The sequence below is a fragment of the Vulpes lagopus genome, chromosome 9 (assembly GCF_018345385.1).
Source record: "Vulpes lagopus strain Blue_001 chromosome 9, ASM1834538v1, whole genome shotgun sequence".
Classification (NCBI taxonomy): domain Eukaryota; kingdom Metazoa; phylum Chordata; class Mammalia; order Carnivora; family Canidae; genus Vulpes; species Vulpes lagopus.
In genome coordinates this window covers 53,032,052-53,320,409 of record NC_054832.1, presented here as the reverse complement: position 1 = coordinate 53,320,409, position 288,358 = coordinate 53,032,052, and the positions used below count along the sequence as shown (strand labels likewise).

General features: G+C 41.5%; 2 protein-coding genes, 1 long non-coding RNA gene and 1 other non-coding gene across 4 annotated transcripts; all 4 read right to left on the bottom strand.

The window, feature by feature from the left end:
* Nucleotides 1-50,808: 50,808 nt before the first annotated feature.
* On the bottom strand, nt 50,809-54,785 carry HEY1 (hes related family bHLH transcription factor with YRPW motif 1). Its single transcript, XM_041769681.1, has 5 exons — nt 54,481-54,785; nt 54,134-54,209; nt 53,913-53,996; nt 53,541-53,622; nt 50,809-52,595 (listed from the first exon to the last, which is right to left on the bottom strand). The coding sequence occupies exons 1-5, from the start codon at nt 54,567-54,569 to the stop codon at nt 52,012-52,014; spliced, it is 915 nt and encodes a 304-aa protein (XP_041625615.1). The 5' UTR covers nt 54,570-54,785; the 3' UTR covers nt 50,809-52,011.
* A 5,348-nt stretch (nt 54,786-60,133) lies between these two features.
* LOC121499243 lies at nt 60,134-60,236 on the bottom strand. The gene has a single exon (XR_005990069.1). It is a non-coding gene; the product is annotated as a U6 spliceosomal RNA (small nuclear RNA).
* Nucleotides 60,237-166,699: 106,463 nt separating this feature from the next.
* On the bottom strand, nt 166,700-180,220 carry LOC121498528. The gene is made up of 2 exons (XR_005989830.1): nt 175,810-180,220; nt 166,700-167,263 (listed from the first exon to the last, which is right to left on the bottom strand). It is a non-coding gene; the product is annotated as an uncharacterized LOC121498528 (long non-coding RNA).
* Nucleotides 180,221-181,417: 1,197 nt separating this feature from the next.
* On the bottom strand, nt 181,418-285,976 carry MRPS28 (mitochondrial ribosomal protein S28). Its single transcript, XM_041768524.1, has 3 exons — nt 285,730-285,976; nt 263,716-263,897; nt 181,418-181,710 (listed from the first exon to the last, which is right to left on the bottom strand). Exons 1-3 carry the CDS (start codon nt 285,943-285,945, stop codon nt 181,563-181,565), a joined length of 546 nt encoding a protein of 181 aa, XP_041624458.1. The 5' UTR covers nt 285,946-285,976; the 3' UTR covers nt 181,418-181,562.
* Between the last annotated feature and the right edge of the window lie 2,382 nt (nt 285,977-288,358).

Below are 288,358 nucleotides of genomic sequence, written 5' to 3'. Positions count from 1 at the left end.
GTCCTTAGAAAGAGTCGAGGAGTTGCTTTTACTAACTTCACCTGACTTTGCTCACATCTATTTATGCAGGAAGTCACAAAGACCCACCCAGTTTTAAGAGGAGGGAACATAAACTCTGCATCTTGATGGATCCGTGGCAAGATTCTTGAAGAATTATATGAGACTAGAATTATTGTTGCGACTTCTTTGTGGAAAATACCATCTGTCCCAAGGTGAATGGGAAGTTGATAGACCACCAATAACATCCACCACCAGGAGATAAGACATATCTACAGACACCCAGCTGCTTGCTGTGCAAAGTGATAGATGCTTTAAGACCTTGGCTGCAAGCACTACAGCAGCTCAGAAATGCAAGAGATTATATTTCTGATGGCAGGGCTATGCCCAGAAAGTGACACCGGTGGTGGGCTGTGAAGAATGGAAGAGCTGAATGGGGAAATGTAAATAAGGGGATGCCGGTGAGACACAAGGTAAGCAAATCCTGAGATGCAAGAAAGCGCACACATGAGGGAACTCCAGAATATGAGACCAGGTAAATAAATCCAGAGGAGCAGGAACCGAAACCACTACGCATGAATGTCTTCTACTAGTAAAGATTTATAATAATATTTTCCAAGGACTCCCTTTTAAGAATGGTTGGGAACATAATATAAAAAAGTAAATTGAATGACAGGTAGGCAGGCAGGCAGACAGACAGAAGCACAGACAGATGAGGTGGGGGGAGTGAGGGAGAGAGACACAAGCGCGCATATAGCGGGTACCCTCTGTTGGAAGCTGCCAGCTTACAGAGTTGACCCAAATGGCTGCTTACGTTGACTGCTGTTGGCATCATGGTACTCACACTGATTTCCTGTAAATGGAAGAATTGATTTTAAACGACTAGCCTGTGTCACATGGAAAATCATCATGTTCCTCAGCAACCTAAGTGAGGAGGTTTGAGGACAGAGGTGACACAGCCCTGCCCAGTAGCTCTGGTCATGCTAAGGGCTGAGGGGATCTATATCCCATCCCACCTGTGACCTGGTTTCAATTTTATAAGATTCTGATTTAATTGACCTGGGGCTCAGCATAGTAAAATGGGAAGACCTCTGAGCTGGAAGGGACAAAGCTGGCTCTTATGGCTATATTATGCTAAATTTCCAACTATATAGAAGTAACTGTATGATTTTTTTTAAATCTCCAATCCAGATGTGTAAGGCTCTGAGGGGAAAACTCTCTGCAGTCTGGAATTTCTAATGGGAAGAGACTTCTTTGTCAGTAGACATCGAGGAATTGGAAGGTAAGTAAACCCAGGCTGGGAACACTCTTCGTGCATCAAATCTACTCTTCCCCAAATTCATCTCTGCCTGTGACAAAACACCTTTAGTCTATGACTTTTACCAAGTCCATAGTACTACCTGTTCCAATTGTTAATTGAGAAGTTGGCGTCCCTTAAGTCATTTTAGTAGCGTAAGCGCACAGGAACATTCCTAGCCCATTGGTACAATCATATCAAGAAATGCTTTCTAGGGTCACATGAGCCACCAATCAACTGTGAATTTTCCAAAGCTATTTCAGAGATGTCCAAATCATCCCTGAAGGAATCAGAGAAAAAGTTTCAGATCTGTGGGTCCTAACTCCTACTTGGGCGATTTGGAGACCTACAGAAACACCAGTTCTGTATGAGAACACACCTAAATGTCCACTTAGGAATGAGCGGGAATCAAGCAGTGCCTTCAGAAAACTGAGCTCACCGTGACCCATGGCTGGACCCAATTCCTAATAGATGTTGTCAATTCTTGACTCACCTGGGCCAGTATGAGCATGTGCCAGGCACCTTCTACAACTGACTGTGAGCTCTGCTGTCTGATGGCAATAAGTGCTGTGGAGAATGAGACTCAAGTATCACCAGTGGTGCCTGTCTCTTACAGACATTGATTCTGACGGTCTGACCCCAGTCTTACTGTCCCCCTTCACAGGCAGGGGTGGATTCCAGAAATTCTTTTTTTTTTTTTTTAAGATTTTATGTATTTACTTATTTTAGAAAGAGAGAGAAAGCAGGGGGAGTGGCAGAGGGAGAGGGAGAAGCAGGCTCCCCGCTGAGCAGGGAGCTCAATGTGGGGCTGATCCTAGGCCCCAAGGATCATGACTTGACACAACCGACTGAGCCACCCATGTGCCCTCCAGAAACTCTTCTTCCTGGAGACTCCTTTCCCTTCCAGGCAACTATCCTATCTCCTCCCCAACCTTGGAATGACCAGCGTCTGGAAACTACTGCTCCGGTGGCGATTGCCATGCCTCTGCTCTACCCACCTGTCCCAGGGTCCCGCCTTTGTGCATGCCCCAAAGTAGGAACTATTCCATCTCTTGCCTCAGCTCTAGTTCTTTCATTTTGGTTTTTTTTGTTGTTGTTGTTGCTGCTGTTTGTTTGTTTTGGGGGGGGGAGGGTGCTTGCGGGGGGGATTGTTTTGTTTTTTGTTTTTTATTGTTTTTCCACATTGTCACGATTGTCTTCCTAGAGCTACTGTGTTTCGAATAGTTGGATGCCTGGGTCACATGAGATGCAAAAACTTGGGCACTTTTCCGTCTCCGCAGGGCCTGTGCCCCGGGCAGGCCCTGCTGTTCGGGGAGGAGCCCGGGGTCCCCGGTGTGGCTCGCAGATGCAGCGCAGGCAACCCAAGAACCAAAGGGACACAGAGCCGTGCCCAGCAAACAGGTTTCCAGGGAAAAGCTCCCTTTGTGGGAAACGAGGACTATCCACCGATTCACACGCCCTCCTGATTGCACGCATCCTGTCTAGACCCGCAAAGCCCACGTGGACCCTCAAACCCACCACGAGCCCCCAACTGCGCTCGCACCTGCGGCCGGTGCCTGCCTCCCGCTCCCCACGGTGCCACACTAAGTTCAAACCTCATGCAACGGCTCCGGTACAGGTGAGGCCCAGCCCACTTAGCCATTTGCCCACAACTGGTTAATGAGCCCGCGATCACTTGTTGTTTCATAGGAAATGAAATTAGCAAAACAACAATTCGAAAAGCAATCCGTTTGGGCTCCATATCAAGCCTGTCAAAAGGGCAATAGGCCAGGGGGCAAAGAGTATGGCCTTCTGGTCCCACAGGCGGGGACTCACGGCCTGCAAGGGTGTGCTCATCACTGCAGCAGAGAGGCTCAAGCAATGCCCAGTCCGGGAGGTAAGGGGAGCCAGGGGCTGGGTTCTGAGGACCACAGCGTGGGCTTGCGAATGTGGCAGGCTTGCATGCAGAAGCGGGGACTCCTTTCCCTCCAGCCTGGCAATTGTTCCCTGATACCACCTCCTTCAAAACCAGCCCTGGTATCCCAGGCTCCATGCATGCATTCCTTACAATATGCCCAAAGCCCTGGCTAACCAATCCCGGAGCGAGTGAGGCTGAGTGGGGAGCTGAGTGACCGCCCCCCCACTTCCCCCAAGGATGTAGCAGCAGTGACTCAGCAGCTTCTTGTGCTATGCCTGTCAAAACAGCACTGTCTCATCCCTCTCACAGCAAATGCAAAGGTATCAGCCAATGGCCGGAATCTGCAAGCACAGATGTCACACCCTGCTTCTCCTTGGGTTCCCGGGACCCCAGACATGGGCCCCTCAGATCCCCGCCCCTCCCACTCCAAGGGCAGGTTCCAGTTTTCCCAGATGACTCTCAACCAGCTAGGTGCCCTTGGCATCCTAGTCAGGTGAACAGCAATATATAGGTCTGCTCTTATCACCTTAAGCTCAAAAGGGATCATGTCCTCTGGGGTGGTGATGGGGGCAGCTGGCTGTCCATGGTGGTACCAGCTCCAAAGTGATGCTGTCGTGAGGTTCTGGGGAATGGAGCTCACTGCAGTCCATAACTTGATGGTAAGGTGTTGTGATGCATTTGAAGTTAGAATCCCTGGGGGCTAGTCCAGGCTTAGCCATTTACTAGATATATGTTGGGCAAGTCACTAAAACTTTCTCAGCTCCAGTCTCCTCATTTGCAAGATGTGGTTTTATTGTCAAGTTTTGTCAATAACCCACAGTTAATTTTTTAAAAAACTGCAATTAGAGCATTTCAGTTGCAATATTAAGATAACCTAAGGGCCAATATGCAATAGAGCAAAGCATATGAGCTTTTTAGTATGGATAAAGATAAGGCCCTTTATCATCCTAGCTTCTGTTTCCTCCTCTATAAAATAGGTAATGGCAGGTCAAGGGGTAGGGAGTCGGGCATTATGACCTGCACTTAGTGGTAATGGCCTTGGGCAAGTCATTCAACTTCACTGAGCCTCAGTTTCCTTCACTGTTCAGTGGAACTAATGTTATCTATTTTTGCATGCAATTATGATTTTTATTTTTAAGATTTATTTATTTGAGGGGGGCAGGGGCAGAGGGAAAGGAAGAATCTGAAGCAGACTCTGCACTGAATATGGAGCCTGACTCAGGGCTCGATCTCAGGACCCTGAAATCATGACCTGAGCTGAAGCCAAGCGTCAGCCGCCTAACTGACCGTACCACCCAGGTGCCCCTGTAATTATGATTTTTAAATGGAATAATGAATGCATGTAAAAAAAAAAATCTTCTTGAGAGATGCCTAGCATATAAGAGACACTTAACAAAAGGAATAAAATGAAACTACTAGTATTGTTATATGTGAATATGCCTTGTAATTATGTGAAGGGTTATACACATATCAGTTATTAACACCCCCGCATGCCAAAGGATACAAACACAGTGGAGTGCCTAAAATTATTACCTTAGAAAAGTAAATAAATTAATCTGTGGTCAAAACACAATAATTAAAATAAACATATATATTTTTAAAGATTTTATTTGTTTATTTTAGAAAGAGAGAGAGAGCACGTGTACATGTGGTGGGGGGCAGAGAGAGAGAGAATCACAATCAGACTCCATGCTCAGTGCAGAGCCTGATGCAGGGCTCGATCCCACAACCCCAAGATCATGACCTGAGTCAAAATTAAGAGTCAATCACTTAACCAACCACCACCCAGGTGCCCCTCAAATAAACATATTACAATACAAATATGCAACAATTATTTATGTGAATGATGCCCCACAGTCTTGTGCAGTACACAGCCTGAACAACCATACCTAGGGACCCTGTATAACTGAATGTAATAATTCATGTGTGCATGAATGTGTGTGCGTGTGTGCGTATACCAAAGCACAGATTTTATTAGTAATGAAATAAAGAACCAAGTAAAAAGAGAGAGGCGCAGGGAGAGAGCAGAGAGAGACTGTACAGAAAGTGACATTTAAACTGGGCCTTGAGTGATGAGTAGAAGTCAGCCAGGTGGAACTGAGGGCTAGAAGGAAGAATGAAAAAGGATATCCAAGTGGAGGAAACAAAATAAGCAAAGTTCAGAAGCACAGGCACAACTATACAGTTTAAGAACTATCGTTGCAGGCAGCCCCCGTGGCGCAGCGGTTTAGTGCCACCTGCGGCCTGGGCTGTGATCCTGGAGTCCCGAGATGGAGTCCCACGTTGGGCTCCCTGCATGGAGCCTGCTTCTCCCTCTGCCTGTGTCTCTGCCTCTCTCTCTCTGTGTGTCTCTATGAATAAATAAATAAAACCTTAAAAAAAAATGGAAAGGAAACTTTACATGACAGCAGGTGGCCCAGTGGGTTCAGTGAGTACTGCTTGGCATCATGGAAGCAATGCATGGACCCTGGTGGACCGAGAGTGGGAGGAACTGGCCAATCCAAGGAGGTGGGAAAGTGAAAGGGAATTGGAAACATCCTTTTCATAAAGGGCAGAAGGGCCTAGTCAACTCTTGTGTGTACATCAAACCAAGGAATACTGCCAGGTGTTAAAAGGAAAAGTATGTATATAAAAGATCTCCCAGAAATATTGTTGACTGAAAAAAGCAAGTGACCAGACAAAACACATAGTGTGACCTTCCTTTTTCTAAAGCCAACCCACATATCAACACACAAAACAACGTCCCAGGACCCCTACATGTGCATTTACAAGTATGTGAATACACAGGACATGTTCTCAGATGGATCCTCCATGCACTGATAATAGCGGTGATCTCTGGGAATGAGTTAAGCTTGAAAAGAGCAGTCCAGGGAAACTGGACTGGACTAGTTATATCATTCTCTTTTTATAAGGAGAACGTATTCCTGTCTCATTTGTAATTAAAAATTAATTGTGAGGAGAAATCACAGATTAAAATGGAGCTGGCTTTGAAGACAAACCTGTCCCTCTTCCCAGTTTCACTCCCAAGGTGACATGAGGCCATCACCCCCATATGTGTCTTCACCCAACAAATCAGAGATAGAGACCAGACAGGACCAACCCAAGGCCTTCTGCCTCCCAATAAACCAGAGCAGGCAAAAGCTACTAATCTCAATAAACACATGAAATAGAGGATTCTTAAGAGTACCATCTCATTCCACACGGGATTGTCTTTGCAACAGTGTGAAATAGTCCTCATTTACTGAGGTTCAGCTGTTGCTGGGCAACCTGGCAGGAAGGATTTTCATTGCAGCGAAAGCTTTACAGCTTTGAAAAAAGGAGTGCGTGACCACACCACCAAGGTAATAAAGAATGAAAAGCCCAAGTGTGCTTTTTTTCCCCCCTCATATGTTTTAAGTTCTCTCTCTAGTATCATGGAACTGGAAGGATATTCTGCTAGGAATTGTTCATGGAGAAGTAGGTCTTCCGTAGGGATTTGCACCAAGGGATATAGCAGCATAAATAGCAAGGTAACACTTAATTTTCTGTGCACAACCATCATTAATTCATGTGATACTCCTTACAAATGCCCCTGGTCAACCTAAGAAAACCTGTTGAAGTCACACACGAGAAACTGCCTAGAAGCCAAACCTTGTTGTTAAATTGAATTAAGTGTTTTATGTGTCACTTTTTGAAAAATAAACTGCATGACACATTTACCAGACCAGAAACTGCAGAAATACTTAAGGTTTGGCTCTTCCGCAATTGAGACCAATAGATGTCTTGATTCTACGGGTTTTCCATAGAGGGATTACAAAATGGAATATTTAAAGCAACTATGTTATTATAAACAGGGTCGACAAATGCTCTTGGTCACTTTTTCTGTGCTACCCCAGGCAGAGAGGTTATGCCCCATAAGCTCCTAGAAGTGAATCATTACTTTGCAAATTCTATGCTCTGCAGTGATTCAGCACATCACTCATTGCTCTGAAATTGCCAGCAACTGTTGCTTCTCTCTCTTTCTCCTCCGCATGTTACTTACAACAGCGCGGGACAGAGTAACCCCTTAAACAAGAAGGTATTTTGTGTTTTCCATTTAAGTTACCTTAGTACAAAAAAAAATTACCTTAGTACAGAGTTACTATGGGTTTTATAAATAAATACCAAGTTTTTTCAATACCCATGAAATACAACACAATACATACAAGTAGGCAAAGACATTTTTCCAGATGATACACTAATAATCAAAAAAGGCAACAAGTGAAATTTAAATATTCAGGGTTTGAGTTCAGATGCAGAAGAGTTGGGTTCTTTAAAGGCAAGACCCAATTAGCTGAGGAGATTGTGTACCTACGCTCAGTAAAAGTTTTGAACCAATAGTTGAATAATATATGAAAAAAATTCAGGTCAATTTAAGCCACTAGATATGAAGATGTTTGCCAACAGGGCTCTTGAGAATTAAGGCAGGCTTCTCCATTCAAGAGTCCACGGAGGTTGTGATCTTCTTTAGTAAATTAGCTGTTAAGAACAGCGGGTGTGGTTAAAGAGATAGGAGATACAAAGGTATCCTCTACTCTTTCATTTTAGAGCCCTTTTCTCTAGAGAATAATAATATCTGCAACAGACGAGTAGGTACAAGTCAAGGGGGGAAAAGTGTGATTGGTATTCCAGGCAAAGAAAGTAAGGTGTGCAAAGATCTACAAATGGCACAGAAACCACAACCCGGGAAATAACAATATTCCAAGGCAGTGAGGGGCATCTGGGTGGCCCAGTCAGTTAGGTGACCAGCTCTTGGTTTCAGCTCCAGTTTTGATCTCAGGGTTGTGAGATTGAGTCCCACAACAAGCTCCTAGGTCAGCAGGGAGTCTGCTTAAGATTCTCTCCCTCTTCCTCTGCCCCTCCTGCTCGTGCTCTCTCTTGCTCTCTCTTGCTGTCACTAAAATAAATAAATAAATCTTAAATATATATATATGTATGTATGTATATATATTGCAGTGAAATGTAAGATGCAAGCAAGCAGAGGCTGTGATGGGGTTGGGACTGGATATTCTAGACTTTATCTTGAGAACAATGGGGAAACAATAGAGAGTTTTAAATCAGTAAAAGCTACAATTAGGATTTTTCTTTAAATGTATTATTCAGGAAGTGTTTATTTTATTTATTTATTTATTTATTTATTTATTTATTTATTTATTTATTCATGAGACACAGAGAGAGAGAGGCAGGCTCCATGCAGGGAGCCTGATATGGGACTCGATCCCAGCACCCCAGGATCACGACCTAAGCCAAAGGCAGACGCTCAACCGACGCTCAACTGCTGAGCCACTCAGGTGCCCACAAGTGTTTATTTTAAAATTCAAACTGGCTTAGGGACACCTGGGTGGCTCAGCAATTGAGCGACTGCCTTTGGCTCAGGGCATGATCCTGGAGTCCTGGGATCGAGTCCCACATCAGGCTCACTGCATGGAGCCTGCTTCTCCCTCTGCCTAAGTCTCTGCCTCTCTCCTTCTGTGTCTCTCATGAATAAATAAATAAAATCTTAAGAAAAAATAAAATAAAATTCAAAAAAAAGAGACAACTATCAACTTCCATAGCTGGATTGGAGTTTTGTTCTGATGACATCAACTTAAACCAGTCCTGCTGGCCATGCTAATGGCCATGAACTAAGCATGGACATACCCAGAATCAATCATTGAGGCAGAGGGATAAAATACTGCTAACTGACCTATAACAGAGTATAAACTTAGAGCACATCCAAAGTACAAAACTACTACACCTTAAAGAAGATGTCCAAAGAAGTAGATCCCTAAAGGAAAATCCAAAGAAAGCAAGATGGGAAGCAGATAGCCCAATCTGATGTTATAACGTGGGAGACATTGTTGATGCCTAATCCACTAGGCATTTCCTCCTCCTTTGTTGCTTTTATAACTCTTCTTTGTTGAGGAATTAAGTGACCTTTTGCTTCATGGGCGCCTCTCTAGTTCTTTCTGCAGTGACTGGTTTGGGCACGGAACTGAGTCTCAGCCAATGGGAACTGAGAGAGAATATGCTTTGGGGTCTTTTCCTTGCTAATAAAAAGATATTTACTGAAGCAAACACCGCTTTTCTTCTTCCTTTCATGTTGTCCTGTCTGCATGTGATACCTGCTACCACGGCAGCCGTCTCACAGCCACCAGAGGAGACAGCACTGAAATGCTGAGGATGGCATAGCAAAAGCATGGAAAGCACCTTGGTGACATCATTTTGTAACTAAACCAACCCTAGAACTTCTCTGGCTCCAGACTTCCTGCTATGTGAGATAACAACCGTCTTACTGTTTATGCCACTTTTGTTGGGTAATCTCAGAGTTCAAAACGTCTTAACTGAAAAAGTGTGTTTGCTCCATTTGTTCTTTTTCTCTCCTACTCATCCTCATCCTTGTCCTCTTCCTCCTCCCTCTCTTCTCCTCCCTGCCCCCACCTCCTTCTTTATTCAGAACATGGATAGTTCAATTTCTCAAACTCTGTTCAGGAAAATAGATCAAAAGCTCTTAAGGTCAAAACATCTGGAGAAGTGTGTGGAGGATCCCTTTAGGTTTATTCATGCCAAATCACCACACAAAATTCTACTATGATCCCTTATAACCTGTGGCTATTTAACAGATAATATATAAAGATAGCCAACCAGAAAATATTTACTAGGCATTTTCTATGTCCAGGATACAATGTGGAAAGCAAAAAAAGAATAATGAAGGAGAAGAAGAAGAAGAAGAAGAAGAAGAAGAAGAAGAAGAAGAAGAAGAAGAAGAGGAAGAAGAAGAAGAAGAAGAAGAGGAAGAAGAGGAAGAAGAAGAAGAAGAAGAAGAAGAAGAAGAAGAAGAAGAAGAAGAAGAAGAAGAAGAAGAAGAAGAAGAAGGAATCCAAAATCCATTATTATCTGAGCAGGGTGAAGTTAGTTGGTATTTCTTACAGATGTTTTCAATTTAAGATCTTTGGCTATTGTGGTAGCCCTTATATTTCTACTTCAGTCTGCTCCAGACAGGTTCCAACTCTTTTGTTAGAAACAGGTTGCCACAGTTTTTACAGAAGACCCCACCTAACCACAGCTTGGTGAGCAGCTCTGAGGACCAGTAGCCTATGAAGAGGCCCAGTTTAGAGCTCCACCACTTCTCCAGAGGCACATCTACAGAATTAGGAACCCAATGGGTTCCTCTATTAATGTGAATTTTAATTTGTGGGGTTTTTTTTACAAATATGAGATTTTTTTTCATAAATTTATTTTTTATTGGTGTTCAATTTGCCAACATATAGAATAACACCCAGTGCTCATCCTGTCAAGTGCCCACCTCAGTGCCCGTCACCCAGTCACCCCCACCCCCCACCCACCTCCCCTTCCACCACCCCTAGTTCATTTCCGAGAGTTAGGAGTCCCTCGTGTTCTGTCTGTCTTTCTGATATTTCCCACTCATTTTTTCTCCCTTCCCCTTTATTCCCTTTCACTATTTTTTTATATTCCCCAAATGAATGAGACCATATAATGTTTGTCCTTCTCCGATTGACTTATTTCATTCAGCATAATACCCTCCAGTTTCATCCACGTCGAAGCAAATGGTATTGTTGTTTCTAATGACTAATAGGGAATTTTAATTTGATCCATACAAAAGGAATCAGCAGACCATAGAGGAGTGAAGTTCTAGGAGGAGAAGCATTGTTGTCAGAATTTTAATTGGCATAGAAGAAACTATTCATGCATCTTATTTTCTTAGGTGAGTCATGATCTTGTTGCCTTATACTCCATTGGAGTCATTAAAATGAGTGATATTTATAATCAATATTTATAAAATACTAGTAACTAATCTTTGACACCTATTTAAAATTATAATGAAAAACATTAGATCCTTATTTTTACATGTTCAAAATTCATGGAGTATATGCAACCAATATTTTGAAGACTGGTGCTCAAATGGAAAAACTATGACTTGAGAGACAAAAGGGGATTTATTGCTGTATAGAGAAACTGATACGCAGAACATCCATCAATAGCACACTAACCATAGAAATCAAAGTGACCTTTATTCAGTGCAGAAAGGTCACACTTGGCAAAGTTTCAAAAGGTGAAGAATGTCTTCTAGAAAGGCATCAGAGACCTTCCAATGCACTATAGTCTCAGTCAGAGTAGAATTTCTATCCTTCCATCCTTCATCCTCTATCTCTCCATGAATGATTGTCCCACTCAAGGCTCCCAAGACATTAGTTGTTATCCTATCATCTTAATAAATTTTTCCCTGTGTCTTGCCACCAAGATGAATACTTATTATTGTCTTAAAAATCAACTCATTTTTTGGGCACCTGGGTGGCTCAGTCGGTTAAGTGTCTGCCTTTGGCTCAAGTCATGATCCCATGGTCCTAGAATTAAGCCCCACGTTGGACTCCCTGCTCACTAGGGAGTCTGCTTCTCCTCTCTCTCTTCCTCTCCACTCTGCTCATGCTCTCTCTCTTTCTCTCTCAAATAAACAAAAGCTTTGGGGGAAAAAAGCAACTCACTTTTAAAATGTTAAATTTACATTAAGGAACTAGATTTTAAGGAAAATAGCAGATTTAATGGGTTGATTGTACTTTTCCTAATATGTGATAAAATAATAAAACTTTAAAAATAAAATGTTCCCCATTGTGCAAACTAAACACATTCTGTGCGCCCACTGGTAAGACTACCAGGAAGCATCGTTTTGACTGGAATTGCCAGTGGGCTAAGGTTTTGATCTTCCAAACACTGGTGGACAGAACTGTCTTATTACTAAGGAAGAACTTGAGGCCATTTCAGCAACCTCAAGGATTTAAATCTGTCTCTGGGCTCAGAGAATGTGTTTGGTTGAAAGAAAGGCCCAAAAGTGACCAAGGTGGTCATTTTCTCTCCCTCAACAAAGAGATAAAACTATATTGTTCACTAGCTTCATATAATGTGTTTCATTGGCTACTTTGCCTGGGAAAACAGCATGTTATAAAACAGTTGGAGTTCTTACAACCAAAGTCAACTGAATTTCAGTGGCACCAGAATAAAGAATGGGAAAATCTCCCAAACATTCCTTTAGCAATATTTGAGTTTGAGTCAATCAATTAAAATAGAAAACATAGGGGGTGCCTGGGTGGCTCAGTCAGTTGAGCTTCCAACTCTTGGTTTCAGCTCCGGTCTTGATCTCAGGGTTGTGAGATTGAGCCCTGCATTGGGCTTCATACTAGGCATGAGGCCTACTTAAAATAAATTATAATAATAATAATTTGCATGTAGCCAGAAGTCTGGTGGTACCTTTAGGCTTTTACAAGTCAAAAAAAGGAGGGAAGAGAAAGGGGGGGAGAAGAAATGAAGGTGGCAAAGAAATGGGAGATGGGAGACATGCTAGATTTTAAGACTCTGTGGAAAACTATTAACAAGCATTAAATTGTCATGTATTTATATACCTATTTCCTTCCCAACTGCTACCACATTCTCTAAATATCTTGCAAAAAAAATCTTAGTTCATTATATATATAGTAATACAAGAAATATGCTATATATTATATATTACATAAGTAATGCATGTAATATAATATAAAACCTATAAAATATTTCATATCATATATGATAATTTGGGTTTAGCAACCTAGCAGCTAATACAAAAGAAACCTGATCCAAAAAGCCTTATCAATGTCACAGAAGACCTTGCAACCAGAGAAACCTACATTTCATTCCCAGCTCTAATCAGCTTTATGGTCTTGAGGACAAGTCACCAAACCTTCTGGGCCTCAGTTTCCTCCTTTATAAAATAGGAATTATGATAAGTACCCTTTAGTTACAAGCTACAAAAGTCAAGTACAGGCATATCTCAAAGATATTGCCAGTTTAGTTCCAGACCACTGCCAGAAAGCAAGCCAAATGAATCTTTTTTGGATTCCCAGGACATACAAAAGTTATGTTTATAGTATATTGTAGTCTATTAAGTGTGCAATAGCATTATGTCCAAAAAAGCAAGGTAAACACCTTAATTAAAAAATGTTTGATTGCAAAAAAAAAAATATTTGATTGCTAAAAAATGTTACCCAACATCTGAACTTTCAGCAAGTTGGAATCTTTTTGCTGGTGAAGGCTCTTGCCTTGATGTTGATGGCTGCAGACTGATCAGGATGGTGGCCGCTGAAAGGTGGGATGCCTGTGGCAATTTCTTAAAATAAGACAACAGTGAAGTTTGCTGCATCATTTGACTCTTCCTTTCACAAACAATTTTTCTGTTGCAATGCTGTGTGATAGCTTTTTACCTATGGTACAACTTCCTTCAAAATTGGAGTCAGTCTTATCAAACTTTGCCACTGCTTTTATCAAGTTTATTTAATATTCTAAATCCTTTATTGTCCTTTCCACAATTGTCACAGCATCTTCACCAGGAGCAGATTCCATCTCAATAAACCAACTTTCTTTGCTCATCCACAAGAGCAACTCCTCACCCATTAAATTTTTATCATGAAATTGTAGCAATTCAGTTGCATCTTCAGGTTTCACTTCTAAGCCTAGTTCTTTTGCTATTTCCACCACATCTGTGGTCAGTTTTATCACTGAAATCTTGAACTCCTCAAAATCATCCATGAGGATTGCGATCAGCTGCTTTCAAACTCCTGTTAATGTTGACATTTTGACTTCTTTCTGTGAATCATGGACATTCTTAATGGCCTTTAGAATGGTGAATCCTTTCCAGAAAATTTTCATTTGACTTTGCCCAGATCCATCCAAGGAATCACTCACTATCTATGACACTTCTACCTTACAAACTGTATTTCTAAAATAATAATCTGGAAAAATAAGATGGAATTACTCCTGGATCCATGAGCTGCAGAATGGATGCTGCATTAGAAAGCATGAAAACAACATTAATCTTGTTGTACAACTCCATCAGAGCTCTTGGGTGAGCTCTCAATGAGCAGGTGTGTTGTCAATGAGCAGTCCTATTTTGGAAGGAATTTTTTTTCTGAGTAGTGGGTCTCAACAATGGGCTCTAAATTAAACCATGTTATTAACAGATGTGCTGTCATCCACGCTTTCTTGTTCCATTTTTAGAGCATAGGCAGAGAAGATTTAGCATTTGAGGACCTAGAATTTTTGGAATGGTCAAGGAGCATTGGCTTCAATTTCAAGTCCCTGGCTGCACTGGTCCCTAACAATAGAGTCAGCCTGTCCTTTGAAGCTTTGGAGCCAGGAATTGACTTCTCTCCAACTATGAAAGTCCTAGACAGCATCGTCTTCCAATAGAAGGCTGTCCAATCTCCATTGTTAAGTGTAGTTCTTCCATTAATTATCTTAGCTAGATCTTCTGGAAAACTTGCTGCAGCTTCTACACCAACACTTGCTGCCTCCCACCTTGCACTTTTATGTTATGGTGATGGCTGCTTTCCTTAAGCCTCATGAACCAGCCCCTGCTAGCGTCACACTTTTCTTCTACAGCTTCTTCACCCCTCTCACCCTTCTTAGAATTGAAGAAAGTTAGGGCCTTGTTCTGGATTTGGCTTAACGAATTGTTGTGGCTGGCTGGTTTGTTCCTCTATCCAGACCACTCAAACTTTCTCCATATCAGCAAGAGGCTGCCTTGCTTCCTTACCATTCCTGTATTCACTGGAGTAGCACTTTTAATTTCCTTCAAGAATTCTTCCTTTGCATTCACAACTTGGTTAACTGTTTTGCACAAGAAATTTGGCTTTCAACCTATCTTGGCTCTTGACATGCCTCCCTCACTAAGCTTAATCATCTCTAGATTTTGATGTAAAGTAAGAGACATGTGATCCTTTCACTGGAACACTTAGAGGCCATTATAGGCTTATTAATTGGCCTAGTTTCAATACTCAGAGAAAAGGGAGGCCAGAGAAAGGGAGAGAGAAACAACCAGTCAGTGGAGCAATCAGAACACACAACAGGTATTGACTAAGTTCACTATCTTATATGGGCACAGTTCATTGCACATCAATTACTAAGGTAACATCACAGATCACCATAACAAATACAATAATAATTTCAAAAGTCTGAAGTATTGTGAGAATTACCAAATTTTAACTGTAACACAGAGACACAAAGTGAGCAAATGCTGTTGGAAAAATGGCACCAATAGACTTGTTTGATCTAGGGTTGCCACCAACTTCCGACTTGTGGAAAAAAAAACAACTACAATGTCTGCAAAGTGTAATTTAAAAAAGAAAAGAAAAATATGATGAGATATGCCTGTATTTAATAGAACATTTGGCATTCAGCAGATGTTTAATAGGAGTCATCACTTAAATGGCTCATATGATGCATAGAATAAAAAATAAAACCAGTTGCTCAGGACCAGCTAGCTAGCAAATAGCTAACCCTCTAACACCAGCAGAACTTCAGTGAAACTCAAGTAAAAAGAGGATGAAGATCCCACCCAATTTCTTTAACAACACTTGGGTTTTGAATCGATCATTGTGAAAAGTGAAATAATTTACACGTGGCCAGGAGTTTGCCAGTGGTTTCAGGCTTCACCATAAGTCATTTAGATTTGGTTTTATATGTGTGTGTGTGTGTGTGTGTGTGTGTGTGTGTGTGTGATGCTATCATTTTAATTTAGTAGTCCCTTGACTAAAAGTATTTCACATCCCTTCACAGATTTGAACAGGTGGCTTCAACATTGACCTTCCTTTTTCTATTTACTTCAGAAATAACTGGACTTCCGGGCTCTGCTTTCCTCTCCCAACATCACTGGAGACTGTGAGCTTTCTCTGGCTGAGAAGCCAAGTGAGTCCATTGAACCAGATTAACATCATTTTAATGGATCAACCAGTGACAAGTGCTAGACTCACTAACTAGGTGGCAGACTTGCCTGCCCAATCTCCTGGGAGGATTTCAGATTTCACGCACACCCAGCCCGTTTGGCTCATCACATCTTTCAGCTCCAGATCTTCTGGGATTCCAGTCAGCAGGCCCGTGTGTCTCGTTCTACCTCTGAAACCCCCAGCCACTGAGCCATGATGATTTTTCCACACCTCAGCCTGGGGTGTGTCAGTACACAGAGCCAAACGATCTGAACTCTTCCGAACTCATTAAGATACATGTACAACTGGGGTCTGCTAACTCAGCATCCACTACTCTGGCTCCTCACACCCCACTGTCCCCCCTCAAACTCACAACCCCAATAGATCCCATTAATAAAGACATGTGTAGCTGTCTCTGGTGGTCTGGAAACAATACAGTCATATTTAATTCCCACTTGCGCCTGATTATATTTTCAGTAGAGCAATAGCCTTTGCTGCCTCCCACATTAGCATCCCTCTGAGGCCATAAAAGACGTGACTGGAGGCCAAAGTCACACTTTCCCACAGAGGCCAAAATTGCCATATTTCTCAGAAAGCTGTATATTTTTATCCAGAACTGATTTGAAATGCTTGGAGAAAGAAATTTTTTAAAGTATGATCAGAAAAGTAGAAGCAAAAACAACTAAATGTCCTTTACTTGGTAACAGTACTTCTTGGGAAAGAGATACATTTGGTGGGGAAAAAAAAAATCTCTGGGCCTCAGAAGACAGCAGTATGAAAGGAATACATTTTTATTATCAGAGAAGTTAGGAGGCGATGGATAAAACACTTTTAGCCAAGCTTCTGACAAAGAAATACATCACATCAGTCAACCACAAGATTTGAAGGTATGCCAAGCGCTGCTCATGATTAGACAAGCAAAACAGCATCAGGCTCAAGAGCTTGAGTTTTGGAAGAGATGTGGGGTCATTTTTTGGGTTCTTCCTGTGGGCTCTTAATCAGGCTCTCCCACATGCTAACTGCGGGATGTGGGGTGAGCCACATAGGAACTCAAACCTCAGTCTCTTCCTCTGCAAAATGGGCTAATTATATCTCTTCAAAGGGCTGCAGTGAGCTGAACTGACAGCTTCGCATTGCATATAGAACAGGTAGGGCAACAAACATTTGTAAGTGCCCATTACGGGATGGACACTTGTAAAAGAAATGGTCACTGCCATCGAGAAGCAAGCAACCTAGTGACGAAGAAAAGTGCAAATATCTAATTACAATATAATGCAACACCTGCCTCAGTGGAGGTTGGAGGTACTGCTCCAGAAGTGCAGAACAAGGGACATCTTCTTGGTGGAGCCAGGAGGCAGATGCTGACAGTCTCATCCCAGGACCTCTGCACTTCCCTTTTTTTTTAAGATTTTATTTATTTATTTATTTATTTATTTATTTATTTATTTATTTATGAGAGACACACAGAGAGGCAGAGACATAGGCAGAGGGAGAAGCAGGCTCCCTGCAGGGAGCCCGATGAGGGACTCAATCCTGGGCCTGGGATCATGCCCTGAGCCAAAGGTAGACACTCAACTGCTGAGCCACCCAGGTGTCCCCTGCACTTTCTCATCACATCCCACAAGAGGACATGTCCACATGTCCTGGAGCAAGGACATGGCATGCTGATGATCAGTTTGACTCCCAACCTTGCATTCAAGGTGAGAAGATTCCAAATACAGCTGGCCACTTTCTTTGACCCTGTTGGGCCCACCAAAACCAGTCATACCTGTGCCTCCTTCCAAGTCGGGAAGACTATCATAAAATAGATTCTTCCTCAAAGGACCTTGGTCACTTCATTTATTTTCTTGAGGATTTTTGAGTCCACATCAAGTCACACCACCACTCAGCTGTACAGAATGTCTTCCACCAGAATCTTCCCGTGAGAGTGGAAATGTCAAAGTCAATTTCCTGGAGAAGAAACAAAAAATGGCTTTTTTCCCCCCTAAAATTGTCTTGATAGCAAAATTTATGAGAATTGAAGCATGTCCTGAGGGATCAGCTGGAAGGCTCATTTGAAAGGTCGTTTTTATCTGGACCAGGGAAAGCCCTGGAGAAGAAACTCCACTGGGCCCCAGAGGACAGACTGTATGTTGAAATTTTTCCTCACTTTTAACAGCTACAATTCTTTTGCAAAGTGCTGGTTGTATCTCAAGGCTAGCGGGTTGGCAAGGTGTTTTACACAGGAAAACTGAACAAGCTGGAGTCACAGACAGAGGCTGGCATGACATATTGCAGACAGCCTGGCGATGGGTGAGGTATGTCCAGGTGCCAAAGATATTTGGAAAGGCCCAGAGCCCTGTTAAGCTGTCTGGAGCTTCAACTACAAGGAATGCTAAGCTCTCACTGGAATTTATCTGAAAGTCTGGCCCATTGTAACTCAGATCACCACCCAGAACTCATTACAGAATGGTCAAAGGTGAATGGGTAACTTTGCCACAACGGGAAACAAGATTCTGAAGTAAAAACTAGAAACGGTTCTTTTCCGTACTCTCCCTGTCCCCACCAAATACATGTTGAACAGAATTTAAGGACTGTCAGCTTGAAGGGATGCCAAACTTCTATCCTTCCCATGCTCTCCAATGCCACCCCATCCAGTTGGTCCAGAAGTACAGGCAACTGTTCCGGAGTCTCAGAATGGAAAGACTGAGCACACAGCGGGGAAAGTTCCGGCAAATCACCAAGTCTGATAAACAGGAGTGATCAGAACAATGATCCCACAGCAGATCTCAGAGCAGAGCCCAAAACTGGAAAGCCAGGGCCCATCCCAGCCAAAGCCCCGGTGCCAGGCCAGTTGATGTGTGAGGGTAGTCAAGGTCTAGGGAAAGTCCCATTCAGAAGGAGCGACCCCAGAATCAGAGTTTAAGAAGGGCTTAGAGGCAGCAATTTTGTCGGAAGAGGACTAGAAAAGCTGAATGTGGATAACACTTTCCATAGAATTGGGGAAAGGTCAGTTACCTATAGCAAAACCCATGAGTGGGCAGCCTGGGTGGCTCAGCAGTTTAGAGCCGCCTTCAGCCCAGGGCGTGATCCTGGAGACCGGGGATCAAGTCCCACATCGGGCTCCCTGCATGGAGCCTGCTTCTCCATCTCCCTCTGCCTGTGCCTGTGCCTCTCTCTTTCTCTCTGTGTGTCTCTCATGAATAAATAAATAATAAATAAAATCCTAAAAAAAAAAAAAACAACCCATAAGTGCTAATGGAGAGTTGGAAGGAAAGCTGACACCTCCCAAACCACACACTGCAAGCCTCCCCTGACACTGCAGACCCCTAAAGTTTTCTGGATTCGGAATCCTCTGAGGTCACTGCTCTAAGGTCCCAAGCAGGATGGCAGGCTTAGAGAGGACGGCACGGGGGCACCTGGGCGGCTCAGCGGTTGAGCCCCCGCCTTCAGCTCAGGTCCTGATCTGGGGGTCCTGGGATCCAGTCCCCGCATCGGGTTCCCCACAGGGGAACCTGCTTCTCCCTCTGCCTGTGTCTCTACCTATCTCTGTGCCTCTCATGAATAAATAAATAAAAATATCTAAGAAAATAAAGAAGGAAACCAGGACACACAGTGGAGGATAGACTGAGGCTGCAAAAGTCAGGTGCTGAGGCCGGGTCCCAGCAGGCAGGAGGGCAGGGAGGGCGTGTTGCAAGCCTGAGCCCTGCAGCAGCAGTTCAGGTCCACGGAGGGACAGGCATGCTTGGGGAGCGGGTGCGAGGGCGTCTGGACGTGTCCCCTGACACTGTGGGCAGCGGGCACCGGTGGGGGTGCTGCTTAATCGTTTCCTGCCTACAGCCCAGACTGGTCTGGGAAGGAGGCCCGACTGGGCTAGAGCTGCAGGTGGGAGGTCTGTGTGGCCAGCTGTGATGAGGCAGGAGGAGGCTGAGTCAGGGGAAACGTGGGGGGGGGTGGGTAAGGAGGGTTAGGGGGAGGAGGGAGGGAGGCGGGGAGGCCACGCATCCTCCAGCCTCCAGGGGGTTGAGGAAGAAGAGGGGCCATTGGAACTTCCGTCCATCATTCTTTATTTTCCTTCCTCTCTCTTTCCTCACAGGCAACCAGCCAGAGGCTGGATGAGCTGTCTCAAGGAAGAAGAAATAAAAACAGCTTTTTAAATTACTGGAGGCCATGTCCTGTTTGAAAGGGCAAGAAGAAAAGAGAACAGCCTGCAGCCCAGGCCGCGCTGGGAGCCCCCAGCCACCGGGATGACCTGATAGTGAAGGCGTGACCCCACAAATCAGCCTTCCAGGCTCCTGTGGAGAAGCTGCCTCCACCTCCACCACAGCTAAAGCACATGTTCCTTTTACTACAGATGCTGCCGCAAGGGTTTCCTTTGAGAGCTGAGTGCAGATACAATAACCCAAGAAGGGGTGTCGGGGGCTCCTTTATCCTTAACCCCTGCTTCGGAACATGTGGCCCAGAACATAAAGTGAAGACACCTTCCTTCCCCACCCCCAAGCTGCAATACAACAGCCAGTGAGTGAGCAAAGGTATCATAGCTCCCCTTTCCAACTCATATAGTTTAGAATTCACCAATAACCTAGTTTTCGGGTGGAATGCAAGTGTCTTCAGGGTGTAAATCTTCTGCAAGCTGCCCTTCTGCAATCCAGTCTTCAGGCTGGTGGCCTACAGTTGTTAAACACACCATGCTCTCCGCAGGGCGGCAGGAAGCAGAAGGCTGTTGGCAGTCCTTAGATGCAGCAGCAAGCCACACCCAAGAAACTTTCAAACAAACAGGTAAGATACACCTTGAGACACAAAATATAAAACCAGTACCTGGAAAAATAGGCCAAGTACCTTAATGGGTCAGAAGAGCTCCCCGAATATGCTGATCATTTGTGGGTGGGCTAGAGAGGCAGCAGGGTTGGTCAACCAGCCACAGGACTATGGCAATGCCTGACAAGGGAGAGGGTGGCCCGTACTCAGCACTGGCTGATGTGATCCAATACCACGCAGAGCTCCATGGGAAGGCAGGTGCATCAGGCCAACTGAAGCCCAAGGCATGAAACATGCCATTCCTTTAACTCACCAAGCAATCTCTGCTGATAATCAGGATCCTCCTGGAGGCCCATGGTGGGAAAGCACGCCAGCTGAGGGTCAAGAGCACTGCTCTAGTTCCTTTGGTGGGTCTGGTTCTTCATTTTAATGGACGTGGTTACTTAATTTACAAATAATCTTGGTTAGTATAAATCTGCCTTTGAGACATTGGGTCTGCTGAAGAATTTAGTGCCTGTGGTAAACTCAGTCAACATTAACTGTTTGTGAAAATGAATAAAATTAGGCTTCTTTGCCTGCAAGATTGAAGGTTTGTCGTTGAGCCATGGGAAATCCCTGTAGGCAACGCCTCTCTGTGAGCAGCTGGAGAGATACCCCGCTGGCCTCTCCGGTGCTATGAACAAGACTGCCATAATTGCCCCTTGATCAAACATGCAACTAACATGTTTCTAACATAGACCAATGCACATAAAACCAGCTCGTTGGCTGGAGTGGTGGTGGGGGACGTCGGGGAGGGGGGGTCCCTGGGGAACTTCCATATTTCAGAGAATAATAAAAACCAACAAATAACTAGATTGCGTGGTTCATGAGCAGGAAAGTGTGAAGAGCTGACAATGGGCTTCAGTTAGCTTTGTAGGTTGACAAGGACAGAGGACTGGCCCAAGGGATCCTGGGTAGGGATGAAAATATATGGGAACCAGGAAAAAGGTGGAACACTTACAACAGAAAGTTTAGGTTTTGAAGTACTGGATATGATATTGGAGACTAAAGACCTGGCCAGATCTTTCAGTGTCTGAAATGCCAGGCTACAGCAGGTTCAGAAGCAGAACAAGGCCTCAGAAGCCTGACATGGTAACAGTGCATAGGCCGTGTCACTCACTGGCACTGAGAGAACAACTAATATTTTGAAGTCTGGTGGAAAGGGTGATTGAATCTATTTTGAGGACTTCCCCTCAACTCTCTAAAATGTTTCTCCTAAAAAAATAATAAATAAATAAATAAATAAATAAATAAATAAATAAATAAAATGTTTCTCCTATGCTCTACTATGTCAGTTCAGCCCAATATATTTTACTGGCTTTTGCTACACACATATTATCTCGTTGAACTGTTCAACAAATATGAGTTGCTTACTCTTCCCCCGATTTGTAGGTGAGGAACAGAGGCTACTTGCAAGTGAAGTGAGTTGCCCATGGTCATGTGGCTGATGGCAAATAGCTGATCAGAGGCACAGCCCCGAATTCAAATTCAGGTCTGCTGAGCTGAAGCCCGACAATCCTGTATGCGTGTGAACAGTCCTCCTGCTATTTAGGGAAATTAGAGAGTATGATTTCTTAGCAGAGGCTTTAAAAGTCAAGTTCTCTACTTGGCACCTGGGTTTTTAAAATTCTTTTATAACAGCATCACATTTAGTCCAGGAAGCATTTGCTTTCAACAAGCATTAATTACACATTAGACAAGTGAAATTCTCGGTTATATTCGATTCTCAATCCTATGAACAGGGCCAGCACTAATTAGCACAGTACATCGAATAGGATTGGTGGCTTAAACCAGATAAAAGCTTATTTTTCTTTTACAGGAAGGAAATCCAAGAATAAGCAATCTAGAGTGGTGACAGTGGCATCACCGGATGGATCATCAGATTCCTGTCTTCCTGCTCCACCATTCCTAACAGAGGAGCTTCCATCTTTAAGTCACCATAGGGTCCAATATGGTTGCCCAAGCTCTAGCCATTAAGTCCATGATCCAGGTAGGCATCTGAGGAGGTAAAGATGGGCAAGGAAAAAGGCCCCACCTCCGTCTGTCCCTGTCATAAGGGGCATTTTCTAGAAGTCCCTGTCAACAAATTCCACTTGGAGCTAATTGGCCATTCCAAGCCACAAGGGGATCTGGAAATGTGGCTTATTCTAGGCAGCAATGTGCTCAGCTAAAAATCTGTCACTCAGGAAGAAGGCGAGAACAGATACTGAGTAGGCAAGTAACAGTCTGTGCCACTCAGATAACCTGAATCAGCAAGGAAGCCAAAAGTTAATTTAAATTCAGGCAGTATTCTAGGATTCCATTTGCATGTGAATAATGGAAATCTGAACCTCTTACAGCACTTGTCTTCAGGCCGAAGACTAAAAACATTTGAAAACATATTTGAGGGTCTTTAAAAGTTTGCTTTTAATTTTTTTCGTGACTTCGGATGTTTTAATGAAAGAGGTATTCCTGTCAAGTAAGCCTAATTTCCTGAGATCTATCAAAATTTTCTCTTATTATATTTCCAGTGTATGCACTTAGAAGAATGAGGGCAATATATGAAACATGAGGGGGATCCCTGGGTGGCTCAGCGGTTTGGCACCTGCCTTCAGCCCAGGGTGTGATCCTGGAGTCCCCAGGATCGAGTCCCACATCAGGCTCCCTGCAGGGACCCTGCTTCTCCTTCTGCCTGTGTCTCTGCCTCTCTGTCTGTCTCTCATGAATAAATAAATAAAATATTAAAAAAAAAAAGAAACATGAGAAATATAGCCAGAGGGGTTGGGAAGGTTGATGCTGCGTCTAGGTAGTGGTAAATGGTGAAAAGACACCATTATCATGCAAATCATCAGAGGCCTTCTGAGGTCTTCCCTGAGAGTTCAGCTTGTTCACAGAACTGTTTTATCTTGAGATTTGCCATGTGAAAATTGTGGAATATTTTTAAATACAACCCCAAAGAGAGTTATCTTGATTGCCTAGCCACCAGAAATGGCCTCTTCTTGGTAAAGTAGACTCCTCTGTACCCTTTATCTTATGCCTAAATAGGCTACTGTGGTTTAGCACTAAGGTGGCATAAGAAATTTTTCAAGATCAGAGGTTGGCTATTATCTGTGCAAAATCTGATTTAAAGAACACATGAGAACAGGGCCAGCTGTATCCATGACTCCCCAGACTCAGCCAATTTAGAGTAAATACATGAAAACTCTCCTTGACCACAATTCCAAATTTTATTAGAAAATTAGAATCAAAAAAAAAAAAAGAAAAGAAAAGAAGAAAAGAAAATTAGAATCTGCAGAATTTCAGACCTACCATTTTTGATACGCTCAAAATAATCTAAGACCATTTTTCCACTTACGTTAACTTGAGAGAAGCATTGTCAGACAGTGCTGAGTTTGGGTAAACAGTTCCATTTCACCTCCAAGGAAAATAGTGACCTATTTTTAGAGACCAGGGGTTTCAGTGTTTTACCATTCTAGAAATAAACACCATCACCATTCCTTCTCTTTCAATGAGCACAGCTGTCCGGGTGAGGATGTAAACATCCCCTGGCCGAGTTGGGAATCCAAACACAATAATGTCAGGCTGGCGTGTGAGAACCAGGGAACGAAGCTGACTCCAAATTGCACAGGAACTGATCTATTCTCATGAGCAAACCTAAATGAAACAAGACAAGATACGCAATACACTTGGGCCCCCTTTAAAAATTAACCTTTTTGTCAATCTAGGCTTCTCCTAGAACTGATGCAATGCTCTATTAATCGTATTTTCTGTTTTCTATATTTTATGATGTTTTTGACATCTTGAGGGGGCCTTGCTGGCCAGAGAGAGATGGCCCCTCCCTCCCTGGGATGGTTAATTCCCAATATACTAATTTACCTGTGAACACACCTTTCATATGCAAACTACCCAACCCTGAGTCCACACTCCCAACCACCTCCTCTATCTAAGTCAATATTGCCCCATCCTGAATTACCCCTGGGCCAGGTACCGGACAACCAAGGACAATTCACACACCCCAAACCCTGGCAGAAATATTTGAACTAGGCAATCCTAAACTATTTCTCCTGTCCTGCCTTGCCTTTCCCACAGAAAACACAATAAAGACCCTGGCCTAGGTTTCTCTCTCCTTTCTGTCTCCTGACCAACACTGGTGCTTCTCCATGGTGTGGCATGTGCCTCCTCTTGGGAAATGTAAGTAATAAAAATCTTCTTTCAATGCCATTAGGCTGTCTGTGCTGTCACTCAGTCACTTGTATAAATTAAAATCCCATGGGAACCAGGAGGACGGACACAGGCTCCCATTCACCAATGCTTCAAAACATGGCACTAAATGTAGACGTGCAAAGTCCCTGTTCTGTCTGTGTCCATCATCCAGTCTCTTGGCTCGGTCTGTGTGCAGTTGGGTAAGTATGACATCTGACAAGAGAAAAATATTTTCTCAACTGTGTAAGGACATCAGAACAATCTCATCTCACAAGAATCCAATACCATTTTGCCCCAGCTTTTCTCCTATGCTGAGAACATGAAGGAGGTTCCTTACAGACAGCACAGCTCTCCTCCCCAGGACACAGGATGTGGACTTAGACCCTCATGACTCCCTGCCTGGACCACTGTGCTTTCCCAGACTCATCTGGCTGTAACCAACCATGGCCTGTGGGCCACGTCTGGCCCACAGATGTGTCTTATTTGGCCATCACCAATTGTATGTTTAAATATATTTAAGTCAACATTTTAAAATCATGAAATTTCACACACAAATCTAGAATTCCAGCTTCTTATAAAGTTTGAAAACTAGCCTGTTTTCCTGAATGGCAAGCACAACTAGATAAGCTAGAGCTGAGGAGAGGGAGCCCCTTAGCTGGGACGCTTCTCCAGCCCCCCACGGGCCCCTTTGCACTAAGTTAGAGGCAGCCTCTCTCAACTCCCCAGTGAAGTACTGGGAGGTGAGTCACGGGAGGTGACAGAAGGTTGTTGGAAATAGGGAGGAAAGGAAAGGACAATACATTGAAGATCGGGGTGCATTCAAGCCATTATCAGAACTGAAAGGAATTTTCATCGACTTCAGGACCAGGAAGACTGGAGGCAGAAACATGAGTCCTAACAAAAAAGAAAAAGAAAAAAAAGAAAAAAAAAGAAACATGAGTCCTGAGGCACAAATGCAAGACCACTCAAAACATAAACCTGCCCACCTGGAAGAAGGTAGGAAGATTTTTAACCCTCTCACCTTCTAATTCATGGTCACATATACAGATTATGAGAAAATAGAACAAAAGTAACAACATAAAAAGAAAGGAACAACAACCAGGGAATAAATTAAGAAAGCACTTTTTACAGCACTTTTCTTCAGGCCGAAGACTAAAAACATTTGAAAACATATTTGAAATAACACTCCCTTCCCCACAAAAAGTGCAAAAGCAAAGACATCGAGAACCTGAAATTGTTGAGATTATGCATCTTTTTTCCCTCTAGTGCTATTGCGTAGTTTGTCATTTTTCTAGGATAGCTTTTGCAATAATAAAAGAAGTAGATAATCATTACTAATTCTTAAAGTTTTTTTAAAATACAAAATAAAAGGACGTGAGATGTCATATTATCTGTTACAACAGAGGAATAGACTATCAATTATCTGTAAAGCTAACATTTATTAAGTATCTACTGTGTACTGAATATGCTAAATGATTCTCTACCACTTCAATTTGTCTTCATGCCTTCTCATTGACATTTGAGAAACTAGGTTCAGCAAGATTAAATAACTTATTTCAAGGCCCACAGCTAGGATGTGATAGAGACCAGGCCCACCCAGACCCCTCAGATTCCATACTTTCAGCTGGGATCACCAGGTATACTGCCTCCGGAAGCACAGTCCTGCAGAGGGCACTAGGAGACACAAGCATATGTTGTTGAGGGAAGTGTAAGCCCATACAATCTTTCTAGAAAGCAATTGTGCAATACATGTCAAGGGCTTTAAAAATGTCCCCATTCTTTGCAAGTAATATCTCCAGGAATACATGCTGAGAAAATAAGATTTGTTAAAAAATTTGCGCACAGGATGTTCACAGTATCATTATATATTATGGTGAGAAAATGGAAACAACTCCATGTCAAAGAAAGGAAATGGTTACATAAGTCATACTGTTTCAATTTAAAATTGTTTTCCATGACTTCAGTGACATGGCAAAATCTTAAATAGAAAAGCATGATATGAAAGCATATTTTGTATAATTCTGTTTTATAAATATGAAAAACCTATTTACATACACATGCACAGAAAAAGGACTGGGAGAAAAATCACACAGTTACTATTTATTGTGATGAGATTATAGATTTTTTTAAGTCTGTGCTTTCCATATTTATTATGATGAATACATTCATGTTTGTATACATGAATTTTCTTATACAAGATCCATTCTTTAAGAACCTGGTTTGTACTCAACTTCCTGGATTGCACCTGTTGCCTCAAAAACACCTTTATTTAAGAGGAATGCTTTCAGATTTTTGGAATATACAGAATTACATAACTAAACTTTACGCATTCCATATGGACAGCATTATGTTAATAATGTAACATAATAAATTTAACTCACATGGAGTCCAAAAAATTAAAATGCGATCATTATTAAAGATAAATTAGAAATTGTTTTATTTGCAGCAAAAGTCTGTTTATCTTGAATCCAGTCTACTAGAAAAGTAAGATAAACATAATTATTCCATGCTGTACAATTGAAGGGTAATTACGGTTCATAATGATGACTCTAAGGCATTGCAAGACGCCAAAATATGTCCTAAGTCACCGAAGAAAGATTGCATTACATTTAGAATAGCTTCATTGTTAAGACTGCTTCCTTGTGCTGAATTCTCTGAAAATGGCTAACCTACATTTGGAAGGTGAAGTTCCTTTCAGGAAGCTAAAATTGTTTGTTCATCAGGATACCCTATTTCCTAATACTTTGGAATAAACCGGAGGGCACTATATATACACCGAAAATTGTTCCGAAAGCAGAAAGCATGAACTGCCTCTGGGCTCTTTATGCTAAGCTTACCCTTATGATGTGGGGGCTGGTAGTTAAAAACAAACAAACAACAACAACAAAAAAAAAAACAACAGAGAATTCATGGAATTGGTAAAAAGAGAAAGAAATCCTGCAAAGGTGGCTCCAGAGAAGCTGGGAATGGTCCCGTCTACAGATGATGCGATGTTGGGATAGTCAGGTTCCCTTAGCAAAGGGATGTGAGGGGAAACTTCAATACAGCTGCTCGAAAGAGGTCAGAAGCCAGAAGAATTTTGGCAAGCGCTGAGCTTGGAGTGAGTCCTACTCTGGGAACTGCAGGATGCTCCCTGCAGAGGACAATGGCAGCAGGAACCATCCTTCTCAGGGCTCCCTGGTAGAGATGCAATGCACCACCAGCCTGAGAAATGGAAACTTTAGCTTTCCTGAAATCACAGGCTTGCTGCCTGGGGCCAGACGTGGACAAAAGGGTCCTGTTGACCAAGACAGAGAAGCTGCAGGCAGGTGAGCAGCACACAGTGGCAGTGGTGTTTACCTCTCCTGGGAGCCCAAGAGCCCCAGAGAGAATGGCACGATAGCCAGCATCACAGCCGCCTTGTGGCCTTCTAGATTTACTCATGGACAACCCAAATTGGGCGATTAGGGTTGTACTTGCCCCCAGAAATAATACTGTAGTACAGGAAATCCATGAAGCCAGGGGCTTAAATGCACTGTTTCCATCTAGAGCTGCACTGCCCACTAGAGCAGCCTCTTCCCCATATGTAGGTATTCAAATTAATTCAAGTTCAATGTAAAACTTCAGTTTCTCGGCCACCGTAGCCACATTTTAAGGGCTCTAGAGCCACACGTGGCTAGTGGCTACTGTATCAGGCTGTTTGAATATAGAACATTCCCATCATCGCAGAAAGTTCTATTAAACTTATATTGAAACCAACATAGATATATAAATGGCACAGAATACAAGTGTCTCATGAATTTTTAAGACAAGATACAGGAACTCAGTGAACATTTGTGCTCGCACCCGGCTGCTTTGAGCTAAGCCCCGAGGGCCTCGAGGTGTACCAATCCATCCTTGCTGGAAGCAATGCAGCAGGAACGTCTGAGGAGCCTTGGATGGTGGGCAGCACCTGGAACATTGCATCAGGAACCTATGATATACTGCTTACTTATGGGTTTCGTGAACCAGAGGAAAAGCAAGATTTTGAAATAAAGACCATTCTCCTGGGCTCCTTCTGCTCCTAAGCAGCTCCCTGCCCACAGGTAATAATCAGCTACTTTCAGAAGCAGAAAAGTAAGTCTGACAGTTTTTTTCTACTCCAGATCTCAGGACCCTGTCATCCCTCCCCTCCCATCATTGGCCGAGCTCAATGAACTGGTGGAGGATCACAGGCAGGCTCATCCAGTTCCCTCCAGTTTGAAGACAGGTCAACTCTGTTCAGAAAGGGGCAAATGTTTGTGACTCAAGGGTTCTTTCCAGAGTAATTTTAGCATTTATTAGTCATTGTGAGCTCCAGAATACTCGGGTGTCTCTAAGGACCTCCTGCTTCCTGCGCCCATGTTGTAACCTCCACCCCACCTTGGTGAAGTTCATGGAGCTCAAGAAGAATGTACTCTAGTCCAACAATTGACTGTATCTTGAGTACAATAAGTCAATCTTTAAAAAAAAAAAAAAAAACGGGGTTGAAAGTCAAACCTTGTAAAATAATTCAGACATTTTATAGTGTTGTTCTGATTACATACAATTCCCACAAGAAGGGAAGTACCTTTAAAATAAGGACTATTCAATACTAGTACAGGATTTCCTCTTGTTGTTGATAATTTCCTCCTAACAGAAGACACGACGCAGTCCAAACCAAATTCAAAGGAGGTGTCCAGAGACAACGCGGCATCTACATTCTGCAGGGAACATTGTTCAATCTAATTGATGTTTTCCTTGCAAGGCAATAGAGTGAGTGGAACTATTTATATCCAGAACAGAATAGGTTCCCCCTAAACTTAGGGTTCCTGCGTCCCCCACCCCCAACCAGTTTTATATATAGTCAGAATCACAACATGTACCTTTCCAAAGTCAAACAGTTCCATGAAATAAGTTATAAACAATAGACAAATTTAAATGCCAAACTATGTTCTCATTCAGCAGGCAAATCTTTAGCAGCCATGGCGTTTTGAATTGTGGAAATTCTGGTTCAACCATTGTATCTTCGATGGATCCTATCTTCTCAACGGATATGGTGCCTAGAAAAGGATCCTCGGCCTTCATGAAATTGAATTTCTTCCTCTTGGCTAGAACAAGCTCACATGTATCTACTTACCAGTTTAAGTTACCTGTAGAGGCCAAGGCCTTTCGTTATATACGGTCAGCCTCTCTGAGCAGACAATAAACCTTGACTCCTGTACATGCAGCAGCAGTAAATCAGCAAGTGCATTTTGGCAGAACATTTTTCCAATTTCCTCCCTTCAGTCAGAGAGACACAATTCAACCTTCACAATCTGGCCTGACTTTCTAGAAATAAACTAAAGTTAGCCTTTCGTCCAACTACGTAAACATACCTCACGAAGAAGGTAGTCCTTACTTGAGCTTGGATTAGATGAAAGCCAAGATTATGAGAAATATGATTGCCTGGACCGGGGGGGAAATGTAGGGGAAATGTAGCAAAATAGTAATAGGAAACATTTAAGAGCCTATCATCATGCAGACTTCTTAGAATTTTAACATGAGAACGTCATAAAGTAGAAGGATAGCATAGCCCAGAGCTCAACTCCAGGCCTTTGGGAAATGTTTTTGAATGAATAAATGAAGAATGAATGCATGATCTGATTAATTTTTGCGGAAATATTATGTTCTCCAGGTCACACCAGCAATCCGGTGGTTAAAACAGATTCACAATAAGAGCAGAAAAATGCTACTTCTTTGGCTCCATTTGCTCCCACCCCCATGCATGTAAAATTTAAGAAGCTGGTCTCCTAATCTGAATAGACCAGTACTTATTCGCTGTGTGCTAGTCCTGGGCAAGTTACTTACTTTCTCTGGACACTCAGTTTCCTCATCTGTCAAGCAGCTATCATCATGGATCCTAGTTCACCGTGCTGTGAACATTAAAGGAAAGAAGGGTGTTGAAAGTTCGACCACACGCCTGGCCATTGTAATCACATGCTATTAGAAACTATTACAGGGATCCCTGGGTGGCGCAGCGGTTTGGCGCCTGCCTTTGGCCCAGGGCGCGATCCTGGAGACCCGGGATCGAATCCCACATCAGGCTCCCGGCGCATGGAGCCTGCTTCTCCCTCTGCCTGTGTCTCTGCCTCTCTCTCTTTCTCTCTGTATGACTATCATAAATAAATAAAATTTAAAAAAAAAAAAATTTTAAAAATTCAGAAAATGGGATGAGAGGCCACCAGCCTGACTTAAATTGGGACCATAGCCAAATATTAAAAAAAAAAAAAAAAGAAAGAAACTATTACATTACTATACATTTTATGACATATTATTAAACTATTGTCATCATTATTGTTATATTGTTGTTGTACCTGTTGTTGTTTTGTGCTGACTATGGCAGCGACTCTCAAGCCCAGTCCTCCCTGGCTAGTCTGTCTTAGTGGCTCAGGGAGGGCTCATGCATTCTTTGGGCCTCAAGATGACGTTGTTCTTTCCTATTTAACAGCTGCTACCGAAGTTGTCCATGTCACCTCAGAGCAGCCAAGACCACAGGAGCATCATGTCTTCCCTGCATCCCTTCCAGATGCTTTGTGCTTTGGGTTCCCCTTGCAGAGGCGGGGACTTTTCCATTCTCCATCAGGCTTTGACAGCAACCTGTGGAGAAAACATTCTTCATTCCAAGTCATGCTGGGCTGTAGTTCAGCCTGGGGTTCCAGTGCCACACAATCATCTTAGTGAAATGCCTTCTTAAGTTTCTGGACTTTTTTTTTTTTTTTTTTTTTTTAGAAAGAGCAAGGGATGGACAGAGACAGAGGAAGAGGGAAAGAATCTTAAGCAGACTCTGTTCTGAGCTTGGAGCCCGACAGGGGGCTCAATCTCATGACCCTGAGATCATGGTCATGACCTGAGCAGAAATCAAGAGTCGAACACTTAACCGAATGAGCCCCTCGGGACCCTCTTTCTTATAGACCCCCTACGTGGGTCTTTTAGGATGGACCTGGGAGAAAATCTAGATAGCAGACACCAAGTTGTGTACAAAACAACCCCTTGTCTTCCAAGGCCATTATCCTTGGGTGGTTTTTGTTTTTTGTTTTTTTTTTTTTTTGGTTTCCTCTTCCCTTGAGTTCTGCCCAGAAGTCACCTGAGTCCTTCCTATAAACCGGCTATTCTCCCCAGACAAGCACCCACTGGACTTAGGCAGAGCCAGCCTGGGGACCCTGATTGATACCTAGCACCCCAACCCAATCCTGAAGCCACAGTGAAGAGCAATTCTTCAAGGCCGGAATTATTTGGCCAAAATATCATTAAATACTACAGAAGAAAATACCGAAGTGCTAGCCTGAGGTCCCTGCATAGGCTGCAGAAGATTTTAGCAAGTGGAAGATCCCATTTGGCAACATTATTACTCTTATGCAAGGGGACCTCCATCCCCAACTCATTGGGGTCCCCCCATGTTACAGCTCTTCAATCGTCTCACTCCCCACATAACACCTTTGCCCCTGGGACTTGCAGCCGGGGCTACACACTGTGCCTAGGCCACATCGTCCTTGCATCCTGAGAGCCCAAGGCAGTACTTGCTCAGTAGGAAAGGGCTCGTAGTGGAACCTTAATAAAGCCCACTTGGGGTCGAGCCAGAGTTTATGGGGCCTGAAGCTTATATCATTTGGAGACCTCTTTAAGCACGCAAAAAGAATTTCATTTTCCAAACTTTACAAAATTACACGACCAGGCAAGACACATTGCAGCAGCCCCCACCCCCCCGCCGGCTCCAGAAGGGGCCCGTGCAAGTGGGAAGCCCTGAAGCCCCCACACATCTGCCTCTGCCTTTGTGGTCCTTGCTGCCAGTACTTGAAGCCACCCCCGTGTAAACACAGAAACATTCAGTCCTCTGATTGTTTTAAAGCTGGAGATAGCCTTATATGTAGCTGGATGGGGGGGGGGGTGCCCCCTATCCTTAGCTCTGATGGCCGAATGGAGGCTGACCACAAATACACCCGAAGGTAACATTTCTGTGTCATTTTAACTTGATTTGGCCCAACCTCCCCAATTGTCTGGTAGTCTGGAAATTTTCTTTTTTGTTTATTAGTTTTAAATTTAGTTTCTTTGCTGTTACATGTGCTGAGAAGCAGTGTTTTTTATCTTGTTGCACTGAGCATCCTTGCAGGTCCCCCCACCGCAGAGGGGAGGAGTGCGGTATTGTTTTGTTTTGTTTTGTTCCTAAACTCTACAAATAATAGAAGAAATGATATTGTTTGTATTGGGTGCACCTGCTTCCCTAAGCCAGGGTGAGGTGTTTTGTTTTTTTTTTCCTCTCCACCCCCACTGTCCTTTTATCTCAGCTACACGGCCTTTGTTGTTTGGTGGGAATTTAGTGGCTCCTGCTTTCTAAGGGAACTTCCTATCCCAGAGAATTCAGAGATTCTCCCCTGGGGCCCCCAGAGACTGTATTGTTTTATTGCTCCCACCTTACCTCACCCCCATTCTACATAAGCCACATAAACAGGCACCCAAACACACAAGATGTTTTTAAAGGAGCAAAAGCAATGCAATTCTGGAAAGGTTTCCTGCGTATGTGTGTGTCTGTATGTACGTGTGCGTGCACGCGTGTGCATGTGGGGGGGGGTTGAATGTGTGTACATGCATGTGTGAATGTTACAAAAGAGAAAACGTTGAGTCTGTATAGTTTTTTCTGTGCATTCTCTTTAGCCTTCTTTTCTTTTTTTTATTATTGGAGTTCAATTTGCCACCATACAGCATAACACCCAGTGCTCATCCCATCAAGTGCCCCCTTCAGTGCCCATCACCCAGTCACCCCCATCCCCTGCCCACCTCCCCTTCCACTACCCCTTGTTCGTTTCCCAGAGTTAGGAGTCTCTCATGTTCTGTCTCCCTTTCTGATATTTCCCACTCGTTTTTTCTCCTTTCCCCTTTATTCCCTTTCACTATTTTTTATATTCCCCTCTCTTTAGTCTTCAATACAACAAAAGTAAATCTGATCATTTCTTCTTCTGCTACCTTGGCCTTTCTCCAAGTTACAAGATAGCCCCAGATGCTGAGCAACTTATGCCTCCTACTTCTTTGTCCCATGAACCTCTATCCCCAGGGCCAGTCTCAGCTCCTGGTTTGGAGTCTCTGGACAGCACCTCCATAAAGCCAACACCATAGACTGTGCTGGGTGTACAATACAGGAGAAAGGCAGTGGCTCCCTCTCTTTCCATTTTATGAATCATGCCAGAATCATACTCCACTTTATCTCTGTGTTCCCAGATCCCGGCAAAGAACCTCAACATAGGAACTGCTCGATATGTATTTGTAGGATGAATGTTAAATGATGTGACTTTGAGCCAGCCACTTCAGGGCCTGACTCTGATTTTCTTCCTGATAAAAAAGGCAGATGATTCCTTGAAATATTTTTTAAAGATTTTTTTATTTATTTTAGAGAGAGAGAGAGAGAGGGAGAGTGTGTGTGCATGGGGGAGGGGAGAGGGAGAGAATCTTCAGGCAGGCTCCCTGCTGAGCGCAGAGCCTGATTCCAGGCTCCATCTCACAACCCATGAGATCATGACCTGCTCAGAAACCAAGAGTCAGATGCTCAATAGACTGAGCCATCAAGGCACCCCTTATTCCTCGAATTTTTGTCTAACACTATTATGCTCTTTCAAATGGACTTGAATTTACCTCTTTATGTAAGTTGAGATTAGATGCATGTAGTAGGAAAAAAAATAAGATAGTATCTCAGATAAGGTGAAATTCCTTCTCATGTAAAATGAGTAGAAAAGTGGGCCATTCAGAGTTCCAAGGTCTCCTCAGGAACACAGGCCACCATCTTTCTGCATTGCCATCCTCAGTCTAAGGAAGATACTATAGCTACCGTGTCTTCCTACTACATCACCAGGAATAGAGAGTATAGGAAGACAAGAGGGCCCCCTTTGCAGCTAAGCCCCAATGAAGCACCTTCCTGAAAATGTCACTGAACAAAATATTTATATCTCATTGGCCCAAATGTAGTCACATGGCCAACCCTACCTGCAGGGACCTATAGATATTCTTTTAGCTGAGCACAATATTGCCCTAAATAAGAACTAGGGTTGTATGACTAAGAAAGAAAGGTAGAATGGATATTGGTGTCAAGTAGCAATCTTGCCATACCTGTTCATCTCTGCTTGGCCTGATTTGCAATGTGAGGCACCTTTTCCACTCTCTAAGTAGTTACCCCTTCTTTAAGATCTTAAATAAAGGCATCTCAAATCCTGTTGACATTTGCACCAGTCCTTGAAAAACATGAGCAAGAGAAAAAAAAATTAATGCATTGTACTTTTCAAATACTAAGTTTATAATTAAATTTTTTTTACTTAAAAGACTGCCCTTTATTTCGCGATTATATCTTCTTTCCTCTCACATGAACATTTGCTTTTTCATCAAATGTTGCTCAAGGCGGGTGATAATTTTTATTAATGCTCTTACTGTAAAAAGTAAAAAATTGTGAACTCTGTGTGGGTCGCCTGATTTTTTTTTAACCTGATCCTTCAAATTCAAAAGTCTAGGAGCATCACCTTAGGTCATTTCCTTATTTCTCTCCCCGACTTCCCTCCTCTGAGGAAGGAGGACTGAGGAAGGTAGATTAGAAAAGTCTGTACCCCATTAATAATATTAGAGAAATAGAGAGCAGAGTTGTCATTCATTGCAGAGGACCATAAACCTTCTCAGCTCTTGATGTCAAGGGAACTGCATAAGAGGGGTGTCCTCAAAATACGGAAATGAGGGCCGGGTTCCCAATTTGTGCCTACCTAAAATCCATACTGCCCCCAGAACATACCAGCTGAGTGATATTAAACAAGTGACTTAACTACTTTATGCCTAATTTAAATCTGTAAATGAGGATAATAGTAGAATCTCTCAAATGACTTTTATGAGGGTTAAATTAGAAAATAAACAGCTTAGCATGGTGTCTGTCCCATGAGATATAGTCAATAAACGTCTCACAGATTATTACAGGATTTGAGTTAGCTGTGAATAACCAAAAAGCCAAAATTACCAATGGCTTCAATACATGAATGTTTATTTTCCTCTTCTGCAGTGTAAGTCCAGAGACAGCCCAGAGCATGACTGAATTAGCAGTTACGGGCCCACTGGGGACCCCAGTCATTCTATCTTTCTGTTCAACTGCCCTTAGCTCCTTGCATCATGAGCCAACGTGGCTCTGGAGCTCCAGGCAACACATCCACGTGCAAGAAGCAGAAATGGCATAAAAAGATGGCACCTTTACCTTTACTTCCAAAAGCTCTGCACAGCACTTCTGATTATAGCACCCTGCGTGGAATTTAGCCTCATGATCACATCACACCTAGAGGCTTAAAAGACTGGGTGCTGTCCTGTAAACAAACTGAGATTTTATTAATAAAAGAGAAAGAGACAGCAAATGACGTCATGGGCATATAGTAATCTTTGCCACAGGTATAAGTGCTGATATTATTATTATTACAAAAGACAGGACTCTGGGAAAGGGAAGTAGGCGGAAGGCAGAGATTCTTCGAGTCCCCAGTGTCACAGCTGTTATGGAAGACTACAGGGGCAAGAGTCCTGAAGGAGAGCTAGGATCAGAATTCCAGAATCCTCTAGGACTGAACACATAGATCTCCGGGTTTCAAACAATTCCTCCTCCAACCCCAATTCTAATTCAGTAGATCTGGGCTCAGCAGTGAGCATTTCTATTTATAACCAGCACCACAGTGGCTGATGCAGCAGGCCCATGAAGCAGCCTGGCTCAGGTGTAGGTTACCTCTCTGCTGGAAAAACCTGTAGGATTTCTGCTCCAATGTCCACACAGGGTTAGGCCTGACCCTGGGCCTTGGAAAGGGGAAGGTGGTGATTATAGAAGATTCTAAGGACATTGTCACCACCACCCCTCAAAAATCACTTAGAGATCCAATTTTTAATCAAATGAGAAAGAAGATGCCTATGTACTGTGTTACTTAATTCCAAAATAATTAATCTAATTGTATTAAATTGCTCAGAGTGTCTGATACAAAATAGCAAGAATATGGAAATACCTTTATTAACGTAAAAATATTTCTATGAATATAAAGAAAACCCACGATAGACTTTGCAAGTTTCGCTCAAACACCAAATAACAATTGCAGTCACTTAGAAGTAAGGGTTTGACCACACTGTACAGAGCCACTTGCTTTTGAAGGGATGTCAGACGGGAAGCAGGGATGATAGACCACGTACGAACTACTCCCGAGCCCATGGTGGGGTTCAGGTTCTTCTGTATGGCTCTCAGGGTGCCAAGCCCGCCCATCCTATTAACTTCCTCAGTCCCAGATCCCCAGGGGTGCTAACCCATAACCCATGAATGCGCTGGCTGCCTCTGCAGGGCCCCATGGGCTGATGCACTGCCAGATGACCCACCTTAGATCAGAGAACTCGGGTTAGTTTTCTCCCGACGCACAGGCTTGGTGCTGAACCCTCTCCTGGGTCTGTGCTTTCTGGCTCTTGATGGCCCTGGCTTCTAAGGAACGTCACTTCACAGTCTCCCATTTCTGACCTCCCCTGGCCCTTATACTTCACACCCCAGCCTGTCTGCTCAGATGTCACATTGGCTCTTTCTTAATGAATAAGCTTCCAATCCTTTTTTGTGACCCCTCTCACTTAAACTGACCCTGTCCTCTCCCCACCTCCATGCCACCATGCGTTGTGCAATGTATCTGCCCAGTTCAGCCCACCCCATCAGGAACAATGAGGTGCTTTTAGAGCGATGCAATAGGGAGCATAAGCATAAATTTGTACAAAGAAAATTTCCCAAAACACCCCTGCTCCTTTTGTCTCCCCCCTGTATGCATTGCACTGGTGCTCCAAGCATTGCACTGTCCTCAGGAAGGAAGGAAGGAGAAGACAGAGGGAGGAAAGTAAACAGAAGAAGGAGAGAAAAAAATACTAATAAAGAGATGTCATTCTCTTGGGAGGTCTTGCAAACCCCAAGTCCCCAGAAAAGTTAACTTTGTAGTCCAATGATGAAACAGAGCATGTTCGCTTCAAGTAATCAATTAACCAGGTCACACATTCCTGTATCCAGCCAAGTGGCCAAGAGAGTGCTCTGGACATCAAGTGTTACAGGAGCACGGAGGAGGGTGAAGTAGCAGGTTGGATGAGACAAGAAAGGAGGCAAATTTCTAGGCCCCATTATGGAGAACCCAGTGCAGTTGGGACCTTTCATTAAGAGTGGACCAACCCTGTGTGACTCCTTTGTTAGCTGTTTACTACTTGGCCCCACTCTCTTACTCTAACAGCCTATCTCTCCAGTGAGGCTTAGCTACACACAGTGCCTTCTCTGCCCTGTTTCCTCAGGAGGGTCACTGTTGACCTCTCCCTGGGGGAAGGTGTCTACAAGCCACAGGGCTGGCGCTGGGGAAGAAGGGCATTTCCACAGCTCCTGGTCAGCAGCCAGAGCTCACTGTTGTTGGAAGGAAGTCAAGCTCCAAATGGACAGAGAGAGGAAAGTTAGGTCAGCTCAGGGGCGATCCTAGTGAAAATCCATGTTGACGATGAGGACCACAGTCTCTCTCCCACCCACTCTCTTTGATTGCTAGACCAAGGCTCCCACTCTTTTACAAGCTTCCTGGGTAAAAGCCCCAAGTCTGCAGGCTCACTGGTGCACCTGCGATCACCCCCACCAGCAACCTTCCTCTCAGCAACTGGCCTCTCCCTTATTGCCCAAAGAGGCACGTCAAGCTCCACACGACTCCCCTTCCATTTTCCTAAGGCAGCAAGTAACGACCTTGGCTGCACATTTTTCTAACCACCCAAACAATTTTTACAAACATCGGTTGGTGTCACCTCTAGAACATCTGATTTAGTCAGTCATGGGTGTGGACTGGCCACCGGGATCTTCTCAACCTCCCAGGTGACTTTCGCCTGCAGGCAAGTTGAGGTCCACCATCCTAAAGCATTGTTACCAGAAGTCATTGTTTTTCAGGTTCTAGATGAAGTTTGGGGGTTTATGAAGACAAAATTATGGTAGATGAAAAATAATTTCAAAATACATCTTAAATTCTTATGCCCTTAAGAAAAAGTCCCTCAGGCTGTTTTCTCTCTTTGGAAGTTTATCCTGGCTGGAGAGAGAGTGTAACACCAGCAGCCACTTGATTCCACCTCCACCGGCCCTTCTCTGCCCCGCAAGTCCTCTTTCCTCCCCACTCAAGCACCCTGCCTCCAATCCTGGCTTTTATGCACACAGCTCTTGACCATAATATGATAAGCGGTGTCCCCAAAACCTGCAAGAGACTGTGAGGTTAATGAAGTGACTGTGTGAACCTCTGTATTTGGCCAGCTGGGAATCTGGAAATCTGGGAATCAGGCTGTGCCTTCCAAAGACATTCCACCTGCTGGTGGTTTAATGGCCCAGCTACAACATCCCTAGGAATAATTCTGGATGCTCTTGTCCGCTAGGACTTCCAGGACTACACTAGAATTATAAGAACTCCAGGTAGCTGGCAACCGTTTCTTCCAATCTGGAGAGATTAGATAGGAGAACACACGAAACCCTCACCTACCAACATTCCAGAATGAGGTGCTCACCCTTTCCTGAACTGTTGTCCCTGCTCCCAGGTCCCCTACCCCTCTACTTTCCTGGCCCCTACTTCCTTACCCTCTCTCCCCAGTCCTAACCATTACAAAAGCTGAGAACTTCGGGTGGCCCAGGAGACAATGGAAGGTTAGCAGTCAGAAAAGGGGCATTGGTTACCCTCTTTGTTATGAAGAGCACATCTACACCTCCATGTCCAGTATGACTTTCACAGCCCACACACCCACCAACATGCTCTACACACCAAATGACAGCCTCTCCTAGGTGGAATCTGGTGTTCCTTGGAAGCCATCCAGATCAAACACAAATAATTTCTTCAATGAATATTTTTCTTCCTGACATCCCTATGATGTCAGCTACAGCATCATCCCTATTTATTCTCACACCTACCCCAATTCCATGGGGAAGGTTCTGTAGATACCCCATTTTTCAGATGAAGATTAAAGCTTGAAAAGCTTAAGTAATTCACCCAGTGTTTCAGCTGGTAATCTGGATTTGAACCAAATTTAATTTCAGACATTTCTCTATAATAAAAGAGTTTCAGGCTTAAGACCAGGTAGACCAGTGGTATTGAAGGTTTTTGGATTGTGTGATATTGTTATTTATAATAAGATACATGTATATCTTGTTATATTTGGCAGAGCTCCTAAAACCCTTGGAATTCCCTAAGTGATAAGTGCACTAAACATGTCTTTTGATAACCATAACAAGTCCTTCTCAACCACGCCTGCATTTACAACAATAACATGACTTTGAAAAACCACTGAAGGATGGAGGCTGGTTGCCAGAACCAGCCAGGCGATTAGACAGTCGAACTTTCATTCCCATCCCCAAATCTCCAAGGAGGGGAGAGGGCCTGGAGATTGAGTTCAATCATGAATGACCAATGATGTAATCAATTATGCCTAATAATGAAGCCTTCAAAGAACCCAAAGGGGCGAGTTTGGAAGACCTTCCATGTTGGTGAACCCATCCATGTGCTGAAAGGGTGATGCAGTCCAGCTCCACTGGGACAACCACTCCTATACTTGGGACCCTTCTGTAGCTTTAAAAAAATTTTTTTTTTAATGAGAGCCAGGGGGAGGAGCCAGAAGAGGGGGACAAGCTGACTTTGCTGAGTGCAGAGCCCTGACATGGGGCTCTATCCCACAATCCTGAGATCAATGCCCTGAGTCAAAATCAAGAGTCAGAAACTCAACACACTGAGCCACCCAGGTGCCCCTTTCTTTACCTCTTCATCTGGCTATGGAACTACATCCTTTATAATATCTTTTATAATAAAGTGGTAAACATGAATAAATGGTTCTCTGAGTTCTGTGAGCCACTCTAGCAAATTAATGGAACCAGAGAAGGTCAGTGGAACCTCCAATCAATACCACCAGATCAGAAGCAAGGTGGCAACCTGGACTCGTGATTGTCATCTGAAGCAGGGTGGGGGACTGCAATCCCTTTTGGGAATGAGCCCTTAACCTGTGGGATCTGACACTATCTACCTGTCAGAATTGACTTAAATTATAGGACACCCAGGCAGTGCCCCCTGAGAATTGGAGAATTGCTTGATGGTGTGGAAAACACATACATTGTAGATTGCATACTCCACAGAATAATTTTGAAAAATTATCTCCACCACATTTTAAAACTGTAACCTAAATTTTTCCCAAGTTTAAATAGTGGCAAATTTTGCAATGGTATAATGTTGATGTCTAATGAAGTGTTAAAGGCCATTAGAGAAAGCAAGATGCTATGATGGCTTGATACCAGCCATTGCCTTTGTTGGAAATACTAGAGCAAGTTCCTCTTGAACAGAGGGAAATTGTACATCATTCCTGTTTCTCTTTGAATTCCTATTGCCATCTCACCTCCCTACAGAATTTTATCCTAGTAACATTTTTATATTTGAAAGTATTTTCTTGATCTCCTATCCTAGTTCTCTCCAATAGAGGGTATGTACATAAATTCTTTTTAGTTTTTATTTCTTGGTACCATAAGGCTCTAAATTATGGAAACAGTGGAAAGAAGAAAGGAAGGAAAGGAGAGAGAGAGGTGTAGAGGGCAGGAAGAAAGGACACAAGGAAGGAAAACCCTGGATTGGGTTATTAGTACTCTACAATTAAACACTATTTTGAATACTTTATTATTAAAACGTTATTGCAAGTGCATCTCTTCATAATAAAATGAATAAGGCTTCCCCCCCCAAAGTAGTTCATGCATAAATGAATGAATATTGCCAAAAGTCTCGTTCTGATGATTCATCATCAAAATTATTAGTAATAGTCTACCATCTAACAATTTAGGTCAGTCTTCATTTTAACAAAAGGAAAGAATTGTAAAGTACCTAATTTTCAAAAAAAAAATGGTTACACGGTCATTAGTCAATCTCTTTCCCAATTTCTGGGAAATGTACTAAAAAGATTTACCGAGTCTTGTTAAAGGAACTATTAATTATACCAGTTTCTCTTCTACCTAGGGCAACCTAAGGGAAGAGTGTTGAGAATAAATGGAAAGAACTCGTTGAGTTTACCCTGGGAGGGGAGAAAGAAAGCCTTCTAACCATTCACATTTCTTACCCATTCTCTCTTTGCTTTGCTATGACTTGACTCTTCAGAGAGGATGTAGTCTTGAGCAGCATGCTGAGGATGGAAGAGGAAAGGCCCTTAAATAATCATTGCCATCATTCCCATACCGCTGTCAATATTTCTAAATTCAGAACTTTTGAACATGTGGCCAAACACCCTATTTTATAGGTCTTTTTAACAATTATTTAGAGAGAGAGTGGGGATTAGGGGCAGAGGGAGAGAGAGACTCCTCACCCAGACTCCCTGCTGAGTGCAGAGCCCAGGATCCTAAGATCATGACCTGAGCAGAAACCAAGAGTCAGATGCTCAACCGCCTGAGCCACCCAGGTGCTCCTATAGCCCATGTTTTGCCCATAACAAAAATATGTGTAAGACAGGCAGAAATAGGAAGGAGAAGGTAAATGTATAGTTCCCCAATTATCATTAGGGAATACTTCCCTGAAACCAAGTTTTAGAATTGTCTGTTTGTTTGGGGTCCTGTAGGTTTCTGAGTCCCTGGGTCTGGGATGGGTGAGGGGCATGGCTTTCTTTTGTACTCTAGGGGGTTGCCGAGGCTAGGGAGGTGGAAAAGTTGCAAGTCAAGAATTGCATACGTGTGGTGGTTTAGCACTTGGGGATCGATGCTTATAAAACATGTACCTGTATATCGAATGGCCCTTGGAAAGTCCTAGAAGCTCTAGTCAATTTCCCACCTGAAGCTCTTTTACAACATCCGGGGTATCTTTTACAACATCCAACATCCCTCTGCTTCTCTGCCCTCTGTCCACGGAGCTCATCCTCTCCCAAAGGAGTTGGTTCCATTTTCAGGTTACTGAAGTCTTTACAGGGGCAAGGAGACCTCCTACCAGGTTGAAATCAATCAACTGATGAAAGGAGTTGGTGGGCTTGCACAACAAGGACGACACAGACTTCTGAGCTGCCCGATTGAATCCTGGCTTTGCCTCTTAGCATAGGATCTCGGACAAGTGTCTTCATCTTGCAAGATCTCGTGATCAGATCACAATGCTGACCTTTCGGAATAGCCACTGTTAAAGATGGAAGATGGTGTATGCAAGTCCGCTAGCCCAGCGTCTGGCTTGCATACTGCAAGCAGTAAATAAAGCACGGTTGTCATTCAACAGATTCCTGAGCCTTCTCCCGGCTCCATCATCCCGCTCACGTTTCTCTGATTGTTCCGGGAGATAGTGAGTGAGACGCTTGATGAAATGACTCCCTGCGGCCCAGATACGTTATTCTGCAGTGTGCCCCGATGGCCCAGCAGCCGAAGCCTTTTTAAAAGGAATGGAGGGGGACACCTGGGTGGCTCAGGGGTTTAGCGCCTGCCTTCAGCCCAGGGCGTGATCCTGGAGTCCCGGGATCGAGTCCCACGTCGGGCTCCCTGCATGGAGCCTGCTTCTCCCTCTGCCTGTGTCTCTGCCTCTCTCTCTCTCTCATGAATAAATAAATAAAATATTTTTTAAAATAAAATAAAAGGAATGGAGGTGTGCAAGGCACAAGAACAAGTGTTTTTATTTACTTCCTGTAAGTGCTCCACATGCCAATGTGAGTAATTTGTCTTAAAAAGTCGCCCTGTATTAACATTAAGCTCAGTGATTTGCGTATAGAAAATCCATTTTCTTTAAAAGATCCAGAACTTGGGACACCTGGGTGGCTCAGTCAGTTAAGCAGCTGCCTTTGGCTCAGGGCCTGATCCCAGGGTGCAGGGATTGAGCCCCGCATCCGGCTCCCTGCTCAGTGGAGAGCCTGCTGCTCCCTCTTCCCCTCCCCCGGCTCAAGCTCTCTCTCTCTCTCTCAAATAGATAAATAAAAATCTATTCTTTTTAAAGATTTTATTTATTTATTCATGAGAGACACACAGAGAGAGAGAGAGAGAGGCAGAGACACAGGCAGAGGGAGAAGCAGGCTCCACGCAGGGAGCCCGACGTGGGACTCGATCCCAGGTCTCCAGGATCACGCCTGGGCTGAAGGCGGCGCTCAACCGCTGAGCCACCCAGGCTGCCCAATAAATAAAAATCTTTAGACAAAAATATTTACATAAATAAAAAAAGTAAATTCAATTAGCCAACATGTAGGACATCATTAGTTTCCGATGCAGTGTTCAGTAATTTATCACTTGTGTCCCCCAGCCTTTTGATGTAAGCCGGGATGGGGGGCGGCTGTGGAGGCTCTTGTGGAACATGGCAGGGGTACTCTGGCCTCCGATTAAAAATCATGGAGGGTATTGGGCCCCAAGTGGGCTTGGGTTCTTTAGAAAGTGATGTGCTTGCTGCTCTGTGCCCTCAGCAGAAAAAGCTGCCCTCAAATTCTGCTACAAACCCATTAGCGCTTGATGGTCAGAATCAAGGTCAAGAATGAAGCCCGCTCCCCCATCATAATCCTACACTGTCCTGTGCTCTAGGAGAATGTCTCAGTCTCTTGAGAACTCCCTGGCCTCTACTTAGATAAAGTTCTCTCTTTACATACGTAAAGCAGTAATTTCCGTATCAGTTCTTCAGCCTTCAACTTGCTCCAGACTGAAGTTCCTTTAAACTTGTCACATTGAGGGCAAGCGGGTGGCTCAGCAGTTTAGCGCCTGCCTTCAGCCCAGGGCGTGATCCTGGAGAACCGGGATCGAGTCCCACATCGGGCTCCTGCATGGAGCCTGCTTCTCCCTCTAGCTGTCTCTGCCTCTCTCTCTCTGTGTGTCTCTCATGAATAAATAAAAAAAAAATCTTAAAAAATAAAAATAAAAAACTTGTCACATTGAGCCTAAATACTCCATCTGTGCTGCGCTCCTGTGAACCCTGTGTGGCTATAGTCTGTCCCCATAGTAGAACACTTTATGAGAGAGAATGAGCACGAGCTGGAGGGGCAGAGGGAGAGTCAAGCAGACTCCGCTGAGTGCAGAGGCCCAGGCGAGTTCGACCTCATGACCCTGAGGTCATGACCTAAGCTGAAACCAAGAGTCAGATGCTCAACCAACTGTGCCCGCCAGGTACCTCCATAGTAGAAGTTCTATTCTCTCCATTTCTATAAATGCAGATACTGTGCGCCCCCATCCCTACCCCAACCATTTAGGCTAAAACGTGGCAAGATCAAAAATGCTGAAACCCCCTAACTGGTGAAAAGGTGAAGATGAGTTCAGAACTGAACGTCTTCAGTGGAGAATAGGGTCTTTTGTGGGGAATATTAAAAAGTGACCGTAGGACACCTGGGTGGCTCAGTTGATTAACCAACTGACTCTTGGTTTCAGTTCATGTCATGATCTCTGGGTCCTGGGATAGAGCCTTATGTAGGGCTTGTCTCCCTCTCTCTCTGCCTCTCCCCCACCTCTCTCTCTCTCTCTCTCTGCCTCTCTCTCTAAAATAAAAAAATCCTTTTTTTAAAAAAGTGACCAATGTCCCTCAATCCCCACTAAGCACACACACAAAAGGAAATAGTCCTGAAGTAGGGTGGTCAAGCTGGATTTCTTTTAAAGCATAATTTTAGAGCAGTGATGAGAAAATGCTGAAGTGAAACATGAAATTGCCTTCCCTGATAGTTTTTAAAATAAGTTTGGGGGAGGGGTGGATAGAGACCTCTCTGCGTGAACCTGCTGGGCTCGGCTTAGTGGTGGTAACAGAGGAGAGGATGCCATCCACGAATTCATCCAACACGGGGCCTCCTCTGTTAGGAGCTGGGTGAGCGACCCAACCCTGGAGGTGACCACACCAGGGAAGCAGACAGTAAGCAAGTCAGCTGATGAGCTGAGGATTTCGTGGGGAAGCTAAGCCAGCAGCCTGGAGAAACCAAAAGGAGGGAAGGGGGTGGGGAGCGGCGGGAGGGGGCACGGGGCTGAGGTTTAAGTAGAGGTGGGCGGGGGAGGGAGACCACAGAGGAAGGCGGCTTTGCGCAGAGCCCCAGGCGGTGGCCAGTGCCCAGGGAGGGGGAAGGGGGAGGGGGAGGGGGGAGGGAGGAGAGGGACGGGCAGGGAAGGGACGGGGGAGGGCAGGGGGAGAGAGAGGGGACGGGTGGGGAGGGGGCGGGAGCACGGAGGGAGGGAGGGGTGGGCGGGGGTAATGGGGGAGGGCGGCGGTGGGGACGGGCCGGGCGAGGGTGGGCCATGCAAGGGCCTCGAGGGAGGGGAAGGGAGGGGAAGGGACGGGAGGGTGGGGAAGGGGTGGGGAGGGTGGGCACAGGAGAGAGGGAGGGGACAGGAGGAAGGGGGAGGGGAGGGGGAGGACGGGAGGGAGGGTGGGGGAGAGAGGGGGACGGGGCAAGGGGGAAGGAGGGGGAGGGGGCGGGGGGCACAGGAAGGAGGGGACAGGAGGGTGGGCAGGGGAGATGGGGGAGGGAAGAAGGGGGAGGGGGAGGGTGGGGGAGGGGAGGGTGGGCGGGGGAGGGCGAGAAGGAGGGGGAGGGAGAGGAAGGGGGTTAGAGGGTAAAGGGTAGGGGTGGGGAGGGGGCGGGTGGGGGGTAGGGGTGAGGAGGGGGCGGGGGAGGGCGAGAGGGAGGGGCGGGGCGGGCCTGGAGGTGAGCGCCCCCTCCGCACCTCCCAGCACCTTCCAGCACCTTCCAGCACCTTCCAGCAGGCGGGGGATGGGACAGCGATGGGAGGAAGCGGGCGGCGGAGGATGGGAGGCCCAGGTGGGGCATCCTTTAATCCCTGATTGAGTTCCGCCTTCCTGCGCATTCCTGCGCACCCGAAGCGGCGCCCGGCCCGGCCCGGGGAGACCCTGGAGACCAACACACACAAAACAAACAGCAAACGCCGCTGGAGGTGACTCCAGCAAATCTCAGGAAGTCAGCTGGGGGCCTCCTGCCCCGCTCGCCCACTGGACGGCACCGCGGCCGCTGCCCGGAGTGCTCCCCTCTCGCAGGGTCTTTTAACCCGAGGGTCTCAAACCCCGACACAAAGCGCCCCACGAGGAACACGGGGGTGAGGCTGTACAATGGGGGTCTTGCACGCTACCCCCGGCGCCGCCGCCTGTCAGCCCGGACCCGAACCCGGAGAGCGGTCGCGCAGCCCCACCTCGGGGCCCGCCCCCCCCCCCACCCCCCCACCCCCCCCACCCCCCCCCCACCACCCCCCCCCCCCGGTGTCTCGGACCGCGCCCCGCGCCCCGCGCCCAGGACAGCTTCCCCAGAGGCCCGGGCTTTCCTCCCTTGCTCCCTCCCCCTCTCCCCGCCCCCGCCCCACAGCGGAACCCTAAAGCGTCTGAGTGCAAAGCCCTGCAGTTCATCAAGATCAAGGCAGGCGTCAGGTTTCAAGTTGAGGTTCAAAACAGCTTGCTCTGCTGAGCCTCCTTACTTCCTGAAATCCGATGGCGCCTTTTAGGACCTCAGGGTGCTGAGTCACGGCTAGCTGCACACTCACTCTTTCATCCAAGGCCACCAGGCCGAGACCCCATCTTCCTCCCGGGTATAAAGTGAACACAGGGACCCCCCCCCCCCCCGCATGCCCCTTCAGAAGTGGTTCCTGCAAAGTGACCAGACTTAGAACAAGAAGAGTGGTTTTACCTTCCCTCTCCTTGAGGAAATTTGACAACTCAGAAGTAAGTAAGAAACACTCTGCCCCTTCCTTATCTTTACAGGAAACCACCTTCAGCTCCCGATTCCTACATTGTGTTTGTTAGGTGGGTGTTGATCCATTAAGCAAATTCATAGGCCATGATGGCAAAGATACTAGAACATTCTAGCCCTCGGGGAGCCATGCAGATTAGAGCCCTACAACCTGAGAGCCGGCTGTTGCCTCCTGGCCCAGCCTTTCTTACCTGCAGACAGGCTTTGGTGAGTCAGTTTACCAGCCCATGTAAATGAACCTAAAAATCTAAAATGGGACATGTTCTCTAAAGCTTGAAAGACCTGGCAACACTGGACCAAAACTCCAGCGTAGAAAAACTGGCGTAGCCCTTCAGAGAGAAGGTGCTGGGAGCATGAGTTCCCTGGGTCAGCACCCACCAAGCTGATGCCCCTGCATCCTTCCCCACTAAATGCCGTCCACGTGTGTATGTGCCCAGGACCCCCACCTAGTCCAATCACTTTATCTGACAAATGAGGAAAGCAGGGTACAGAGAATTTTAGATTTTAAATTCAAAGGTCACTGGATTAGGTAAAAGCAGAGCAAGAATTTAGGTCCTGTTTCCAAGACGCCCCCATCCCCCAGAGCTCTGGGTGTCAAAGAAATTGGGCCACATTTGAAGCAGTGTCTCAGATGATATTAGCTCTGAAGTTATTTTAATTATAAATCATCACTGGAAACTAATGAAGGCATCAAAGCTGTGATACGGGTATAGACCAGAAGGGCTGGGGAAAAGTATAACTAGGAGATAGAACATTTCCTGGGGGATTTTAAATATAAGTAATCTATATTTAAAATATCATGATTCTAGCGAGTAACAGAGCAAGGGGAAAAAACTGAATAAAAATCACATCCTAATTTAACTATACTGAATAAATTAAAAATGACACTTCTTCGATTTTTTTAAAGTGTTTTTTAATGCAAGAATTTTTGCCCATCTATGTACGGTTCATGTCATTAATTCATGGTAATACATACAATGACAATACGTGAGCATTATTGAGACCTTTCAAGATTCTTTGTGATGAATGGTATTATTTACCTCATGAGGGAGCTTTATGGGCCATATAAAAAATTTTTGTTTACAGGAGAATTATTATAAATGCATGTATAGTATAAAAGTGTGCTGGTGCTGGACGCCTGGGTGGCTTAGTGGTTGGGCGTCTGCCTTCGGCTCAGGGCGTGATCCCGAGGTCCTGGAATCAAGTCCCACATCGGGCTCCCTGTGAGAAGCCTGCTTCTCCCTCTGCCTGTATCTTGCCTCTCTCTGTGTCTCTCATGAATAAATAAAATCTTTAATAAAAAAAAAAAAAACAAACAGTGGGGATACCCGGGTGGCTCAATGGTTTAGCACCTGCCTTTCGGCCTAGGGCATGATCCTGGAATCCCAGGAATCCCAGGATCGAGTCTCACGTCAGGCTCCCTGCATGGAGCCTGCTTCTCCCTCTGCCTGTGTCTCTGCCCCTCTCTCTCTCTCTCTCTGTGTGTGTGTGTGTCTCATGAACGAATAAATAAAATCTTAAAAAAAAAAAAAAAAGTATGCTGGTGCTAATGACCCTGATGTTCTTTTACTTACTGCATCAATTCAGAATAGAAATGAGTTTTCCTACATTCATTTTTCTACATACCACTGGCTTATCATTATAATTCCACCCTGTCTCCCAGGAAGATCCCATTCCACCTGCACCATATGCAGAAACCTGTCACCTTGATAGGGTTTAAAAAGAAACCAAAATTTTTCTATGGAAGATTATATAATCTTGAAAATGACCCCCCCCCCAACTCCTCCTCCAAACAAAAAGAAAAAATTACTAGCCAGATTAAGATCCAGGGATCATTGATGTGCGAGTGGATCCTGCCACGTGTCTCACAGTTCCACAGCGCTTGCAGCAGGGCCAGCAACATGACAGGCCTTGCTTCTTACATTAGCAACCGTCTAAGCCTAGGTACGAGTAAGAGAATCTAAGGCAGTCTGAGCACAATGCTGTTCAGTAATGCTTTAATGCCACTTGAAATCACGGTTGCTAAAATTAAACTGACACTTGGCAGAAATTACCATAACACTTTCCATCACAGCATTATGACAGGCAGAAAGTGTCTGCGTGGCACAGGCAGTGCTAAGAACAGAGCTGCGCATCCCAAGAGGGACCAAAGCGTGAGGCCACGTAGAGAAAAGTTTGAGTGGGAGCTCGAGTTTGAGACCCACAATCACAAAAATGCTGCAGCTTCCATTCCCTTCAGAGAGACCCAGAAGCCGCCTCTCAAGTTCAAAGTCCAAACTTCTTTCTGCCTTCCTGTCTCTTGTTTTATAATCAGAGCAGGGAGGAGGAGCTCAGCGGTTGGGCAAAGGAAAGGCAGGCTCTCTTTTGACATGTGCCAGAGAAGGTTTTCTCCCTCTCCTTGCCATCACCCTCAGGACCAAGGCAAACTTCTTCCAAGTCAGGAGACAGCACCCCTTAACTGGCAGGACTACTTTTAAGGCAATGGGAGGGCACCGCTCTGCCCTTGGGGCCCAGGGGACTGCCTCTGTTCTGGCAGCGTTTTGTTCTAACCTAAAGCATTTGTCAGCTTCCTCACTCCACAGCTCAGGAGTCAACAGCAACTAAAGGGTTAAGCAAATTCCTTGAAACAAGGCAAGGAAAGACTCCTGGAGCTGTGCAGGTGCAGAATTACAGCCTGCCACTGCTCATCATGCCGAGATCCTGAGCCCCTGCATGGGTTTCAGAGACAGCAATGCTTGGCTTTTCTTGTTTTGCAATAAGAGAGAGAGAGAGAGAAAGAAAGAAATAAAAGGAAAAGAAAGAAGGAAAGAGGGAGAGAGAGAAAGAAAATGAAATAAATTTTCTGTTCTCTCGGCACAGAGCTATGCACAGAGTAGATGCTCTCAGAGAAAGAAAATTGTTGAGTGGTCAACATGGTTTTAAAAGATTTCATCAGGGTTCTTTCCCACCCTGCAGCTCCCACTGTGACTTGAGGTTTCCTAGGCCCCAGATGGCCAGGCCAGCGTGGGGCAGATCACCTGACCTAACAGTCAAAGGGCTGCGTCTCCTAGTGGGAGTCAGGCCACAGCTCTGCGCTGTAATGGAGTCACCTTATTCAATAGCAAATGCACACAGTTTAGGATTCCCAAAATAATGAAGTTATTAAACACAAGAAAACTGGTGACCAGGTAAAAGGAAAATGAGAGGAAAAATTTATCTCTTCTGAATCAAGAAAGGGAAAGGCCAAGGCATGTAAGACATAGGCAGCAGAATAGTTTGTTCTTCCTTTTTTATTTAGTCACAACACATCAGTATAACAGAGGTCAAACCCAGTTCAGTGGAGGTCATTTAAATTACACCTGCTAAAAGAATAAACCTGTAAAATGATGCTTTGATAGCCTGAACCAAATTAAACCAAAAGAAGGCAGCAAAGCCCTTCTGAATATCTCAACAACCACATTTCCATGCACCAAAGAGGAAAACACAACATAAAAATTCCCAATGAAAAGAGAAAACCTAGCGGTTCTGGGAAGAAGTAGGTTATGCATTTAACAGGTTCCACTGGACTATTCCATTGACGGCTTGCACCCCGCGATCACTTATCCGTGTTAACACTTGTGAATTTGAGATCCGTGAGATTGAAAATTCATTGCATTGCTTGGGGCTGGGAAATGCAGGCATATTCTATGCAATTACCTTTAGTCTCCTCCCCACCAACTCCAAATGGGGATCTAACCTACAAGTGGCTCTCTCCTAACTAAGCCAGAACTGCCAAATCCTGGCAGATGACAGCAGGGCCCCTGATGATTTATACACTCACCTGACTGCTGCAGGAGGCAGAGAATTAACTCGGTCTTCTTTCTTGGGTAAAGCTGATCATCTGATTTGTCAACGCTTTGTTCAGAAATATAAAATTCAACATAGATTCCCCACCCCACCCCGGCAGAAGAATATTATTTATACAACATCTTAATTGTCGAAATATTAACAAATAGCATCATGTTAACATTGAACTTAGTGGTTTGGAAAATTAATTCTAAAAACAGACTTCAACTATACAAGAGGAAAAAAAGCCAAAATACGAAATGTTAAAATCCCCAAAACTTTGAGGCAAAAAAAAAAAAAAAAAAAAAAACGGGATCATTCTTAGAGAGGTTTACAAAGTAATTAGCCATAGAACAAATCTATTACCAAGTGTTGGTTTATACTCACTATTTCAATGTAATGTTTGGAACAAAATTTAACAACTAGCTTTTAAAAACTGCTAAGACGTGACCTGATTTTAAAAAAGAAAAAAAAAACATTAAAAAAGAAAAAGTAAACCAACAAACCTTTAGTCTTTCAACAAAATTGATCTGAACGTGTACCTTTTCTCCTCTTTACGTTTACTGAGGACTTTAAGGTGATGTTGGCCACAGCCCAGCTCAGCTGGGCCTTTAGGTGTTCCCCTCCCTCCATCCTACAGCGTCGGGTCTTTAAAAAGCTCCAATCTCCGTCCCCCAAGGTCTATAGGGCTTGCCAAGGTTTGCGGCCTGCGTGGGTGCCGAAGGGCTCAGTGCATTGGGAGACAGGAGGTGAAAGGAGCCAAAGGAGAAGGGGAAGGCCGACAGGGAAGCCACCGAGGACAGCAGGGGCGGCGAGAGTTTGGAGGCCGAGGTGACCACGGGGAGCACCGGTCCGAGGCCGCCGCTAGGGGGCGCGCGCAAGGCGGGCGCCTCCGGATGCGCCGCAGCCAACCTGCCCTGGTGGTGCGGTTCCGTGGGCGAGGCGCTGGTGCCAGTGTTCCCGTGGCCGCTCTGGGGCAGCAGCAGGGGGTGCGCGACGTGCGGGTGGTGTCCGAAGGCGCTGCCCCAGGGGAGGTGTCCCAGGCCTGCGTGGGCGCCGCTGGCCGCTTCCCGCTGGGAGGCGTAGTTGTTAAGGTGGGAGACCAGCCGAACTCGAAGCGGGTCGGAGGCATCCAGTCCCTCAATGATGCTCAGATAACGGGCCACCTCCGCCAGGCACTCCCGGAACCCCAAACTCCGATAGTCCATAGCAAGGGCGTGCGCGTCGAAATAGCCTGAGCCGAAGAACAAAAGGGGAAAAAAAAAAAAAAAAGCTCAAGGCTTTGCTCACTTCCCGCACTCCTTCCACGCCAAAGGCGGCCCTTCCCAGCAGAGAAATGCCCACAGCCCTACAAACGGCACCGACGGGCTCCCCTTGCAGGTCCTGGTATTTGGGGGCCGACCAAAGCCTCTGCATTAATGGACAGGAGACGTATGTCTTTGCTAATGCAAGTTCAAAGCACAATTAGAAGCTGCTGAGCAGAAAGTGGAATTATACCCTACCAGCAGATGAAACTGCGTTCATCCCTTTAATGTTTTCCCCCAACAACAACAAAAAAATACATCAAGGACAGAGAAACCACAGAGCAGTGAAATTCATTAGACACACAGATGTAAGTTATCATCATGCAGCTTTTAGGCACTTGGTCCCGAGTAAAGCATTTTCCGGCTGGAGACAGACACACAGACCCCGGTCTCCCACCTTCTGTTAGGGCTCCTCTAATTAACCACAACAGGTTTCTTTCCTCAAGAGTCACGTGGGAGCTTTTTTTTTTTTTAATCCTGTCGATAAAATTAAGACCATCTACTTTTTTTTTTCTTTTCTAAAGGCTTTTTCTCCAAACCTCAATAAGCAAATGTGGTGAGAGCTACCTGGATTTGATCAGGACTCTCACAACTTCAGGGCACCTCACACGTAAAAGGTCTTCTCCAAAAGAAGCTGCATTAGCTTAGTCCGGAGAGGACTGGGGTGATGAAGTCACTGGGGAAAACCCTCTGTGCATTTGAAAACGGACTGACAGGCAACTGTACGCAGGGCACATTCTCCCCCCACCCCCAAAGCACACAGCAAAAAAAAAAAAAAAAAAAAAAAAAAGGCAGTGACTGCACCAATGCTGGCCTCGGGCAGCTGCTCATTCCACCCAGAGCACTCAGGGCCACCACTGGACGACGAGATGTACCTTTTCCTCCTGCCGTGTGCAGCATTTTCAGGTGATCCACGGTCATCTGCAGGATTTCGGCTTTTTCTAGCTTAGCAGATCCCTAGAGAAGAGAACAGCAAATAACGATAACGATAATAAAAAGAAAAGGACTGGGCACCAGGAACTGCCTAAAACGGATATGCGGGTACAGGCTTTGCAAATCATAAAAGTCCGAGCAAACGCAAAACGAGCTGCCTTCGCGAAAGATGTTGGAATCCGCGTTATGATTCATCTCCGGCACCAGCAATACGGTTATTTTTCGAGGCACGGAGGAGGTTCAGATTAATGCGGGGAAGGATCCCGAAGGTGTGGGCAGCTACCCTGAGAGCTCTACCCACTTTCTCCAATTACCTGCTTCTCAAAAGCACTGGGTACCAGCCGCCTGAGCTCAGACAAACTGTTATTAATCCGGTCCCGTCGGCGCTTCTCAATGATCTGTGGCAAGCAGGCAAAACAAAGGAGGAGATTTCCATCAAGGCTGTAAATTTCAAAATGAAGCAAGGTAGTTCTTCCCATTAATTAATAACAAAAAAAAAAAAAAAAAAACCAAGAAGCACTGTAAAGAGACTCACGCCTCTTCGTCTTTTCCTGGCCAAGATCTGTGAAGATGTAGTTGGGGACATGGAACCTAGAGCCGAACTCAAGTTTCTGAATGAGGAGGGGGGAGGGGGGATAAAAAAAAAAAAAAAAGACCAAAAATCGCTGTTAAGCGAGAGGAGGTGATAGGAGGGGTGCCCCCCCCACGCCCTCCGCGCTCTCAGGCTGTTTTGGCAACTTGGGGCCGAAAGCGCGTCGGGGGCGCCTCGGCCCGGACGGTGCCCCCCCGGGATGCGCAGAGGTCAGCGGAGGGCACCGACGCGCCCCGCGCCCGGCCCGCGGCCACCGCGGCCACCGCGCCGCCCGCGGGCCGCCGACTCACCCATTCTCATCCGCGCTCTCCTTCTCCACTTCGACCGTCTCGTCCAGCTCGCTGTCCGAGGAGCTGTAGTCCGGGTGGGCTCGCTTCATGCTGGCTGCGCGGCCGGGCTCCGCGGGCGGCTCTCGGCGGCGGCCTCTCCGCGCTCGGGGGCTCGCGTCCCGCGCACACTGCGCCCGCTCCCGCTCTGCCTCGGGTTAAAATTCAACCATCCCTTTCCCACGCTGCGCCCCTACTCGGGTCCCCGGGGGAAGGGCGGGAGGGGCGGGAGGGGCGGAGGGGGCGGGCGAGGGGGCGGGGGGCGGGGCGGCGGCGGCTCCGGGGCAACGGCCTCCCCTCCGCCAACCCGGCTTCGCGCTCCGCTGATTGGCAGCCGCCGCGGGGCGGGCCCGGAGCGCGGCCCCCGAGCCCCGCCCCCCGCGCCCGGCCCCTGCCCGGCGGCGGTGCGTCGGCTCCGCGGGGGCTCCGCGGGGGCTCGGCGGGGGCTCCGCGGGCGGGGCGGGCGGGCGGCCGTGGGCCGGCGGCGGGCAGGCGGGGGAGGCCGGGCCGGGCCCCGAGCCCGCCGCCCGCCGCGGCCCCGCCCCGCCCCGCGCGCCCCGATTGGCCTGGCCGCGCGCCAGGGCCGCGCCTGCAGCGCCGCCGGTGAGCCGCACGCGCCGCGGGCCGTGGGAAAGTGCCGGCGCCGCGGCCGCCAGCCAATCCGGGCGGCCGGCGGCGGCGACGGCGGGCGCGCTGGCGGCGGCGGCGGCGGCGCTGGGCGTCCGCATGAATGGAGAAGAATGGGCAGGCGGGGCCGCGGGGCCGCGCGAGGGCGCGCCGGCGGGGGCTGGGCGGCCGCGGGCCGGGCCCCCCGGGCGAACCTGTAATCGGAGCCCGGGCGCCGGGCGGGGAGGCTCGGCTGCGGGGCCGCCCGTGCCCGGCGGCGGGAGGCGCGCGGCTGGCGGGGCCGGGCCCGGCGCACCTGGCGGGGGCGGGGGGGGGGGCGTGCGCACGCGGCGCCTGGAGCGGCCCTCGCGGTCTGGAGGGGCCCGGTCCCCCGCAGCCAGTCTCGCCTCCGCAGGGCTTCCCACCTCCGGCGGGGACCGCGTGCCCCGTGCATCTAATTTCCGGGCGAGTGGAACGCTTGTTTTCTCGGCGACTAGGTGGAGAAGGGAAAAAAAAAAAAAAAAAAAAGACCCCTGGGGATATCCATTATGGGGTTTTTGTTTTGTTTTGTTTTTTGTTTCCAGGCCTTGGCGGCCAGATCCTCTCAGCGGGCGACAGGGTGGCGGGGCCGGGCCCCTGCGTCCGGGGCCGCCCTCGCTGCGGGAATGCACGTCTCGGGGCCTTGCGCACACGCGCGCACACGGCACACCTCTGGCTTGGGTTCTCGGCGGGCCCGGGGAGCTCCGCGAAGTTACCCCAGTCCTCCAGGAGATGCGGGGGGCGGGGAGGTGGTTGGGGCTCCCTGGCTTGCTGCCCTATTCGAGGATTTGTAGGAGCAGCAGCCGGATGGGTGTTTTGAATTTGGAAATCCAGGATTCTCTGTCCCTTACAAAGGAGCAGAGCACTTGGTATTCCTCTCGGGTCCCTCCTTTGGCTGCTGACCTTGCAGTCCTGTCAGCGAGGGAGCCCTTGATAGATATTGAGGATAACAAAATTGTCCTCACTTTAGCAAACTGCGGCCTCTGTGTCTGCCCCCCCCCCATTAGTCTTAAGGCACTTCTGACGCCACACCCTCTGAATGGCCTGAGCCTGGTGTGTACGTTCGATTTAACCCCTCGCCTCCACACACGCACTATCCCACCTCCTGGCTCCCACTGAACTCTCACACTTCGCTTCACCTTCACCTCCAGCCCCTCAGCGCTTCCTTCTGGCCTCCTCTGCTTCCTTGTCTAGGCTGAGGCCCTCGCTCAAGCCAGGTTGGATTTTTTTTTTTTCTTTCTGGCACACCAGATGCCTTTGCTCCCTGTTTGTCCCCCTCGTGTCAGTTGTCCACGATCAATCCCATTATCTGTTTACTCTGCCCCTACTCACAGGTAACAGCTCTTGGGGGGTCGTAGAGGTTCGGCCTCCCAAGCTCCTTTCCAACCTCCACAGTCTTCAAAAACTTCACTCACTGTCACCTGCCTCTTCCCGGGTTCCCAGAACTTAATAGTCCAGACATAGGAGACCCTCCCCTCACTCCCTTCTGCGTTCCAGAAGTCCCTCTGACATTCAGTTTCTTCCCCCAAGGTGACAGGCCACCCAACCCCAAAAATTAGTGTGTCCACTCCCCCTCTGTGATTCTGTGCTCCCCAGCCTCGAACCTACAGTGAGTGAGCCTCTCCTGCTCTGGCCCGTCCCTGCTGCCTCGCAGGGGCATGGCCCAGCTGCAGATAGGTGGGTGAGAAGAAGACACAAAGTTGGGGTTAAGGACTCCCGACTCCACAGTGCCTAAGCAAACTATTTCTTCCACATTCAGTATGACTTTTCTGTCAAAAATGTGTTCTACATTACAGTGTTACATTTCTCCTGCTTCTCAATCTTGACTCCCATCCATCCATCCAACACCCAAGTGTCTACGGTGTGCCCGGCCCTGTGCTAGGGCCTGAGGTTGCAGTGTTGACCCAAAAGTGGTATGGCCCCTGCTCTCCTAGAACTCGCATCCTGGCAGGGGAGCTAGACAAGGCACAGGTAAAATCACTATAGAGGGCAGCCCAGGTGGCTCAGCGGTTTAGCGCCACCTTCAGCCCAGGGCCTGATCCTAGAGACCCAGGATCGAGTCCCACGTCAGGCTCCCTGCATGGAGCCTCTCCCTCTGCCTGTGTCTCTGCCTCTCTCTCTCTGTGTCTCTCATGAATAAATAAATAAATCTTACAAAAATAAAATCACTATGGATGTGTTAAAGCTTGGAAGTACCTTTTGCTAGGGAAAAACAAGGATACTTCATGAGGTCTGGGAAGGACTTTTCTGAGCTTGGGAAGGCACTTCAGAACGAGGTGGCTCACTTAGAGCCACAGAACAAAGGGCTGAGGCCCTGCCATGGGCTTCCTAGAATCAAGGAGAGAGCTGGACTGAGTATGAGGCCTAATTTTCCACCACCTGCAGAGTAGAGGGGATTTATCCCTGGAGGCCTTAAGTCAAGAACTGCTTTAGACTTCTTAGCAGTCCCCTGAGCAAGACCCAACCTGCTAAAGCAACCCCTTTTCCAACCTGAGTGGGGCTGCCTGGACCTAGCCCTGTAGGAAAGGGCCTTTTTCAGACATAGGTGGGGAGGGGGTGTTTTTCCTGTGGTACCAGCCTTTTCAGATTTGCACACAGGCCCGTTTCCTTGCCTGTCTGTGGAATCTGGGTTTATTTACCTATTCATATCCAGTGGGCTGCCTTTCTCTGTGTTCTCTTGCAGAAAGGATGTTCCAGATACGCTGGAAGCAATAGATACTTCCTATTAAGGAATTCACTCACAGGGCCAGGGCCAGGTGAACCAGCAAGACCCCCAGAGAAAGAACCCGCCCTCAAACTGCAGTTCTAGCATTTCTGTATGAAAGAACGTTAAGGGTGGCCAATTGGCTGGAAGGGACACAAACAGTCGCTGGGTAGGGGACCACCCATGATAAAGCCCTGAATCTTCAACTGTCTGTCCATCACAAGCTTTGGTCACTGTCAAGGTCCCTACCTTGGTGTCATCCAGGACACCAGCTTGCTAGTGAGTGCAGGTGATCATGGTGAGAGGTGCTGGAAATGGCATGCAGGAAGGCCAGAGACCACACAGCACCCCAGTAAAAGGGAGGGGCTGCCTCACTCTGGGCTTTCAGGTAAGTCGTTTTATCCAGTCTGAAGTAGAACACCTTTGTTAAATACCACTTAGAGGTGAAGCCAGCCCGTGTTTGAGACTTCTGAGTCTTGCTTGTTTATGTATTCACTTGACACAGGTATGTAAAGCCCCCACTATGTGCTGGGCACAGAGCCAGGCCTGGAGCAACAAGATGAAAAGACACAATCTTCATCAAGCTGCTCAGGAGAGTGCGTGGCAACGATGCAGTCAGATCAGCCCTAGCTGCATGCCAGTGGGCTCACCTCTCAATCTCTTTAAACTTAAAATGGGGATGTTAATACTAATGATTTTCTGATGTCACAGATTACGTAAGATCAGTTATATAAAGCATTTATTTTAATGGCGCTTGGCCAAGAGTAAGTACTTAATAAACAGTAGCTGTCGTTACTAGCTACTAATATACCTGATTTACCAATGAATAAACTGAGCACTGGGTTATCCCTCGGTTTTCTGGTGATACTCTGTTACATCTAATGAGGTTGAAAGGAGGGGGAAAAATAATGATCTAGAAACTGGATATATTAAAAAGTCTCTAGAAAGTCATATCCTTTAAAGACGACGAGAGAGAACCTGGGCTTTTTGCTAAGAGCACTAGATTATTTTGAGTAGAGCTTAAAAATAAGCATCTGCTATTCATTATTAGTGAAAGTTGAGTTTTTGAGTTTCTTATTAAGGAACATCCCTTGAGCATGCGGTGATCTAAATATGGGCATGAATAAGCTGCATGCTTACCGAGTTCAGAGAAGGCTTCTTTAGGAGAACACCCCAAATCAGACGCCACAAGACGGAGTCGCCCAAAACTGTCAGAGCAAAAGCTTGACCAAATGCCAGTTTCCCTCTGTTCCTCATGCTTGCTGCTTTCCGTAGATGCGGTCTCAAACGCCAGATTGCCTTGTGGCATGTCATGCCACGCAAAAGTGCACTTCCACTATCAACTCCCCTAATTGAGGTCAGATGTAAGTCGCCTTGGCGTTCGCCCTGGAGGAATTGCTTAATTGGAAACCCAGCAGGCAGCAGTGGGTACAGTGGGAGGAGGAGAGGGTTCCAAGCTGCCTGGGAGGGTTGGGTCTGAGGGACCCTTTCCTCGCTGTGGGCCCTGGAGCCCACGACCATACCTCTCTCCTCTGAGCCTGTTTCATCATCTGTAAATAAGAATAATCCCTCAGCTTTTGTGTGTTTTTTTTTTAATGTAAGATGAGGCAAAGCATTTTATAAAATACTACACAAATGTTTGTCTTATCCTTGTGGATGATGATGATGGTGATGATGATGATGATGGTAAAAACACAGGCTGTTTCAGCCTGAGCTTTGCTGGGCCACCTAGGAGGATGCTTCTGTAATGCATTCTTGCTCCTGCGGGTGAATTCCTGCAGGATGGGACACTCTGTCTTTCAAAAGGGGGAGGGGGTATTTAAAATGCTAAAATGCATTTCACAGACCATTAATCTCTCAAGACTCCGTAAATAAAAGAATCTGTTTTCAAATGCATTGGGAGATTATTGGAGACGTGGGGACGCTGGAGAGCACGAATGGCCCTGAGAGGTCCGTAGTAAAGAATCCTCATTTACATGTGTCTCTGCACTTCCCAAACTCATGGGCCACAGAACCCTTTTTTCATATAACATCTGCTAATGGGCCACTGAAATAGCATCCCCAGAAAACAGACTTGGGGAAATTCTGTCCTAGCATCAGGACAGATGCATTTTGCTTTTGACCCATAAGAAAATTAAGTCTAAGTTGAAAGCAACTTAATAAAAAGCGTTGTTGAGTTCTGGTAATAAAACTTCTGCTTTGTAAGCTCTTTGCTAACTAATCTGAGAGACCACTTTCTTTAAGAAATGTATAAATACTTTTTTTTTTTTTAATATGGAACACTTCATGAGTTTGTGTGTCATCCTTGTGCAGCGGCCATGCTAATCTTCTCTGTATAAATTCTTTTTAATAACAAACATTTTTACAATGCTTGCTTATGCCAGGCACAGTTTTAAAGAGTTTAAATATAATTAACTGAATCCTCACACTAAACCAAGGAGGAGGAGGACCAGGCAGAGAAAAGTAGGAAATTTGCCCAAAGTCATATCTGAATCCCTGCTAGTGGCTTGATTCCATGATGCCCTCTTTTCTTCAAAGAGTAATTTAGAAAAAAAAAAAAAAAAGAGTAATTTAGAGTATTCTCTTCCCAATTAAAATGATGCAAATAGTAATTTACAGTATATTGTTTTCTCAGTTAAAGTAATTCAAATACAAATTTGTATTTGTATGTATTCTTTTCACGATTTAAATAACTCAACTACTTTTTATTTCCAAACTTTCAAGGCACCTCTGGATAGAATTCAGATAAATCTTAGGGTATTACAAAAGCAAGTTGGTGAACCAGTACTCCTCTGAACGTGCACGGAGTTGCCTTCAATGGAGGTGAACGCCTGTTTTCCTGGTCGCCTAGATGCTCATATGATACTGCCACAGTGTGTGTCACACAACTTCCCTAGATCCTGTTTCTAAGTATTTCATAATTGAGCACTTTGTGTTCATAGATATTTATTACGAATAAATCTAAGTGACTTTAAATGATTAAAATGCAAAGTGCGGCAGGAGGTTCCAGGTGAACCCCAAACGGAAACTCACAGACTCTGTCTCTGAAAATAGTGAGCTGCTAACCGCCTAGGTTGTCTGAATTGATATACACTGGAGCTTTGGTTTTATTTATTTTTATTTTTTTTAATATTTAACTTATTTATTCATTACAGACAGAGAGAGAAGCAGAGACACAGGCAGAGAGAGAAGCAGGCTCCATGCAGGGAGCCCAATGTGGGACTCCATCCCAGGACCCCAGGGGTCACACCCTGAGCCAAAGGCAGCCGCTCAACCTCCTGAGCCACCCAAGCATCCCTAGAGCTTTGGTTTTAGATTGAAAAGAATGCTGTTGCTTTTTGGTTTGTTTTGTTACGTTTCAATTTAGGAGCCCAGGGCAGATATGAGAAAGAAGAGAATTGAGGGGATAGATTTTGAGTCTCAGTAGAGCAAAGGATTAGGACCAGAAGCTGAGGGAGCTGTTTGCATGATTATTCTGGTGAAAAAAAATAATGCTGACCAAGCACCCCAGTAACAACACGATTCAGGGTTCAGACAGGGTCCTCTTTCTGCAACCCCTGGCCCACCTCTACACGCACACCTACCACCAAATGGCACTGTAAGGGTGGAGGGTAATGCACCAGGGGGAGACTGGGGGCTTTGTGAAGCAGCCGTCTTAAGGACCTGGCAGTGCTGAACTCAGACCTGACCATCACTGAGGCACTGCCCAGGTAGGGCTGAGCATTGAGAAAGGGGTCAAAATCTGACAGACAGGCAGAAAGGGTTACATTTTAATCTGGAAATTCATGTGACTTTGTCTGTACTCAAAGCCTAAGGAGGCCAGGCAACATTCCAATTACAGGGGGGAGAATGAAGTGACAGGTATTCAGATATCATCCCTCCTATGTACTGAATTGTGTCCCCAACCCCCAAATTCATATATTGAAACCCTAACCCGCAATGTGATGGTATTGGGAGATGGGGCATTTAGGAAGTCATTAGGGTTTTTTGTTTGGTTGGTTGGTTGGTTTTGTTAGGGAGGGGCGGTTAGAGAGGGAGGGGGGAGGAGGGGCAGAGAGACTCTTAAGCAGGCTCCATGCTCCAGTGCAGAGCCCAACAAGGGGCTCGATCTCAAGATTCTGAGATCATGACCTGAGCAGAAATCAAAAGTCAGACAATTGGGGTGCCTGGGTGGCTGAGTCGGTTATGCATCTGCCTTTGGCTCAGGTGGTGATCCCGGGGTCCTGGGGTCCAGCCCCACGTAGGGCATCCTGCTTAGCGGAGAGTCTGCTTCTCCCTCTCCCTCTGCCCCTCTCCCTGCTTGTGCTCTCTCTTGCTCTCTCTCTCTCTCAAATAAATAAAGATCTTTAAAATATAGGTAGGTTTAAATAAGGTCATAGAGTGGGGTCCTCATGATGCGATTAGTGCCCTTATAAGAAGAGACACCAGAGAGCTTGCTCTGTCTCTCTGCTATGTGAGGACACATTGAGAAGGCAGCCTTCTGCCATCCAGGAACTGTGAAAAAATAAATTTGCATTGTTTAAGCCACCCAACCTACGGTATTTTGCTACGGCAGCCAAAACTAAGAAAATTCCTATTTCAAAACATATAGAATGTTAATATATCTCTGTAAGTAGGCTTTTCTGTTATAGATGTGTTCTATTTCACAGCTTTTAGAATATATTTTTCCTTTTCAGTGATCTAAGGAGCTAAACAAAAGCTTTTTACAAATTTTTCCCACTAAAAAGGCTCCATTTTTACAGCATCAAAGACATTTTTCTATTTTTCAGTATCTTGTCTTTATAGAATGCCTTATTAATTGTAAGTTCATGAAACTGGACAAGTTGCCCCCCACCCCCCAAACAAATGGCAAAGACCTTAGTTAGTTAGTATCACCATTTAACAAGAGCTTGGGTTTTCAGCCTGGAATCTTCCTTCCTGTCCCTCTGCTTTTTGAGATACTCATCAAATGACAATGAAACTGTCTCTCTGCTGCAAGCTGTCACTGCAGGGAGCTGGCCCTACTGACCCTCTCGCTGGCACATGAGACAAATGAACCCATCTTTTTTTTTTTTTTTAATTCATGAAAGACACAGAGAGAGAGAGTGGCAGAGACATAGGCAAAGGGAGAAGCAGGCTCCATGCAGGGAGCCTGATGTGGGACTCGATCCCCGGACTCCAGGATCATGCTCTGAGCCAAAGGCAGGCGCTCAACCACTGAGCCACCCAGGTGTCCCAAATGAACCCATCTTTAAGCCCTCTACCTCATCTCCCTGTCATGTGAAATACCCAGAATACCCAGAAGGGGTCTGGAAGTTTCCTTTGGCCAGTCTTGCAACAGTGGCCATCCCTCTGTGAACAACATTCCAGAGTGCAGTAGGCAGATGGCTTGAGCTCCTTGAGAGTATGCTCTGGAGGACACAACTTGCCTCCTCAGATTTTAATAAAATGTACAACTGAGTGAACTTTTCTTTTACCATCAGAAAACACTATAAAATATTTAACTATTTTGGCTGTTTGGGGTTTACGCTTGTTCCATTGTATTCAGTAATGACAATAATAGTATATAGGATAAAATTAATGCATTTTTTTCCACTTGGGAGAAAAAATAATAGAAATAGAAAGATGAGTTGGCAGTATTTGTCCTAGGGTTTAACATATGCCATAATTTTTGAAAAGCAGAATGTATTTAGCTCTTAAGGAGCTTGATTTGTCTTTGCTTCTATGTGCTGTCACCCTTCACTACCTCCGTCCATATGCAATTATCATAATACATACTGAAGTCCTTAAAACTTTTTATAAAAGTACACAACCTCCAAGGCACCTGGGTGGCTCAGTCGGTTGGGTAGACCAGTCTTGATTTTGGCTTGGGTCGTGGTCTCAGGGTCCTGGGATCAAGCCCCGTGTTGGGCTCTGTGGTCAGCGGGCAGTCTGCCTGGGATTCTCTCCCCCCACCACCCCACCGCTCACTCACTCTCTCCCTCTCTCTCTCTAAAATAAATAAATAAATCTTAAAAAAAAAAAAAAAAAGTACACAATCTCCAGGTGCAGTTTTCTAAGAATCCACAGCTCTGAGTTAAAAGGTTTTGTCCTCTGTGAAATGTATGACTCTTGGTAAATGTTCACACCCAATTTTAAAAGTGCATCTAACACTTTGCTGATGTCAGTGAAGCAAACCCAAAATGCTAAGACATTTCAATTATTCCTTTAACTGGTGAGCTTAACCAAAATTTCCGCAATCAGCCCATGTTAAATTTTTTTAGTACTTAATTCATACCACCTTAGTGTCTAAAATTTTCATTTAAAACACAGACTTAAAATATGCACACAGACACACACACAAATTTATCATACTCTCTTGGCATCACTTATTGCTGATTTGCAACATTTATCGAGTTCCTCTTCTTGAAACTTGACTAGAAGAATTAGCTTTTAAATCAATGTTCTCTAACTGATAAATACTACCTTCTTTTATTCTTTCTCCAAAACTCAATCCTTACTGACAAGCTCCAAAGCACTTTTTTTTTAATTTATTCATGACAGACACACGCACACACACACACAGAGAGAGAGAGAGAGAGAGAGAGAGAGAGAGGCAGAGACACAGGCAGAAGGAGAAGCAGGCTCCATGCAGGCAGCTCGATGTGGGACTCGATCCCGGGACTCCAGGATCATACCCCGAGCTGAAGGCAGCGCCAAACCACTGGGCCACTGGGGCTGCCCCACAGCACTTTTATAGTATAGCACATCCCTATGACATCTCACGGAGTTCCTGCGGTTGACATAGTGCTAGTAAATACCTAGTAGACATACATGCTTAAATGGTGAGGTACAGATAGGAGGACAAGAGTATCTGGAAAGAGAAATTTCACTAATAGTTCTTTGGATCTTATAATTATGAATTTAGATCTCCTTCACACACACACACACACACACACACACACGATTTTGCTTTACAGTTGTTAAACATTATGAGTTTTCTACACACAGGGCACTTGGGTGGCTCAGTTGGTTAAGCAACCAACTCTTGATTTCAGCTCAGGTCATGATCTCAGGGTTGTTAAGACGAAGACCCAAGTCAGCCTCCATGCTGGGTGTGGAGTCTGCTTAAGATTCTCTCTCTCCCTCTGCCCTCTGCCCCTTACCCTTCTCCCTCCCTCTCTCTGGAAAAAAAAAAAAGTTTTCTACACAAGTCACCATATTATAAACTATAAATATTTTTCTTTCTTCAATTGGACAGTCTGGCCCACAGCACTAAACTATGGGAACACAGTACAAATCTTAGAGAAGATTGTGCAAGAGCACGTCATAGTGTCCTCTCCTTTAGTATTTTCTGTCGGAAACAAGATCGACAGGTAAGGAATTAAAAGTTTTTGTCCTCTGTGAAAGGCCATCCATATTGTTCTCCAGGAGGAATTCTCATATTGCTTCCTCATTTTTGTGTCTTCGTAAATCTGGTCTCTAGGACTAACATGTTTAGGTGCAGGCCGGGAAGTAAGACTATGTGGATGGTGAATACAGAAAGAATTGTGAAGTAGACACTTCAATGCAATGGGTCAAGAGCAATTAGCTGCCTTTATTCCCTCTACCTATGCTTGTGGCATTTTTGGAGTTAGGAGAGAAAGCAGGAGAGGGTGTGGTGTCTGTGCCTGAGGGGTTGGGAAGAGGGCTTCACGGGTAAGGAAACAGGGTGGCAGAGGGACAGTGCAGGGAAATGGGATTACCACTCCAGGAGGACAAAGAAAGTGAAACAGAGTAAGATAATCTAGATGGGTTCAGTAACAGAAGGGGGAATTTTGAATTCCATCACACATAGTTGCGGTGATACAGAAAGAAAGAGAGTCTAGAGTTGGAGATTCCACTAGGACTGAAACTGGATTAAAGCTAGGGTTTCAGGGAGGGCAAGAAAGAGGATTCAAGAAAGGAATTCTGAAATAACACGGAGCAATACTTGGCATGCCAGTTGGTGGAGATGATAGAGCCCTGCCGGGAAGCAAATCCAGAACCAGTCCCAGGTTTCTTGCCCTAAAATGGTGATTGCCAACGTTTAGTATGAACTACAGTTATCTGGAGGGCCTGGTGCTACTGCTGCTGCTGCTGATCAAAGGACCACACTTTGAGAACCACTAATTTAGAAGCCATTTGTCTTTGCTAGTAAAGAAACTCGACTCCAACAGAGAACAGTGACGGAGAGAAATTTGCTTGTTTTTGTCTATCCAAAGATCGCGATGGGATATACAGTATTCAGCAATGTGTCTCGGAAGTCAGCCAGGCTCTTTCAAATGATAAGAACTATATACTTTTCTAATTAATCAGGATATACATTAAACTCCCCAATGGAGTTATTTGGACTTGGGGATGGTTTTGTTGGCAGTGGTAAAGGTTTGATGTTTTCAGAAAGTCACTGCCTACTTGAGAAACTATGGTCTCTCAAAATAAATTTCCCATGGGAAGAGCTCCATAGAGAAGAAAGGGAGCTGTTGTTCCCCCCATGTCAACTGAAATATACAGGCATCTGAAACCCAAATAAATGAGCAAATAAAAGATGAAAGCATACAGGAGATCATCCTTCAAATCCACAAAGGTGAAATAATTAAAAACTAGGTGAACATTACAGTGGTAATAATAAAACTTAATAATACATATTAATTATATAAACAAAAAAAACTGTGCTCCTCCAGGGCCTACTCCATCATTTTGTATTGAATTATGATTCACCCAAAATACATATATTCCAACTTCAGATCTATGTTTAGCTCAGTAGTTCTGAAACTTTAGCAAGCATCAGAATCACAGGGAGGGCTTACTAAAACAAAGTCTTGGGCCCCACCCACAGAGTGTCTGGTTCGGCAGATCTAGAATGGGCTCAGGAATTTGTATTTCAAACAAGTTTTCAGGCAAAGCTGCTGCTGATTGTTCAGAACCACACTTTAGGAATTGCTGGTTTAGGTCCATAGTTCCCAACTTAGCCATATATTAGAATTTTCTGGGAAGCTAGTTCTAAAGATTCCAATTCTTATACCACACCTCAAAACCATCACAATCAGAATCTCTGCGGATGGACCCCAGGCATCAGTATGTTGTTGTTTTTGTTTTTTTAAGTTCTCAGGTGATTCCAATGTGTAGCCAAAGTGGAGAACTTCCAGTTAAAGCAGTAGTTCTCAACCATTGGCGCATGTCAGAATCACCCCGGGGACTCGTTAAATCCCAGAGAACTGGCCCTTCTTCTAGATTTTCTGATTCAGTGAGTCTGGGTTGCGCCCAAGAATCAGCATTTCAATCACGTTCCCAGGGGGACGATGCTATTGATCCTAGAACCATACTCAGAACCATGAGGTAGATGGACTTCGCCTGGCTGAACTTGGAATCTATTAGGGGATATGGTACTGAATACTGAAGTTTGCCTCCCCTCCACCGCCCCCCCCCCACAAAAAAAACAACAAAAACTGAGCATTGGGATTTAATTCTTCTGGGATGGTGTCTGGCGTAAGTGTGCTGTCCATGCTCCCCGGTGATACTAAGGTGCAGTCAAGACTGAGAATCACTGCTAAACCAAGCAAAGGTGAGGATGCACCAGTGTATGTGTCTGTCACCTGCAACGCTTGCTGCTCATCTGGGTAAATACGACCTCTTCCAACTAAAACATATTCCTGCTGTAATCACTATACGCAGCCTGTATCTTTGCTTAAGAAAAATACTACATTGAAATAAATGGAAGATTATGACAGTCATTTCTGAATTTGAGAAATAACTAGGTTAAGCCAGGAAGGGATTCCCCCCCCCCGCCCCCATTGGTTGCTATAAATACAACCTACTGTCTGAATTTTTTTTTCTGAATTTTTTTTAATGTAACATGGTAACCCACCCCTTTGGTGATCTGTAGCTAGTCATGTAAACAGAAACATTATAACTGTTATTATAAAAGCAGTTTCCTATAAATGAGAATTCATGCTTATATCTAAATAAACTTGAAACCTGATCAAACACCCTGGCTCCAGGAAAATAACTTTGGGTTTGGACAACACAAACCAGAATAACGTTTTACTGCCAGTTGAAGTTTTTGAATATACAGGGTCATTCTTAATCATATAGTATGAGAATAGCTTGTCTGTTACAGACAGTAGAAGCTAAGATTTGTAAATGGGGTGGGGGTGTGGATGGAGAAGTAGCAGATGGAGTCAACTGTTAAGAGGAGCTTTCTTGGTCAGCCTTATGATATCAGATACCTGTTTGTAAATAATTACTTTCTACTTCAGCTTCCACTGGAAACAGTAATACCTATTGTGTTTTAGCAGCTGATTCACTAAGCTACCACTCAGGCCCCTTCTAGGATATACTATGCAAGGTCCACACTTAACACCCAGAAAGACTTTAGAAATTTAGCACAGGAAAGGCTGAGAAGCCACTTCATACCAATTAAAATGGCGGTAATAGGGACACTTGGGTGGTTCAGCGGTTCAGAGTCTGCATTCCGCCCAGGGAATGATCCTGGAGTCCCAGGATCGAGTCCCACATCAGGCTCCCTGCATGGAGCCCGCTTCTCTCTCTGCCTATGTCTCATGTGTGTGTGTGTCATGAATAAATAAAATCTGTTTTAAAAATAAAGTGGTGGGGATCCCTGGGTGGCTCAGCGGTTCAGCTCCTGCCTTTGGTCCAGGGTATGGTCCTGGAGTCCCGGGATGGAGTCCTGCTTCTCCCTCTGCCTGTGTCTCTGCTTCTCTCTCTCTCTCTCTATGTCTATCATGAATAAATAAATAACATCTTTTAAAAAAGTGGCTGTAATAAAAAAGACAATAGCAAGTACTGGGGATGATCTACAGAAAGTAAAACCCTCATACACTACTGGCTGGGAATTAACCACCAATTTGGAAGCTGTTTGTCAGTATCCTTAAAAGTTAAACACAAAGTGACCACATAACTGAGCAATTCTGTACCTAGGTATTCACCCAAGAGAAATGAAAGCATGTTCACACAAAAACTTGCATGTGAATGTTTATAGCAGCATTATTCACAAATGGTTAAAAGGTGGGAACAATTCGAATGTGCGTCAACTGGTGAATGAATAAACAAAACGTGTTTATAGCTCACGCAATATTATTCAGCAAGGAAAAGGAAGCCTTTATATGTATTACAGCATAGGTGAACTTTAAAAAACATGCTAAGTGAAAGAAAACCAGCCACAAAGGACAGGGTATGATTCCATTTAGATGAAATGTCTAGAATAGGGAAATCTATAGGAGGCAGAATGGACATTAGGAGTTGCTTAGAACTGGGGAGTAGGGGAGAGATAGATATAGAGGAAGTGAAAGCTAAATGATGGGGCGGTTGTTTCTTGGTTTTTTGTTGTTGTTTGTTTGTTTGTTTTTTTAAAGATTTTCTTTATTTATTCATGAGAGACACAGAGAGAGAGGCAGAGACATAGGCAGAGGGAGGAGCAGGCTCCATGCAGGGTGCCCGACGTGGGACTCGATCTCGGGACTCCAGGACCATGCCCTGGGCCGAAGGCAGGCGCTAAACCGCTGAGCCATCCAGGGATGCCCTGTTTCTTGTTTTTGAGAGAATGAAAATGTTTGTTTCTTTTTAAAGATCTTGTTTGATATATATAGAGAGAGGTGCCCACACCAGTAGGGAGGAGGGTCAGAGGAAGAAGCCGACTCTCCACTGAGCAGGGAGCCCGGACCAGGGGCTGAGCCCCAGGATCCCGAATCTCGACCTGAACGGAGGGACCCACCGAGCCACCCCGGGGCCCTGAAAATGTTCTTAGACGGGCTCTGGTGCAGATACGGACACCCATACAACTGTCCACTTTAAATGAGCGAATTGTGCGGTGTGTGAATTCTATCCCATGAAGGCTATTACACGGAATGCCAGGCTCAGGGAGAGGCCGAAGCAAATCTCCATCAAGGCGTCCCTAAAAACACGGGGGAGCACACTACCGGGCACAGGCAGGCAGCACGGGGGCCAGTACACGGGGAAGCCGGTCGGCCGCTGGAGGTGCAGGCCCTGAAACAGCCCTAGCCCTTACCCTAAAGCCCTAACCTGAACCCTAAACCTAACCTTAACCCTAACCGTAACCTCTGGGGGTAGGCGGGGAATGCGGGAGGCCAGCTCCCCAGGCGAGCAGCTCACCAGCAGGAGGTGCGGGCCCTGAAAGAGCCCTGACCCTACCCTAACCCTACCCTAACCCTACCCTAACCACCCTAACAACCCTAACACTAACCACACCCTAACCACCCTAACCCTAATGTGAACCCTACCCTAAACCTACCCTAACCCTACCCTAACCCTACCCTAACGACCCTAACCCTAAATCTAACCACCCTAACCCTAACCCTAACCACCCTAACCCTAACCATACCCTAACCCTAACCACCCTAACCCTAACCACCCTAACCCTAAACCTAACCACCCTAACCCTACCCTAAACCTAACCACCCTAACCCTAACGACCCTAACCCTAAACCTAACCACCCTAACCCTAACCCTACCCTAACCCTAACTACCCTAACCCTAAACCTAACCACCCTAACCCTAACCCGACCCTAACCCTAACGACCCTAACCCTAAACCTAACCACCCTAACCCTAACCACCCTAACCCTAACCCTACCCTAACCCTACCCTAACCCTAACCCTACCTACCCTAACCCTAACCCTACCCTAACCACCCTAACACTAACCCTAACTACCCTAACCCTAACCCTACCCTAACCCTAACTACCCTAACCCTAACCCTAACCCTAACCCTAACCCTAACCGGCGGGAAAGGCGGGGGGCCCCCGCAGAGGTCGGCGCGGCCCTAAGCTGCCGCAGGGAGACTATCCCGTGGCCTCTTTCTTCCCTCCCTCTTCCCCCAACAAAGGGTAACTGACCGGCCCCGTGACCCGGCAAGAGCTGAGACTCCCTAAATGCGCGGTCCCCCTATCGTGTGCGGACGCCCCCAGAAGCCCGGCAGGGACGCCGGGGACCCCGCAGGCCCCGTCCCCCCCTCCCCCGGGGCGGACCCCGCGCCGCGCGCCGCCGGCTGGGCGGGCAGCGGGGGAGGGGAGCTGTAATTGCGCCGCGGTCCTGGTTCCCACGCTCCTATTGTTGGCGACTTTGTTTCCAATTCCCATCACGTGTGCTAATTAGTTAGAGCCGCTGGCTGGCTGGGAGGCGTGTGGCTGGCCTCAGAGCAGAAAGATCACTTCCTGTAGGGAGCCGGGCCGCGGAGCAGTCCTGGGGCTCTTTCTCTCTCGCCGTCCCGGCGGGCCCCCTCCTCTGCCTCCCGGGAGGGCGGGAGTGGGAAGGCAAGGGGAAGAGGCGCCGACTGTGGAGCAGATGCCGCTGAATTGCAATGGCAACCCAAGGGGGGGGGGGGTACCAAGGGCGGGAGTCCTGGACCAAGGGTTGAAGGAGAAATTCTCCTTAGACTCTAACCTGATTAAGAAATGCGTTACAAAACCACTTTCACAGTTTTGTTCAGGGAGTCTTTGCCAGAAAGGGATACTAGACGAAAGGTATTTCAGTGTTGATTTAATTTTTTTTTAAAAAAAGTGTCCCCACTGAATAAAACCAGCACTTGCATCAGTGTACAGTAGGAAAGAGGGGTGAAATATAGTTGAGTCATGACTGTGGAGCCAGTAACCTGTCCTTGGACTGAAACCTCTGAGTTTTTTGCGCTTGGGTTCTAAGCTGTTAGAAGGGGTGCGGGGAGGTGTTGGAGACCACTGGCAGAGGACAGGGGGAGGCTGGACAAAACACATGGGCTCAATTAAAAGAAAAGGACTTTCTATGTTTCTTGGCTCTTCACCGGGTTACAAGATATAGTAATGCTTTGATTCTCACATGGAAGTCTCCACTTTGAAAATACAATATTATCCATTCTTCTTCCCTGTGAATGAGAGGAAAGCTGCCCTTTTATGAGGACTCCCTGTGTGACCTTATAGACTGTAGCAACAGGGAGAAGGTTCAGCCCTTTCCTTGGAAAGCGGCAGCGTGGTGGAGGAATAAGATCAAGGGTGACTTCATTCAACATGCATTCAGCAAGGTTTTTTTTTTTTTTTTTGCATCTCATATGTGCCAGGCATTGGGCTAGGGCTGGAGATGGAGAGATGAAACATCCAGAACCTGTCTTTAAGCAGCTTACAAATCTAGTTTAGGAGACAGATAAGTATGTAAACCAGTAATTAAGGATGACTCAGAAGTGGAGGTCTGTATTAGGGACTGTGAGGGCCAGAGGAGGGGCACCAGATCCAGGCTGGGGAATTTGGGAAGCCTTCCTGGAGAAGAGATGACTCATCTGACACTTAAATGGTGAATAACACATGGCCAAGAGAAGAAGGCAGAAAAAGGCATTCCCAAAAGAGGTAACAACACGTGCAAAAGACCCAGGGGTCTTGACAGAGAATGAGGTGCTCTGCAAACAGGTGTGTACAAGGCTGGAGGGGTAGGCAAGGATACGCTGGAGGGGTGAGGTTCATGAAAAGTCTGGTTGAGGACTTTGAACCTTATCCTAAATACCATGAAAATTTTAAGCAAGGGAATAGGATAATCAGATTTGTTCTTTAGGAAGATAATTTGGGCAGTAGTTTGGATTGTGGATTAAAGGGAGTCAGGCTAGAAGCAGGGAGAAAAGGTTAGGGACTGACACAATAAGATACTGAAATGAGGAACAGGATGGAGGAGATGGTCGAGTTCAAGAGATATTTAGAAGAGCTGGAAGGAGACCAGTGTTACTTTGCCATAAGCACCTAGGAGGAGTTGAGACAACTCTTCAGTTTCTGTCTTGTCTGACTGGCTGAACGATGGTGGGATTCCCCAGGGACAGGCAACCGGGAGGACAAAGAAGAGGCTTAAAATGGAATGAGGTGTTGAGTTTGGTTCTGGCCATGTTATGTGAGAAGTGACTGTGGGGGTATCCAAGTAGTGACATCTGAGGGGCAGATGGTTCTATGATGACTACGGAGCTCAAAGGGGATAGTTTGGGGCCGGGGTGGACGATGTAGCAGTAGGGGACAGGAAGGCAGCATGGTTGGCCTCTCACTCACAGAGGTCACACTCACAGTTTCTCAGCAAGTAGTTTCTAGATGTGCTATTCCAAAAGGGACTTTGGAGGACCGTATGATCCCACTTATAGGAGGCATGTAAAGTATCAAATTCATAGAAACAGAAAGTAGATGACGGTTGCTGGAGGCTGGTGGGAGGTGGGAGAGAAGAAAAGGGGAGTTGTCTTTTAGTGGGTATAGAGTTTCTGATTTGCAAGATGAAAAAGTGCTAGACACCCATTTCATGACGATAATGAATATACTCCCCACAACTGGACCGTACACTTAAAAAATGACGAAGGTGATAAACTTCATTGTATTTTTTTTTAATTTTTTATTATTATTATTTATTTATGATAGTCATACAGAGAGAGAGAGAGAGAGAGGCAGAGACACAGGCAGAGGAGAAGCAGGCTCCATGCACCGGGAGCCTGACGTGGGATTCGATCCCAGGTCTCCAGGATCGCGCCCTGGGCCAAAGGCAGGCGCCAAACCGCTGCGCCACCCAGGGATCCCCTCATTGTATTTTTAAATCACAATAGTTTTTTAAAAGGGACTCTAGAGGAAAGGAGATGGCAACCCTATCAGCTTCCTTTGGATGGCACTAGGCTAAAACCCTTTTATCTTTTGCTAGTGCACCCTTGCCCATTCTTGGTGGGAAGGTCAAGTTGAAACAGACATTCTAGAATAGACAGTATGAATCAAGAGCCTTACAAATGCTTATGCCCTATGATCTACATATTCTACTGTCTGAAATCAGTCATAAGTAAAAAACCAAAAATACTGGAAGAAAATATGAAAATATTACATGTAATTTTTAAATGAAGTATTTAATGATAGAAAACAGACATAGTGAAATACCATACAACTGTTATAAATTTTTTACAAAGAATATACAGCCACATGGGAAATACTTATAAGGGTTGAATGAAACAAAATTTGGTACACAGCATTGTATTTGTGTTTTGATCACAACTATGTCAGACACAATCTATACACAGAATAAAAGCTTGGAAGAAAATATACTAAAATATTTATAGTCACTGTTTCTGGTTGGGGCCATTGGTGATTTTTCCCCACCTACTTTTATATATTTTCCAAATTTCCATATTAAGCACATACTCTTTTATAATGGGAAAGTAACCTATATATGTTCTATCTCCCTATTTTTTTTCTGCAAAATTTTCTGATTCCTTCAACCTTAAAAGAGGTGATTTGCGTTTAGTTAGCTGCAATAGATTGGCAAAGCTGCAAGAGATTATTACATAACTGATTTATAAATGTGTCAAAAGCCAAAAGGAAGGAGAAATGATCATCCGGTAAAAACTTAGACTTTGAAAACTCCTCCATTTGAATACCCTTTTCTTTTTGCTGCTCTTGTGTGGGAAAGAGGAAGCAGGAGATCTTAGCATCAGGAAGTGATGTTGAACATTTTAGCTGATTGTAAGTGCTAGAAAGGCAAATTAAGCCCTTCCCTTTAATTGGCTGTAATCGGTTAAACAAGGTAATAGACCACCTGTGGCCGAGATGGAGCCAAGTCATGAAGAGCCCCTGAGACCACAGCTTTGGCATTGAGCTGCCCTAAGGTCAGCTGGGATGGGCTTTTGATTCCATATCAAGTTACTCAAGACTATGCCACAAAGAAACATTCAATCAAATCCTGAGTGTACGATTTGGTTGAGAATATGTTCATAAAAGGAAGAAAAGTATAAAATTAAACATTTTAAAGAATACTTTTTTAAAAAAATCAATAACCAAGCAAGTAAAGAGCATTTCCTATACGCCAAGTGCTTTTCTAAGCATTTCACATATAATTGACTTACTAAAAAGCCTGAGGGGTGGATTCTGTTAAGTATCATCATAATCATCCCCAGTTTGAAGATGAGGAACCTGACGCACACAGTAAGATTGACTGGGTCACACAGCCTGCAGTGGTACAGGTGGGACTTGAACCCAGACGATCTACATTCCTAACCACTACACTATGCTACTTCTCAAGATCTCGCTCGAGTTATGCTTTACTAATTAATTGTGAATTCCAAACATACCATAGGCTAGATCTGGCATTTGGAGCAACCATCTGCAGGACATTCCTACCTCCTCATGGTAGCATAATACTTGCAGAAGCAGCACTTGGGAAGTGAAAAAGCCCATTAAAGACTAATCAGCAAGCCTAAAATTACCAGGTGACAATAAATGTCACAAACACTTTAGCCGTGCGCCGTCTCATTTGAGCTTTGAGCATGACAGTGAGAGGATTTAGTGAGGAGCAATTAAGCAAACACCCCTTTAGAAGCAAAAAAAAAAAAAAAAAAAAAAAAAAAACAAACGTTCACACATGGTTTGGTAACAGTGTGGGAAGACCCTTCTATCAGAGCTAGGATGGAGTCTGGGCTGGCAGTAAAGGAAGGCTCCTAAAAGAGTGTAGGAGCTCCGTGAGCCCGTATTCTTCTTGGCTAACAACGTGTCCTCGGAAATTCTCCAGTGACCTAAGCATCCTTTAGACTCTTCCATGACATGAAGATAAAGGAAAGCAAAGGACTAAATTTTCCTTTGGTTTCTGCTTTGCCCCTGCCCTCAATCCCCATGGCTGCATTTCAAGGGACCCAGTGGTTTCTTGTCCCTTCAATTCATGAGTTTGTTTTGCGTGGAACATACAGAGGATGCAAGTCTAAAAATAAGTTCATCATCTTCTCTCCAAACCAGTTCTTCCTCTCAGATCTCTTAATCAGTAAATGGCACTGCCATTACCTGGTGGCCTCGGCTACTGGACCTCATCATGTTTGGCGCTCCCCCAACATCCATTCCACCTGACCTCACCCCCCAGCCTCTTAAGTCCACTGGGGTGATCATCTCATCCCCGTGCTAGTGATTGTTTGGGTTGTGAGTGGGCAGGTCTAAGTTAATCTAGACCAAAGAAACAGAAGAGGCTTGTTTCAGACTTCTCAGAAAGAGAAGCCAACTTTCCCCTCTCATTCCATATGAACAAAAACCCATCACTGGGCATGGCCACCAGTTGATGTGATAGGAGGCCAATGCTATGGATGGCAGAGTGGAAAGGCAAGGAATGTTGGGCTGCTGAATTCACCCTACAGTGGGTCCTCATCTTAAGTCTTCTGTTGAGAGAACACGTTTCCTTTGTTTTTGCCAGCATGAGGAAGGGTGTCAATTATTTGTGATGGAAATCATCCCCACTGATCTATTTTGCACATTCAAACCATCAAGTCCAGTCTGTTCTCCTTCCTCAATATTTCAAAACCCACTACCCTCCCACCCCCATTTCTTTTTTTTTCCCACCCCCATTTCTAATAATGATTCTGTTCAGGCCACCACTGATGTCTCATCTGAACTACTGTGAAGCCTCCTTTTACCAAAATCCTGAATTTTGGTAAAATCTGAATAGGCCTGAAGACAAAGTGAAGGTTGAGGCTATGGCAGGCACAGGGAGATTTTTCCTCATCTGGTCATAGAGCGAACTTTGAAGGCTACCATGCCTCAGCCCATCCCAAAAGACATAAAAGGAAGTAACCCTCCATTCTGAGCATCTAATCTTGTGGGCCTTGCACTGAGTGGGTGTCAAGACCACCTGCCTCTGGTCTCATCACTTCACTCATATCCTTATCCGTGCTATCTCCTGTCCACAGTTTGTCCACTGTCGTAACCCCAAATGATATAACCTCAGCTAGTCTAAGTTATGGTTCTTGCCAGCCTTTGGACTTGGAACAGCGTTATGGTCAGGCCTCACTTGGATGTTCACCCATAGACACCAGGGCCATGAAGCCAGGAAACGTAGTTATTTCTGTCAGTCCTAACTTCTGTTCAACTCTACAAGCACTTGTGGAGTGCCTTCTCTGTGCTGGGCACATGCTCGGTCTTAAAAGGGTAGATAGGGAGCATGTCCTGCTTTGTGTTCCTCACTATTTGACACACCGTGTGCTCAAAAATATTTAAATGAATCAAATAAAGACAAAATGGTGAATACATTTCAGCCTACGCTCCAGCAGCTCACAATTGATTGGAGAGATAAACCCAAAGTCAGGCTACCAGAAGACTCACTGGTATATAAAATGCAAAAATAAAAATAATAACCCACGCTGATGAGTCCAGTAAGATTCAGGTAATGTTCTAAGAGCTGACATGTCTTCACTTATGTACTCTCACAACTCTTGGGGCACCTGGGTGGCTCAGTGGTTGAGTGTCTCCTGGCTCAGGTCGTGATCCTGGGGTCCTGGGACCAAGTCCTGCATCAGGCTCCCTGCAGAGAGTTGTTTCTCCCTCTGCCTATGTCCCTGCCACCCCTCCTCTGTTTGTCTCTTAGAATAAATAAAATATAAAAAAAAAAAATAATCGGCACAACTCTTGACATAGGCTCTCATGTTATCTACACTTTACGTAGGAAGAAACTGAAGCTCAGACAGGTCAGGAAAGTTGCCCAGAATCACACAGCTGGTAACGTGAAGAAGAAAAGTTGGAGAATAGGGAAGGAAAATATTTATTTAGCTGGGACTCCGAAAGAGCACCCATGGAAAAATGGGTTTTGAGCCAAATCTTCAGGGATGAGTAGGTCTTCAACATCCTGGTGGGGTGTGTGTGTATATTCTGGATTAAAGGACAGCATGAGTAAGGACTTAGAGGTGGAGATTGCAGGGTATATTCCAAGAACAACAAATAGTCCCACGTGGCAGAGTATAGGAGGTGAAAAGGAGGTAGCTGTGGTGAGGATTGAAACGGGATAGATGGTGAGTAGCTCAATTGTGGAGGAGAGAGCTAGTGGCACACCCAGCTTTCCGTCCTTTCTTTTCAGTCTCTCATTTGTTCTGGAACCTTCCAATGCTATTCAACCCAAGTATTTCAGGTGAGCTTTACCTAATACCCATGTGCAGGGTAGTCCCTCACTTATTTAAGCCAACCAACACTTCCCATTCCCCTGGCAACAAAGATGAGTTCCAGGTTGGGCCTGTGACCCAAGCCTATCCAATCAAGCGAATCTCAGGATTCTTGCCCAGCGTCCAAGGACAGCACTCTTTCCCTTTGAAAGTAGGCAGGGAAGTTCACATTCCTACAAGCTGTTGACTTCTTCTTGCAAGCCCGAGGCCAGCCCACACCAGTACAGAAGGCAGCTGGCCCCACCACAGGAGGCACAGCAGGGAGACGCAAGATACTGGGTCCTGAATTACATCACTGAGCCTCGGGATTAAACAATCCCATAGCTGGTCCTCCCATCTCTGGACCTTCCCATTACATGAACCTAAAGAGTATATTTTTTATTTAAGCAGCTTGAGTCAGGTTTTTTATTATTTGCAATAGAAAGAGGGCTAACTCATAAAGTCTTTTCATTAGGTCATGTGGTTTTAAAGTATTATTCTGGGAAGTGGTTTAAAAAGGTCATGCCGTGGCCATGTGGAGAGTAAAGTGGTTAGAGAATCTCGAGGAAGAGAGATGGCTGGAGGCCCAGTGAGACTTAATGGAGCAAGAACTAAAGCCCTGACAGTGGACATAGGGGGAGATGATATGGAAGAAGAGGCATTGATGCAAAGTTTATTTAAAATGCGCTAGGAAATTCATCTGGGGTTGAAATCTTCATTTGTTCTATTTCATTCTACAGCAATGGATGCTTGTGTTGGAAAAATAACTTTTGGGGCCCCTGAGTGGCTCAGTGGTTGAGCATCTGCCTTCGGCTCAGGTTGTGATCCCAGGGTCCTGGGACCTAGTCCAGCACAGGCTCCGGCATAGAGACTGCTTCTCCCTCTGCCTATGTCTCTGGCTCTCTCTCTGAGTCTGTCATGAATAAATAAATAACATCTTAAAAAAAAGAAAGGAAAAGAAAAGAAAAATCACTTTAAGCTCATCAGTTCCCCAAAGTCTATCCCTTTCCTCCCTATGAAAAGAAGTGAAAGAAGAGAGAGTTATTAGATATTATTCCATTATCCAACTTCTGGTTTTGACTTTGTACTATTCACTCCTTCATCATATCCCCTGCTACATAGCTCATCCTGTCAGATGTTTCCATCCTTCAAAAATGTGCAGCCTGAAATCACATCCCCAGTAATCATCAAGTAGCCCAGTTCCATGTATTAGCTCCTTTAAATCTTTCTTCATATTTCAGTACTTTTTTTTTTTTTAAGATTTATTTACTTACTCACGAGAGACACACACACAGAGAGGTAGAGACACAGGCAGAGGGAGAAGCAGGCTCCCTGTGCAGAGCCCGATGTGCTGGGATCACGACCCAAGCTGAAAGCAGATGCTCAACCACTGAGCCACCAGGCGCCCCAATATTTCAGTGCTCTTAATTCCTCTGCATAGAAGGAGCTATGCTCACGGTTCCCTCGTTGCATTTCGCAGCTCCAGTGGCAGCGGCTGGCCCACCGGTTGTGTAGGGCCCGCTGGACGTGTGAGTCCCAGCAGGAAGTGAGGCATGCGGCAATATGCACATCAAACAGAAGGCTTGAATGGATGCAGTTCTCACCTGGTTCTAGCTCTTTCCAGCTGCAGATGTAGGACAAGCGACTTAACCTTCTGGGTCTCAGTCTGGCCGCCGCAGTACAGGAGTGATTATTATCCCGCAAGGAGGCTCTCTTCCTTTAGCCCTTCCTGCCTCTTCCCCCAAGGAGGAGGAGGGCAGATATGGGGGAATCAAGGACCCATCCCTGGGCTGAGTGTTGAATAGTAAAATCTCACTCTCTAAAGGGTACTGATCTTTACATTTCAAAGCCCTCATGGCCAGAGACTCAGGACAGGTCCAGGCTACTGAGGCTTCTGGGAGCTGTTCTGATCTGATGAGGTGAAAAGAGCCAGGCCTGCTCTAGGCTTACAAGGAGTCTCGTTTTCCTCTCCTTTACTTATCTCCCATTTTCTTGGACCATCTTCTCCTTGGAGCCAGAGCAGGAAAACAGAGGGCTGAGAATTAAATGCAGCTTGCTGGCAAGCACTAAGAAAGAGCCTTGGCCTACTTGTCACATTGCAGCTTCGGCCTGGTCACAAGGAGCCCTCCAAGCGGTCCAGCTTGGCTCCCTGGGGGACGCACTGGTATTCAGGGGCAAAAGGCTTGTGCTAATGAAGGCTTTGAATTAGCCCTCACTTGGCTACGGCATATATAGATCTAGGAACAGGGGCAGGACAATATTGACAATTGACAATTTTGCTACCTCAACAAAACTACTCCTAGTTAATAAGAGCACCATCTTCTAGGATTATGATGATGATTAAATGAGATCGCACAAGAGGAAACATTTTGAAGTCTCCAAAAATGTCAGATGATAATCTGGAATTCTCAACTTTTCCTATTCCAGTTTCCTCGTTCGTTAAATGTTCAAAGCTACTCATGAAGCTCTGAGGGATGGTGAGATGAAAAATAGGTGAAAAAAATGCCAAACAATAGCCATGGGAAAACTCTCTTTTATCTTCACAATTGACAGTTTGGCACTGAAATCCTCTTTAGAGCTCATACTCTGTTAAAACTCTTCTGGACCTTATGCCTTGTTATGGATTTTCTAAATCCACAGAAAACAGGAAAACTCATTTGTTGTGTTCTCCCGTTGAGACAATATGGTTGTTTTGCCCTAATAACACGCAACTGTTTCATTTTAGATTCCTTGTAATTACATCATTTCTAGCAGTAAATGAGCCTCCCGTGCATCATAGGGACCCTGTCCCCTTAGCAAGATCACTCAGTCTATCCTACTGCCCACACCTGCTTTGTTGAGTGCACTTGCTAACCCTTGTGTATCTCACAGGTAGAAAGCATGGCCCGGTCCCCCAGGAGCTTTTCCTTCAAGCAGCCGTCTCTGATCTTATAGATACAAGTGCACAGAAATCTCAGCCAGTCTCCTAGATATGTTGCAAACATCATGTCTCCACCAACATAAACAACTAAACATGTTAAGGTTTTAAAGAAAGTCTAAATTTCTCAAAGCATAGCCAGCATTTTGGAGGAAGAAACAAAAAGAAAAAACCATGAAGTACGGAAATGCTATAAAAGAAATCCCAGCAGTTACTCTATCTTTAAGGCAATAGGTGACTGGGTGCCCTGGGTACTTAGAGCCGACCAGAAGGAAAACCAGCCAAATAACTGAACAACTGAGAGCAGAATCTTTGGGATTTCTCCAAGACCTCATCAGTGCCACGACCTAGGTGCCATGTACCCCGCTTTCCTTCCCAACGGGTGCCTTTGCTGAATGCTGCACCATCAAGGGGCTGAGTCTTTCTCCTGTTTTCTGTGCCTCTTCTAGTTGGGGGTCTCCAGAGGATTCCATGCCAGAATCCATACCGGGGCCTGAACGAAAGGGGCAGAGCACATGATCACCCCGTCTCTGGCCACCCGTCCAGCAGACCCCCCACCCCAACCTGCTACACAGCACAGCAGTGCATGCACCCAGCTGGGACCTGAGAAGCTGATGCCATCTCTGAGGAGACTCACAGTGTAAGAGGACAGTGGACTTGCTGGCTCTTGTCATAGACAGAAAAAACTTCAAGGCAGAGGCCTCCCAGGAAAGGGTCCCCTCCAGCATGCCCCTTGTCATTTGTCCCATAATTACTTTTTAAGCATCTAAAATGTGCCATCCCCTTGTAGGCTCTAGATCTATATCAGTGACTAAAAGGGCATCATGCCTGTCCCGGTCCCAGAGCCATAGTGAGAGGAACTGTCCCCTCAAGGTGAAGCTTCCTGACAAGTGAGGGATCTAGAACCCCCATGTCCTCATTTGTGAGCCTTAAAGGGCATCTCTTATTTAAGAACACTAACATCGAACAGTAAAATCATTCATTTTTCTCCGCACAACACTCTCCGTCCGATAACACACCGACAATAGCATATTTTTCAATTTAGCAGGACTCCAGGCTGCCCTTCCGGGCAAGGAGATGCAAGGGGCTCCTTCCTGCTAGCCTGGGGCCAAGTGTTGCCTCTCTAAATAACCAAGAAAATGGCACTCCAATTAAATTATTTTTGATTCAGATTATCTGACCAAAGGGAGCTAAGAGCAGCAGTTGGGAGTGGGGTGACTTCCATCAGCATTTTAATGGACAATGGAAAGATACTGACATTTTCTGGGAAAGACTCAAAAAACATCACTTGATTAAATTCACATTTCTCAGAGAAGCAATTGTAATAACCCCTAACAAATTAGAACAAATTCCATTCTGTCACAGAGTCTGAATCAATGAGCTTCGCTGAATTTCCCATTTCGTAGGGGGGGATGCCAGAGGCTCATTAAGGCTGAGAGACTTGCAGGAGGTGACCGCTCACCCATCTCCTGATCCCTCACCCAGCGTGGTTTTGGAAGAGAGTTAACAGGTTACACCTGCCTGGAGCAGCACAGAGACAGGACATCAACGCACCGTGCAAGACGCTAGGCCCTGACGGGCTCTGGGCCCCCACACTGCCGGATGCAGTTTCCACCCCAGTTCACCATATAATTCACTCAGTCCAAAGCTACCTGGGGCCATGGCCCAAAGCCACAGAACTTCATAGGCATTTTTAAATGTTTATTTTATTTTATTTGCATGCAAGCCCAGAGGGAGAGGGAGAAGCAGACTCCCTGCTGAGTAGAGAGCCCAACTCTGGGCTGGATCCCAGGACCCTGAGATCATGACCTGAGCCAAAGGCAGATGCTTAGCCAACTGAGCCACCCAGGTGCCCCTCACCAGCATTTTTTAAAAAGAAAAAGAATATATTGGAAGACACCAGAGTGCATTGCACATGGTAAGGAAAGTATTGTTTTATGAAACTCTTGTCTCAGGTAGGTAGGTAGGTGATTCGTCATTATTGTGGGCTGGGTCATAATGTAGAGTGCATTTCTACTGAGAAGCCTGGTTAAAGTAAACAGACGATGGGCAAGGTGTGCTCTCATTACTATTTTTGAATGGAGATATAATTAGCATAAAACATCGTGTGTCAGGTGTACAACATAGTGATTCAGTGTTTGCATGCACTGCAGAATGATCACCACAATAAGTATAGCTGACATCCATCAGCACACATAGTTACAAATTTTTTTTGTTTATGATGAGAACTTTCAAGATTTACTCTCTTAGCAATTTTCCAGTATACAGTAGAGTATTATGAACTGTAGACCCCATGCTGTGCATCATATCCCCAGGACTTGTTTTATAACTGGAAATTTCTAACTCTTCAACCCCTTTTGCCCACTCTCCCCTAACCTCTCATCTCTGGAAACCACCAGTCTGTTCTCTGGATCCATATCTCTTTACGACTGAGTCCTTCCTTTTTTCCACTTTGCTATTTCCAAATGTTTTTTCAGTGTTGCTGAACAAACAGTGTGCTTCACTTCTCGTTCTCTTGCATTCATATTCCCCAGGACGGTCAAACAGTCTCTGCCTACCTGGCCAGGATTTCTACCTGCTCTGACAAGGTGATTCCAAGACATATTTTGCTGTTTAAGATGAGATCAGCCTAGGAAAATGAGTGTCATTCACAAGATTCCAAACATTTTGCAGAACTTAACAAACTTATTACACACACACACACACACACACACACGCACACAATTTTTTTTTCCTTTCTCTGGTCACTGTAGCAAATAGTAGAATGTTTTTAGGATTTGGCCTGATGTTCTTGAGAGTTCCGTGCATTGTGGCACCCACTGTTTTTAGGCTTCCAGAACCATTTGCAAAAACCCTTGGTGGCCATAGCCGGACTGACCTGATGGCTCTCCAGCATGTGCAGTGGCTGAAACAGATCCACTCCCAGTAACTTTGCTGCAGCCAATGGGTTAATCCTCCCTGAGCTGAAGCCTGACATGGTGCAAACCACAAGCTCCCCCTCACAGCTGTTTGAGCATTTCATGAGCCTGACAGGAAACACTTATGTCTGACCTAAAGCTCACCTGTTGCAACGTGACTCCACTTCATTCATTCGCTCTGTCACACGGTCAGCAGATATTTTCAACCCCCCACCGTGGGCTCACCCTTGCACGAGGCTCTCCGGAACCCAGGGTACAGGTGCTCACAGCCCAGCCACAGAGACATCATGCTCATAAATCCCCAGGCCAGGCTGTCACTTGTGTGATGAAGACAATGGGACTTTTTTGGTGCGTGGGAAAGGAGCAAAAAGCGTTGGCCTTGGGATCCCTGGGTGGCCCAGCGGTTTGGCGCTTGTCTTTGGCCCAGGGCGCGATCCTGGAGACCCGGGATCGAATCCCACATCAGGCTCCCGGTGCATGGAGCCTGCTTCTCCCTCTGCCTGTGTCTCTGCCTCTCTCTCTCTCTCTCTCTCTGTGACTATCATAAATAAATAAAAATTAAAAAAAAAAAAAAAAGCGTTGGCCTCAGGAAGACTGTTTTGGCTCATGGTGACGCTGGGTATGACCTGCTGGAGATGGAAATGGAGATGGAGTTGGCATCTTCCCCCTAAAAGTAATTTTCCCTAAACTTCTCTTTTGAGTCCGGTTCAATATTCTAAATTGATTTTTCTTTTTATATCCAACTTTTAGCCCTTCCTTCAATTCCGTTATTGAAGTTCATTTATTCTCCATCTCTTCCTCTACAAAGAAATAAGCTCTGTGAAAGTAGGGGCTTTATCTATTTTGTTCCCGTGCTCTTCAATGTCTAGTACAGTACCTGGCAGTAAATGTTTGCTCAAAAAATGTATGTGGCCCATTTTCCCTGGGCTTTGTTGGACTAAAGTGGGGGCTGGGACTAATGTTTAAAATGAGTTCCTGAAACAAAATAAATAAAATAAAATAAAATAAAATAAAATAAAATAAAAAAATAAAAAAGAGTTCCTCTTACAAATAATGAAACAGACCCCCTCACTTCTACCCACCATTGCAATATCTCTATCCTCACCAGGTCTCTCCTGCTTGTTTCTGAGCATTCTCTAAGATGTCTGTAGTGTGCTCAGGAATAAGTTCCTGTAGGTGTGGCCACCACATTAGAGACCTCCACAAGTTGAGGGAGTTCTGTGTTCTCTGACGCCCTCCATGCAAGGGCATAGCTGTGAGCCATGACGAAGGGGAAGAAACACCTCTTCTTCTCCATTACATATATACCAAAGCAATGTAGCTTTGTGCCATAGATTTGGAAGATTTTTTTTAAAAAAAATCAATACTTCTTCCCATATGTACTTACAGCTCCTTATTTCCCCTAGATTCAGACACAAGTCCATGAGAGCTCACCTGAAGGCAAGGGGCAGTATTCAGTATCTCTTCTTTCTGCAGAGCTTCGAGACTTTGGTATTGGGCTGAACTTGTAAGGGCGAGGGATTCCATCGCTATTCAGTGCCCCCTGCAGAAAAGACCGCTTGGTTAGCCCATCAGGCACTGCCAGGCACATCTAGACTCCAGTGACCATGTTCAACCCTGAGCTTGAGAGCCACCACTGAATCTCTTCTTTCAAATAGAAACTTGGGCTGCCATAGAAACTTCCCATGAGCCTGACCAAGCCTGTGTGTATGTCATTCATATTTTATTTAATATCCCAGAGCTTGTGTGCGGCCAGGAAGTTTAGTGAAGCAGGTCACAAATCCACATGATATGGCCAGTGGCTGAGTGCTGCGGGAGGACACTGAGCTTCTCTCTAACCCGTGGAGAGTCTGCCAATTGAGCTATCATCGCAAAGGCAGCTTTGAGAGGGAGACGATACCATCAATCCTATCAATGCAGCTGCTGTGAACAGACCCACTGTTACTCCTCAGATCAGGACAGTTCACTCAGCTGTTGGTGTCCCAACAGCATGCCAGTCAATCTACATAGGACACTTAACAGTTAAGCTTTAATGATCTAGTGCGTTGTGAGTGTTTTGTGCATAATAGAAATGCATTTGTAACAGAGGCAAATCTTAGCTGTTTTTGGATGGCTTATTCAAGAACCCACCTTTAGCTACTGCCTTCCTACTGTGTGCTAGAGTCGCTTCTAGTCATAGTCCTAAAGAAAAGATACAAGGTCACCCGTCTCATGCAGCTTACTCGAAATCCGAGGACACAGTAAGAAAACAGATAAATAAAACAAGGTGATTTCAGATCATAAGTTCTATGAAAAAGGTACACAGGACAATATGGCATAAAAGGTGACTGGGATTCCCTGACCCCAATCATTTATACCCCCCTCTGCCTTGCATTCTCTAGTATACATGGTGAGAAGATAAAATGCTTGTGTCTCCACCATCACTTACTGCTAGGTGCTAGGGACTGTGGGACCCAAGTCCAAGACTCCAGGTTGAACCCTCTGAGGAGTCCTTCGGGTCCAATAAAATGCAGAGCCACATAAGAAATTACTTTGATCCTTTGAACTCTCCCTTCTCCTTGTTTGGGACACAGATATAATGCCCAGAGGTGCAGCAGCTGTCTTGTGACCTTGAAGTGAAATCACAAGGAAGAAAGTCGAGATGTTAAGGGGGGCAGAGCAGAAATGTGAGAAAAAACCAGAGTCATTGAGGCTTGAATAGCCTTGACCTAACTACCCTGGATATCTTAATATGTGAGACAAAGGTCTACCAGCTTAAGCCTGTACCAGGTTTATTCTTTTTCTTTTTTTGTTTTTTTAAGATTTTATTTATTTATTCATGAGAGGCACACACAGAGAGAGAAAGAGGCAGAGACACAGACAGAGGGAGAAGCAGGCTCCATGCAGGGAGCCCAATGTGGGACTCGATCCCGGGTCTCCAGGATCACACCCTGGGCTGAAGGCAGCACTAAACCACTGGGCCACCCCGGGCTGCCCAGGTTTATTCTTATTTGAAGCCACTTTCCTAACCAATAGCGGGACATGAAGTTGTGGTTGGGAAGATATCTTAACCAAGGTGCTCATGGAAATCTTCTCTGAGAAGGTGATATTTTAGTTGAGACCTGAGTGATAAGAAGGAGACAGTCATGTGAAGATCTGGGAGAAAGAAATCAAAGCAGAAGAAATAGCAAGTGCAAAGGCCCTGAGACATAAATAAGCCTGTTGTGTTCAAGGATGAGATTTCAATGTGTCCAAACAATGGGGGTTGTGGCCCTACTGGAGGTCTTAGAGGCAGGCAGAAGCTAGACCACACAGAGCCTTGTAAGTATGTCAAAGCTCTACTTGAATTCCAAGGGGATTTAAGATAGATGAGTTTGATCTACGTTTTGGAGGTAAAGCCTTCCACAGGGCTTGATGGATTCAAAGTATGATGAGAGAAAAATAAGGAATTAAGGGTGACTCCTAGATTTTTATCCTGAACAATGAATAGGGGCATCACTCAAGTGGGGGAGAATGTGAAAGGTCTGGGTGAGAAAGGGAAGGAAATGCAGTACGGAGGACGGTGTGCATGTTAAGTTAGAGATGCCTGTTAGAACTGCAAGTGGCAATGTTGTATGGGAAGCTGAATCCATAAATCTGAAACTCCAGGGAGGAGTCAGGGCTGGAATCAGAAATTTGGAACCATCCACGTACAGATGGCATTTAAGTCATGGCTCTGGATGTGATTTCCTGGCCAGAGAATGCAGATAAAGAAGGAAATTTCAGCCTGGGGTAAATCAACATTTACATGCAAAAAGGAGGTGGGTAGGCCAGCGGGGGGTGGGGGGGGTGGGGGGGGTTGGGGGCCAGAAGGAGAATCCAGAAGATCCAGACAGAAGCCAGGAAGCTCTGAGAAAAGGGTGTTTTGAGGACCTGTCATTAGCTCTGCTGAATGATGCCAAGAGCCTGGGAAAGTGACACAGTTGGATTTGTTCATCGGATGTGTTTGGTCATCTTGCTAAGAGCCGTTGCGGAAGAGAGGAGAGGCTCCTGCTTGACTTGAGTGGGGTCAAGACAACATGGGTGGTGAGAACACCAAGTACAGACCTCGCTTGAGTCCAGAGTAGTTCTGCAATGAAGGGAAGTGGAAAAGGGGGCAGTGGCCACAGGGTGTTTGGGCCAATGGACGGTCTGGGAAGAGCTGTTGGTTAGAAGACAGGTTCTATCTGGACAGCAAGGTAAATGGAGTGAAGTGCCAGGGTGTGTGTGATATTTATTGAGCTCCCCCTACAAATTTCAGTCAGTCCTCCCACCGAGCCTGTTAAGTAGCTATTTTCCACCCTCTTTCTGGACACGAGGGACACGGTAGAGTACACTGATTGGCATTTCTGGTTTGAGTCCAAGAGAATCTGAGCTCTGCTGTTTGTGGGCTGTGGAACCTTGACCAGTTATTGAACTCTCTCTGCCTTTGTTTCCTCATCTGAAAAATGAGGATAAAAAAATGATTGGTGTGAGGAGGAAAGTGTAATCACCCACATTAAACAGGTACACAAGCATCACACATAGTGAGTGCTCAGTAAATATTAGTTCTTTTCAGAGATGAGAAAAGAGAGCCTCTGAGGTTAACTATCTTCATTTATTGAACAAATAATATATTGAGCTTCTACGATTTGCTCAGCACCACGTGAGGCCAGGGAGTAGAGCCATGGACAAGATACAAAATGTTCTTGTCTTCATAGAGCTTAAAGTTGATGATGATGAGGATGATGATGATGATGATGATAATAATAATAATAAAACCAACAGTAGCCAACATGTATTTACAACATGCCAGACTCTGGAGGCTTCATAGTAGTAAATAACAAAAGCAGAATCTGTCTTGTTCCAATTTGTAGTTCTATTCTGTCATCCTTCCCAGCAGTATCATTTTGCAAGGAGAATGAAACCCAACTCTAGTGACATAATCCTGGGGTGTGAGGACATGTTATTGAAAGGAAAACATTAGAGGTGATGACTAACCTTCCTTGCTTTCTCCACCACTTCCCCAAGATGCTATCAGAAACAGGTTGTGAGGATTGTTTTTCTCTGCATCCTGCCCTGTGTCCCCTTCCCTGGTTTCTTCCTTTGTTTAACCAAAGACACAAATGTGACAGGCCCCATGTTAGCTCATTGTGGGTACCAAACATGAGTGCTGTGGGCTGAATTGTGGCCCCCTCAAAATTCACAGGGTTGAAGTCCTAAGCCCCAGAATCTCAGAAAATGACTGCGTTTGGAGATAGGGCCTTTATGGAGGTAATTAGGTTAAAATGAGGTCTTTAGGACGGCCCTACTCCAATGTGTCTGGGGTCCTTATAAGAAGAGGAGATTAGGGGACACCTGGGTGGCTCAGTCAGTTGAGCATCCAACTGTTGATTTCCGCTCAGGTCGTGATCGCAGGGTCACGAGATCGAGCCGCACGTCGGGCTGCTCACTCAGTGTGGAGTCTGCTTGAGATTCTCTCCCTCTCCCTCTCCCCTTCCCCTGCTCATGCTCTCCCTATCTCAAAATAAATAAACAAAATCTTAAAACAAACAAACAAAAAACAAGAGGAGATCAGGACACAGATAGGTCCAGAGGGAGGACCAGGTGAAGACCGCCAGACAGTCATCTGCAAGCCAAGTAGAGAGGCCTCAGAAAAGACCAGCCCAGTCCTCAGCTTGCTCTCAGACCTGCAGCCTCTAGAATCCTGAGAAGATAACTTTCTGTCGCCAAACCCCCCAGTCTGTGGGTGTGGCCATCAGAGTGGCCCTAGCACACTAACACACTGAGGGAAATACTGCTGGTGTGCAAGGCCTGGAAGCGTTTTGAGGGCGGGCAAGTTCACACTAAGTACCATGCAACACACGGCAAGACTGGGCCGAGTGAGAAGTGCTCAGGTTAAGTTCCTGGACACCACAGATGACGCCCCCCCCCATTTCTCTCAGCATGGGGGACAGTGGGGAAGACCCCAGGAAAGGTTAGGCCACAAAGCGGAACTAGGGGGACTCCCCGGGGTTCACTCTGGGGAACTCCAAATCATCCCAGGGAAGTGGGCCAGCACGGATCACCCTTCTTCTATTTTTAGGTCACTCTCTTTGTCCCCCTTATGTGTTATCCTTACTAGTTTCTGTCCAAATCAGCGTGCTGGCATTCCCGTATTGTGACGTTCATTAAGGGGCCAAAGCCTTGTGGCCCATTCTACCAGTGAGGACACTGAGGCACGGGCTGGTGAAGCCGGGCCAGCCCCACACCCAGGGAATGGTGGAGCCGGACCCACCCCCAGCGGTCCTCCCCCTCCGCCAATCGTGTAAGTGACACCAGGCTCAGTCTAGGAGCAGCGTGGGTGCAGGAGGAGCCCGTGAAGAATGCACAGGGGGAGAATGAGATTCCCCTTTGGAGACAGGTGTGTGGAATGCAAAGGGCAGAGCGACACAGAAGCTCAAGAAGGAAAGAGGGGTAAGGACATTGGTGTTATTTGTGAGAAGAAGGAAGATTAGAAATTGCAAGCGAAAGAGAGGAAGGAGATACTGAAGACAGGTAAGAAGGAGGTCGTCAGCAAAGAAAGTTATGGAAGGAGAGCAGAAGGCTCAGATTTACCTGCATGTGCGGGGCTGGGGGGAGTTTGGGGGTGGCGAGGCCAGCCTTGGAAAGAAATAGGGGACATGGTTTCCTCCAAAGTGAAAGTGAAGAAGAGCTCAAAGGAGGAGATTAGAAGTTAGGGGGGCAAAGGGTTCATGGCCCCCCTGCCCTCCTGCCTGCACACCTGCCTGCCTTTTTTCCTTTTCTTCCTTCCTTCCTTCCTTCCTTCCTTCCTTCCTTCCTTCCTTCCTTCCTTCTCTGTTAAAAATTGTTTTTAGTATATATTTTCATATTTGGTGTTGTTCTCTGTGAAGCACAAGGCCTGGAGACGTGGTGGGAGAGGGGGAGACCTCAGAGGAGTTGTGAAATCTGGGGAGGGGGGCTGAGGTTCTGTTCTCTGTGAAGCACAAGGCCTGGGGAGGTGGCCGGGGCGGGGGGCGGGGGGAGACCTCAGAGAGGCCGAGCACCAGAAAAAGGGTGCAGAGAAGTCAGCCCCGCACAGAAAGTGTGACTGTGCTGAGGGCTCCCAGCCCAGGTGCAGGGGTGGAGGGGGGGCGTGGGGGGGCAAAGTCAAGGGGATCAGGGAACTGAGTCAGGAGGGGAGAGGCTGATGGGATTGAGTGAGGGACCCAGGCTAGGGAAGTGAGGAGAGTAAGGAAGCAAAAGATGGCATCAGAAAAGCAGGAGAGTTTCCAGAACTAAGCAATAGCCACGTCAATGTCCCTGGTTAATCACTCACTGGGCATTTCTCTTGTGTTGTTTTACACAGATATTTAAAAGTGAGACTCACAGGCACCTGAAACACAGGCCGGATTTTGATCTGTGGCCGTGCTTAGCTGAGAACCATGCTGAGAATACGTAGTGGGCACCGATGGTACAAGGTGTGATGGGGGTGCATGGATTTTCACAGACATGAGAACTCCTGTGGTCAAGGCAGTCTCCTGGGGGGGCCACGCCTGCCCCTGGGTGCTGCTGCGGCTGCCCACAGTCCTTGTTACCTTCTCCCTGCACTGTCCTCTCTCAGCTGTACCCCACCATCATTCTTTCTCTGTAGATTTGACTTGGGTGGGTTTCATTTTTAAGAAATCATCAACAATCTTTTAAGCAGCATCTGACGGATGAGGTCATTGACCAAGATGAGTATTGTACTCTTGGCCAAAATCAAAGTGAGAATAAAATAATGGGACCAAATTCGGGGTGAGAGGACTCACCAACTACTTGAGGACAAATACTGGAGGGATTCTGGAACAGTTCTGAGCAGGACAGGGTGAAGTAGGAGTCTGCTCTCCCAGGGCGAGGGTGGGAAGAGACAACATTCGTTTAAATACATTAACTATTGTTTCTGCTTAGAACCTCGTCCCCTTTTCTTCAAAGTGACACACGACATGCTGCATCGACAACCTCACACATCAGACTGGAGAAGCTCGTGTCTATAGCTGACAACCACAATGTACAAATGCACTAACAGCAAAACACGAATGACAATATGCACCAGATGTCAGAGATGAAGGGAAACATGATCTCAATTTAATAAATATTCTTTACAGAAAAATACATCTGACCACGAAAAAAAAAACTTTAAAATTCCATCTTGAATATTAGAGGAGAAAGAAAATGTTCTTTCTTATGTTCAACTCATTTTCATTCAAGATACTGTTTTACTAAGTTGCTTAAAGGGTAGGGGAGAGGAGAATAAAAGCTAATAGGAAATAAGTCTAAGGTAAAGTTACTCCACTAAGAAGGAGCTCCTTCTTATCAAAATATGATGAGAGTCCTGGTGAGAGTCAGGACATTTGACACATCCAAAACTTTGGTCTTTCCTGGTCACTAAGTCATCGTGTATTCTTAGGCATGTTCCTCAGAGACCCTCTTCAGCTTTCAACACACCTAATGTTTCCTTACCTCTTTCTCTCTTTGTTTTTAATTTTAAGTAATCTCTACACCCAGTGTGTGGGGCTTGAGCTTACAACCCTGAGATCAGTCCAAGAGTCCCATGCTCTATCAACTGAGCCAGCCCGGCGCCCCTCCTTACCTCTCTCTCTCAACTGTGCTGCAAAAATTCCCTTTTCTAAAAAAAACAACAACAAAAAATTCCCTTTTCTGAGCTTTAAGGAGAAATGAGCACGTTTAGCCCCTAATTACATGAAAGTCTGTCATTTCTTGTTACATAAAGAAAAACCTTAAAAGTTATATACCTTAGTTGTCCTTCGTGTATTAAATCATGAGAAACGATAATGAATTTGGTTCACCATTATAAAATAAACTCCCTTCCGAGCTCTTTTGTCTATTTGCTCAATTCAAAATTTGAACAGTATAATCAGCTTATATTTTTGGTATTCACATAAAATTAGTACTTCATAAATATGAATCATGCTATTAACTGTGTGTATTGTAATGTTGTCTAATTACTGTCATTTGCATACTACACCACTCTTAAATAAGTCAAAAGATTAAAGGGAATTTTGGAAAGTACACTGCATATTTCTGGCTGCAGAGTCCAGCATGCTACAACCCGATCCTTTAACATATGTAACTCGATCCTGAACATATGTAGGAGAGACTTTCCACTTTCTAGCCATTCCCACCTCAGTCAAGCCTACAAACTCCAGGAGAAACTCATAAATAACCTCATGCATTAGAAAGAAGATTATGAATTTGTTTCATTTCAGACAGAATGAGGATATTTTTAAAACATTTTTAAATGTAGAGTTCTTTTTCACATTAACTGGATTAAACTATTTTCTGTTAACATGCGAGGAAACAATGGTGGTAAGTTTTCATTCAAACATGCAAAAGCAAAAGGATCATGGAATGAAGATTATGGCTTCTGTTTAAATAATATTTGAGACAATAAATGATGTGAATCTTTGAGAATCAAAGCCATCAGAAAATATATTATTTTGCAAAGTAGCTTTGGTCCATGTTTTTAATACTTGGATTCTAACGAGGGTTGGCTGTGATGGTGGCCATCCACTACATAAAACTCCATAACACTAATCCCACAGTAGACGGCAGGGACAAAGCCGTTAAGAAATATGCTTGCAGAAGGGATCAACAGAACCCATCTCTTGAAAGGATATCCAGCTTTAACCATAGTAGTTTCTTCTGGAGTCAAAAAAGCATTAGTTTATTCTTTCACAATAATTTATTCTAAACCAGGAAGCCATTGGAGAATAGGGAAAAAGAAAAAAACCCAACAACAACCCAAGAATGTTCATTGTTCTACTCAGATGGAGACTCCTCAGCGAGGAAAACAAAGAGAGTTAATGTGTACTCATTTTTGATATTTTCCAGTAGCCTTCCCTGGCCAATCTGACTTTCCAGTATTTTCCCAAGTAAATGCTAGTGCTGCGGGCATGCTGACGGATTCACAGCAGTGGTTCTCGAAGTATGATTTCCTGGACCAGGACCATCAGCATCATGACTAGGGAATTTGCTAGAATACCACTTGCCACATCTTACACCAGACCCACTAAATCAGAAATGCGGGTGAGGCGCCCAGGGACCCGTATTGTGACAAGTCCTCTGGATGGTTCTGATGCTCTCTGCAGTTTGAGAACTGTCTTAAGCACATGACCTGATGCTCTCACTCCACTCATTTTTCCTTCCTGCTAACGCCATAAGTCCTAGTCCTCCTCAAGGCTGGCCCAGTACCTCATCAAACATTGACAAATTCCTTACTTGAAATAGCATTTAACCTTTCCATATCACAATTAAGTGTTAGCTATATCTGATGTGATTTGAGCATGCTGTGTCTTATGCTGGCCTCTAAATTTTTTCTTACCCATGTCTGTTGTATCATTTCACCTCAATTGAAAGCCTCTTGAAGGCAGGAACTATGTCTTATTTTACTTATTTTATTTATTTTAGTACTTGCCCGTGCTCATGCCCTTTTCTTTATCCCATCAACTTCCTTGTACCTATTTTTTCAAGGTTCAGCTTAAATAGCTTTTTCAATGAACTTCTCTGTGTATAGTATTTTCCTTCCTTGGAAGAACCATAACTTTATATCTTTTTTTTTTCTGCTTCATATTACAGTCATTCATTTGCGTCTTATCTCTCTCATCGTCGAAGATGGCGATAATTCTTCTAAACCACTCTTTAAGAAAAAAAAAAAGAAAGTAAGTAAGTAATTTAGCATGCCTCAGGGTAGACGTGTATAATTAGTTTATGTTCCCCCAATATTTATGACTCTGATTTTTGGTAATCCGACGATTTACATAGGAAGTAACTCTCACATTTCAGAGAGCTACAGATACTGTAGTTCTCCTAGGCACACTGGGGGTCTGGGACGGGGTCTGCATGCTGGAGACAATTGCTACAATTTGTGTGGTCTAATAAGCGGTCTCAGAAGATTAGACATGAAGTAATGGGAATCTGCAGGAAATCGAGCCATAAGGAAACCAGGGCGACTTGAAGCCACATCGGTAAGGAAGAAAAGAGCCTCACCCCAGGGTAAGGACCAGTAGCAGAAGGCTTAATTGTTACCATGTCGTGGTGTGAAGCCACCGTGTCGCTGCCTGAGCTAATGGGAACCTGATGCAGCCAGCTTCCTGCAACCCGCCAGTCCTGACTTCAAACACAGGCAGCCCGGCCTGTGGGACCAGGCAGGGGGGGTCACAGGTTTATTTCCTCTCCCACAAGAGGACCTCCCCGCCCCCACACCAGCCCCCATCAGTGAAAATGAGCTTACCCCCTCACCCCACCCCTGCTGGCTGGGCCTGGGGGCCACCCCCCCTGTCTTCCCCATTTCACACTTCATTCCAACCTCTCCCCATCCCTCCATGAAAAGCCTTCCAGACTCATCTCTGTCGCCTCCAGGAGCCTCTGGGTCTGCTGGCAGACACAGGAGTGGGGGACAGTTCACAGGTCACTTGCCAGCAAATCCCCGGGGGCCAGGGGGGAGCACACAGCAGGTCCGCACGGGCCTGCAGTGACTTGGGGCCTGGAGAATGTGCTCCATGCCAGCAGGGAAACCGCTTGGGGCGGCCCTGAGCCCAGGAGTCTGGCTCTCCAATGCCCACCCCCGGCCCCCCTGTTTTTCACTTGTTTTGCCACCGGCTCTTAATGAGAAAATGCCAAAGTAGCAGGCACAGAATCCAGCCGCTTGGGTGCCTGGAGAAGGGTTTACAGTCCTCTGTGTTTGGGGTCAGCCCCAAGCCCCAAGGCAGCCGAGCAGGAGGGGCCGGCCTTCTGGAACTCTCAGCTTCCCGGGCTCGGGGACTCGGATTCCCACAGGCAGCCTTGGTGTTTTGCCTTTGCTGAGATTTCTAAAGTTCCCTTTTTTTTTACGTCCCTTATCGACGTGTAAACTCCACACGAGGGTGAAAAGGTAGGTGTTTAAGACGGACTGCAACAGCTGGGATAAACTGCCTCTTAAAAGGCTGTCTAATGCAATGCATCTCTTTATATTTGGGGCATTTGTAAGCAGAATGGGAATGAAACCCGAGAAGATTATGTGATAACCAGACTATATCCTGTCAAGAGAGAGAGTGTTTCTCCAATAACACGAAGATGAGCTTCTAGATAGGCCGCCAAGATAGCCACCTTCCGCCCAGTGTCTCCCATCGTAAATCTGCATTCTTACTTGGGTTTTTTTTTTTTTTTTTTGTAAGATTTTTGAGGATAGAGCTCATTTCCCTGGAGAGACAGTCCTAAGGAAAGATCTGGAATTCCTCCAGTTTAAAAAAGCCCACCATTCTGCTTAATCAACATTTGCTCCATCAGAATCAATATCCTGCAGAGGGTGGTTTTCATTGTTCTAATGTCTGTTTGCAGGTGACAGAGCAAAGATTCGGTTGCTGATAAAGATTTGCTGAAAAGGAAAAGAAAATATTCCTCAGAATAGCAAACAAGCCTCCAAAACTCTCCTTTTACAAATGAGCTTCCTTTTGTGAGATACTCTGCCTGCTTTTGCACACTCAAGAAATTTCCGTAACCTGACAACACGTCTCTTCCCAGAGCGATCTATTATTTCTCCCTGATGCGGCTCAGGCCTTTACTCTATGCATCTAATAAGTTGTTGGTCCTCTTCACACCTTAATTTCTTTAGCTTTAATACTCATTCCCTACCCTGCAGTTTGCAAATGAAAAATAGTGTGTGCGAAATTACCTCTCCCATGCTGGACATGCAACAAGTTCCCTGCTCTATTTGATTTATCCACAGAATGGAGAGGAGGTGGACAGGCTTTAGAATCTGAACGGAGTTCAAATTCTGGCTGCCTTCCTTTTCATGAGGTGTCCCCTGACAAATCCCTTCGCCTGGCGTCTTCCCTTAATCTCAGTCTCCTCATCTATAAAGAGAGGATAAAGATATCTCTCCTCATTTCAGAAAGGCTGATGAGAGCCTAAGGAACAATGTAAGACTTGTAATAGGCATCTGTATATTTATAAACTGTAAAGCACATAAATCTTGTTAATTATAATCATTAGTTTCCTCACAATTGAATACAATACATTGAACACTGCTGAACCACAAACATACTGCAGAGATCAAAGAAAAATATTTCTTAGAAAGCAATTCTATTGCTATCTGGTTCTAGTTTTGATTGGTTTTCTTGAAATTTTTACTCCTTCTGGGGAAGGCTTTTCTAGAGAAGTTGTGCCAACTGAGATGATCAAAGCACGTGCTCTTGAGCTACAGGGAAGAGATCCAGAAAAGGAAGGTCTCTTGAAGTTCAAAATATATGGACACCCAAATAATTTATGAAACTCCATTAATTGTGTTCATGGCACTCATCTTTCTCTGGGCTCCCTTGGCTTCCTGAAAGAGACTATGGCACTCTGGGGTCCAGCGTAGGTGGAACAGCTGGAGATCCTCGAAGCCTCCTGGTGTCACAGCTTATCAGTGTTGACGGATAGAATACATAAGGCCCTGCCTGCCTCGCTGACCAAACAGAAAACACACTTCTCGATTTCTAGCGGGCTCTTCTCTTCTTGCCAAGGAAAGAGCAATTCCATTTATGACACTGAAGAAGGACGCGATCAATGCATTAATGTCAATGGGCAAATTCCAGCCCTGGACCTCACTAACCTAATTACTTACTCAATTCTTAGGAGCTGCAAAGCCTAACACAGTCAACTTTTGATCATCTTCAAAAGAAATAGCATAGCTTTTATGAAAATCGTAGGCACACAGGCCCCTCTTTTCGATTTCACTGGAAAGGGAGAAGTCTGAACAATCTGTAAATTGAAGACTACACATATTCGATACAACAAATACAGATGATATAAATGGGATACACGCACACCCCACAACCCATGGTTAATGATTTTAAAAGAAGCTAATCTCTGTAAATTTTGACTTGGGATTAAATAGTTCAAATTTCCAAATATGTATAATGTATGTGACAAGGGTTTAGTGGAACGTATTGCTTTCGTTAAGTTCGTTTACATCTCAAATGAGAAAATAAGCATGCGTAACCCTGAAGAAGTCTGAGTGCACTTTCTCATAAGGTTAGTAAGTAAAAAATCAGTGCATCCACTTATCGTTCATTCCGTAAGTATTTAGTGAGCGCTTACAGTATACCAAGTGCTGTGCGTGTACAGACTTGGTCCGAGCCCTCAGCATTGGCCTACTGATATTACAACAGTGTGTGCAGCCTCACTCCTTTTGGTCTAAGGAAAGAGAGACTAGTATTAAAAAAAAATTATCTTCACACTCATGTAACTTGCACCTTACATTGGGCCAATAGGTAGGAACGAGTCTACTCTGTCACTTGTCAAAAGCAAATCTAAGGCTGTCAGAGCAGCAGCCTGCCATAACCATTAAGAGCACAGGCTCTGGAGTCAAACTGTCTGGGTTGAATATTGGCCTCCACTCTCTAGTTGTGTGCTCTTTGGCAAGATACTTGATCTCCCTGTAAATCTGTGAAGTAGGAGCCATATTAATACCCCCCTCATAGGGCTATTTTAATGATTAAGTCAAAACATATAAAGCGGTTAGAACAGTGCCTGGAAAAGAGCAGGTGCTCAATAAATGCTAGCAATTGTTATTCATATCTGACCTCATCTCCTGTCAGGGCTCCACACACAGCCTGGGGTCCAGGCAGGATTACTTCCATCCTTGACATCTGCCCAATTTCCCTCGTCTGCCGTCTCCCTACAACCCCTCCATGCTTGTACACGTGGTATTCCATCAGCCGGGGGAACCTTAGTGTGTCTTTTGTTCCCACCAAAAGACCTTTCTTGTATTCTCCAAGCCTCAGCTCAAGCTCACTTCCTCTGGGAAAGTCTCCTTGCCCCTGACTGCCAGCGGTTGGGTGCCCTTCCGCTCTGCGCAACAAACAGCTGTGCATAATTCTAATTCTCTGATGCACGCTGGACTTGAAGTGCTTGTGTGTTCCATCCCACTAGATGGGGGCTGCTATGAAGCCGCAGGAGAGACTCAATCAATGTTTGTTAAATGAACAAATGAGGGGCCAGCTGGGGGGGTAAGTCAGTTGAGCATCCGACTCTTGAGTTTGGCTCAGGTCATGATCTCAGTGTTGCGGGATGGGGCCCCGCGTCGGGCTCCACACTCAGTATGGAGTTGGCTTGAGCTTCTCTCCCTCTGCCTCCCCCTGCTTACGCACTCTGTCTCTCTCAAATAAATAAATCGATCTTTTTAAAAAATGAACAAATGAATTCGTAAGTAAGCTGATGGAGTAAGGAAGGGAGGGAAGAAGAGAGGAAGGGAGGAAGGAAGGACAACTTAATCGAGACCTTGTAACATTTGGAGCAGGGAGTGAGATAAGCTCCCTGAAAACCTCGGAGCCTGATGATTATTGCCTCCTCCAGACTACAGTGCTCTGCTGTTGGCCTGAAGACATAAGGGCAACCAGAGATAGAGCTAAAAACAGAGAGTAGCTAACTTTTTATATGGCTTTACCCTCCACGAACTCTGACCACACCAGAGACCTACAGGCAGTCTTAAGATAGCATCTGCACCAACCCTCTGTCGTTAAGCACATGAATCCCTGCATTTCTCAGGAGGGATGGCTACCCTTCACTTTTTTCAAGTCTGGAAAGTGCACATTTCCCCTTGGTTAGCACTTGCTTTGGGATACTCCTCAACAGAAGTGACCTTTCTTAAGGTGCAATTTAAGCCCATGATTGCTGTCCTCAAAATTAGTTCACTTCCCAATTTCTGGTTCACCAACAGTACAACATTTTGATGAGCTGTTCGCACTCCCAACCAAAAAAAAAAAAAAAAAAAAAAAAAAAAAACAGAAACAAAAAAAAACAAAAAACTTCCCAACACCAAAGACCCCAGGCATGTCAACATTTTCTAAACACTCACATGCCAAGAGGGGAGAGGGGAAATAGTCTGTTCGAATATCATATGGACTAGAGGTCTACGATAAAACAAAAATCACTGAGAACTTATTCACTGAGATCTCTGAAAAGGGCAAGCATTGTGCTCATTGGCGTAGAAATTTCAACTAGCAAGAGCTTTTAATTTCCCCAATCTGAATAGAAACAATTAAATGTTAGAAAAACAAAGTATAGTTTTTCAAGTTTCAAAACTGAGATCTCCATATCCTCTTATTTTCCTCTCTTACCTTTCTTCATCTGCCTCATGTGAACTCGCTTGGGGCGTGTAATGAGCTATACCCATATCTTGATGTCTGCGGCCCAGGGCGATCTGCTTCCATTTTCAGGAATAAGACTTTCTGATCACTGTCCTTAAAATAGGTTCATTCTCATACTTGCTTATTCATTCAGTAATTATTTATTGACCTAGAGCAGACATTCAACTAAGCAAAGGGGGATAAAATACAAAAGCACAATCTGCCCTGTGCCCTGGGAAAGTTTTGACTAGTTGGTGATTTCCTGGTGGGAGACGATTTGCATGTATGTGCCTACCTTTAAATGAAAAGAGTACTTTTGAAAAAGTTTCACAAGACTTGAATTTTTAATAAAATTTAATTTTTGACAAAACGAGACGCTCCCACTCCGTGGCATTGTATCTAGAATATAGTAGGCGCTCTGTAAACATCCTTTTTTTTTTATACCTTTGAAAATCAAGTCCTGTTTAAGATGAATTTGGGGTCTCGATATTTCTGGCAAAGCATGAAATCTTACTTCTCTGAGAAGCTGTCTAGTGGAGAATATAAAACCATGGTCTTTATGGGCAGCCTGGGTGGCTCAGTGGTTCAGCGCTGCCTTCAGCCCAGGGTGTGATCCTGGAGACCCAGGTTCGAGTCCCACGTCGGGCTCCAGGCATGGAGCCTGCTTCTCCCTCTGCCTGTGTCTCTACCTCTCTCTCTCTCTCTGTCTCTCATGAATAAATAAATAAAATCTTTAACAAATAAAATAAAACCATGGCCTTTGGAGATGGCCTCATCTGGCTTTCTGCACAGGTTCTCTTTGCCACTCAGTAAAGCAGTGATGGCAAGAAAGTTGCTCAAGCACTCTAAACCTTATGCTTCTTGTCGGAAAAATTGGAGAAGTAGTGCATCTCACGTTGAGACATAAGATTACTGGAGATAATGTATTTAAAGCCATTTTCACAAGAGCCTGGCATCAACAGTAGCTATTATTTACTGTCAATAATCAGCAGCCCCACTTTATCTGCTTTGGGGGATCAGCTTATTTATAAAAAGAGATTTTCTTAAGACAAAACATGCCTATAATTTGCAACGAAACAGCAAATCCAGAGTGGAGGACTGTGGAGTTCTGGCAACCTGGTCATTTTTCAAGATGTGTATTAAGACAGCCACCTGTCCCCCCAGGAGTCCTGTCCTGCCCTACAGAAGGAGTTTGTACCACCTCCTGCCCATGTACACTTCCCAAGTGATGGAACCAAATCCTGCTCTAACTTCCTTATCCAAGTGGTTCATCAGGCCTGCACTAGAATGGACGCTCTTTCAGGTTCTCATGCCTTCTCTCTTTGTTCATCTGTCCTCCCAGACCACCACCTTGGGAGTATAGCTTCTGGGCCCGGCGCACCCCCCGGCTAGACCCGCCCCTGGGAGATCTCTACCACACTGCCAGGTATTCCGGGCAAGCGCCATGCGGGCACCCCCACCTGCCTCTGTGTGTCCTCTCTGGGTTCCTGTTTGCATTCAGCTGCATGAATCAGGCGCCCAGGATGCACGACAGCCCAGCACACAGAAGACAGGGCATTTGATTTCACAAGGCCTGTGGTTGAGGGAAGCCAAGTACCTCCCCCACCCCCTGGCCAATAAATAAAATCACCTTTGGAAAACCTTTAAAACTGTAGTTCTTAAATCTCAGGGAGTCTTGGACTCTTGAAAAATCTGTTAAATACATAGAGCTTGCTTCCGGGGGCTGTGGAACATAGAACGCTTTTGCATATAAACTTTTTAAAGTTTTATTTATTTATTCATGAAAAACACACAGAGAGAGAGAGACAGAGAGAGAGAGGCAGAGACACAGGCGGGGGGGGGGGGGGGGGGGGGGGAAGCAGGCTCCACGCAGGGAGCCGGACCTGGGACTGATCCTGGGTCTCCAGGATCAGGCCCTGGGCCGAAGGCGGCGCTAAACCACTGAACCATCCGGGCCGCCCACGTATAAATTTTTAATACAGTTTCAGAGGATTCACAGACTCCCTGCAGTCCTTCCATGCACCCTTTGGGGTAACCCCCTAATCTAGGAGAACCCCAAATAGAATCCCAAATAGAGCTCAGGATTCTAATTGTCTCTTTCTTGTGAATCTCAAGAAAGCCACCAAAGTGGTGAGCCCCTAAAGAATTCAAACAGGGAGTGGGATCCTGCGCAGCCGACTGTCTCTGTTCTGGGTGTCCCTCTCTTTTACAGAGGGGTGATCATTCATCCCACTGGGGACATCCTGGCGGGGGTTTCCTCAGGCCCAGACCTGGTGCCAACTCCAGAAGCTTCTGCGTCCAAGAACAGGCGCGTTGTGCAGAAAGCACACGGCCTTACAGTCAGCGGGGCCCTTTGGTGAGCAGTTGCTCGGGGCATTTTCTGGCCAGACTCAGAACTGATGTGCAAACCCAAAGATTAGGGCGCGCCGGGCAGCCTCGAGGGTTGTTTTCGGTCTGGTTCAAGGGAAGCCGCTGGAGGAATTTTTTGCCTCCAGCCTCTCGCTGAGTGACAGGAAAAGAAAAAAAGGATCATTTGAAGGCTCCCCCCGATTCAAACGGAGCGGACAGAATGCCAGGCCCTCGCTGCCCCGGAGAAAGCCGCTCTGGTGCCAGCTTAGGAACAAATGTGTCCCCACTGTCTCCTGGAAAGGCCTTCCCCTCCCCTGCTGAGGGGGTGGATTTCAAAGCAGCTGACTTCTCGCCCTTTTTTTTCCTCCTTTTTTTGCTAGGACTGCAAGTGCTCCCGGTTCAATTCTGCAGCTCCCCCCCGCCCCCCCGGGTCCGCGCGCTTGCCCAAGGAGAGCCGCCGCCCGGGCCGGGCTCAGGGCGGCCCACGGCGTCCTGCGGGCTCCCGCGGGGTGCGGGCGGAGGGCTGGCGGCGGAAGCTGAAGGCGGCGGGCAGAGCCACCCAGGCCCCTTCTGGGTGCGCCCCCCGCCGCTGCGGCCCCTGCCCTGCCCTGCCCCGGCGCCCAGCCGCGGGGGGCGTGCACCTGCCGGCCGCCGCCTCCGCGCCCCCTCCGCGCGGGGAGACGCCGCGGGTTCGCGGCCCGGGGCGGCCGGCAGCTGCCCGCCCTCCCGCCTCGTCCTCGGGAGGCCGGCTGTGCGCGAAGGAGGTGCCGGTTCCCACAGCTCTGATCTCACTCGGCTGAAATTCAATCTCCGTGTGACCGACGTCAGCCCGCGCTCCCGGCCCCCTCCGCCCCCGCCCCTGCGGACCGACCCGCGGAGCCTCCCCTGCAGCCCGGCCCCCCCACACCCCCCCAGGAGGAGCCACCCTGTACCTGCAGCCCGCCCCCCCCCAGGAGGAGCCACCCTGTACCTGCAGCCCGCCCCCCCCCCAGGAGGAGCCACCCTGTACCTGCAGCCCGCCCCCCCCCAGGAGGAGCCACCCTGTACCTGCAGCCCGCCCCCCCCCCAGGAGGAGCCACCCTGTACCTGCAGCCCCCCCCACACCCCCCCAGGAGGAGCCACCCTGTACCTGCAGCCCGCCCCCCCCCAGGAGGAGCCACCCTGTACCTGCAGCCCGCCCCCCCCCCAGGAGGAGCCACCCTGTACCTGCAGCCCGGCCCCCCCACGCCCCCCCAGGAGGAGCCACCCTGTACCTGCAGCCCGGCCGCCCCCCCCCCCGGCCCTCAGGAGGAGCCACCCTGTACCTGCAGCCCGCCCCCCCCCAGGAGGAGCCACCCTGTACCTGCAGCCCGGCCCCCCCCCCCCGGCCCCCAGGAGGAGCCACCCTGTACCTGCAGCCCCCCCCCCCGCCCCCAGGAGGAGCCACCCTGTACCTGCAGCCCGGCCCCCCCACGCCCCCCCAGGAGGAGCCACCCTGTACCTGCAGCCCCCCCCACGCCCCCCTAGGAGGAGCCACCCTGTACCTGCAGCCCGGCCCCCCCACGCCCCCCCAGGAGGAGCCACCCTGTACCTGCAGCCCGGCCCCCCCACGCCCCCCCAGGAGGAGCCACCCTGTACCTGCAGCCCGGCCCCCCCACACCCCCCCAGGAGGAGCCACCCTGTACCTGCAGCCCGGCAGCCTCGCTGGGGGCGCGGGAGTTACCGCCGCAGAAAAGAGGCAGCTGAGCCAGGGGAGGCTGAGAACCCGAAACAGATGTGAAAGCCATCAGGCTGAGCCTCCCGTGCATCTTCAAGGCCCGGAAAGATTTATGGGCCCTTTTAACCCTCTTTTAACGGAGGGGGAGCCGGGCTGCTTTTAGAGCGAGGGAACCAGCCTGGCAGTCACACGCGCAGATCGCCGGAGCCACGGGGTCTGTGAACCCTTAGCTTCCTTTCTTCACCCTCTGTCCCCGCACCCTGATCCCTTAGCCTCCGCATTTCATGGGGACAACCCCACCACAACCCCTTCATAACGTCCCAACCCCAGGTGGCCCCAAGTGACCAGTGCCTTGGACCCTAAAGGGCGTTCAGGTTCGGTGTGCGTCTCTATCCTGAGCAGGGAAATCATGAACCTCTTTTAGAAAAGGTGGAGATTGCAAGGGGCCAGCGCTGGCCAGGGAGGCAGTGGCCCTGGCATCCCCCCCACCCTTAATTGTCACGTAATCACATTATACTGGATCAAGCGCACTTTCTTTTGATGGAGAAGACTTTGAACTTTGCTTTGCACTTCCTGCAAGAAGAGGATTTCTACCTCGGGGCAGAGAGTCACAGGAAGGCAGAAGTTTGCGGGCACCTTTTACAAGCCTTATGAAGCTAAAGGGAAGGGGTTTATAAAGGCGTCCTAATTAGGAATGATGTGTCAAGGCAAGCAAGCACCTCCTGAACCTGACCCTGCCCGTCTCTGCACAGGCGGCCTCGGGAACATTCTTCAGCAAGGGGCCACCAAGCTATTTTCCAAGGCAAAGAAGCCCGCTGACCTTTCAGTCCTTCATTCATTGTACTGCACACAGCGGGAAGAGTGACAGGCAAAATCACACCTTTGTATTTTGCTTATTTTTACTATTACTTTTTTTTTAAGAGCAACACAATTTACATGAAAGGATCTCTCTTGGGTAATCACACACCGCCTTGCTTATCTTGATATATGGATAAGAACAGGCAGGTGATGCTGGAAAGTGTTTCCCTCACCTCCTCCAGACTCCCAGAGTCTGGGTCGTGCTATCCTGGAACGCCAAAATTTAATGTCCTACATAGGAAGAAAGACACTCTATTTGAACGCAATCTTTTGGGAGCAAGTTTAGAGACTCCTGGGTCTCTGTTTCCCAACCCACCACCCTTCTCTTTCTTGGGAAGAGAGGTAGAGATGACCAGAGTAAGAGAAATCTTGAGCATTAACAATTCTTTTATTTTTAACTTATTCTGTGCACGGGCTGCATCATGAAGGGAGGTGCCATGGATTAAAGAAACATGGTGCTGGAGGAGGAGATTTTTCCCTGCCCGGAGAAGAGGAAGATTCCTACAGCCAGGCTCAGAAATAATAGTCTGCCTGAGTCCTGAGAAAACTGCCCAAAATGTTAACACATCAATCTTAAGGAAACAAGCCTGGCTTTTACCGACTTAATTTCATATAATTATTTCAGAGTTTGAGTCTTTACAAGAAAGAGGGAGTGGAGGAAAAAGATCAGAAAATTGAAGGGGATGAGCAGAAGAGGAATGAGATTTTCTTTGTTTTGAAGATTCCCGTTCCACACACACCCCCATCCTACCCCGCCCCCCAGCCCCACGCCCAGGGCTCCTGTCTATGCTTTCATCTTTTGGGAGCAAATGCACAGCACATTCAACAGCATATGGAATAGCTCGGAAGGTACTGATTTCAACTCAGGTCTATTTTCTTTTTTTAAGATTTATTTATTTATTCATGATAGACACACAGAGAGAGAGACAGAGACACAGGCAGAGGGAGAAGCAGGCTCCACACCAGGAGCCTGAGGCGGGACTCAATTCCAGGGCCTCCAGGATCGAGCCCTGGGCCAAAGGCAGGCGCTAAACCGCTGAGCCACCAGGGATCCCCAACTCAGGTCTATTTTTTTTTCAGGTCTATTTTTAAGGGGCCCCTGGATAAAGCTTTCTCTTGGGTCTCAGGTCCTAGAAATCAATGTGCAGTGAAATGAGGCTAGAAGACCTGCCCACCCCTTCTGACCCCTGCCTACTAAGGTATAGTGCGGTTGGTCCAAGTCATTAAGCTGCTTACCACTCATCAAATCCCACTCTCTGCCCATTTGAATTCGAGCTACCTTCAAAGTCAGTTTAAATCCTAAAGCATCCAGAAAGCCTCCCCCAATCACTTCAGCCTATATTAATCATTCCCCTCTTGGACGGCTTACAGGGTCCCGATTACACTTCTAGAATGGAGGTAATAATACAGGCACACCTCCGAGATAGTGAGTTTGGTTCCAGATGATCTCAATAAAGTGAATATCATAATGAAGCGCATAATGTAAATGAAATGTAAAAGTTACGTTTACACTGTACCATAATCTATTAAGTGTATGATAGCATTATGTCTACAACAATAATATATATATATATGTATATATATCTTAATTTAAAAGTACTTCATTGCTGAAAAAATACTAACCGTCATCTGAGGTCTCAGTGAGTCATAATCCCTGATCACAGAGCTCCATAACAAATACAATGATGAAAGAGTTTGAAATATTGCAAGAATTACTGAAATGTGACACAGGCACATGAAGTGAACAAATACTGCTGGAAAAATGTCACCAATAGACTTGACGTAGGGTCGCCACAAACCTTCAGTTTGCAAGAAAAAACAAAACCACAATATCTGCGAAGTGCAATAAAGCCAACCACAATACAATGAGATATGCCTGTCCCCCACTGCCCAACTCGAAGGGTTGTATTTAGGAAAACACTTTGAAAGGTTAAAAGTGCTGCTATACAAATGAAAGGTATTATCCTTACAATAATAAAGTTTAACTATGATCAGTAACCTGTAAATATTTCATTAATTTTAACTATTGCTAGTCTTCACATAAGAGTCAGACACATTTGGTAGGTAAGCAAAAAACTTAAACATTATCTAGTTGATTTAAAAATGCATATTGCAAAAAAAATAAAAATAAAGAAAATGCATATTGCAAAGCCCCATCCTCCAGAAACTCTGATTCAGTAGGTGTAGAGTCTGCCCAGGAATCTGCATTTTAAATAAGCCCCTTGGAGAGTGGAAGACAGATCAGCAACCCAACTTTGAGAAACACTTCATTTTGCAAAATGGGGGCATTTCTCAACCTCCCACTTCCTGACCATGCCCATGCTCCCACTGGGCCTGGGTGTGAGAAGAGAGCACATTACTTTCACATCCCTTCATCAATATTTCAGAATCTAAGACATGAAGGACTGGAAAGAAATAAAGCAGAATGGGGGATTATGTAGATGGGTTTGGTTTCCCTTTAATGATGAGAAAAATGCATGTCTGCTCTGAGCAGATGATAAATTGATCCAGAAAATGTTGCACAAGTGTTCTTTGCTAAGCTGCAGGGTCAAAGTCAACAATATAAAAGAAAATATACCTCTGTTTAGTTGAAAAGGACTTACGTTCAAGGCATTGCACAATGGGGCTGGTATGGGTTACACTCTGTCAAATGGCCCTGTTCATTTACTCAGCTTTCCATAGAACTGTGACAAAAGAGGACAATGAGAGAGAGAGAAATTTAGCTCTTGTGCTTGCAGTTTGTTTTTGCACCTGTGGTTTTTTGTTTTTGTGTTTTTTTTTAATGACAATAGTTTGAGAGCATCATGATAATATTTCTAAAGATAATCAGTGACAGAGTTCACGAGTGAAGTTAGGATAATGAAATGGAGGACCTCTCCTAAAAAGAATCCCTTTTCAGGAAAGAGTATCTACTCTAGAATTAAGTGAAAACAAAGAATGAAACTGAGGAAGAAGTTTCTAGAGGTGGCTCCTAGAAATCTAAGAGTAACTATTTTAAAAAGATTTATTTGAGAGAGAGAGAGAGAGAGAGAGTACATGGGGGAAGGGGCAGAGGGAGAGAGAGAAGCAGAAGCAGACTTCCCTATGAGCAGGGAGCCTGACATGGGGCTCCATCCCAGGACCCCAAGATCACAACCTGAGCCGAAATCAAGAGCCAACTGTTCAACCAACTGAGCCACCCAGGCACCCTTCTAAGAGTGACTCTTTGTCTTGCAACTTTCCATTTCTAAAATCGGAAAAAAAAATTAATAAGGAAACAAAAACAAACAAACAAAAAAGAATTCACAATCTATTCACTTTACTCATAGAAAACTCTCAGGTCCATCTTCACTACCTCCACCCACACGGGAGCACATGCACATAAGCGTGTGTGCATATTGGGTTTCTGTGCTCACAGTAAAAACTGAGAATTAGAAAATCAGGGTAGAAGCATTTCTGAAGTCAGGTACATCGATAACCAGAAGTGGTAGGTAATGGCCTGATAAAAATCAGGAAGACAGTCTATTGAAAAGTTTACAAGATAACTTCAGAATCACCAAAATCTAGGACCCTTCGGTGTTTCTGGCAACCTTGGCACAAGAGTGAGGAAAATCCTTTCCTGACTCTGAATCCTCCCCTTCACCGTCTTTTCTCTGGGTGACCAAAAAGGGGTGTGTGACCATCTGGCCAACTCTGTACTCCTGCCTTGGCGAGATGTGCGTAACTCAGCCCTTTACATTCCTTGCTCAAAACCAAGTGCTTCTATGGGCTCATTGAAAAAGGCAATACCGCTAAGTGTCATGACTTAAAACAGGGGAAGAAAAACCAGTAAAACCCCAAACAAAAAAAAAAAAAAGAAAAAAGAAAAAATAAAAAAGAAAAAAAAGGCCAAAGGCCTCCTGGGCTCCTGTGTGCAACAGCAGAGTACAAAACCTTTGTTCACTGCAATGATGCCAACACCTCAAGAAAAAGCTCAATCATCTTCCATGTTCTGTTGATGAAGGTACCCCACAATGCATTTTGGAAAGATTTCCATTAAAGTGGTTAAAATGAGAGAAGTTTCTGTACTGGAAATGAGGAATCCTTATCCTTTCATTTATTCAAAAATACTTCTTTCCCAAAATTTCTGGATAAGCAAGGTTTGTCTAAGGAGGCAAGATTAGGGGTGGGGGGAGGAACAGCTGTTTTGAGTTAAACAAGAAGCATGTTAATGACAGCGCGGGAGGCAGGAAGATACTCAGGTTTAGCTGCCGGTCAAAAAAGTCATGTGCTAAATGGTTGAATGAAAACAATTATTCAGGGTCTGTGATAACAGACGTGAGGATGGAGATTCAGAAGACAGTGCTGATGAATGAGGTATCTGTGGCAAAAAACCCATCCTTCTCGAACCTTCGGGCCCAAGCTGGAACGGGAAGTAGGCTGCAGGGCACAGGCGCTGGGTGCTGAAAGTGGCCCCGTGTGACTTGCCAACGTTCTGGCTTTATGGAGCATTTTCTGAGAAAGGTGATAACTTGACGGCAGATGGATGGTGGCAGGGACAAGAGGGGAGAAAAGAGGATGGTTTCAGCTGGAATATTAATGATAAACACAAAATGCCGTGATTACTATGAACGTTACAGGCACCAGAGACACTAAGGAAAACAAGCCAGTAAGTCATTTTATCTTTACAGTGGTTCCTATAAGGGGTCAGCGGGTCGTGGCAGAAACTACCAGTTAATTATCTCCGCGTGTCTCTAAGCCAGCAGGACGCCTCTCTAAGTCAGAGAGCTCCAGCCTTTCTGCAAGGAGACCCTGGAGCTTACTGGTGCTGGGCTGGAAAAGGCCAGGAATGTGAAGGAGGATTCCCAGCGCTAACCTTCCTGAGGAGAGGAGAGAAATTGGCATCAGGTCCCCTCACCCCCTCATCCTGCTTGCCTCTCACCCCTGCACCTGCATGCCAGAGACCCTGAAAACCTCCTACTGACAGGGGAACTCTGTCTCAACTGAAAGGAGACCGAAACTAAACTATCTCCATTTGAGAAGTGGAGACCTGTACAAGGAACACAGAATCAAAACTGCTCTCACCAGGGCACAACCCTGACTTCAGCCCTTACCTTCTCCTAAACCACTTGACAAGAAGTAGCCATGTTTAGGGCTTTGAAACACAGAAATCCTTTTAAAAATTCTCTTTTTTTTTCTCGTTCTGCATCACATTATCTGATTTATGCTATAGATTATAGGAAATACAAAAGTATAATTATTAGGTTCTTAAAAAACAAGCTGGGAAATTGCACTGTTGGGGATTTACCCCAAAGATACAGATGCAATGAAATACCGGGACACCTGCACCCCGATGTTTCTAGCAGCAATGTCCACAATAGCCAAACTGTGGAAGGAGCCTCGGTGTCCATCGAAAGATGAATGGATAAAGAAGATGTGGTTTATGTATACAATGGAATATTCCTCAGCCATTAGAAACGACGAGTACCCACCATTTGCTTCGACGTGGATGGAACTGGAGGGTATTATGCTGAGTGAAGTAAGTCAATCGGAGAAGGACAAACAGTGTATGTTCTCATTCATTTGGGGAATATAAATAATAGTGAAAAGGAATATAAGGGAAGGGAGAATAAATGTGTGGGAAATATCAGAAAGGGAGACAGAACACAAAGACTCTTAACTCTGGGAAACGAACTAGGGGTGGTAGAAGGGGAGGAGGGTAGGGGATGGGGGTGACTGGGTGACGGGCACTGAGGGGGGCACTTGACGGGATGAGCACTGGGTGTTACCCTGTATGTTGGCAAATTGAACACCAATAAAAAATAAATTTATTATAAAAAATAATCTAGATCCTAAAATAAGAAATAGATTTAAGAAATGTAAAAACAAAAACAAAAACAAAAACAAAAAAAACAAGCTGGGAGGCCATGGCCATCAACAACTACCTATAAATAGCTCCTAGATCCAGATGTCTCCTCAGCCCTGGCCCCATATTTCCAATTGCCTACTGGACATCTCCGCCGGGGTATCCCCTAACTTGTCAACTCCTTGTACTTGAATTTGCTTTCCTCCCAATGAAGGTCTGTTGTCACATTTTCTTCCTGGTAAGTTCTTGAGATGAGGAAGACTAGGAGGCTGGCTAATCAGAAACACATCTGTCCCACCACACCATGGAGACAGATGCACATTGGCTGATTCTCAAGGATGTTGATAGGACTTAGAATTCAGGTCACAGTGCAGACCGACTCAGAGATGTGTATGCCATGGCCCCACATCAGCACTTGTCCTGAGTCAGGGGTACAGTTGACCCTTGAACAACACAGGTTTGAACTGCACAGGTCCACTTATATGTGGATTTTTTTCTCAATAAATACAGCACAGTGCTGTAAATGTCTCTTCCTTCTGATTTTTGTAACAAGATTTTCTTTTCTCTGGCTTACTTTAAGAATACAGTATATAATATATATATATAACATGTAAAATATGTGTCAATTGACTGTGTGTGTTTTCAGTAAAGCTTCCCGTCAACAGTAGGCAGATAAGTTTGGGAGGGGGTCAAAGTTACACATAGGTTTTCAACCGCATAGGAGTTAACCCCTGTGTTGTCCAAGGGTCAACTGTACTTGAGATAAAGGACACCAAGACAGCAGGAGTATAGAATAGGCACTAATAATAGTTTTTGTTACTGTTATGGTCATGGCCCCATGGATTTTCCTTGACAAAAACATGATTAAGGGAAGTTTGGCCTTGATTGCCTGCCTCTTCATTCTGGGCCCTTCCCCCTGAAGATAGAAACCTGCTCACTCAGATCCCTATTCTGAAAATGTTCCTGCCCACATAGTCTTTCCATAGAGACTCATAGACAGTGGAACCTGAAAGGAACATTGGAGGTCTTCTAAGTCAGCCCTTTAAGTACAGATGAGGTCATGGAAATTCAGAGTGCTAGGTCCTTGGTCACAGAAATCCAGTGGCAGAGCCATACTAGAACCAAGATCATCTGTGGTGTTTCACCCTCCTTTCTGCTTTCACAACCACACAACGATGAAGAAAAATTGATATCCTTCCCAGAGATGGTTACACTTTAACAGGGTTCAAGGAATCAAGTTAACCCAGTCCTTAGGGTCGACTATCAGGGATCGATGACCAAGCAGAGCATGTGTTTACGGGCTAGCTATTCATGAAAGGACCCTCGTGAATGCATCTCTTTTACTATCACAGAGGTCTAACATTTATACATGGCTTCATTGTCTCTTAAACTCTGTGAAATACGATGCTGTCCTAGATGGAGAGGAAAACACCCACAGCAACTATGCTATCCTGCTGCACAGTCTACATGTCATAATTAAATTCATCATGTAACCTGAGCCTACCTCTTATATGTGCAATCATCTACATTATTTCCCCCCAGAGAAAAGTGAGGCTAATAAGAGATTCTTATATCACTTTCCAGTGGCTCTTGGTATTTTGTTGCCAATTTAGTGATTGCTCAGCTTCAAGTTTGAGCAGGAGGAGGGACTAAAGGTGTGGGTGAAGTTGTGGATGTGAGCTTGGACCCAGGAGATGTCTGTGCTTACTCACCTTGGTGATTGTCAAGCCATTTCCTATGGGCAGCCTAATTAGATTGCAAGAGAGCCAGCATGCCTAGTAGTAAGCACTGCTTCTTGAACACCAACTCACTCTCTTCTCACATCCCCATCCTTTCTTCTTTAAGAACTGGAAATAGTTTTGCCATTTCTATTTATCTCTATCCCTGTCTTCCTCACTTCCTTCCCATTTATCTTACCAAGGTAAATGCAAAAGAAACTCTTTGGAATACATATTTAACCTAGCATGTCATAGGTATGCAATAAGCACACTGAGGTTAATCCTTTCTTCTGTGCCTATGAATCAAGAAATCTTGGAAAATCTGGCACGGTATTACATGTCAGATTTTCATGTAGGTCATACATGGAAATATTGCTTAAAAGCTAAGGAGGGTGGGGTACCAGGGTGGCTCAGTTGGTTTAGTGTCCAACTCTTGATTTCAGCTCAGGTCATGATCTTGGGGTCCTGAGACTGAGCCCTGTGTCCTGCGTCCGGCTTTGTGCTCAGTGGGGAGTCTGTGATTCTCTTTCTTCCTCTGCCCTTCCCCCACTTGCACATAATCTCTCTCTCAAATATATAAATCTTTAAAAAATGCTAACAAGGGTGAGGATTATGATTCCAGATAGGATTCTTGACATTATTCATGGAGTTTTCCACAGCTTCTATTAAAGGACCTACAGGATCTTTTCCACAAAGGATCCATTCACCAGCATGAAATTCAAGTTCTGTTTCATGTCTTTAAAAATCTTGATGGTTTTCACTTTACTCCATCAAACATTCATGTTTTTTAAATATAAAATTCTCCCACAACTTCTAATGAAACGGACACTTCAAGAAGATGCACCATGTTTATTCTGTGATTCTTAACAGCCCCTATAATACTACTACCTACTCCAATAAAAAAAATCAAACTTAGCCATCAAGAGAACCATTGAAAGACTCATGCTCTTTGGAGGTTTGGTTTCCAATTTTATTCTTAACCTTTCTCCCCCATCAACTCTAAAATCTGAGAAATACTTCTGTTCAAGATGTATACTAGAACTTTTGGAATGCTATCCAGTCCATGTGCCATCCTTTCTATGCTGTTTTTATCCATAGTCCTGCTAAAGAGATAGACTAGTCTGTCTTGTTCATTCCATGTGCCAGCAACTGCCCTGACCATAGCTAATCAGACCTGACCCAAGCTGACTCAATCAGACACTCTCCTGAGAATTTAGAATTGGGTCCCAGCAATTACCCAGTGTTGGGTCCTGGAGCTGAGAGGTCATATAGAGCCAGGGCTGGGGCAGTTTTTTTTTTTTTTTAAAGATTTTATTTATTTATGATAGTCACAGAGAGAGAGAGAGAGAGGCAGAGACACAGGCAGAGGGAGAAGCAGGCTCCATGCACGGGAGCCCGACGTGGGACTCGATCCCGGGTCTCCAGGATCGCGCCCTGGGCCAAAGGCAAGCGCCAAACCACTGCGCCACCCAGGGATCCCAAGGGGGGGGCAGTTTTTTTTATGCCATAAACATTCTGAAGTAGAGCAAGCTGGTCAAGAGAGAGAAAGAGAAGAATTATGCAATATAATTTTTAAAAATATTTATTTATTTGAGAGAGAAAGAGTGTGTGAGCATTCATGTGAGCCAGGGGAGGGGCAAAGGGAGAGGGAGAGAGAGAGAATCTCAAATAGGTTCTCTCTCAATCTCACTACCCTGAAATCATGACCTGAGCCTCAGTCAAGAGCCAGACACTTAACTGACTGAGGCACCCCTTAAGCAAAGTCATTTTATTTTATTTTTTTAAGATTTTATTTATTTATTAATGAGAGGCAGAGACACAGGCAGAGGGAGAAGCAGGCCCCATGCGGGGAGCCCGACATGGGACTCCATCCTGGGTCTCCAGGATCAGGCCCTGGGCTGAAGGCGGCGCTAAACTGCTGAGCCACCCGGGCTGCCCAAAATCATTTTAAAAGAGAAATAAAGCAGCAATAAATAAGTTAAAAATATTTTTCTTACCCAAGTGGAATTAATTAGAAATTAATAACAAAAAAAAAAAAAAAAAAAAAAAAAAAAAAAAGAAATTAATAACAAAAAGCTATATAAATGCTACCAAATATTTAGAAATTAAGCAGTGTACTTCTAGATAATTAATGGGTCAAAGAAAAAAACATAAGCAAAATTTAAAAATATTTTGAAATGGATGAAAATAACAGTACAACATATCAAAAGTGCAGAATGCAGAATTCCCATTATAAGAAATTTGAAAAAAAAAAAGCAAATAAATTCAAATCATTCAGAGGGTGGAAATAATAAAGGTAACAGTAGAACCTGATGAAATCTAAAACACAAAAGCAATAGAGAAAATCAATCAAATCAAAAGCAAATTCTTTAAAATGACCAATAATATTGAAAACAAGGAAAGAAGTGTGATAACACAAATTACCAATGTCAGAAATAGAAGCATTAATAGAGCCTGTAGACATTAAAAGAATAATATCAGAATATAACGAATAGTGTCATATCCATAAATATCACAACTTAGATGAAATAGACAAGTCCTTGAAGGACACAAACTACCACAGCTTCCTGAAGACAAAATAGTTAATATGAAAGCTCTGTATCTATTAAGTAAATTGGATTAATATTTCAGGATTTCCTTAAAGATAAAACTCCAGGTCCACAGGCTCCACCAGTGAATTCTATCAAACATCTAGGAAAGAAAGAATATCCGTGTGTACAAACTCTTTCAGAGAATAATGGAGGACAACTTTTTACAGCTCATTTTATGACTTCACAATTACCCTGACACCAAAACTAGGCCAATATCACACACAAAAAGTTATAGACCAATATTCTCATGAATCTAGACACAAAAATCCTTAGCAAAATAAGGCAAATTCAATCTGGCAACGTATAAAAAGGGTAATACTTCATGTCCAAGTGGGATTTATTTTGGGGGGGGATATTCCAGGCTATTTTGACATTTGGAAATCAGTCAGTATGATTTAATGTATTAACAAACTAAGAGAGATAAACAATATAGTCACTTGAAAAAATTCAATAACCATTGCAAAATACAACAACAACGAGCTACCACTACATACCTATTAAAATAGCCGAAAGCCAAAACACTGATACTACCAAATGCTGATGAGAATGAGAAGCAACTGGAGCTCTCATTCACTGCTGGTGGAATATGGAATGGTACAGCCAGTTTGGAAGACAATTGGGCTATTTCTTACAGAACTAAAGATACTCTTATAAGATCCAGCAATTATGCAACTTGGTATTAACCAGATACATTGAAAACTTATCTCTTTTTTTTAATATTTTATTTATTTATTCATGAGAGACACACAGAGAGAGAGGCACAAACACAGGCAGAGAGAGAAACAGGCTCCATGCAGGGAGTCCGATATGGGACTCAATCCAGGACCCCAGGATCACACCCTGAGCCAAAGGCAGGCGCTCAACTGTTGAGCCACCCAGGCATCCCGAAAACTTATCTTTATACAAAAACCTGCACATGTATATTTATAGCAGCCTTATTGATAATTGTGAAAATATGGAAGCAACCTAGAGGTTCTTCAGTAGTTGAATAGATTTTTTAAAACTGTGGTACATTCAGACAATGTAGTATTATCCAGCACTAAAAAGAAATGAACTATCAAGCCATGAAATGATAGGGAGGAAACTTGACTTCATATTTCTAAGCAAAGAAAAGGCTACAATGGCTGATATGATTCCAACTTATATGACCTTTTGGAAAAGGCAAAACTATGGAGATAGTGAAAAGATCTGTGGTTGCCAGGGGTTAAGGAGGAAGGTAGGAATAAATAAGCAAAGGTCAAAGGACTTTTAGCTGTTCTGTATGACACAATAATGTGGATACATATCTTTGTACACTTGTCATGCACAATACTAAGAGTGAAACATAATGTAAACTGTGGACTGGGCAGGGCCAGGGAGAGGGAGTAGGGGTGATAATGATGTAATGATAATGTAGGTTTATTGTTGTAAGAACAATACCACTCTGGTACTGCTGGATTTTGATAGTGAAGGAAGCTGTACAAATGTAGGGGTAGAGGATATATGGGAAATACATCCATACCTTCCCCTCAATTTTGCTATGAACATAAACTTCCCTAAAATATAAAGCCTATTTTAAAAATTAGTAAGTGATAAATTTTAAAGTCACTACCTGTAAAAGCATAAAGAAATGAAATATTTAGGAATAAATCTAGTGCAATAAGTGCAATATTTGTGTTCTGAAAACTAGAAAACATTTTTGAGAAAGTACTAAATTAATCAAGAGATATACCCTGTTCACAAACTGAATAATCAATATGAATAAGAGATCAATTTTCCTTTCATTGACTTGCAGTTTCAGATCAATCATTCTAGCTAAAATCCTAGCAAGTTTTTGGTAGAAATTGACAGACAGATTGTAAAAGGTATATAGAAATGGAAAGGTCCTAGAATGCTCAAAACAAATTTTAAAAAGAACAGCAAAATTAGGAATTTATATTACCTGATTTGAAACCTACTCTAAATCTACAGTAATCAGGATAGTATGGTGTTTGTTTAAGGATAGACATATAAATCCCTGGAATAGAAAAGAAAGTCCAGGAATAGATCAACATACATATGGTCAATTGATTTTTGACAAAGGTGCACAAGTAATTCAATGGAGATAAAGACAGTCTTTGCAGTGAATGGTTCTGGGACAACTACATATCCATATGGGGGAGGGGAATAGTACCTCAATTCACGTCCCCTGTTAAATATAAAAATAAACTTGAAATGGATCAGAGACCTAAATGTAATATCTAAAATTATAAAATGTCTAGGAAAAAGCATACAAGAAAACCTTCTTGATCTTGGGATAGGCAAGATTTCTGAGGACACATACAGAGATAAAAGGTAGAGCATTGAGAATATAGTCAATGGTATTTTCATGCTGTTCATATGGTGACAGGTGGTAGCTTGTGGTGAGCATAGCCTTTTGTAGAGTTGTCCAATCACTGTATTATACACCTGAAGTTAATATGACAATGTGTGTCAACTATACCTCAATTTAAAAAAAAAAAGATTTCTGAGGATACAAAAAACACTAACCATAAAAATCCACATAATCGTCTTCCTTAAGGTTCGAAATGTTTTCCCCTCCAAATGTGCCATCAAGAAAATGAATCAACAAGCCAAAGACCATAAGGAAATATTTGCAATTGCATATATCTAACAAAGAATTTCTATTCGGAATATAAAAACACAATCCAGTAACAAAAAGGTAAAACACCCTAGACAAAAAATGGGCAAAAGATTTGAACAGACACTTCACAAAAGAAAATAAACGGCCAATAAGTACATGAAAATATATTCAAGGTTCTTAATAGAGAAATGCAAATTAAAACTATAATGAGATACTACTATACACCTACTACTAGAATAGCTAAAATTTAGAAGTTTGACACAACCAAAGACATGGAGCAGCTTGAACACTCAGGCATTGTGATAGTAGACCACTTTGAAAAACAGGTTGCCAATTTCTTATTCAGTTAAACATAGATGTATCATGAATGTAGCAAGTACAGTCTGAGGTATTTAACCACCCCTCCAGCAAATGATCACACAAAAAATTTTACCCAAATGTTCATAGCAGTTGATTAATAATAATCAAAAACTGGAGGGGCGCCCATGTGGCTTAGTGGTTGAGCGTCTGCCTTTGGCTCAGGGTGTCCCTTGTCCCAGGGTTCTGGGATCAAGTCCGGCATTAGGCCTCCTGTAGGGAGCCTGCTTCTCCCTCTTCCTATTTATTTATTTATTTATTTATTTATTTATTTATTTATTTATTGCTTCTCCCTCTTCCTATGTCTCTGCTTATCCCTCTATGTCTCATGAATAAATGAATAAAATCTTTTTTAAAAAAATTAAAACTGGAGACAAACCAAACTCTGACCTTCAGATGAATAAACATGTTGTACTACATTCATACAACAGAATACTACTCATCAATGAAAAGAATGGCCTACAGATGCATATAAGAACGCTGTTGTCTCGGGGCTCCTGGGTAGCTCAATTGATTAAGTGTCCTCCTCTTGATTTTGGCTCAGGTCACAATCCCAGCATCCTGAGGTCGAGACCCACTCCATGCCCAGCACGGAGTCTACTTGAGATGTTATCTTTCCTGTCCCTCTGCCCACCCCCCACACTCTCTGTCTCTTTCTCTCTAAAATAAAAGCTAAATAAGTCTTTAAAAAAAAGGAACATTGTCTCAAAGGCATTATGCTAAGTGAACAAAATCAGACACAAAGATTACATATGTTATATGATATATGTGAAGTTCTGGAAAGCAGTTCAGTGGTTGCCTGGGGCTGAGACTGAGGAATAGGGGTGAAGAAGGGAACTTTTAGCTTGATGGAAGTGCTGTACATATTGATTTATGACAGTGGTTAAACGAGTGTATACAAAACACATCCAGCCATGCACTTAGAATGAGCACATTTTATTAGATACATGTTATAAGTGAATAAAGTTATTTGGTAAAATTAACTTGGTGTGGCTAAAATATAAAATGTTCATGGACAAAATGGTCACCAAAGAAGGCTCTATAGGGTGGCAGCGAGTGGATCCATGATGTTTTTCTCATCCCACGCAAATTGTATATTTTGCTTAAAATATGTTTTAAAATCTATATACCAAAAAATGGCTCAGGCTATTTATGGAAGACAATGTGTAATAAATCAGGAATCCTTTTCTGAGCACGACCCAGCATAGGAAGAACATTCTACCTCATGACCCACTACACAAATACCCACATATATAACAGGCTTATCCCTCTCTACATGCAGTGAATTCATAGGAACACAAGCATTCATAGGAATAGGAATATTTCCTATGTTATCTTTTTTGAAATGCTAGTTTCAACCCTTTATATTTATGTCACAACCCACTAACGGGTGATGATCTTCAGCTTGAAAAACACTATATTAAAAACCTATCTGGGGTGCCTGGGTGGCTCAGTGGTTGAGCGTCTGCCTTTGGCTCAGGTCCTGATCCCAGGGTCCTGGGATAGAGTCCCACATCGGGTTCCCCACGGGGAGCTTGCTTCTCCCTCTGCCTGTGTCTCTGTTTTTCATTCTGTGTCTCTCATGAATAAATAAATAAAATCTTTAAAAAATAATAAAAAATAAAAATAAAAAATAAATAAAAACCTACCTGACACGGTTAAAGACTATGATTAAGCAACTCAACTTTAATTTCTAGATAAAATCAGGTTTTAAAACAGAATAGTTTAGAAGGAAAAGACTGGGGAAAATTGAGAGTTAAGAGGATTAGGGACATAAAAACATAGGGACAGTCCTAGTTTATTCCTTCCAGCTGTGCGAAGGTTGAGGCGCTAGAGGAGCATTAACTTCCTTGACAGACGAATCTGCTTCACACTTGGTGTGGGACCAACTAGTTGTATGATCTTATTCAATTAATTTGGCCTCTCTGGGTTTCAGTTCCCTGTCTTAAAAACATGGTGATAATACTTATCTCATAGAATTGTATAAGTATTAAGTGAGATAGCAGATAACGAACAAGCACAAAGTAGTTTTCCCTTCTAATTTTTCATGTGACATAGACCTTATAGCAGAACATGGAGCCTCCTTTATGAAAAAGGAAAGGCAAGTTCCCAGAGTGAGCCAAGGATGCTCACAGCATATCTGAAATGCCCATAAGGCACAAGGAAGGTTGTTTACTCAGTGTCTGAGATGAAGGTAGAGTTAGGTCAGGCAGGGTTAACTCACAGTTGGATTTCATGCAGGTATCAAATTGTGTCTTTCTCCCTATACTTTGTTCTAAATGGAGTTATTTGCTCATGAACGTTTATAATTTGTCATTAGTAATTATATAATGCCAGTTGCCAATTACTGTCAGCTATAGACAAGGGCACTAAAAGGCCTGCCTTGCTCTCCTTCACTTCTTCACCTTCCCATGTAGTCCTCATCCTCTGCCCTCTTGCCTCCTTCTACCTCCTCATTCTACTAAAATTTCCCTCCTGAAATCACCAATGATATAATGCAAGCTGTTCTAAAAGTGTGGCCTGCAAACCCTAGAAGGAAGTGGGGAAGGGGACCCAGGGCTAGATCCTTTCAGAGAGTCTGCAAACAGAAAAGCAATTAAAATAATTCAAGACTGCCATTAAATAATTTAATAATAATAATAAAGCAATTAAAGATTATAGAAAAGAAAAACTGCAGAAACAACTTTTAGTTATTTATTTAAATTTTGTTACTTAACATACAGTGCCATATTGGTTTCAGGAGTAGAATTCCGTGATTCATCACTTATGTACAATACCCAGTGCTCATCACAAGTCCCCTCCTTAAGACCCATCACCCATCTAGCCCATTCCCCACTCACCTCCCTCCATCAACCCTCAGTTTGTTCTCTATCATATGTGGAATTTAAGAAAGAAAACAGATGAACATATGGGAAGGGGGAAAAGATAAAAAGAAGAAAGGGAAACAAACCAGAAACAACCTTTAAAAATTATCATTAAAATCTTCTGAGAAACAAATCATGGGGATGTAAACTGCAGCATAGGGAATATAGGCAATAATATTGTAATAGCTTTGTCTGGTGACAGACAGTAACTAGACATCATGGTGATCACTTCATAATGTATATAAATGTTGAATCAGTATGTTGTACACCTGCAACTAATATAATATTGTATGTCAATTATATTTCAAGGTAACAAACCTTCTGAGAATTAAAAACTAAGGTATCACATTTGCAAAACAGGAAGGAATGATTAAAAAAAAGAAGAAGAAGAAGAAGAAGCCTTAAAAAATGCCCTTAGGGGCATCTGGGTGGCTCAGTCAGTCAGGTGTCTGCTTCCACTGAGCTTGAGTCATGATCTCCCCAAGTGTCAGGCTCCCTCCTCATTGGGAGGTCTGCTTCTCCCTCTCCCTCTGCTCATGTTCTCTCTCACTTGCTCTCTCTCACAAATAAATAAATACAATCTTTGAAAAAAATTTTTAAGTGTGCCTTAAAAAATATTTAATGCAGATTGAAAAAATCTACAGAAAGTTTAAGTGATAAACTGTGCAAATCTCTTAAACAGTAGTGCAAAAATACTAAGAGATGGAAAATAGAAGGGAAAGACTAGATAATTAGAAGGTTAGCTCAGGAGGTATAATGTGAAAAATAACATTCTAGAATAGAACACCAGAAATAGAGACCAGAAAACAAAGAAATAATTCAAAAAAATTTACCTGTTTTTCTAGATAGGGAAGGTCTGCTAAGGGTCCAGCACAATAAATGAAAAGAAACCACCATACAGACATATCATACTTAAATTTAGTCTGAGGACAAAGAAATTACAAATGGGAAAGAGAGTGAGAGAGAGAGAGAGAAGCGAGAGAACAGTTCACGTATTAATGATCACAAATCAGAATGACGTCAGACTTCTCACCAGCCACCATGGGAGGAACCCCAAACAATAATGGCTTCTAAATTACCTCCCACCGTGTCAAATACCAAATGTGAAACTAGAAGAAAGATGTTTTAAAATATACCCGTTATACCTCCAACATCCAAATCTATATGCTGAAGCCCTAATTCCCAAAATAGCTATATTTAAGAGGGGATCTCTAAGGACATTATTAAGGCAAAATGAGGTCATAAGAGTGGGGCTCTTATCTGATAGGATTAGTGTCCTTATAAGAAGAGACACCGGAGAGCTCCTTTGCACTCTGTGCACACACAGGGAGGAAGGCATGTGGGGGCAGAGCAAGAAGGCAGCGATCTACACGCCAGGAAGAGAGCTCTCACTGGGAACAGAATTGACTGACACTTTGATATGACACTTGCAGCCTGCAAAACTGTGAGAAATAAATTTCTATTATTTAAGCCCACCAGTCTGTGATATTTTGTTGTGGCAGCCCGAGCTGACTAATACAACAGTAAAATTTACCTCCCACTCACCCTTTCTCTGGAAGCTACTAGAAAATGTGCTGTAGCAAAGCAAGAGAGCAAAAATGAGGAAGAGGAAGAAACAGCAGTCAGGAAACAGGAGTCTCAATGTAGGAGAGGTAACAAAGACTCTGGAAGGAAGGAGATCTAGGATGATCACTGTGCACCAGCAGCAGAGAGCACCGTCTAGATGGGATCGATCAGATCAGGCTTCCTGAGAAACTTCTTTGAGAACCTAAACTCTATAAAATAATGTGAATGAATATTTTGGGGAGGCAACTAGTCAAATTATGGAGATTCTGGGGTTGAATTCCTAAATCCATTACCCCCCCCCCAAAAAAATTAAAAACTAAGCAAAGGAGAAAAGCAAAATACTTGTCAACCCGTGAAAACAGGAAATTCATCTTAAATGGTCCCAACTATGAACTCATTGTATGGCCATAGAACCATTTTGAAAGGTGGGCATGGGGACTAGGAAATGTTTCTGAGGGTAAAGAGGAGGAAAGAGAACTAAACTCTCATCTTCTGTACTAGGAAGTTCACAAATAATACCTCAAACTGAAGGGAGAATCAAGGTGTGGCTCTGGCATCACGCTGTTCGGGGACACGGAGGCAAGCGCAGCAAGAGTAGGCTGGAGAGGGCAGTGGTCGCCTTTGGGGAAGGGGTGGGGGGTGAGGTTGGAGGACAGCTGTTTCTCTTAGCAAACCGTACAGAGCTAGGTGACTTTTTAAACTATGCATATGTATGACTTTGATAAAAATAAAAGCTTAATGTTTGTGCTTTCGTAACCAAACATCCAAGTCTTTCACTCCTACACTACAAGCTGATTTCTTTTTTTTTCTTAAGATTTTATTTATTTGAGAGAGAGAGAGAGCACAAGCAGGGGGACGGGCAGAGACAAGCAGACTCCCCACTGCTCAGCGTGGAGCTCCGAGACCCCGGGATCACGACCTGAGCCAAAGGCAGATGCCAAACTGACTGAGCCACCCAGGCGCCCCTACAAGTTAATTTCTTAATGGCTTACAGAGACCCAGGGACAGCAACCCCAGCATCTCCCCCGGTTATACCATGGCTTGTCATAATCTTTGCTTTGTTCCAGAGTGGTTTTTAGTAAAAGATGGCCCATTTCAAAATGAGGATGAGGACGAGGATGAGGTATAGTCTGATTTTCCCCTATTGTATCTGAAAATGTCCAAATTGACTTAAAATGGAAATTATAGAATAATAAGTAGGGATAAATCCAAAGGTATCAGTATCATAAGCAATCAAGGTTACTGATGTCACAAAGTAAAGGCAGAGATTCTTAGCTTGAGTTAAAACTGAATCAAAACAAAACAATCCAACAACTATAATACCACACACGCACACACACACACGCTTGGTGACCTTTACACTAAAGTTTCCTCTATCTGGGATACTGTTGTTCAATCTCTGTCCCCAGAACCCCAAGAGCCTCTCTGGAGAACCTCTGTCTCCCCCTTCAAGCTTTGCTTAAAAGTAGCCTCCTCTGTGAAGTCTCTTTGGAGCCTGCTGGCTCGGCTGGTTGTCCCCTTCTGTGTTCCCATAACCCTGCATCTTTATGCCCTCGTCCCCAGTGACTGTTCTGATGACAGTCCCCTCTGATTGTCCGCCCAGGAGCCCCCTGCAGGGAGTTGCCCTGGGTGCCTCTCACACAAAGCTTGACATGCTGGATGCCCTGCGCCTTGGCCACGGTGAACAAGACCACAGAAGCATCAGGCCAAGGAGATCCAATCTGTAGGTGGTCTAGAAGTGGGTATAGACTGATAAGGTGAGAGAAATAGAGGGGCTTTACGAGACTATAGCATCCTCCCAATTGAAACATCAGATTGGGCACTTGGCAGGAGGGGAAGAAGATGAAAGACAAGAGAGGAGATTTAGACTTCCTGAGGCAGTCAGTGGGAAGTCACTGGTAAGCAGCCTTGATGAGTCAGTAGGAGCCCTGAGGTGGAGAAAAGCTACACGAGGGGAGGGAGATTAAGGAGCAGGAGTGGGAGGAGCACAGAGGGACTGAGTCACCCCAGCAGGTGTTGCTGAGCGGAGTGGTTATGAAAGCTGCCCAGGGTTCCTGTCCCACATTTACCTACTGTCCCAACTTCCCAGAGGCTGGCAGGTAGAGCTGTTGTGATACCTAGCGTCCCTAGCATCCTGATGAGATACAGGAGGGATGCTCTGTTCCTTGGAAGAAAGCCTAACAGACACAAGCTAGCCCAGCACCTACCACCATGCATTGCCGTTCTCGCCTGTAGTTCTCCCCCTCTGGGCCTAGAAGCTCGCTGCTGGCACCATTTGCTGGTACAACTCGCTGCGCCTCCTACCAGGCACACTGCTTGGGCCAGAGCAGAACCCAATACTTACTGTTTGAGTTAAGTAAAAAGGATTCATGATGAATTAAATGTCTCACAAATGTGTAGGGGGGTCCATGTTGTGGATCTCCCATGGAACTTCTGGAAGGGCAAGAAATGACTTTCGTTAACTCTTCAGGGCCGTGTCTGGTTGAGAACCCAATGCAAATGGGTGAAGGAAAAACCCTCACTGGTGTCGATGAGCCTCCAAAACACCTGCCAACCACGTGGAAGGATTAGGAAGCACATCTCTGGGGCTGAGACCTAAACCTCCCTGCTCAGCTGCGTACCTCTGCACATAATTGGAGGTTAAAAACGTGTTGTGTGGGTTGTTATAGAAATCAAAAGTACACGCAATTCTTCTGAAGCCTTGCTGATTACCCTCAGCGCATTGTGTTTTAATTTTGATCTCTGGAAAATATCAGGAACAAGGAAAGAACTTCCCACCCCCACCCCGCCAACCCCCGGCTCCATAGGAAAAACAGTGTTGAAATAATACAAACATCTTGGATCGACCCTCTTTTGAAAGTAAGAAACTCGCCTCACCCTCCCAACAGGCTTGAAGTCTGCACAGTTTGTCCGCCAAGAGAGGGGGATTTGGCAGCAGTCCTCGTAAACTCCAACCGCAGGAGGCCTCTGATTGAATTGAAATTGTTTCCTCCGGTCGGAGTTTGTTGGTGGTGCACCCCCCCTCCCCAGGATGTGAATTCATCGTGTTTGCTGTGGGGTGAGACTGGGGCGGCGGGAAGGGCACATGTGAGAGGGAATGTGTCAGGGTGTTGTGTGCACGCACACGCACGTGCACACGCATAGCCCCGCTGATTCCCTAACATCCTTAGTAAAGTCACATTGACGCTACCTAAAATAATTCTGGAAAATGATACACATCCTCAGTATATGCTTTGAAGTGACTGGAATTTGATCAACAAAAATAACGAATTGGAAAATGTGAAATGCAAGGGCAGAATTGGCAGCGAATTCCCACAAGGCAGTAACCCAGCCTCCCTTGCCTGCACGCACATACTTTCTAACCTTTGGAGAGCGCACAGTAGTCAAAGGGCTGAAGACCATGTCCTCTGGCTTCTTGAGGATGCGGTTGCGGGGACAAAAGGCGGGTTTGGATGGGAGAGAATGGCCATTGCCATGTGGTGGGCCAGTATCCCGTCTTGTGCTTGTTCTTTTTCAAAGGTAACCCTACCGCTTAAAGAAAGAGACTTTTTTTTTCTTCCTGTCGTAAAAAAAAAAAACAAAAAACAAAAAACATAGAATTTAAATTTACCGTCTGAACTCTTTTTAAGTATACGGTTCAGTAGTGTTAAATGTATTCATATTGTGGTGCAACAGATCTCCAGACTATTCCATCACATGACACCGAAACCTACTAAACACTAATCCCTCTGCCCTCCCCCAACTGGCCCTTGGTAACTGCCTTTCTTCCTTCTGTTTCTCTGATTTTGACTATTTTAGATACCTCGTGGGATTAGAATCATAGAGCATTTGCCCTTTTGTGTCTGACTTATTTGGCTTAGCCTAATGTCCTCCAGGTTCAGCCATGTTGCAGCACGTGACAGGATGTCCATCTTTTTAAAGACCATATAACATTCCATTGTCATATATATACTACATATTCTTTATCCAGTTGTATGTCAGTGGGCACCTGGGTTATTTCTACCTCTTGGCTGTTGTGAATGATGTCGTGATGAACGTAGCTGTGTAAATACAGCTACGGAGAGAGGTGAGATCCTGCTTTTGGGTTCTTCTGGATATATGCCCAGAAATTGGATTGCTGGGTCTTATGGTAATTCTATTTTTAATTTTTTTGGAGGAGCCTCCATACTGTTTTCCATAGTGATTGCATCATCTTAGACTCTCATTAATAGTGCGCGAGAATTCCAACTTTTTCACATCCTCATCAACACATGTTATTTCCTGTTCTTTTCTTTTCTTTTTTTTTTTAAAGTAGGTTCCACACCCGGCGTGGAGCCCCAGTGCAGGGCTTGAACTCATGACCCTGAGATCAGGACCTGAGCTGAGATCAAGGGTTGGATGCTTAACCAACCCAAGTACCTCTATTTTCTGTTCTTTTGTTAGTGGCCATTCTGATGCGTGTGAGGTGATATCTCATTGTGGTTTTGGTTAGGACACTCTATTTCACATGAAGAAGCTAAAGCCCTCATTGGAGCAGGCAGGTGGGACTTCCTTCCTGGTCACTAAGTCTAGGATTTGAACGTCTATACTGGCAAGTATGCCAGCCTCAGTAAATCCCATCCTGGGCTTCTTAGGGAGTAGTTCAAGCCATAAAGGAAACATGGTATGTCTTCTAGTCCATAAGTTTTAGTCAATGATAAGTAATTTAAAGCACTCTTTTTATATTAAAACAAACATAGATATATTATGATACATAAAATTTATGTGCATTAAAAGAAAAAACAACACACAGAACTCTATGGAACTTTGCAACCTGCGATGGGATGCTTTAAGCCAAACCCATCACAACCCTGGGAGGTGCAAGCTCTCTCTTCTCTGCCACTAGAAAACTGTAGTGGAAAGATCTGAAAAGCACTAGCATAGTCCATAGAGTACGATGAGCTTGTTTTCCCTTTCTTATTGAGTCATGGAATTGTGGGGGTGGAAGAAACATTAGAGAAAATCTTAACCCCCACTGGCATTTTACAAATGAAGAAACAGAGGCCCCAAGAAGTGAAGGGCCACGCTCGCGTTCCCACAGCAGTGATTCCACATTCTCCAACCACAGCCTATGGGCCTGATCACAGCTTAGAGGATGTAAGTTACTGAGAGAAAACAATCACAGGCGTAGAGGGACCACAGATGTACTCACACTCAACTCAGTTATGCAGAGAAAATGAGTTTATTTTTTTGCTCTGCGTTTAATTTGGCTCTATCAGCCAAGAAGTGAGAAGGCAAGAAGCAAATCTCTGTTTTAAACTTTTAATCCAATGCAATGCCCTCAAACAGGTCTTTAGGAGATGCTCAGTCTCTCCCTTTATATTTCTCCTCCCTCGATCCTCTCCAGAAGGTTAGCTAGGTATTCCGAGTGGCCCAGTGACCTCGTAGAGACAGGATGACTGGGTCTTAGGACTGGCCTGCTGTTCTCTGGACCAGCTGCAGAGTGGCTCTTCTGAACTCCACCGGGGAATCTTTGGCTCGAGTGGTTCCTGAGCGTTCAGCTGGTGTCTGTTGCTAACATCCTGCAGCTGATCAACTTGCGGTCTATTCTTTGTCAGCTCAGAGTGTGGGGCCCTCCCTGCTGGCTTGGCCTCCCCTTGGCTTTCACTGGCGATTGACCCCTCTGAGTTTCTGCCCCATCCTCCATCTGGTCTTCTAGCCCTGCAGTCCTTGGCCCCACCAAGTCTTTGCTGCAAGGCCACCTCACCCTCTCATAGCAGGCTCCGTGCAAATGCACTAACTCCCAACATCCATGTCACGTGCGAGCCAAGGGCAGCTCCAGGGTGTACCGCAGACTCTAACCACACTGAGTTCTGTTGCTCTGGAGAACCCTGCCTAATACAGAAGGCTACGAAATTCCTACTTGATCTGTAAGAGTGGAAAAGTTCTAGGCCAAGTAAACAAAAGACTAACCTGAATCATCAAAACAGAGAGTCACAGCCCTTCAATCAATTTCCAGACTTGAGCTGCTATACAGGCCCAAAACCCCTTGAATGAAGGAGAAGCCAGGGTTCCTTAAAAAAGGATCCCAATACACTGCCAAAAATGTAGACCATTAATGTTTCTCTCAGTCTTCCCCAGCAGGACTTATGCCTTTTATTAGGGTCACTGTGAATTGAGGGAAAGGAAATAATCAGAACTTCCAGGTACTGAATGCTGGCTCTGAACTGACCCTAGTTCCAAGAGACCCAAAGTGTTGCTGTGGTCTCTTGGTCAGAATAAAAGCTTATGGAGGTCAGATCAATGGAGTCTCACAGTAGACCCAGTGGGTCTCTGAAGCTATCCTGTGGCTATTTCCTGAGTTCTGGAATATGTAATTGGAGTAGACCTCCTCGGCAACTAGCAGAATCCTCACATTGGTCCCCTGACCTGTGGAGTGGGATTGTGAGAAATACCAAGTGGAAGCCATTAGAACTACCTCAACCTAAGGAAATAGTAAACCAAAAGCTATACAGCTATACCACGTTCCTGGAAGGATTGTAGAGATTGGTGCCACCATCAAAGATTTAAAACCCCCACCACATCCCCATTCAACTCACCCACTGACCTATGCAGAAGACAGATGGATCATAGACAGTAACAAGTGATTATCATTAGCTTAACCAGGTGATGACTCCAATTGCAGCTGCTACAATAATGTGGTTTTGCTGATTGAGCAAATTAACACAGTAACAAACTTTCTAGTATGCAGCTATCGATCAGGCAAATGTCTTTTTCTTCATGCCTGTCCATGAGGCCTACCAGAAGCAGTGGGCTTTCAGCTGGCAAGGCCTGTCCTGGCTCAGGGTTTCAGCAATTCTCCAGTTCTATGCCATAATTTAGTTCACAAGGGTCTTGCTTGCCTTTCTTTTCCATAGGATATCACACTGGTTCATTACATGGATGAATTTATGCTGAATGGACCTAGTGAGCAAGAAGTAGCAACTACTCTAGACTTATTGGAGAGACATTTGTGTGTCGAAGAATAGGAATTGAATTAGACCAAAAAGTTCAGGGGCCTTCTACCTTGGTGAAATTCCTAGGGGTCCTAGGAGTCCAGTGGCATGTCAAGATATCCCTTCTAAGATGAAGGATAAGTTGTTGTATCTAGCTAGCCCATCTTATCATCAAAAAAGAAGTACAACACCTACTAGGCCTCTTTGGATTTTGGAGGCAACATACTCCTCATTTGGTTGTGTTACTTCAGCCCAACTACTGAGTGACCCAAAAAAAAGGTGCTGGTTTTGAGTGGGGCCCAGAACAAGGGAAGGTTCTGCAAAAGGTCCACACTGCTGTGCCAGCTGCTCTGCTACACAGGCCATATGATCCAGCTGAACCAAGTGGGAGTGGCAGATAGGGATGCTGTTTTTTTTTTTTTTTTTTTTTTTTTTTTTTTTTTTTTAGGGATGCTGTTTAGGGCCTTTGGGAAGGCTTCGTAGGAAGTTCAGTGCAGGCCCTTAGGATTTTGCAGCAAAGCCAATTGCTCTCCTTTTAAGAAACAGATTTTTGGCCTGCTACTGAGCCTGCAGAGAGACTGAACATTTGACCATGGGCTGCAAAGTTACCAGGCAAGCCGAACTGCCCATCATGAACGGGGTGTTATCTGAACATTACACCATAAAGTTGGGCATGCACAGCAGTGCTCCATCATCAAATGGAAGTGGTATATATATAGTCAGTTCACAGGAAAGTGACAGAAGAAAAGACTCAGGCCCAATTTACAGATGGTTCTGCATAATATGCAGGCATCACCCAAAAGCGGATGGCTATAGCATGACAGCCCATTGCTGGGACATCCTCAAAGGACAGTAGTGTACATAAATTCTCCCAGTGGGCAGGACTTCAAGCAGTGGACCTGGTTGTTCACTTTGCTTGGAAGGAGAAATGGCCAGGTGTTACATACTGATTTGTGGGATGTGCCCAGGGACTTGGAAAGAACATTAGTGGAAAATTTGTGAAGAAAAAAAAAATTTGTGATGAGGAAATTTGAGGAAGAGGTATGTGGACAGATCTCTCTGGACCAAACAAAAACAAAAACCAACCATGAAGATGTTTGTCTTGTGTGAATTTTAATTAATGGTGGCCTCATAGAGGAGGATTTCAGTAATAAAGTGGACAGGATGACACATTCTGTGTATATCCATCAGCTCTTTCCCCAACCATGTCACTGCCCAATGGGCTCATGAATAAAGTGGCCATGGTGACACGCAATGGCTCATCTGCATGGACTTCTACTCATCAAGGCTGGTCTGGCTATAGTTATGACTAAATGTCAAATCTGCTAGCAGCAGAGACCAACACTGAGTCCTCAATAACACCGTTCCCTGGGGTGACCAGCCAGCTAGGTGGCGGCAGGTTGATTATATTGGACCACCTCCATCATGGAAGGGTACTATTTTATTTTTACTGGAATAGACATTCCAGATATGAATTTGTCTTCCCAGCACACAATGCTTCTGCATTGTGTGATGAAACTACCATCTATAGACTTACAAAATGCTTCATCTACCGTCATGGTAGTCTACACAGTATCACTTCTGGTCAAGGAACCCACTTCAAGGCAAATGAACTGGGAGAATGGCCCAAGCTTGTGGAATTCATTGTTCTTGCCATGTTCCCCACCATCCCGAGGCATCTAACCTGATAGAACAATGGAATGGCCTTTTGAAATCTGTGATAGCACTTGCTAGGAGATAATAACTTTCAGGCCTGGGGCAAGTTTCCCCAGAAGGCCATGTATGCTCATAATCAGCATCCAATATATTGTTCTGCCCCATTGCCAGGATTCGTGGGTCCAAGAACCAAGGGGTGGAAATGGTAGTAGTACCACTTACTATTACCCTAGTGACCCACTAGCAAAATATTTGCTTCCTGTTTCCACAATCTTATGCTCTGCTGGTCAGTGGGTTTTAGCTCCAAGGGAAGAATGCTTTCACCAGGAATAAGAGCAATGATTTTATTGAACTGGAAGTGAAGACTGCTGCCCACCACTTTGCACTCTGCATGCCTCTGAACCAAAGAAGGGAGTCACTGTGCTGGCTGGGGTGGTTGATCCTGACTACTATGGGGAAATTGGACCACTATTCCACACTGAAGGTAAGGAAGAGTGTGTCTAGAATACAGGAGATCTCCTAGGAAATCTCTTAGTATCATCACGCCCTGTGATTAAGGTCAATGGAAAACTATAGTAATCCAATCCACACTACTAATGGCCTAGAACTTTTAGGAATAAAGGCTATGGTCATTCCACCATGTAAAGAGCCATGATCAACTGAGGTGCTTGCTGAAGGCAAAGAGAATATAGAATGGGTAGTAGAAGATAGTTATAAATACCAGCTACAACTTTGAGGCCAGCTACAGAATTGAGGACTATAATTTGCATGGGTATTTCCTTCTTGTTTTGTTACAAATAATATCTTTGGGGTTTTTCCTCTCTCTTTATCCCCTATCATGTAACAAGATGTATTAACTTTATATCATAGTATTTAAGTCTCATTAACTTTATGTCATAGTATTTAAGTTATGGGATATTAAGGGGAAGAATAAACATCACTCAAGAACTTTACTTCCTCTTTTGAGAAAGAAGTTAGTATGCTTTCAGCTGTATGTGGGATAGTTTTGTCATGTTGGGCAGGATTATGATGTCATTGCCTTTTTTTGGAGATTAAGCATGGTTTGAGAAGATGCATATGGGGGCCAAGAATTGCACTTGACTGGACTATAAGGGTCCCAGAGAGTTGACCGAATATTATTCTAATGTTTCTGGGAGGGTGTTTTTGGATGAGATTAACATGTAACCAGTAGACTGGGTAAAGCAAATTGCTCTTCCTAATGCGTGCGGGTGGCCTCCTCTAATCTGTAGAAGACCTGAATAGAACAAAAAGGCCAATTCTCCCAATAAGAAATAATTCTTCCTGCCTTACAGCTTTTGGATTGGAACATCAGGTTTACTCCTCCTTGAACTTGAACTTTAACATTGACTCTTCCTGGGTCCCCAACCTTGCTGGCTTTCACACTGAACTACACCATCTGTTCTCCTGGTCCCCAGACTTGGACTAGAACTAAACCATTGACTCTCCTGGATCTCCCACCTACTGACTCACCTTGCAGATTCTGGGGTCTAAAGCCTCCATAATTGTGTGAGCTGATTCTTTATCATAGATAGATGGATAGATAGATAACCGATCATTTTGTTTCTCTGGATAACCCGACTAATATAAGAACCTAGAACGACCTTCCTTTCCTGTTGGTTGTAAAATTTGTTGTTGAAGTCTCACCTTAATCTACCCTCCTGGCTTGGTTTCTAAGAGGTTGGGAAGCTATCAGATAGTGGGAAATGCAAAGAGGAAAATTGAGATGCATCCATTTAATATTTATGAAAATATTTCCCTTGTATGTAGATGAGTTCATGGTGCTGAATGGCCACACTGTAAATGACTACATAAATCTCCATCAGAGACAGTTTCTGCTTCAAAATGCATCCCAGTTACCACAATTACCCAATATTTCTGGAGACCAGCTCTTTCCTTCACCTAGCTTCAATCTGTACAGGACCATATCATTTGAATCAAAGTTTAGAGTACTTGGCATGTCAAAGGATTTTTTTAAATATGTGAATGAAAGTTAATTTCTCCTTCTTTATTGAAAGAAGAGCCCAAGAGGTAATAGCTCTTGATCTCAGAAAGGGGTGGGGGGAAGAAAAATGTCCCCCAATATCATCTGAAATTTAGAGGACAAATTGTCCAATGGCTAGTTTGAAGGATACTGGGCACACCTCAAACAGTGGCCACAGGAGGGGGAAGTACCTCTGACAGAGTGGATGAATGGCTGGGAACCCAACACTGAGCTCCTGGCTTTGGGAGCTGTGGTTCATATCTGAGACTCTTACTTGGCCCCACATAAGGAGAGTCAACTTTCTTTGAGAAGATGAAGGGCCTAAATAATGACAAACATGTTAAGCTGAAGACTGGGAGGCTCTTCCCTGAGCTAAAACCAAGAGTCAGAAGCTCACCAGACTGAGCCACCCAGTGTCCCATCTTTATTGTCTTTTAAATATGTGATATGAGTCTCTCTGAGCTAAGCTTAAATTCTATGTCGAATGGCAACACTGGGAGTACAAAGACCATTAAGAATCTCAATCTTCATGATGACTTGGTCTACACATTGCAATTTGCAATCATTGGTGAGCAGGCGAGTTCTACCTTTCGATGTCATTTTGTCTTCACTCCTCATTCTTCCCTCTTTTTAAAAATTTGCTGAACATTTATTGAAAGCCTTCTATGTGTTAGATCTTAAAAAGAAAAATAAAATAGGAAATCTCTAGTCTTAGGGACCCTACAAACCAGAGATATAGGAAGAAAAAGAACTTAGAATGTGATAAATGCATCAGGACACCATGACAGCACAAAGGAGCAACCCTTAGCCCAGCCTTTTAACTCCATTCTTTAAAATAAAGAGAATAATATTTTCCAGGCAACAAAATCAGAAGACAAACTTGGTGAATGTTCTAAAAGCAGAAATCAGATTAGTGAATCACATCACAGAACTGCTTTGCCCTAATTAATATGAGACTGCTCCATGCTAGAGATAGGGCAAGATAATTTGGCAGTGGCTCCAACAAAATGAGTATTAATATTATTTTACATTTCAGCGACCAGCAATTCAAGATTCCATAGAGGTTGACCAGGACATTTTGCCACAGGACTTTGGTCACAAATCAGTCATTGTGAAATTTAGAACCCTTTAACATTGTCACAGGTGTGGTTTAAAAGAAGTCGCATGCTTGCCCTCCCATCTCAGCCCCAAATAGAAAATAGGAGGGAGGATTTGTGATTCTCCTCTCCACCTCCTATGCCCCAGCCTCTAGCCTTCCTCTAGGGCAAAGAGCAGGGAACCACTTATCCTAATAGGGAGAAAGGAAAGTCTCCCGCGATCACATTCCTGTGATTACAGGAAGTATGGCCAGGTGGATCTCAGACTTGTATTTCTCATCCCAACTGTTATGTTTCCAAGAGAACTTTCAGGCCTAGTATCTGAAACTTGTCATCCAAAGGCTATGGAACCTGTTTAACTGTAATATCCACGTCTTATTTAATTTTAAACTGAGTAATAGACACCAAATACTATTTTAATTATACAGCTAAACTCCCTCTAAAATCCGCATAAGTTTTACATACAAAACACACAGAAAAAGAATTAAGTCTGAACATTAGTTTAATAAAAGGAAAAGAAAAACATGAAAAGGAAAATTAAGTGGAAGGTTCTTAAAATATTTTCGTGCATAAATATTTTGATTTTGTATAGTGTGGCACTAGTTTCTACATCACTCTTCCAGTGTACTTGTCTTGTTTTAATGCCTTTTTTCAGAAAGTTGAATAGTTAAATGCATCTTTCAAATGCCAAAATTTCTCTGAAATGTTTACATCAATGGCTAATGGATTTTTGGCACAATTATCTAATACAAATTCTTTGCTTTTGAAAAGTCAATAATACCGTTAAGACAATGTTGGATTTTTTTGTTTGATTAACCCTGCATACTGAAAAACCATTAGCAGAAGAAAAAAGACAAAGCACAATTTGCCAGCATTCAAAGGGTTATTTTTGTTCAAAATTCCAGCTAAAGGCATAAACCATAGTAGGTCTCTGAGAGCAAAACATCTTTATGTAGCTTTTATTATTGTTGCAGAGCAGAAAACCTCAGTCATGGAAGTGGGGAATGGATTTTCAGAATGTGTCCCTATGTTGACCAAAGCCTGAAATTGTCACAAAACTTTGGAAGTGACAATAAAACCCAGGTGCCATCGTGAATCATCTGTGGTGACCACCACTGAACCAAAATCATACAAAGCACAACCCTAATAAATAAAAATTTCAAATTAAAAAAAAATCATGCAAACAACATTTACGTCCAAACGTTGCCGTTAGACTATAATAATGCTATGCCATCTTCATTTTTCTTTTTCCTCTTGCATGGAGACCCATAAACAAATTGGACTTGGATTTTGTCTGTCTGTGCTTTCACTCGGACAGCAGGGTGTTGGGACAAACTGGGAGTCAGTACAGGCACAACACGGGGAGAGAGGACAAGTAGAGAAGGAGCAACGGCACCTCTGCCAAATCCTGTCAATAATGTATGGGGTGTCAGCAGTTGATCACCGAGCGTGGCCCCTCCCTCTCCTGCAGGCTCCTTTCCCAGTGGACAGTCAGGCCAGCTGTCTAGGCAGCAGGAATAGCCCTCCTTTCCCAAGCCCAGACCTGTGGGAAAATCTTCATTGGCCAGTAATTGATTCCACCCTGCCAGCTCCATTACTCCAGGCTCCAGTCAAACTGGCAGCAAGCTGGGGAAGGGAGCCTACTGAAGGGGTGAGGGGGTGGGAGCAAAGGCCATCAGGCCCCCCTGCAATTAACACTAATCTGAAAATTGGCCTCTGATGGCAAAGCCTAGCACCTGACAGCTAATTACTTATGTCAGACTGACGTGCACTTCATATGGAAAGGTTATATATCAGAGACCAGGGTTTTCTTCTCCTCCCTCCAATCTTTTTTTTTTTTTTCTGTTTGTCCTAGTTGAAAACAGTGGGGAATTGTTCCTGGTTGCTTAGATCCCAGAAACTGTGAAGGTTCTCATACCCCGAGAAAGGTTCCTAAATGTCCTAAGACCCAACACAGGTATTTTGTGCCCCTCACTGTGCTGGGGACCAAAGACAAAGATATCGCAGAGGGTGGGGCTTATTTCCTGGTGAAAATGGAGCCAAAATGACCGAGTCATGGGAAATCCAAATAACCAATGTAGGTACAAGAGGGGGTTTTAAGAAGGGCAAACCAACTTTATTCACCTCGCTTTCAAAAAGCCAGTTCACAGTGGGGAAGGTCAGTAAATGGACTCAAAAGCGTGCCGTCTTAACTTATTTTAAAATATTCTCTCTAATATTCATATATCTCTATAGTAAGTGACCCACACAGGCATACTGTCTTTAAGTTGCTGATTGGATCTGTCTTGCCAATAATACAAGTGATTATTAATGGGGGAGAAGGATTTATATAGGACTTTCCCTTTCTACTTTCTGTAAACAAACATGTTTTGAGCATATCTTATATTTTTTAGAGTGAGAGAGAGCGCACATAGGCATGCACACGAATGGGAGGTGGGGAGCTGGGGCAGAGGGAAAGGGAGAGAGAGAGAGAGAGAGAGAGAATCTCTCTGTGGGGCTCGATCTTATGACCCTGAGATCATGACCTGAGCCAATATCAAGAGTCAGTGCTTAACTCAATCAATGACGGAGCCACCCAGGCGCCCTTGAGCACCTTTTATTTTATGCTAGGCACTGTGCTGGGTTCTGGACATATGAGATAGACACGTTTCTTGCTCTTAGAAAGCTTAAGCATTGGAGAGTGACACAGATAAGGAAGGAAATTACAGCATAGCATGCTCCACGTTAGTTATGGTGAAATACAAGATCTCACCTGAAGGAGGACCTGACCTACATTTGCGTGGTATGGAAAGTGACTTCCAGGCTGAGATCTGAATAAACAGGATGTAGGCAGGCACAGGAGGGAGGGGGTAACAGTGGACAATAGAAAAGATAAAGGAAATGTCATGTACCCAAGCCTAATGTGGGAAAGCATTCAGCAGTGTTGAACCCTAGAGGTGGCACGACCCAGATGAGGCCAATATTTAAGGCTGATGGTTAATTCATCCCAAGGGTTTCCAAGTAAAAAGGCATAAGGTGGGATCCCTGGGCGGCGCAGCGGTTTGGCGCCTGCCTTTGGCCCAGGGCACAATCCTGAGACCCGGGATCGAATCCCACATCGGGCTCCGGTGCATGGAGCCTGCTTCTGTCTCTGCCCCTCCCTCCCTCTCTCTCTGTGTGTGTGACTATCATAAATAAATAATTTTTTTTAAAAAAAGCATAAGGCTTCTAGTTTAATGGACATTTTGTTATTCATCCTTGCTCTCCCTATCATCCTACAGGACCTTACGCCAGGTACCTAAGCACTGGACAAGACCATGCCAGGGAAACTGCCATATGGTTACTGGGTATGAGAGCAGCAATCAGAAGACCTGGGACAGTAGACAAGGACAATTGTTTGCCACCAACTATCTCGCTCTCCAATGGGACTCCCTTTCCCCCCATCACATGTGAGTCTGGGTTTTCGTAAGGATGAATTTATTTATCTAACAAATGTTGAGTGTGTCCTCTGTGCCAGGTGATGGGAGGCACCAAGGATACCGAAGTGAACAAGGCAGGCATGGCCCCTGCCTTCGAAGAGCTAGTATATTCTAAGAAGACAGATATGAAACCGACGGTTATACAAAAAAAATCAATGTCGTGCAGTAAGTGCTAATCAATTAGGAAGTGCAGTATCAAAAATCATCGGCATGAAACTGTTGAAAGCTATATATAACATCTGAAATGAAAGATACTGTCATGAAGATATTTGTGAAGTGAAGTCATGGGAGAAAAAGACAGGAAAGAAGGGCACCGGGGTTGAGTTCTTGCTGTCCGTCTGGCACCGGGCTAGTGCCTTACATGCACCCTGTCAATGGTGTCTCATAATGAACTTATGAGGGTATCACCATTTCCCCTATTTTGCCAAAGAAGTACTGAGACACTAGAGTTAAAATTAACTCACTAAAGAGGGGGAATGGTTAGGCTGAGGGTGACAGCTTCACTCCATCTCCGCCCGCCAAGAACACAACCCCATTGGCATGTCCATCAGCCTGTCCGCAGACTTCATTTTTCAGGACTAGGGAACTAGCTCCTGGCCAGGCCTAGGACCAGAACAAACCTGACCGAAGGTTCTGGGGCTCCTGCGGACTACCTCTCCACTTAGAGTTATTGGCTTCTATCATTGGGCGAGAAGACTTATAACACTTTCTCAGGCACGAGACCCTTTTCATAAGACCCAGTAGATGTCATAACAACAAATTTCTATCCCAATCCGTCCACGGCACTACCTACCAGGCCTTTTAAGAAATGTGATCCCAAGTATAGAAAAATTCGTCGAACTTAGGGTTTCAAAAGGCAGAGAAACTGCTATCAAAGCAGAAAGGCCGGGCTTTTCAAGGTTTCTGAAAACAGGAAACCAGAGAAATAGACGGAAAAGAAAAAAGACCTCGCACCCAGATGTGCCGTCAGCCGAGTGTTAGTCATCCCACACCCGGGTGATTTCAGACGAGCCCCCAGTGGCAGAGTTATGACTGTACAGTCATTACGCCTGGTTAGTGCTCAGGGAGCACTGCAGTTTGCACAGTCACGACCGACTCCCCCGGCACCAGTGCAAAATAACTTTGCTTTCAGTAAATGACGACCAGGGAAGCATGGGTCCGCGGCTCAGACACAAAAACCTGATGAAAGCAAGCAACCTCACACTCTGCATCACCCCCACTGGTCCCGGGTTCTGAAGTTTTCTCAGGACACAAAGCCCACAGCTCCAACTCAAGTGACCCCTGAGCCGGGGCTCTTGTCAAAACGATGTCAGCAGCAGCTTCTGGAAACCGCAGAAGCTGTGATCTCTGTCCTTAACAGATCATTATGTTTGGGCTTCCCAACCGGCCACTTGGAGGACAGAAAGAGAACACTAACCAGAGTGACCAGGCTGTGGCCTGCACTTGGCCCCCTGCTCCTGTTCGGAGGCCGCCTCCCCACGCAGGCCTTTTTTTAGGCACTCCAAATGGAAACAAGTCTGATAGTCTCTTGGCCCCTAGCGAGGTCTCCATTCCACAGCTACTGCTATCGGTTTAGCAAGAAACCCAAGTGGGTGACACGCTCACATCCACTTGTGTTTCCTAAATGCTTCTCCGGCCAGTGTTGAAAATGCTTAAATATTATCAAAGTCCTGTTTTCCCTTCATCTGTCTTTCACAGTATCTTATTTTTTTTATTCTTTCAGTGAAACGAAACACCTCTGGTGCCAAGAATGAGCATGATTTTTTTTTTTTTTAAGCTTTGCTTTGTTTCTACGGAATGATCTCATGCTGATTTGCTTATAAATGATGAGATTGTATGATTTCTGATTAAAGAGTCTATACCATCTGTTTTGTAAATAAAGCATTCATGTTCTGGTTCTTCTCGGAAGTCAAGAAATAGTGTCTAATCCTAGCCTCACTCTAAGGGTGGCGTTTCTTGCAAGCCAGCCCATGGAATGGCCAAGGGCAAGAATGCCAATATGCCCACCTGGCTCCCTACCACAACCCCCAGTTTCCATTTCCTTCTGCTTACCGCTTACCACATATCACAAAACCATATGTATGCCCAGGACCCCAAAATATTTCTGCATGAGGGGTTCCCTGCACAGCCCTCTGGATTGCTGGAAGTCGGCCATCACTCTCAAAGCTTCCGAAGTCCCTGGACACCATCAGAGTGCCCCTCCAAGCCGAGTGACACCTGCTCTCTGCCTGTCTGGATGGGTGGAAGCCTGCTGTGAGATCACTGGCACAGTGGAAGACCCCCGGAGAACTCCCTTAACCAAATGGTAGGCAGGTGGGCATCAAGGCCATCGCTCCAGGGGCTGACTTGGAGCACTATATTCAAAATCATAATCCTAAAAAAAAAAAAGAAAAAAGCATTTTGGCAGCCCGATATATAAACTCTCATCAAGTTTAATAGAGAATGATTATAAAGACAGGCTGTCCTTCACTTCTCATTTGGCCAGATTCTGATCTCTTTAGGGCCTATTTGGGACCCATTGACAACATGCGTATGGTTTCACCTGGATCTGCCTTTTTAAAACTTGATTAAGTGCACCGAGAAGCTGACTTAGAGCAGGATTTTTGGAAGCGGGATGATGGTTTTCAAAAGTAGTAATAATGACTACGGCTCGAGCTTACCGGATGCCTATTCCAACAAAGAGAAATGCCACATCTTTCATAATCATTATCTGGCACTAACTGATATGCAAATCCCCCCTTGCACCCACCCTCACCACCCCCCACCCCGGGGCACAAAGTTGTGTGCTGCACAGCTGTGAGTCATCAGACATTAATGTGGACTTAATTTGAACTGGTGCTGGAGGTAGTGGGCACAACTCAAATTAGACATGTGGTGGGCGTTTAACCACAATATTACCAATTCCCATTCTGACATCTGACAGCCCTTAATAATTAACTGCATGTAAATGGTCGACCCCTCCCTCGCTGCTGGACCAGGCTCCGGCTATCCCAGGCTCCGCATTGTAATTGCAAGTGGGGGCTGTCAGTTGCACTTGAGACAAATCATAGGCAAAAGATCAGACAGCTTTAGGAGCCCCGGGTTCTCTGATCTATCTGCCTTTTAATTGGACTGGACGGCCTTCCCAGTAGCTCCCATATGCCACCTCCTTAGAACGACATAATATTGTCTCTGGGTAAGAGGGAAATTGATTGTGCTTTGAGGCTTAATTGGAGGCTTTGGGGAAGCGTGCTTTTGTGGTGGGACTTTCAGGGTTCCCCCAGCACTGCCCCCAACTCGCACGTCACTCTTCCTCTTCTGAATCTGCATTCTTGTACGACTTTTTCTTTCCTCTCCTTCTAAAATGTCTTATTCAGATTTAAGCCCCAGGCTGATGGGCTGACATTCCTTCGGGTCCCCCATTGAAAAAAACAGATTGGAGCTCTCCGACAACCTAAGGGAAATGTTGCAAGATAGAGGTGGTGAAGCCCAGAACCGTATACCCATCACCTCTTTTGAAATTAATATCAAGTCGAAACTTGGAAGCCCATGAGACAAACATCCTACTGCGTCTACTCAGCCGAGCGAAGTTCCTTGGTGTTTGTCTTTGTTGCACGGTGCAAAGATACAACTGATTATTTAGGAGAGTATGACCGCCCACAAAAAGGTCACGTTTGTAAAGAAAACCTTGAGTATAGCACACATACGGGAACTAAAGACACAATTACATTTATAATCAAGTTATGTGGGATGTGAATAGCAATAGAAGTGAATTTTTGTATGATGGATGAGAAAAGAATTTACTAAGCAAACGAGTAATATAAAATTGATCACAGAATTTGTAAAATAAGTAAAAGCATGAAATTCTCAACGCTGTGACGTCTTTGATGTGCCATAGAAGTACTATTGATAGGCTGATTAAGAAGTTTGTTCTCCTTTTAGTAAAATAGATCCCCTAAGAACTTGTCCCAAATAATATTTTATTACTGTAGCTGGATACTCTTCAAAGTATTACATTTGCACTTTTTTTTTTTTTTAAGATTCTACAATTGCAACTGGATTTGCCCAAGTCAGGCAGGTTTTCCAGTGGAGCTAGAGGATGTGTGATGGCAGCTCCCACTAAGTATAGCAAGCCGACCGATACTATGTGTTAAGTAATAAATACGTAAACAATTAATGTGGCTGTCAGGCTCTGCCTGGGTTCTTAATCCTATATTCACCCCTCAGGCTGAGTAAGCACACTTGAAGTATCAGCCCAATGACATCCTAATGGAATAAAAATGAGCTCCGAGGGAATAGGAGGAAGAAACAACAACAACAACAACAAAATACACTAAAGAGAGAGAGCATAAAGAGAAATGTTCTTTTAAAAAATCATTCTGTGTATTTGTATAGAGAATGCATGAAGCAAACAGACATGAGAGCCCTTGGAACTGAAAATATGGTTGTGTCCTGGTCATTTCTCTGTCACAGAAGAAGAATAAGCCCTTTTCAAAGCCTGGTCTGAAGGAAGGGCTAACATCAAACGGCCCCAGAATAACCAGGAGATTAAAGCCCGAAGCTATTCAGCTTCCTGCCCTGTAACTAACTAATCTACTTAGAGTTGGACGAAGATGAGGGGCACCATTGTACCAGAAAAAAACATTTCCAGGTCGGATGCTGCAGCCTGCACCGTATACTGAAAGGCGCCAGGAGCAGAAGGTAAAGGACTTGAGCTGCTGCCCACCCTACACCTGCCCTGTGGCCCCAGGCAGGTTCCTATGTGTCCCTTCCCCAGGGGTTCACGGGCTGGCCGTCCCCCCACCCCCAGCCCCCGTGCTGTCCACCTGAGAACAGCCTCAGCACAGTGAGAAGTGCGGGAAACGCTGGCAGAGGAAGACATCGGCTCCGTTGCCAGGGCTCCTTGCAGCCAGTTCTCTGTTCTCCTCGTCATTGGCACAGGCCGGGGCACCTCTAACATTCGTGGGTTCCCCGACTCATCCCTGCTCCCCAGGCTCCATTTTTAACTGCTAGTTTCTAAGCACTCCCATGTCTTGCCAGCTCCTGGGTCTGGCTCTCCCTTATTCCATTCCCGGCCTAGCCTTGGCAGTCCTTGGTCCTGGCCTCCGGTATCTGCCACAATTCAGGGTCCTGGCATGGCAACAGTCCTTTAACTAGAAACCTAAAAGTATTTTGGAAAATGACTGTGAGCTGATATGAAAGAGTAGAGCCAGTTCCACAAACCAGCAATGCTGACCCACAGACCTGGCATACTGTTATTTGATGAAACTTAGGAGAAACTTTGCACAAGTTTTTAAGTCTGTTCCTGCCTCCTCTCTGCCAAAAAAAAAAAAAAAGTCAGGTATTTTTATCTGCTAGGCTTACACTCATATATATACAGTTGACCAGCATATAAAATTGAGAATACTGTCAATACTTAAACTAGAAAATTAAGTGTCTGCAAATATTTGCCTTGTAGTACCCTCAACTACTCACCATATCATAAACAGTAAATTATTATGATGTACTCAAATTTAGCCAAAATGTACTGTAACAATCTATTTAGTGAAAAAATATTGATGAGTTATAAAGCAACTTTCTATCATCAAGATATCATCGAAACCTATGAGATACTACTCTAAGGTAACTTAACATTGAAATAAAAATAAAAAAAAGAAAAGAAAAGAAATAGAACCATAAGAATTACATTCTGCTTCCGAGATATATTTTATAGTTCAAACATCCTGACCAATCTGTCCTTTCTCCATCCCCCAATTGAATTCCATTCAAGGTGATAATGTTATTTCCCTAAGAATAGAAGAAAATAACTTGGACAATAATACAGAGATCCTATTTACTGGACAGCATTTAGCACCAAACTATTCATTAAATGCTTGTTGAATTATAAATGGGTGAATAAATGAATGAATGGATGAAAATCCAACTGTTGTGATTGTTACTAAAAAAATTCTAAACCAGTACCTAATCTTTTCTCCCCTCACCCCTCACCCCCAAATCTGGTAGCTCAGGAGACTTTCCTCACTCTAAGGTGGCATTTAAATGACAGTCCAGAAATAATTTCCAAAGTGAAAAGAAACATATGATTCAGGTTCCTTTAAAAAGTCAAACTAGTTCGACCAGGTTGGTTTTTCCCCTCCTGTGCACTTGACCCCTGCCCTCCTTGGCTGCTGGAACTGATTAAGAGGTGCGAGGAATCCTACCCTAGCTGCTGTTTGTTCACAGCGATGAACCCCAAGGCGGCCAAACTCTTTCTCTAGGCAACCAAAGTCACAAAGAACGCCAGGAGGCAAACTCTTCATTATGGTACTTCCCGTAACTACAGAAGGCTTCTCTTGAAAGTGTCTTTGGTGCTCTATTTGTATTTTGTTTTTATGAAAACTCTAAAGTCAGTGGCTCCAAGGGGAGACGATTAAGATCCTCACTCTCCACCTCACTAGAGGCATTTGTAAACCCAAGAAAGCCAGGGAGAGCTCAGAGCACTTACTCATTTTATTGGGCAACCTAAGTGCAGACTGGTAGTGGGGGGATAGTGGAACAAGGACCTCAACCAGGCTGAACAAGGATCCCTCAAGGAAACTATTCCAACTCTATCATCAGCAAGATTCCTGAGAAATGCAGGCAGTTCTCACTTTTTCACCAATTCCCATTTGCTGCTCTGTTTATTCTTTGCTACATAGTAAACAATTAGATTTCATGCCTAATAGTTTTACTCATGAATTCAAAGGTTCTACCAATGTATAGATGGAAACAACAGCATTTGCACTTGCCAAAATAAGTAAATATATAGTTGAGAGTCTACCTAAAAACAATACGCTAAGTGGTCTACAAGGAACCCATTTTGGCTAAAAGTAAATTCTGATACTTCATTGCGCCCCCAGTGGAGAGTAGTACCAAAAACTCTTAAGACTGTCAGAGTTGGTTTAAAATCCAGCTTTAAGACTTAGTGGCTACGTGATCTTAGGTAAATTAGAGCAGCTTACTCCATGCCTCAGTATTTTCTTCAATAAAATGGAGATAATACCTATGTAATAGGGTTCATAAGAATTAAATGAACAAAAATATATAGGAGTAGACAGCAATCCTAGCACATAATAGGCATTTAATAACTATTACTACTACTAATATACTATTGCAAGTACACCAAGGGCTTTGAAAAGTCTCAAGCCCTAGACAAATGTAAAATATTATCGATGACCGTATGTTTGGGTTTGGCATGTAGGCAATGCAATTCTGAATTTAGAAACACACAAGTAATAGCACAGGGATAGGTAGAAGGATCAAGGCACCAGGGAAGAGAGTCCCAAAATAGATCCACATATATATGGACAATTGATTTCCAAATTAAGGTGCCAAGTGAATCCAATGAGGAAAGTCTTTTTATTTTTTATTTTTTAAATTTTTTTTTTTATGATAGTCACAGAGAGAGAGAGAGAGGCAGAGACACAGGCAGAGGGAGAAGCAGGCTCCATGCACCGGGAGCCCGATGTGGGACTCGATCCCGGGTCTCCAGGATCACGCCCTAGGCCAAAGGCAGGCGCCAAACCACTGCGCCACCCAGGGATCCCGAGGAAAGTCTTTTTAATAAATGTTGTTGGAATAGCTGAATATCCATATGAAAATAATTAAATCTGTTTCATTCTATAAGCAAAAATTAATTTGATCTGGATCATAGACCTAACCGTAAAACATAGAACCCTTAAGCATCTAGAAGAAAACATTGAATATTCTTATAACTCTGAGGTAGGCAAAGATGTCCTAGACTGCATATAAAAAGTACTGACTATAAAAAAATAATAAATCAGGCTACATTGAAATTAAAATTTTCTGTACCATTAAGAAAATTAACAGACAAGCCACAGAAGAGCAAAAGTAACTATACACATATCTGATAAAAGACATATCTAGAATATATAATGAGCTCCTGTAAATTAGCAATCTATTTTATTTTATTTTATTATTATTTCTTTAGCAATCTATTTTAAAAGGGGTAAAAGATTTGAACAGACACTTCACAAAGTAAGAAATATGATTGTCCAATAAGCACATGTAAAAGTGCATGTCAACAGTCATCAGGGCAATGCAAATTAAAACCAGAGTGAGATACCATGTCACAGCCACTAAAGGCCAGAACAAAACAGACCAACAATTCATGCTGTTGAGGATGCGAAACCCTTGAAACTCTCATGCATTGCTAGTGGGAATCAAAATGTTACAACCACTTTAAAGAGCTGTTTGGAAGTTTATGACTTTAAAGTTACCTTATGTACTAGCAGTTTTATTCTTAGGTATTTACCCAAGAGAAATGAAAACATATATCCACAAAAAGAGCTTTTCTCGTCATAGGCATATCAACCCAAATGACCATCGGCGGGAGAATGAATAAACTGTGATATACTCATACAACCGAATACTACTCACAAAAGAACAAACTATTGCTACACACACACACACAGTGTGGATGAATCTCTAAAACATCATATGAATGGAAAGAAGCCAGATACAAAAGGCTGCGTGCCATCTGATTCCATGTATATGAAACCCAAGAATAGGCAACACTGATGTATGGTGACAGAAGTCAGAAAGCGGTGGTTTTGTTGGGAATGGGGGCATGTGGAAAGGCCGAAAAGGGGTTTGGGGAACTTCTGGAATAATGGAAATGCTCTATATCTTGTTTTGAGTGGTCGTCACATGAGTGTACACAATTGTCAAAACTCGACAGACTGGGCACTGAAGATCTCTGTATGTTAGTATCTCATCTCAACACAGATTCACACACAAGGCCAAGTGACTGAGTCCCCGACCTCCCAGAGTTTGCACCCGTGCTGAGGACAAAAGGTTTTGCCCTATTTAGATTATTAAAGAAATTAAATTACATTTATAAAGTATCTAGTCATTCAAACAGCATGTTGCATGACACACAACAAAATGTTTTCTGTGAAGCCAGTAAAGGGTGTGATCTGGACGGGGCTTTAGTGCATAAAGAACCTCTTTTGGCCTTCATTCCCGCTATTTCTTGTGGTTTACTGAAAAGGACTTGGCAGGTGCCTGTGAAGGGGGCCATTCTCCTCTGGGCAAAAGAGCCCTAGGTTATTAAATTCTTCCTCCTCCGGCCCTGTTCACCTCTACTGTTTATTGTTTTGTCTTGTTTATCTGTGGCTGCCAGCCCAAGACAGGCTCTGTCCTCCCTCTACTTCCCCCAGGGATTAGCTCTCACTCAACACTCCGTCATGTTTTCACTACTAATCCTAGCATGGTCACAATATGGCTAATAAAAACAGCCGCCCTCCCCAATGCTTCACACTCTTCGTCCTGGGGCCAGAAAGCAAAAATCCAAGTCATTTCTTGCCCCCCTTTCGGCTTTACTCTTACATTAGCTTTCTGTATTTGTATCTTAGGGCAATCCTGCTCTTCTAATTTGTGATGTTCTAATTGATAGTGACATTGGCCGAAACTTAAAAACCACTCATCAAAAACCATTCCTGGCTCCCTGGGTCAGTGGATGAAGGGAAGTGGCCTGACACAGTTCAAAAAAATACTCTGTGGGGTGCAGAAAGGGAGAAGCCAAGAACAAGTCCTTTATTTGGGGCATTGTTTCCATTTCTAAACCATTCTATCGGTGTCCTCTTTTCACTCACAAATGGAATATTGTTCCCTTTCTGTCTGCCAACAAACCCAAAGGGGAGAGGAGACAGAGAGTTTAAGAAATGGGGCAGGGAAAGGGTTTATAAAATGGTTTGTTTTATGTGTTAAAATACATAGAATGGGGGGGGGGAGCCTGTTCAGTTACATTGTTCCTCCCTCATTTAGGGCAGATTAAATCACATGGAGCAGATGGAAACAGTTTGCAAGGGAAGAGCTAACACTGAGACCACCACTCTAACCTTTGGCGTGTGCTCCCCATTCAGTAAAAACACGTGTGATTAAAGGTATACAACAACCTAATTGATAATCCCCTGAAACACCTTTGGTACAGCTGCTGTAACCATCCACCCTGATTCCTTAAAACCAATAGGGTCTTCTCGCTGGGAGATTAGTTCTGTTCTTGCCTTCCATATTTTGGTCTTTTAGAGATGAAATCCTTCAAGCTTTTTAGCCACCTATTTCCAAAATGTCCACATTCTACCCATGCCTCAGGATTCCTGATCCAGTATCACCTCACTCAAGACCGGCCCCTTTTGTTTGCATATCTTGAACGTTTTCTTGCTTTTCTTATCATTACATTTGGGCTCTACTCTCTGAGAACACTTCACATGTTCAACTTTATCAATCACCTTTTCTTCTTGCAACTCTCAGTTGAAGGACTGACTTCTCAGTGAAGCATATATCACATATATACCTCTTTTAGGTAGACTGTCCTGTAATTTCATAATACTTCATGGATATCTCCATAAAGCAATTATTTTCTTATAGATGCTTATTTGCTCCTGTCTCTGGTCTCTGGGAGAGCAAGAATGATGTCTCTGCCCCATTGCATACTCAATACAACCCTTTACATGGAGTATACAGTACATACCACACACACATTTATTGAACTTATCTTTTTGGAGGTCATTATGGACATTGCTTTGTTTTTCTCTGAAGTAGAGAAGTCTGAAACAATATTGAGTATCATAAATCATAAACAAAATGAGTACAAGAGTAGCAGGTGTAAAGAAAGTAGCAATGGTAATGGGGGACGACTCTTTTGAGAAATTCATTGTTAAAAAAAAGAGAGAGAGATGGAAGACTAAAGAGAAGTGGAGGAAGGAATGTGGATAAAAGTAAAGGCTTGAGGGATTTTTGAGGACTGAGCATGTATGTAGGCTCTGAAGGGGGACCAGTGGAGAAAGACTGAAGATGAAAGAGAAAAGTCACAGTGAAGAGATCAAAGTCTTAACCCAGATAGAGGAGCTGGGATTAAGAGTATGGCTGGAGGGAAAATTTTGGAAAAAAAATAAAATGCCACTTGTTCAGAATAGTAGGAGGAAGGAGAGGATGAAGAAATGAAGAGGAAGAAAGAAGAGAATAGTGAAAATACAACTGAGTGGAAATAATATACTTTCTTAATAAGCAGCCTCAACTGGAAGCAGCAAAGTCAAGAGAAGTCCTAGAGGGCTTAAGGGGGGGGGGGGGGGATTTGGAGCAGTCAGTGGAGCAGGAAAGGATTGCACAGAGGTTAAGTGACCTTGTGAGGTCCTTCTCAACTATCCTCCCCAGAAACACTCCCCCAGCCCATATTAATTACACAATCCCAAATAAAGAACAAAACTAGCTAAAGAGACAACTTTAAGACCTAGAACCCATAGACTCAAGTTGAACCAGTAATTATGAAAAAGTCACTATGAAGTTTCACTTACTAAGTTAGTTTTCCTAAAATATAAGCAGCCCTCTGGGAGAAGCTTCCGAATCAGTACCTGATGACTTAAATCAATTAGGGAAAATTTATCTAGTGCTTCTGATATACTAGGTCCTGTGGTGGCCTAGGATAGAAGGGGTTCAAACCTCAAGAAGTATAAAAACTACTGGATGCATACTGAAAGAGATAGCTTTCCATTAATTCAACAAAATCTGCATGCTACTATGTGCCAAGCATGTTGCCCTTGATGCAACATCTTGTCTGCAACAGAGATAGTATCAGAGATAGTATGTGTCCTCACTGTGACTGCAAGTCTCTTAGATGAAAGACATTAAACAAATACCAACCAATTATTTAATTATAAACTCATAAACTCACAAAGAAAAAATTGAGTGCTAGGAAAGCATGTAATAGGCCTAGCGAGGCAGTCAGAGATACTTTCTAGGGAATTAAAGGATATAAAGGAATTACTTAGGCCACATAGATAGTGAGATAGGCCTTCTAGGCAGAGAGAAGTCCATGCCGAAGGCTCTGAAACAGTAAAGAGTAGGGCATTTGAGAAAAATGAGTGGATGCCAGAGTAGTAGCTGGCATACCTACAGCATGGGCAGTGACAGCAGGATGAGGATTGACCTGATGGGGAGCTCTGTGAGCCACATTAGGGGTTTGGATTTTATCTTAAGAGCAGTGAAAAGTCACTGATGGTTTTAAACAGATTAGGTTGCACTTTTAAAAGGTAACTCTGCAGAGTGGAGAATGCATTTGAGATGCAGTCAAGATTGGACACTGGAAGACCAATTGGGAGGATATTGTAGAAACTGGGCATGAGCAATGAGGGTGGCTTGGACTGGATGTGGCCCTGGAGATGGAGAGAAGCAGATGGGCTTGGGAGAGGTTTGGCAGGGAGACTGACAGGATCAGTTAATGGGCACGTTAGGGAGAGGAGCGAGAAGCAGGTGGCAATAGGTGAGTGAGTGCACAACATGCCATCAATTTAGACAGAAACATGGAAGGAGGACCTCCTTCTCCAGCTACGAAGTAGCTAAGCATGAATCCGAAAATCTTAGACCAGTTCCCCAATCCAGCCCTGCGTAGCACAGTGAGAACACTGCTTCCTCAGGTACAAACACTGACAGTAGCTGGGTCTGTGGTAATTAAAAGGTCAAGCACTTTGACTCATATGCGTACTCAAGTGCTACCTGGCAGGGTGTTAGCCTTTCCTTCCTTCTTTCCCTGACTCATATCTCAGTCTGACACCAGGAACAAACAGAACTCTATGATTTCTTTCTTTCTTTTCTTTTCTTTTTTTTTTTTTGAGCTCCCAACAGCCATTTTACATAATCCTCAACAATAACCAGCCTTTGAGTATCCAGGCACAAGCTGTACTCTGTGCTTGGAGACACTTATCTTCCACACTTCGATGAAAAGATAAGCATCCAGTCTATAGATAATGCATTAGGCAGCTCCCGCAGCATTAGGCAATGTGTTTTCCCTTCTACTTTTCTGTTCAGCCATGAAAAGTGCCGGCCTCAGGATTTGCCTGGGCTATCTTAATCCCTCTTCACCTACTGTAGCTGTTTACTCCTGGTGATGGGTTTGACACCTAACACAGTGTTAAAAGGAAAAGGCAGGGATTCAAGATTCAAAGGAGCAGCTCAGATTCTAGTCGTAAGGAGGAAGTCTTCCTGCTGCTTAAAGAAATCAAGGCAATGGCCCACTCTTCGCCAACCCCCACCTACAGAATCAGCATATCCTCAACTGTAAGCCTGAGACTCAGAGAGTGTTTAGAGGGCCCCAAGCCTAATGTTGGCCATAGAATTCCAAAGGGAGATAGAGTGAGAAGACTCTACCCATGTTCTAGTCCTAGTTCTGATAGGCCAAGTGACCTTGAGTAAGTTACGAAGCCATGGGTCTCATCTTTCCAAACACGGAATGAAATGGAGTGTACCATCTCCTCTCATAGTTTATCTCAAAGTCCTCAAAGCTTCAATTGTCTTGACAGTAAAAATTACATCCAGATCAATGTGTTACTTTTGAGGGTTTCATTTTATGATATCTTGCCTTCCAACTAAATTGCAAAAACAGAAGGATTCATAAAATTTTCATGATGTGGAGTTCATGCAGAATGAGATGAGAAGGCAGGAATGTCTGCTTATAGTTTATTATTTCTCCCTTGACAAGGATGAAGACTCCCCAAAAGCAGGGACCCTGACTGTCTTGTTTACCACTACACAGTGCCTGTTACCTAGTGGTTTCTCAATAAATGTTGAATGGAAGAGTGAATGTTTGGGAACAGATGCCATACAGAGAGAATAGGAACCTCTCCTTCTCTCAAAGGCAAGGTTAGGCCTTTATGAAAACTGAAATTTCACCAACAAGAAAAGAATTCTTCATTTTCATGGACAGCGTAAGAGCCTAAGTAAGAACTCCAGTTGCAGAACAGGAAGTAGTGTCTTGGTGTAGAGCTAGGCTTCTCAAACAGGGGTGCAAAGCAGCAGCAATGTGTTAGAATTATGTGAAACCACACAATCTTTATGAACAACAGTTTTACTGACTAAAGTAACTTAAAATATTTTAATATTAAAACAAAAATGTGTATGCTGGGAAGCAGAAGGCAAAACTCTCATGACTGAAAAATATGAAGTGAGGCTTACAGCTTTTGTGAAACAGTGCAGGGGAAAGAGCAGCAGTTATAGCCAGACACCCAAGTCCTTTCCAGCAAGGTGGCCATTTGGCTTTACTTCTGGCTTCCATTTCCCTATTTATGGGAAGGAGACTGGAGTAGATGTTCTCTAATATCTCTTCTAGTCTTAACATGTTCTGATGATGACTCCACAGGGAAGGGATGAAAACTATTCTTATATAGTTGTAGCTTCTGACATATATTACCACCGCTCTGCCCTGCTCTCTGGTCTTGGCAGTGACTTGTATTAGCCTCAGGGGAATGTAGAAAATCTCTAAGATCGGATACTCTGACACCGCATTTTCCATTCCCCCATCCTCACTCTTCCTTCCTCTCCTATCTTGACAGCTAGATGGATAGATAGATAGATAGATTGATTGATTGATTGAATGACTGATAAATAGATTGATAGATGTATATATAGGATACTTCTGGGAAAATGCTCCCAATCAAGCCAGCTAACTTCTCCAGCTACTACTTTGTCTTAAACCAATTTTTTCCCATCACTTGTGTAAGTCTGGGGAAAGCCAGTCTGCCTGCCTTGTCTCTCCCTCTACACCATTCCCTTGCACCTTAATTGCTTTGTCTTGCACACTTACCTCTCTATAATAGGCAACTTCCTCTTCTCAGAGTAAACTAATCCCATGGCTCCTGGAAGAATTGTTCTGTACAGAGCCCTGTGAAGATTAGGCACTGCACAAGCATTTGTAGAGTTGAATTTTTGATTATCCAATAATTATTTTATATTTTATGTTATTGAAACTAACCCTATGTCTCTTACTGAAAAATTTACTTTTCAGGAAAGATAATCCTTTGTGGCCAATTGAATTTATGATAAAGCAAAGATGGCTATAACATAACAAAGCTACTCTTCCCTGCTCCCTCACCAAAGAAAAACTTTCTAAAGATGATAAACTTTCACAAATTCAGCTAATAGCTTTTCTGTATCTCATTATCTGTTTCTACCTATCAAATCCTCACCATGTATCAAGGCTCATCTCAAATGTCTGTTCTCACATAAAGCTTTTCTTGGCCATTGTTAGGGGGAGCATTTTCTTTATCCACTCTACTCTCAGAGCTATATATTGTCATGCTTTTTTTTTAAGTATTTATTTCCCCATGTAGTATTATAGATATCAATAATCCTACTAAAAAATAAGCTCCCAACCAAACCAGAAATTCTTTTATTCCAAAGGAGGCCTTTTCAAATGTATTTGTTCATGAATGTGTTTTATGCCTGACTCTTTCAGTTTTAACTATGAGATAGTTTCTTCCATATAAAAATTACATTAAATGTGTAAGCTATTTTTTGATTGCTCCCTCCTCCTCACCACACACCACAAGGAAAGAGAGGTGGAAAGAAAAGGAGCCCTATTTATTTTTGAGGTATGAATAGTTAAAATGTTAGCTCATTGAAGAACAAAAACTATTATCTAGAAAGAAATCATGAGGAATGTAGTGGGGTTTTTTTTTTGTTTTTATTTTTTGAAAAACGAAATTTGATACGGTATGTTAAGTGCTTCCTAATTTTCTTTTTCACAAACCTAAACTTTGTGTTATTACCTTATTGTACCTCTCAGAATTTCTCAAACCTCGAAACAAAGGAGTAGAAAGTACACAACTACAAAAGACTCCAAATCCTTTTTCTATGTCAGAATACAATACCAACCACTAGTCCAATTACATGGGACTGTTCCTCTTTGAGTCATAGAAAGAACACAATCACGTTTCTTAACTTGTGCTTATGTTCATCAGGCAAATCTAACTGCATTTTAAGCATCTTAGCAATAATAAACAGGAAGCAGACACCTGGCTTAACTTATGGGTTGAGCTTTGCTTTGAAAAGTTGGAATCTTTGCTGGAAAAGGAGGAAAAAAAGCATTCCAAATTTCTGACACTTCACTGATATTCAGAGTCTCAAAACATATTCCATTAGTTTTAGATGCTTCAAGACTTGTATGCATCCAGACCTGGGAATGAATAAGCCAGTGCAAGCAAATGGAGTCTCATTCTAACAGTAAGGCAGATGGTGGAACACTGGCTTTGAAAAAACACAGACCTAAGTTTGAAGACTAACTCCAACGCTTCACTACCCAAGTGAACGAGGACAAGTTACCTTTCTCTTTAAGCTTTAGCTTCTTTGTCAAAAAGAAAAAAAGATAATGCCTTTCTCATTAGAATATTGTGAATATTAACCAGCTCAGATGAGCACCTATAACAGGGCTGGTGCTCAACAAATGTGATAACCCTTACCACTTTAGCAATGAGGAGAAATCGACTCAGCCATAGTTACTGGAGAAAGGAGATATTCTGAGTTTTTTTTTTTTTTTTTTTAAGATTTTATTTATTAGAGACACAGGCAGAGGGAGAAGCAGGCTCCATGCAGGGAGCCCGGCGTGGGACTCGATCCAGGGTCTCCAGCATCACCCTCTGGGCTGGAGGCAGCACTAAACCGCTCAGCCACCAGGGCTGCCCTCTGAGTATGTTTTGAAACAGACATCACCTACTAAAGAGAAAGCTCAAAATAATTTCTTAAGTGACTATAGATTGTGGTTTACATCTATCTTTTCTTGAAGTAAGGAAACTTTTGGCATTAGTGAAACTAATAGCTTTGTGATTATTGCTCCAGGGCAAACTATAAGCTTTCTTTCCCTTCTAAACTAGATGTCAAGTAAAAACAACAACAAAAAGTTCCCAATTCAAATTTTAGAATCGATTTTAGAAACATCCATCAGCTATCCGTACAACTGAACTAATCCAAATAAAATCTTAATCTCAGAATTTCATTTCTGAAGCCATATTTCCATTCACATAAATTATTTTCCTCTTTTCCATTCACATGAATTCAGGAATATCAAGTTCTTCTGATCTGTTTCCTTATTTTTGTGTTCTCTAGAGAAACCCAGATATGATTTTTTCATATTTGTTGGAACATGACCAGTAATGGTTTGATGTTCTCTATGTACCTTTAGGGTAACTATCCAGGTAATTCTTGTGGGTAGATCTTAATTTGCATTTCCCAGATGCTTTCTTTAGTTTTGTCAAACTGCCTCCCAACCCTTAATGGCTTGCACGGACAACTTGGTGACCCACATTTAACATGCCTAGCACTCGTGGTCTTTAGCCAACCTCCTCTGGATTGAGATCTCACAAACTAAGCAAAACCAGGCCTGATGCTTCTTGGATAGAAAACCAGAGGGGAAAAGGATGTGAGCTGAATTATTTAGTAGATGATAATCTTTCCTGAAATCATCACTGAACCAATCACCCCTTGAGGTCTGAAGTTTATCTGGAGGGCATCCCTTGGAATAACATGTAAACCTAAGATACTATTAGTTTTCCCTGTTGCAATCCTTCTTTTGTCTCACATTCTTGAAAAATGAGGAATTCTACTAATATATTTCACAACCAACTGAAGCTTATTCCTTTAAGTGCTAAAACTTTGTAATTTAAATCAAAACCATCATGGGAAATTACGATCTACTTCCCTGTCTTCCTAAACAGAGTGCAATAGGCATCATCTCACCTTGTCTTACATAATTATTAAAGTTTTTTTTATTGATATATACTGATGAACTCCATATCTTTTGTGCTGAAAAGTTTTCTCACATTCACAAAGGCTCTAGATGACTATTTGCATTTTAAATTACTTATCACTTCTTTTTTGTGTCTTAAAACATCCCTTCAGAATTAAATTCCAGTCAGTATCGTACCTTCCCCATTCTGTTTATTGTGTGGTAGATAATCAAAAAAACCAAGACCATTAGAATCATGCTTCAAGAAAAAGCAAATAGTCTCTAAGCAGAAGCCTATGTGAATCTCCTAATAATAAGGTATGTAACCTTTAGTGCACAGCCTTCTTGAGCTTTTCTTCCTTTTTTTTAATGCTTCCTAATTTGATAGTTGTGTGTCTGAGAGTTAAGGTTGGCATCATTGTTTGAATGAGGTGTTACTGCACCAGAACATTTCCTTATAAAAGAACATAAAGAATTTAGTCCTCATCACCTGCAGCCAGTTTCTTGACAAGCCCTGCTTTTTTGTATTTATTACTGAGAATAGACCAGTGAGACAACTTGTACAAGACTGGTAATGCTAGGGACAGAACTAGATACAAAAATTTTATCTTTTAACTTTTCTGATCAATTCAGTAAACTCAAAATAATTGATACGACTCACCTCAAATTTCAATTGAGTATTTTGGGTAAATCAAATGCTATGGATAGAATGGTACTTGTTCATGACGCTGTATTCAAGGATTTCCCTAAATGTTTAATTTTCATAAATGGAAAGGCTGAAGGAGGCTTTGCAAGAAAGAGAGGATAGAACTTTTTCAGTCGAGTTGATGGACTGGATGCCTCAGTGGTGCCTGTTTCTGCCACTTGGGACTCAGGGATCTGAACCCAACTTAGACTTTTTAAAAGTGAGAGTTACTGCTAATCATGTGGCTCTTCAAAAATATGTATTAAAGTAAAAAGAGATATATTTCTTGTCAGCTGCCTATAATTCACCTGATACATAGAAGGCATTAGGTTGATTTATTTGATTTTTAGGAGGATAAAGTCCATCACAAAAACCAACAGCCCTTTAGTTTAAAACAAATTTTTTTTAAGACTTTATTTATTCATTTGAGAGAGAGTGTCCATGAGGGAGAGCAGTAGGGGGGTCAGAGGGAAAGGAGAAGCAGGGACCTGGATGCGTGGCCCTGATCTGAGGATCTCAGGACCAATCTCAAGATCATAACCTGAGCTGAAGGCAGATGCTTAACCAGCTGAGCCACCCAGACGCCCTCAATAGCCCTTTTAGCCCAAATCTTTAGGACACAACAGTTTTTGTTAGAAATGAAGCAGTATTAATATAAGATTATATAGATTTATCAGGTTGCTTGTGTGTGTATGTATGCATGTATGTATATATATGTGTGTATATATATATATATTTTAAACTTATTTTAAATGCCAGCACCAACCACTTAGGCCACAACAGGAATATGCATTAAAGACATTATCAATCCAGAGGTTTCTTCCTTGCCCTTCACCACTCTGACCTGGGAGCTTTAGAGTGTGGGTGGGCAGGAAAACACCAGGTTCCAGGAGTGGGAGGGGAGCTGAAAGCAAAGTGACTACTGAGAGCCCCATCGGAGATCCCCCAGGGGGCTGAGTGGAACACTTTCCAGATAAGAGGATCTCCTTGCCCTCAGCCCCATTCTAAACTTTTGGTCCTGGACAGAGAGAATTGGTGAACTCTTTGTTGTCCCCAAAGAACACTGTCCAGTGAACTGTTAGCTTCACTCAGTGCAATTATTTATCTCAACATTAAATTCTGCTCTCCAGACACCTGGGTGGCTCAGTGCCTGGGCCTTTGCCTTTGGTTTAGGTCATGATCCTGGGGTCCTGGTATGGAATCCCACATAGAGCTCCTCTGGAGAGCCCACTTTTCCCTCTGCCTATGTCTCTGTGTCTCTCATGAGTGAATAAATAAAACTTTTTTAAGAATTCCACTCAAGTCTCTTACAATTATTTAAACATAGACCTATGTATTTGGCTATGGGCAAGCAAGCACAAAGACTTCACTCTGACGCTCTGGATCGTGCAGTGAAGTCTCCTTAAAACTAAGGTAGCACAGGGATCCCTGGGTGGCGCAGCGGTTTAGCGCCTGTCTTTGGCCCAGAGCGCGATCCTGGAGACCCGGGATGGAGTCCCACGTCGGGCTCCCGGTGCATGGGGCCTGTTTCTCCCTCTGCCTGTGTCTCTGCCTCTCTCTCACTGTGTGCCTATCATAAATAAAAAATAAAAAAAAAAAAAAAAAAAAAAAAAAAAACTAAGCACAGAAAGGAAAAAAATGTGAAATATGGAGCAGCTGGGTTGAAACTAAGACATTATTGTAATCTGTCAAACTTTAGGGGTTTCCCAGCTTGGAATTCACCTGGCTTTACTAGTTTTGGAGGGGTTGACTCTTATTCTGAGTCTAAATCCTACTCCCACGTCCCCAAACACACACACACACACACACACACACGCACACACAAGGCACATGCACAGACACAGCGGGTTATATAATGATGCCAAAACAGACAAGGAAGGGAAGTCGAGATTAATAGCCACGAGAACGGTGATGATTACAACAAGCTCGGCAAGTTGTATTTACACAGCGCCTTCCTTCAAGAACCGCAGAGCCCTGCACAGATATCATCTCACTAATCCTCAGTGGAGCTTTCTCAAAGCGGCTTTATCCAGGCTCTGGTGAATGGAGAAAGTGAGGCACAGCGAGCAGAGCTGGCTAAGTCCGCGCTAAGGCTGGAAACCTAACCCGGGGCTCCCGACATACAGGCCATTGTCCCTTCCCCTGGACCACGCCACCTTCCTGTCAGGTGCCTGGTAAACAGGTTAACCGATCTGCTGATTACGCGGCCGCCTGCTTACGTGCAGTGACCTGTGGCAGGCAGCATTTCCTTGTTATAAATTCGCAAATACACAGCAGCGCGGCTACGGGCTCAAATATCGTCTCCAAGCGGAGAAAAGGAAACTGGCCCAACGCAGCCGGGGCGGTGGGGAGCCCGGCGGGCGGGCTGCGGGCGGGAGGGGGGCGGGCGTGGGGCGAGGCCCGCGGCCCGGGGCGGCGAAATACAAAACCCAGCCTCATTTGATACATCTTTTTTTTTTTTTTTTTTGGGTAGTCTCATAGGCTACTGGCACATTCCTTTAAGAAAAAGGATAGAAAAGAAGAAAGAAAAGAAAACAAGAAAAAGAGAAAAGGAAAAGAGAAAAAGGAAAAGGAAAAGCAAAGGGAAAAAAGTTAAAAAGGAAAGGGAAGAAGAGGTCCCGGGAGACGACTGGCGCTTGCACTCGGGCCCGCGGAGGGAGACGGTGCCCTCAGAGGGCGCGGGGGCGCAGGCGCGCGGGCCTGGGGGGGTGGAGGGGAGCCTGGGGGGGGAGCCTCGGGGGGGCGCGCGGGGGGGGCGCGGGCCGCCGGGGGAAGCGGTGGCCGTGGGGGGGCTCGGGGGGGGCGCGGGGAGGTGGGGGCGCGCACGGGCCGCCCGGGGGGGACCTCGAGGGGCGCGGGCCGCGGGGGGGGACCTCGGGGGGCGTGGGCCTCGGTGGGCGCGGGCCGCGGGGGGGGGCTCGGAGGTGCGCGGGGAGGTGGGGGCGCGCACGGGCCGCCCGGGGGGGACCTCGAGGGGCGCGGGCCGCGGGGGGGGCTGGGGGGCCGCGGGGAGGTGGGGGGTGCGCGGGACGCGGGGGGGGACCTCGAGGGGCGCGGGCCGCGGGGGGGGCTGGGGGGCCGCGGGGAGGTGGGGGGTGCGCGGGACGCGGGGGGGGACCTCGAGGGGCGCGGGCCGCGGGGGGGGCTCGGAGGGGCGCGGGGAGGTGGGGGCGCGCACGGGCCGCCGCGGGGGGACCTCGAGGCGCGCGGACCGCGGGGGTGAACTCCGGGGGCGCGGGCCGCGGGGGGGACCTCGGGGGGCGCGGGCCGCGGGGGGGACCCCGGGGGGCGCGCGGGCCGCAGGGGGGGCTCGGGGGCGCGCGGCCGGCGCTCCCCTGCGGCGCGGGGCGGCGGGTGGCGGCGGGGCTCGGCGGGGCCGGCGGCCGGCAGCTCCCCTCGGAGGGCCCCACGCACCCCTCCCCCGCGAGGGCGCCCGCCGCCGAGCAGGCTGCGCGCCGCGGTAATTGGGCACAGGGGCCTTTTTCAGAGTCGCTCAGTCGGTAAATGAAACGTCAGCTCCCCTGTGATCCCGCGTGTGCGGGGCGGCGGCGGCTGCCGAGCCGGGAGCGGGGCCCGCCGGCCGCCGCTGCTCTTTCACAGCCGGACCCTGCGCGGCCCGCGCCCCCCGCCGCCTGGGGTGCCCGCCCCGGGGCCGCGGCGCCCCGACCCGCAGCTCGGACCCCGGGCCCCGAGGACGCCCCGTGGAGGAAGGACAGCAGCTTCGGCGGCCGCTAGCTCTCCCGGGGACGTGCGCCTCGACGGGCAGCCTTGGCCGGTCGGACGCTCGCGCTCCTTCTGCGGCCCTTCGTGGCAACAGGCCGAGCAGGAGCACCTCGATGGAGCCCAGCCCGCCGGGGCCCCGCCTGCTGCTCCCCCCGCACGGACTGGGGAGCTGCCGAGGACCCCCGACGGCCCCCGCACCCGCAAACTGCCTTCACCTTCGTCCTCATGGGGCTCCAGGACCCGGAGGCTTGAGCTCTTGGGAGAGACTCGAGATCCTCGCCCCTGTCAACGTCACTCACTCTTTGGGGCTCCAGGGGTCGCGACTAATGGCTGGGTGGTGTCTGGACTTGCTGACCTGTGAGATGACCCCGGGAACAGCGCAGAGCTGGTGGGCCTGGGCACACCGTGGCTCCTCCCAAAGAGAGGCCCCAGACTCTGCACCACCCAGTAAGGAGCAACACCTAGTAAGGAGCCCAACACCCAGTAAGGAGCAACAGCTAGTGAGGAGCCCAACACCCAGGAAGGAGCAACAGCTAGTAAGGAGCCCAACACCCAGGAAGGAGCAACACCTAGTAAGGAGCCCAACACCCAGGAAGGAGCAACAGCTAGTAAGGAGCAACACCCAGTAAGGAGCAACACCCAGTAAGGAGCAGCACCCAGTAAGGAGCAGCACCTAGTAAGGAGCAGCACCTAATAAGGAGCTGCACCTAGTAAGGAGCAACATCTAGTAATAAGCACAGGGCAACACCTCTTACTTAGTTACCCAGCTGCAAGCTGGGTTTTTACTTTATAAGGTTATTACCTTATTTCTTCCTCAGCACAATCTACCTTAGGATGGTAAAGGAAGCTTCTGGAGGTTCAGAGAGTTGCCCAAGCTGCAGCTAGTAGGTGTCAAGTTTGACTCCGTGCTCCAAAGGGTTCCACCAACCCAGGACGGATAAAGTAGAATCAATCTTGCATGTGGTAAAGCAGCAGAGAAACCAGAAGGGGAGGCAAGAAGGGAGAAGGCATGTTACTTTTTGTTAGCTATTCCTTTAGAAACCCAGCTTGTAGAAGCAATATTCACTTCTCGCTAGAGGGACCCTGCATTAGCTTTTTCCTCTAAAGGAGTCTCTCAAAGGCTTGAGGGTTTAACCCTCATCAGAGGCGCTTCTGTTTCTTAAGTGCTCAAGAGGGAAGATCCCAAAATTCACCCAAAATTCAGAGAAGCTAGTGAAAAAAGGGTAAAACTAGTTGTGTTAGTCAGCTCGAGTGCCATGGCAAAACATCATAGATTGGGTGGCTTGAACAACAGAAACGTGCAGCTATGGAGGCCGGATCAGCAGATCAGGATTCGGCATTGCTGGGTTCTGCTGCGAACTCTCTTCCTGGCTTGCTGACAGCTATATTCTTGTGTCCTTACAAGGCAGGAAGAGAACTCCGTCATCCTCTTCTCATGAGGTCCCACTCCTGGACCTCAGATTAGGACCACACCCTTATGACCTCATTTAACCTTACCCTCTAAAGACCCTATCTCTATGTCCAGTCCCGCTGGGGGTATGAATTGGAAAAGAGAAGACACAGTGTGGTCCAAGGTCCACTAGTAATGGGGGAAAGGTGAAAAATTCAGCACAGTTCTGAAATCCAGAGCTGTGGTACCTTCAACAGCAACAGATATTGATTAATGCATTGATATTAATGGAAATGGGGTAGGAGTCAAAAGGAGAGAACAAAAACCAAGCCCTTGTGGCTGCTATAGAATAATTTCATATTTTAGAATGTCTGACTTAATATTCATTATTTTGCATATACCTTAACTGAAGCTTGGTGCCATCTTTGGGTCGGATACCATGAGACCCCCTTCAGAATGGAATTGCTGTATCGCAATGCCTTGGACACTTCAAAAATCAAAACTTTCTTCAGGAAAGTCAAAGATTTACTTTATAGAGAACTGTATTCGAAAAATTCCTTTCGGGCACCTAGGTGGCTCAGTGGCTGAGCATCTGCCTTTGGCTCAGGTCGTGATCCCAGGGTCCGGTGATTGAGTCCCATATCCCCTGCAGGGAGTCTGCTTCTCTCTCTGCTTGTGTCTCTGCCTCTCTCTCTGTACCCCTCATGAATAAATAAATGAAATATTTAAAAAAAGAGTAAGTTTCTCTCATGAATAAATAAAATCTTAAAAACAAAAATAGAAGTCACTAAAATGCTATTATTATGCATGATTGAGATAACTATTGCTCAGAAAGAATTAAAGCACTACACACTAAATTACAACGATTCCACTTCTTGCAGCTCTGGGTTGGCCATACCCCTCGGTCAATACATTTACCCTTTGTTTCATTGGATAGGCCCTATTAAGCCACATTTATTGAAAAAGCCTAGGCTCTATTTCTTGACCAGCAACTACAGATTATTTTTTTTAATGTTTTTTATTGTGGTGAAATATACATAACATCATAAAATTTGCCATTTCAACCATTTTTAAGGGAACAGTTCAGTGGCATTAAGTACACTCAAAAAAAATTTTTTTTAAAGATTTTATTTATTTATTCATGAGAGACACATAGAGAGAGGCAGAGACAGAGGCAGAGGGAGAAGCAGGCTCCATGCAGGGAGCCCGATGAGAGACTCAACCCTGGGGCTCCAGGATCATGCCCTGGGCCAAAGGCAGGCGCTCAACCACTGAGCCAGCCAGGGATGCCAGTACATTCAAATTGTTGTGCAACCATCCACCATTCATCTCCAGAACTTTTTTATCCTCCCAAACAGAAGCTCATACCGCTTAGACAATAATTCCTTATTCTCCTCTCCCCTGGCCTTTGGTGACCACTGGTTTCCCTTCTGCCTCTATGTATTTTATTATTTTAGGTACCTTATATAGATGGAATAATGTAATGTTGTCCTTTTGTGTCTGTCTTCTTTCATTTGGCACAGTATCTTTAAGTTTTATCCATGATGTAACCGGTGTCAGAATTTCCTTCCTTTTTAAGGCTGCGCAATACTGTACATATATACGTTTTGTTTATCCATTCATCCATAGGTTGGAAGTAAATTACCTTTTAAAAAGTGCACCAGTACTTACACATAAAAATGATGCTGTCTTTCAGAAGAGGGCACTTGGAAGATTATACACTTTCTCAGAGATGAGTTGTATTATGAGCTAAATCATGTTTCCTCCAAATTCATATGTTGAAGCCCTGACTCCAAGTACCTCAGAATGTGACTGTGTTTGGAGATAGAGCTTTTAATGTGGTGATTAGGTTAAGATGAGGTGTCAGAGTGGGCCCTAATCTAATTTGACTGCTATCCTCATAAGAATAAAAAATGCAGAACACAAAGAGACTCCAGGGATGTCTCTGACCAGGGATGTACACACCAAGAAAAGGCCATGTGAGGACACAGCAAGAAGATGACCATCTGCAAGCCAAGAGACAGGTTTCAGGAGAAACCAACCCTGCCAACACCTTGATCTGGGACTTTTGGCCTCCAGAAGTGTGGGAAAATAAATTTCTGTTGTTTAAGCCATCTATCTAGTCTGTGATATTTTGTTATGGCAGCCTTAGCAAACTAACGTAACTTGCTATAAAAAACATTTGGGGTGCTTTTGTGGAGTGGCCTCAGCATCAGTTTAAGGCCATGCACCAAAACCAGCCTCATTACTTTATAGTCACAAACAATACTTCTCTGCTTGATCATTTGTGTGTGTGTGTGTGTGTGGGGGGGGGGTCATCATTTTTGGCTTTAAATGGCTTTTTGACTCCTTAAACAAAAACTTAAGTCCTCTCTTAAAGGATAAAATTCCTTCTATTGAGGATATTCAAAAGAATGCTCTGCCAACTTTCAAGGAAATTCCTAAAGGAAATTGCTTCGAGCAATTGAAATAAGCATTTGTCTACCATGGAAACTTGCATCAAGGGATATACTGCTCATTAAGATGTGTATGCTGTTATATTTGCTAAGGAATCTGTCACGTGGCTTTATATTTCTGTGTCTTCTATCTAAATATGAATGTGCATTTGGAACTTGCTCGGCACTTTTTCTCCAAAAACTCAAGCTCTTCAAAGAGTTCCACGACCTGACTCTTAAACCAAAGCTTCAGAGCCTTCTGTTTCCTTAATCCGCAGCTGGATTGCTTTGATACTTTGGTCAAAAGGATCAGCTCTCAATGGGTCTTGGCTCATGGGCAAGCTCCAGTGCAGCCCCCCGTCCCCTGCTGGCAGAAGAAACAAGTAAAGGTGGGGGTCATGATGACAACACTGAATGATAAGAAGAGAGCAAGTAAGTCCTAGGAAACTAGGCTTTGTGTTTTGAGGGAAAATAACTGAGTTGGAATTCGTGACCTTGAGCCATTATATGCACCTAACTTGGTGGAGACTTCACATTTGCCAGACTCTCCAAAAAGCTTTCAATTACATTATCTTATAGGAACGTACGGATCTCTAACTCTACTGAGGGTCCTTTGTCTACAAATACCCCATTGAAAATTTTTCACATATGATACAAACTGAGAATCATTTATTTTTCTAAAAAACAAAGTCCTATTTTTGCTGGGATGAACTTCTTGAGGCTAGGGTCCATGCCCTTGTCATCTTTACATGGTTAGCATTAGGCACTGAGTGGCACTCATAAATGTTCAATGAATGACCAATAGCCCTTCTTCGGTAAGTTTTCAGTTTCTGTAATCCCAAAGTCCACGATCCTCTGTTGTGGTCCTCACTTGTGTCTCATTCCCACTTGATGGTCCCTCATTCTGACATCTTCATGTTGAAATGCAAATTTATGGTAAAACTTTGCTCATGGCCACAATAGCTTTTAGCTTCATCACAGCTCTAAAATTTGAACTTGTAAGGTTGGTTAGGATTAAGAAAAGTAAATGGAGGGACACTGGCTGGCTCAGTGGTTGAGCGTCTGCCTTTGGTTCAGGTCATGGTCCCAGGGTCCTGTGATCGAGTCCCACATCGGGCTCCTTGTAGGGAGCTTGCTTCTCCCTCTGCCTAGGTCTCTGCCTCTCTCTCTCTCTCTCTGACTCTCATGAATGAATAAATAAAATCTTAAAAAAAAAAAAAAAGAAAAGTAAATGGTTGCTACGTAAGCTTGGGCTTGAGTCAGGTGGAAATGGACTTGGACTGAAGTTCTGTCCTCTACTTGCAGACCATCTCTCATGCAGGTGAAGAATGCGGTCTTGGCCAAAAGAATCCAGCCCTTAAAGCTTCCTTAATTTTTGAAGTCAAATGGCTTTAAGGTACTCCTTCAGGCTTCAGATCGTTGGTGAAATTAGATTAATGCAAGAGAACTCTTTTAGTTAAGAAAAAGAAATCCTACTGCATAATAACAATTCTTTTCATCAGAAAGGGACGAATGGATTGAAACACCCATTAAGAGACCTGCCTTTGTCTCCCACCATGTTAGAATTCTATGGCTGGTGTGAAACTCAAAGAACTCATTCCACTGTTACCCCAAAACATGCCATATACAGAATGACTGTATGTGGACAGAGACTAAGAAAGATACCCCTATCCAGTGAAACAAGCTTGAATTCCTTATCCTTAAAATACTTCTCAAATGAGCCCTCATTCTTTCAGCAGACCACCATGCAGGCTGGCAGGTGGGGGTGCTTCCTTTGTGAACACCAAAGCCCTAAAGAACTTCTTAACTGTGCCTGAACTTGGCAATCATGTCTATTGTGAATGAGCTTTCTTTTCTGAGGACCAAGGAATGCAATATGAACAATTTACCTTTTTTCTTCAGGAGCTATTTTATTCCTCATTAATGGCAAGAGAAAAGGGCTTATAAGGGCCCTTGACATGTAAACGTCTAATTAGGAAACTTTCAAAGCTGACATCATCTAAAATGCTCACATTTTTTTTTTTTAAAAGAAGAAAAAGAAAGAATTTAGCATTATACTGCTAAAGAAGTCCTCCAATAAAATGAGCTTCTTTTTTGTACATTCCACTTGAGCTAGGCTGAGCCCGTTGCTCTCATCTATTAAGTTAAATGTTCACATTCCCATTTGGCGCAGTCCTGGGGGCATGTAGTATTTATTCACACTCACGGTTTTAGCCTGGGTTTCCCTGAAGGAAGGGCTGATATCAGGCCTTGTGTGCAGATGAGATCATCTGGCAATTCTTGGGAGGAGAAGAGAGGTCAAAGAGAGTAGGACAGCAATGGAGAGAAACACCCTAACTATGGGAAGCAGGGGCTTGATGCTTCTCAAGGGCCATCTGAGAAGCCCACTTAATGCCTTCCAGAATTGTCTTCTTGAAAGCTAGGAAGCAAGTCCATATATCCATTGACTTCCCTCTTATTGGTCAAGGTCATCCTCAGGAGTGTTAACTTCCTGATCTATGCAGATGCTTGGGTCAAGCCAACACTCATCAGTATCTGAGGTGGCACAGGGTAGGAAGCACAAACATGTGATATACTATGTATTGCTACATAAAAAGATAACCCTAAGGTTAGTGGCTTAAAACCACAAACAAATACTTCGCAGTTCCCATGGATCATCAGGGATATTGGAACAGCTGGGTAATTTTAGCTCAGGGTTCACTCATGACATATGAACCTGAGCTTCTGTCATCTGATGGCTTGACTGGGGCTGAGGGTCTGCTTCCCAGCTGGCCCATTCACACAGCTGATAGCAGAACATCTTGGTTCTTTGCTGAGGTTCACACTAGGCTTTATTCACTCATCACATGGGCCTCCACACAGGGCTGCCTATGTGTCTTTACAGAACGGCAGCCAGCTTTTCCCAGAATGAGTGATCCATCCAAGATAGCAAGCAGAAGCCACAATTGTCTTTTATGTCTTAGGCAATAGTATCTATGCTATTGGTCACTTAAACCAACCTTTGACACAATGTGGGAAGGGACTATATGAGAATGGGAATATAAGAAAGCAGAGATAATTGGGGGCTATCATATAGGCTAGCTATCACACATATCCATACGTGGGTATGTGCTAAAGGGGCACTGTCAGCAAAAAATGTGCCAAAAACCATACAGAACCATGTAGGCCAACAACAGCTGTAATAATACATGAAGATGTAAGTCATGGCAATCCAGATGCCTGGTTGAGCTACACCCACTTCATGCTTTTTACCATTCATACCCAATCATTTCCTTGGCTCCTCAAGTTCAATCTAGGAGGATGTTAAATAATGAGGATCTCAGAAAATACTGATGGGAAAAGCTAATCTAGAGTTCTAAAACACAAGTACAATAGATGATCTGAAAGTGGTATACATCTTGGACTGATTAAATCATTTAGAAAGTTTATTTCTTGGTTTTCTTTCACCCTCAAACCACAACAGACAGGCTACAGAAGCCAACACATGACTGTCTCCCTTTTAACAGGAGAGCAGAACAGATCAGATGCTCCAGTTTTATGGAATAGGCAAGATACAGCCCTAAGTGAAACAAATCTGTGTTAAACACAAATGTCAATCAAATGCATTCATCATAAGAAGATTCATTTTGGTTTAACTGCAGTTAATATTACAACAGACTTCTTCAGCATATAAGGGATGAAGGACACGTTCCCCAAAGTCATGATTTATTAAAACATATGCAACAAGGGGTGTCTGGGTGGCTCAGTCGGTTGAGCATCCTACTCTTGATTTTGGTGCAGGCCATGATCCCATGGGTTGTGGGATGAAGCCTGGCGTCGGGCTTCCTGCTCAGTGGGGAGTCTGTTTCTCTTCTTCTCCCTCTCCCTCTGCCCCTCCATGCACTCTCTGTCTCTCTGTTTTTCTCTAAAATAAATGCATCTTTTTAAACATCTTTGAAAAAATAAGTAAAAAAGAAAACACATGTAACAAAATCATTCGCATGGACAAGGGGAAAAAAGCATTTTCAACCACAGAATAGGCTAAAAAACTTTAAGTTGCAAGGACAACGAATTGCCCATCCAACATCCATACTCACCCTTTTTCCTTATTAACAGTAAGAAATTTTGATTCCCAGCTTGAAAAACACTTTCCTCTTTTCTGGCAACTTGGAATGGCCATATGACACTCTTCTGACCAATAATATTCATGTGAAGTCTGTTAACGAATTCCAAGAGTTTGCTTTCCTGACACACACGTGACTCCTGTCACCCCCTGTGAAGTTGAGAGAGTGACTGACACTGGAGCCCAAGTAGCCACCTTGTCGTCATGAGGGAAGGGCCAATAAAATCGCAGAGACTCTGGGCCATCCATAGTCAGCCACTGGTTAGCTTCATCCTTGTGTGAGAAAAGGAAGCCACTCTGTGGCTTTAGCCACTATTGTTGGCTTTTCTCTTACTTGCACTTTAACTCGATCCCTAGGGAACACAGCTCACACAAGTATTTTTAGGTTATCCTTAACCAAGTGGTAATTTTATTGCACTGATTTAAATTAATTTAATTAACGAATTAAAAAATTAAATTTACAAATTTTTCATTGTCTTCAAAGAAGCAGTTTCAAAGTTGTCCAATTTGTGAAACCATCATTGTTGACTTAGCCCCATGATGGTCCTGACACCTCTGCATATTAGCATTTTCTTCAGTCCTTGCAACTGCCCAAATTATCACACGCTTCTGGGTCTTCACATCATGTCAGTGTTTCTAACTAGATGTCTGACTCCTCTGCTTGTTCCATCCCCAATTTCCCCCTGATTCCTCTGATCTAAACCAAGTTACATTCCCATGTAGACTGAGATTTTTCTTTCTGGAACTTAGCAAATTTTTGCTTATGTATTTATTTTTGAGAGTAAGTGTACAGTATCTGTTTCCCCACTGAAGTGTAAGCTCAGGGAGACCAGGGCTGTGTTCACCCTTTTACTCCTCAGCCCGGAAATTGGTGCTAGATGAAATGTTACGTCCACAGTGTCATTAAAGGAGCTCCTGGAAAGTCTATAGTGGAGAGCTCTAAGGATTTATAGAATTGAGATATTATCAGAGATGATCCCCATACTGAATTATGCTAATTTAAACATTTAACTGCTCTTCTACTTGTTTCTCACTTGTCATTCTCTCTCCCTGGAAGCCTCTCAGGAGCAAGAATGCATCCAGGGATTGCAACCTCCCCCCACACAGACCAGACAAACTTTCACAGTGTCAAGCCGATCAATAGAGTTTCCAGAATGACAGGCCAGGTTCTAATCCTTCTTAGTCACCTTAAATAGAGGGATATACAGATTGTCCATATTTAGAGGCAAGAACCTCTTCATGCTCCACCCCCTTTTTTAAGGGCTGCATTTTGAAGAGGTAAATACAGACTGGAAAATATCTGTTTACACTCTGGTGGCAAAGCAGGCATCTGGAGAGCATTTAACTATGGTGATACTTTGCTCCCAAGTAAAGGTTCTGTTTGTTACAATATGACACAAAGCTATTTGGCTTTTCAGAAAGGCGCCATTCTCCTTCTGAGTTCTATACAAAACGGAAGGCAAGATTTCAAGATAAGCTATTTTGAGACTATTAAAACATGGGCAAACCAAAATGAAAAAACCAGGACAAACTGGAAAGAAATCCAACAAGTCAGAAGAAAAATCGAAAATATAATACCCGCTTGTGAAATATATTACCGTTTGCTGCTTATTCTATTTGTTTCCTTTAAGCACTTCTTACAATGGAAATGCCTGTAGTGAGTCCTGCCTACCCGGAAAGCTGGTTAAGCCAGACTGTCTGGGGCTTGAATGACATGGAGGCAGGAAGTGGGATAAGAGAGGTGGGGAGGTAGAGAGAGGTTGGCTGGAAGCGTTTCCAGGGACGGGCTACACTGGGAGATTCTGCAGTCTCAGTAACATGAGGTCAGTGGAGACAAGGTTTCTGGAATATCTGGGTGCTTATATACCCAGATTACTCGGGTCCCAAAGGAGTCAGGTAGAAGGGTTTCTATTGCACAAATAAATCTCTGACTCAGCAGTTGATTTAATTGAAAGTAGAGCTTTTATAAGTTACTCATTTTCTCCTGGAGTTAGGATATAAATCCTTAAAAATGAATATTTTAAATTAGTAAATAAAATTCATATAAAAGTAGACCGTGATAGGATACAAATGAACTTAACAATTCTTTAGTCATTATTTGAGAAATACCTGCTTTAAGGATAGGGGAATGTAATATATATATATATATATATACATATATATATATATATATTCCTGGCTTTTAATATGACCTCAATATACTAAAAGTACTGCAAAAAAATGTCATTTTTAAAAAATTCATAATACTTCTCGTGCCTTTTAGACAAGATCTTTGAAAGGTTACACAGAGGCAACGCATCATAAAGAACTAACTAGGGGCACCTCAGTGGCTCAGTTGGTTAAGCATCCGACTCTTGATTTATACTCAAGTCATGATCTCCAGGTCGCGAGGTCGAGCCCCACATTGCTGAGATTCTCTCTCCCTCTCTCTCTGCCCTTCCCTCTGCTCATACTCACTCTCTAAATAAATAAACAAATATCTTTTATTAAAAAAAAAACCTTTAAAAGAAAAAACAAAGGACTAAAAAATATCAGAAACATGGAATTAATAAATCTAAGATAATTATATACTTTTGTACTTTGTGTGTCACTATAACAAGGGTAATAGGTTTAGATCTAGATAGGTGTTACCTTTGCCAGACAGATATTTTATCTTTGAATGCTATTCCACTGGAAAAGAAATTCTGAGGCCAGAATATCCATCTGGAAGTGATGACTTATAATTAATGTCACTTTCAAGTCCACAAAAACAAGGTGTACCGGTGCCTTCACTTATCTATTCTTTGGGGAATCAGCCTCATTAAGCTGAACTGGAGGTCAGAAAAATGAGTAGCTTTCAGCATAGAGCTGGTGCTATGAGAGCTTTCAGCATTGGTGCTAATAAAGTATAGATGACTGTTGAAAATGTTTTTTAAGTCACTGTTGCTGTTTTAACTATAACTTGGAGTGGACAGAGCAAATAGCAGTTCTACTTGTCTATTCTTAAGTCCTAATAAGTAACTAAATGAATAAATCCCTAGAACTTTCCCATGAAAACATACATAAGAGGGCTGCCCAATGTTAGGAGCTTGAGTCTAGCTGGGCCTCTGTCATAGTTTCCATTGCTTGTGTTTTCATCCTTAGGTAAATAGAAATATTTCACCTGTGATGTCACAGTTTAATCTGTGGGGCTTGGGCTAGAAGAAACAGATGAAATTGATGGAAGTTTTACTGAGTGGACAATGTGATTTTTCACTCTGTTTGAGTGACACTGTTTTGTGTATATACATGGAAAAAAAAAGTTTAACAAGCCATGATTTACTATGAGAATGGGGACATATGAGTGGTTCTCAAGCCAAAATGCAGAGATTCTCTCTTTGTGAGGACAAATTTGATTAAGATGCACCCCTGGTCTACTTTTTGTGGTACTGGACAGGGAGCCAAATGTTTAGCTTCAATGTAACCATCTTTCCAGCATCCTTGAGGTAAAAGCTGCCTATTAACATTTGGGTGAACAATATCTATGAGTGATGGAAGGAAAAGAACTCAGAGGCAGGAAAGCAGTGGGCACTGGTAGGCTGTAAAACCTGCATGCAGTTTGTGAAAAAACCAGAAGGCTAAAAGAAGGAAAATGGAATTCTGTGCATTCCCTTCTTTGGTTTCCTCAAACTGCCACAGTCTTTAGACTCAAGAAATTCTTTCTTGGCTGCAGTGATGCAGTGAATACTCTAATGTTTGTACGAACAGAGAAATAAAAGAGCACAGTTAACATAAAATAATGAGGCATCCTTTCAAGTCATACACATAGTCACCTCCTGCTCCTTCCCTATAGGTCAGCAAAATGCTAAACATGTAGACACGGGCTCAGCAACCAGCTTTTTGCTATAAAATTACCAGGAGATATGAACCAGACTCAGATATTTGAAATCTGTATGCATAAAATCTGTTCATGTAGCACAACTTTTTAATTTTTGTTCAAAGCTCTAAACCAAAGTGGTGAAACACCATTACTCAGAAATCCTGGGGGGTGGGGTGGTAGAGATGAGGAGTTGGGTGTGAAGACTGGAAGACAGGAAGAGAGAAATGGGAGGTCATTTAGGAGATTTGAGATTTGGGCTTATCTCATTGCTAAAGACGTCTGCTTTCTACCTGAGGCAGCAGAATTGCAGAACAATTAATCTTTCTCTTACTGACAGATAATCTTTTGTAATTATGGCCTCTGGATCAAGCAAATTACTCCCAACAAATATTGATGAATATTTTCTATGTGTTGGACACTGTTGGGCACAGAAGATACAAAAATGAGTAAAAAAACAATTCCTTTCTTGGAGATACTTACAATTGAATAGGAAAGAGCACTCATTGGCTTCAAAGCAGAAACAATCAATGAATCCCACCATCCTTTCATCTATCATTTTGTTTAGATACTCAAGGTCTAGGAAATTTTATTAGGACAGTCTTAAAACTGATTTTTTAAATAGTCTATTTTCTTATTTTTCTTTCTAAAACCTTTCATTTCAGGTCTAGTTGTGTTCACACAACTTTTAACATCTGAAACTCGGCCATAGTTCTGAGAATAATGGACAAAAGGCTCCGAAATAGAAAACAGATATCGCAAAATTCATGCACATTTCTACAGATTTACCCAATGATTCTCAATTCTCTCCCAGAAGCTAGTATAAAACAAGCTTTTAAGTTAGGCACAGAAAAGCATACTGACACCAATAAAAGTGGCAGCTGACAGCAGAGAAAAGAGATGGTAGAAATGTTTAAGGCAGAAAAACTAAAAAAGAAGACTTGTTGAGAGTCAATTAGGATATAATCCCAAATTAGAGTAACACCAATTAAGAGCAGCAAGGGAAGTACTAGAAGCAGGTACAACAGAAGCAAAAAGTATCAGCTGATAAGCAAAGGGAGGTGATAGGTAACGAGTTAAAAAAAAATTTTGCCAAGTTCTGAGGCCATTCAAAGGAGCAAGCCGCTCTACCCACCTTAAAAATCCTTAGGAAATCACATCATTATGAAATTGTTTTCCATAATAGTAGCCCTGAGTCATCAAGGAAAGCTTTAAATCCTGTTCGGTATTCTCTATTTTAAAAAGCAGGAAATGTTTTGGGGACAGGCAACTGAGTAATACATTTTAGAGTTTTATAGGCAAGATTTGGTTGGGTAGACATTTGCATATTCCCTAGCAGCTGAGCTTGCTCTAATTATTCAAGAGTTTGCAATGTTTTTGATGGATAAAATTTTTAAAGAATTTTCTCTAATAGATATCGGCTTATGCTATATCATTAGAAAAATAGTAGATTGGGGATCCCTGGGTGGCTCAGTGGTTTAGCGCCTGCGTTCGGCCCGGGGTGTGATCCTGGAGTCCCAGGATCGAGTCCCATGTTGGGCTCCCTGCATGGAGCTTGTTTCTCCCTCTGCCTGTGTCTTTACCTCTCTCTCTCTCTCTGTGTCTCTCATGAATAAATAAATAAAATCCTTAAAAAAAAAAAAAAAGAAAAATACTAGATTATATTTTCCATATATCCCTATAATATTATTTATCTATTTATTTATTTATAAAGCTTTATTTATTCTTGAGAGACACAGAGAGAGGCAGAGACATGGGCAGAGGGAGAAGCAGGCTCCCTGTGGGGAGCCCCATGCGGGACTCAATCCCAGAACTCCGGAATCACGACCTGAGTCAAAGGCAGATGCTCAACCACTGAGCCACCCAGGTGCCCCCCTATAATTATTTTTAAATACAAAGCTGACCTATACTGATGAGGATCATAAGATCCTATGGGTGCCTCAGTGGTTCAGTTGGTTAAGCAATCAATTTAAGAGTTTTCTTTCTTGGTGGGGCATCTGAAGGCACATCTGCCTTCAACTCAGGTCATGATCCCCGGGTCCTGAGATGGAGCCCTGTGTGGCGCTCCTTGTTCAGTGAGGAGCCTGCTTCTCCCACTCCCCTTGCTGTGCTCTCTCTCTGCAAATAAATAAATAAAATCCTTAGGGAAAAAATGATCACAGGATCCTGGACTTCTGGCAGATATCATGATTAAATGAGCATTTAGGGGGTGGGAGACAGTGTCATAGGATGGGACTGAGTGAATTTTGCATGTGGCAGGGATGTAAATAGTTATGACCAAGAGGATAACTGTGATAGATTGCATTACTCATCTCATTTCTTCACTGCCCTGTAGTAAAACCCTTGCTATCAGCTCAGGATTGATAAGGTGTAGTTCCCTTGCCATTGGGGAGCTTGTTTCTTTAGTTGATGTACATTGAAGATATAAGTAAATTGAGGAAAGGTTTAGATTAACCTATGAATGGTAAATACAGATTTGCATATTAAAAAAAGCCCAGGGAGTTTGAAACAAATCCCCAAACTTCTGAGGCCAACATTAATGGAATACTATGAAACTTTGAAACCACAGCTGGTTAGACCATTGGGCTGACCCAGTATTGCATTTCTTATATTCATATCATTTGGTTTTTAAAAATAAATACACATTTTAGTATAAATTCCTAAGGGAAACATACAGTTTATTTGAAAAGACTATAACTTTCCCCCCATGTTTCTTTTAAACTAATTACAAAGAACTCAGAGATGCTCTAAGCCAAAGGATGTAGGAAACTCTGTGAATGAACCTGACTTATTTTACATTCTCACACCTGCATTCTACATGTGGGAAATGGAAAAATGGGATTTTGAACATAGGATTTTAACCTCCAGGTAAGGAACTGTATGGATCCTGAAATCATCCTGCGGATAGATGAAATCTTTAGAAACCAAGAAGTGGCTCAGATTACTACCATTTGCTTCACAAAATTGCCTGCTTGAAAAAACAATTCAACTCTTTTACCATGCTCTATAAGTCTCAAATCATTATGGTTTGGAAACAATGCACATGAGACCGTGACAGCAATAATTACTTCGAATGAATGAATACAAGAAAGCAAGATATTGTGTCTTTTCCAGGCAACATTTAAATGCAAAATCTTTCATTTTAGATGCAGTAAATACCACAGAAGCCAATAGATAAAGATGATGTCCCAACTCTCAAAACCATACCAAAAGGAGTGGGAATTCCACTCAGGCAGGCAGCTGAGACAAGGACTGTGGGTAAATGCTGCAAGCTTATTGCTCAGGAATAATGGTATGTCTGAGTTATGTTACTGCCTAACTATCTTTTAGATATATTTAGTGATGCCCAATATACTAGTAAATTTCCAAACAGAACCACAAAATGGATGACAATTTAGGGTAATTCCACGCCTGTAATTTTGTTTAGAAAGAAAAAAAGAAGAAGTCTGGTCCATTAGTCATTTCTATCTTTGTTTAACACCTTTCCCTTTCCCATTCACCCTCTGGTGCAGGTGTTAATGAAATTTGAAATGACCGATGGACCAAAAAAGGTCCTGGAAAATCTATCAAAAGGATACTATAATCAGCTTCTACATACTCTAACTTAAATGTTACTTGATAGGTAGGGAGCAAGAACTAGAAAAACCAGAGAAGACATCCCACAAAAAGCAAAAAGGAGAGTGATTATAAAGTTTGATCCTCTGGCAGACCAGAAATTAAAGACTTACTCATGTGAGGTGAATGAACTTTATACTGGTTGTCTTCTAAATCATTCTCTATAAGCCTGCCTCGGGAGGTAGGAAGTAACCTGTCATGGGTGTTTACAGTGTGGACTGGATGACCACTTGAGAAAAGACTGTCATGTGCAAGGAAGACTCTATGGTTTCCATGGTTTTTAAGGGAAACAGACACAGAGCTTTGGCTAATTAGATAGGGCTTGCTCATCCTTCCAGGACCCTAGGGTCTGTTTTGACTTTGTTTCTGCCCTCCTGCCTCAAGACAGAGATCAGTTTCTGCTTTCCCCAGTGTTCCCTCAAGCATATCTAGATGGTTCCAAGTCAAGGTCCGGACAAAGTTAGGTTTTCTCCATCCCCTCTGTAAGGTCCTCTTTGTAGGGTCGATTTCCTATTCCAACTCTGTGTCCCTCCAGATGAAAGACAGGGCCTGTCCTAGGGTCTGAGCAGGATTTACTTGCATATTGGGACAAAACACTACTCTTCACTTCTGTCACAGAGCGATAGACAGAGGCACGGGGTTATTCTCCTACGTTCTCCAAACCCTGTGTCCGTGCCCATGGCCTCTCCTGTGGTGTCTTGCCTCCCCCTTCCACCACAAAATCTCTGTGCAGTCAGTTCACACCAGCATTAGCAAACATGCCAAATCACCACATATTCTGCATACTGTTTCTGTTGCTGTCACCTTTCTCCCTCGCATCTCTCCATCTATATAAATTCTACACAAAATGCTTTCCCCAGTATAGGTCAGGTTTAGTATTTAAAAAGAATTTCAGGGAAACAGAAAATATAATCTATTATTTTGCTAAGGATGTACCATGGTCGATATTAGAGAAAATTCTTTTAAAGTTTTATTGATCAAAGACATAATCTCTCGATTAATCAGAGAGATATCAGCTGCTAAGGAATATATAGATGTCTACACAACCAAATCTTGCCTTAAGATCTATAAAATCTTGCTTCTTTACCCTTTATCCCTCACAGGGCCTTTTTCCCTTCCTACTCTTAGCGTCTGCCTCCCAGAGGACCTGAGCCGACACAAAAGCTATGAGATAGTTTTTCTGTTCACTTGTTTGGCACGGTTAGCTGACTTATAAAAAGAGCATTGACTTGATTCAAATACTTACTTTAATATGGAAGGAACAAAGATTGTCCACTGAAAACTGATTTTCTTGGACATTTCAACCTGGGTGATTTTAATTAGGTGACTGATGGTTGCGGGGACTGATTCTCTAGGTTAAGATCCTCATGGAGATTTTCATCAAGGCTGCAAATGGAGGACATGCTCTATAAAGGAGTGAAGCAAGAAAGAATATTACATGGAGCAGAGGAACTAGAGGTACAATACAGGCTGTCAATAGGATCGTAGGGTCAAAGCACAGGAGCACTGTATAGCTTTCTCTGAGTGAGGCTGGGAAATTAGTGCCTGGCATCCAGCTTCTCATATATGCTTGGAGTATCAGTTTCCTAGGGCTGCCATTACATGTTACCGCAAATTGGGTGACTTAAAACAACAGAACTTCATTCTCTCACAGTTTGGGAGGTCAGAAGTCTGAAATCAAAGTGTCATTGGGTTGTTCCCTTTTTGGAACCTCAGCCGGAGAATCTGTTTTCATACCTTTCTCCTAGTTTCTAGTGGTTGTCAGGAATTCTTGGCATTCCTTAGCTGGTGATAGCCTAACTACAATCTCTGCCTCAGTTGTCACATGACATTCTCCCCGTGTTTCTGTGTCTCTGTGTCTAAATTTGCCTCTTCTTATAAGGAGAACGGTCATATTACATTTAGGACCCACTTTTAATCCAGCATGACCTCATCTTAACTTGATTACATCCACAGACTATTTCAAAAAATATCACCTTCATAGGTTGTGAGCAGACATGAATTTTGGGGGAGGCACCATTCAACCCGGTATAACTGGGAACTTGAGTGATTAAAAACTAGCCTTTAGGGGCACCTGAGTGGCTCAGTGGTTGAGCATCTGCCTCTGACTCAGGTTGTGATCCTGGGGTCCTGGGATCAAGTCCCGGATCAGGCTCCCAATAGGGAGCCTGCTTCTCCCTCTGCCTGTGTCTCTGCCTCTCTGTGTGTGTCTCTCATGAATAAATATAATCTTAAAAAAACCAACAACTAGCTTTTAGACTGGTAGTCATAAGAGATGAAAAGGCATTTTCTGGTGATGAGCCTTTGAAAACAGGAATGAATATAGGGTCTGGTTGTAGGATCGGAAGCATCAGAGGGTATAGATTCTTTCTTGACCATACCTCCTCTACAACTGAGACAACACTCCTCTTGCCTTTCACATCTCAGGGTACAGTGAAATAGTCTGGTTTGGTGCGTTCGTGGATGTGCATTCACCTTACTCCTTTACACCCAACTCTGCCTGCCTCTGTAACACACATTCACCTTCATCCCCTCCCATAAAGACAGCAGAATCTAAACACGAAATTGCCAGATTTCTGTTGACATTGGAGAAAGTCACTTTGGGTGGAGGCAGGCAGTTGCATCATTGGAAGAGAGTGAAAAAGGAATCTGGGTTATTTCGCAAATAGCTTTTACCCAGTCTTCCTTATTTTGTCATTTGCCCCTCCCCCAATTCACTCCCAGATCTGTAATCTGCCACTTACTGAACATCCTGAGGATTCTGCAGTAAAGCAGGTTGGTTCTCCACCTTCCCCACTGCCAGCACAGAATTTCTCTCTCTCTGTTCTAAATTAATTGCTTTTCATCCATTTACTTTCTAGACTGCAAAGTTTTATTGTTTTCTTTCCCTGATTTTCTACTTGAGGTTTTTGTGTGTGAGGCGTTCTCATGTGCCTGTCCTTCTGTCACCCACCCAACCACCACTCCTTATTGCAGTCCTAGTGAGGCTTTGGGAGTGAAGATGTGTATGTTCGTTTGGTATGTAAATCTGGAATTCCAGATTTAAAGCAATACCAATCAATATGGTTGCACATTTCTCCCCAAACGGTGAACTCCTCAGGTGCAGATATGAGGTTGACAGATTGAAGTAAGGTTAGAGTTTTGCCAGCTAAGAAAAGGAGGGATCAAGGTGATGGGGCTTAAGAAGACTTGATTTGCAAGGAAATAATCATTGCATGCACTCTGGACTTTAAAGCTAGGATAGTGTGAACATGAAGGAGATGGTAAGAGTGAAAAATTGAAGGTCACTGGACTGAAGCCTCAAAGATTTTGAAAAAGTGTTCAATTGAGCATACAAGTGAAGCGAGCAGGGAGGACAAAGAGTAAAAGGCATTTATAATTTGGATCTGACCTTTCTGGAGGTGGTGGTTATTATTGGGTGTGAGCCATAGAGGGATATGGTCAACCATTTTCCAAAGATCTCTCTCATCCTGTGTGGCTTCCTACAGTGTGACACTGCCACGCATCCATTAAGAAGTGGAAGCTCATTCCTTCCCTCTTGAATCCAAGCTGGTCTATTAACTTGTTTATAACCCAGCGAGTGAAGTGACGAGGCATGATTTCCCAGGCTAGGTAGAAAAGGCCATGTAGTTTCTTTCCAACTCTTCTGGAATGTTCACTTTGGGAAAAGCCAGCCACCACTGGCTGACTACCCTGACACATACCATGCTACAAAGGCTGCACATAGGTGCTCTGGTCACAGAGCCAACCTTGCCAAAATACCAGATGAGGGAGTCAATCTGTCTGGACCCTCCTAGACCAGCCAGCTAGATACCTCTGAGGGACTTCAATTGATGCCACAAAGCACAAAAGTGCCTGGTCGGAGCGCCTGGATTCTTGAGCTACACAGATTGTGAAATATGAGAGAATGTTTGCGATGTATAAGTTTCTATTTTCCATCCAGACTTCTCCCATGAACTCCAAACCCATATAGCCAACTGCCTCAGAACATCTCCACTTAGATGACTAATAGGTAACTCGGATTTAACATATTCAAAACTGGGGGCACCAGTTGGTTAAATGGCTGCCTTCAGCTCAGGTCATGATCTCAGGGTCCTGGGGTTGAGCCTCAAGTCTGGCTCTCTTCTCAGTGGGGAGTCTGCTTCTCTCTCTGCCTTTCCTCTCCAATCCCCCTACCCCACTCATGCTCTTACTCTAATAAATAGATAAAATATTTTTTAAAAATATTCAAAACTGAGCTCTTGATAGTCCCTCCTGCTTTTCCCTATCTTGTTTATCAGCAATTCCATTCTTCCAGTTGCCCAGGCCAAACATGTTGCTATCATTCCTCACTGCTCTCTTTATCTCATAATCTATATCCAGTGTTAGGAAATACCACTGTCTCTACTTTCAAAATATATCCAGATTGCTACCACACTCACGCAAGCTGCCATCACCTCTCATCTGGATTACCCGCAAGTCTCCCCATAGATCTTGCTGTTGTTCATCTTCATTCTACTCAGGATCCTGCTATTATGTCAGAGTATATCCTTCCTCTGCTCAGACTTCTCAAAGACCCTTCAGCTCAGAATAAATAAAGGCCAAAGTCCATACCAAGACCTACAAGGTCTCTTCTACCCTCCAGGTTCATCTCCTACTCCTCTTACACTCAGCTACAATGGCTTCCTCCCTGTTTCTTAAGCTGTACAGGCACAGTCCTGCTTCAGGGCCTTTGCACTAGCCATTTCCTCTATCAGAATTCTCTTTCCCAGAGATTCATGGGCTAGTTCCATTTCCTTCAAATATTATTCAAAAGTAAATTCCTAGAAACTACGTAAGGTGACATATTAACCACTTATTGTGGTGGTCATGTCTCAATATACACAAATATTGAATCATTATGTTGTGCATCTGAAATTGATACAATGTCATGTGTCAATTAAAAAGGTAAGTTTTTAGAAGAGCTTTTTCTTTTAAGATTTTATATTTGAGAGAGAGTGCGGGCGCACATGTGAACATGGGGACGGGGAGAGGGAGAGAATCTCAAGTAGACTCCTCACTGAGCATGGAGCCCGATGGCGGGGCTCAATCCCAGAACCCCGAGACCATGACCTGAGTTGAAACCAAGAGTCGGATGCCTAAATGACTGAACCACTCAGATGCCCCAAGAGCTTTCTCTAAATAGTCTATCAGTGTTAAAATAGAAATTATACATTCCAAAAAAGCAGATTTTTCTGTGAGGATTTCCATTGACACTAAACTTAAATTTCAGTTTCTCACTCTGACACCTCACAATCCCACTACTTGCTTTATTTTTTTAGAGATACAGTTAACATATAACATATTAGTTTTAAGTGTACAACATAGATATTTCCTGCAAAATGATCAGTAAAATATCTAGTTAATATCACCATACATAGCTACAAAATCTCGTCTGTGATGAAAAGTTTTGAGATCTACTCTCTTAGCAACTTTCAAACATACAATATTACTAACTAGAGCCACCGTGCTGTATATTACATCCCATGACTTATTCTATAGCTTAAAGTATGAAGTACGTATTTTTTCCACTCCCTTCACTCATTTTGCACACCCTACTCTCACCTCTGGCAACCACTAGTCTGTTCTCTGTATCCATCAGTGTGTTTTTTTTCTTCAGATTCCACATATAAGCAAGATAAAATACTGTCTTTTTTAAAAATTTTATTTATGTATTCATGAGAGATGGGGGGGGCAGGCACAGGCACAGGCAGAGGGAGAAGTAGGCTCCATGCAGGGAGCCCAATGTGGGACTCGACCCCGGGACTCCAGGATCATGCTCTGAGCCGAAGGCAGACACTTAATCGCTGAGCTACCCAGGCGTCCCTCTTATTTTTCTTATTATTTCTTTAGCATATCTCCAAGGTCCATCCATGTTGTTGCAAATGCCAAGATTTCCTTTTTTATGGCTTAATTTTTTTATATATGTAAACACACACCACATTTTATTTATTCATTCATTGATGGACACTTATGTTGCTTCCACATCTTGACTACTGTAAATACTGTTGCAAAGAACATGGGGGTTCAGCTACCTTTTCAATTTAGTAGTTTTGTTTTCTTCAGGTAAATACCCAGAAGAGAAATCACTAGATCATATGGTATTTCCACTTGTAAAATTTTGAGGGAACCCCATACTGCTTTCCATAGTAGTTGCAGCAATTTAAATTCCCACCAAACATGCAGGAAGATTCCCTTTTCTCCACATCCTCACCAGCACTTGTTATTTCTTATCTTCTTGATAACAGCCATTTTAATAGGTTTGAGGTGATCTCACTGTGGCTTACCTTGCATTTCTCTAATGATTAGTGATGCCGAGCATCTTCTCATGTACCTGCTGGCCACCTGTATGTCTTCTTTGGAAAGATGTCTATTCAGGTCCTCTGCTTTCCCTGCTTTACTTTGTCCCTAGCACATACCACTGTCTAACATACTAGATATTTTACCCATTTATTTTCTATTTCCCCAAAGCAAGCAATTTTGTCTAGTCTGTATACTCCTGTTTCGAATCGTGCCATGCACACAGCAAGTACTCAAAACATATTTATTGAGAGGATCCCTGGGCGGGTCAGCAGTTTAGCGCCTGCCTTCGGACCAGGGCGTGATCCTGGAGTCCCGGGATCGAGTCCCATGTCAGGCTCCCTGCGTTGGGGCCTGCTTCTCCCTCTGCCTGTCTCTCTCTCTCATGAATAAATAAATAAAATCTTAAAAAAAAAACATATTTATTGAAAAACAGAATTCCTAGGAACAGTTTATATTACCTCAACAAAGGAAAGTGAGTGTAAAAGGAGGGAGGAGGGGAGAAACAGCTAAAGAAAATTCTAACGAATAACAGCTGTAATTATAGCTTTCCTTTATTTATGTCTTCTTTCAATCATTTATTCACAATTTTCTAATTGCATTCTCGATGAATATGTGGGTTCAACAACAACAAAAAGGAATGCACTGAGCAAAGTCTGTTTCTTATTCATGATGTTCCTCTTATGATTTTGTGTCTTTACTCTCCTGGATTCCTAAGAGAATCGCATCCGCCTCAAGTATAGTTGTATCTGTGGTCGCTCCCAGGAACCTAGACGTAAGTTCGAGATCTAACAGTCGCAGCCGGACTCTGGTTCCTTTCTGGTATTTCCTAAATAGTAGGAAAAACAATTCCATGAATTTGGCATATTACAGTATGAACAAGTAGTTTAAAACAAAACTCAAATTCTAATTTTAAATGTGGTGGCTCAAAATAAAGAAGTTAATACATCTTTTATTAAAAAGAGCTTTATAGTAGTACCTGAGATATAGTTGCTTTTGACAGAAAAATAATTTAGTTGTATCAGAATTTTCATCTTAAGGGGACTTTAAAAGATTTTATAACCAAAATAAAAACATAGCCCAAACCAAAATGCAAACAAGTCAATTCTTGAAACTGACATTTATTTTAATATGTCATTCATTTTTTTTTTAAATTAGAGAGTGATATCAAGGGAAAAAACGATTTTCAGATACATATTTTTTCTTCTAAAGTTAGAATCTTCTTTTAAAGTAAAGGAAATTTTACAAAAGCAAAATGGAAAAAAGTCTAAATGTTTAGTGTTGGGGCTTGACTGCCCTGTAATTAAGTATAATGATAGCCATAACATGCCTGATGGTTCACTTGGTCAATAAAGTCGTATTTTATAATACCAAATGAAAACTTAGACTCATTTGCCTTCTTCCTCAATCAAGTATTTTAAGAGTGTAATACCAACATTATGAAAGGGTGCAGGAGAGTGCAAATATTGCTACGGATTGAAATCCAAAAATCTTTAAAGATCTAAATATACAAGGCATACTTTGTTTCATTGTGCTTCACTTTGTACTTTGCAAATTTTACGTTTTTTACAAATTGAAGTTTTGTGGCAACCCTGTGTCAAATGAGTGTATTGCCACCATCTTTCCAACAGCATTTGCTCACTTTGTGTCTCTTTGTCACATTTAGATAATTTGCACAATATTTCAAACTTTGTCACTATTATTATATTTGTTATAGTGATCTGTGATTAGTGATTACAACTTGTTGAAAGCTGAGATGATGTTTAGCAGTTTTTAGCAATAAAGTGTTTTTTTAATTAAACAATTTTTTTTTAATTGAAGTGTAGTTGACACACAATGTCACATTAGTTTCAGGTGTACAACATAGTGATTTGACAATGCTAACTCCCAAGACTGTCATCATACAATGCTACATACCTTTGGCTATATTCCCTATGTCTTTTAACTCCAGGACTCATTCCATAACTGGAAGCCTGTACCTCTCACTCCCTTTTACCCATTTTGTCCGTTCCCACCACCTCCACTCTGGCAACCATGAGTTTGTTCTCTGTATTATGGGTTTGTTTCTGCTTTATCTTCATTTGTATTGTTTTCTAGATTCCAAGTATAAGTGAAATCATGTGGTATTTGTCTCTCTGACTTATTGAATTTAGCATAATACTTTCTAGGTCTGTCCATATTTGGGTCCATCCATTAATACATACACCCACCACATCTTCTTTATCCATTGCTTTATTGATGGACACTTGGGCTGCTTCCATATCATGGCCACTGTAAATAATGCTGCAATAAACATACAGGTAGGTGTATATGTTTTTTCCAATTAGGGTTTTCATTTTCTTTGGGTAAATATCCAGTAGTGGAATTACTGGATTATATGGTACTTCTATATTTAATGTTGGAAACTCCATACTGTTTTCTATATTTCTATCATATGAGGGCTCCTTTTTCTCCACATCCTCACCAAAATTACTTGTCATTTTTTATCTTTTTGATACAAGCCGTGACAAGTATCAAGTGACATCTTATTATGGTTTTGATTTACATTTTCCTGATGATCTGTTTACCACTTCTATGTCTTTTTGGAAAAATGTCTGTTCAGGTCCTCTACCCATTTTAAAATCAAATTATCTTGGATTTTTTGTTTTGTTTTGTTTTGTTTGGTGCTGAGTTGTTTAAGTTCTTTACATGTTCTGGATATTAACCCTTCTCCGATATATCATTTGCAAATGTCTTTTCCCAGTCACAAGGTTGTCTTTTTGTTTTGTTGATGATTTCCTTCACCATGCAAAAGCTTTTTATTTTGCTGTAGTCCCAATAGCCATAAAGTATTTTTTAATTGAAGCATATGCAGTTAACCTTTGGGTAGGGTTTGAACTCCCCAGGTTCACTTATATGTGGATTTTTCCCCAATATACATAGTCCAATACTATAAATGTATTTTCTCTTCCTTATGATTTTCTCAATAACATTTTCCTTTTATTTTGTTTTGCTTTTTTAGAGAAAGTGCTAGTGCAAGCAGGGGAGGGGCAGAGATAGAGGAAGAGAAAGAATCTTAAGTAGGCTCCATATCCAGAAAGGAGCCAGAGGTGGGGCTCTGCAATCTCACCTCCCTGAAATTACCACCCAAGCGAAAAATCAAGAGTTCGACACTTAATCGACTGAGCCACCCATGCGTCCCAATGACATTTTCTTTAGCTTACTTTATAAGAATATAGTATATAATACACATAACATACAAATACACATTAATTAACTATATTATCAGTAAGGCTTCCTGCCAACCACAGGCTATTTGTAGCTAAGTTTCTGGGGAGTCAAAAATTATACAAGATTTTCGACTACATGGGGGTTAATGCTCCTAACCATCGCATTGTTCAAGGGAGAATTGTACCTTGCTCTTTTAGAAATAATGCTATTGTTGCACCCTTAATGGGCTAAAGTGTTTACAGTGTAAACATAACTTTTACATGTGCTGGGAAACCAAAGAGTTCATTTGACTTGCTTTATTGCAATATTTGCTTCATTGTGGTGGTCTGGAATCAAGTCTGCACTATCTCTGAGGTATGCCTGTGCACTTTTGAGTATTCTAAGTTAATTTTAAGATTAAGTAATTTTATATAAATGGAAGGTAAAGAAACACAGTTCTCAAAAAAAGTCACTGGAAAAGGATTTTTGTAGATCATCTGATGAACAGTCTCCACACAATATTTGACTAGGTATTCTAAAGGAATTTACATATGCTCCATCAAGTAAACATGAAGGCTATTTCGTTTCTTAAAAAACATATTTTTCTTTCTGATTATAGAAGTAAACTTTCTTTTGTAAAACTGCAGAATAATGAAATCAGTCATATTTTCTTATCCTTCTACATGTATATTTACGTGTACATAGACATGAGTGTGTATCTGACAGCAAAGATCTTACTATCTTTGTTTAAAAAAATAAAGGGATATCTTAGAATATTGAGGCATAGCTGTATAGTTTTAGAAAACAGTAATTATAGGACATATCCTATATGAATTAACCACTTGGAAAAGGAGGTTAGTGCATCGACAAGATAAAGCTAAACACTATTTTTTCTTTTTTTTTCCCCACTTTTTTTTATTAAAGATTTTACTTATCCATTCATGAGAGAAACAGAGACACAGGCAGAGGGAGATGCAGGGTCCACACAGGGAGCCCAACGTGGGACTTGATCCCAGGTCTCCAGGATCACACCCTGGGCCGAATGCCGTGCTCAACTGCTGCGCCACCCGGGCTGCCCTGAACACTATGTTCTGTATTACTTGGAGCTGTAACCTATGTTCTAATAGATTCTTTCATTTGTCCTCACAGCATGACACACAGTTAATTCATTAAATCAGCTTTGATTTGTGTTGACCTCTCCTCCCCGCCTTTCCTGCAACATCCAGTTAACAAGTTTAGTTCATTTCTTTAACAGATATTTCTTGAACTTAACCCTTCGAGTCTCGTTACCCCTTAGCTGAAGCTTGAGGTCCAATGTGATCTTCTCAGAGCTCATGTTTCTACTTGCTTCTCAGCATGGGTTCCATATCTTGGCCTAATGTTCATCCCCACATACTTCATTCCCTTTGTACCTTTGCTTCTATTGCCAGCACTGCTTGAACTTATCATCTATCCATTGGTAATCTTAAGTTCCAGATAGAATGAATACATCAAATGCAGCTGAGAACCTTGACATTCTCCTTGTCGGAATGAAGAGTCTTGGATGCAAATCTGAGCCCTACTATTTACTAGTTGGGTAACCCTGTGTAACTTGCTTTCTCTGAACCACAATTTCCTCATCTACAACAATGGTGATTCCAGGTTCACTGTGAAGGTTAAATGAGATAATATGTTGAAAATGCTTACCACGTGACTGGAAATGTTAGTGCCCCTCACATACTTGTATTGGTTATCTATATAAGTCTCTGATTTCTCATTAGCCTGTATGCTCCCCCAAGATCTGGCACTATTATTTCTCTCTCTATCCTTCTAGAACCAATGCAGCAGGTACTCAAACATCTGTCAATAAATTAACATGACACTTGCTGATAAAAGCTACCAGGTCACAGATTATCTAGAATTTCTATTTTCTTGGCTTTAGCAGCTGTGTAGACTGGTATATTTACTTAACCTCTCTGAAATCTGCCTGGCACTGTGCCTAGCATATAGCGGTTAATAAATGTTAGCTTTCTTTTTTCCATTGTTAATTGTTGGCTTATTTCTTTTTACTTATTTTTAGGAGCATTATTTATAGGTAGATTATAAACTAATCATGAGGAGATGAACGGTGACTTTTCATAAATACAGTTGACCATGTCACAAATACTAGAGGCAAAAATTCTGGGTGTATCATAGTGAAGAGGAAGTTCTCAGTTTAAGTGGTTCTGTGTCATATTAATGATGAAAGTGTCCAATTAAAAAATAAAAACAGAAACATCATGAGTGACCAGTATGGTTGGTAATTTATGGAAGGCAAAAGTTTGTCCCCATTTTTATATGCAGTAGCTTTTTTTTAAAAAAAAAAAAAATTTACTTATTTTAGAGAGAAAGAGAAAAAGAAAAAAACTAGTGGGAGAGGGGGAGAGAGAGGGAAAGAGAATCTCAAGCAGACTCCACAATAAGGATGGAGCTGGACGCAGGGCTCAATCTCACAACCCTGAGATCACGACCTGAGCTGAAACCAAGAGCCAGATGGTTTAACCAACTATGTCCCTCAGATACAATAGCTTTTAATAGTATGAAAGCTTTGCCTTCATCTCTAAAAAGTATGGAAATTCTGGGAATTACCCAGTGAGATGGAAATGGAGATGAAAAGCAAACTGCAGGCCTTTATGTGTGTTGAAAGAAGAATTATCCAAATATACACATTGTGTACTACATAAAACAAAACAGAACCTTTAAAAAATTCTTACTTCTGCTATCTTGAGTAGCTATTTCTACTTTTATGGTACTTCATTTTTACTTTGTATTAGTACAGCTAATTGCATTTAAGTGTTATCTCCTTTATCAGACTGTAAGATCCTTAGGGGCAGGGATTTCATATCTGTCTCTTACAGTACCATGTACACACTTCACATAATATAGCCTTCTGAACAGTATATCACACTTTCCAGTATATCAGAAACACCTTGGGGTACTGATAAAAAAGGCAAATGGAGGGAAGCAACCCTGAGAGTGAGCTAGCAAATCTGAGGTGGGACTTAGATTCCTAAGAATTCCTAAGATTCCTAACCTTTTTAGCAAGCTTCCTAGGTGATTCTGACTCAGGCTCCTCTCGTCACCACTGGAGAAAATCTGGCTTAGAATTATCTTTGTTAATATACAATCAAGTGCAGGAGGACAGGATAGTCTACATAAATACAAAAGGCCCGTGAAATGAGGACCTCTGACAAAACTTTGTGGGCACCATTAATGAGCTTCAAGAGTAACAGATGTTTTCCATAAGTGACAACAGCCTCTGAGGGTAATTTAGATAGAAAAAAAGAAAAAGTTAGGAATATATCATGGACAAATGCATCTAAAAAGAATCGCTTGAACAAAGCTCACTGATAGCCTGGAGTGAGGCTGCCTTGCTTGCACTGAATATCCAGGACATGGAAAGGTTAGCATACTTCTCCAACAGAAATAGCAGCCATACAATTAACATGGAGTTTATTCTTGCTTTAACTTTGAAATACTTTATTAAATTAAAAAAAGAAAAAGAAATAACTAATGTATTTCTGAGAAGTCCACTTCTTCCAATATAATTCTAGGTGAAACTTCTTTGATAATCAGTAATACTGCTTAGTCTTCTCATTTGGGTTTCCATTGTTCCACATAACAAGATTTAAAATGAATATGCCAGTAAAGTCTTTTCCCAGATTGTTTATGCAGCCTTTAAATGGTCACTTTATTCAAAGATTTTGGCCTAGGTATAAAAATCCAGAGAAGGCAATGTAGTGATTGAGAATGTGGGCTCTGGAGCCAGATGACTAGACATGTGCAGTTTTATCACATAAATATACAACTCTGAGCTACTTTATCTCTGTTTCAGTGTCCTTATTTGTAAAATGGGAATACCCATGACTTAGGTTCTTATGAGCATGAAATAAATCAACTCATGCCAAGCCCTTATAAGTACTCATAAATGTTAGCTATCACTGTCGCTCACCATCATCATCATAAACACAAATCCAGTAAAAATTGATACTCTACGTTGGGTGATGGAGAGTACAAGAGCACTTTCAGTTCTAATCCAGTTATAATTGAATCAATAAAAGATTCCGACAGAAGGAAAATTGGGGTGGGGGGGTTCTTCCCATATTTGTTTTGATTCAAATTTTATTTATTTTCATGGTATAAACACTCTTCTCTTAAAATATAACAAAAATATTCTACAAAAATGAAAACCATTTCTTTTGAAATGAATGTTGAATTTCCAATGAGGATGTGAGACAAAACAGCTCCAAACAAAAGCCAGTGAAATTCAGAGAACTACACACTGAGTGGTCCGCATTTCCCAGCACTGACCACAACATAACTAGAAACAAGAAAGCCACGTATACCATCAGTCACAAAAGGGTCACAGTGATTTATCTACTCTCATACTCTTTTTGGCAGGGGCTCAGGAAGACTGAGGTGCAGGGAAAGGTGTCTCATTTTGCCTGTCTGCTATCCCTCTTGCTTCATTAACTTTTGATGGAGGTAAGCCTCTGACAAATCTACTTATATATTTAGCACACACCATTTCTTAGAAGAGGAAGATAACAATTTCTATGGATTCATAATTTGTTCTTCCAAGAAGCAATCTTTAGCTTCATTTTAAATTCAATAGCAGCCTTAACCTCTAACCTAATCAACTGCCCCCTTTCATGATTTTCTTATTTATTTATTTGTTTGTTTGTTTGTTTGTTTGTTTTTAAAGATTTTATTTATTTATGAGAGACGCAAAGAGAGAGGCAGAGGGAGAAGCAGGCTCCATGCAGGAAGCCTGATGTGGGACTCAAACCCAGGACTTCAGGATCATGCCGAGAGCCGAAGGCAAATGCTTAATTGTTGAGCCACCCAGGCGTCCCTCATGATTTTCTAAACCTGAATCTATCTCTTCTTTTTATAATGGGGTTTTATTATTCTTTTATTTATCTAGTTTTTCCTCATTCCTTTGACTGTATCAACGAAATCTTCCAAAATTGCACAAATACCCGTAACAAAATTTTGCTACAATGTGAAAGGGGTTCACAGATACATGAAGGCTATCCATGGACCTCTGAGATTAAGCAGCCCCACTCTAGATTTTAAATCTGTTTATCTTTCTTGAAGTAAAAGAAATGAGTTCTCATTTTATGGACACATCATGGCCTTGTAATAATTACTTCTGATTTATTTCCAAAGTGCTTCTTAAGGAAACCTAGGACTTCACTGAACAAGGTCACTGAGCTAATGCTCAAAGCCATAAAGCTTCATTTTCTCATGGATATAAAAGTCCATAATAAATTAGTAAAGAAAATAATATTATTATCTATGGTCAATTAAATTAAGTCTAACCTATTAGGAATGAATAAGGACAGGTGTTAAAAGAAGAATCATATCCACAGTAGCATTATGTTTTCAATTTTAAAAATATGGAAGAAAAAGATAAATCAACAAAAAGTATCCAACAAAGAAACAGGCTTAAGATGATTATTTTAAGAAGATGGATGGGCCCATAGTCTTGAAAACTGGGCCCAGCATAAAGCACAGGTTTTTTAAAAAATTTAAATTCAATTAATTAACATATAATGTATTATTAGTTTCAGAAGTAGAGGTCAGTGATTCATTAGTCTTCTGTAACACCCAGTGCTGATTACATCTCACGCCTTCCTTAATGTCCATCACCCTGTTACCCCATTCCCTCTAGCAACCGTTTGTTTCCTATGATTAAGAGTCTCTTATGGTTTGTCTCCTTCTCTGATTTCATCTTGTTTTATTTTTCCTTCCCTTCTCCTATGCTCTTCTGTTTTGCTTCTTAAATTCCACATGAGTAAAATCGTATGATAACTGTCTTTATCTGATTGATTTATTTCACTCAGCATAATATCCTCTAGTTCCATCCACATTGTTGCAAATGGCAGGATTCCTTTTCTTTCTTTTCTTTTCTTTTCCTTTTTTTCTTTTCTTTCTTTCTTTCTTTTTTTGATGGCTGAATCATATTCTATTATACTGTATCTTCTTTATCCATTTATCTGTTGATGGACATTGTGGCTCTTTCTATAGTTTGGCTATTGTGGACATTGCTGCTATAAACATTGGGGTGCAGGTGCCACTTTGGATCACTACATTTGTAACTCTGGGGTAAATACCTAATAGTACAATTGCTGGGTCAGAGGGTAGCTCTATTTTCAACTTTTTGAGGAACTTCCATACTGTTTTCCAGAGTGGCTCTCCCAGCTCAGCACAGCTTTTCTAAAATGTGTTGGAAATGCTTACAGGTACTTTTTGATGGTCACAATGATCAGGCTGACATTTAGCAGAGGGTGGGTAGAATGTAGATATTCTGTAAGATATAGAACTCTTCTGCACAACAAAGTTGCCCTACATCTGTGCTAGACACCCATGTGGGTGGAAAACCTACTAATCTAAGCCTAGAACTAGCTCTGCTAAAGATAAAAAGTTGTTTTTTTAAATAAAAGTTAAAGTATACACTAAATTTCCAAAAATGTGATTACTATGTAAATGAATGGAAGACTTTGTTCAGAATGTTCACTGTCTCAGAAAAATCACATCACCATAAACAATACCACCATTTCATTTTTGTGTTCTGCTACATGTGGTAAGTGTATCTTCTTTATAATTTATCCTTTGGCCTACTCCTTGCATTGGTAGAAGATCAGTCCTCTTTATACTTGTCATCTAAAATACATGATTTTTGGGACGCCTGAGTGGCTTAGCGGTTTATCACCTGACTTGGCCCAGGGTGTGATCCTGGAGTCCAGGGATCAAGTCCCACATTGGGCTTCCTGCATGGAGCCTGCTTCTCTCTCTCTGCCTGTGTCTCTGCCTCTCTCTCTGTGTCTCTCATGAATAAAGGGTCAAAGGCAGGCGCTAAACCACTGAGCTACCCAGGCGTCCCCTAAACTTCTAAATTATACTTAATTAATTTAAATTTAAAATTTAAAAAGCCACATCAAAGTGCAGCTCTAGACAATTTCAAATTGACAAGTAAGCATACCTGTCCTACAATACATAAACAACACAACACAATGTAAATATACATTGTGGCAGAAAGGCTAGTTTTGCAGGAAAAATAGCAATTTGAAATAATATGTTGGGCAGCCCGGGTGGCTCAGCGGTTTAGCACCGCCTTCAGTCCAGGGCCTGATCCTGAGGGACCCGGGATCGAGTCCCACGTCGGGCTCCCTTCATGGAGCCTGTTTCTCCCTCTGCCTGTGTCTCTGCCTCTCTGTGTGTGTGTGTCTCTCATGAATAAATAAAATCTTAAAAAAAAAATATGTTACAACAAATATCACTAATTACATCTAGGAATGATAAAGTCTGATACTTCTTTGCCATTACTAACCCCTCAAACATTTCTTTCCTGTTACCTTTGGTGCTCTTCCTCAATTCTATTGGGACATTGTACTAGACCTATAGCAACTGAACTGTCTTATTAGATATTTTGAGGTTATAATTAAGTTCTCTGGAAAGATAGCTTCCCCATTATTACAGGCATAAAATTAAGATACATGGAAGTGAAATAACTTGCCTAATGCTGCAAAGTGGTAAGAAAGGATTCACAGATTCTTTTACCTCTTCCTTTTCTCAAGTTCTCAATTACCTGTGACTTCTTGCAAGAACTATAAACTTAATCCCCTAGGGGTGGTAAGAATTTACCACTTCATATAATTTTATACTATCTTTCCTTTTAAATAAAATGTAGGCCACATTGCTGTCATCCAACTCATTATTTTAACTGTTCTCTCATTAGAAAAATGATTACTTTCAGTGCTAACAAATAACAACATCGGGAAAAAAATCTCCATGGCTTTATACAATTCTCTCTCTCTCTCTCTCTTTTTTTTTTTTTACTTTTTTATTTAGGAAGAACATTCCAGGTAGTAGTTTTTTAGAAATCTTATATTTCATATGAAAACCACTGAATACTGCTGTCTTGAAAGGCAAATAGGATGTCTCCAATGAGCACATTCAAAATAAAAATAGCCTGTGTTTCTACTGCTTGGTACGTTTCTTTCTTTTAACTTCAAGTGCTTGCCTCCTTGTGATCTTTGTGAACTCCAGGCTAAACGGATCCAATCCCAGCCTTCACCATGACTGCTCTCTTCCACTGTGTGCTTTCTCGGACCATATGCTGCAGTAAATGAGCCTGCATGGCTGAGCTGTTTAGGAAAAGGGCAATTAAATCTGGTTTTGCATTTCTTTATTAAAGACATGGTTTAAAGACTTTCCTTAGGAGAGGTTTTTGACATTCTTTCCACAGACGTTCTTTAACATCTGTCAGGGCATGGTAGTGATGGTTCTCATAGACTTAAAATAGAGAGAATCCCTCTGACTAGTTCTTTGATATAAATATATTAAAAATCCAAAGCTGACAAATATAAGGCATGGATTAAACCTCAATATCTAAAGAATATTGGGAGGAATTCTGACTTTGCTAGTCAATTTAGCTATCTTGCTGTAATCATAATTCTCAGAGGTTTAAAAATAGTTCTTTTCCAAAAAAAAAAAAAAATAGTTCTTTTCCCTCAAATCATTAGACATCTATGTTTTTACCTCAATGAGTTAAAACGGTTTAGAACTTTTTTATGTTCAAATTCTAATTTTCATACAATTCTTCATTTAAAGTTTTAAGACTTTAGAAGTAAATTTTTCTTCTCCTTTTTGAAGAGAAAAAGTTAAAATGTTTCTAACAGTTCAATTAACATCTATTTGATTTTTTCTAATTTATACAAGTGTTCACAATGTTCATCTATATGTAAATCCAGCAACTTGTCCGTGTGTGTGCATCTGCATGACTGCGTGTGCGTATGTGCAGAGAGCACAAGAGCATACATGCAAACGTGAGAGCACATGTGGAAATGTGTGTACTTTTTTCTTCAAATGAATTGTCTGAACATCAATTTCCTCGTCTTTAAAAAAGCAGTGTTAGAAAAGACCTAAAGTTTTTGCAGTCCTATGATTTTGTTCTACTTTTATACAATGTTAAGTATTTGAAAACTGATATAATGTAAAATGATTTTAAGTGCAAAGCTGATTAAATATATATGAAATGAAAGATCTTAATAATTTTTATTAGCTATATAAAATATATAAAATGTTATTATAGCCTTAAATAGTCAATTAACAAATGAACCCTATGCAAACTACTTGATGCACTCTGGATTTGTCTCACTTTTTCAAAATATCATCTGCCATGTTTCCCTGACCTATCTGGTCTCTTTTGCTTCTTTCTGTCCAATCTGTCAGATATCTTTCAAGATTTTCTCACCACCATACTATCCATACTGTGTTACCAAGCACAGCAGCCATAGTTAACAAAATAAAGGTAGAAAGTGTTCATAACGTTCTATAGCTCTCCAATACTTACACTCATTAAAATGTAAAATGCAGCACAAATCTTAAGTTCTAATTTATTATCCTAGGTCATTAGAAGATGTAAATGGGAAACAAAATCATATCCATAACTTCTGCTACCTGAATTATTATCAAAAGCCTTTTGAAAAAAACCTAATGATTATATCTTTAAAAAAACTAGAGAGAGAGTACCTATCTAATAGGCCAAAATAAACTATGCAAGTCAATTGGCCGCTGGAAACCTACATGCCATTGCGGCAATGAGCCACTGGATATTGTTCATAATGCCAAACTGCATTCCTTGCTCAAGTTGCAATCATCCTAGATATTGATTTTCTTTTTTTTCTTCCTGTAATTCTAATATAAATGTATGATTTTGTTTTTCCCTTAAACCAAGTTCTCTTTAGCCTTTACTGTGTTAGTTAATATTTTGTGTCATGATAAACTGAAGTTTTGTCTCATTCAAGCACTGATTTATGAAATGTGAAAATGACACATTTAAAAATATATAATAGTGTCACTTTTTAATAATGTGGAATATGCATATAATGTAATATAGTACACACAGAATCAATAATGACAGTTAAAATCTTTTCTCAGAGCTAAAAAATAAGATGTATCAAATATGAGACACCTGAGATGCACTGGGATCAAACTTGGAGCTGGTATTATGGCATCAAAACAAAAGGGGATATATTTTGAGGTATATAATTTTAAAGCAAATATATGTATTTATTGTCAGAGAACAGTTTTGCCAGTGTAGAACAGAGGAAGGAGTATGAGCTTTAAATCATTATAGAAAGATCTAGATTTGACAGTGATTGAGAGCAAGAAACTTACTTTGAATTAACAGGAGGGTAATTAATACCACCTGGCAAGGCTGATGTGAAGCTTCACACATTATAAGGTATGGAAAGTGATAATACATACTCAGTAAATACTAGCTACTATGAATTCACCACATTCACACTTTATATAACAGATAACTGAAAGGATAGTAACTTCAAATATGGTTTTATCAAAGACATTAGAAAAAAAAGACATTAGAACACTGTTCAAATGAACAAGTCTAGTATAATCTCCAGTATATATGAAAGAAACAAAAGGAAAACAAAACTCACTGAAGGGATTCTTTTGAGTTTGAATTTGGAGCTGAGGGAGGGAGCTAATAAAATCCAGAAATTACTTTATAATATATAGGAATAGATATGTTGACTCTATAGGGAGTCAGAACTGGAAGTTATAACAGAATCGCTTGTGGAAGCTTTTTACAATTTTTTTTTCTTCCCTTCTCACTTTTCTTAAAAATACTGATACCAGGGGTCCAAACCAGACCTACTCCATAAAAATCAGTGGGGGTAGAGCTGGAGACCCCTGTACATTTGGGAAAATGCTCCTTAAATGGGTCTGATCTCCTAACCTTGGTCAAAAATCTTGTTCCTAAGTTAGATTCTCTGAGTCTTTGTCTCAATCAAATTCTAAATCAATTGTTCACGGTAATTTCTGGGGCTAAGCTGAATCTTGCCCAATTCAAGCTTTAATTTCCTAACAAGTGCATGCAGTACACTGAGTAGAAGGTCAAAATTATAACTGCACTTTTAAATGTCAAATATGAGATGAGCAAAGTTGTTTTTCCATTATGAATACTCAAGAGATTAATACCTATTTTCATCTAAACAAAGAGCTAAATCATTTTATGTTGGCTATATAAGATTTACTGCAGTTAAGGATGCATTTTCATGACCAATATATTTCCAAAGTCACTTCCACAGTGATTGAAAACCTAACACTTCCTAGCCTAGGCAACAAGAATCAAATTTAGCTTGAAAATTACCTTACGGCAGATGTTATCTCCTCATTACCTCAGCTCTAAATGTCTTTGATTATTTCCTCTACAGAGGTAGAACCTCTGTCTCCAGATTCCTAATTCCCTGCACTTTCGACCACATTAAGAGAACAGAAGACTTCTAAATTCATTTTACCAACCCATTTTCAGAGTTTCTTTTCTTTTAGTCTTATTTCTATCGCTCTAAATTAATTGCTTATTAAATAAATATTGTTGAATTTTCAACAAACACCTATTCTACATCTGTATGAAGTAAGGGCATACCAAAAAGAAAGAGAGAAACTATCTTGTCCCCCTAACCCACAGAGTAAAAAATGGAGTGAAGAGCCATATTCCACCTTGGTGGGACATAGAACCTACTTTAGCAGGTTGGTCCTGATTTCTGTACCCTTTCAACAAGAGAGGAGACTATCAGATGCCTTTGGAAAGTCAAATACTTAAGAGATTGTTATTGCAATAGCTCATGTGGACTGGCAAGGGTGAGAGAGGAAAATCTTCCATAAGAGAATCGGATCCATGCTGCAGACATCATGCAATCCAGAACGTTTTCCTTCTGGTTTAAGAAAAGAAATTGTGGGCAGCCTGGGTGGGTCAGTGGTTTAGCGCCGCCTTCAGCCCAGGGCCTGATCCTGGAGACCCGGGATCGAGTCCCACATTGGGCTCCCTGTGTGGACCCTGCTTCTCCCTCTGCCTGCGTCTCTGCCTCTCTCTCTCACTCTCTGTGTGTGTCTCTCATGAATAAATAAATAAAAATCTTTAAAAAAAAGAAAAGAAAAGAAATTGTTTCTGAGACCATTGGTATCGCTAGAGTGACTTTGCTCTAAATACTAATAGAGTAAAATATTGTCAAGAGTAAAAAAATCTTGGGAATGGAATGATGCAAAAAAAAATTACATACTTTATGGTCTCAGAATCAAAATCGAAACATCTACTTATGATTAAAATTATAAATAAAAGCTTTTTGTTTCCTTTTGCTTTGATTTAGTAGAAGGTTATAGCTATTTCCTTGGGGTTAGATACTGATATTATTTTAAAGCTCTTACTACCTAGAAAACAACATTCAAAACGTACTAAAATTCCCAAAGAACAGTGTTAGTTTAGCATTTGACTAATACAAGTATCTCTAAATAAGTTCTTAGCTTTTAAAGTAAAGAAAAATAGGATAGTGATTTAATTTTGTCCTTTACAACAAAAACGGATTAGTGTCCTTAATAAGAAATTAACTTTCCTTCTCAGATTCTATTTACCTGCATCTAGCTTCCCTTGCCCATGTAAATGGACTTCCTAAATCATTGCCTATAAAACAGGTGGAAAAAAAAATCCCAAGATCCTAGAGCTCTTAACTTGCCAAGAAAAGGTGAATGAAGAGCTAAATTCTGTTCAAAGAACAAGTATTATGTCATATGATGAAAGAAAGCAAGCTAAAGAAAGCCATGATTTACTGACCAGGTAAACTAAAACCTTGGATAACAAACTGACAAAAAACAAAAGTGTCTAAGAACAATTCCGTCTCCCAATTTTCTCATTTTATATGACCAATTCTATGATCATTATACAATCTTGGACAAGGTTATCTTTTGTAAAATGGGAATCACCATAGTACTATCTCCTAGATTTCTGGCAAGATTGTACAAGAGAATGCAAAGTTAGGACACACTTTGATTTAACAAGTAAATGGTACAGGCCTATAACTAGCTATTTTCTGTCACAATTCATGTAGGTCTGGCTGTAAGGTTTACTGCGGCTGACAAATTGACGTGGCAGGGGGTTGATGTCTGTTGGGGAAGGAGAGCAATTGGCAAAAGTTTCCAAAGATGCCCTGTTCACAGAAATTGGGTTTAACTTTTGATGGATGTCAATTAGCTAATCTACTAGATAAGCAATAGCAGCTGGACTTTCTTTTTTTTTTTAAGATTTTATTTATTTAAGAGAGAGAGAAAGAGAAGACAAGCAGAGAGAAGGAAAGGGAGAAGCAGGCTCCCCGCAGAGCAGGGAGCCAGATATGGGGCTCGATCCCAGGACCCTAAAATCATGACTTAAGCTGAAGGCAGACACTTAACTGACTGAGCTAACCAGGTGCCCCAGCAGCTGTACTTTTGAAGAAGTGTGTTTCTAGACCCTGAAGGGCCTGTTGAGAGCAGGACCCAAGTGACTAAGCATATGGGAACAGTGTATGAACACTGAGGGAGATGGGCCTGGCGTGACTGCTTGCTCTGGATCTGGGGCTCCAACCTGTCAGTTTGTTCACTGGTTTATTCATTCAACAAATATTTCTTAAGAGCCCATCTGTGGCAGGTACCTTTCTAGGTGCTGGAGTAACCAATATATAAGAAAGAGAGTGAGTTCCATCACTCACAGAGTTTCCACTGCAATAGGGAGAAAATGACAATAAACAAACTACATAGGAGTAAGTGCTGTATAGAAAATTAAAATAAAATGATATGATGGAGAGGGATGACATTAGACTGCGAGGTGAAGGAAGGAATCTCTGAAGAAGTAACATTTAAGTGGAGTCTTGAATGACAAAAGAGCCAGCTGTGTAAAGATGGGGGCAAGAGCATTTCAGGCAGAGGCACAATTGGTTCAAAGGCTCAAAGCTAAGACAAAGTTGGTATGATTGAAGAAGCAAGAAGAAGCCAGCATGGCTGGAGAGCCCTGGGTGACAGGGGGATGGGTAGGCACCAGAAGCAGAGAGGAAGGTAGGAGGTAGGCCACATAGTGCTTCATACACCAATGTAAAAGATTTGGGATTTATATTCCCAAAATCTGGGAAAGCCTAAGTAGAAGGGAAATGCATGATCAAATTTAAGACCACTCTGACCACTCTGTGGAAAATGAATTGTAGGGGACAGGGATGGAAAGATGCTGGGTAGGGAGGACTCAAGGGCTAATTAGGAACTTATCCATGGGCAATTGCATTGCAGTGAGATATAGGCTGTGTTGGCATACCAAATTGCAAACTTACAGCAGCCAGATCTAACTCTGGGGGTTAGATACTGATAATACTGTCTGTCTTGATTATAAGTCATTCAGGATCACAGTAGAACTGAGCCAATTCTTTAATATGCTGCTTGTATTCTTCTTGGTTTGACAAACAATTTAGGCAGGTGTTGAACTACCTATTTCCTATCATAATGGACATAAGCCTGGCTGTAAGGTTCTCTGGGGCAGGCAAACTGACAATAGAGTTGTATCCTTATGAAGACAGACAGTAGTTGACAGTTTTCAAAGATGTGCAGTAGAATCTTGGGATGCAGGACTTTTAAAATTTTCTAAAGCAGTATTTACTCCTGCATTTATTTGTTTATGTATATGTGTATTAGTCTGCTAGGGCTGCTATAACAAAATACCACAGGCTGGGTGTCTTAAGCATCAGAAATCTATTTTCTCACAGTTCGAGAAGCTACAAGTCCAAGACTGAGGTGATGGCTAATTTGGCTCCTGGGAGAGACTGTACTCCTAGCTTGCAGACAGCTGTCTTCTCACTATGTCCTTACATGGCCCTGTAAGGACATAGTGAGAAGCGAAAGAGAGTACTCTCATGTCTCTTCCTTCTTCTACAAGGACACCAATCCCGTTGGATTAGGATCCCACCTCAATGACCTCACCTACCTTTTTTTACCTTCTTATAGGTCCTATTGCCAAGAGCTCAAACATAAACTTTGACGGAATACAATTAAGTCTATAACAGTGTGTTACTGTCATATGAATTCCTATTTGTCTATGTACATGCAAATATTAAGTTACTTGAAAACATATTTGTGATAATTATGTACCACACACATACTCAGGATGTGAAGAATAAGTGTGATCTTAAGCAGTTTAGAAGTCTAGCAAGAGATAAACAACTATAACGAAATGTGGAATACTATACTAGACTTATATGTAAATGCAAATAGTTTTATTAGGCAAAAAATGTCAGGGGACCCTAGGGAGAACTGATATTTATGTTAAATTTTATAAAGTGGAAATTCACCAGTGAGGCAGACAAGAAAATCCAGACCTACCGCAAAACCCCATTTCTATGAAAAGGGTCTCCCTCTGACTACCCCAGCCTAAAGATATACATCCTTTCACCGAGTTTCAAGAATAATTATTATTTACATAGTTCATTCGGCCATTAAAGAAGTGGTGCTCTGAGGTATGACTTCTATTATTGTCCTGAACTATTTAAATCTTTCATTACCAACAACTTTGAATGAGTGCATTCCTTGTTTTCTAACTAGAATGTAGGTTTCTTTAAGGTAAGGATTACATCTGATGAATCGTGCAGATTAGGAGCCTAATAAATGAATGTTGCTTTGATTTGATGAGACTAAAGGATACAGAAGAGAGTTTAAATATGAGAATCAAGAGCTTTATAATTAATCAGGGTCTGACTCCTCACTAATGAAAAGAGTATTACTGGTTAATTTCTCTGGGACTCACTTATCTCTGTCAAAAGAGAGAGTTGACTAGATTAACTCTGGCTCTTACAAGCTCTAAGCCTCCATGAACATACTAGTTCAATCTTTAACAACCCCATCAAATTACGGGTGACTATAAAAGCTCTAGTCTCTATTACTTTTGTTAGTCTTCTTTCTTGTTCAGACATTATATAAGCAACTAGAAGGCCATAAAAAGTCACTCAATATTGTATTTAACATAAAAAGGGAAAAGAGAGGGATAACTAAAAAGAATTCAATGATCAATCCTTGTAAGTTTAAATTTTAACCTTAAAATACAGTTAAAATCTATGTTAACATCTAGTTGTTTTACTTCAAGTAAACTATATGGAAGACTAGGACAGGTAACACTGGCAAGCAAATTAAAAAACACTCACTTCTGCTTCCTAGTGATTAGATTTAAACATATGGTTTAAACATTTCACAATATAGTATTTATGTATTAACACAAAAAATACTCCAATGCTAATGTAAACCATGTAAGTTTTGCACCTTCTATTTTGTAACAAAGCACTATCCTAAACAAACAGGAGGGCTATGAAGAAATAACTCAACTAAAAAGATATTTTCTCCAACAATTCTGAAATAGACTAATTTAGTAATTGTAAAAATGAAAGAAATTTTTTAAAAAAAGAAATAGGTCCACTTGAAAAGTGGTTACAGTTCTAACTTCATAGTGGCAAACTCCTTTGTTAGATCACATTAAATAAATTGGTTGTCAAAAAATAGGGCTAGCAAAAAGTAATTCTGATGTTCAAGTATGGGACAGGCTCCATGACCACAAAACTATGCCAGTTCTACCTTTTAAATAGAGTTTGCCAAGATGAGTGTGTTATTAGCCAGGCTTGGCTGAAACAATCCACTGCCCACAAAGCTACTTTAATGTACTGTCTCTATTGAAAATCACAGCAATCCAACAATACATGACGATACTTTCCCATCACTGCAGCAATTCCCACCACAGGCAACACTTTGTCTCCAACAAAGAAAGCTCACATTCTATGTCTGCAAAAACCCCAATCCTGACTAGTACTGTATGGCTGCCAAGAGGAACATCTGTGTGCTCAACAGTACACAAAACTGGCTCTTTTTTCTCTGTTTTCTTCTTTTTTATTTCCTAGACAATAAACTGTGTGATTGCTTGGTAAGGAAATTGTCTTTCATTCCTTTCCTCTTCCCTTTTATTTGTTTGTTTGTTTGTTTAACATGACAGTCAAACAACTACATCTGCCATCTATTATTACTTGGAGTCCAAATCCTGAGCACATAGTAAAGTTAATTTGTTTTTTGATTCACTTGATCTTAGACTTGTGATCATCTGAAAACTGCTGACTTTAAAGAGGAGATTCACTAAGAAAAAGAAGCTATTCAATTCTCAGAATATTCTAGAACTTTATTTGTATTTAGAAAGTCATAAATTCAAATAAAATACTCAAGAATGGCTATATACTCTCAAGAATAAAAAACCTACATTCCCTATAGAAAATTTACAGTATAAGCTATTAGTTCTATAAGAATATTACATTTTGGTATTTTATACCAAAAAAAAAGACTTTTTTGTTTACATTTATCTCAAATCAATATTTGGGCTTAAAGAAGTTAAAAAAAAAATTAAGGCACACTGAGACAAATGAACAGAGAATGTAACTAGGAATTTTCCAGAGATAAATGACATGTTAGGCCCACAACATCTATCTGCTCCTCAAACAAAAGAAAAAATGTTCAATTTTATTAATGATCAAATAGATGCAAATTAAACCTAGATACTTTTGCTATTAATATGATTAATATTTGAAAACAGAGTACCTATGTTTACAAAGGAATAGACTAGCTGGGATTTTAAACTAGTACTACCTTTCTAGAGAGCAATCTGGCAATGTAAGTGTTTATACCAGTTGGCCCAGCAATTTTACTTTTAGGATTTTACCTAAAACAAGTGAGAAGAGGGGATCCCTGGGTGGCTCGGTGGCTTAGCGTCTGCCTTCGACCCAGGGCATGGTCCTGGGGTCCTGGGATCGAGTTCTTCATCGGGCTCCCTGTGTGGAGCCTGCTTCTCCCTCTGCCTGTGTCTCTGCCCCTCTCTCTGTCTCTTTCATAAATAAATAAATAAATAAATAAATACATAAATAAATAAATAAATAAATAAATAAAACAAGTGAGAAGAGATGGGCATCAAGATGTTTACTATAGCTGTATTTAAAACAAACAATTTAGAAACAGCCAAATATCTAATCATAGAGGATTTGTTAAATAAATTAGGATACATCTCTACAAAGAGTACTATACAACCAAGAAGAATATAGTTTGAGAGACTAAATAATAAAAATATTTTTACTGTAAAGTTAATAGGCTATAAAATTTGAGATAGGATGGCAACTGACTTTTTAAAAAATATGCTTGCCAAGGTGCCTGGGTGGTTCAGTTAGTTGGGTAAGCATCTGACTCTTGATTTCAGCTCAGGTTATGATCTCAGGGTTGCAAGATCAAGCTCCACATCAGGCTCCATGCTCAGCAAGGGGTCCATTTGAGATCCATTCCTTTTCCCTCCTCTTCTGCCCCTCCCCCTACTCACACACTCTCTCCCTAAAATAAATAAATTTAAAAATATTATAAAAATAATATCCTTACCTAGAAAAAATTAAAATGTTAATAATAGTATTATGGTGATATGACAAATTTCTCTATTTTATAACAAATATGTTCTTAGTTTCAGAATCAGTAAAAAGCCTGTAAGTTATTGTTTCTTAAATGATGCCAATATTTAATTTATTATCATTAAGGAAATAAAGGGGAACTAATTTCTTAGATATATTATGTGTTTGGGGCACCTGGGTGGCTCAGTCAGTTAAGTGTCTGCCTTCAGCTTGGGTCATGATCCCAGAGTCCTGCTATGTAAAGTATGGATTCCATTCCTTGAGTTACATTATTCTTTTTCCATGACACATTTTGTACACTAGTTTTAAACCATATAGCTATTTGTGATTCTGCTAACTGGTCCATGTATTTCTTCTGTAAAAAATAATTAGTTTAAAATCCCCCCTTCCAAAAGTGTTTCCAAATGAGAGAGACAGAGCTGTACTCTATTAAGTGATATAGGTTTACTACATGGTATTTTAAAACCATCACCAGAGGGGCACCTGAGTTAAGCGTCTGACTCTTGATTTTGACTCAGGTCATGATCTCAGGATCCTGCGACTGAGCTCCTTGTTGGGCTCTATGCTCAGTGGGTAGCCTATTTGAGATTCTCTCCCTTTCCTTCTGCCCCTGCTCACACACACTCCTTCTCTCTTTCAAAAAACAAAACAAAACAAAACAAAAACCTTATCCCCAGAAGTGATTTTTAAAAAGCCTGTTTTTTTTTTTTAATCTGGATTTCTTCTCACTGTATACAAGCAGAGTTCATATTATATTTTTATATTTTATTATTATAGAAACCAATTAATCTGTTTTTTGTATTCAGCAGTATATCACTAAATCATGTTCTTAAATAAGATTAAAGGCAAACTAGCAAACTAGATAAATGAAGGCCTGTCAAAAATTATACAATTTTTAAGAGTGTTCTTATGATTTAATCACTAAATAAATGTACTGCGTGTATGTGGGGGGGGATGCTTGTCTATTAAGTGAAATGTGAATGGCATATTACCAAGACCCAGGTGGGGGATATGCCACAGAAACACATATGCCTTCACTGAAGACTGGATTTTTTTTTTTTTAAATGGAGCTTATTTAACTCCTACTATTTACATGTTATTCCATTTATTCTCACAACTTCAAAGGTAGATGTCAATATCACCACTCTCCAAGTGAAAAAACTTTCCCAAAGTCATATATTTAAAAAATAGTACAGCTCAGATTCAAACCTTGATCTCTTTGATTCCAATCTGTGTTCTTTTCACTATGTTATTGGGTCAAGAGAAGTAAAATGATTGAAGCTAAAATTACAAGATACACGAAGGACTGAAGTTTTAGCAGTGAATGCCACCAGATTACAAATACTCCACTTGTTGTGTTTCCTCTCTCCTTAAAGGCACTGAATGTCCATTTATTCAGACAAGTTAGATCCAAACTGTTTGACATAAGAAAACTAGTAGGGGGCATGGAAAAAAAAAAAAAAGAGAGAGAGAGAGACAGGGAGGCAAACCATAAGAGACCCCTAACTATAGAGAACAAACTGAGGGTAGACAGTGGGAGGGGGATGGGGGGGATGGGCTAAATGGGTGATGGGCATTAAGGAGGGCACTCGTGATGAACACTGGGTATTGTATTTAAGTGGTGAATCACTAAATTATACTCCTGAAACCGGTATTAACTCTAGACTAAAATTTAAATAAATTTTTTTAATTTAATAACTTAATGAAGAGAATTGGTAGAAAGCTGGACAGTTCTTTTTTTTACAAATATGTCAAAAAGATATATCAGACTGTCAAGTTATGACCTAATTGATTTCTAGAGAAGCTAGACTATTTAGTTCAGTGATATAAGTGGGTTTTCTGTTCAGAGAACTCTGATTTGATCACATACATAAATTAAAAAAGAAACAAAATAATGTTTTAAAAAATTTATGAATATCTATTAAGTGAAACCAAACATTTGACATAAAATCTATGAGTGGAGGACTCTTGGGATATGCTGATCTGGCTTTGAGAGTGAGGAGGAGGGTGCTGGGGTATTTTGTGTTGGTTACTGCTTTGACTTTCAGTTTCTATCCACATGCACTAGCAATCACAGTTTCAGAGACACTTATTGCAAGATCAGGGCAGAGTTTTTCTACAAATTCCTAAGAATGGATTCATTTACCTCACCCAATTTCACTAATGACTTTTATCCTTCCTTTCAAGAAAATTTTGCTCAGACTGAAAAAAACAAAACATCTTTTGTGGTCACACCACATTCTTACACATTTGGAAGCAGGACATGCTCTTTTGACAAAGTTGTTGCTGGCTGAGAGGCATACTGATTCCTGGAGTATCATGCAATCAAACATTTTCTATGTCATCAATCAGCCCATTATTATTTTTTTTTTTAGATTTTATTTATTTATTCATGAGAGACACAGTGAGAGAGAAAGGCAGAGACACATGCAGAGGGAGAAGCAGGCTCCATGTTGGGAGCCCGACGTGGGACTTGATCCCGCCCTGAGCCAAAGACAGACACTCAACCTCTGAGCCACCCAGGCATCCCACCCATTATTTTTTTTAATCCCTTTGCCTACATGATGGTTTTAAGATAGAAAGTATACCTAATCAGAGATACACATACTTACTTGCCCTTTTAGAGCATGGTGACCATAAATGTGTGTAAAAATTTATTGCTCAAGCAATAAATTATTACTGTAATAAAAATTTAAAAATCAGCCTTGTCTCCATCATCATTAAGAAACTGTCACTAGGGGCACGTGGGTGACTCAGCTGGTTAAGTGTCAACCTTCAGCTCAGGTCATGACCCCGGCCGGAGTCCTGGGATCAAGTCCCAGATTATGCTCCCTGCTTAGGGAGAGTCTGCTTCTTCCTCTCCCTCTGCCCCTCCCCCTGCTCCTCTCCCTCTCTCTCTCAAATAAATAATTTAAAAATCTTAAAAAAAAAGAAACTAAGTATTCTGTTAAGGAAATTTCTTTTAAGGAGTGCGTGCACCTTTTAGTTTTCTGGTCTCTTTCCACAATGTTATCAATTCCTCCTGCCACACTAGAATCTGCCTCAATTTGCTACATGGTTTTTAGAAGTAAACCACTTCTAATCACCTCTTTGCTGGGAAACCAAATAATCTTATTAAGAAATACATGTTAATGAGGCCTTATGAAGCTCTTTATAAGGCCAGAAACATCAATTCTTCATTTTTAGTACATACGTGAAGTAGTTGGGGGATGTACTAAAGGCTGATTTTGGGGGCTCTTTTGCAGATATTCTGATTCTTTACATTTGGAGTGAGATTAATGGATTGGTTATCAAGCAGAAATGTCTGGTAAGAAGATAGCAGGTTTTAATTCAGAGATTCTGTGGCCACTATTTTTAGAACGCCACATTATTTTCAGATTCTTTCCTCCGTTTTGGAGAGCTGTCATTATAAGACTCTTATTCTAGGCAAATGATTTCTGAGGTTTCTCTTATATATTATGCTTTTTTTTTTTTTTTTTTTTTTTTTTTTTTTTTTTTTTTTTTTTTTTTGGTGGTATATTATGCTTTTGACAGCAGTCTTGCAGGATGGGTTATATACTACAAATTCTGAAAGAACAACGGACAAGTGATTAAGAAGCCCTGCCTTTATTTCACAGCAAAAGAAACTATACAGCAGAGCCTTTCTTTCTGCACCATCTCCAAAGTTGTGGGGTAGTTTTCCCACAGTATCGGATTGCTGGTCTAGGTACACACACAACCTAGGTGATAATTCACTTAGATTTAAACTACTTTTTCCAAAGCTGACTTTTCTAAACAATGCATCATCTACATTTTAAATGGTAGGTGAAATTCTACCACCACTCTCAAAAAAAAGGGGACAAGGAGGTGCATTGTACTGGACAAAAGAAGTGGAGGAAAGTATTGACAGTACAAGCAATCTATAGTACCCTTGGGGTAGAAAGAATTGTTGAAAAGAGTTTTCTCACACATGAAAAAGCAATGAAGCTCACAACATTGATTATATTTCCTGATTTTTTTGGACCTGGTATTGAAATACCTGAAAAAAAGCCATAGTTTATAAATATGTATAATCCCTTTTTCCTACTAATAGACAAATCAGTGATATAAACCTATGCTTAAAAATAAAACTTAAAAAAAATTTTTTTAATTTAAATTTTAAATCAGATTAATGAAATGCTAGAAAAAATTTGTCTTTAAGAAAAAGCAAGACATATAATCTCTGGTAATTAATCTATACATTTAATCATTTAGAGAAATACATGAAAGGGGTGTGCCTGGGTAGGTAGGTCAGTTGAGCCTCAGACTCTTGATTTCAGCTCAGGTAAGGATCTCAAGGTCGTGAGACTGAGCCCCACATCAGGTTCCACATCACACTCCACACTCAGAATGGAGTCTGCTGGAGATTCTTTCTCTCCTCCACCCACCCAACCCTCCCCTGCTCGTACAATTGCTCTCTCTCCATCTAAATAAATAAAATCTTAAAAAAAAAAAAAAACACACGAAAATCCTCAAATCTTCTAGTCCTTCCACAATCCTAAATGTGGTGATATAACATCTTGATCCATTACTTCCTCTATTCTTCAGATTACCAATTGAAAAAAGATGCTCCAATAGTACAAAGATATAACTACTATTCTATTTTCTCTGTATATAACACATTGTGTTTGTATAAACTTAAAGCCAGAGACCTTCAACATTCACTTCCCCACACTGAACAATTGTTAAGAATGACATCTGCGGAACAAAACTTAATGGAGTATAAAAATTACATTATTGGGTCTCTATGAGAAGTCACCTAGTCAAACCTCCTGCCCCTAGTCCTCTCAAATCAGCATGCTGCTTATAATGAAATGCAGCTCTTCCAAGATTTTATCCATCCCCCCAAGATTTTAGACTCAAATTTTTTAAGTTAAATTAGCTAGTATGATTTTGAAAGTATTAGTTTTATGTGTTAAAGGTTCATTATGAAAGACAAGTCACTTGGAATGAAAGAGAAAATGTTTTCAACAATTTAATCAGATCTAAAGAGGAGACAGATACATATATCTTCCATTTTATTACCCAGTATAAAAATTTATGACTTGAATATTATAGAGAGAAAGAGATTAAGATGAAAAACATTTTGTATGTTCATGCTCATGCTGATTACTTTGACCAGCTTCTACAGAAGAAGGTAAAGCATATGTGGAGCCTGGGTGGCTCAGTTGGTGAAGCATCCAACTCTTGGTTTCAGCTCAGGTTATGGTCTCAGGGTCATGATCTCAGGGTTGGGAGATCTAGTCCAGAATGGGATGGGCTCCACATTCTCAGTGAAGTGTCCACTTGAGATTCTCTCTCCCTTTGCCCCCCCGCCACCATGTGTGCACACTCAATAAATAAATAAATAGATAAATAAATAGATAAATAAATAGATAAATAAATAAATAAAATTTTTTAAAAAGAAGGTAAAGCATGTGCATTTAACTTATTTTAATGTGGTCAGCTGGTAAGGAAATTTGTGGAGGAGGTTAATACGTAAGCTAAATTGGATAAATCACATGGAGATCTAAGACTCAACTAGTGCACACAGCTTCCTACTGAGGTGAACCTTCCTACTGAGCACAGTGAACCTAAAATTGCAGGGTAAAAACTAGAACATATTTGATTTGCTTATGGAAGTTCAGGAACTATATTTTAATCCTACAGGAAGTTGATAAAAAGATGGCCAAGAGTCCAGACTGACTCCCTGGCTGATCCAGGCTGCACACTCAAGGAAGTGTGGTAGAAAAAGAATGCAAATCAAGCCCGTTTCAAGACGTTCACAAGTTGTCAATAGGAGGGACAGTGCTTTATACCTACCTCAGGATAGCTCAGTTTCTAAGACCTGACCTGACTCCACTCAAAGTAAAACCATGACTGACATCTCTGGTATTCTGAGGAGTCTCAAAATCCCAGAATTATACCCAAGTTTCTGGCTAAATGACCAACTGCAGGCAATGCCTGCATCTGTCCAGTTCTCTCATGAAATTTCTGTAAACAAAGCTGAGAGAGGACCAGTCCTAGAAGCCTAAAGTCAGAGCTGTTACAGGGTCAATGTGAACTGTTTATCCAACAGTTCTCAAATATGTTCAGAGATTTCATCAGAACTGATCTCTGGGGATCCCTGGGTGGCGCAGCGGTTTGGCGCCTGCCTTTGGCCCAGGGCGCGATCCTGGAGACCCGGGATCGAATCCCACATCAGGCTCCCGGCGCATGGAGCCTGCTTCTCCCTCTGCCTGTGTCTCTGCCTCTCTCTTTCTCTCTGTATGACTATCATAAATAAATAAAATTTAAAAAAAAAAAAAAAAGAACTGATCTCTGGTTAACACTAGACCTGTATTTATGCACTTTTATAATTTAAAGTTAATTACACTGATCTCTTAAAACATTAAAGAATAATTATGTTCAAATTTTCTAATAAGCTATTATAAACATGGTTAATACATGAAAAACTCCTCATATGCTGTCTGTAGATAAAAGGAGTTTTGACTGTGTAGCCCACTTTTGAATAAAACAAACAAAAAAATCCCGAGTTGTATGTCCCTGTCCTAAATTAGTCAGGAAGGGGAGATTCTGGGGGGGAAAAAAAAAAAAGGAAAAGAAAAGAAAAGAAAAAGAAAAGAAGGTTAACCAGGAAACTCAATTAAAACTACTTCAATACCCTTCCATTAATTGTCTATATTTTTAGGAAGAATCAATAACCCTATTTCATGTGAACTGGCCAAGCTCTAAGATTAAAAGACTTCCTCCTGCCAATTGTCTTTTTCATACTTCTGTTAAATTTTGTTGTTAATACCAAGTGTTATTTCCCCAGCTGTGAAGTCAGACCAGCAGCTGCCTTAGCAAACCATGCCAACACTACACCAGTACATAAGGACAGCTGCCTTGCCTGTCCTTACAGATGAAAGAAGAGTGCTAAGGGCCTAGAAAAGTCTCCAGTACTGGCAATAGCTGTGAAGGCAGCTGCTTGCCTGTCATACTGCTATAGAGTGTGCTATGTGACAACAGCTACAAGAAATGAAGGAAAGTATGAATACAACTAATTTTTACGGATAACACATATTTCGAAATTATTTTATTTATGAGATATTACATTGTTTTTGATAATTTTATTTTTAGATTCCTCAGCATTCTATGCACAGAAGCAAAACCTCACTATAAACATTGTTACATGTGTCCTAATTTCTACTTTAACAAACTAAGGAAAAGCATCTTGAGGTTTTGTATCCAAAATTTTAAGTTAACGGGATCCCTGGGTGGCGCAGCGGTTTGGCGCCTGCCTTTGGCCCAGGGCGCGATCCTGCAGACCCGGGATCGAATCCCACATCGGGCTCCCGGTGCATGGAGCCTGCTTCTCCCTCTGCCTGTGTCTCTGCCTCTCTCTCTCTCTCTGTGACTATCATAAATAAAAAAATAAAAAAATAAAAAAAAATAAAAAAAAATTTTAAGTTACCAACAGCAATTGATTTTTCTAACATTAGCATTGTTATAAAGCTTCAAAAATCTGAGAATCATAACAAGATACAACAGAATTTGATGCTAACAATGATTTGGTGGGAACTAACATTTCTAAGACTGTTTTCTGTCTCATTAAAATGGACCTCTTTGCATACATTCAGAATGGGTTAAAAGTCTAAATAAAGTTTGCAGGCAGAGCTGATATTTATATTTCTCTTTTAGGAAATATTTTTACTGAAAAAATATTATTTTTATCATGATGTCTGTGACTTACTTTGAAATATTAAAATATATACATTTCAGAGGGTAGTCAATTGTAGTCATAATAAAATCCATATTCTAGGGATGGCTACTATAAGTGCCACTATTGTCAGTATTTTGGTAGACAACTGACCCTTGGCTAATCACTACATTAAATGTCAGAGAAGGTTTCACTAGTGAAAATAGTGGGCTATAACTAGCATGAATATTAAAAATAGGGAGCCGTTTTTTAAATAAAAAGCATTTAAGAAATATGGGCTGGCTAAACAGTATTTTAACCCTTGCCCTAGCCTTTCGTGAAAAAAGCACAGGAATATACTGGGGCATACATACTTTTCCCTTATGGATGCTGTCCCCCCTTTAATGAAATACTTCTCTAACCAGCCATGAATGTGGAGAATTCTATTTGTCAGTTGCTGGTATGAAGCGGGCAGAGTTTTCCCTTATGTAACTCCTTTTCTGCCATGTGTTGGTCAGAGCCTCTCTGAGGACTCAGAGATGGGGTTTTCTCAAGTTCCAAAAACTGCTTTGTGCCTGCTTGTTAACATTTAGTTAATAAATCTCTATATATGTAATGTGTCCATATATGCAACAGAATTTGTCTCAGATTTCTTTTTAGAATTTGAGATTTTGCTAAAAACAGGCATGACCACACTTGCTCAGATCAGTGTAGAGTAGTAGTAAGATATATATTAAATGCTTAAAAATAATCCTACTTAAAGCCATGATCTTGCCAAATACAAAATTTCAAATCAATATATGATTATTACTATCAAAGTACATTTATTAATAATATAATTAGATTGATCTGCATAGGAACATATGACTTTACACCAAAACATGGTAAGCATAATATGTTTCAATGAAGCCAGTATGTAAATTTGGAAGTCCTAGCATCCTGGTCAAGTGGAAGGCCATTCAGAGATCTTAGTTTTTCGGAGGAGGTGGGGGGAGAGGTGTGTGTGTGTGTGTGTGTGTACACATACATACACATAGAGAGAACTTAACGGATGATAAAGTGATAAAGCCTGGCCAATAAGGCAGTATGTTTATAAATATTGGAGAACTGAGAAAAAAAATAGCTCTTAAAAAGCCACCTACGTTTATGTAGGAAACTTCATATATAACAGAGAAAGCATTTGGGTGGCTCAGTCTGTTGGGAATCCAATTCTTGATTTCAGCTCTCATGATCTCAGGATTGTGGGATGGAGTCCTGCAATGGGCTCCATGCTCAGCGTAGAGTCTGCCTGAGATTCTCTCTCCTCTCTCTGCTCACACTCTCCCCCTCTCTCTAAATGAATAAATAAATAAAATCTTTAAAAAATTCTGAGAAAGCATTTTACATTTGTGAAAAAAAAGAATGGGCTATTCAATAAATTATACGAGGAAAACTGGCTATATTATCTGGAAAAACAATTAGATCCCTATATCAAACCATCCTTAAAAACAAGTTACATAATCGGTACAGGGTTTCCTTCTGGGGTGATGAAAAATTCTGGAATTAGACAGTGGCAATGGCTGCATAACATTGTGAATATATTAAATGCCACTAAATTGTATACTTTGCAATGATTAAAATGTCAAATTCTATTATAGTTTTATTACAATAAAAATAAGCTGCAGATGCATTACAAAATGAAAAATCAAGCTTTGAATGTAACATACAAAAACAGGGGAAATATCTGTTTGACCTCGGAGTAGGAAAAGCTTTTCCAGATAAGACACAAAATACTATTAATCCAGTTGCATGATAATGTTACCCTAAAACCTGGTGACTTCAAAGAATAATAATCATTAATTTTGTTCAAGAATCTGAAATATGGGCAAGGCTCAACAGGGACACCTCATCTCTGTTCCATGCTGTTTCTGCTAGGGTGGTTTGACTGGAACCAGAGAATTCATTTCCAAGGTGGCTCACTCGTGTACATGGTAAGTTAGTATTCACTGTTGGCTGCTGTCTATGTGTACCTTTCTAAAGGTTTTGGGCTCCCTCACAGGATGATGGCTATATTCTAAAAACATCCTCAGAGGCAGGAAGTGGAAGGGGCCAGTTTCTTAAAGCCTGGGCCCCTGTATCTGGCACAATGTCACCTCTGCTATATTTTATTGTTCAAGGAATCATTTAACCCAGATTTAAGGGGAGATACAGACCCCCTTGATGGAGGAATGTCAAAGAGTTTGGGGGCCATGTTTTAAGAATACGTAGCAACTCATAAAAGAAAAAATAGGCTTAGCTGACTATATCGAAACTTAAAACCTTTGCATGATAAGTTACCATGAAAAAGGAAAAACATGAGATAAATTGACAAGAGGGAATCTGTAACACAAGTAGGAAAGAATACAGAATACATAAAGAACTATAAATCAGTATGAAAAAGGAAGACAATCAAATAAAAAATGCATGAAGAATATGAACAGTCAGTTCATGGGAGAGAGACCTAAAATGGCCGATATATGAAAAAATATGTTCAGTATCACTTCATAGTGATTAGAAAAAAGCAAATCAAAGTATCTCGCATATGAGACTGTCTATTAAAATAAAGTCTAAAAATTTCTCCAAGTTTGGTGAACATGTGAGAAAATCTGGGATTGCCATAAACTTTGAGTGTAAAATGGAGTAAAAACATTATGAGAGCAATTTGGCAATATCTAATAAAATAAAAAATGTATACACAGTCGTCAACCCAACATTTAAGCTTTCGGGTAATATGAGGCAACAAATGCATTTGTCCCTGGAAATGTATACAAAAAGAATGCTAATGCTCATAATATTCATAATAATTAAAAACTAGAAACCACCTAAAAGTTCATCAATAGGGAAAAGTATAAACAATAATTGGAGTATGTTTATAGAATGGAATTTATATTGCAGTTACAGTGAAGGTCCAAGATCTCAGTGTAGATTCTTTTTTTTTTTTTTTTTTTTATTTTATTTTATTTATGATAGTCACAGAGAGAGAGAGAGAGAGAGGCAGAGACACAGGCAGAGGGAGAAGCAGGCTCCATGCACCGGGAGCCCGACGTGGGATTCAATCCTGGGTCTCCAGGATCGCGCCCTGGGCCAAAGGCAGGCGCCAAACCGCTGCGCCACCCAGGGATCCCTCAGTGTAGATTCTTAAACAGATTTCAAAAACAAAATGTATTTTTTATAAATTTATTTTTTATTGGTGTTCAATTAGCCAACATATAGAATAACACCCAGTACTCATCCCATCAAGTGCCCCGCTCAGTGCTCGTCACCCAGTCACCCCCACCCCCCACCCACTTCCCTTTCTACCACCCCTAGTTTGTTTCCCAGAGTTAGGAGTCTCTCATGTTCTGTCTCCCTTTCTGATATTTCCCACTCATTTTTTTCTCCTTTCCCCTTTATTCCCTTTCACTATTTTTTATATTCCCCAAATGAATGAGACCATATAATGTTTGTCCTTCTCTGATTGACTTATTTCACTCAGCATAATACCCTCCAGTTCCATCCACGTCGAAGCAAATGGTGGGTATTTGTCACAAAAACAAAATGTTGATCAAAATGTTACAAAGTGACATAAATTTAAACACAAACAAAGCAATAATGAATAACCATAAAGAATATGGTTATGTATACACATAGTACTTGGAGTATATGCTATATATACAAGATGGTAGTTGCCTCTGGAGAGAAAAGCAAATAGTACAGGAAGCTGAACCAAGTAAAGATACCAGAGAAAACTTGCTGTTCATCAAAGTTTAGTGTGCCTTCTTTGTAAGTTGTTGATGGGTGGCCAAGAATTCTATTTCCAAGCACCCTTACATCTAGATAGGGTCATGTGACTTTGTCTCACCAATGGAGTATGAACAGAAATGAGGCAAGTCACATGAAGACCATGGACCTTAAACAGTGGGAATGCCTTCCACAATCTTTCCTTTTCCATCTGCTTATTATACACAAGCACTGTGACCTTGGAAACTATGTGCTTAAGATGGTAAAGTCCTAAAAAGGAAGAGTATGGATCTTTATATCCCCACATGGAATCCCAGCTACCAGCCAGAAATAGTTGCGTGGCAGTGTTATGTTAGTGAGAAATAGTGGTAAGCCATTAGAATTCTCAGATTTGTTTCAGTTAACTTCACCCAACTATATAAAAGGGGGCTTCCTTTTATTTTTTTTTAAATCTACTGATACCTGTTTCTGTAGATTTAAAAGAAGTCCGAAGTAAAATCATCACCACTACCACAACCACCACCACCAAATTGTCAGAGTTTAATTCTAGGAGTTAGACACTCAGGAAGCTGTTATACTATTTCCTGTAGTTTTGCAACTAAAAAGAAGTTTTATTAAGAAAGATTTAACAGAGTTAGCCATTCCTCTAATATTTTATAGGAACACTGTATTTTTATTGCAGTTTACATTTGCAGTGCTGCATACTCCTAGAAGTTCTGTTTTTTGCTGTGGCTAAACCAGTCTTCCCCAGATTGTAAATATTGCTTTCATGTCAAGGATTCAACTCAAAGCACCTATGCAGCTCCAGAACTTTCCTCCTTTACTTCTGTTTATCTGACTAAATGTAAAGACCACATTAATTGTAAAAATAATGAGTGACTCAATATTTTTCAAAACTACATAGGAAAAAACCATATGGTCTAAAAAAGGTATGTGAGAATAAAAGAAAGAACAAGTCCATGCATGCAATCCTCTGCAATTTAGAAGAAAAATGGCTAACATTTACTGAGGACTTAATAATATGCCAATTATAAGTCAGTATTTTTAGTACCAAATCATTAATTCCTTAAAACAACTCCATAAGATACATTACTATAAAGCCCCATTTTACAATGAGAGTAAAGGAGATTGATGAAAAATCTCCCTAGAACTACTACTTGATGTTAGGGACCAATCCAAAAAGGTCTAACACAATTTCAAGACCAAATTTTGCTTATCCAAGATTCTTAAGACGGAAATGTAAGAACCCTCCTTGACCCTAATGTTCCACTTTAAACACCAATTCCATTGCTTACTATTTTCTAAATATTTCATGCACTCATTCTTTCCTTTACATCCCAATGCCACTGCTCAAAGTTAAATCATCCAAATATCACACCTCAACAATGGCAATAATCTATTACCTCCCCTTTGGGCTCATCTCATCCTTCTTCCACCTGAAAATTACCAACTATATCTGTTACTTAAGTAATCTGTATAAAATGCTTACTAGTAGGATCTAACCATATTATATTACCTCCTCAGGCTTGTTTTGAGAACTAGAGCTACCTAATGCATATAGCGGAGTATTTGACACACTGCAGAAACTCAAGAAATGTTAATGCCTTTGAAAAGCAAGAATTATCACCCCTGTTTTATAGAGAGGGTAAGCAGTCCAGAGAAGCTAAATAACTTAACTGAAATACTTGTTAAGTGGCAGAATCAGATTTGAACTCAGGTCTGTCTAGCTTCAAAACATATATATTTCCATTATAATCTCACTGCTTTCTAAATACTTTTTCCCTAAATTAAAATTTCAAAAATAAATTTCACTCTAAGTTGAGGAGGTAATGAAAAACATGCTGTTACATTCCTTTTCAAATTTAGCAACAGAGAGAAGCTTTTTAATAATGAGAAGTGCCATTCTGGTCAATGTATTTAGAAAACAAAAAGCATAAAAATTGGAAGGGGGAGATATGTTTTTCATTGCTCACAGATGATGGTTGTGCCTTGGAAAACCCAAAATAATCAAAATATAAGTATTACAAACTATAAATTTTGTAAGGCAATTAGATACAAAGTTAACACAAAATTAGTCTTCATATATGCAAAGAAAAGCCAGAATGAAGACATCACTGGCAATAATAACAACAAAAAGATAAAATACCTGGTAATAAACACAAAACATGTACAAGAGCTCTATGAAAACCAACTAGCTGACTCTGCAATGAACCTGTTCTTAAAAAATTATTTTTGAGTTGCTAGTATTTTGTTAAGGGTTTTTACATCCAAGTTCATAAACGATATTAGTCTGTATTTCTCTTTTTTGGTGACACTTTTGTCTGATTTTCATAACCGGTGTTTTCTTTTATCATTATGAGCTCGTAGAGAGTGAGAAATCAAACAGGAGGGGATATGATTGCTTGTGCTTGACAATCAGTAGTAGAGTAAAAAAAAAAAATACATCGACAAACCAACATAAAGTGGTAGTTTGGCTGAACTATGGAAACAAAAACAAAGTCCTAAATTTTAACACTGGTCCTGTCACCACAATTATATTTTATTAAATAGTATCCTTGAATTCTACCTTCTTAAGGTATCTCTTAAGATCAGATATTGTATAGTATAATAATATGCATATTATTATATGCATGTATATGCATATAATATATTGACGTAAGGGCTAGTTCATAGTAATTGTTGCTCTCCTCAAAAGACAAAACAATCATTTTTTGTGGACTTCATTTAGTTGATGAGAAAATGATTTGGCAACAAACACCAAATCTCTAGGATGGGAGGGAGGCTGGCTTAATGGAATCACCAGCTAAAAATAAAATACTGGATGTGATCATAAAATTTGATTAGTGTTTCCATATTTCATCTTCTCGATCTCATTCTTCCACCCCAAGGGTACAACTATAAAGGTTTTCATTCTTCATATATTCTTTCAAATAATACTTTTATATTACCAATAAAATATTTGCTTACTCAATTTTTCGGTGGTGATCTTTCTTTTTAGTAGCTTAAATTAAACAAAGCCCTTGGTCTTCAATGTATTCTCTAGCAGCCTTTCTCAACCAGGGTGCACCAGAGAATTAAGCCCTACAGAAAATGACTTCAGTGACTTTCTTTTCAATTCTCTCAAGGATGATATGAGTAAGAAGTTATTTCATTATATACAGTGTGTTAGGATATTAGGGTATAATTCTCTAGCAAAACCTTTACTGAAAAAAGTTAGCTGATAATTCTTTTAAAATGATGTAGGTAATATAGTGGTAAGATCTGTAAGCTGTAATACTTGTAATACAATAATTAAGTGTCTTAGATATATGAGTGAAAATAAGAATTTCACAAAAATCTAAAAGCATCTTTAACAATACAGTTATAATAATAAATGTCTTGTGCTATCTAAAGTAAAATTTTGAGTTTAGGGGCTTTTCCTTAACAGACCAGCTGACGAGTGTTAACCGGTGTCAAATAAATAAATCTTCATGGTTAACCATCCTGGAGTTTTCAGTGTGGTTTCAGAACATCTGCCCTTGTGAGCTGCACTTTGGTGCTGATATTCCAAACCACTACATTTTCTCTGGTCATGGCATCTTATAGCAAACGCTGCTGATTCCCAACCTATTACTTACTCTACTCTCTCACTTTCATTTCTTCCTTTCTGACAAAGCCCCATTTTGTTCAGGAAGCCGCCCTGACACCTGTCAGGGGCGGATGGCTATAGTCCCAATCCCAAAGAGATTTTAGCACTAGTTTAAGAGGAGTATGACCAGCGCAGTCACTTTGGGTGTCATGTGCCAAAGGGCCCTATGCTTTGGAGTTTAATGCTCTGTAGTCATTGACCCGAAATTCTTAAGAAATTTATCTTTGCTACAGATGCAGTGGAAAACCAAAACACCTGGACCCCAATGTTCATAGCAGCAATGTCCACAATAGACAAACTGGGGAAGGAGCTTGGTGTCCATTGAAAGATGACTGGATAAAGAAGATGCGGTCTATATGTACAATGGAATATTAATATTCCTCAGCCATTAGAAACGATGAATACCGACCATTTGCTCCAACATGGATGGAACTGGAGGGTATTATGCTGAGTGAAGTAAGTCCATTGGAGAAGCACAAACATTATATGGTTTCATTCATTCGGGGAATATAAAAAATAGGGAAAGGGATTAAAGGGGAAAGGAGAGAAAATGAGTGAAAATATCAGTGAGGATGACAGAACATGAGAGACTCCTAACTCTGGGAAACAAACAAGGGTAGTGGAAAGGGAGGTGGGTGGGGGGTTGGGGTGACTCGGTGACAGACACTGAGGTGGGGGCACTTGACAGGATGAGCACTGGGTATTATGCTATATATTGGCAAATTGAACAACTGTCCATCCCTTTGACATGTTCCTGGCTTCCCTTTCCCCAAATGAATGTTATATATTACATAGCCCATTTTTATACCCTTTCAAAACTTAAGATTATTTTCAGTAGTAAAAAATAAATAAAAAAGATTATTTTCAGTAGTTTCCATGATCACAGAAAAAATTTTATTCATACAAATTGAGATATATTGTAATGATGAACTTAACACTGAATATTAGAAAGAAAACTACATTTCTAGGAAGTCTACTTTCTTTCTTGTCCTACCTGGACTTCCAATATCCAGCTAATCACATATGAGTTAAATACCATGTAAACAGAGAATAGGAACAAATATATTTCCACTGGAAATAGAAATGTCATCATACTCTACCTGGCAACAGAATGACATTAAATAGTTTTCATGGAGAGGTAGAAATGTTTTCCCTATGGCATATTCTGGTTTCAAGATTCAAATGAGCTTGGTGGAGCTTGGTTGGCTCAGTTAGTTGAGCACCTGACTCTTGATTTTGGCTCAGGTCATGACCTCTGGTCGTGAGATCCAGCCCTGAGTTGGGCTTTACGCTCCACATGGAGTCTGGGATTCTCTCTCTCTCTCACACTTGCATGATTGCATTCTCTCTTTTTTCCCAAAATAAATAAATAAAATCTCAAGAAAGAAAAAAAAAATCCAAATGGGCTGGAACCTAATCACCTCATGGCAAAATAACCATCAGAGAAAGCACACCAAGCGACATCTCAGTTCTCACTAGTGGATTTTTTCCTATCTCTTTGCATCAGAGTCCTTGACATGAGGAAGGGTCTTACACCTTCAACAGAGTTCCTTATCTCCCATGGGGAGTTTCTCACTATAGGAACCAGCTGTTGGATACAATGATTAGGCCTCTCTTGAGACCTGCCTGGTTCTGTAAAGCAAATTATCTATTCCAGGAGAAGAATAAAAAGAAGACTAAATAGTAATAGTTACAATTAGGTAAATTGATAAATTTGTTAGGTAAAGCACAAAAGACCAGGCCAGGGACAAAAATTCATCTGATGAGGAAGGGGATTATAATCTGTTGCAAAAACCAAACGAGTTAAAACCCATGATTACAGCTTTCTAAGACAGAACTTCTGGTAGTGAGAGAATTATTAAACATTCTTCAGAAGCCATGGAGCTGAAGTCAGTGCACTGACTAACAGAGCAGCTGTCAGTGCAAAGGAGGTTCCTGTTATAATCCTGTTCTGACCTCAGAGTCAAGCCTGAGAACCTGTCAGAAAGGTGCTCTCACAGTGGAAGACAACGAACAGCAGCTGCTTGCACTCAGCGGGCTGCAGCCGTTTCGCTCCCTTTTAGAAAATACAATGCCACTCTGGGTGTGTATTTCATGACACAAGGGGTGTGCACAGTTCTCCCTGCTGCAGAGGACAGTGAGTTTTCAATTCCATTGGTATATTACTCTCAAGGACAGGGTGTCTACCAGAATCGCTTCAGGATTCTGGAGCTGCATCTGCATGCACAGATGCATATAGTTATAGAATAGTGAGTAGTAACAGAACTATCCTTTCCCAGGAAATTCAAAATTAATAGTCATTGATCCCATTTACACAACTGAAACAAAAATGACTTTTAAAATTTCTTTTAGGACAACTGAGGAAAGAAATAAAATTTTAAAAAAAGGAAGTGGAGGGAGAGAAGACAGATCATATAAGATAGCCAGACAGATCGATACATATAAAGACAGAAACAGAGATCATCAATTTAGAGAAACGTGAGAGAGACATGCTGATACATTCTTTTGATTTGGGGATGGTCATTTATGTAGGAGTGCTAGGTTGAGTAAGATCTCCCCACTGGCAACATTTCCAGTGGTTTCTCTCTGATCCATCCCTTTTGTACTTGTCAGTTGAAGGTGAGAAAGTCATGATGAAGAATAATGGAATTAGTGTGCTTGTGAATTGTGAACTCTGACAAACCCCTTACAAATGCCTGACCCAGAGTGGCTGCTCCACGGGTCTCCTTCCCAGGTTTCACTGCTGCCTCCCCACAAGTGGTCATTTCTCTTATCTTGTAGACAATAATGCTATTAAAAATATCTGTGGCTTTACTTCTTCTACACTGATTGGTGCAACATATAGTATGACGGCTAGTTTTAGGTGTCAACTTGGTCAGGTGCTAGTACCCAGTTATTTAATCAAACACTCATCTAGGTGTTGCTGTGAAAGTACTGTAAAGACTGGGTTAGCCTACAATTTATAATTACCCTTAATAATGGGAAGGGGCCGGGTAGCCCAGGGCGTGATCCTGGAGACCCAGGACCGAGTCCCGCATCAGGCTCCCTGCATGGAGCCTGCTTCTCCCTCTGCCTGTGTCTCTGCCTGTGTCTCTGCCTGTGTCTCTGCCTCTGTGTGTGTGTGTGTGTGTGTGTGTGTGTGTCTCATGAATAAGTAAATAAAATCTTAAAAAAAAAAAATTAATGGGAGGCGACCTCACCTAATCAGCTGAAGATCGTAAGAACAAACCCAAGGTTTCCTGAAGAAATTCTGCCTCCAGATCAACTTTGCAGCATCAACTCCTGCTTCAGTTTTCAGCCTGCTGACCTGTTCTGCATATTTTAGACATACCAGCCTCCACAGCTGTGTGGGCCAATTCCTTAAAATAAATCATCTATAGCTGTATCTGTATCTCCTATTGGTTCTTTTTTGCTGGGGAACCCTGTCTAGTAGAGATGATAACACCAACTTTTCTATTTTCTGAGTGGAAAACCTGAATTTCCAATTTATGCTGGGTATCCTGACAGGGCTGGGATACTGATTCCCGGTGCTATAAGGAACACGGGAGCACACAGGCTTCCTGGTCTCATGGGGACTAAGTTCACTACCCTAAGGCTTGAAGAAGGTTTGAACCTTTCAAGTCTGACTGGCAGCTTTCCATTCTGTGCCATCCCGGCTGGATTCCCCCTGGCTGGAGAAGTGCAGAGAAGGGCCTTTGCTTTCCCCTTTCCTCCATAACCTTTGCTACATTTGATTCTAATTAAAGCTAAAAATATATATGTCACATACATTTTTAAGTTTAACTATATATTAAATATAGATATAATATACACATGACCCACTGAGCAACACCAGTTTAAATTATGTGGGTCCACTTTTATGTGGATTATTTCAACAAATACAATATAGTATTGTATATGTCTTTTCCTTATGACTTTATGAATTACATTTTTTCTCTATTGTAAGAATACAGTATGTAATACATGTAACATACAAAATACGTGTTGACAGTTTATGTTATCAGTGAGGCTTCCAGTCAACAATAGATTACTAGTAAAGTTTTTAGGGAGTAAAAAGTTATACATCAATTTTTAGTTGCACAGGGGTGCAACCTAAACCCTGTACTGTTTCAAGGGTCAACTAAATGTATTTTTTTAAATACTTTTTACTTTAAAAAATATACACACATACAGAGTACGTTGTCTTTTCTTTCTTAAAAATACAATAGTAAGATATATGCAGCAAAACCTTGGGTGTATCAAGAACTTAAAGGATGGGGCCCTCTAGTTAATTGAATTTCCTGGGTTACTGGAAATGTCAAATTTCTATGTTGAGCATATCTAAAAATAGAAAGGGAGGAGGGAAATGCAAATAGTAAAATGTTGATTTAAACAGAAATATATCAGTAATTACTTGAAATGTAAAAGGTCTAAGTACTCCAATTAAAAGGCAAAGATTGGCAGATTGGATAAACAAATCCCAAGCAAATGCTTAAATAAATACAAGACACAGAAAGGTTGAAAGTAAAAGCATGGGAAGTGATATATTATACCAGAAGAATGCTGACTAAAATGAAACTGATGTAGCCTATTAATAAAAGACAAAATAGACTTTAATATATGAAGCATTAGTAGAGATAAAAAGAAATATTTCATAATGACAAGTACCAAATCTACCAGAAACATAATGTTCTAATTTGGGGGCACCTAATAATATACTTTCAAACTATGTAAATCCAAAACTGACACAAATAAAAAGAGAAATGTGCAAATACAAAATAAGGGTATTTTATCAGTACCTAAAATACCAATCAACTAAAATTAAAAATCCTTTTTTAAGGATTTGAAGATCTAACCATAATTAACAATATTTTACCAATTGACATCAGCAAGCCACCGTGCCCAAGGAGTTAAGAATACACATTCATTTTTTAAATGTACATGAAACATTTTCCAAAGTTGACCACATGCTAAGCTATAAAGTAAGTTTCAACCAATACAACTATAATATTTAAGACACTATGGTATTGGTACAAAGACATACAAACAGATCATCAGCACAAATTAGAGAATCCAGAAACAGACCCACTCAACTACAGCATTTAATTTCTGAAAAAGGCAACACTGCATAGAACTACAGAAAGGAAAGTCGTTTTTAAATTGGTTCTGAGGTGACTGGGTAAATATATAAAACAATAAAATTTGACTTCAAACTCACACCATATACTCAAATCAATCCCAGGTGGATTTTAGAGCTGTGTGTAAATGGTTAAACAATGAAACTTCTAGAACATATAATAGTATCTTTCAGAGTAAGGAATAATTCTTAAAATAAAACAAAGAGTACTGCACACAGAAGGTGAATATATTGAACTATTACCTCTATTTACCAAGATGCCATTAAAAGAGTGAATAGGATAGCTACAGAGTAGAAAATATTTTCAACCTACATATCCAACAAAGGGACGATATCCAGAATATACAAAGAAATCCTACAATTTTTTTTCAAAATGACAGAAAATCTTATTGAAAAATGGGCAAGTGACTTAAGTGTCACACACACATATACACAGAATTTCAAAATGGCCAATAAACATATGAAAAGTTCTCAACCTCAAGGAAATACAAATTAAAACTAAAATGAAATAACACTATCATCCATCAGAATGATTAAAAATTTTAAGACTAATAATAACAATTATGTGAAGTAACTGGGACTCCCATTCACTCCAGGAGTATACTCCAGGAGTATAACTGCTACAGCCTTTTTGAAAAACTGTTTGGCAGTATCTTCTAAAGTTGTATATATACATACCCTATGGTGCAGCAATTTTACTCTGTGTATGTGCACACATTTGTTTGTATACTCAATAGAAATGGCTACAGATTCACCAAAAAACATGTACAACAGCAATAATAATCAAAATAATAACCCAAATGTTCATCAAGTTGTGGTATATTCATATAATAGTATATTATCCAGTAATAAAAATGAATATACTACTGTCATACACACCAATATGGCATATCTCAACAGGCCTGCAAAATAAGCTAGATATAAAAAAACAACTACTATAATGATTCCATTTAAATAAAGTTAAAAACCAGCCAAGTTAATCTATGTTATTAGATGTCAGGATAAGGATGAGTTTTGAAAAGGAGAAAAGAGGTAGTGGTTGGGAGAGGGCACATACACGTCATGTGAGGTACTAATAATGTCCTATTTTTTAAACTGGGTGGTGGTAACATCTGTGTGTTCACACTTTGGGATAATTTGGTAAGCTAGATACTTAGGATTGGTACACTTTTCTGTTTGTATGATATTCTTCACTTAAAATGTTCAGAAAAGGGGAAGAAAAGATGAACTGCCAAGAACTAATAACTACTAACAAAACTAATAACTACTCTGCCCAAGCAATTTATCAATGAAAGACTAGCAAGATTTAATGGACCTAACGTCATTTAAAAGGCTTCCTCTGACACATTCATGATAGGTGATACTGGATGTTGGCTGGGCCCTCAGCTGGGGCTGTCACCCAGAATACCTATATTTGGCCTCTCCATGTGGTCTGGGATTCCTCACAGCATGGTAGCTAAATCACAGAAGACAAAAAGTAGGCAAAGGCTGCACTGCCTTATGACCTGGCCTCAGAAATCATGTCACTTCCATTGCATTTTGTTTGTGAAGAGTAAAACAAGCTGATATTCAAAAGGAAGGAAATTAGACTCCACCTGTAGATGGGAGGAACATCAAAGAACTTGTAGACATGTTTTAAAATCACCACAGCCTGACACTGCTCACAAATTATTCCTCTCAGGAGCAAAATGCACTCATTCCCTCTTCCAAGATCTTTGCAAAGTCTCCTTATTATGATGGCACCAGACTAAGGTTCAAGGTCCAAGATCTTATAATTTAAATCAAGTCCAGGTGCAGATGAGGCTCCCTGAGTATAGTTCTATGGGAATGGATCCTTTATTACTATTCTTCTTGATATGAAGATCTATAAACTAAAAAAACTAAATTACATGCCTGCATACATGAACACTCAACATACAATGGTAGGACAGACATAGGACAACTGCTAAAGACAGTGTTCTAAAAAGGGGGAACCAGGAGGCACATGACAGATTCTAGTCCACAATTCTGAAATGCAGCCAATGTTGCCAGCTGCTTGCTTAGGATTTGGTCCTACTGTCTAGGAATGAATGACTCTCTAAGGCTTTCCTCTGCCCTCTGGGTTCTTGGTTTCATCCTATGAATTATACTTCCTTTTTCAAAAAGTGCACCGTGCATATACACCTGAGTAGTAGTTCTCTCAGCCTGCCTCCTCTCCTTAGAAATCCAGGGATTCAAATACATCTTCATTTTAAGACTATCTCTGTACCTTTTAGTCAAAGCTGGCACTGTCTTCTCCACTGCAATTCTCTTAAAGACTCCATGAGTTTTCTGAGTCATATGAGGAGCTCACTCCATTATACCAAAGTTAACATACACAAATCTTGTTGAAATTAGCCCTTCTCTACCTTTAAAATTGCTATGGAAAAACGTCCTTGAAAACATCAGAAGCTCTATTTAATATCTAATGAAAGACAATCTGTGAGGCACATCCGTAAGATTTCTAAGATCTTTCATCTGTTTGAAAGAGTCTGTAACACACCACCTTAAATCACTCTGAGGTCTTAACAAAGAGTTTTACAGTAACATCTTTAACTTCATCTTTAGACCATGTTTTCCTGATAGCATCCTTGGATTTCGTCTTCACCCATAGCCATCTCTTAATATTAGAATCATTTACCATCCAGAGAGGCTTGGAATGAGAAAATTAACTTATATTTGAACCCAGTGAGTCCTAGCTCATTTATATTTAACATCTTGTTTTTTCAGTTCATCTCCCTTCTCTCCTCATTTTATTATAGATAGGTAGAAGAAGCCAGGTGGCGCTTGTCTCCTCTGCCTGGAAATCTTAACAAGATCATCTGATTCAAAAGATACATTTTCTACTTTCCATATTATTGTAGATGATTATGTTGCCAAGTTTTCCTCTAATGTATAACATATACCTCCTTCCCTTCAACTTCCAATAACATTTAAGCCTTTTTGATCCTCTTGGGGCTTCTACTAATATATCAAGGTCCTTACGGCTTCTGTCCACTGGCTGGTTCCAAAGTGAATGCTATATTTTTAGGTTATTTTATAGCACCATTCCACTTGTAGGTACCCAAATCTGTGCCAGTTCCATTGCTATGTAAGAAACCACTCTAAAACTTATTGGCTTGGAATAAAATCATTTCAGGACAAAGGCTTTGTTCTAGTGTAAAGTTCTAGAACATCTAGAAAATCAACAAATATTTGCTAAATAAATGCATTCTCTTTTAATAATGTAGTCCGAGAAACCACAAAGTCTTTTAAACAGTCAACCATCAGGACTATTCAGATTAACACTGTTAAGGTTTTTTTTTTTTAATGGATTTTATTATTTATTTATTGGAGAGAGAGAGAAAGAGAGCACAAGCAGGGATAGAGGGCAGAGGGAGCCCTAGGGGGGGCTCAGTCCCAGGACCCTGGGATCATGACCTGAGCTGAAGGCAGATACTTAACTGACTGAGCCACTCAGGCACCCCACTACTGTTATATTGTGGGTATTATTATAAGATTAAAATCAAGCTAGGCTAATGGTTTAGAAGCACAGAATATTAGTAATTTTTAAAAACTTTAACTGAAAGTACTTCCCATTACTAGAACTTTTAAAAATTTTTTGATATAATTCACATATCATAAAATTACCCATTTAAAATGTATAACTCAGTAATTTAGTATATTCACAGAGTTATATCATTATTACCACAACCTAATTTTAAGACATTTTTATCACCCAAAAGGAAAACCCTGTCCCTATAATGGTCTCTCCCCATCTCCCTCTTTGCTGGCCCCCTAGTAATGACAAATCTACTTTCCATCTCTATGAATTTGCCTATTCTGGACATTTCATATAAATAAAATCATATATGTAGTCTTTGAAGACTGGCTTCTTTTATTTAGCATTATGTTTTCACGGTTCAGCCATTTGTATTTCAACTTCTTTCTTTCGTAATGTTTTCAAAAGATCTAGAAGAGAAACCTGTTGTCATCACTTTTGAAAATCTCCCCCAGTTAGCATAAGATGAAAAGAGATCCCTGAGTAAAGGAGAAAATGTTGAGATTCAGAGGAACTCAAGAACTGTCTTTAAAATAGTTTTTAGGGATCCCTGGGTGGCACAGCGGTTTGGCGCCTGCCTTTGGCCCAGGGCGCAATCCTGGAGACCCAGGATCGAATCCCACATCGGGCTCCCGGTGCATGGAGCCTGCTTCTCCCTCTGCCTGTGTCTCTGCCTCTCTCTCTCTCTCTCTCTCTCTGTGTGTGTGACTATCATAAATAAATAAATAAATAAATAAATAAATAAATAAATAAATAAATAAATAAATATTTAAAATAAAATAAAATAATTTTTAAAAACTGGACCACTTTTGGGGTGCCTGGTTGGCGCAGCTGGTAGAATGTGGGACTCCTGACCTTGGGGGTGTGAGTTGAATTCAAACCCCATGTTGGGTGTAGAGATTATTTAAACATTTTTTTTTTTAAAGATTTTATTCATTTGAGAGAGCACAGAGCTAGAGAGAGAGCACAAACAGGGAGAGGGACAGAAGGAGAGGAAGAAGCAGACTCCGTGCTGAACAGGGAGCCCAATGTGGGGCTCAATCCCAGAACCCTTGGATCATGACCTAAGCTAAAGGCAGACACTTAACAACAGCCACCCAGGTGTCTCAAAAATAAAATTCTTAAAAAAAACCCCCACAACTGGACCACTTTCTTATCATGCACAAAAATAAACTCAAAAACAGATTAAAGACCTAACTGTAAGACCTGAAACCATAAAATTTCTAAAAGAAAACATAGGAAGTAAACTCATGGACATCAGCCTTAGCAGTATTTTTCTGGATATGTCTCCCCAGGCAAGGGAAACAAAAACAAATAGTTGGGACTACTGCAAACTAAAACGCTTTTGCACAGCAAAGGAAACCATCAACAAAACAAAAAGGCAATCTAATGAAGGGAAGGATATTTGCAAATAATCTGATAAGGGTTAATATCCAAAATACATAAAGAACTCCTATAACTCAACACCAAAAAAACATATAATCTGATTAAAAATGGACAGAGGACCCAAATAAACATTCTTCCAAAGAAGACATACAGATGGCCAACAGGAACCTGAAAAGATGTTCAACATCACTAATCATGAGGGACATGCAAATCAAAACCACAATGAAATACCATCTCACACCAGTCCAAATGGTTAGCCCAAAGACAGTAAGTAACAAGTGTTGACAAGGATGAGGAGAAAAGGAAACCCTTTTCTATTAAGTTACTAACTTTACTGTTATAAAAATGTAAATTAGTACAGCTACTATGGAAAACAGCATGCAGGTTCCTTAAAAACTAAAGACAGAAGTACTATAAAATCCAGTAATTTGATTTTTGAGTATTTCCCTGACAAAAACAGAAACACTAATTCAAAAGGTATATATACCCCTATGTTTATTGCAGTTATTATTTACAATAGCCAAGATATGTAAGCAACCTAAGAGTCCAAGTAATAGATGGGCAAACAAGATGTGGTATCAACACACAATGGAGTATTAGTCAGCCATAAAAAAGAATGAGATCTTGCCATTTTTAACACGGATAAACCTAGAGGATATTATGCTAAATGAAGTCAGTGAGACAAAGAAAGGCAAATATCAAATGATTTCACTTACACATGGAATCTAAAAAGTAAAAACAACAACAACAAAATAGAAACAGACTGGCAAATACATAGAACAAGCTAGTACTTACTGTGGGGGAGGGTAAAGGATATACGTGAAATAGGGGAAGATTAAGAGGTACAAACTTTCAGTTACAAAACAAATACGTCTCGGGGATAAAAAGTACAACATGGGGAACACAGTCAACACTGTCATAACTTTATATGGTGACTACACTTATGATGATGAGCATTTTATAATGTACATAATTGTCAAATTACTGTTGTATACCTAACACTAATACAATTATATGTCAACAGTACTTCAATAAAAATTTAAAAATTTTAATAGGAATAAAAATAATTTGTATTACTAACTAATTTTGTTATACCAAACAGTTTTTAAAAGACATTTACTGAGAAAGAGTCACTAATTGATTTTGTTGAGTTTTTCTTAAATGAAAAAAGGGAGGCTGGAGACTTTGCTGATGAGCATATATCAACACAAACTGATTTAGAGAATGACAGGTACCCTGTTACTTTATCTACTCTGTCCACACAAGTAAACTAATAACAAATGCCATGTGTACTCTACTCCACAGAAGCTGGATTCCTGTTAGTAAAAAGAATCAGGTGAATTTTTCTAGGATCTTATAAGAAATGTTTCAAATTTAACCCCCAAGGGCATACCAAAACTAGTTTGGATTTGTTCAGCTCACTTGATTCAAGCAAATTACACAACTGAAGTTAATAAGGGTTCACTGTGAGTCTTAATAACAACACTGCCTTCAGCATAAACATGGGGTTACAATCTAGTTTTGGAGACTATGTGAGTTAAGAAAATAATACAAGGTTGTCTACAAATGAGTACCAAAATGAATGTGTGGTATGAACAATAGCAGTATCCACTTTAACAACTGCAGCTACAAAATAGACTTTCAAATGAAATGCTTTTCTATTTCCATATGTGAGCATATAAAACATCAGAATGTACAGGATCATGTTATTTTAGTGCAAAAAACCTTACTGAACTACTAATATTCTATTGTTAGCCTGACTAATTGTAGCAGTAAATCAGCTCCAAAATACTGTTATTAATTTTCTTATGGTAGTGAAATAGTTCAATATTAAGTAATGCTTCAAAAAAACAGGTCACTGGCTAAGTGCTAGAAATCTTTGTTATACAAAGGCTATAAAACATGAAAAAAAAATTATTCTCAGGGAGATATTCTGCCTATTTTTAAGAGTTATGGGAAAATTAGCTTTTCTAAATAAAAAGACTAATGAAGCTTCTTCTAAGAACTCCAAGATTTTGTTATATATACAGTCTTTGAAAGTTGGATTTTATCCTGAAAGATTAAATAGTACATAACTCTAAATAAATGGGACAGATAGAGGTCTCTAATATAATATGAAATAATTTTATCTAAAAAAACTTTCAGCAGATATTCAAGCATGTTTACAATATGGGCTTTTGGTATAAAGAAAGGTTATTCTAGATGCTTTATTCCTAAAAACTTGGGTTATGAACCATCAAATAGGAAATCAATTTATACTTTTACCTAGTAAGACCCATAGAAAATACTGAATTATGATCCTTGAGCTTTAGATTTGTATACTTCACAAATCTAGTGTAGATGTTTAAAAAAGAATATGTTTATAAATTTTTATTTCAAAGGTTCCTAATCTTATGACCAATATTATCAATAATGGCAACAATAAAACTACAGTACTTTTCTTTCATGAAAAAACATGGAGTCTAAACACTGAGTGACTGAAATTTCTCAACATTGCCAAATCTCCCCACAGATCATTCCCAAACCTCAAATCCTGACAACATCCTGCTTTACAGGGAACACTGCTTTCCACACGATGCAGTCTCAGAGAGACAACAGGGCTTTCCTCAGTGGGTTGAAACAAGCCCTTCCTGAATGGAGCAAAAGCACTGAGCAGTGAATCACTACAGAAGTCGTGCTTGATGACAGGTACTCCTGCCTCCTTTTTAAAGAGACAAATACAATAGGAAAGCTGGATGGGAAAATGCCTGGCTGCTTTGTCCCTTGTCTGGACAGCCTCTCACTTTCCCACAACAGGTAGGCACAAGCACAGACTGCTGCTGAATGCTCCAGACCTTGCCAAGATGCTGAAACCCACTGGTTTCTGTGGTTGTCCCATTTTCTACTGATCCTGGCTCTTCGCCAGAGCCTAATTAAGCCACTGAAAATGCCGGATGGTTAACCCTCTCTGCACTACACCCACCTATAATTATTTGCAAAGCACTCTGATATGCTTTCACTTTTCCCAAAGATAAAGATCTGTACCAGACTGTACCAATGTACGATGGGGAGAGAGAGTGCATGCAGGTACCCACAGTCCAGGACTTGCTACCAGTACCCACTGTAAAAGATGAGAAACTCAATACCTAAAGCTAGCATTCAGAAAACCGCTCCAAAATATATGTGCACTCTGATTTTATTTATTAGGCTTTGGAGTCGAGTGCAAAATAATCCTATATTTTAATCATGTTTCATCTTAGGGAAATAATTTTCCATTAAGAAAAAGAAAACAAGTATTTGATCCCAATGTCTGTGGTGAATCCTTTTTACTGTATGAACAAAACATTATAGAGCTTTTGAAATTCCCAGAGCCACTGCTGTTCATTAAAAAAAAGAAAGCACCCTTTTAAGATGTAGGTGCTTTATCTTTTTTACAAAATGAAAAGATCAAACATGAAACCTTATTTGTAAGCAAAGCAATAGTGTCTCTGGGTCTCTTGCTAAGATCAACAGCAAAGAGGATGAATGAGGGGAAGCAGTGACAATGGTCAAAATGGGTGAAAGGAAGCCCTCTGTTGTGGCCAGCCTTCCCTGATTGCAATCTTCAGACCCAAGGCCCATAACTCTGTTTAACTACTATATCCTGAATAAAAAGTTAATTTTGTTCTAGTGAGAAGCAAGTAAAGTTACCTAAGAGGAACGCTAAGTAAGCTAGTTGAGCCTATACAATCTGATATCAGGGAAGATCTGTAGTGGAAGGTAATTTAAGAATTTCTAAACTGGATTCAGGAAAAATACCGGAAATGGATTAGTCAGGCTAATTATTTTCTCTTTTCGACAGCAGGGTATCCACTACATACACAACACAGAGTTAAGTAATTTTTTCTCAATCTAGATTCTCTAGCAACAGACATCTGCTACAGATGTTCGGCTTTCGTCTTCCTGTCAACAGTGAGACAATTCTAAATGGACCAAAGTGACAGGAGTCAGTTTTAGCTATCCAATGACAAATTCACATTTACATTTTATCCAATAGCTTTCCCCCTTCTTCTTGTGCTTCAATTACGTGTATTTGCAATTCCTATTATTTTATAGGAAAGTAACACCAAAGTTGCCTGCTTTCCCTAGTGACTATGATCGATACATAGAATTATTCCTATCTGATGAAGACAGAAAATTTCATACCTATGAACACGACAAGATGGCCAAAACAAAAGAGATGCTTAATTAATTGCTGGCCAAGAGCCACATTCTTTCCAAATCAAGGCTTCTGCAAGATGGCATATGGTTTGTTATTTCTCAAAAATATGAAAAGCCTTTTGAAGTTATTATACTTAGTACCTGTTAAAATAATTCTGTGTATGAAACAGCAGCACTAAAAAATGAATAAAAAAACCCTATTTGTAAAAAAGATTTCACTTCTAAGGGTTAAGACAATGGCTGGCATGCATTTTAGTAAATACTTTAATTCTATATACTGTTCCATGTAGAACATGCCAAATTTACTTAGGAACACTAAAGGAAAACATTTTTAAGATGGAAGGAATATTTCTTCATTATTGGCCCACTTTTCAGAGTTAGAACCTATTTATTACTTGATTTTTTATTATATTACTTATTCCTTTAAATTCAATCACTATGCTTCTCCCCCCATCTCCTGCCCCAAAATTGTGCTTGTCACAGGGAGGATGGTAAAAAAGAAAAAAAGAAAAAAGAAAAAAAGGCATTTAATCTGAGTTCCCTGAGGGTAAGAGTTTTATATTATTCATCATTGTATCTCCAGTACCTAGGATGCAGGAAGTGCTGATGAACTGTCATCCTTCTAATAATACCACAAGCTCACAAAGAGCCCAGAGCAACCAGCGCTAGTACACTCTGGGCCGCACACAGCAGCAAGAAGGCATGAACTGGGCGGCCCGGGTGGCTCAGTGGTTTACCGCCACCTTCAGCCCAGGGCCTGATCCTGGAGACCCAGGATCGAGTCCCATGTCCGGCTCCCTGCGTGGAGCCTGCTTCTCCCTCTGCCTGTGTCTCTGCCCCCCCACCCTCTCTCTCTCTCTCTCTCTCCCCCTCTCTCTGTGCCTCTCATTAATAAATAAATCAAATCTTAAATAAAAAAAAAAAAAAAAAAAAAAGAAGGCATGAACTGAGCCCAGCTGACCGGACTCTGACTCAAAAGATGGCATGATCTGGGCTCTTAGCCATCCTGAATGATTTCTCATCAAGGTCCCAGTGGGATTTGTAACTCTCCACTTAGTGAGATAGATACTGCAGCAAAACATTAGGAGATAAAAAGTGCCAAAACATAAAAACCTTGAAGTGACAGGTCTTAAAAATTGGTTTCCTTGATCTCCTGCAACAGTTCCACTCCTCATATACCTCATAACACTACTAGTGACAATCTGAATGAGAAAAACTAAGGCAACAGACTTTATTTTTAAATTGTACCTGATACTTAGCACAAACTCTATCACCTACCAGGCTCTTAATAAATTTTGTTAAATAACAAAGTGTGGAGGTGAATGAAAATATATGAATAGAGTGCTCTTGTGGTAAATGGATTTTCATGGGTGGTGGGAACACATTTCTAAACATTTTGTTCCACTAACAGAAAAGTACTGCTTCTCCAGGATTCATTCATTCCTATCTTTTGCTCTTTAGAATACTAAAACTAGAAAGGATAGAGCTTATTAACATAATCAATAGCCATAAGGCTCAATTCACTCCAATGTACCTTTCAGGACTGGGGGACCATGGATCTCTTGCAAATACAGACCTATGCTGGGGGAGCAGGGCTATGAAACACAACAGGTAAAGTGACTAGGTGAGCAAGCAAAATGAAGTTATGAGAGGCAAACTTTTCAAAGTGACTTAGTATGATGGTAAGATCATACAGGATGGAGACACAGAAATTATCTTTACTCATATTCCTTAAAAACTAAAACTAAACCAAGATTACCCAATCTGGAGTCATGGGAAAGCACTGTGTCATCAAAGGAAAATAGATGCCACCAGCTGTGGCAGAGGCTATTTTAAAGTATCCACCTTGTTGATCTTTTAGTACTCCTGATCCATGATCTATTTTCAGTTAAAAATCATTAATGTCCAGCATATAAGAACTTAGACACAGGACAAAAAAACCCGCATATTTCTTTCCTATGGGGCAGCAACCAGATGTCAATAGCTGCAGCTGTGACTATATAATTACCTGTTTGCATTAACGTAGACCACAGTTTAGATTTAATAGGTCAGATGACAATGCAGCAAAATGCATTTAGCCTATGATTACCCCTTTTCAAACATTCTCTCACTCGCAACTTCGACCCTGGGAACATAGCAGGCACAGACTTAGGTCAATAAGAAACACTGGCCAGCACAATAGGCCTTGCCTCAAACAGCGCTGTTGACAGACACCAGCACAAAGGGGATGAATAGAGTCCCCCTCAGTTCTCACACAGAGCGAAGAATGACTCAGTGTACTGCTGCTTTGGTGCTCTGTTTGTACAGTGTATACAGCTTTTGTCCTCAGCCACTGTTCACAGCTCAATGGGGGCTAAAGAGCCGAGGAAGTGAAGGCGGAAGAATGCTCCACACTCTTCCCTGTGGCCAGCAGTTGTATCCGTATGCACAGGACAGGTCAAGTGAGAACTGGAAAGTCACTAGATAAAACTCCTCCAATCCCAGCTTACATGAGTAAAGTGATTTCTGAGTTAAAATACAAAGAAGGCATTATTTAGAGTGTCTAGGACAGTCATCATTAGTTTGCTGCTAATACAGTCATTGATCGAATTATTGTTTGGCTTTTTCTTTTCTGTCATACTGATCTTTCAAAGGCTTCGTTAAGGGCAAAGAAACATTAGAAGTGGGTTAGAGTAGAGATCTAAAGTAATACAGATCAGGACTCAACAGAGACCATTAGAACAGGGCCAGAAAGCAGGTGAACAGGCAAGATCCAGACAGGGTGTCCACAGCATTAGCAAGACTGGCAGTGGCATTTCACTCCATTTCACTTGTATATATTAATATCATATTGTCCCAAGTAGATACACATCTCTTCTTATGGCCACTTGCTAAGGTAATGGGGGTAAACAACAAAGAACTGAACCCAGGGGAAAAAATAAAATTTTAAGACAATTCAGTGGAGACTATGAACAGACAGCTTCCATAGGCTTAAGACTGTTTAGCTTGATACTGTCCAAGAAAACCTAGCTAGCTAAAGCAAGGGATAAGCTCCAGTGCTGAGTGAAATGTCATTTCCCTAAGTTAAAACATGTTGACAGAACTGCATCTACATTTAAGTGGACACACTTTAGCATTACAGTGTATTCAAATTCTAGTTCTGCCAATTACTGCTTTGTGACTTTGTATAACCCACCCCTCCATATCTTGTTATCTGCATTTGTAAAATAGGATGTCCACCCATTTCTTTATTCAAAAAATAATCACTGAGATAATGACAGGACCCATTTCACTGGTTGCTGTAAAGATAGAAGAAGTTAATATATGCAAGATACCTAGCAGAGAACCTGGTACCATGTAAGCATTTGAAAAATACTGCCTATAGTCAGCATTAGCCCCAACAGCTATCAGCACCACTATAACAATCTTGCAACTACTGCTAAAACTACAAATACCACTACCACTCCCATAGTGAGGTTAACTGCTATATTCACTACTCTACATGAAAATTTGTACTAGATGACTGAGATCACCCATCCTTGAGTCCCTGACGATATCCACTTCACCCAGAAATTGTTTTTAGTTGTCTCTAATAAATAGATAAATTCAGGGATCCCTGGGTGGCGCAGCGGTTTGGCGCCTGCCTTTGGCCCAGGGCGCGATCCTGGAGACCCGGGATCGAATCCCACGTCGGGCTCCCGGTGCATGGAGCCTGCTTCTCCCTCTGCCTGTGTCTCTGCCTCTCTCTCTATCTCTCTGTGACTATCATAAATAAAAAAATAAAAATAAATAAATAAATAAATAAATAGATAAATTCAAACTTTATGGATGCTATATAGGTAACATATATATGACACACAAACCTATTAATATTAAAACTTCTAAAAATATATATGATTGGAATTTTTCCCCAAATTTACATAGAAGAACATAATAGCAAACAACTGCTTGCTATTCCAGGAGCAAGATAGTCTTCTAAGTGATTTACCTAAGGTACTATTATTTTTACAGCAAAGAAACTGAAGGACAGAGCATTAAGCAACTCAATTAAGATTACACTGTTAAATAAGCAAACCCAGGCAATTTGGCTTCTGATCCTATTTCCATAAACACGACACTATACTATCTCATTAATATTATGAGAGCATCTCTAACAACTTGCTAAGTAGTACTATCATTGTTCTTACAGTTAGCAAACTTTTTTAGAAGGCTCTGGCATACAGTCAAACCATATATCCACAGTAGCCTCATAAATAATAATATGCTATGAATTAAAATATGCTTAAGCTATATCCTTTTATTATTTCTTAAGATAAGCAGTTGCTGACCACAGCCAGGCTAGTAGGAGTCGAAAGTAAAATGCTCTGTTTAATTGCTTTCATAATTCTTTATCACCACACAACCCTAATTAATTTCATGCTTGTGAATTTAATCTTATATGTTAATTATATCTGCTTGATTCTAAGAATGCAAAGAAGTTAATTAGTGAAAAAAAAAACACCTTGAGGACAGACACTTTAAGCATGTAACTGATTACTCAGAAAAATAAAAGTCTCTTGTTTCAATACTTTTAGAATGCCTTCCCATGTTTAAATCTCTCATGGTATTGGTCTACGGAACATCAATATTAAGCAAGAACCATGTTAGAAGTTGAAGTAAGATTTTACATTTATTTAAAAGTTCATCTCTATGGCTCTGATTTAATTTATTCTTAAAATCTAAACCTGTAAACATATATGAATAGTCATGAATGCTGTCCATTGTAATTAAATTACAAATATAGGTAATGGACTTCCATATTCAGCAGTATGTTACATCGAGTAAACAGGCCAAAGCTTCTGCTAAAAGGAAATAAACATAGTGTGATACAAATACCACAAAATATTTTAAAATATTTTGTTAAATACCAAAATATATTTTCTTTAATTGTATCATTGAACCAGTAATTTAGGAATGATTATAGAAAGGCAGAAAATGAAGAGAGAGCTAGAACTCAAAGAATAAACAGACCACTGAAGTCAGATTTTGTAGAACTTGAGATTCTTTTAACATTTCTATGATATAAAGGGTCACTACATGATTAGGAAGGAAAAAATTACTTAGAAGATGGGAAAATTCTAAACTTGTATGTAAGTGGTAAAACAGTCTCATTACAAATAGTAAAAATTGAAAGACAAGACAAACCACCATCAAAATTGTTTTGTAAATGGGGTAAGTTAACAGAAATTGATCAGACACTAAACTTAAAAAAGAAGTTTTAATAAATTTCAAAAATTGGTGTTACTCATGAGAGACTCCTAACTCTGGGAAACAAATAGAGGATTGCAAAAGGGTAGGTGGGGTGGCGGGGGGGGGGGGGGGATAGGGTAACTGGGTGACAGGCACTGAGAAGGGCACTTGATGGGATGAGCTCTGGGTGTTATACTATATGCTAGCAAATTGAATTTAAATTTAAAAAATTTTTAAAAATTGGAGTTACTTCCTATATCACAGTACAATTATGATAAAAATTAATAATAAAAAAATCTCACTTGTTTGGAAATTTAAAAAAAAATTCTATGTAACTCATGAGTCAAAGAAGAAATAACGGAATTTAGAAAATTGCATGAAAAAAAATTGCATGAAAAAGTATATGAAAAATATATAAATTAGCAAAGTTGCTTAAATGTACTATGTAATAGCATAATATATATTAGCAGAGCATCTTAAACTCTTGTGAAGTAATCTACTGAATAGCCTGCAGTTTGGCTTTAGTTATCTTATTGTCTAAAAAGAATACTTGGTTAGCACAGTATAATCATGTATGCTAGGTATAAACATGTGGGATCCCTGGGTGGCGCAGCGGTTTGGCGCCTGCCTTTGGCCCAGGGCGTGATCCTGGAGACCCGGGATCGAATCCCACGTCGGGCTCCCGGTGCATGGAGCCTGCTTCTCCCTCTGCCTGTGTCTCTGCCTCTCTCTCTCTCTGTGACTATCATAAATAAATAATAAAAAAAAAAAAAATTAAAAAAAAAAAAACATGTGACCAATATTTTTTCATCATAATTCTTCTATCTCACTTTCTATTTATTAAGAAACTTCCTCAGGGCACCTGGGTGGCTCAGCTGGTTAAGCATCTGCCCCCTCAGCTGAGGTCATGAACCCAGGGTCCTGGGATCCAGTCTGGATGGGCTCCCTGTTCAGTGGGGAGACTGTGCTTCTCTTCTTCTGCCTCTGCATACCCCCTACTCATGCTCTCTCTCTCTCAAATAAATAAATAAAATCCAAAACAAACAAAAAAAAAACCCTCCTCAACTAGGCTATCCGAAAGTAGAATTTGTGTTAAGTTTGGCATCTTAAAATTTTCTATCTTGAAGGTATACCTTTAGGATTCTTTTATTCCAATGTACATACTCCTTTCTAAATATTGTTGAGCAATTACACAGATGCATTTAAAAGCAACCTTGATTCCTGAATGCAACAGACTGAATGTTTCTATCCCTTCAAAATTCATATGTTAAATCCTAACCATGCCCAAAAGGTGATGGCAGTAGGACGTGGGGCCTTTGGGAAGGGATTAAGTCATGAGTGTAGAACCTCAAGAAGGGTATTACTGACCTTATAAAAAGAAACCCCAAAGAGCTCCCTTGCCCCTTCAGCCATGTGAGAATACCGCACAAAGACAGGCATCTCTAACCAGGAAGCAGGCCCTCACTAGATAACAAATCTGTTAGCACCTAGATCATGGGACTTCCCTGCCTGTAAAACTGTGAGAAATAAATGTTTTGTTTAAGCTACCCAGTCTGTGGTATTTGTGTGAGAGTAGCCCCAATGGACTAAGACACTGAATAAGTTCCAATTTCTCTATATTCATAAACTGGCTACAATACTTGGCAAGAATCATTTGAAAATAAGAAGGAAAAGAACAGGGGCGCCTGGGTGGCTCAGTCAATTGAGCGTCCAACTCTTGATTTCAGCTCAGGTCATCATCTCAGGGTTTTGAGACTGAGCCACTCGTGAGGCTCTGTGATAGGCAGGGACTGCTTAAGATTCTTTCTCTCTCTCCCTGTGTCCTCCCCTATTAAAATAAAAAAATATATATATATTTTTTAAAAAGTGGAAAAAGAACAGTAAAATTCAGAACCTGGAATTAAGGTTTTTAGAGACATATCATATATGTACCTGAATTTAAAAATTTATGTTGGAATGCATACCAACACATTTCCCACTCTAAAGTGCTAATTCTGATCATGTTCAATCCAAACACTTAAACTGGACTAAAAATATGGAGGCCTGACCTATATTTTGAATCAATGATTCCAAGTATGTTGTCTAAAGGCTAAATACTTTTCAAAAATGATAGGTCTGGTTATGTGTGATAGCACATCCTGTAACATCTTTTGACAACAACCAAGACGGAAAATGAGAGCAGGAAGTATTGGTGTGTAGATATTATTGACTCTTGACTCTAAGAAATAGAAATTAAACTAGCTTAAGAGAGAGAGAGAGAAAATGAATTCATTATAAGGATTCACAAGTGTCTTAAGAAACTCTGAAGCAGATTCAAGAAGGGCCGGGCCCAGAAATTGAGAAGCCATGAAAGACTTGGACAGTGCTCTTTCTCCCTTCTGATTCTCACCTCTCTCTGCTTCACACATCTGCACATTCCTTTCTTTGAATCAGCTTTCTCTGTTCTCCAGTTTAGTGGCATATAGTATGACTACTCAAAGCCCTTGATTTTACATGGTAAAGCCCCACATGTGAAGAAACCAATTATCTGTCTCTTGTTGCCAATTCCAAATTCCAGGGGATGAAACTTGGATTGGTTCCAGCTTGGGGTACCTACTCTGGTCTAATTCAGATGGAAAAGGCCACATGGCTTCAACATGGCTGCCCACAGACCACTGCTTGGGTGGTCGGGGGTAGCTAAAGATGCTGTTTTATAATGGAAACTGCAAAAGGCACTCACCACGAGCAAGAAATAAGTGCTATGCCCCAAGATGCTGCCAATTCTTCCTCTCTACTTTCTCTACATTCGGCTAGGAAAGAGATTTTTCTGAAAGAACTGCTAAGCCTCTTCTCCCTGCGGCCTTTACTAATATCCTGAATTTTAATTTTCTATGCTCAACATTGTGCTTCACCTCAATTCATATACTTGATACACATTATTTATAATATTGTGATTGTGAAGAATTAAATGAGCAAAAATTAGTAGGACAAAATGATTTTGTTCATGTCTTAGGTAAAGAATGATTATCCACCCATTTGCTATAAATCCTAACATTATCCTTTACCTCTTTTCTATCTCCTTCCTGCTTGTTTACTATCACATCTTATTCTGAAATAATTTCTAATAAGTCCCCTCAATTCTATCAACAATACCATAATCTTAATTCAAAATCTTATCTCTTTTCTGAATTTTTAGTATAGCTTCCTAATTGATCTTCCTGCTTCTAAATCTCCAGTATATGTTGTACTAGCTTCAATAATTTCCATTAAAGTAAAATACTGTCCTTGGCACACCTGTTTATAAGTCTCTACTGGTTCCTCACAGCCTACAGCAGAGCTCTTAAGCATGCCTGCCCATCAGAGCCACCCAGATTCCTAGTCCTCATCCTAATCTGAATCAACGTCTTCTAGAGTGGGGCTTAGGAATTTGCCTTTTTAATGAACTCCCCACTACATTCTGAGGTAACCAGCCCAGCATCAATCTCTGGATTTATATTACGGAACTGCTCTATAATACAAAGTCCAGCTCCTGAATAGAACAAATGTCCATTCACAACCTGATTCCAACCTATCATCCCCTTCTCTACTCATCCCCTTCCTTGAGGGGAGCAATTCTCCCTTCCTGGACTTTCTCTCAAAACACAACCCTTTCACACTGCTGGCCATCCATATATCTGTCTTCGTCAACTCTCTTCTACTTTGGGAACTTCCACTCATTTTTTAGGAATCAGTTCAAATGTGACCTCCTCCATGAAGCCTTCCTTGACTGTCTCTAACATGTACTCATTCTTGATTCTAGAGATTAAGAGGTAGTATAGTGTGATGTTGTTAAAGGTACAGGCTCTACAACCGGACTGCAAATGTCTGAATCCAAGGTCTGCAAATTACTGAGTAAGTGAGGAACACGTGGCCTGGGACAAGACATTCAACTTCTCTGTGCCTTCAGCTGCCACCATTGTAAAATAGGAATAAAAACAGTGTGTGTTCCACATAATTGTGAGAGTTAATGAGTTAATGCATGTAAAGCATTTCCCTGGATTATAGCAATTGGTCATTAAACAGCTTCCTGTTTAAAACTTATTTCTATCTCTTAGACTATGAATCAGCCTTTTATATTAAGCCAATCAATTTAAGAATTTTCTTTCTGGGCAGCCTGGGAGGCTCAGCGGTTTAGCACCGCCTTCAGCCCAGGGCATGATCCTAGAGACCTGGGATCGAGCCCTACGTTGGGCTCCCTGCATGGAGCCTGTTTCTCCCTCTGCCTGTGTCTCTTGCTTCTCTCTCTCTCTCTCTCTCTCTCTCTCTGTGTGTGTGTGTGTGTGTGTCTCTGTCTCTCATGAATAAATAAATAAAATCTTTTTTTTTTTTTTAAGAATTTTCTTTCTTGGTGCAGCACCTGGGTGGCTGAGTTGGTTAAGCATCTGCCTTCGGCTCAGGTCATGATCCCAGAGTCCTTGGATCCTGTCCCACATTGGGCTCTCCGTTCAGCAGGGAGTCTGCTGCTCTCTCTCCCTCTGCTTGCTGCTCCCCCTTGCTTGTCCTCTCTCTCTCTCTCTCTCTCTCTCTCTCTGTCAGATAAAGACAGAATTTTCTTTCTTTGTTGTGGTACAAAACTGAAAGAAAAAAAAGTAGTTTACATATAAGCTTCAATATAACTTTTCAAAACGTGACTAAGGATGGTGTACTAAAACGATTTAAGAAAAAAAATGCCCTTTATATGGGAAGGATTGTCTTTTGAAGTCATTCACTAGGGAGGCAGAAACAACTTGGGATTCTTAGAGCCTATTTGAATTTCAAAAAAGAAAGGAAATATTGACCCTAGCTGAGGGCCATTATTTCCTAAATTATAGAAAAAGAACTGAAAAATCTGGAATGAAATCTCATAACAAAATTTCCATTACTTATAAATCCAAACTTTTAGGCAAAAATATATTTCAAGAAATCCTGCAATGTTCAAAATAACTAGAAACCATATAAAAACTATTTATGAAGTCTGCTTTTCCTTTAACTACAAAAGTAGTACCTGACATGGAAAGGACAGAATGATTGTCTACAATAAAAGAAAAACAAATTACTGTTGTGCAAGGTGAAAACTAAATAGGAAAGCTAATTTTGTGCTCAAATGCAAAATGAGCATCTTCTGTAATGTTACATTATTACTAGATGCATTCCTATCTGTTTTTCTTATTCTGCTTCTAAAATATCACTTATTAAGAAAGGGAAGAAACAAAATACAGTGAAATTAGCTCTTCGGCAGAACCCATTCATTCCTTCAATAAATATTTATAGAGCACCTACTTTTATACATGCTTGGACACAGCAGTAAACAAAAGAGCCAGGCATGTGTGAGGCATTCCTATGATGCTTATCATGGGAACAACCTCTATCTTCTAACAAGGTCAGCAACATTGTGGATACCTATACACAGCCATAAGGAACAGATGGCTCCACCTCTGAATTACCACCATTAGTGACTCCAGAATAGAAAACCTATCTTGCTCTCAAACCTCCAGATGATAGTTTTAACCTAGGTTCATGAGTCCCTAACGGTCAATGGGTGTGCTGTGGGAATGTGTGAACCCCCTAATATTAAATATAAAATGTATGCATGTACATACATGTACAAATCTTCCTAGACAACATGCCTCAGTGCACTCTCAAGTGGGCCTATTACCTCAAAAAGGATAAACATAATAAGCGTTAGGTGTAAGAAAATTTCTAAAATCTGTCCTATTGAAAAGGTTGCTGCCATATACCAACACCAAGACCACTTGGCAAGTTCCTCCTCTGACCTTTTACTGCACAACGTTCGACAATGTCACCATTGACAAGTTGTGTTTGCTCCTCTGAAGTCTGTCCTTTAATGTTTTGAGTACCAACAATCTAGTCAGTCTCTCAGACAAAGACGTCTTCCAAAAAAATTGTTTACAGAACTTGGGCTCCAGCAACTCTTGCAATATAATCCTTGTGTATAACTGAGCCACAGAAAAATAACTCCTTAATTTGTGGTGAGAATAACCACTGCAGAACAACCTATAGTGGGTGGCATGAAACTATCACAATTATAAAGTAACCAAGCAAATAATATATTATGTCTATAACAGATAAAATGTTATAAATCCAAAACATACATTGCTATAAATAAAGTCTGTGGTTATTTGCTGAGATACTCTAACATCTCAGCGACAAGGGCTACTCTTAGCATGTTTTATAAAGAAGTAACTAAAGCTATTACACAGTAGACTCAGTGGCACCACATGTATTGTTTGGGCTAAAAAATGAGGTAAACTGCACTGTATAGTAATGTTGGGAAAATGCTGCCTTTAATATAAACAAACAATGGACTTTCCTTTAGAAGCCATGATAAGGGAGAGGAGGACAGCAGGATTAGTCCTACTAAATCAGCATGCCTGCAATTTGGAAAACTGTTGAATAAGAGCAATCAGTGTGTGTAAGTGCATATTTGTTGACAGCTATAATCAGATCGTTTCCCCCAAAATTAAAATCAGAGCTTTTAGAGTTGGGAAGGCTCTAAAAATCAACAAGACAACAGGATGAGAACCATGAAGGGTGCATGACTTGCTCAAGTTCACAAAGCAGAACAAAGAAATTGCATCTTTTGACTCCCTTATGTTGCCATTCTTAGAAAAGTTCTTTTACTTGTAGTTTTTTTATTTTTTTATTTTTTTACGTAATCTCTACACCCAAAGTGAGGCTTGAATTCATTCATGACCCTGAGATCAAGAGTCTCAGGCTCTACCAACTGAACCAGTCAGGCACCCCCCCAAAAGATCTTTTTTAAAAAATTAAAATATAAGTCACATACTATACAATTCACCCATTTAAAGCAAGTACTTCAATGGCTTTACTCACTAAAGAGCTGTGTATCCATTAACACAATGAATTTTTTAATGTTTTTCATTGCTCCAAAAAGAAACTCAGTATCTACTAGCCATCACTCCCTTACCCTCTCCTCATCCTCCCACTCCTAAGCAACCAACTAATCTACATTCTGCTGCTATAAAGTTGTCTATTCTGGACATTTCATATACATGGAATTATGCAAAATGTGGTCCTTTCACTTGGCACTATGTTTTCAAGGTTCAGCCATGTTATATCTATATCGTGATGTATCAGTACTTCATTACTTTTTATAACTGAGTAATAAATATTCCATTGTATGGATCCATACATATATATTAGTTTATCAGTTGGTAGACACTTGGGTTGTTTCCACCTCTTGGCTATTATGAATAATAGTTTTTTGTTGTTGTTGTTATATACCTAGGAGTGGAATTGCAGGGTCATATGGTAACTCTGCTTAGTTTTAGTAACTGCCAATCTGTTTTTCACAGTGGCTGAATCATTTTACATTCCCACTATTCAAAGACTTCTTGCTTTTAAGATATAACAGGAGCACCTGGCTGGTTCAGTCATAGAGCATGCAACTCTTCATCTAGGGGTTGTAAGTTCAAGCTCCACACTGGGTGTAGAAATTATTTAAAGTCTTAAAATCATAACAATCAATCAGATCATAAATACAAACTCCTTATTTTCTTCTAATAGTTAACTGAAAACTCAAGTACTGATGTTTTTTAAAAACCACACACTATTAGTACATAAAATTCAAATCCAGAGTTCAGACAGAAAGATAGCTTTAAAAGGGTTACCATGTAGTAAATACTCCCTTTATTATTTAAGCCATATGAAAATAGTAGTCATGAGCTACATATATATGTCAAGCATTCTAAAATACTAGAAAATCTTAAACATGAATAAAAAAGAACATATTAAATTTTCTCAAAACTAAATTAGAATTTACCTAATTAGGTAATATCTACATACTTTCCTTCATTTTAGAAGAAAGAAAAACTATCTTTAAGAGGGAAAATTGATGGGTGTTCAAGATGGCAAAGTAAATGCCATATGCTGATTTGGAAAAGAAAATGAAAGCTAGCTTCTTCAACTATTTTGTAAAGATAATAACAAGAGTTATTGTCCCAGTGGGTTCGTGGTAAGCATTTGGGAATAACAGCTTTATAAACTATGCTGTAAACTATGTATTCTGGACAGTAAGGAGCTTTGCTTCTATCTATTGGGTGTGCTTCAGGAAGGCTAAGGCAAGTCAGCATCATGAGTACTAAGTATGAAACAGAGCTGAGATGGCCAAGCATCACTAACCCCCATCAGTGTTTCTCCCAAGCACAGTCCAGAACTTTGGTAAGGGCATCAGGCAGACGAATGGCCAAGAAGAAGGGTGACTCCGAGTAGAAAGAGAGGCTGAAGATCCTCGGAAGATACAAGATACAGGCAGCTGGTACAGAAACACAAACGTTCATCACATCCCAGTACCAGCCATTTTGTCCCTTCTTGTCAGCAGTGGTTACAATCTTCCATAATTGCCTTTGGCTTCACCTTTACAATCTCTGGACAACAGTGGATACCCAAGTAAGAAACGGTTATATCATAACCCAGCTCCCTAACAAAGATCCCTTTACATACACATATTCACAACAACTAAGTTTCCCAAAAGCAGTAATTAGTTTTGCTCTGTATACTGCATGCTAAGATTTTCTAATCTATTTTACTAAAAAACAAAGCAGAGAATGACTCAATACTTGCGATATACAGTTTATCAAGGACATTATCTCAAAAACAAAATAACACAAAACAAAACAAAAACACCAGTAGGAAACAACAGGTTTCCTCCCACTACACTATGCAAAAATTTGCCTTACACCACCTCACTTTTACCAAAGACCTACATTAGTACCCGTTTTCACTAATCAGAAGAAATCTGAAGATTTTCAGTTTTATGAAATGGTAATTGCTTCCTCACTTAACATCATTTCAGCTTACAGGAGGTTTTGAAGAAACAATTTGCATTCAGGTAGCAGGGAGAAACTTGTAATATAGTCAAGACTAACTCTGCATATGGGCAGGCAATGACAACTATGTCACAAACGTCACCTGGCCAAACAGTGACTTCAAGGAGATAAGAGAGATTAACATGCAAAGAAAATGTGTGTCATAGAAACTATGCAAGAAGGTATTAAGAGTTCAGTGATTATGAGCAATTATTATGATGGGCTGGAGGGGGTAGATGATGACTTAGTATAAAATAAATTTCAAATAGTGTAAAGTAAGTTAAAACCAATATAAAACTATAAAATACTAGAAGGAATCATGCCAATATTTCCATGGAGGCAATGGTCTAGGTATGACAACCAAACTAGAAACTGTAAATGAAAAAAATACATAAAATTAGATAATACAAGTTTTGTAGGGCAAAGGTAATCTATAATAAACTGAAAGTAAACAGTTTTAATCACCATGAAAAATGGTATAAATTAATAAAGTGATAAATCCAAAAAATTAATGAGCAACTAGAATGAGTTAATGAAACCAGAATATAAATTCATTTCAGAATTAAATGTTAAAATGTTCATCATTGTCTCAAAAATGCAAATTAAAACAATGATATATTTTTGTCTATTAGACTGACTAACATGAAAAATAAAATAGCACATAGTATTAAAAGGAGAAATAGTTACTTTGTGGCAAATTGCAAATATGCATAATTTTTAAATAATATATATCATTTCTAGTTCTCTACTCCAAAGAATTTAATCCAAAAAAATATCAGATAATCATACCAAGATTTATGAACAGAACTGTCACTGAAGTGCTATTTATGAAAACAGTGGGGATGCCTGGGTGGCTCAGCAGTTGAGCTTCAGCCTTTGGCTCAGGGTGTGATCCCAGTCCTGGGATTGAGTCCCACATAGGGCTCCCTGCATGGAGCCTGCTTCTCCCTCTGCCTGTGTCTCTACCTCTCTCTCTCTGTATCTCTCATGAATAAACAAATAAAGTCTTTAAAAAAATAAAAAAAAGAATATATTTGATATTTATAATGATAAATGTATAAATACTTTTCTTAACTTTCCTTTTTCTTATAAAAATGCACTAGAAATATTTTCCTTGGTTAATTATCCATTTTTAAAAAATGAACCTGAAAATAGAGCTCTACACACAGAAATATGGATAGACCATACCACAATGTCATTAGTTAAAAAGACATATTTTGAAATTCAGACTAGAAAGATCAAATAGGAATAGTCCATATGTTCTATTAGTCAATGATAGTTCATGGTTGACAATGCTGTGGGTAACTTTAGCTTAACTTAGATATGTATTACTTGATAACATCTCTGATAAAGTGATCTGGTAAAAACAGAAATCAAAAAGTATGGTCCTAAGATAAACTATGACTTACACTGATTTATGTATCTTATTTATTTATTTTACAAAAGATGATTGCAACAAAAAATTGTTGCAATGTAAAAAAGTGATACATAGAGATATATCATGTTTGATAAACATGTCATTTAAATATTTTAAAAGAAACAGAAAGATCTGTCTTAAGGAGAGACTGTTGAGGATTTCAGGCTCACAGTGAGATGTGGAACAGATCATGCTCTAAAACAAACCCTGCTGTGGCCTAGCTTATTGCCTCTGCCTAAGTTTCACACTTCTCTAGGCCTCAGCCTCCTTGCCTACAAAATGTGGATAATGTTGCCTAGCGCAAAATGTTACTCTATCTTATCCCTTTTTCCTCTACAAAATTCAGTGTAATTTACCTCAAATATAAACAAGACAGAATAAAAGAGTAAACAATAGTTATGTCTCTGAGGACTGAATAGAGAATTTGAATTATGACCTTAATTTCACCCATTCTTCACCCCACCCCCATCTCTGAAAAAACATAACAAAAAAATAAATAAATATGCAGTTTCCAAGAATTGTGACATAATTTTATTTTCCAGAAAATGGAATCAGTGGATAACCACCCCTTAGGAAATGAGCATAGAACAAACTCATTTACCGTGAGTTAAAACATAATAATTAGAACGGAAAGAAGTAAAAACTTACTACTTTAATTATGTATTACGGGGTTCTTTTTTACTATAGAAAGCTGAAAAATGTTATCAGAAATCCCCTGAAACAAACATATCTTAGTAGTCGTTTCTACCATAAAAAAACATTTGGTCACTAATTTTTGTTTTGTTTTATATTTCTATTTGAAGACAGGGAGAAACACATAACCTATAACTTCAAAATTCAGCCAGGCTAAAGAAGTACATAGTTTTATTCTGATAAATACAAAATTTTAAGAAGAAAAGCTGTATCTATGTAGATGTGGGATAATGTTTTTTCAAAATGTTTGTAATGTGGGTGTCTGGATTTTTTTTTTTTAAGGGGCAGAACTGGAGAAATAAGTTAGCTTCTGAAGTGCAGCATACCTGGATCTGTATCTCAGTTCTGTCCCTCAAGAATTGGACCTTAGGCAAAGGGGCCGAGCCCACTGGCCTAGGTAATAGAGTTACTCCCCTTTCCTTCTCCCCTGCAGCACTGTACTATGAAAAGATTAAATGCTCGCTTTCAGAGTTTTCCCTGCAGCTAGGGAGGGGCCAATTTATACAGGTCTGATCAAAGAAAGAGTCTGGAAGAGATTTCTAAATGAGCTTTCGAGCTTTTGCTCTCTTGATAAAAAAAAAAAAAAAAAAAAAAAGACGGAGAAGCTAACCTGGCCCACCTCATTCTCTTTCTTCTCTTGAATACAGATATGATATCCAGGAGCCTTACCGCACCCATGATTCAAGAAGCCTGAAGCTGGTGCTGATGCTGTGTAGCCACTGAAGCAAGCCCCAAGGCCATTAACATCGAGAATTGTTACACAAAAAAAGTAAGTCTCTAACTTTAAGCCACAAACTGTTAGGTTTCCTGCTATGTGCAGTTGACACAAGTCCAAGTGATCTGGAAAATCACTTAAATTCTCTGAGGCTCACTTTCCTCATCTGTAATGTAGGTATAATGACAGACAGTAAGATATGTAGGTCTGATATGTAGAAAAGGTTCAATAATGTCAGCTACTGATGACGATGACGACCACCTCATTTAGTGCTCATACTAACCATTTGAGGGAAGTCCTATCAATTCATTCATCCATTTTAAAGACAACAAAATTGAGACTCCAATAAGTAACTTGCCCAAGATACTTAATACACAATAAGATACACAATAAGAAATATGGCCAATAAGAAATATGGCCAAGATTCAAATGCAGGAATTCTTATTTCAAGGGCAATGAGCTTAAACCACAATGATACCTAGAAGTGACTAAACAAGGCAAGAGCTAACAGCTGATAATTATTGTCTATAATGACTGATAATATTAGACAACTGTGAAGATAAGAGCAGATATCTATTAATTTCTAATTCTGGAAAATAATAAATTCTCATTGAATTCAACATTAGTTTCTTTTTTTTTTTTTTTTGAATTCAACATTAGTTTCATTTTTCTTAACAGTTCTTGTTACTTTACTGAAACAGAAATACACTTCCTCCTCAACGAATGCAATTCTGTTCCTTTGTAACACCAATGGAAAACTAAGAACAGTACATCTTAACCAATAACTGCAACTCCCTACTGTTAGCTAAATGCTTAATATTTACGGTGAATTTACTGCAAGGCAATATGCCAGACACTTAAAAATTACTTCTGTCAAAAGATAGAGCATATGTTTTCTTTCTTAAAGTGACTTAGATTCCTTTGGAGAGAGAATTCCTTAACAGTTCTAAAAACTAGGAAGTGGCTGCTGCTATAATCAGCCATCATCATCACCACCATCATCACCATTACTAACATATATAGAACTTATATCACAAATCAGCATATGCTAAGCTTCAATTCTGGAACACTTTCCTTCAAACTTCAGATGTTTCCTTCAGTGAAATGAATGAAACAAAGAAATTAAAAAATTCATAATGAAGGCACTGTATTTTAAAAAGAAGCTAAATTCAAAATTAAAGTTTGTAAATAAATTACATTCAGGAAACAGGCAGGCTAAAATATTTGCAATTGCAATTAGGAAAAGATATTTCGTTTCTGGATTAGATTGTGAGAATTAAAGAGTTTATGTTTAGCTGTGAACTTTAGAGAACAGTTTGGCACATATCATCCCAGTAAATAAAAGTAAATGTAGTGTAAAGGCCAAAACAAAATGGATAGTAAAACAAAAGTTCTGAGGTAAGGTTAACAAGCAAAAATGCTGAGTTTCAAAATGTATATACATTTACAGCAACATGTTTCCGAAGCCAACTTCAAATCATATACCCCACAATGAAAGAGGTATAGTTCTCTCTGTTACATGTCATAATAAGTAACTGATAATTCCATTTTCAGAAAAAGTACTGTACATGAAGGAAAATGCTTTTAAGGATAATACATCCAGGAAAGATTCATTGCTTAATAAATTCAAAAATGACACAGCCAGTAGCATACAATCCACATGAACATTATAATGTGCTCAATCAGTACTAATTAAAGATTTAATTATACCTATTTAATACTAATTTGCATTTTAAAAAAGAATACAAAGTATTCTATTTTAGGTCTAAAATTAAAGTTTTGAATTAAAACTTTAAAAGAAGTTTAACTGTAGTTTATTTATGGAAAAATCGTTCCCTAAGAATTAAAACAAGCTGAAAACAAAGCATCATATTTTTGAGTACAGGACTATGTTGAACCTGAATTCCTAATTCACTCATAATTAAAGTATAAGAAAAAGAGATACATATAAATGGAGACACTTATAAGGGTCATTTATAGGCGTATAAAGTGTTTTTCCAGGATGATACAGAATTAGAACCAAGGCCTTTTGTCCTCCACTCCCATGTTCCTCCTGATTCTTGTTCTTCTTAACTTCCCTGCACATGCCAGGAACTTCTGGGTCTCCTCCTTTACCGTGTTTCATCCCCCAAATTTTATAAAGCCTTTGAGAGGAATGAATAAAAAGAACAGGGAAGTAGAAGGAGCACCATGAATATGAAGGTATATGATAGTTTCAGAAGGGGGATGAGCCATGGGTGTTGAATACCACGGGACAGCTTCCACAAACTGCTGGGCAGACGCCCGGGGCACTGCCAAGTTTAAAGGGGCTTTTCAATGAGTTGGATGGGTGGACAGAGCCAGGAGGTCTGACCTGATGTATGTATGGAAATCTGAGAAACTGGGGCAACTTGGGGGATAGGGAGGAAGAGGACAATAGTTTGAAGAGGAAAAAAGGTAAAACTGTTTCAAATGTTATTAGATTCTCTAGGAAAGATGACTGAAGGTAGAGAATAGAAAATCTGGGGGTATTACATTGAATCAGATATTCAACTTTTTTTACTTGAAAAAAATCATCATTTCATATGGATTAAACTAATGTAGGAATTTGATTTCAGTAAAGAAGGGGATCAGGTTACCTGCTCAGGAAATGGGCGAGGAGAATAAGGGACACAAGAGTGAAGAAGAGAAAGTAATAAGAAATCTTCTAAAAGCGAGTGAGGGCAGCCCAAGTGGCTCAGGGGTTTAGCACCCAGGTTGTGATCCTGGAGACCCAGGATCAAGTCCCGTGTCGGGCTCCCAGAGTGGAGCCTGCTTCTCCCTCTGCTTGTGTCTCTGCCTCTCTCTGTCTCTCATGAATAAATAAATAAACTATTTAAAAAATAAATAAAATAAAAGCGAGTGAAAGACATTTTGAGAACTCTGGTAGCAGCTGAATAATAAGAACCTCTAATGAATACACCTGGCAAAGTTAGGCTACCTCCCTATGATCTCATCAGTTACTGCTACATTTGTATTCTACTGTGAGAAATAAAGCGATTTCAGGTCTGAAAGGATGCCTGAAGCCGAACGCAGCAAGGTTTCTTCAAATCAGTCACTCTCCCTAATGCACAAACACAAATCTGCACTGATGCCGTTGCCTTCATTTTTTTTTGGTTTGGTTTTGTTTTTCTGATACAAGCAAAATATATAGAAACTTACAGTCCAATATGAACTTGCTAATTCCAGGGTTGCTGTTACTCTACAGCCTAATTTTTCATCATTTCATCAATCCAATCCCACATGGCCAAATACCTACAGAAAACCACAACATGTCTAAAACAGAGCTCCATGTGCTACCTTATTGTGGACAGCAACTCTGCCCACCTTCCCTATTGCCATGACCTCTATTTTGCTAGTCACTCAGGCTGGAAACCTCAAGCACCGGTCATTTCTGGGAACATTCCCTCCTAGCTTTCCTTTCCCATCTCTCCTGGAAAATGAGTCCCCTGCCTGGACTACAATGGTCTCAAAACTGTCCCTGCCGTGTCCATCCCATCTCATACCTTATTACGAGTGTCATTACACATAAATATCACTTCCCAAATGCCACTCTGCTATCTTTCCATTGTTGTAAGTTCTTACCCTGAAATTCAGAGTTTTCTATACAGGCTCTTGCCTGTCTAGCAAAACAAGTATTTAATCCCTAAAACTTCACCAAGCCATGGGCTCCTGACCATTGTGGTGATTTTAAAATATGTACACATATTTTGTACACAATTCCCTCTAAAAGGTGGAGACTAATTCCCTTCCCTTGAGTGAGGGCTAGGTTTAGTGACTTGCTTCTAATGAAGAGAATAAGGCAGTTCAGGCACCTGGGTGATTTAGTCAGTTAAGTGTCTGCCTTTGGCTTGACTCGTGATCCTGGGATCCTGGGATCCTGGGATGGAGCCCAACATCTGGCTCCCTGCTTGTTTGGGACCCTGCTTCTCCCTCTCCCTCTGCCACTCCCCCTGCTTGTGCTTGTTCTCTCTCTTTTCTGTCAAAAAAGTAAATAAAATCTTAAATTTCTTTTTTTTAAAAAGAATAAGGCAAAAGTAACAATGCACAGGACTAGGTTATAAGAGGTATCATAACCACCTCAACCTTTCTTAAATTATTCACTCTTGGGGAAGCTAACTACTGTGCTGTGAAGATACTCAGCAGCCCAATGGAGAGGTTCATGTGAGAAGAAACTCAGGCCTTCCTACCCACAGCCAGCACTAACCTACCAGGCACATGAGCGAGCTGCCTTGGAATCAAATCCTCCAGCCTCAGTCAAGCCTTCAGATGACTGCAGCCCTAGCTAATATCTTGTCTGAACTTCATGAAAAACTCTGAGCCATAACTGTTCAACTAAAACACTCTGGTATTCCTGACCCACACCAATTATGGGATAAAATAAATTTTTTATAATTTTTTTAAATTTTTATTTATTTATGATAGTCACACACAGAGAGAGGCAGAGACATAGGCAGAGGGAGAAGCAGGCTCCATGCACCAGCAGCCCGACGTAGGATTCGATCCCGGGTCTCCAGGATCATGCCCTGGGTCAAAGGCAGGCGCTAAACCGCTGCACCACCCAGGGATCCCTGTGATAGAATAAATTTTTATTGTTTTAAGCCACTAAGTTTTGGAGCAACATATTACACAAGTAGAGATAACTAACAACCCCACCAAGCTCATTCTTAGTTCCATGCCACTACTCACGCTTTTCCCCATGGATGTCCTCTTAATATCCATCTCCTAACAGAGTATGGATATTATCCTTATCCTTCCCTTATCTTTCAAAATCTAGCTAGTTTCATCTCTTTGAGGAGGCCCTTTTTTGTTGTTGTTTATGAAACCATTTCAACTTTCATTTCTCTAGCTTCTCCTTTGATTTCTAATGTTTGACCAAATCATTTACATAGGCATTCATCCCTGTATTCCTCTGAGTTACTGTGCTCTACACATCCTCCCTCCTAAAGACATCACACAGTTCATTTAAACTACATTCAGCATACTGTAATTAAGATACTCAATAAACATTTGCTGAAAAAAATTAACAAATCATACACACACACACACACACACACACACACACACACACACACCCTGGAAGTATATCTGATCAGTATAAAGTAGTGAGTAGTGGTTAATAATATGGAGCCACATTGTCTCAGGTCTGTTTACTTACTAGCTGCTATCTTTGGGGAAGTGACTTAAAACCTCTATAGCCTTTGTTTCTTCAGTGTTTTTTAAATGTAGATTCTAATAGTATCTACCATAGAGTAATAAAAAAAATTAAAGAAAATACTACACGCAAAACTCTTAATATGCTAGCATAGAGTACTCAACAAATGTTAGCTATTATTGTTCTTATTATTAACCACAAATTACAGAATACATACTGAAATCCTGGGCCTCTGAGAGTTTGTAGATATTATAAAGTGGCAATCTAAATTAATACAAAATTCTACAAACTAAAGTAGAACTCACACTTTCTATTTAAGAGAGCTTTTAATTTTTCTAAAGTCTATTCTTAAGTCAATAGAAGTACAGCCTGAACCAATTGTAGGGAGTGCAGCCTTGACTTTTTCTCCTCTTCATCCTATTAAGATATTAACTTCAAAGCTTTTGCAGGAACACTTAATTGCTTGCATTCCTTAACAAGCAGCCACCATAGTAGTTTCCAGATTCACTTTTAACCTTTACAGTCCTGGGAAGGCATATATGGTAAATGTATTAGACATATAAATTTACACAATCTCTGTGCTAATACAGCTATGCATGTGAATATGCTATATAAAGTAAATCAATTTTGTACATCAATCAAAATAAAATCCAATAGAACAAATCAAATAGAAGAATGCTATATAATGCCATATATCTGAGGGGGAAAAATAACCTCTAATGCTATTCATTAAAAACATGTTTTTTATTCAGGTATAACTGACATATATAACATTAATTTCAGGTGTAAAACATGACAATTTGATATTCGTATATACTGTGAAACGATCACCAGAGTAAGTCTAGTGTCACCATATACAATTATGCAAGAAATTCTTTTTCTTGTGATGAGAACTTCTAAGATCTACTCTTAGCAACTTTTGAATATGTAATACAGTATTATTAAAAATAGCCACCATGTAATACATCATATCCCCAAGACTTACTACTGTAATTTTGTACCTTTGCTCCCCTAGCACCCATTTTGACCACCTCCTACTCCCTGCCTCTGGCAAACATCAATCTATTCTCTTTATCTGTGAGCTTGGTTTTGTTGTTATTGTTGTTTTTACATCAAATGCTATTCAGAAGCCTGATTACATGTGTTTCATGAACTCAGAACACTTCTGAGATATTTTATAATTTACACATATTAAGACTTCTTACTAAAAAGTTAAATATAATAGATGATCTTTTATCCTGAAAAATAATCAGAGCTCTGTTAAGTAAATATGATAGAATGATTTTCAATCACAAATCTATTTAAAAAAAATTCATACTTTTAAATTGTGTACCACCATGTCCTCTGGAATAAAGAGAACCACTTAATTCAAATTCTTTTTTTTTTCCTCTTTTCTCCCACCAACACGCCTTGAAAACTTCAGTCTTTGAAACATGCAATATCCATCCTACTCTATTTGACCCTATATATCATACAACCTGAAATAGAAACAAAGACTGGGAAATTAGCTCGTTTTTTCTACCATAGTGTCAAACAAAAGTACAAATAATATTCAGTGCACGTGCTAGTTACCTTAGACCTGCCAATCATGCTTGTTTTGAAACTCTTCGATTTTCAGAACTGTCAATCATGTGTGTTTTGATAGAGATGAAATGTAGAAATAATGTTTTAAAAGACGTGATCTTCATTAACACATTAATAAATAAAAAGACCTCATTTGTAAAACTGGACTATATGATTTTACAGAAATACATACAATTCTTGAAAAATCAAAATTAAAATATAACAATGAAGTAAGATTTAGAGAATTTGGCTCTTTAACCAACAAGATAAATATAGTTTAATAAAAAGGATTTTATACTTCAGTAAAAAGACAAATGTTCCTTAACTAATAATAACCAGAAGTAGTATGACTATGAGTGGGAATGAGAGAATCAAAACTGACCTAAATCTGGGCATTTCATCAATATAATCCATTCCCCATGTCTACCTCCCCAGTACGACCAGATTTACTATCTACCTAGTCATTCATGTCTTAAATCAAACACCAAACTTCTACCTCACTATCCATGCTTAGCTACCAAGACCTGTTTCTGCTAACTCCTAAATTGCTAACGAAAGTCTCCTCTCAGGCAGCCCGGGTAGCTCAGAGGTTTAGCGCTGCCTTCAGCCCAGGGTATGATCCTGGAGACCTGGGATGGAGTACCACGTTGGGATTCCTGCATGGAGCCTGCTTCTCCCTCTGCCTGTTTCTCTACCCCCTCGCGCCCCCCCCCCCCCGTGTGTGTGTGTGTGTGTGTGTGTGTGTGTGTGTGTGTGTGTCTCATGAATAAATAAATAAATAAATCTTTAAAAAAAAGTCCTCTCTTAACTGTCTAACTTAATTAATGGTCTCATCACTTCCTTCCAGAAGCTTCTTTATTGGCCTGACTCATTTCATTCTTCCAATATATGCTCCACAACACTGCCAGAATGCTCTCATTGAAACACAAGCCAGGTCTGTTTTAATGGCTCTTTATCACTTTCAGAAAAAAGTCCCAATTTTTTAGAATGGTATATAAATCCCTTGAAGGTCTGGCTCCTGCCCATCTCTCTCCACTGTCTCATCACTTCTCAACTAAAACCAACTATGCCATTTGAGTTCCCAGAAAAGCCAGGCTCTCCCTCACTTAAAACTTTACAAGTACAGCCATTTTTTGCTCTTTGTATCTCCTACAATCCATCCTTTACAATTCAATTCAATTGCTAATTCCTCTGGGAAACTTTCTCTGACAACCTAACTGAATCAGGGATTCCCCTCTTCTCCATTCCTATAGGAGACAGTCAATAGAACTTATACAGTGTAATATATATCGATTTACTTCTCTATCCCCCTGACTGAATCAATCAACTCCCTGAAACTCCGTCTTTAATCTGAACATAAACAGCATTAAACACAAAGGTGACGCATGATAGCTACTCATTGTTTCCTGACTCAGTGAAAAATTGCACCATGACCTAGTTTATTTAAAAATAGAATTATATATATATACACATACGTATATATAAATTACTCAGCCATAAAAAAGAATGAAGTATTGCCATTTGCAAAAACATGGATGGAGCGAAAGGGCATTTTGATAAGCAAAATAAGTCAGAGAAAGACAAACACCATATGATTTCACTCATACATGGAATTTAAGAAACAAATGAGCAATAGGAAAAAAGAGAGAAAGAAACAGACTCTTATGTATAAAGAACAAACTGGTTACCAGAGGGGATGGGTGAAACAGATGATGGGGGTTAAGGAGCACACTTGTTGCGATGAGCACTGGGTGATGTATGGACTTGCTGAATCACTATATTGTATACCTGAAACTAATATACCACGGTATATTAACTATACTAGAATCAAAATAAAACCTTAATTTAAAAAAATAATAAAATCAACAGCTCAATTCTTGAGACTAATAAAAAGTACTACAGGTACATTCCAAGCCAATCAAACTAATCAATGCTATAAAACAATACTCTTGGCTTAATAATGTTCTTAAGGGATTTACTGATTTACTTACAAATTTACTGTAAGAATTGATACTATCTCAAATAGTATTTGGGGTCCAATAATCCCACCTTATTTTCACTAATGTTCCTACTGTTAAACTCTCAACCACAATAAATACTCATGTGCAAGATAATGGCACACTGACTGGCTCAACAAACACTGTCCTGAGATGTGACAATCCCTACCAAAGGCATCAGTGAACAGGTAGTCAATGCAGGCAAGACCCCTACCTAGTTATACTTATCAGGAAGTTAGTTATCTGGTGACATCAAGTCTCCACAGAACCCAATGAGAACTAAGCAAAGGAGTTTAGGAGCTGTTACAACACATGTTGAAGTCCATATATTAAAGTACATACACTTTACTTATAGAAGAGGCTGAGAGGTCATTACTCACAAACACTAATACTATTATTATCTTATTTTAAGTACAACAAATTTGGTGACCAATTTTTCTGGGCATCAGAATATTAGAAGAAGAAAATTAAAATTTCAAGAAAGCTAAAAATGCATACATAAGTATAACAGCAGAGAAAGAATGATGACATCTAAAGGTGAAACACAAAAACTACAGAATTAGAGGGGTTGTACGGCTAAGGAGTAATAATTCTATGTATTTGGATTATGATACACCACAGACATTAATGTTTGTAATTATGACCTTGGTTCATCAAAAACAAAGACCAAAAAAACAGGTTAAACCATTTTGGTCTGACAAAGTTCAAGGAAAGTAAATGACATATTTTATAAAAAGAATCAAAGAATTAAAAATTGAGTATTACATATATAAAGTAAACTTTCTACAATTTGCAAAATAAACTTTTCTTGAAATAAAGCCTTCTTATATAACACGAGGCCAGATGACTCTAAGCTACAACTCACTGTTAGAAGTTAATCAGCTCCTGTAACTACAAGTCTCACCATAATTGTTACACATCCATTCTGAAACAAAGCCTGGACCCACTGGTCATTAGCTTATTAGTGGTAACACTATACAAACATATTAGACTATGGATACCATAACCAAAGATATTACCACAGGCTACCTACCATTCTTTAACAGGCCTCCATAGAGTTTTACTATCACACTGTTTTCAGGGTTGCTGGTATAAAAACTGGCTCCTATGTGAGATCCTTTAAGGAGGGTCTTATGATACTAAGTAACTACATCCTGCGGGATCTAGAGAGCAGCATAGTAGAGTTGAAAAGAACATTCATGGGCTGTGTATGACACAAACAGCCTAAAGTTTGAATCCCTGCCTTGATTACCAGCTGTGTCACTGTAATACATGCAATACATTATGCATGGAGACTCACTTTCTTCACTTGGAAAGTGGGGAAAATATCCCCTACTTTCCTTCTTTTTCTTAAATTTAAATTCAATTAGCTAACATATAGTAGTAGATCATTAGTTTCAGATGTAGAGTTCAGTAATTTATCAATTGCATGTAACACCCAGTGCTCATTACCTCACCGGCCCTCCTTAATGCCTATCACCGAATTACCCCATTCCGCTGCTCCAGCAACCCTCAGTTCGTTTCGTATGGTATGGTTAAGAGTCTCTTACGGTGGGGATTCCCAGGTGGCTCAGCGGTTTAGCACCTGCCTTCTGCCCAGGGTGTGATCCTGGAGTCCTGGAATCCAGTCCCACATCAGGCTCCCTGCATGGAGCCTGTTTCTCCCTCTGCCTCTCTCTCTCTCTCTCTCTCTGTCTCTCATGAATAAATAAATAAAAATTTTTTAAAAAGAGCGTCTCTTATGGTTTGTCTCTCTCTGATTTCTTCCCATTCAGTTTTCTCTCCCTTCCCCATGATCCTCTGAATTGTCTTTCTCTGACTTATTTCACTTAGCACAATACCCTCCAGTTCCATCCACATCAATGTAAATAAGATTTCATGCTTTTTGATGGCTAAGTAATATCCCTGTGTGTTGTGTGTGTGTGTGTGTACACACACCACATCTTCTTTACCCATTCATCTGTCGATGGACATCTGGGCTCTTTCCATACTTCAGCTACTGTGGACATTGCTGCTATAAACATTGGGGTGCAGGTGCCCCTTTGGATCACTACATTTGTATCTATTAAAACTTAATAAAAAATCTTTAAAATAATGAAAAAATTAAAACATTTTGCAAAACTGAGTATTTTATTAAATGAGTTATTTTTCTTTGCATTTAATTAATTTAAACCGTCCTAAAGTAGAATAGATTCAACAACACAAAAGTCAAACTGAAGAGAAAAAATGGTTCTCAAAAGGGATTTAAAAAAGCAAACCAGGCTGATGAATGATGAATAAATTACATAAATACCTACATTTTATTTGTAGTCTCTTAGGTAAATGTATCAAAGCAAGAAGTTCTGCCATTACTCACTTACCCTCCTAAAATTGGCTCAGAGGCAGCCTGACGACATGGAGGTAGGGAGCAAACATGTGTCCAGCCCAAAAAGCTGTTCTATCTAATCATATAATCTAAACTTGTAGGTATGAAAAGGTATGACCAGAGATCTAGCTGGACCTCACTACTTTCTCATTTGGTACTATTATCTTTCTACCAACTATAAAGACAACAGGTAAGATCTAAACAAAAGATTTCCCACCTACAAATTTTGTCTTAAATATAGGTAAGTAGTAATTATGCTGATCTAACACTGTTCTATAATACTTTTTCTTTCTTTATTATTATTTTTTTTAGAGGGGACAAGTGAGGGGGCAGGGCTTACAGGGAGAGGGAGCACAGAGCCCAACTCAGGGCTCAATCTCACAATCTTGAGACCATGACCGGAGCCAGTATCAAGAGTCAGACACTTAACCAACTGACCCACCCAGGGACACCAATACTTTCAAAGCATTAGTGACAGGTAGCTATAAGAGACCTAGAGAAGGGTTTTGGAAAGAAACTAAGTATTTCTTCACACAGAGATCAAGAAATTCAATAAATATTCTGTGAAGAGTAGAAACCTTCTTTCCATGATGAATTAAAAACTGGACAACAAAGGATTTGCTAAGATAGAAAGTTTCTCCCCAGAAAACAATGTATGTAGATATGGAGCTATAGTTGCTACCTACATAGCCATTAGGGTATGTATACACATAGATTGGAAGGGAACAAAAGATACCAAACTAGCAGGTCAAATCTTGGCTAAGGTGAACTACTCTCCTGAATACATTATTAGAAATAACATTACCAGTCTGTAGGACAAGAGAGGAATAGAATTTAAGCCTTGACTCTTGCTTATCATTAAAAGAAAAAAAAAAAAAAGCACTCATTTCAGACTTTCAGCAATAGAAGTCAAAGCCCTTTCCTAACTACTATTATTTCCTACCTGCCAGACATTTTGTCACCATATTAGCCCATTTTTACTCATGTAATTACCAATTTTAAAAACTGATTTCTGTACTTGTTTACTATACATTCTTTCTCCAGTAGAAGTTGTTGCCCAACTTCATGAGGGCAGACAGAGAGCTAGTCTGGCTAGTTTACCATCCCTTACAACAGTGCCTGCCAAACTGAAGAGGTCCAGTAAATATTTGCTGAATGAATGAGTGGATGAACAAATGAACAAATCAAATTCTTCACCAGTATGATTCCCCCCCCTCTTCATGATCCTCAGTCATGAATATATTGATTCTGTGAGTGATTTGGAAGTTGAAGTGAAAATTTCTGGTAAGAGTAATAGGATACGGGACACTCAGAAGCAGGAGTTGAAAAATAACTATTGCAGATAACTACAAAAAGAAAAAAAAGATGCAGGCATTTAACTCTGCTAATACATTTAAAAAAAGACTCTAATACAGTGACTGCTCCACAGACTAGACAATTTCCTTGCAAAATTATTATAAGCCATCAGTCTCACCCCAAAAACTTCTGTTAAATAGACTGCTTCACTGGCAAGAATATATGTGAAGATAAGAGCTTCAACCATACAGCAATTTCTGTAATAGAACATGTGCTTCTATGGTATGTGCAAAGTTTTCAATGAAAAATTAAGACTTAATAAATGTTGCAACAAATTCTAGTATTTAATCATTTAAAGCTATACTGTACATAAAATAAACTCAAACCATAATATGACACTTACTAGAGAAATATCTAGTCACAAATACTGATACTTAAAATTCTGTGATGCAGTAAGGCCTGAGAATCAAATCAGAACTTCTAGTCTCTAAGACATTCTGTAATATTATGCTCAAAAATGTAACATAATGATAAAATTAATGTTTTAAAAATTTAATGAAATGATAAAAAAGAACAGTATACATAAAATAATACCCACAAAGAGGGGCACCTGGGTGGCTTGGTGGCTGAGAGTCTGCCTTTGGCTCAGGGTGTGATCCCAGGGTCCTGGGATCGAGTTCTGCATCGGGGCTCCCTACAGGGAGCCTGCTTCTCCTTCTGCCCATGTCTCTTGCTATGTCTCTCATGAATAAATAAATGTTTAAAAAGAAAAAAAGAAATATCATAAAAAATTGCCATTCAAAAACATAAGGAACTGTGTTTACTATACTTGTTACTTATAATAAATCTGACTCAGCAGGTGAAATATCCATAATTCAGCAGTGTTATCTGTAAAATACATTTTTTGTAAAGTTAATACCTGATGTTCTGGCTGTTAAGAGAGGTCAGCTCGTGAGAATAAAGATGGCTACTGCACCTGAGAAGATTTCTTGTATAAAATAAAACAGTACTTCATTTTTAAATTACTGATATATTCTCTATTAATGAAAAATGATCTGCCACAGATACTACTGACAGTATCCAAGAGCTTAGGATGCCTCTTTTAAAGGATAACTTTGGGACTGCATATCTTCATACTTGCCTCCTGCATAAACCCTCATTGATAGGAACTCTTGAGGAATGTTATAATTGGTTCACAAAAATCCAAATCACTACAATTTCAAGAATAGTAATAACAGTACCTGTTTATTATATACCAATCACTGTTCTAAATCTTTACATACATTATCTGATTTAATCCCTTCAATGACCCATTACACAATAGATAGTATTAATATCTAGATTGACAGACTTATCCTACTTAGAAATTTCTTGAGGTCTTACTACTTTTGATTAAGCATGTATGTTATTTGATATAACAAGACAGCTATCTTGAGCTATTACCTCTCAGTGCCAGGCAGCATAAGAAGCCCATTTTCTCCTCCAGGTATCACTTGGTTCATGGCACCTACCTTGCAAGACACCGTTTAGCTTCTGATTATCTGAGGTAGAGGTGTGCTGGAGCCAGACTACGCCACCTTATGGGAGCTGAGTATGTATATATATTCCCAACTCTGCATTTGATTAACATTACATTGGAAACTTAAGATTGGCCATGGTGAGAGTGTTTTAGACCACAGACATTGGCAATCTGGGACTTTTTTTTATTGAAGAACTAGCTGTTAAATATTTACTCACACACCACTGATCTGAGGAAATTTATACTAAGTTTGTCAGGTCTAATTCAGATTCAGGTAGAATGAGTTCATGTCTCCTAATCATTTGGACCTCTAGATATCCAGAGCTCTCAGGAGAGAGGCAACCAATTTTCATAACTGCTCACTTAGATCTAGAGTTACTCTTACCCTATTCATTTCTACAATATGATTCATTCTTAAACATCACAAACTTCCTAATCACTGTAATTTCATCCTAAGACGCCACTGTGTACTAGATTCACCATTATGTACTATCAAGAATAAAAAAACCACTGCCAATTGAATTGACATAACATCTACTCTAAGACGCATCCTGGTACTAGAAATACTGAAATTTTAAAAGTGTGCATATTAAAAACTTATGGGAAAAAAATCATTTCTATATTGCTTACTATTGTTTTCCAATCCCAGAATCTTATTTCCACATCTCCTTTCTCTTGATATTCTACTCCTAGATCTTCTACCTTAATGGTTTCCCCAGTGCATATTTATATTCACAAATATCTTTACTTATAGGCTATAAACAGAATGAATTCTGTTCTATAATAAGAAAAATTATAATTCTGAAAGTAGTGCAAAATAAGAAAAGAAGATAATAAAGTATCAGAATTTGATAGTGGGAGAGGAAAGGAGAATGAAGAAGTAGAAAGGGAGGCTTCTCTGAGAAGCAGAAGACTGTAAAACAGAAGAAGAGACCAAAAAAAAGTTATAAAATGGCCTTAGTAGCATATATTACATTAAAGCTAGTTTTAATTTTACGGTGGGGAATAGCTGATTACCAAGATGAACATCAAAATCTCCCCAAAAGTGCTCTCACTGCTTTGAGAAGATACGAATCTAGCCTAATGTGACTAAAATGACATGACATGAATCCAGCCTAACTTCCCTAATTAGCATAATGAAGAGAAATAAAGCATATTTTCTGTCTTTTAGCAAATCACCAATTAAAATTCAATAATACTTTGAGGTATCTTAACTTTTATCAGTGCTCTTAAAACACTTGGAAATGATTCTACTTACTCTCCATCCACTTCTGGTCTTCTACATACACAATGAAACTTGCCACCAAAATCTATATAAAGATCATTCTCTACAATATGAAAGATTCGTCCAATGACTAGTTTATCCTTGGCAGGTCCCATCTGAGTAAGAGGAGAATGTCTCAACATAGACGCAAAGGATTCCATATTTTTTGGAGAAGCCTAAAAAAAAGAGGAGAGATTTATAAGCACATAATTCAATATAAAGGTATGAAAGATATAATAAAATCTTACAGGGGAAATTTTTAAAAGTCAATATGCTGTATATTTACATTTTATAGCAATAAGAAAAAAATTTAAGTGGAATTTTGCTTAAAAAAATGGATATACTCTTCAACCTCCTGTTCCTCCCTTTCCTTCTTCAAGAAACCAAGAAAAGTGTTTAGTGGGAAATGATGCTGATGTGTTGACTCAGAGTAGAATCTGGAATGTGAGAAAAGTAAGGAGTATCCTATAAAACAAAACCTCCTACCATGGAGACAGAGGGAGGTCAGGGTCTGAGCATGTGGGCATTCAAGAAGGTGATTAACTTTATTCCTAATACTGATTATCTGCCAAAAAAAAAATCTTTCAAATTCAAGTTTAGTGGGACTAACTAAATAGTCCTCAAAAAATTAAAAATACAATTACCATATGATCTAGTAATCCCACTATTGGGTATTTAATCAAAGAAAATGAAAAAAATTAATTTGAAAAGATTATATGCATCCCTATGTTTATTGTGACACACACAAAATGGAATATTACTCAGCCACAAAAAGAATGAGATCTTGCCATTTGCAACAACATGGATAAAACCTATAGCATATAGTGGTAAATGGAATAAGTCAGATGGAGAAAGACAACTGTCATATGATTTCATCTGAATGTAGAATTTAGTAATTTTACTCATGTGAAATTTAAGAAACAAAACAAATAAATAAAAAAAGAGACAAACCCAAAAAAAGACTCTTTAATAAAGAGAACAAATTGGTGGTTGCCAGAGGAAATTGGGGGGGGGGGGGGGAATGAGTGAAACCTAGGGGATTAAGAATACACTTACCATGATGAGCATTAATGTATAGAATTGTTGAATCATATCATATACCTGAACTAATGTAACACAGTATATTAATTATACTTTAATTTTAAAAAAATAGCCAAATAAAAGGGCTTTTTAAAATTTAAATACAGCTCCTTGTTTTGTGCTGCTCATTTTCTAGGAGTCTTTTTTACACACTGAATTTACTTAAGGTATGACTGAACCTATAATGCAGGCTCCTTCTTTTTTAACCTACAAATTTTTTCCAAACATGCTTTTTCAGAAATCCATGAGTACAGACTTGTACCTTCTACTCATCTTTAATTTGTGTCTGCTGTGGTATGTGCATTCTTTGGCTCAAACTAAGGGAAGCACTAAGTTTCTGTTTTTGAGAACTAATTACAGAAGAATAGTAACAATTTAATCTACCTACACCCTGTATTTGGAATAAGTTTTACATCTGTTATTTCAGGGAGAATTATTAAGAGTTTGATAGTAAACTTACTCTAAAAATTATAAAACCATATTTATGACTCATTTTAATACATGTAGTACTCCAAGGATTACAAATTCAAAGCTAAGCTGAGTGGGGACTTGGTAAGCAGAATATGTGCCAGTCTAAAAAGTACAGCCATTGGGACACCAGGTGGCTCAGTGGTTGAGCATCTGCCTTTGGCTCAGGGCGTGATCCTGGAGTCCGGGGATCGGGTCCCACATCGGGCTCCCTGCATGGAGCCTACTGCTCCCTCTGCTTATGTCTCTGCCTCTCTCTGTGTGTCTCTCATGAATAAATAAATAAAATCTTCTAAAAAAAATGCCTAAAAAAATAAAAAATAAAAAATAAAAAATACAGCCACTACTCAGCTCTAGCTACAGTTACAATTTGAGTTCACTGTTGCCACATCTTTTGATTCTCCAAGAAAAGCCAGAAATCTATGTATTAACATAAAATTTCCAATTTTGGTGATCTCTGGGTGGCTCAGAGGTTTGGCGCCCACCTTCGGCCCAGGGCCTGATCCTGGAGACCCGGGATCGAGTCCCATGTCGGGCTCCCGGCATGGAGGCTGCTGTGACTTCTGCCTCAAGGGAAAAAAAGTCAAAATATTTGGCTGATGCCAAGTCCCTTAGATGCGGGAAGAAGGGTATGGTGATGGATCTGTTTCAGTGAATTGAAACACACTGGGAAGGAATCCTGAGGACTGAAGTGTCCATCTAAACCAAAACAAGTCCGTATATCTAGATGTAAATAAAACTAAAAAAGGTAGCCAGGAATATTATGCTTTGAGCCTTACTACTAGTTTTATAACTCCACAGAGTATAATATTAAAGATCCTTAAATAAGCACCTCAAACAAATAGTTATTTCTTGCAGAGAGCCAAGGATGAAATACATTCTACAGGCTCAATGCAGACATGGGCTATGAGTTGTCCTCTAGAGGTAGCACAAAGAGTAATACCAAGCCAGCAGTGACAAGAGTAGCTACTATGACACTCCACTGGGAGCCACTATGTCCTCCATAACAGCTGCCACCAGAGCAGCTGAAAAGAGCACCGCTCAAAGGAAAAGCAGAGTATCAGCTTCTAGGCCTCATCCTGCTTGCAGTCAAAGAGGTCAAAGAGCTACAGGTACAATTTGAGTCCAGTGTTGGACTGGACTCTTCTTCCTATGACCTGCTTTCTCATTACTCTACTCCTGTGGCTGAAAGCTCCTCCTACCTCTTCCTCCTCTTCTCCCCTCTCCCCACCCCCACTCCAGCCCCTTTTGATTAGCTACAGTCTAATCAAAACTTTAGAAGGTGATAGGAAGATCAAGTAGTAAATCCAATAGTTTTAAACACTTATTAAAAATTATTTAGCCATCACTAGAGTCTGTTCCTTAAATAATACAATCTTTTAACTGTAAAGAGATGTTTGGGCTAAGATTGTATGACAAACTATTTCCTCCTAAGTTTGAGAAAATAATTAAGTGTTAATGACTAATTATTTAATAAGATCTCTTAAGGCCTTTTAGTAAATCTGTTATAAAATATTTATATTATAAATTTCATTAAATTATGAGTGACTTTTTATATTGAAGTATAATCATAACATATAATATGACATAATAGTTTCAGGTTTATAACATAATGATTTGATATTTATATACACTGTGAAATGATCACAACAATAAGCCTGGTTAATTAATATCCATCATCATATATACTTACAAAAAAGTATTTTTTCTTATGATGAGAATTTTTAAGATCTGTTCCATTAGGAACTTTCAAATACAAAACACAGTACTAGTAACTATAGTCACCATGCTGCACTCCCCCCATTTTATAAGTGGAAGTTTGTAGTTTTTGACCTCAGATCACTCTCCCACCCCCCATCCCACCTCTGGCAACCCCCAATCTGTTCTCAGTATCCATGAACTTTTTTTTTTCTTTAAATTTATGATAGTCACACACAGAGAGAGAGAGAGAGAGTGGCAGAGACACAGGCAGAGGGAGAAGCAGGCTCCATGCACTGGGAGCCTGACGTGGGATTCGATCCTGGGTCTCCAGGATCGCGCCCTGGGCCAAAGGCAGGCGCCAAACCGCTGCGCCACCCAGGGATCCCCACGAACTTTTTTTAATGATCAAGTAAGTGATATCATACATATTTGTCTTCCTCTGATTTATTTCACTTAGCATAATGCCCTCAACATCCATCAATATTTTTGCAAATGGCAAGATTTCCTTCTTTTTTATGACTGAACAATACTCCATTATGTATATGTATATATACACACAACATTTTCTTTATTCATCCATCAATGAAAACTTAGGCTATTTCCATATTGGCTATTATACATAATGCTGCTATGAACATGAGGGTGCATACATTTTTTGAGTTAATGTCTTTACTGTCTTCAGATAAATAGAATTGTTGGGTCATATAGTAGTTCCATTCTTAAATTTTTTTTATACATTTTTTAAAAGATTTTATTTATTTATTCATGAGAGACACAGAGAGAGGGGCACAGACACAGGCAGAGGGAGAAGCAGGCTCCATGCAGGGAGCTTGATGTGGGACTCCAGGATCACGCCCTGGGGGTGCTTAAACCACTGAGCCACCCGGGCTGCCCCATCCTTAAATTTTTTAGAAACCTCTATACTGTTTTCCATAGTGACTATAGGAAATTTACATTTCCACCAACAGTGGTGCAGCATTCCCTTTTCTCTACATCTTTACCAATAAGTGTCACTCCTTGTCTTTTTGAGAATAGCTATTTTAACAGGTGAGGTTACCTCACTGTGGTTTTGCTTTGTATTTCCCTTATGATTAAAGATGTTGAGTATCTTTTACATACTTGTGGGTTATCCATATGTCTTCTTTAGAAAAATGTCTACTTAGAATTTCTGTCCATTTTTATTGTGTTTTCTACTGAGTTATATGATTATTTAAATATTTTGGATATTAAGCTCTTATTGGATAGATGATTTATAAATATTTCCTCCCATTCAGTAGATGCCTTTCATTTTGCTGATGGTTTCCTTGCGTTGCTGTAAGAAGCTTTTCAGTTTGATATAGTCCCACTTATTTTTGCTTTTGTTGCTTTTGCTTTTATGTCAGATTCAAAAAATCATCACCAAGATCTATTACTAAGGACCTTACCACACATTTTCTTCCAGATTTATGGGTTTAGGTCTTATGTTCAAATCTTTAATCCATTTTGAATTAATTTTTAATTTTTGTATATGCTGAAAGACAGTGGTCCAGTTTCATAGTTTTGCTTGCAGTTATACAGTTTTCCCATCACCATTTATTAAAGAAACTGCCCTTTCCCCACCTATATTCTTGGCTCTTTTGTCATAAATTAACTTAACATATACATGTAGGTTTCTTTTGAGCTCTCTATTCTGTTCCATGGTCTATATGCCAATAACATACTGTTTTGATAACTACAGCTTTGTAATATAGTTTGAAATCAGGAATCGTGGTATCTCCAGGTTTGTTCTTCTTTTTTCAAGGTTACTTTGGCTATTCAGGGTATGAAAAATTATATTTTAAAAGAGATTTAAAATTCAAATAGTAATAGAATGCTATTGTTTTTTGTTCCATCATTTTTGCCTACACTTTGTTACATTTTACAATGGAAATCAATGTATTTTCAGTGACTGAAAATGATTTTACCACAAGCATAAAACCCCAGGATTAACACCTGAAATTTGCTTTTAAATTGTACACTCACTATATTGTTTGGACACTATTCAAGTAATCAGACAAAAGCTCTCCTTCAAAAATCATAATCTAGAACTATTTCTGAATTCCTCGTTATTTGCCAAATGTCTTCTAAAAAAAGTAAGTGTAGCAATTCCATCAACCCACGTTGACAATAACACTGTTAGCTCCTCTTATGTTGATGCAGACTACAGAGATTATAGTAGGTACACTGTCACCTGCTGGGTATACCATGGAGCTCAGTGTCTAATCCTGATGATGGAAATGTTCCCATAAAGCTCATTCATAGAGTTATCATAGATAAGGCAGGTAGAGCTGACTGCTTCCTTTAAGAATTGGTCACAGGGCTCAGATTCCCTAAGTATTCCTGTTATTCTACTGTACTATTTTTCCCTTTAAGGTCTAGAAGTTGAACAAGACTGCCCAGGTAGAATAGAGGAAGGTGAAGGGATCACAAATATAGGGAACAGTATCATTTTAATTTATTCATTTTCCAAATGTGTTCAGTATGGAGTGCCTGTCATGTACTAGGCTTACTCTAGCCTTGATATAAAAATATGTAAAATAGCAGAGAAAACACAGAGTTAAACCAACATGACAATAGAGACTAGGGTCCAAAAAGTTGCTGTAAACAACTGCCACCCTCACGTAGGTCGTAAAGAGTCTCGTACCATAGTAAAGTCAGATTCAAAAGAGGTCTGTCATTAATGGGGTAACAGTACTTGCTCCTTCTTTTAAAAAGAAATCTTTGACAGCAGTATGCAAGATGGACCAGAAAGAGGGGGAAAAATTAAAAGAAAAGTGTTCAGAGGCTCCTCCAATTAGCTAGGACAGGGATGATAAGGCCTACACTGATGCAGTGGCCACAGGAATACAGCAGAAGGAATAAAGAGCTATTTACCAAACAGTACGCAAAGACTTGATCTCCAACTGGCTACAGAAAGTAAGGCAGAAGGGCAACCATGAATAAGATGTAAGAGCAGTGCAGGAGAAGTAAGAGGGTAAGTTAGTTCTACACATATTAGGTTGTGATACCTATAATATTTCAGGGAATACTGGCTATTGAGTACATACTTAAAAATTATGGTTCAAAGGAGCACCCAGACGGCTCAGTTGGTTAAGTGTCCGACTCTTGATTTCGGTCAGGTCATGATCATGAGACCAAGCCCTCAGCACATACTCAGTGGGGAGTATGCTTGAGATTCTCTCCCTCTCCCTCTGCCCCCTCTCCAGCCCCCACCAAAATAAATAAATAAATCTTAAAAAAAAAAAAAGAATGGTGCCCATATTTATATACATACTAACATAAATTTATACATTTATAGTGATATATACAAATATAATTCCTTCTAAAAAATACTATTAAATGCTAACAGTAATAATTTCTATGTAGGAATATTTCTTTATATTACTTATTATGGAAAATCTAGAACATAAAATCTATGTATTACTTTAAAGTTTCAATGTATTTTAAGTTTATATAACTTTCACGCATATAAGGACATTTAATATACAGCTTGGAATCAGAGGCTATTAGTGCTAAAAACATGAAATATCAATTTGTTCAACCATCTCACTTTACATGCAAATACCATACCTGTTATTCAAAACTACATATGGCTGACCATATGGTCATACAGTGACCCTTAAATACAAGTTACTTCAGAAGACAAAAAGTATATAGAAATATTATTTTAAAACTTGAAGGAAACATAAAGCAAAATAACAGAAACACTGAGGAAACCTCAGTTTTATGACCAATTCTGCCATTAAATAGCCAAAAAAATCTTGAATAAGTCATTTAAGTCTTAAATTTGTCTTCTCATTTGTAAAAGAAAAAAAAATGGATTGGATAACTACAAATTTAGTAACAGGAATTCTTAAATATTCTAAAATGTAAAAAGAATTTTATAAAGTAATAAACATTATAATAAAAAATGGAATAAAAAATGGATTGGATAACTACAAATTTAGTAACAGGAATTCTTAAATATTCTAAAATGTAAAAAGGATTTTATAAAGTAATAAACATAAAAGGAAGGCAACTTTCTAGTAAATACTGGAATATATGCTCAAAGATTTTTTAGTGAAGGAGCATGATAAAAAAATAAGTTTAGAAACCTCTATAATAGAGAGATATCATCATAGTAGGAAAATAATTATGCTAAGTAGGGAGAAACAGAATTACAAAAGGAGGCTGGATAATCAGTAGCCTTCTCTTTCAGAGATGAGCTTGAGTCACACTCTTAAAGATGATGGAAGGGAAGTGGAGAGACAGAAAAAAACCTTGGGACCAAAGGGTCCCTTAAAGATTTCCAGTAAGACATAAGTTATCTGATTAAAAGATAAAGCATGCAGGTATATACATGGAACAGTACTTCGAACCATTCTGGGATATGGGACACTTCTAAAACGGAATTAAATTGTCATGTTCTAAGATCTACTATAATTACTACATCGTTTTTTCCTCTTAATCGAAGTATAATTAACATACAGGGCTATATTAGTTTCAGGTGCACAATGTAATGATGCAACAATTCTATATATTACTCAGTGCCCATCCTATGTATACTCTTAATCCCCTGTATCTATTTCCCCCATCCTCACTCATTTCCCTTTTGGCAACCACCAGTTTGCTCTCTATATTTAGGAGATTGGGTTTGTTTGGGGGTTTTTTGGGGTATCTTTTTCCTTTGTTCATTTGTTTTGTTTCTTAAATTCCACATGAGTGAAATCACATGGTATTTGTCCTTCTACGATTTATTTCACTTAGCATTCTTTTTTTTTTTTTAAAGATTTTATTTTTTTATTCATGAGAGACAGAGACAGAGACACAGGGAGAGGGAGAAGCAGGCTCCATGCAGTGAGTTCAACGTGGGACTCGATCCCAGGTCTCCAGGATCAGGTCCTGGGCTGACGGCAGCACTAAACCACCGAGCCACCCGGGTTGCCCCAGCATTATATCTTCTATTCTAATATTATGCAATTTATTTAATAACATTCATCACATTTAAAATCAATTGTTAAAAGTTTGTCTTCTTTGCTATAATCCTTTAAGATGGAAAAGGAGAGGTCTGTTTTGTTCAGTACTAAAAAAGTTTACATAGATATATTATCTTAGTTCCTGGAAGACAAATAAAAAAACAGGATGGATGTATTTACTGACTATTCTAAAATGAACCTTCTAAAATTAATTTCCACCCTATCCTTGGCACCACCCCTTCCTGTGTTATCCAAGCACCAATAATTAACAAACTCAATAGTCAAAACATGTTTTTAGGGATCTGCTATAAAATGCACTGCTATCTACTTCTACTTTTTATTCTAACCCTGCACAATGAAAGCACAGGGTTAACAAGTAAATAAAGCCTAGAATAAGTGTACAGGACAGGAATTGTCTCATAAATAGGTACTCAAAAAAGTCCCTAGGTTAAGGCTGTGAACACAAGAAGATGAGACTACCAAAATGGTTCCAGAAGAATACAACTGTAAGATGGGTTGTCTACATTAATTCTGGGCTATCTGGGGTTTGTTTTCTAAATTGATTGAACCTAAAGGGATTAGTGAACCCATTTCCACGATAAGGGACACTGATGGTCCACAATGTGCATTGGCAAGGCAGTTTCTTAAATTAACATCTGTGGACACCTATAACCAAGTGCCTATAGAAGGCAAGGCTTTGTCATGGGAAGTATCTTCTGCCTCATTATCAATTAGGTCAAAATACAGAAGTATAAAAGTGTCATTTGCTGTTAATTGCACTGGAAAACGATAACCTCGTGGGGGGTTTAAATTCCCAGCTAAAGGTTAACATAAGGGATCTGAAAGCATCTATAACTCTCCTAAAAGAAATCTTTATCTCCTTCAGCTTCAGGACCAAGATTAAAAAAAAAAAAAAGGCCCCCCAAAAACAAAAAAACCCAAAATTTACTTCTGCAGATGGCTGAATAGCAATGCAAACTGAGTTCCCAACTTCACAGGTCCTCTAGTGTTAAAATTGGGGCATTAAGAAGGTGGTGGTGAATTCTGAAAATCAGAATGGGGCATATGGGCAGATGCTGATGAACCTGCAGACCCTTAGCCGCTAAATTCTGCCAGTGTCCTTCGCCGTTAGAAGAAGCCCTTCCATCCCAACCTGAGGTTAGTTTTCCCTTTCCTGAAGTACCTGCAATGGTCTACCTGAGTAGTTGCAAGAGCCCACTGATCCTCCTAAGCACTGATCTCTCCCACTTCTCATCACTTGTAGACCTGCATTGTTTGATATGGTATTCACTAGACATATGTAGCTATTCAAATTTAATTAAAAATAACTTCTAGCACTAGATCTATAACCAAATTCAACTCTCAGCAGACCGCAGGGGGTGAGATACAAAGTATAGTCCATGAAGAGGTACAACACACACCAAAAGAACTGAATGATTTTGTTAATTCATATCAATATAAACGAAGGATCTGTAAGGGAATGGATCCTAAGAGTACTGGGTTAAAGTGAAGGGAAGACAGTATTGCCTTGGGCCAAATTTACTAGTATGGGCTCACTAAGCCAAGATTCAGATACAAAAGTTAGCTTCAGAGACTAGGTAGGCATGGCTCTTAACTGGTTGGTTGGTTGGCTGAATAAAACCTAAACCCAAAGATAGACTACACCAGATGAAGTGGAATCACTAGAACTTCTTTAGTACACCACAGAGAAAAGAATCCAAATGTTTAGAGAAAATAATAGAATGTTGAAGTATATCATTTACAACCTTTTCACCTAGCCCTTACTGTGGTCCCTAGCAGGATCTGTAACACTCAGTTCACCAAAGCTATGGGGTGAAGGGAACACCAGCATTTCTAAATTGCTGTGTGGTGACTATTCTCCGCACTAGTACTGATCGGTAGGAACTGCTTCCAAAAGAAGCTCTCTGAATTCAGTTAAAATAATGAGATCTTGAAGCGGCAGGAGCCAAGTCAGCACTTACTAGCCAACGATATGATAGTCATGGTTATCATAAAGTAATAGAGTGTAAGCAGTAATCCAAACAGTCTGACTTGAAGAGCTCTTTTGTGTTGACTGATTGATTATGGTGTCCCAGAAATGAAATAGATGGAAAAAGTCTGTAGTTCTAATGAACAGAAGAAGTCTGGCCTGAATAACCACAAATGACTGTCAGGGCCACTCAACAAAATCCCAAAACTGAACCAATTCCTAGACACGGAGTCCTCTAAATGAAGAGAAGATCAAGTCAAGGAAGGATCCTGCTGCATAGCTAAAAATTTATACTGTCTATCTTCCTACTAACGAGAGTCATAACTATTGACCAAGGTGTCCACTGGGGAAGGAGAAATAATCACACTTTTTAAGGATTATGTGAACCTCCATAACTCTTGATGACTCAATGTGCTTCTAGTCAGAACAGGTTTATGGTGGGGGGTCACATGATTAATGGGAGTTTTAGCTTAGGCCTATCCTCTGAACTTACTGTAGTTCTCTCTCCAGTTCTAGAACGCATAATGGGAATAGATTTACTGGCAGAAAGCCCACATTAGTTCCTTAATCTGCAGAGTGAGGGCTATTAAGGTAGGAAAGGAAAAGTGGAAAATATTAGAACTTCCCCTACCTACTGAACAAGTAAATTAAAGGCAATACTACATTCCTGAAAGCACTGCAATGATTAGTGCCAAGGACCTAGAAGACGCAGAGTAGTGATTTCTATCACATCCCCACTTAACTTGCCTATGTAGCCCTACAGAAAACGTGTCCTACATAATGACAATTTAATATCATAAATTTAATCAAGTGGTAACTCCAACTGCAGCTGTTGTTCCAGATGTGGTTTCACGGCTGGAGCAAATCAAATATCCCCCACCACCTGGTATGTGCTAACTGATCTAACAAATGCTTTCTTTTTCTAGATCTGCTAGTAAAGACTATATACCTCAGGGTTACATCAATTCACCAGCTCTGTGTCATAAACTGGTATACAAAGACTTTGCCATTTCACTCTGCTGGACATCATGTTGGTCTGTTATACATACTGACTGGACTGGAAATAAAAGTTTCAACTACTCTAGACACACGGTATGACACATGTATTCCAGAGGGTGGGAAATAAATCTCACAAAAATGCTGGGCTTTGATGAAATTCTTAAGAGGCCAGTGGTCTAGGACACGTTGAGATGCCCATTTTTACCACTAAGAAAGGTGCACACAGTACTTACTGGGTCTCTTTGAATTTTGGAGGCAACAAATACCTTATTTGGACATTCTTCTCCAAATCTTTTACCAAAGTAACCCAAAAAGCTGCCAGTTTTAAGGGAAGCCCAGAATAAGACAAAGTTCTGCAACAGGTCCAGACTACCAGGCAAGCTGTTCTACTAGCCAGGCTTTATAGCCTGGCAGATTCAGGCTATACCTGAGTATTTCAAGTATCTGTAGCAGATGAAGATGCAGAATGGAGACGTCGTCAGACCTCTCTGTAGGTGAATCTTAATGCAGAGCTAGAGTGGTCCGGAAGGACAGGGGTAAGGAATAGCCCCTCAGTAGGCAGAACTTTGAGCAGTGCACCTGATGACCTTGCCTGGAAGGAAAGACAGCCTAAGGAACGGATCTGTATTCATTTGTATAAAGTGACTAATGATTTTGCTGGATGCACAGGGATTTGGAAGTCACATGATTCAGAAATAGATGACAAGGTCTGGGAAAGAGATATGCAGACAGACTTCTCTGAATGGGCAGAGTGAGAAAATAAATCAATCACATGTAAATGATTTATCAGTGGATGTCAACCTCTTTCCCCAGCTATTCCTGTACCACAAATGGGTTCAAGAACAAAGGTGCCACAGCAGCAGGGACATGCTTCTGTCTTAGTAATAGGAGGGCTATCTCAACATGTTCCAGACTGCTAGTCAATGAAAAATTTCACCAAGGTGGCAGGCTGCTGAATTTTTGTGGGCTGGAGGTTATGCATAGATTCAGAAACATTCACTTCTACTCACCCATGTGGATCTGGCTACAACCACTGCTAAATGACCAATCTGCCAACAGCAGAGACCAACAATAAGCTTCTAATATAGCGTCATTTCCTAAAATGATCATATAGCTAGCTGGTGGCAGGTTACACTGGGCCATTTTATAGAAAGGATTGTGATATATTATCACTGGAATAAACACTCTAAATATAGATTTGCCTTTCCTACCCACAAAGTTCCTATCAAAACCATCATCCATAAACTCAGAGAATCTCTGGTTTACTGTCATGGTATTCCACACAGCATCTTCTAACCAAAGAAATCATTTTACAGGAAATGATGTGTAATAATGGGCTCATGTTTATGGAATTCACTGGTCTTACCAGTGCTGGGCCTGAAAGACTAGAGAAATAATCCCTTTTTAAAAAACTAAACTTTCTACTTGAGATCATTGTAAATTCACACATATTAAAAGAAATAATACACAGAGATCTCTTCCATCCTTTACCCAGTTCTCTCAAGGCTAACATCTAAGACCATATAAGAAACCACAACCAGGAAATTGACACTGATACAATCCACCAACAGTACTCAAACTTTACCGGTTTTATATGCAATTACTTACATGTGTATTTAGTTCTACAGAATTTTATCATATGTAAAGACACATGTATTCACCACCACAGTCACATTACAGAACAGTTCCATCACTGCAAGGATCCCTCATGTTGCCCTTTTATAACTCCCCATCTTCCTTCTGACCTCTACCCCATCTCTAACTCTTAGCAATCACTGATCTATTCTTCATCTCAATAATTTTATCATTTCAAGAATGTTATAAACAGGCTTACATCATGCAACCCTTAGAAACCAGCTTTTTTTCCACTCAGCATAATGCCCCTGAGAGTCATTCAAGTTTTTATGTGTATCACCCGTTTGTTCCTTTTTACTTCTAGGTAATATTCCATAGTATGGATGTAACACAGTGTGCTTTATCACTCAACAGCTGCAGAATATCTGAGCTGTTTCCAGTTTTTGGCTATTACAAATAAAGCTGCTATGAATATTTATGTACAGGTTTTTATATGAACATGAGTTTTCATCTCTCTGGGATAAATACTCTGTGCATTAGTGTACACACATCTCTTTTGGTAGAACCCAATCGTCACAATTTGGGTAACTGGCCAGAGATGAGTTGCTGAATTGCTGACTCCTGGAATGGAAGTCCACCACTCATGTGGTGGCCAGGCACAGAGTGCTTTAAAAAGCAAGACAAAGCCCAAAACAAATCAACTGTTTCATTTTATTCCTAAATCCCTACAAACCAGACTCAACTGTGATAGTTTTCTTTATTCCCTTTATTATTTAATGCCAACAGATAAAAACAAACTTTAAAGACATAATCATGCTATAAAAATTATTATTAATATAGGGGCACCTGCTGGCTCAGTTGGTAGACCATGCAACTCTTGATCTTGGGGCTGTAAGTTCCAGTCATGTTGGGTGTAGAAATTACTTAAACTCTTTGGAGTGCCTAGGTATCTCAGTCGGTTAAGTGTCCAACTCTTGATCTCAGTTCAGGTCTTAATCTCAGGATCAGGAGTTCAAGCCCCACATTGGGCTCCACGCTGGGTGACAAGCTTCTTTTTTAAAAAAAGGGAAAGTGAAAAAAAAATAAAATAAAAATAAAAAAAATTAAAAAAGGGAAAGTGGAGAAAAAATGTCTTAAAAAATGCTTTAAAACATGTTTTTAAATTATTATTGTATAAAAGGGGAAATTTTAATATAATCTTTAAAAGAAAAACAAAACCCAAACACCTTTAAAGAACAGAAATTTATGAGAAGTTAAGAGTTAATAAAGATACACAAAGTTAATGCTGATTTGGGTAGTCATAAAAGAGTCTGATATGCTATGATTAGACATATGACCATCCATGAATCAAAATACATATAGAATATATTCAGAATAGATTTATCTTTTCTTTTAGGAAATTTATAGTATTATTTATAAGCATATTATAGGTGTTGATTTTCCCTAGAGATTTATACCTACCTCAATTCACTCTTCTATTGTTTTAATATTAACTGGTAATTTTCTCTAAATATGCTTTGAAAATACTAGACACCATTGCGAAACTAAACATTTCAAAAGATGTTTCTTAATAATTCAGGAATAACTAACCTAGAATTTAATACTGTAAAAACCAGTTGGCACCAGTTAAAACCATAAATATTTCTCAACATTCCTTTACATATTCAGTTTTAAAACACTGGTATAATTTTTAAAGTTGTCAATATAAAACTAGTGAGAAAATAAAAATTTAAATAAAACTATAGAATATCGCTACTATATGAATTTAGTGAGCTTAAAACTTACACTAAAAATAAGAATTTTTTCCTTGATATTAAAACAAATCCTTTAAAAAACCATATTCTGGATTTTTCCAGTATTCTGAAAAGACAAAATGTCTGATTATATCTTCTGCTTTCTGGAATGTTCCAGCATTTTGAAATAAAAAATATCATTAAGAAATATTCATGAAAAAGTGAAAAATAACATTTTTAAAAATCTGTATGAAACCTAATATATTGCTAAAATAAAAATATAAACTGTCTTATACCATCAGTATTCTGCATAAATAAACCAAAGCAGCAAAATCTTAAAAGAATAAAATGTTCTACTGGGTCATCTCAAAAACTCTTGCAAACAATTTTTGACTATGCTGAAAAGTCATATGCTACCCTCTACTGTTAAAAAACAGTATTATTCACAAAGCAGAAAACCAATTATTTGCTCAACTATTGCCATCTTGTGGCTGTTAAGATAGGTCATCTGCAATTGCACATCCTCCAATTGGCTTAACATTATCTGTTGAGTACAAATCTCTACTATCTAAGTGATATAACAGTGTCAGAGATTTTTAAATATTTTTTTTAAAAAAAAGAGGAAAAGGCGTCTAAGTTAAAAAATATACTTAGCAAACAAACATTTATCTGTTCTCTATACGTAAGAACGTGTTATGTTGGTTACAAAAATGAAAGCAATTGGTCCCTACCCTCAAAAAAACAAGAAAAAAAACTGTTGTAGAGATAGGTGCATAAACTGGTATTAAAGGTAATAAACCAAAGAAAACCGAAAATGGATATGTGAGCATGGGATGAATATGGTACCTACAAACCCCTATATCAAACAATGGCATTTCAGTTCATTCAAACTTGAGATTCCTTTAACTAGCAACTTCAGTGAAATCTTAGGATACGTATTTCATGATGAACTGCCCTTGATTAAATTCCTGCCTACAGGGGAAGGTTTCTTTTGAGGATAACTGGCCTTGCTCTTACTATCACTTATTTCCGAGGTGCCCATACACATACCTATGTTGGCACTCTAAGGATAAGAATGAAATCATTGAGAACAATTTCAACCTATGTTGTTGACTATACATACATATTGTTAAATCTAATAGGTCAAAAAAAATCTAATAGGCCACTCAAGATATTATAACTGTGTAAGTTTAATTCCAATTTAAGTCAACAAATATATATTCAACCCCTAACTTATGTAAAGAGTAAATAAAAAATGATCCCTAAACTTCAGGAACTACAATCTAAAAAAATAGGATAGAAAAAGTTCTCAAATGACTTCAATATACCTTAAAGAGTGGTGTGTGTACCATTAAGGAAATCTAAAATAAAGCTCCAGAATATTCAAAAGGAGTTTCACCTGCTTGATTAGATGATAAACGCCTAATGGAGATGATTTTTATAATGGAATTTGCAGGCAGGGAAGCTAATTCCAGGGGAAAGACAAAGAAACAATGACTTGTTTAGGCAACAGTGAACTATTTATTTCCACACAGAAAGATTTTTTGAGTAGAAACCACGTTATAAATGAAATCTTGCATAGAACCCCAATATATACAAAATAAATGTAGTATTTTGTTAGGATAAAGGTATTTTATGGTTCAAATTGATAGCATTTGCTTACTATGAAGTCAAAAATATGAACATACAGATATTTTCAGTGGTAAGGAATAACAACCCCAGTTCCCAATTTCAAAACTCAAATTGCCTATACGCTTTGACCCAGCACATATCCCATTATGCAAAAAAATATATACAAATGGTCACTGTAGCATGGTCTGTATTTATATTAAAAATCAAAAAGAAAAAAAAAATCAAAAAGGAACAAAACAGAAAATAACCTAGAAGCTCATTAATGAAGGCCTGGTTAAATAAATTATGCTACACCCATACCATGGAATACCAAGCAAATTTTTTTCAATGAAGTATATACACATTACACATATGCAATAGGGAAAAATATACTTTCAGGTAAATATAACAAAGTATAACAAAGTTATACTTACCTGAAAACAGCAATTTTCAGCAGCATCAACTAAAATATACCGAGTGCTTATTAGTATCAGGCATTTGTGCTAAGTATTTAAATAATACGTTCTTTAATCTCATCATAATTTCATGATAAAGAATTTTTACAGAAAAGAGAGGATAAACAGATATTAAGTAATTTTCCAAGAAAACATAGCCAGAAAATGATAGAAGAACCAGGATTCAAACTGAGACCATCTGAATCCAGAGCTTACATTCTTAAAACAGTAATAATTCAAAACAGTACCAACCAATTTGTGTTTGGGTATAGTGATTACTTAAAAAATAAAATCCTTAGGAGCACCTGAGTTGCTCAGTCAAATGTCTGACTCTTGATTTTGGCTCAGGTCATGATCTCAGATGAAGCTTCATAAGATGAAGCTCCACAATGGGCTCCACGCTGGGCAAAGCTTGCTTAAATTCTCTCCCTCTCCCTCTGTCCCTCCCCTACTCCTCCTTCCCTTCCTCCCTCCCTCTCTCTTAAAAAAAAAAAAAACACCACCAATAACAACAAAAAAGCCACACTCTCAAGTTATTCCCTATGATCTCCTTATTTGTTGCAAATAGTCTCCTTTGTGTGACAACTCCAAGCACACATACACACACAAACACACTCTCCCATCTGGAAAGTGAGGGAAAGGAAATGGGGGCTTTAACATTTCCCATAATAACCTTCAATGCTATTTAAATTTCCTTTTTAAAGTAAGCAATATTATTTTTATACTTTTCAAAAATTTCAACCATATGACAAAGGTGAATTTCATTCATCTTATAAACTCAGGGTACTCTCCAATGAATTAGATCCAGGAACTTCAAAAAGCGAACATTTCTTCACAAAATTGAATCTCTTTCAATACCTCAAAACTGCTCACATTCCTCATCATAAATACTAGTCAGAAAAGCACTAAAAACTTCTAAAAAGCACTAAAACCAAAACTAATGTGGTATTTTCAGTTTTATCACTCTTAAAATTACTTTTGCTCAATCATTATTATAGACAAGCACACTTAACTGATATGCTGAAACTTGTACTATTCTTAGCTATTCAACTGTTTGTAAGCAGTATCACACAGATCTCAAGCCAAAGACAGCCCAGGCAAAATTAACACAGGAAACAACAAGGATGTGGAGAAAAAGGAGCCCTCTTACACCACTGGTTGGCACACAAACTGGTACGGGCACTCTGGAAAAGAGAATGGAAGTTCCTCAAAAAGTTAAAAATAGAACTACTCTATGATCCAGCAATTGTACTCAATACTAGGTATTCACCCAAAGGATAAAAAACAAAACAAAACAAAACAAAAAAAACAGATTCAAAGGGGTACATGTACCTCGATGTTTTATCAACAATATTTAAGCTAAGTTAAATTAAATTAAGATAATTAAATTAAATTAAGATAAAAAGCTTTATCAACAATATTTAAGCTATTGAAAAAGCCCAAATGTCCATCAACTGATGAATGGATAAAGATGCGGTATATGTACACAATGGAATATTATTCAGCCATCAAAAACAATGAAATCTTGCCATTTGCAAGGATGTGAATGGAGCTAGAGTTTATTATGCTAAGCAAAATAAGCCAGTCACAGAAAAACAATTATATTATTTCACTCATATGTGGAATTTAGGCAACAAAACAGATGAATGTGTGGGAAGGGAAGAAAAAAAGAGGAGAGGAGAAGGCAAACCATAAGAGATTCTTAATGATAAAGAACTGAGGGTTGATACAAGGAGGTGGGTGGGGGTGGGCTAAATGGTGATGGGTAATGAGGAGGGCACTCGTTATGATAAGCCCTAGGTGTTATATGTAAATGATGAATCACTAAATTCTACTCCTGAAAGCAATACTACACCACATGCTAAACTAGAATTTAAATTAAAATGTGGAAGGAAAACAAACAAAGACTGTCAGGTATAATGAAGTTCAAATATGCACTATGTGTACTATTCATTTATTCAGCCATTTAGCAAACATTTATTAGTGCCCACTAAAGGTCAAGCACTGTGCTAGCTGCTGGGGATATAACAGAACAAGACAGACAAGGTCTCTATTCTCTCAAATTTATATTCTTGTGGGGGAAAAAGCCAGAAAAGGCTTTATTCTGAAGTATGCACAAGTTATTCTGGAATCACAAGTTAACATATTAATGATTACAAATGTCCTTAAATTAGGATTAAACAGAATGGCATGTGCATGTGTTTTTTTTAATTACAACTTAATTATTATTAATTATTTAGGAAAGCAGTGGGATTTCATTCTAAGAACTGGGCAATCCTGGAAGCATCTCTCTCTGTGGCAGGAGGTTGGAGAAATAGCTGAGGACACACAAAAGCTAAAATGTACCAAGTTAAATGACAACAGTCACTGGGCTGAGAGCACTTCAAATGTATTAATTCGTGCAAATTCCACCATAATCCCAGTCAGAGTATTATGTTCATTTAAGATAAGAAAGCAAACTAAGGGGGCACCTGGGTGGCTCAGTGGGTTAAGCATCTGCCTTCGTCTCAGGTCATGTTCCCAGGGTCCTGGGATGGAGCCATGGATTGGGGTCCCTGCTCCACAAGGACCCTGCTTCTCCTTCTCCCTCTCCTGCTGCTCCCCCTGCTTGTGCTCTCTGTCAAATTAAATAAAATCTTTTTTAAAAGGGGTGGGGGTAAGGAAAGGAAAGAAAGAAAGAAAACTAAAACAGGCTAAGTAACTTGCCCAAAGTTAACAAGTAAGATGACTGCACCAGTCTCTGAGTCCTGGCCTTCTGAAACTGAATCTAAATTCTAATCTCTGCACTAGCCTCAGTCCTAAATGGCAGCAGGCTGATGATGGAGAGGTGTGAGTTTAATCTTGTAGGCAGTGTGAAGGAAGGTTTATAAGTTTTTCAAGCAAAGCAAAAAAGCATCTCATTAAGTCTGATGACAAAGCCCAACTTAGGAAGATAACTCTGTCCACTGCATATAATGACCTAGATCAGAGAGTAACTGAGGGTCAGTGGCCAAAAAAAAAGAAAGAAAGAATGAGTAAACGGGTCTAAGTAATTGGAAATGTTCCAAAGCTAAGAGCTCTTAGAATGGAGACTACAATCCAGCATCCTGACACCCTCCTTTCCAGGGAACTTCCCCTTCCTTCCACTAAACCAAGATGTTGAAAATTTTTGAATAGTAAGTGAACTGCATGTCACAACCAAACACATTTTTTTTTAAGTAGGCTCCACACCTAGTGTGGAGCCCAGCCTGGGGCTGAAACTCCTTCTGAGATCATGACCTGAGCTGAGATTAAGAGTCAAACACTTAGACTCAACAATAGACTGAGCCACCCAGGCACCCCACAACCAAACGCATTTCACCTCCATCTAGTAGAATCATACTTCCTAAACTGCGTTAGAGAACAACTGCCCAGAGAGACTTCATTAAGCCTGAGCTGGACTGACCAATTCTAACAGATGTCCTGGGACCTCAAGAAACACTCCTGTATCCTCTTGAGGGAAAGAAAGGCAATGGAATCTTGATCACACTCAAATATCATGGTTGTTTCCTTCATAAACAAACATTGCTTACCATGTGAAACCCCCAAGTATGATGCCACGTGGCCTTTCAAACACTCTACCTATGATGTTACAATTTCATTTTTGCCACAATTAATTCAGCAGATGAGAATTATTTTCTGGCAGTTTCTGATTGTGTTTGGAATTCGGTGAAAAGGCATGCAGGAAGGGGTGAAGTGACAAATACCTGAATTATATTTATACATCTCCTACTTTACTGCACTTAATCCTCAAAGCCATCCACTAAGGATGGATCAAAATCCATTTATTAGTCAGCTTCTGGTCAGTTGCTGGTAACATTTCAGGATTTTATGACTGCTCCAGGTAAGGTAGACAAATAATGCACCTCTCCCCCCCATATGTCCACATCCTAATCCCTGGAATTTGCGAATAGAATATGTTACCTTCCACAGCAAAGGAAAAAATTTTTTTAAAGATTTTACTTACTCATTCATGAGAGACACACGGAGAGAGGCAAAGACATAGGCAGAGTGAGAAGCAGGCTCCCTGTAAGGAGCCTGATGTGGGACTCGATCCTGGAACCGGGAATCATGACCTGAGCCAAAGGCAGACGCTCAACCACTGGGCCACTCACGTGCCCGCAAAGGAAAATTAAACTGCAAATGAAATTAAGGTTGCTAATTACCTAACCTTTAAACAGGGAGATTATCCTGCATTACCTGAGTGGGTCCAAAGTAATCACAAGAGACTTGTAAGTGGAAGAGGTAGGCAGAAGAGAAGTCAGAATGATATGATGTGAGAAAGAATCAATCTGCTGTTGCTGGCTTTGAAAATGATAGAAAGGGGGGGGGGTGGACCGGGTGGCTCAGCGGTTGGGCATCTGCCTTCAGCTCAGGGCGTGATCCTGGAGACCCGAGATCGAGTCCCAGGTCGGGCTCCCTGCATGGAGCCTGCTTCTCCCTCTGCCTGTGTCTCGGCCTCTCTCTCTCTCTCTCTCTCTCTCTCTCGCTGTGTGTCTCTAATAAATAAATAAAATCTTAAAAAAAAAAATTTTTTTTTTTTTTTGTGGTAACTTGTTAGAAGAGCAAAGACAAACCTAACGCAGCAGGCTTCTCCCAATCCTTGGATGTCAAGGACATTCTGTCAATAATAACTATCAACAATTACCAAATTCCAGGTAGTTTTCTCTACTCCAGGGCACTACCAGTCTGCGAACCGCTTGGTACCGGTCTCCAAAGACACAAGCACAGAAGTTGAGAGCGTTTATTTTTATGTAGTCTAACGTGGCCAGACATCCATCCAATCCCATGTCTGCTGCATCTAATACAAAACTGTGATCCGTATTTACGTCTATCCATTTTTTTCCTATTTTACATAGTACTGCCTGAGACACGTAGAAATTTTTTTTTTGGGGGGGGGGGGGTCATTTACAGAAAAGGAAAGCAAAGCACTGACAGGTCAAATCATTTTCCCTAGTTCACAGAGACAGTAATTCTCTTTCACCCACTCGCTGAATTAACAAACATTAACAGGGAGCCGGCCTTGCACGCCGGACCGCAAGCTCCGCGCTGCAACTCCTGGGTATGAAGAACTCGATGGCAGGGAGCCCAGCCTCTCCTGGGCCGGTGGCGGGGGGCGCGGGGGACGGGGTCCAGTTCGTCTGAGGCCCGGGAGGCCCCGCGGACCGCCGCCCCCGCAGCACTCACCCAGAGGAGCGTGCACGAGGCAGGTCAGCACGTCCACGCCGCACAGAAGCACAAGCGACGGAGAAGACTAGGGACCCGCGCTTCACCTCCGACCGGCCCGCCGCAACGCCAAGACACACCCCTGCTCCCAGCTCCACCCCGACGCCTGGCTCCGCCTCGACTCTCGCGCCCCCCCCCCACCCCCCACTCTCCCCCCCGCGGCGCCGCGGCTCGCTCACCGGCTTCTCCCCGAGCTCCGCCTTCCGCCTCAGCTTCGAGTGCCGCTCCAAAGCGCTCGCGAAGCCGCCCTGGCGCATTTCAGGCTCCGTGGCATCGGGACTCTCGCTCCCCGAGCTGCTCCCGGTGCCTGTGCCTCGGCAGGGCCGACGGAAGGGAAACCCTCGCAGGAAACGGCTCTCGGCAGTTGCGGCACGGGCCCGACACAGCGCCGCCATGACGGCCCCGCGACCTCTGACCTTGGACCTCGCCGTCAGCGTGCAGGTCAGGGGGCGGAGCAACGAGGGGCCCACCCCTTGCGGGACGCGGGTGAGGCGCGGCGGTGCCGAGGCGGGCGTCGGGGCCGCGAGTGGGCCCCGGCGTGGGAGAGATGGCTCCGCGGGGGTCTGTGAGCTTCGTCCTTGGCCTGCTGCAAGTCCCGGCCCTGCGCCGCCTGCTGGCCCGCCGCCTGGGCTTTTAGAAAACCCAGAGGGGGAGCCCGGGTGGCTCAGCAGTTTAGCGCCGCCTTCGGCCCGGCGTGTGACCCTGGGGACCCGGGATGGAGCCCCGCGTCGGGCTCCCTGCACGGAGCCTGCTTCTCCCTCTGCCTGTGTGTCTGCCCCTCTGTCTTTCATGAATGAATGAATGAATGACCGAGCCTCACGTCGGGCTCCCTGCATGGAGCCTGCTTCTGCCTCTGCCTGTCTCCCCCCCCGCCCCCCCGTCTTTCATGAATGAATGAATAAATAAAACAAACCCAAAGGGCCTTTAAAGACTTGTTTTCGGGTCTTTGCTCCAATACGAAGTTCTCCGTGATCACCATATTTAGAATTGGGACCCCAGACACACTCAACCGGACTCCCCTGGTTTCCTTTATACCGTTCAGCGACTCTCGGTACTGCTGCCTGGTTTATTTATAGGGTTGTATTGGCGTCTGCGCCCCCAGCTTTGTGAAGTCTTGGTTGGCTGTTGGATCCCCGACGTCGGGCACACAGTGCGGTTCAGCGAACGTTGTGGAATCCTGGAACCAAGGTGGTCTCTTGTCACCTCTTCTTGAGGTCAGTCCACTGATGTTCAAAAGTCAACCTTTCTAAGAGGTTTCTGTCACCTGTAGATAGCTCCAGTCCCTTCCAAGGAATCCCGTTTCGGAATGGGCCTAGACAGACTCTACCCGAGACCCCCACCCTCACTCATGCTTTCCTCCCTTTTCCCCCACCGATGTTAATTCCCAGAATTTGCCCACCCTTTTCAAAATTGAGCCTAACGTCATACTTAACCGTTCACAAACTAAGCTGTCCGTCCGTCCTCTACCCAGCAGTTTTATATTAATCCAGTTATTTTAGAGGAGGAGGCAAGGCCCTTTACAGTTCATTTGCAAGTACCTTGATAGAAGGAATTTTTGTGTATGACAACAGCCCATGTTTTAATAATACCTGACTATGGATTTTGAATCTCTCTGATGTTCTCATCGATTGCATGGTTAGATGATACACAGAACACTAGAAGTATACCAACCTTGGGACGGTGCCTGATTGTAGGAATCACAATTTATTACGATAGCCAACTGTAGGGTCACTGTTAGAAATTCACTAGGGGGCTTTGAGGTAGATTCTACTCCAGGGTGTTCTTCTTGCCACGTTAGCAGTTTATTTCTTTTGACCATTAATAAAGTCTGACTGGAGACATTTTTGCATTGTTATCTGTGGCTATTGCTACTAATACTTCCCTTCAGGAAAAAGTGGTAAATTGTAAAGAGCATTGGCTAGTGACCTTATGAACCCCTTAGTTCTAGTTCTGACTGTAATACTGATCTCAGGCAAAACCAATGTAATGTTGATTTGGCTTCTTCACTTGTAAAGCCAAGCCGTTGGGCCCCTTGCTAAATTTTAAGTGCTTTGTAAATTTAACTAAATCAATAGCTAGGGAACAAGTGGGATTACTAAAGTCCCAGCTCTAAAATTCAATAGATGTATTTATTATATTCATGTCCTACCTCATCCAGATGATAAACTCCCTGAGCATTATGACAGTAGACATTTTGGGACAGATCCTGAGGTTTTTAATGTATAAAAGCTTGTGTCAACTGACTTCAAGTTATGCTTACTTAGTTCTTTATCTTTGGTAGAACATTAGAAGTATGAATTGAGAGGGACTATAAAGGACTCGGTAAGTCAACAAGGAGATACCTACACAGTTTGTCCTATACCAACACCAGTTGTAACGTCGGCTCTAATGTTTAACATCTTGATGGCACCTTAGGGAGTCTGATCCTGTTCTACTCCTTGCATTACACCTTCCTTCCTGCTTTATTAAAAAATACAGTCCTTTTCCCCCATAACCTGCAAATTGTTCGGACACTTTGTAAAAATATTAGCCATGGTGGATGGCAAGGAACGTGAACAGAATATAGTTCAAGTCCTGGCTGCACATCAAATGGTTGTAATCTCATTTATAAAATGGTTACCCTGCCACAATCTTGAGCAAAGACTTAAGAGAAATGAGTGAAAATGCCCAACACATACTGAAAGCTTAATAAGAAGTGGCTATTAATGTCTGGATGGAGTGATTAGAAATTCATGTCTCTTAAAGCATGCATAAAAACCTAGAAAAAAGGATAGGACTAGTGATATACTTGGGAGATAATAGTATTAC

What these genes read in the sequence shown, in the direction of transcription:
- HEY1 (XM_041769681.1), bottom strand. Translation starts at nt 54,569, where the DNA reads ATGAAGCGAGCCCACCCGGACTACAGCTCCTCGGACAGCGAGCTGGAC. An exon ending in GAGAGCGCGGATGAGAATGG is followed by an intron (nt 54,210 to 54,480) that starts GTGAGTCGGCGG and finishes CTCCTCATTCAG; the next exon opens with AAACTTGAGTTCGGCTCTAG. An exon ending in CCAGTGCTTTTGAGAAGCAG is followed by an intron (nt 53,623 to 53,912) that starts GTAATTGGAGAA and finishes TCTCTTCTCTAG; the next exon opens with GGATCTGCTAAGCTAGAAAA.
- MRPS28 (XM_041768524.1), bottom strand. Translation starts at nt 285,945, where the DNA reads ATGGCGGCGCTGTGTCGGGCCCGTGCCGCAACTGCCGAGAGCCGTTTC. An exon ending in CGGAGCTCGGGGAGAAGCCG is followed by an intron (nt 263,898 to 285,729) that starts GTGAGCGAGCCG and finishes TCTTTTTTTTAG; the next exon opens with GCTTCTCCAAAAAATATGGA. An exon ending in AGACCAGAAGTGGATGGAGA is followed by an intron (nt 181,711 to 263,715) that starts GTAAGTAGAATC and finishes CCTACTATTTAG; the next exon opens with GAAATACCAGAAAGGAACCA.